General features: G+C 40.6%; 18 protein-coding genes and 1 long non-coding RNA gene across 23 annotated transcripts in view; 11 read left to right on the forward strand and 8 right to left on the reverse strand.

Annotated features, from left to right (window-relative positions):
* Positions 1–1,330: 1,330 nt before the first annotated feature.
* LOC306977359 (uncharacterized protein) lies at positions 1,331–22,116 on the forward strand (the record flags this gene model as incomplete). The annotated part of the gene is made up of 13 exons (XM_079575660.1): positions 1,331–1,692; positions 2,194–2,321; positions 3,870–4,012; positions 4,964–5,092; positions 6,223–6,378; positions 7,042–7,222; positions 10,289–10,532; positions 16,309–16,442; positions 17,756–17,892; positions 18,775–18,903; positions 18,984–19,139; positions 19,215–19,398; positions 21,857–22,116. The coding sequence occupies exons 2-13, from the start codon at positions 2,198–2,200 to the stop codon at positions 22,114–22,116; spliced, it is 1,977 nt and encodes a 658-aa protein (XP_079431786.1). The 5' UTR covers positions 1,331–1,692; positions 2,194–2,197.
* Positions 22,117–25,023: 2,907 nt separating this feature from the next.
* gtpbp6 (GTP binding protein 6 (putative)) lies at positions 25,024–31,680 on the reverse strand. Its single transcript, XM_079574944.1, has 10 exons — positions 31,168–31,680; positions 29,583–29,720; positions 29,339–29,409; positions 29,137–29,267; positions 28,978–29,048; positions 27,577–27,735; positions 27,296–27,504; positions 27,071–27,219; positions 25,244–25,396; positions 25,024–25,172 (listed from the first exon to the last, which is right to left on the reverse strand). The coding sequence occupies exons 1-10, from the start codon at positions 31,544–31,546 to the stop codon at positions 25,040–25,042; spliced, it is 1,593 nt and encodes a 530-aa protein (XP_079431070.1). The 5' UTR covers positions 31,547–31,680; the 3' UTR covers positions 25,024–25,039.
* A 4,425-nt stretch (positions 31,681–36,105) lies between these two features.
* On the forward strand, positions 36,106–47,447 carry LOC306976866 (ICOS ligand-like). The gene is made up of 6 exons (XM_079574981.1): positions 36,106–36,133; positions 36,329–36,404; positions 39,069–39,392; positions 43,984–44,268; positions 45,379–45,555; positions 47,341–47,447. The coding sequence occupies exons 2-6, from the start codon at positions 36,341–36,343 to the stop codon at positions 47,412–47,414; spliced, it is 924 nt and encodes a 307-aa protein (XP_079431107.1). The 5' UTR covers positions 36,106–36,133; positions 36,329–36,340; the 3' UTR covers positions 47,415–47,447.
* A 174-nt stretch (positions 47,448–47,621) lies between these two features.
* On the reverse strand, positions 47,622–53,133 carry nit2 (nitrilase family, member 2). Its single transcript, XM_079574992.1, has 10 exons — positions 53,036–53,133; positions 52,732–52,850; positions 51,634–51,754; positions 50,621–50,709; positions 50,427–50,520; positions 50,274–50,348; positions 50,083–50,161; positions 49,696–49,794; positions 48,000–48,055; positions 47,622–47,930 (listed from the first exon to the last, which is right to left on the reverse strand). Exons 1-10 carry the CDS (start codon positions 53,061–53,063, stop codon positions 47,830–47,832), a joined length of 861 nt encoding a protein of 286 aa, XP_079431118.1. The 5' UTR covers positions 53,064–53,133; the 3' UTR covers positions 47,622–47,829.
* Positions 53,134–55,302: 2,169 nt separating this feature from the next.
* On the reverse strand, positions 55,303–66,400 carry tbc1d23 (TBC1 domain family, member 23). Of its 2 annotated transcripts, XM_079574912.1 has the most exons (19): positions 66,329–66,400; positions 65,524–65,632; positions 65,080–65,185; positions 63,841–64,045; positions 63,642–63,765; positions 63,323–63,447; positions 63,193–63,239; positions 63,011–63,114; positions 62,238–62,360; positions 61,963–62,055; positions 61,707–61,877; positions 60,820–60,862; positions 60,637–60,743; positions 59,553–59,692; positions 59,359–59,403; positions 57,810–57,898; positions 57,595–57,730; positions 55,865–56,059; positions 55,304–55,770 (listed from the first exon to the last, which is right to left on the reverse strand). In XM_079574912.1, exons 1-19 carry the CDS (start codon positions 66,364–66,366, stop codon positions 55,686–55,688), a joined length of 2,085 nt encoding a protein of 694 aa, XP_079431038.1. In that variant the 5' UTR covers positions 66,367–66,400; the 3' UTR covers positions 55,304–55,685. The 2 variants fall into 2 exon arrangements, with proteins under 2 accessions (XP_079431039.1, XP_079431038.1); XM_079574913.1 differs by lacking the exon at positions 59,359–59,403 and having other exon boundaries at positions 55,303–55,770.
* A 2,640-nt stretch (positions 66,401–69,040) lies between these two features.
* Positions 69,041–76,073, reverse strand: tomm70a (translocase of outer mitochondrial membrane 70 homolog A). The gene is made up of 12 exons (XM_079574503.1): positions 75,771–76,073; positions 74,835–75,008; positions 74,419–74,545; positions 72,778–72,887; positions 72,559–72,707; positions 72,253–72,460; positions 71,149–71,283; positions 70,968–71,075; positions 70,751–70,867; positions 70,412–70,509; positions 70,215–70,337; positions 69,041–69,809 (listed from the first exon to the last, which is right to left on the reverse strand). Exons 1-12 carry the CDS (start codon positions 76,002–76,004, stop codon positions 69,656–69,658), a joined length of 1,737 nt encoding a protein of 578 aa, XP_079430629.1. The 5' UTR covers positions 76,005–76,073; the 3' UTR covers positions 69,041–69,655.
* A 4,570-nt stretch (positions 76,074–80,643) lies between these two features.
* Positions 80,644–91,297, forward strand: lnp1 (leukemia NUP98 fusion partner 1). 2 transcript variants are annotated; one of them, XM_079575237.1, is made up of 4 exons: positions 80,644–80,955; positions 83,957–84,187; positions 84,403–84,501; positions 91,097–91,297. In XM_079575237.1, exons 1-4 carry the CDS (start codon positions 80,764–80,766, stop codon positions 91,202–91,204), a joined length of 630 nt encoding a protein of 209 aa, XP_079431363.1. In that variant the 5' UTR covers positions 80,644–80,763; the 3' UTR covers positions 91,205–91,297. The 2 variants fall into 2 exon arrangements, with proteins under 2 accessions (XP_079431363.1, XP_079431362.1); XM_079575236.1 differs by lacking the exon at positions 91,097–91,297 and adding an exon at positions 88,028–88,254.
* LOC306977069 lies at positions 84,074–91,260 on the reverse strand. Its single transcript, XR_013793799.1, has 3 exons — positions 91,167–91,260; positions 88,009–88,182; positions 84,074–84,184 (listed from the first exon to the last, which is right to left on the reverse strand). It is a non-coding gene; the product is annotated as an uncharacterized lncRNA (long non-coding RNA).
* Positions 91,298–96,780: 5,483 nt separating the features above from the next.
* Positions 96,781–102,170, forward strand: LOC306977165 (transmembrane protein 45A-like). Its single transcript, XM_079575353.1, has 5 exons — positions 96,781–96,983; positions 98,146–98,358; positions 99,395–99,579; positions 99,709–99,851; positions 101,800–102,170. Exons 1-5 carry the CDS (start codon positions 96,788–96,790, stop codon positions 101,897–101,899), a joined length of 837 nt encoding a protein of 278 aa, XP_079431479.1. The 5' UTR covers positions 96,781–96,787; the 3' UTR covers positions 101,900–102,170.
* Positions 102,171–103,912: 1,742 nt separating this feature from the next.
* On the forward strand, positions 103,913–105,646 carry LOC306977360 (transmembrane protein 45B-like; the record flags this gene model as incomplete). The annotated part of the gene is made up of 5 exons (XM_079575661.1): positions 103,913–104,102; positions 104,448–104,654; positions 104,980–105,164; positions 105,335–105,477; positions 105,565–105,646. The coding sequence occupies 5 exons, from the start codon at positions 103,913–103,915 to the stop codon at positions 105,644–105,646; spliced, it is 807 nt and encodes a 268-aa protein (XP_079431787.1).
* Positions 105,647–107,189: 1,543 nt separating this feature from the next.
* Positions 107,190–110,791, forward strand: sft2d2a (SFT2 domain containing 2a; the record flags this gene model as incomplete). The annotated part of the gene is made up of 8 exons (XM_079575663.1): positions 107,190–107,255; positions 107,324–107,419; positions 107,813–107,898; positions 108,130–108,211; positions 110,207–110,242; positions 110,326–110,384; positions 110,546–110,575; positions 110,661–110,791. The coding sequence occupies 8 exons, from the start codon at positions 107,190–107,192 to the stop codon at positions 110,698–110,700; spliced, it is 495 nt and encodes a 164-aa protein (XP_079431789.1). The 3' UTR covers positions 110,701–110,791.
* A 9,635-nt stretch (positions 110,792–120,426) lies between these two features.
* On the forward strand, positions 120,427–127,042 carry LOC306977363 (galactose-specific lectin nattectin-like; the record flags this gene model as incomplete). The annotated part of the gene is made up of 7 exons (XM_079575664.1): positions 120,427–120,468; positions 122,042–122,107; positions 122,215–122,242; positions 122,331–122,410; positions 122,702–122,836; positions 123,198–123,306; positions 126,915–127,042. The coding sequence occupies 7 exons, from the start codon at positions 120,427–120,429 to the stop codon at positions 127,040–127,042; spliced, it is 588 nt and encodes a 195-aa protein (XP_079431790.1).
* A 2,866-nt stretch (positions 127,043–129,908) lies between these two features.
* On the forward strand, positions 129,909–133,003 carry LOC306976738 (galactose-specific lectin nattectin-like). Its single transcript, XM_079574791.1, has 7 exons — positions 129,909–130,000; positions 130,074–130,139; positions 130,565–130,589; positions 130,669–130,748; positions 131,379–131,513; positions 132,342–132,450; positions 132,789–133,003. The coding sequence occupies exons 2-7, from the start codon at positions 130,074–130,076 to the stop codon at positions 132,914–132,916; spliced, it is 543 nt and encodes a 180-aa protein (XP_079430917.1). The 5' UTR covers positions 129,909–130,000; the 3' UTR covers positions 132,917–133,003.
* A 959-nt stretch (positions 133,004–133,962) lies between these two features.
* chd1l (chromodomain helicase DNA binding protein 1-like) lies at positions 133,963–157,926 on the forward strand. Its single transcript, XM_079574874.1, has 25 exons — positions 133,963–134,140; positions 134,526–134,638; positions 134,720–134,826; positions 134,932–135,043; positions 135,102–135,133; positions 135,209–135,290; positions 136,275–136,437; positions 137,460–137,615; positions 138,712–138,801; positions 138,886–138,982; positions 139,090–139,163; positions 140,207–140,317; positions 140,832–140,946; positions 146,590–146,743; positions 146,825–147,011; positions 147,301–147,446; positions 149,073–149,230; positions 149,320–149,522; positions 149,619–149,717; positions 149,801–149,871; positions 153,695–153,809; positions 155,609–155,717; positions 156,099–156,365; positions 157,633–157,717; positions 157,801–157,926. The coding sequence occupies exons 1-25, from the start codon at positions 134,047–134,049 to the stop codon at positions 157,918–157,920; spliced, it is 3,060 nt and encodes a 1,019-aa protein (XP_079431000.1). The 5' UTR covers positions 133,963–134,046; the 3' UTR covers positions 157,921–157,926.
* A 3,453-nt stretch (positions 157,927–161,379) lies between these two features.
* Positions 161,380–170,285, forward strand: traf3ip2l (TRAF3 interacting protein 2-like). Its single transcript, XM_079575238.1, has 10 exons — positions 161,380–161,513; positions 162,207–162,291; positions 163,417–164,054; positions 165,217–165,259; positions 165,329–165,390; positions 166,208–166,305; positions 166,762–166,830; positions 167,213–167,329; positions 168,602–168,676; positions 168,761–170,285. Exons 2-10 carry the CDS (start codon positions 162,254–162,256, stop codon positions 168,905–168,907), a joined length of 1,287 nt encoding a protein of 428 aa, XP_079431364.1. The 5' UTR covers positions 161,380–161,513; positions 162,207–162,253; the 3' UTR covers positions 168,908–170,285.
* A 5,073-nt stretch (positions 170,286–175,358) lies between these two features.
* wwc3 (WWC family member 3) lies at positions 175,359–236,862 on the reverse strand. The gene is made up of 23 exons (XM_079574865.1): positions 236,266–236,862; positions 207,221–207,330; positions 206,921–207,121; positions 205,479–205,555; positions 202,319–202,398; positions 197,366–197,495; positions 195,941–196,081; positions 195,789–195,862; positions 193,463–193,705; positions 193,197–193,286; positions 192,302–192,831; positions 191,993–192,113; positions 189,193–189,270; positions 189,020–189,106; positions 188,721–188,916; positions 188,433–188,588; positions 185,269–185,378; positions 185,050–185,194; positions 180,872–181,033; positions 180,704–180,796; positions 179,654–179,884; positions 179,168–179,295; positions 175,359–175,988 (listed from the first exon to the last, which is right to left on the reverse strand). Exons 1-23 carry the CDS (start codon positions 236,409–236,411, stop codon positions 175,922–175,924), a joined length of 3,396 nt encoding a protein of 1,131 aa, XP_079430991.1. The 5' UTR covers positions 236,412–236,862; the 3' UTR covers positions 175,359–175,921.
* Positions 236,863–241,354: 4,492 nt separating this feature from the next.
* On the forward strand, positions 241,355–242,222 carry cldn33b (claudin 33b). Its single transcript, XM_079575104.1, has one exon. The coding sequence runs from the start codon at positions 241,525–241,527 to the stop codon at positions 242,182–242,184; it is 660 nt and encodes a 219-aa protein (XP_079431230.1). The 5' UTR covers positions 241,355–241,524; the 3' UTR covers positions 242,185–242,222.
* Positions 242,223–250,211: 7,989 nt separating this feature from the next.
* cldn34a (claudin 34a) lies at positions 250,212–250,925 on the reverse strand (the record flags this gene model as incomplete). The annotated part of the gene is made up of 1 exon (XM_079575665.1): positions 250,212–250,925. The coding sequence occupies one exon, from the start codon at positions 250,923–250,925 to the stop codon at positions 250,212–250,214; it is 714 nt and encodes a 237-aa protein (XP_079431791.1).
* Positions 250,926–254,544: 3,619 nt separating this feature from the next.
* Positions 254,545–288,358, reverse strand: part of shroom2a (shroom family member 2a) — a 41,878-nt gene continuing 8,064 nt past the window's right edge. Inside the window, exons 3-12 of one of the 3 annotated variants that reach the window (XM_079574846.1) lie at positions 284,999–285,147; positions 274,431–274,532; positions 273,811–273,933; positions 270,025–272,191; positions 268,119–268,207; positions 261,421–261,861; positions 259,326–259,859; positions 258,271–258,430; positions 257,771–258,043; positions 254,545–256,196 (exon numbers count right to left, since the gene is read on the reverse strand). In XM_079574846.1, the coding sequence (XP_079430972.1) occupies positions 255,924–256,196; positions 257,771–258,043; positions 258,271–258,430; positions 259,326–259,859; positions 261,421–261,861; positions 268,119–268,207; positions 270,025–272,191; positions 273,811–273,933; positions 274,431–274,532; positions 284,999–285,147 (4,311 nt within the window). In that variant the 3' untranslated portion in view covers positions 254,545–255,923. Of the gene's footprint in view, positions 256,197–257,770; positions 258,044–258,270; positions 258,431–259,325; positions 259,860–261,420; positions 261,862–268,118; positions 268,208–270,024; positions 272,192–273,810; positions 273,934–274,430; positions 274,533–276,881; positions 277,617–284,998; positions 285,148–288,358 lie in introns of those variants that run through there. The other 2 variants (XM_079574848.1, XM_079574847.1) reach the window with 2 other exon arrangements.

Genomic DNA, 288,358 nt, shown 5'->3' on the forward strand with positions numbered 1-288,358 from the left:
ACAAATCTTTCGGTCACAGTACAACCTAAGCACTTAAATAACAAACCATTTAAACACATTTATATATTTCTATATATATATACACAGGGTTTCAGCGTTAAAAGTCATATGCTTTTGAATATATTACTTTATTTAGAAGGATAGTTGCAAGTTTATCGGTTGCATAATTATTTTATTTCAGTGAAGCAGCAATTTTAATGAAGAAATGTTGGGCAGAAAAGGTATTTTTTATTTTTAAGCTGCTGACAGGAAGTGACATAGATAAAGGTAAAGTTCCACAGCAGTTTGACTCATTTCCCATTGACTTAACATGGTCGGCACGGCAACAGTTTAAAACTGCCTCTATCTATGTCACTTCCTGTCAGTGTCCAATAAGAGAAACGATCACAAATCTTGAGCAAAATCTAAAACATAATTGTGTTCACTATGTGTTAACAAAAATTGTGTCTAATGTGTCTCATGCACTTTAAATGATTAGTACATTTTGGAAACTTTTTTGATGCATTTTTGTGTTTTTTTGTTGCATTTTTGACACTTTTTTGTCACTTTTTTGTTGCATTTTTGACACTTTTTTGTCACTTTTTTGATGCATTTTTGTGTTTTTTTGTTGCATTTTTGACACTTTTTTGTCACTTTTTTGATGCATTTTTGTGTTTTTTGTTGCATTTTTGACACTTTTTTGTTGCATTTTTGACACTTTTTTGTCACTTTTTTGTTGCATTTTTGACACTTTTTTGTCACTTTTTTGTTGCATTTTTGACACTTTTTTGTCACTTTTTTGTTGCATTTTTGACACTTTTTTGTCACTTTTTTGTTGCATTTTTGACACTGTTTTGTCACTTTTTTGTTGCATTTTTGACACTTTTTTGTCACTTTTTTGTTGCATTTTTGACACTTTTTTGTCACTTTTTTGACGCATTTTTGAGTTTTTTTTCATGCATTTTTGACACTTTTTTGTCACATTATTGTTAAAAAAAATTGCGTTTTCATTTTTGTCGCTATATTGACGTTTTTTTCCAAGAAGCTTTTAGATTTGGGTAAAGCCAAACTGGAGAAAATGCACTCGATTCAGGTGGAGGTGCTGTATGAAAAGCTACTTGCTACATAGGCAACTTGAGCACTACCCACCTCTGATGACGCTGTAACGAGTATAAAGGGGTATAACTGCGGCCTATCAATGTAAAACATCATAAGCGCTTTGTTGTGGCGTCTGTTTGAATAACAGGAGCAGGAAGTTGCCTTTACTGTGTTCGGGTCCTTTAAGAGAAGCCGCCTGTGCCTCTGCTGATGTGCGCGGTTCCGCCTTTTCTTTTGTAAAACTGCAGCAGCCCGGGACAGACCGCCGCTAACGCGCACCGGGACAGACCGAGAGAGAGAGAGCGCGCGTGCCCCCCACCTGACTACACAGCGATAACTATCCAGGACTGCCCCATATGGCACGTTTTGGGGATTAGAGCATGCGGAAATCAAGATGTGCCGGCGCGGTCAGGCTGCATCCCGACGGAGACAGGTGGAGCGGACACCAGAGCGCACGGGCCAGACATGTTTCTGAGAGGCTGCGCGGCGGGGTGCGGAGAGGCGCTGGGAATGGGATGGGGCACTTTGCGGGGCACACGGTGTAAAGTATAGGCATCATCACATTCTGACGCTCGGGCTGGTCGGGCCGGTTCGGGACGGAGCATAACGCAGCAAGTAAGTAAGTGTAAGTGCGCCTATGCCCGGCTGCGTCTGCAATGGGACGGGGACACGGGCCACCGGGTGCAGAGGCTATGTTTACGTTTATTTCAAAACACATGAAAACTAATAGGCAAACTAAATGGTGAAATAGATCAAAGAGCACTGATTATTTGAGGTCTTTGGTCTGAAGGACAAATTGATTGGAACTGTTGTGAAAATCAAAATTAAAAAAACGCATGAACTTGAAAAGACAGATCAATGTTCAGCTTGGAATGTCTGCCTATAGTCCTAATATTGATTTCCTACTCATCATTGCTCAAAGGATTTTCATTCATAAAGGCTAGTTGCTGGATGTAGATAGTTGTTAAACAAAATAATGAAATAACAGTACCAGACAACATCTTCTGTGCTTAGACCCACCATCTCCATCCAGATCTACAGTTTCATTGACATGAAAGAAACAGTAAAGTGTGTAGGAGATTGTCTTTGCTAAACGATCACTACGTAATTCTGCAGGCCCATGTCGTCAGTGCTGGGGAGTGGGATGAGCGAGTGGAGTCTGTCCCAGCTGCCCCTGGACAGATGGATGTCCCTCCTGCCGTCTCCGCTGTGGGATGTCCCGCTGTACCACCTCGCCATCCCAGGTGCAGGCCACCTCCATAAGTGAACAAAAGCTTTAATATCATATTGAGAGTTTTCGTTGAATCTAGGTCAAAAGTTGGGTCAAAATTGTGGGACAACTGTATTACGTGAATGTGCAGGACACATATCCTTATGGGGACAATACCTTTAGAAGAGGTCGTCCCCAAGGGTTGTACTGAACATACCGAGTATGCAGTGCAGTACAGTGTAGTTTCTGTCACTGAACACCACCGAGTATGGGCTGAATATACAACTGTCTCATGTAAAGCACTTTGTCTGTGAAAGGCACGATATAGATAAAGTTCTTCTTCTTCTTCTTCTACTACTTGTTCTTCTTCTTCTACTTCTTCTTCTACTTCTTCTACTACTTGTTCTTCTTCTTCTACCTCTTCTACTACTTCTACTACTTGTTCTTCTTCTTCTACTTCTTCTTCTACTTCTTCTACTACTTGTTCTTCTTCTACTATTTCTTCTCTACTTCTTCTACTACTTGTTCTTCTTCTTCTACCTCTTCTACTACTTCTACTACTTGTTCTTCTTCTTCTACCTCTTCTACTACTTCTACTACTTGTTCTTCTTCTTCTACTTCTTCTTCTACTTCTTCTACTACTTGTTCTTCTTCTTCTATTTCTTCTCTACTTCTTCTACTACTTGTTCTTCTTCTACTACTTCTACTACTTCTTCTTCTACTTCTTCTTATACATCTTCTACTTCTTCTACTTCTTCTTCTACTTGTTCTTCTTCTACCTCTTCTACTACTACCTCTTCTTTTTCTATCTTCTACTACTATTTCTTCTTCTTCTTCTTCTTCTTCTCCTTCTACTTCTTCTTCTTCTACTACTATTTCTTCTTCTACTCCTTCTTCTACTTCTTCTTCTACCCCTTCTTCTACATTTACTTCTTCTACTTATACATCTTCTTCTTCTCCTTCTTCTCCTTCTTCTTCTTCTTCTTCTTCTTCTTCTACTTCTTCTACTACTTCTTCTTCTTCTTCTTCTTCTTCTTCTACTTCTTCTACTAATTGTTCTTCTTCTACTATTTCTTCTCTACTTCTACCTCTTCTACTACTTCTACTACTTCTTCTACTTCTTCTACTAATTGTTCTTCTTCTACTATTTCTTCTCTACTTCTACCTCTTCTACTACTTCTACTACTACTTCTTCTTTTTCTTCTACTTCTTCTACTTGTTCTTCTCCTTCTACTTCTTCTTCTTCTACTACTATTTCCTCCTCTACTCCTCCTTCTACTTCTTCTTCTTCTTCTACCCCTTCTTCTACATTTACTTCTTCTACTTATACATCTTCTTCTTTTCCTTCTCCTCCTTCTTCTTCTTCTTCTTCTTCTTCTACTTCTTCTTTTTCTTCTTCTTCTTCTTCTTCTTCTTCTTCTACTTCTTCTTCTTCTTCTTCTTCTTCTTCTTCTTTCTATAGAATAATAACATCAAATCTTTAGCTACTTGGTTGCATCATATCTGCAGTTTAAGACCCTGTTGGGAGTCTTTTTGAAGTTGCCTTTAACAAAAACCTCTTCTCGTTTTGCTTCTTGTCCAGGCAGCCACAACGCCATCACGTACTGTCTGGACATGAACGACCGCTCTCCCATGGACCTGCGGCAGCCGGACATGCTCCAAAAACTGGACAAGTACATGAAGCCCCTCATCAGGCCTTTCGTCTACAAGTGGGCTGTCACACAGGTGGAAAACAGTATTTTTTCAGTATTTTTATGAAATGTTTTTTTCTTTATTTGCTCTTACATACATATAGCATACATGACATTACAAAACACGCATTAAGCTGACAGGACATGTGTAGAGGTGTGGTGTGTGTGTTTCTGCACACGTTTGATACATTTGGAAGTCCAGGGTAATGCAGTTCTTACAGTATGGGCTTTTATTGTTTTGTTATGGAGTATTTTAATTACATGTAGACCCTTATAAACTTATATTTGTGAACTACACCTATCACGTTTAAAAGGGTAGGATCATTCCAAAGTGTTTTACATGCAGTAACACGACGAAAGCTTAACCAAATCAGGAGAAGCTGGCGGGAGTTGTGGCAGTACTCTTTGAGTTACTCGAGTAGTAGTTTCCTACTTTGCCTCTTAATTAGGGTGTTTACTATTTCTCTCGACCACAAGTTTTATGTGTCATGTTACGTGTTTGCACCGAGGACAATTCCCAGTCTGTGAACCTGTTCACTGACAAGGACAAGAAAATCTATTCTGACTCTGACTCTGACTAATTTGATGATTAATTAACTGCCCTCATAGAGTTAATTGATTAATAAAAGTACAACTAATTAAGCTGTACAGGAGAAAAAATAACCTGCATCATCTGAGAATTAACAGAATCAAGGGCAAATAAACTTAAAATTAAGCAACTGTTTCCCAAACTATGCAAGTAATGGATTTGTCTTCAGTAAATGAGTCTACCTTCTGATGATGGTTCATTATTGTGGTTGAAAAAGGGTCTTAATTTAATGTCTTGAGAAAAACAAGTCTCTGAGATACAGTGGTGAACAGTTACTTGCTAACTGTTTGGTAATCGATCGACAAAAGAAGTTGAACAGAATGATCCTTTCCAGTCTTAATTTGCTAAAAGAATCTAAACATTTTGGTGATTGAGCCCCATGTGTGATGTGTTCAGGAGTACAACATAAAGCAGCAGCTGGACTGTGGAGTCAGATACTGTGACCTGAGAATCGCACACCGACCCAACGACCCCTCGACCGACCTGTACTTCTACCACGGAGTCTACACCACCATCACTGTGCAGGTGACGCCTGTGTGGATGAGTTACATCAAGTAGATAAAGGTTCTTGATCTGTCAGCTGTACTGGGCTGCACAGTAAAGATGACAGATAAAGAAGATTTATCTATGATGGGATGTTCATGTACAGTGAGAGCTTACACAGGTGCCAAAGCCAACTATTCAAATCACTGCGTTTATCCTTCCCTTTCTGGGGATGAATCAGTGCAGCCATTTGCATGTCATTGTGAGGTTATTTGGCTAAGTTTAGTTGATGTTTTTGAGATGCTTTACTTTGAAGCGTTTTATGTTTTAGTCAATGTTTTTGATTTCACATACTTTGATTAATTAATCTAACTTTAGATGAGTCAGCTGAATCAGCTGCACATTTCTTGACACCAAAAGTGGTGGAAGAAGTACTCAATCAAGTAAAAGTTAAGTTAATTAAGTATAAAAGTATTTACTGTAAAATGTACTTTATAAAAAGTGGTTGAATCAAAAGGTCTACACGAGTAAACCACTAACTCAGGTCAAAAAACAGGAACTAAATCAGGTCTTTTAAAATGTAGTGGAGTAGAAAGTACAGATACAGGCTCTAAAATGTAAAAAGTGTCATACAATGTACTTAAGTAAAGTAAAAGTACCTATAATTTGTACTTTTCACTTGTATTTGTACTTTTTACTTTGTTACTTTCCACCACTGGACACCACTGGCAGATGTTTCAGCACAGTAATAACTCAGTAATAGGCAATAGCTCGGTAACTATTGGGATATTTGATCATAATGCATTTTGGAGCCTTGTTTCCATATTATTGTCCAGAAAACACCAACCATGTTTCCTGATCATTTATATACATAATACTTTGGTAAAGTAAAGGTCACACTGAAATGAGTTCAGTGTGTGGCCTGTTTTCACGTGATTACTAATAATGACCATGTTATTACATTTTAGGCACCATGCTACCATGCTGTGCTACTTCTATGCTATTACTGTGTTGTAAAATGCCACCATAATCTCTTCTCTAATTTGTGTTTATCACTTGTTGGATTTACTGGATTTTTAATCGACCGATGTACAAATCTTCTGTATGACTGTCCTAGTTGTTTTGCCTGGCACAGTTTTATTGTTATCTTATTGTTGTTTTTACCCTGTCAGACTGTTTTGCTGGAGATCAGGGAGTGGCTGGACGCCCATCCCGGGGAGGTGGTGATCCTCTCCTTCAGTCACTTCCTGGGCCTGAGTCAGGAGCTGCACATGCTGCTGCTGACCACCATCCGCGACACCTTCACCTCCAAGATCTGCCCCAAGACGGTCAGACATTTTACTCAGTTTATGCTACATTTGCCATTTTTCATTACCTAACCTTTGCCTTTTGGGGCAGTGTGTGTTAGTTCGGTGTACATTGTTGGCTACAGTGGGGACCCTATTGTGCATATTTTCAGCGATAGAGATATCAGAACCTTCTTGCAGGGAGGCGAGAGTGCCCACCGCAGCACCACTATGCCTTGATAATTGTGATCTACCATTGTCTAACTATATAAGCCCTGACAGTGTTATATAAATCTGGAAGCACCATATATCCAATGCATAACATCAATACAATAGGACATTACAGTGCACCCATATGGTGCTCCAGCTGTTCCAATTATTTCAATCATCACTGACCTTTCTAGGGATTACTGTATTTCTCTTCAGTGGTGTGAAAAACAACCTGGCATTGGCATACTGTACCTGAGTTTATCACAACACGTTTTTATGCCACATTTGACCTGCAGGCCACAGTTTGGACACCTCTGCTTTACACCAAAACCAAGTCACTGCACATTTGGTGGTAGAAAATTTGCCATAATTGGAAAAAGTAAAGCAAAGATCATGTTTCATTGTTTGTTTACCTCTGTAGATTCCTTTAAAACAACTGCTTTAATTTTAAGTGGCAGAACTATATGAATAAAACTGAATTGTGTTTTATTTCAGGAGCCGTTAAGCCTTCGTAACCTGTGGGCGTTGGGGTACCAGGTGATTGTGTCCTATGAACACAACATGGCGTACTGCAACTCTGAGCTGTTTCCCCATATCCCGTACTGGTGGGCCAACAAGTGCAAGGCAGAGTCTCTCATCGAAGTGTTTGAGCAAAAGAAACAGCATGGACGACCAGGTAAAGCTCATTATTACTACTACTACTACTACTACTACTACTCCACCATCTAACACAGCCAGGGCAGAAGGAGGGGAGCGACCTGACTGTGACCGGGTGCCTTAGGAATTAACGTAAAAGAGCTTTTAAGTGGCCACATGTGATAAACTAAAACTCACTGGGCCTCTATAGAATGGGCATATGGATACAGTGTGCCTTTAGAGGGAAACCAAGGGGTATTTAGCCCCAAGCCCTGGTGCCATGTTAGCATTTAAGTAGGTGTAGTGCAGAAGTCGCCGGCTCCTACTGCCAGTGCCCCATTAGTCACCATCTCCAAACCAATGCTAAGTAACAGGCTGCGCACTCATTTTTCATTCACTTTCTACATGGTGGTGATAAGCAGCTGCGGCAACCACACACTATAAAACTAATAATGGACTTATTGTGGTCTACTTCTTCCTGAAACCTTAAGAAAATGGCAGCTAGCTCCGAAAGTTCCTGACTCCTATAGACTTTCCATGGAAACTTTTTCCCCCTCTGTAAGTCAGTATATTATTATTCTTTATTTATACAGGTGGTCTCTTGAGACTCATTGTCTCATTTGCAAGAGAGACCTGTTAGAACATACAAGGTAGATAACGGTCAACAATAAGACAACAGTAGAACAATTACAACGACTTTAACACAATACTAAGAAAACGTATAAAACTTAAAAACAAGAGCAGCCACATGGAGGACACTCCTTTACAAGGGATTTAAACTGATAAAAGATCACAAGATCATCCACACAAAAGGTTTTCTGTGCCTCATTCCAGACATTTGGTGCAAAGTAGCAAAAGGCCTTTACACAGTGTGACTCGAGAGTCAAAATGTCCTGAGACCTCAGCTGGTGAGCTTTTGACCTGACATTGATAAGATTTAACAAATAATCAGGAAGGACACCAAGAAGAGCTTTGTAAATAAACAGCAGACGGTGCTGCTCCCTCCGTGCTTCTAGAGATTGCCAAACCACTTTAGCACAAAGATCACAGTGGTGGCTCCTATAACCATTTCCATTGGTGAATCTAATTGCTGAATGGAAAACTGCATTCAGAGGCTTCAACACAGATGCAGTGGAGTGAACATGATATCACCGTAATCCACAACAGAAAGCACCATAGCCTGAATTAACAGTTGCCTCTTGGAGGGATCCAGTTTTTGTTTCTGTAGAAAAAAGACTGCTTTGCTTTAAGTTTGTTTGTTAGTTCCTGAACATGTTTACCAAATGAGATGCCAAGACATTTATCTCATGGCACTTTCTCAAAAATGGAACCGTCTAAAGCAGAGACCGACACGTCAGAACTGAATGCTTTCTAGAGACCAACATGCATTTCGTTTTTGAGGAATTCATTAACATTTTCAAATCAGTAAAATTTTGGTGAACCAAATTGAAGTCATGTTGTATATTTTGAGTTGCTTGTGCAGCAGTATAGAACACAGGCTCGTCATTCTCACCTTCACATTCGTCTTAACATACGCAACATCACCCTAATCTTATCCTTTTACTATTCTCATTTTTACTTTCGCCCTACTCTAAATAATTGAGCTGGCTCCAAAAACCCAGTCAAATTGCTTGCATGAATGAGCTTCAGCGAGCCTATGCTGAAGGCTGTGGGGAAGCCTCGCTCCCAGTCTATGGCGCCAACAGACACTCTTACTATTGTAACGTATATTTCTCATGTATTAATCGGTGTTACTGGTCTGAAGAAGGTCGTGGGTAAAGCAGAGGGAAGCTCCTCAGGAAACTTTATTTGAAGGAAATTAATAGAACAGCCAATAATGTCTTACAGTTACATTTATGCGTGAGCTCATATCCCTACGCCAAGAATAAGATAAGATAGTTCCTGACAAATAGTGCCACGGCAATAAAGGCAATGAATATGATAAATATTATAAAAGAGAAAAATAAATCACGTTACATACTTCCCCATCTTTAAAGGAAATCAGTAAAAATGAATCATCACCATGAAATATTGTCACAAAGTGTACACTGGCAACAGAGAGGAGCACAAACAAAACGGCCAAAAATATGAACCTTTCCCCAAAATGTGGTATTATTTTTTTTCTTTTTCATGAGAGAAGGCGCTGTGGCTTACGTACAATGTACCCACTCCATGTTGTAAGATCGCCAACTGCGTGAGTAAAGCAGCACACGGAGAGGGAATAGCTCCTCAGAAAACTTCATTTAAAGGGAAATTAATAGAACGTCTTACAGTGACTTTTACATGTGAACTCATATCCCCACGCAAAGAATAAGATACTTCCTGACAAGTAGTACCACGGTAATGAAGGCAATGAATATGACATATAAATATTAGATAAATTGGAGAAAAATAAATCATGTTACTTCCCCATCTTTAAATGAAATGTCCTCATTTCAAAACATAGGTACTTCTCTCATGAAGAACTTGTTTAAAAGAAAAAAATACCACATTTTGGGGTAAAGGCTCCTCTCTGTTGCCAGTGTACACTTTGTGACCATATTTCATGGTGATGATTTATTTTTACTGATTTCAGGGTAACATTAATTTTATCTTGCTATATGAAACTGAAGTACCTATATTTTGAAATGAGGACATTTCCTTTAAAGATGGGGAAGTATGTAACATCACCAACCACTCACTCATCCTATTCTATTCAATACTGCCCAATGACAAGTCACAACAAGTCAAGACAATTGACTGTGCACAACTTCAAACCACAACAACGCCGCCCAAGAAGTGACTTCCTGTTTCGCTCCAGCACGGCAAAATAAAAGCACCATCTTATTCATTAGTTCCACTTTCTTTCTGCCTAACTATTAACAGACAAAACACTTAAAATGTGTGTATTTAATTATATTCTTAAAATACAAGTACCTGCTGTACTAATCAATGAGACGAGCTGTGTGCTTTTATTTTGGTTTGCTGGATCGAAACAGGAAGTAATTTCTTGGGCGGCGTTGTTATGATTTGAAGTTGTGCACAGAGTCAATTTGTCGTATAATCACTTCAATTTCACGGTCCCTCATCCTTCTGCTACCGACTAACATGTTTTATTGTCCTCCAGGTGGTTTCTTTGTGACGGGGATCAACCTAACGGAGGATCTGAAGTACATTTGCACCCATCCGACTGAGACGCTGAAGGATTTGGTGATGTCCACATACCCCACGCTGCTGGGATGGGTCACAGAACAGACTCCAGGGGCAAAACCAGGCGCCCTCAATATAATCGCTGGGGACTTTATCACGGAGTGCCACTTTGTACCCACTGTGGTAGGACTGAATGAGAAGCTACTCAAGTGGTCCTCCTGACTTTTGGATCTGGAAAAATAATGTGAATCCTAGCATGAAAACACACAGGCTTGTTGTTGAGATAAAAAAAATACTTGAATTGAACCGGCCATTTTATTAGGGACTTGCAGAGCTAGGAAGTGAAACATGCAAAACAGGCCAATCCTCTTACTTCTGACCAAAATCCTTTCTCAAGATTTAGAGGTGTTTCTCTTGCAACACAGGGAAATGCGTCATCCAGATTTTGAACTAAGATCTTGGTCAGGAGCTCCTGTAATTGTCGTGTACATGTTTTTAAGAAGATGAGAAGAATTAGTCTTATTGATGTTAAGAATTGAACCTAATAACGTGGCTGGTGAGTTCCTGCTGTTAAATAGGAAGAAAATGCACTTATTTTAATCGATAAATTGTATGTTAGAAGCTACTTAGACACATGTGTGGCTTTCATTTGCATTTCACTGGATCACAGTCGCTATCATTATCAGCAAACGTGGCCATTTTGACTGTTCAGGCCCCAGAAGCAATAATAATGTACGCTTTATCATTACACGATTATGAATTTACATGCATTTTAGATAAAAAAGCACAACTATGGAAAGCACATTTTCGTTAAAGGGGGTTTTTGTAGTAGCAAAACTGACCAGAGGTGGATGCGTTGCTAGATTAATGTTTTCAAGTGAATCCATTAGTTGGCGAATGACTGGAAGTGGTCGTACAGTAGTTGTGGTGCTTCGTGCTTGTGGTCGATTGCATTGAGATTTAGCTTTCATTTTCCCGACACATACTTAAAGGGATATTTCAGGATTTTTGACATAGGGCCTCATTTCCTAGTTATCCCGAGTGTTGCTGATTTCTGGTTTTTAACACAGGCGAGCTGATACTGTGGCTCCGAAATGACAACACAGGCACGGCTTCTTAAAGACGGGTGCTTTACTTGAGTTTATGCCGTGAAAACTGTTGGACAGGACATGAAATACAATTCTTTAGACATAGTCCAGTCACAGATAAAACAATGTATTAAACAAAATGGCTACCTCGTGGCCGCCTGCCACTTCGGAGGTTCTTGGGCAGCAAATATTCAGTTTTGTGCATACTAAACAAGCATGCAATAATTAGACCAATGTACTTTACAAATATACAAATAATTAGACACAATATAAAACAGAAATACCTTGTGCAGCTAGCTAATTGGCCTTGCTGCTGCAGATGGCTCGGTCAAAGTCTTTTGCATGTCTGGGCAAATGCAAGTCTCGCAGCCTCTTATACTAAACCACAAATCTCGCGATAGTTGCGGTACAAAAATAAAAAATAAAACTACTCCTTTGGCAAATTAATGCATCTTATTTATAAAATGTAACATAAATTCACAACGTGAGTCACAATAAATTTCAACAAAAAATATTAACCCTTAAAACAAAAAATACTAAATGTAAGTCCTTTCAACGACACTTACAGATACCATACAAATGCGCTAGCCTTGCACTAGCCTAGCACCACGTAACACTTCAAATATAAGAACGGCATGAGTTACAAAATAAATATCTCCAGAAATCAACAACGCTCTGGATAACGAGGAAATGAGGCCCTATGTCAAAAATCCTGAAATACCCCTTTAAATTATAGTCAGTTTGGTTTTTAATGCTGACTCTAGAAATAGACGGGTTCCACAGTGATGTAAAATGAGGAGCGCTGCCGCAATGCAAAATAATATTGTACCTTTTGAAAGATGAAAAGCCTGCAAAGTGTCCATATAATGTGACTGAAACCGATCAAAAGACGTCTTTGACTATTTCCTATCCATTTAAATCTATTACATATGAAGCACACTCAGAGTCAATTGGCTGTAACTTGGCTGAGAACATGATGTTTCTTTTCTCATCTGTTCTGTTTTCAATGCAATATTAGACTACTTACCTAAAGGAACAGGCCACCATTACCTCCATACTGAGATACGTTTGTACCTGAGCTTAGACGAGTTGATACGTACCTGTCTGGTCTGTGGAGGAGGATCGTGGTAGCTTCTAACTCCACCCCCATTTGGAGCTATAGGAATATGCTGGGAGAGGCCAAATGCTAACAACATCTTTGGTCGATCAGACAGGTACACATCAACTCGTCTAAGCTCAGGTAAGAACATATCTCAGTAAAAAAACGGTGGCCTGTTCCTTTAAGGCGAGACACGGCAGGTGAAAGTATTGATTTTTCACGTAGTGGAGCGAAGTGGAGATTTTTATCTATTTTCCTCCCTTCACATCTTAGTTTTCATATCAGAGTATGAAAATGACAAAACTCACCCGCATGATGTTTATTTTATGATGTTTTGCCTGCGAGGTGGGGGCAACCCGGAAGTAGCTGCTGCGCCGCGTAGAAAGTCCATCTTTCAAGCGGGTTTTCATTCATAAATATTGACAGATTTTACATCCACGTGTCCTGCTAAGGGTCCCCGTGATGACGCTTCGACCCAAATATGGTATTTTTCCTCCTACGAGACGCTGGTGCGGAAAAGTCGGAGAACGGGCCGCGCATGCGCATTCGCTACAAAACTTTAGGGCTGGTTTTCTCTGAATGAGAGAAGCCGCACACAGGCAGAGCCTGAGCCCTTATAGAAGCTCCCACAGACTCCACACTTTCCAGTCTAGAGACCTAACAATATTTTGAAGGTTTTTTCAGAGGGATTTTTTAATGTCTAATTCCTAGCCTGATTTATTCAACTTTGAAACCAAAAAAACAGGCGGAATTTTTACAGATTTTTTCACTGATGATTAGTTTGTTGAAAAACTAAACAAAATATCCAAAATCCTCTCTGAAAAAATCTTAGTTGCTAATATGTCAATAAAATGAAACCATAAATTTTAATCTGGCTCAATTCATTAGTTTGATTTCGTTGCCCAAAATATCCAATCCAATCCAATCCAATCCACTTTATTTATATAGCACATTTAAACAACAAAACGTTTCCAAAGTGCTGCACATGCAACAAAATCAATAAAACCAAAACAATGCAAATGAGCTCTACCGCTATATGAGTGTAAAACAATAGATATGAATAAAACAGTTTAAAAGAATAAACAGTTTAAAAGAATAAATATATAGGCAACTTTAGCCATTTTAATGCTCAAAATGCCTTATTTTTATGTGAAAACATAAAATGACAGAAAAAGTGCAATACATTTTTTTCTCATATTTATATCTGTAAAGTTCAGCAAAAGTTTCAAATTGACATCTCTACATATTTTTTTCCCCTATTCACCTGCAGTGTCTCGCCTTAACTGGAAATTATTTACTTTTACCGAAAGCTGTGTCGAGTATTTACAGCGGTTGTGCTTCTACTTGAGAACATTTTTTTTAAGTATCTTCCACCTCTTGTCTTGAAAAATAGTCAGTGAAAGACACAGCAGTGAAAGATGACACTCAAGGCAAAATGCATGGAAAACTCTTGTTTGCATGAGCCAGCCTCGTTGACTGTTCACATTTCTAAAGCTTCATCACCAGAGCCTTTGTTTGATATGCGCCACCACCACTGTGCCTGTATATACTGCTTTTTTTTATAGTTATTGTTCATTTAGCCTTTGTCCATGATTCAGAAGTAACGCCTAAAAACATAAACCAAATGTTGTCAAGGAGAAAAAGGTGTTTCCGTGGCGTGATTCAGTAAAAGTGTAATAGTAACTGTACTGTATACTGTGGGGGACATGTCGTGTTCTCTCGATTCATTTTTACCTCCCTGCCACATCCATCTTTGTTGAGCCTTGGGACAAGTGTCGTTTACTTGCTCGGCTTGTGAATGACCTCTAGTGGCAATTTTAGAACTGAACTTCTGTCTCAACTGTGCGACTGATTTAATGAGGACCGTTTCAACACACACAATTTTTTTTATTTAATTTTGTTACGAATGTTGCATCTTGGCACAAATCCATGTCTGATGCAAATGTCTTTTTTTAAAGGCGCATTATGCAACTTTTATGTGGAGGAAGAAAAGTTAGTCCTTATTTTGGGCTTTTCCATCTCAGTGGCCTCCATGCCGCTCCAGGACCTATTTTATTTCAGGTTTTTTTTTATGGGTTTTAGGTTGTTTACCTCAATGGAATGTATACGTAGCCATGGAGACGGATCCATGTGCTGTGAGAACCTTCCCGAAACCCTAAAAAACAATTGATCCTGAAGCATCCTAGAGAAACACCAGGACGGAAAGTGAAGTTACCCACCCACACAGCCGCTGGATCACTGAAAGGTCAATTACACACAAATATGAACTATTTTCACATAAGATATTGCACAATGCGCCTTTAAGTTATGAGTTTTTTTCATGACTATCGACTGTATGCAAAATTATCACTATAGATCACGCATTCTAAACCAGTACGTTGGTTAACAAAAAGCAGGGTGCATGTAATAGTATAATAGCAATATTTTCTTGATTTTTCTCCTGCTTTGAGCCTCTGTATTTAAAACTCTTTATACTTCAGTGACTTGTTAACAACACATGTAAATAAAAATAGTACAACACTTGCTCTTGATCATTGAGTTAAGCCAAAGAGTTCTTGCATAATTTAATCAAGCGTCCCACTCACAATTCAACAAGAAACACAAGAAGGTACAACAGGGCAAGATGCTGCCGATATGGGCGACAGTGAAGTGTCTCTGTCCAGTTCTTATTTTGTTTATAAATGCAAGAAGCACTGGGAACAAACTCAAAGACTCCCCTGCAATAGCTGACTCATAGGAATCATTGAAGTGTTGTCGGGCTGTGGGCTACTTGTTGCTATTTCTGTTATAGCTGATACTAATATGATAACTAACCTCATATACTCCTTCTATTACTCTGCTACAATATACACCAGTGGTTCCCAGCCTTTATTGTCTTGTGCACCCCTTGGGCCTTTCAATGGTCGTCCGTGTACCCCCTACCTCAGGGGTGTGGCAGTTCATTTAGAAAGTAATTACTTTCTAAACACATTTTACTGAAAAATACAGCTTTTCCTATGAAAATTATGTTCAATTTCCCCCTTTTTTCAATCTGAAATAGTTTCAAGTACCCCCTGCTAGGTTTTCGAGTACCCCCAGGGGTCCCCGTACCCCTGGTTGGGAAACTGTGATATACACGACTCACTTATGTCAAGGTCATGTCATGTCAAGCTCACTAAAAAGGAAAAAAAGGTTTAGAGCCATATTGCGAAACGTTTCCCCCCAGTCAATTGTGCACAAAATACATTTACAGCATTCAGGGTTTTAAGGGTGAAAAATACACAAACGCATGATTTGGCGTTGTTGGCGTCTGGCTGAGCAGAAGGAGCACATTTGGTGCCACTGTCTGTACAGCATCACAGTGTTGCTCTTGGTACATGGCAACATATAACCTGGAAATGTTCCGTAGTGTGGCTTCAATGCAGTGTGTGGCACAAAATATAGTCTTAAAAAAAAAACCTCAAATATACATATATGTATACAAATATGCAATACAATCGATGAAGATAATCTATAATGCTCATTATAACTAATTATTTCTATTCATCTAGTCTTATCACTGATTGTTTACATTTACTTCCTGTTTTACACAAGCTCCGCCCCATCAGCTGTTTTAAATGTGATTTTTTTTTCCTGCTTCGGAGCTACTGAAGTCTTTTTGTCTCTTAATCCAAAAATAATCAAAAAAGGCGTAAGTGGATTTCGCGCATGCACTTTATATTGCGTCATAATCGGTTTATCGGTTCATTTCCCTCTCGCTTTTGTTCGTATTGGAGGTAATTTGAGCGCGTTGTTACGAGGAAGCCTCGGGAGATGCTGCTGTTTATAAAGCTGCTCCGCTCGTGCGGGAGCTTTAGTTTGTTATGAAGAGTCTCGAGGACAGATCGAGATGGACTGTGAGAACTGGATGTCCGCTTTACCCGAGGAGCTGTGGGACGTCCCGCTGACTGATCTGGCTATACCGGGTACAGTAATACATGAAACTACTGCATTACAAATAAGTAGTGCGTCATGCTAAACCCGGCTATAGGATTTTAATATAACTTATAAGGTAACACTTTAATTTACTACCCTTGATACATTATACCCAAGTAAATTTGGTACAATGTAACGTGGTCTGTGACAATGTGTAATAAGTTGTACCTATGGGTTAGATACACAATTAAATAATATGTATCTGTAGTTTGTAGGTACATAATGTAATAAGACATAACTCTAACCCTAACCTTAAGCCCTGTGTCCTATTTCATTATGTACCTACAAAGTACTGATACAAGTTATTCCATTGTGTACGTACTACGCAAGTTATTACACATTATTACAGAGCACATTACATTGTACTCAATTTAGTTCGGTACAATGTATCAAGGTACTGTCAAATAAAGTGATACCACATTTGGCGTTAGCTACATGTTTAGTCTCAACACTGAGGTTACAAAATAAAATGTAATTTATCCAAAATCCAAAATAGGACAATTACTCACAATTCATAAACAAGGCAACTCAAAGTGCTTCACAGTTACATAAAGTTACAAGGCAGATCAAATCGATTCATAAAACATCAATATACAATTTTATTAGTTACAGTAAAAGGAAAGAGTGTAGATGAAATACTTTCAGTTGTCAAAAGCAGAGTAAAAAACCTGGATTGTCAGAGTTGAGACTTCTCACATCATGTTTGCAAATACAATACAGACTTACTACAATTATACAAAACAAACAATCATGATTCATTATTATGCAGCAGTTGTAAACGTTTTAGCTCATAGTTTGATAAATGTAAATATCCTAGTTTGGACACAAATGATTTAATCTGAACTGACCTTTCTGCCCAATGATTCCCATTTCCCACTGAATTGAAACATGGAGAAGAGATGAGGCAAATAAGGTCAATCAGTCAATCAACGACAAAGATCTGCCTGTGTCGGAGCTCCTGGTCGCTGCGTCTGGGTAATAAATAGGAAATAAGCACAGAGGAGGTGTTTTTGGGGGGCAATCTTGTTCCTCAGCATCCCCTCAACAAAATATCTTCCCACGGCTCTTCTTGTAATTTGACCTAAAACAATAAACCAACAGAAGAACCATGGTGTCTGGGTTTTATACAGCTGCAAAGACCCAGTGGAGACGTTATATATCCCTCTTTTGAGATCACAATGCTGTCGTGTATCTGTAACTTAACCGTAAACTGAAACTCGCACTAGACAGAGCAGTTCTCCAGGTTTGCTTTCGAGCACTTTTTCCTTGTCAAATGTTTACACGTCACATCGATCCCGCGCAGGAAGCCACGATGCCATGAGCTACTGCCTGGACATCTGCTCCCCTTTGGTCCGCACTGAGTCGGACGTCTTCAGGCTGCTGGACGGCGTGTGCTGCTGCTTCACGAGGCGCGTTATCTTCAGATGGGCCACGACTCAGGTATCTGTGGCATGTGGAGGGACAAGGACAGTAAAAAAAAAGATCACGTGGGTTACTGGATGTGAAATGAGGAATCTGGCAACAAAAACATGACAAAACAAAGACAAACACCGACATGCTCGGACAATGGGAATAATATGATCTGACTGGATAATTCAATTTCTATAACAGTATAAGTTTGTGTGTTTTAATCATTATTATTTTTTGGTTTATTGTTGCTTTTTCATCACGTTTTTGGCACTCTTTTGTGGCATTTTTGTTGCTTTTTCAGAAGCTTTTAGATTCGGGTAAAGCCAAACCGGAGAAAATGTGCTTGGTTCAGTGGGGGGTTTAGAGGTTGGAGGTTGAGTTGTTCCATGGCTTTTTCTCCACTTTTTATATTGTTTTTAGCTGATGTTTGTCTGTGGATAATGTGAGCTAGTATCCACAAACATGGTGGATCTCCATGGTAACAGTGAATTTTACATTGCAGTAATAGCTAACAATTCGGAAAAGTTGAGACATGCTCTTTAAGTTTCTGTGGTTTGAGTATATTTTTATGAAAGACTGATGAAAGACTATTTCATTTTGCAATTTTTGAAAATTTCTGAAAGATCAAGTCGGTATCAGTATCTATGCCAGAGTACTTCTTAAAATGAAAATTCTAGACCTGCTTTGAGCTAAGTCTGTCGTCTAATCAGCAGTAGTTGTTTGTTCAGTAACACAACACCCCTTCAGGTAAATAAATGAAATGAAATAAACTAAGCCAAATGTACTTTGGGTACTAGCCCTAGTTCTTTTAAATTCAGCCGTTTCTTGTGTCCTATGCTGTATAACGCTTTCCCTCTTTGATGGAGACTAACACAGCAACACTGAAATAATACAATTCGATCGTCTCTTCAGGACAAAAGCATCGAGGAGCAGCTGTCTTTGGGGATCCGATACTTTGACCTCAGGATCGCTCACAAACAGAACGACTGCAGCCCCGACCTGTACTTTACCCACGTCCTGTACACGCACCTCACTGTCCTGGTGAGTCAATCAGCAGACCAATCAATCAGTCAACATCCAAACCTAATCAATGACAGCAATCTGTTTTTCATCTGTAACAGGAAACTCTGATGTCGGTTGCTGGATGGATGAAAAGTCACCCAAAAGAAGTGGTCATCCTCGCCTGCAGCCATTTTGAGGGGATCAGTGAGAAACTCCATGAAGAGTTCATTTTTTCAATTAAGAGGATTTTTGGATCAAAGCTTTGCCCCAAAAAGGTTTATTCACAAAATCAAAATAATAGTATGCACTGACAAAAATGAGAACTTATCTGTTTACTGTGTTGCAAACAGGAGCCAGATCTTTCTTTGAGGAGTCTTTGGGCGTCTGGATACCAAGTCATTCTCTCGTACGAGGACCAAACGGGCGCGAGGCATCCAGAGCTGTGGCCGAGCATCCCGTACTGGTGGGCCAACCAGAAAACTGCATCAGGAGTCACCAGCTACTTAGACTGGAAGAGAGACCTCGGACGGCCAGGTGAGACCCTCCAAGGACCCTCTGAATGGCATTAACAAGAGGTGCTAGCTTTAAAGCTCAGCGTACATTAACATGGTTGGCACGGCAACAGTTTAGTTAGTTTAGTTTTTTGCCTCTGTCACTTCCTGCCACCGTCTATTATAAAGATAGATAAATAAAGATCTTATTATTATTATTATTTCTGCGCTGAGCTTTAGACAATGTTTAGCTAAAATATAGTCACTTCCTTTTAGTCCCTTTAATTGTTTGTAAACATTCTGGGCTGAGCTGGAAGCTAGATTCCCATCTATTTCCATCACGTCATAGACGGGGGCATGGCTTTGTCAAGGGAGAAAATAGAATCTTTTGGGAAACACAATTTTTCACTCTTTTTAGCCATTTCCTGGTGGAATATCAACCTATTTATCACCCATAAATAAAGTCAAGTGTAAATCGGACCCAGATGGATATTTTCTCATATATGGGCGATTCCAAACATGCCGTTTTTTCACTTCTACAGAACAATCTGCTCTGCGAAAATATCCATATGGGCTCGATTTACACTTGACTTTATTCTTATGTGATAAATAAGTTCATATTCCACCTGAAAATGGCTAAAAAGAGTGAAAAATGGTGTTTCCCAAAAGATTCTATTTTCCCCCTCGGCGAGGCCACGCCCCCTTCTGTGACGAGATGCCGTCTGTTAGGGATGGGCGATGCCACATTTTTTTGGAATCAATACGATACCGATACTTTTGGGGTCTTTTTGTCGATACCGATGCCGATACTGGTCATTTCATATGGGTGAATGTACAGTATTTCAATCAATATACATTTCATGTTCCATGTAAGTGTTGTCATGGTCCGCTTCTGAGGGTCTACAATAGAGTCCTCAATAATGTATGCTAAACTGGACATTTTCTTTGGAAGATACCTCTCCATCCATCGAGGTGCTCGGCTAGTTTTGGTCAAAAGACGTCTGGAAATAAGGCAGTTGGATGGAGTGACCTCTCGAAAAATTATATCCTCAGTCAAAACATGGTTACTGGTTGTTTTATATAATGAATTGGTCAATTATAATGATATTACTTTAACTGGTTATGGCTAATGTGAATTTAAATACATAAACAACATTTAAAATGAACACTTAAATGACAAATAGAACCTAAACCAGAATGATAGGACTGGCTCAGTTCAATCCTTTGCTGTTGTGAACTGTTTTGGCTCAGAACAAAGAAACAAATCATCCTTTTGTGTTGATAATCGCTGCCCCGCCTCCCTTTTACATATGCAAATTAGTATAGATACTTTTTGCCCAATATCGATACTTAAAAAGTAGCCGTTTGGTATCGATCCGCCCATCCCTACAGTCTCTATTGTAGCTGTCGTCATAGTAACAATAAACAAATGTCTAACTGTTGTTGGAAATATCAGATAAACCTTATTTTATTGTCTTAAATGTCATTCCACTTGTTCTTGCACTTTAAGCCACAACAGGAGCACATTTTTTGTTTGTAGTTTTAGACTTATAATCGCTAGTTTTACTTTAATCTTATTTCTCTTGATCACTTCCTGCCTCCAGCTGATGTCACTGATGATGTAAGCAGGGAAAGGGTCTATTAGACACTGACAGGAAGTGACATAGATAGAGGGAAAAAAAAACAACCTTTAAACTGTTGCCGTGCCAACCATGTTAAGTCAATGGGAAATGAGTCAAACTGCTTTGAAACTTTACCTTTATGTAAAGTTCTTATATAAACTTATATAAAGTATAAGATAACTTTTCTGCCCAACATTTCTTCATTAAAATTGCTGCTTCACTGAAATAAAATGTTAATTATTACTTACAACAGATGTCATCCATCTATATTAGTTATATTTTCAAAATCATTCAAATCTGTCACATGCACTTTAAAATAACAGCATAACTTCACCTTCATCATGATTTATGTAAGGTGCATGGCAACCTGCCCAAGCATCAATACTGGTTTCCTTGTGCTTGTCACGTATTTAATATGTGAATGCCATATTTATCTCAAACTACATGTTAATTAATGTCATGCAATGTGTCCCGGAGAAAAATATGAAAAGTTAAGTTAAGTTAGAGTATGCTTCAAAGACACTTGAGTAAAATGAGCACAAACATGAAAAAAAAGAAAAACAGATCTTGGATTTTGTTCTGAGCCTCAAAATAATTGTCAGTAGCAAAGTTTTTATTTTTTTGAGGTTGCTAAAAATAAGCCTATGTACAGTGGGGGAAAAAAGTATTTGGCCAAAATCCAATACCATGTCTATGTGAAACTGACCAAATACTTTTTTCCCCCACTGTATATATAAAAAAAAAAAACAGAACCGAGGCAGTGCAAAAATATATACAACTATTTCAACAAACGAAACTAACAGCCTACGACACACACCACACTGACGTCTGTGGAATGTGAAAATGGTGGTCAAACTTGTTTCATTCCGTCCTCTCCAGAGAGTTTCTTCGTGTCGGGCCTGAACCTGACGGCGGATCGCTATTACATCACCACTCACATGAAGGACTCACTGCGCACTTTGACTCTGTGCAACTGGGAGTGTCTGAGGGCCTGGCTGGAAAAACAGGCTCCTGGATCTCTGCACCAGAGCCTAAACATCATCGCGGGAGACTTCATCGGCCCCATCCCCCTCTGTCCGCTCATCGTAGGGCTGAACCTAAAGCTGCTGAAGAAACACAACCAAAGCGCCATTCACTAGCTGCTGTTTTCTTACTGTAATGTTTTAATTATTGAATAAGACTGTTACTAACTATGCTGTAAACATGATTTAACTATATATATGGTTGAAATGGTGTTACCTCCTTTTGATAAATGTACAACTGTGAATTATTTCTGGCAATAATGAGCCTATAGTTAATTGGTGAGACCTTACGAAAAACCATATGCCTCCGAAATCATTGCTGTACAACTTTTTCACCAGATGCCCTACAGAAACGGTATTTACTAACTGTGAACTGATTTTATTTTGAATTAACTTGTGAAATATGCTGTTTGTCAAAGCAAATCCTCATAGTGTGAAGAACTTTAACGCAGGGTTTTCCGCGGGGCATTAAAAGTCAGGAATTGTGCCAAAATCAAGGCCTTAAATATAATTAAAAAGTATTTTATTGGATTCAAACTGGCTCAAAATCTTTTACTGTGTGAGTTCATCGAAAATGCCGAAATGGTGTTTTTAAACATATGTAGCTGCAGTTTTGGCACATTTTTTGTTTAATAATTGCCTGTTTTGTCCAATTGTCTTTCCTCTGTTTGATGAAATGCTGCAAATCTTAAGATGAATTTAGTGCTGGTTTTATATCGGGTATCGGCTACAAATATCGATACAGAACCGATACCAGTTTTGGCTCTCACCGCCTTAAAAACACAACTTTCACCATGTACATCTAAGTGAATATGGGCATGCTGTGTATCACTGTAAAGCTAAGAACCTGGAGAATTCAATCGGCGAAATGTATTTTTGTTCGCGCTAACAATAGCACACTAAAGCTGCTAATGCTAACGAAAACTAATCAAGGCTGGGTCAGAAAATATGATAGAAATACATAAAGAAGCCTAATACAATAACCACAGCTGAAGCCAAGTGTTTGTATTTTAGTATAAGAAATAACAGATCTAACATATTTGTAATAATCAGGTCACTTAATGTGAGTTTACATTAATGTAGTGTAACCTAAAGTCCAGTGATTCTTGTTTAATGTTTATCCATTCGTTTATCAATATATATAACTGATCTGTGACATCATGACAATAAAATATGACTTTATTGATCTCAAAATGGAGAAAGGAGGAGGAATTTTTCACTCAAAGAAAGCCACTTTTTAGAAAGTCTGTTGGTATCGGTAAATATCGGATATCGGCAGATACTCTAACCCCAGTATTGGTATCGGTAGTAAAAAAGCTGGATCGGTGCATCTCTAGTATTTGGGCATTAAAAGCATTAAATTTGACTTGTTTCTGCCTATGTAAACCCTATACTAACTTGGCATGGCTTTAACGCATGGTACCGATCTTAAAAAAACTTTCTGACACACTGTTTACAAAACTGTCTTTAAGAGGGAAAGCTATTTGGAGCAATATATTCTAAATTCAAATCTTCTCTGCTTTATTTTGGGTTATTCCTTATTGCGTTCTTGCACATTGTCTCGACACAGGTCAATAGGTTGTAATCCACGGGGCCTGAGAATCTGACAAAAATCCTGATGTTTTGACCTGGTTTAGAGTTAATTACTGGGCTTGTCCACATGAAACAAACACAGGTGCAAAGTTACTAGTCTCTTCTGTCACCCCAAGGGAAGCTGGTATTGTTTTCTTATAATGGTGCGTCCAAAATGGTGATGTTCTTCCACAAACATGGGTCTGAAGAGTAAAGTTTGGAGATGTAAAATAATGATCAGGTTAACTTTGAGAGGCCTGTCAATCTCATTAGTTACTATTTTCTCTATTTGATTTATTTTACGCCCTTCTTTTATTGTTTACACTCAAACCACCAGTATTTGATGTCCTGTATATTCATGGATTTTTAACTATATTTGATTATTTCCAGGCACAGCTGTGAACTAACTTTGTACTAACAGAATCTATGCAATAATCTGCTCAGTGGAATCTTAAAGACAGTCAGGGATGAAACCTTTGTTACATGATGTTCTGCACGTTGACTGTGGCTGTAACAAGTGAACGTCTTAATGTGGAGAATTAAATGAACTTACAAATCACATTGTTGTGAAATGGTTTATTTACAATGTCTCAGTCCTACGGCCGATTTGTTCTGCTTCATACATTTCACACCGAGAAGGCATTTTGACACCAAACATTCAAAGTCACATAATATCTCCAATTTGTGTTTTAGGTCAGTGTTTGTGTAGGCTCTCAGTCGTACAGGAGTTTTCCATCACAGAAAAGGGTTGTTTAAGTTGTCAATAATTCTCTACGATGGGTCATTTGTGCAACCAGTAAAGATGACGTCTTAACCTCTTACCACCCAGCTTTACCCAAATCTAAAAGCTTCTCGATTGGAGAGTTTACAGCCTATCGGCCAGTGTAATGTCTCATTTGAAAGCTAAGACCTAAAAAACTGATCTAAAGGGATCTTTTTCCTTGCGATGTTACCGTGTGGTCACTTTTTTCACCGTTTTGTTGTGTTTTCGTCCGTGTTTTTTCTTCCAAGAAACTTTTAGATTTGAGTAATGTCAAACTGGAGATACAGTAATGTGCCCGGTTAAACAACTTTTCTCTCTTAGGTTTAGTGGCCATGACCAGTGGTTCCCAAAGTGGGGTTCGGGGCCCCCTGGAGGGCCATAGAGTCATTACAGGGGGCCCCCCAAAGCTTGTCTACTCAACAAGTACATTGAAAAAAATATATTTGAAAAGGAATAATACATTTATTTGCTAAAATGGTTTACTTTAAAACAGTTTTTTTTGTCTACAATCATTGTAAGATGTTGCTTTAAATGTCATTTTAGCTGTAAAATAACAACAACAACAAAATTCTTTGAGTTGAGTAAATTATTGTTATTGGGGGGCCCAGAGAACATTTCTGATCAACAAGGGGGCCGCGATGTCCCTGACTTTGGGCATGGCTGACATAGACATAAACATAGACATAAAACAACCCGTAATTTCATTCACCGTCGGCCATCTTTGAACAGTTTCTTGTAGCGTCCATAAGCGGCAGTGGAGATGATGACCTTAACAACAGCCGATCCCTCGTCCGCGATCACCTCCACATCCTGAACAGTGGCCTCTTTGTACAACCAGCTACGAATAAACAGACGAACGACAATCAGACCAGTTTAGGAGCAAGAAAATCCACAACCACACATGTTTACCTTAGCTGTGCCGTGCTGAGGTCCACTTTGAGATCTAAAATGTGTTTTCCAGTCGTGTTTACAATCTGCTCCTCAACGACTCTCTTCAGCGTGTTCAGGCCGTGCTCCTTTAAAGCCGATACTGGTAACACTTTTGGTTCAGTGGCCTCATAGCTTAAAGAGAAAAATACATATGGGTTCTTTTATATGTTGTTTTCAAGTGAGCAAAACATCCCCATTTTGTAAGTTTGTCTAGGTATGTATTTAAAGCTGCATTATGCAACTTTTTATGTGAAAACAAAAGTTGATATGTGTGCGTGTTTAACCTTGTAGTAACGCGGTGGCTGTATGAGTGGTTAACATCAGGGGCGGACTGGCCATATGTCCATTCTGGAAGAGCACAGAAGGGCCACTGGCTCTTGGGCCACCGGTCTGGCCTTTCCATTTTCTCCTCTTATCCCCCGCCTTAACCGAGCTTTACCTAAATCTAAAAGCTTAAAAGAAAAGAATCAAAATAGCGACGAAAATGAGGATGAAAACGGAACAAAAATGTGCCAGGAAAGCAACAAAAATGTGCCAGGAAAGCAACAAAATCCCACAAAAACATGACAAAAAAGAGACGAAAACACAACAAAGCAATGGAAAAAAGCTGTGGAAAAAAAGCAACAAAAAAGCCACAAAAACACAATACGAAAGTGACGAATACACAACAAAAAAATGACGAAAAAGCAACGAAAACATGGCAAAAATGTGGCGACAACGTGACAAAAAGTTTCAATCACTTTTGTAAGTCTTAGCTTTCAAATCAGGCATTACACTGTTGCTCTTCGGTCAAGAAGCTTTTAGATTTGGGTAAAGCCGAACTGGAGAAAATGCACTCGGTTAAGGGTTAAATATGTATTTGTGGAAGTGTTGCATTTACGCTAGTTTGGGCCAGGCTGGTCCAGAGTCCAGGGCCGTTTTTCAGTCCCAGTCCGCCCTTGGTTACCATGGCGCCTTAACTCTCTGTAACAGTGGTCTCTACAACGCTCCAGGATCAGATGTTTTGTAAGTTTTCTCGTGAGAGGGTCCGTCAGCCCTAGAGACCACTGCGATGGAAAGTAAAGGCGCCATGCTGACCACTCATACAGCCACTGAGTCACTACAAGGTCAAAGCAGCACAAATGTCAACGTTATTTTTCACATAACAAAAAACATAATGCGCCTTTGACCTCCTAACCCCACCATAACTGGGCACATTTTCTCCAGTTTTACCCAAATCTAAAAGCTTCTCGACTGCAGCCCTTAGGCCAGTATAACGTCTGATTTGAAAGCTCAGACCTACAAAACTCATCAAAGCTTCGTCCTTGTTTTTGTGAGTGACCAGAAAAAGGCCCAAAAATGTGACACAAAAAAAATGAAAGTGCAGCAAAAAAGTGACACAAACTAAACGAGAAAAGTGGCAAAATTGTGACAAAAACACACACAAAAAGGCGCAAAAATCAGTAAAAGAGAAATAAAAAAACTGGCAAAAAGTCAACGAGATAAGTGGATAAAATGTGACAAAAACAATAAAAAAGCCACACACAAAAATCAATAAAAGCGCAGCAAAGAGCAAAAAAAGTGACCAAAAACTCTGCAAAATAGCGTCAAAAAGGAGATGAACACATGGAAAAAAATGTGTGTAAGTCAGTTTTGTAGGTCTTTCAAATGAGAAGTTACACTGGCCTGTAGGCTCCAGTCCAGAAGCTTTTAGATTTGAGTAATGCTGAACAGATTAAGGTGGGGGTTAAGAGGTTAAAAGCAGTCTATGTAGAAAATCAAAGAGTTACACATCTATGGAAATTATGTGAATGTAAATGCACCTACTTTTCAACAAGGTCGATTTTATTGTGCACCTCGACCATGGAGTTCATCAGAGCGTCCGGGATCTGGAGGTTTTTTAGCACATTCAGCACATTGGCCTTTTGGTTGACCGTCTCTGGGTGACTGATGTCTCTGACGTGAACGAGCAGGTCCTGATGAAGACGAAAGAAAAGAACGATGATGTATCGCTCGGAAAACCCTCCATGTCTCCCATAAACGTGACCTCACAGAGTGCTTTATGTCCTCGAGCGTCGCAGAGAAGGAGTCGATGAGCTGATGGGGCAGTTGGGACAGGAAGCCGATCGTGTCCACGTACAGGACGGTCATGCGGCTCGGTAACTGTCCCGCGTGAACCGTGACGTCCAGAGTCGCAAACAGCTGGTTTCTGGGCTGGAGACCAATGTCACCCGTCAGAGCTTTGATCAGGGTTGTCTTTCCTATGAGTAAGAAAATAGAAATGAATGTACTTAATTCCATTACACAGACAAAACAAGTACAAGTTTCCTCACCACAGTTTGTGTATCCTAGAACAGAGACAACGGGAAACTCTCTGTGTTTTCTTTGGGAGCGCAGCAGGTGCCTCTTCCTCCGCAGTTTGTCCAGAGCCAAACGGATCTTCAGCTCTCGCTCCTTCAGCAGCCGCTGCTGCACCTCATACAACGTCTCCCCTGGAAACAAAGAAAGTCTGAGAAAACGGCACAGGCTTCAGCCACAAGAGGCCAGTGTAGGAACAAGATTAGAGAACGTTTTAAACTGTGACCTGAGCAAACACAGAGCAGGAGTTTTTAACCTCTTAACCTCCACCTGAACCAAGCACTTGTTCCCAGTTCGGCTTTACCCAAAGCTAAAAGCTAAAAGCGTCAAAATTGCGACAAAAACTAAAGGAAAGCTGACAAAAAAGGACAAAAAAATGCAAAAATGTGATAAAAATGCAACAAAAAAGCACAAATAAGTCACAAAAATTCAACAAATGAGTAAAAAAAAAGTGCAACAAAAATGCGATAAAAAAATCCACAAAAAAAGTTTTAAAATATTGAAAAAGTGGCAATAATAGGTCAAAAATCCAATAAAAAGAGACCCAAAAATAGCAACAAAAGAGTGACAAAAAAATGATGAATAAGTGGCACAAGGAAAAAGATCAGTTTAGATCAGTTTTCAAATGAGGTGTTAGACTGGCCTATAAGCTGTGAGCTTTTTTATTTGGGTAAAACTGAACTGAAGAAAAGGCACTCGATTAAAATAGAAGAGCTCTCTTTCAAATGAAGCCTAGGCGTTAATTCAACCTGGGAGACTAATTTCATCATCACCGAGAGGGCCACACCTCTACCTCAGCCCATCAGTGTAAGAGCCGCACCTCTGTGGCAGCCAATCATTGCCCTCGGTCCCACTTTTAAGCCCCAGCAATCATGGTTCGTTCGCTTCTCTCCTCCGCCCTTTCTCCACCACTTCTGCCCACGGCTTCTACTGCTGCATCTTCACGGGTCTTCAATACCATCACCAGTGTCAAGGCTCCGGGGGAAGACATCCCTAACTCCAAGCTGTTCATCCATACTGACTTTCATACATCGATGTTACCGCCGGGGTCTGATCGCCAAAACTAATACACACGTCAATAAATCTTCCTAATCGCTGCTTTTGTCTTTTTTTGAGTCTATCCAGGTTGAAATACACTTGTGTAACAATCTGACTTTGGTGGAGTTCATCCTGGAGTTTGTAGCCAAGATAATGTTTCAACACAATAAAATAACTTGAGTTTTCTCTTTGTTCTCTACTATGTTTACCAAAAGGGTTTGCAGATTATGTTCAATATGTTCAGAACAAAAAGACAACGTATCTTAAATGAGGCTCATCAAGCGCATGTAGAAATGTAGAAAACCTAAGAGGAGCTATGATGTGATTTTAAATGTTACCTGAACCACCGATGTACCTCGATCCCCCGCCCTGCTGATCCAAGTTGGCCATTTCATTCTTTAGTCGCGACCTGAAAACAAATCAAAGTATGAAAAAATATGCAGTGAATAATAAATCATTCCTCAATAGGTAATGAATAAGTTACGCCAGGGTAATACCTGAGGAGAGGGATTTCTGCCAGTGAGATCTGTAGCTTTGCCTCTTTTGTTCTGGCGTTGCAGCGAAAGATGTGCAGGACGACCGAGTATCTGTCGAACACTTTGACTCCCCAGGCCTCCTCCAGATCCCTCTGAATCAGAAGCAAATAATATGAAAGAGTGACGACATTATATTTGTGCATAAACGTAGATGAACGCTCACCTCAGATAAAGGAGAGAGACGCTCGACGTTGACGAAAACGGCAGAGATTCCTGGAGTTTGTCTGATTTTCTCTAACAGACAAAAAAGAACAATACTTTATTAATTTAAAAATCGCCTTTAGATAACACTGGACACTTAAATTATTATCTGTTTATACACAATGTGGGCTCTCTTTGTTGTCCTTTGACTTAAATTTGGGAATTAGGAAAGTAATTAAGATTGGTTTGGTGATTCAATGTCGTACCTGTGAGGACTTGGAAGTTCCCTTTGCCGAATATCCTCTTCTTCTCTGGCGTTTTGGTGGAGAGAATGAGCTTATCCACAACTCTCCAGTTTTCTAAAGTGTTCACAAGACCCTCCGCTTCAGCCATCATCAACGCAGCTGGACAAAGTAATCAACAGAATCATTAGTACGACAAAGTGTTACAATATTGGACTTTATAGTTGTTGTTTTTTCCCATCTCAACGGTTTGTATCCAGGTAATGAAAGGTTTTCCTTGATTATCCTAGAGCAGTGGTTCTCAACCTTTTAGAGCCGCGACCCCCATTGTAACAGTTAATTAGGACCGTGACCCCCACCCGTGTCAGACCATGGGAAAAACCCCTTGACTCCCACCTGAACCGAGCACATTTTCTCCAGTTTGGCTTTACCCCAATCCAAAAGCTTCTGAAAAAAAAGGTGTGAAAATAGCGACAGAACTGAGACGAAAACAATGATGGAAATGTGACAAAAAAGTGAGAAAACATTGACAAAAAAGTGACGAAAAATTTATGAAAAAGTGGCAAAAATGTCACAAGAAATTGACAAGAAATTGTCAAAAAAATTACGAAAAAATGACAAAAATGTGACAAAAAAATGACAAAAGTGTGATAAAAATGTGACAAAAAATTACAAAAATGTGACAAAAAAATGACCAAAATGTAACAAAAAAACTACAAAAATTGGATATAAAATTTACAAAAAAATGATGAAAAACTTACAAAAATGAGTTGACTACCCAACAAAAAAATGATGGAAAAAAATCTGATGACGTGAGGAAAAAGATCCTCTCGGTTCAGGCGGGAGTTAAGAGGTTAACCTATATAACTCTTAAAAAACAAAGAAAAAACAATGGCTAAAACAAAAATGAATTAAATTTAGAACAAATAATAGCACCCTGGTAAAATAGCTGTATGCTACAACACCATAATAATAATACTAAAATATATATTTTATCTATGTGCTCTGGCAACCCCCCAAATCTGTCTCGCGACCCCCAGGTTGAGAACCCCTGTCCTAGAGGATGCAGTATAACTTTAATTTACAGTACCATGATACATTGCACCTAACTGAATTTAGTACAATGTAATGTGCTCTGTAACAATGTGTAATAACTTGTACCTATGGGTTAGTTACACAATGGAATAATATGTATTAGTAGTTTGTACATAATGTAATAAGTTATTACACATTGTTACAGAGCACATTACAATACTTTGTACTAAATTTAGTTCAGTACAATGTATCAAGGGTACTGTAAAATGAACACCTGTACAGTGGCATAGTGGTTGACATCTCTCACTGCAAGAAGTTCCCAGGTGAGGTCTGAGTCTGTCTGTGTGGAGTTTGCATTCCTCTCTGCGCCTGGGTTAGTTTCCTCCTGGTGCACCTGTTTCCCAGACCACTAAAACATGCAAGGAACAGCAATCCTCTGGGACTTTCATGGTGAATCAAAGGCAATTGCTAACCGCCAAGTATTTTTCATCATCTCCCTCTCTAAAGTTTGGGGGAGATACAGAACACATGCTAATTCCTCTGAGTCTCCTCTACAGTCCAGCCTATGCCTTACCTGTTGTCAGATGCTGTTTCTTGCTGCCCCACTTCACATCAGGGTGCACAATGAAGACCCGGTGGTGCCTGTCCCCTAAACCCAGCGGCCCCTGCGCCTCGAACAGCTCCTCCACTTCACTGTCCGGGATGAAATCTTCAGCCTCCTCATCATCTTCTTCTTCCCCATCCCGCCCGAAGACAAACTCATCGCTGTTCTTTAGAGCGGGCAATGACACGACAAAAGGTCTAGCTTGAACAACTGGGAGTCCTATTAACTTAGCAGTCGCTCTTTTTAGGAGTCCGCGTGTAGTCGATGAGGAGCGGAGTGTCTTGAATGACAGAGTGCTCGCGCTCCGTCTCTGCAAAATGTGAGAGCACGTTCTTACTAAAGCTGACATTTTGGATCGGGAGGTGTCACATAAGGCGCATTAGTTTTGTATTATTTGGTTTCATTGTTGTATATTTACGCCTCTTCAGCTGCTTTCATGGTGCACAGTCTGCAAAGTGACAGCGCCGCCATTGTTGTTTACCTTTTGACTTCTTCGCTGTGCGACAGAAGCGCAAACACTGCCACCTGGTGTAATGTTGGAGGAGTGCAGCGGCAGGAATACGCTTTTTTGAACATTTATTACAAAAGGTTAATAATAATAATATAATAATAATAATAATAATAATAATAACTAGAAATGCAATGGCTGCGCCATTGCGATTGACTGCGGAATTGCAGGAAGCGAATGCAGAAATTGCATAAACTGTTCAAATTGCATAAATTGCTTAATTTGCATAATCTAATTTGCATAAACGGGTAAAATCATAAAATGTCATGTTGCATAAACTGTATAAACTGCATAAAGTGGTAAAATGCATGAATGGGTTAATTTGCATAAATTATGTAAATTGCATAAACTCTTTAAAATTCATAAATCCTAAATGGCATAAACTCTTAAGTTGCATAAACGGTTTAAAATCCATAAAGTGGTTAATTTGCATAAATTGTTAATATTGCATAAACTTTTTAAATTCCATAAACTGGTCAAACTGTTGAAATGGCCTCAGTGCTTGATTGGCAGAACCTGCACAAATGTCTGAAAGTCCTGGACTCTCCCCATTGGCTGGATTCACCCCATACACACTAATGTGACAGGTCCACATACACACCAATGCAAAAATTTCAAACTCCTGTATAAAAAAACTGGAAATCTGCAGAAGGCCAATTTTTTCTCAAAACCCACAAGTTGCAGAAGCTGAACATGCACAAAGTGCAGAAATTGCAGAAAATGCAGAAAAAAGTGCAGAAAAGCATGGATTTGCGGCAGCCCCATTAAAAGTCAATGGGAAAAATCTCCGACATTTCGGCCGATTGCGGAAAAACCATAAGTTGCAGAAGTCCCAAAAGTAATAGCACCCTTCTCCTCAACATGCGGAACATTTTGATGCATAACTTGCATAAATTGCACAAAGCATGAAGGTGCTGAAAGCTCTAGAAAATCGGGAAAAAGATGGAAGAGGAATAATAATAAAGAACATGAAAACCAATAATTGACTGCGGAAGAATTCCGCAGTCAATCAACTAGAAATGCAATGGCTGCGCCATTGCGATTGACTGCGGAATTGCGGGAAGCGAATGCAGAAATTGCATAAACTGTTCAAATTGCATAAATTGCTTAATTTGCATAATCTATTTTGCATAAACTGGTAAAATGCATAAAATGTCATGTTGCATAAACTGTATAAACTGCATAAAGTGGTAAAATGCATGAATGGGTTAATTTGCATAAATTATGTAAATTGCATAAACTCTTTAAAATTCATAAATCCTAAATGGCATAAACTCTTAAGTTGCATAAACGCTTTAAAATGCATAAAGTGGTTAATTTGCATAAATTGTTAATATTGCATAAACTTTTATATTCCATAAACTGGTCAAACTGTTGAAATGGCCTCAGTGCTTGATTGGCAGAAGCTGCACAAATGGCTGAAAGTCCTGGAGTCTCCTGATTGGCTGGATTCCCCCATACACACCAATGCAAAAATTTCAAACTCTCGTATAATAAAACTGGAAAACTGCAAAAGGCCAATTTTTTCTCAAAACCCACAAGTTGCAGAAGCTGAACATGCACAAAGTGCAGAAATTGCATAAAATGCAGAAAAAAGTGCAGAAAAGCATGGATTTGCGGCAGCCCCATTATAAGTCAATGGGGAAAATCTCCGACATTTCGGCCGATTGCGGAAAAACCGTAAGTTGCAGAAGTCCCAAAAGTAATAGCACCCTTCTCCTCAACATGCGGAACGTTTTGATGCATAACTTGCATAAATTGCACAAAGCATGAAGGTGCTGAAAGCTCTAGAAAATCGGGAAAAAGATGGAAGAGGAATAATAATAAAGAACATGAAAACCAATAATTGACTGCGGAAGAATTCCGCAGTCAATCAATAAGAAGAAGAAGAAGAAGAAGAAGAAGAAGAAGAAGAAGAAGAAGAAGAAGAAGAAGAAGAAGAAGAAGAAGAAGAAGAAGAAGAAGAAGAAGAAGAAGAAAATAACTATGGGCAAACAGTCAGAGGTGGATAGTACTCAGCTACATCAGCTAAAGTCAGTGTTAATTTTGACAACATATTTTATTTTAGTTTTAGTCTTAGTCTTTTGACTAAAATGCAATTTAATTTTAGTCGAGATTTAGTCAATTTTTTATGCAATTTTAGTCTAGTTTTAGTCGACTAAATTTAAGACTAATTTAGTCGACTTTGCATTTATAATATTCATTATAATCATATTTAATCAAGGTCCTCAACTTCATGGAGCTGCTTCCACATGAATAAAGCACAGACCTGTTCATTTGGCAGTTAATTTAAATGATCTGAGGCTCTTTCAGACGGTCAATAGAAGTTCGGATGATTTTAGTCTCTTCATTTTCATTTTTGTTTAGTCTTATTTTAGTCGACTAAAATATCTGGACATTTTAGTCATAGTTTTAGTCTCATTAGAAACTTTTAATTTAGTTTTAGTCCAATTTTAGTCGTCAAAAAGTACATGTACTGTGGCTAAAGTACATGTACATTACACATGTACTTTAGTAACTTTTTGAAGTAGCTACTTTTGTAAGTCGTTTATTCATGCAGTAGTACAATACAATAGTAAAATTAAGTATTTGCAGGGGCGGATCTAGAAACAAAATAACGCGGTGGCAAGCAGGGTCAGGGATCATTTCTGGGGTGGCAATGTCGAATGTTTATATTGGGGGTACGCAAGTTTTGCTTGATCACAAGGCAATTTTTTCCTTTTAGATGCAAACTGAGCCCCCCAAAATTATAGGCTACACAAGTAGTAGCATTATCCAGAATATAAGTCGGGGGTTTCTAACTCAGGTAAAATGTAAACTTTTGTAAAAAAAATAATATTATAATTCTTTGTCCTGTCAAAAAAAAAAAAATACTAGCTGAGAGTGAGCCTCTTTAAGCACCCAAGTAGCTTCTAGAGCAGATGACAACGGGTGGCAGCTGGGGTGGCAAGACCTTTACTTTACTCTAGATCCGCCCCATATATGTATGTACTCTTACTTGTCCAGGGTGTCCAGAAAAGCGCTATATAAAACCGATGCATTTTTATTATTATTTATTAATAATTATAGGCTATTACTTGGGTGAACTCGTGCCACAGCGAGCAGGGGCGGACTGGGACTGAAAAACAGCCCTGGACTCTGACCAGCCTGGCCCAAATTAGCGTAATTGTGCACTTCCACAAATACATATTTTAACCTTTTACCACCCGCCCTAACAATAACGAGTGCATTTTCCCCAGTTCGGCTTTTTATTATTATTTTTTTGATCGGTATCATCAGCAAAAAGAACGGGAAAGGTGGTCGCAGAAACAGAAGCAAAATCATTAATATAAATAATAAGTAATAATGGTCCCAAAATTGAACCTTGTGGTACACCATACTCCATGCATACTCCTTTTAGATTCATGTTTTTTTATACTGGGCTTTACCCAAATCTAAAAGCTTCTCGACTGGAGAGCAACAATGTAACGCCTCACTTGAAAGCTAAGACCTGAAAAAAGTGACGGAAACTTTTCGTCACGTCGCCACATTTTTGTCATATTTTTGTTGTTTTTTAAATCATTTTTTCTATCATTTTTTGTTGTGTTTTTCTCACGTTTTTGTAGTTTTTTCCCCCCGTGTTTTTCTCATGTTTTTGTTGACTTTTCATCCTCTTTTTCTCGCTATTTTGATGCTTTTCTTTTTAGCTTTTAGATTTGGGTAAAGCTCGGTTGAGGCGGGACTGGTGGCCCTAGAGCCAGTGGCCCTTCTGTGCTCTTCCAGAATGGACATATAGCCAGTCCGCCCCTGACTGCGAGTAAATCTTGTTTCTCATAATTTATGTCACTACTGAAACATAAATCAGACTCACACATTTTCTCAAAGTACTGTTTTACTCTTAGCCTACTTGAGTAAACATTTGGGCCACTCCTTTTTTACTTTTACTTGAGTAAAATTATTTTTATGTAACGCTTCTCTTACTTGAGTAAATATTGTGGCTACTCTACCCACCTCTGCAAACAGTAGGACAGAACATCATTGGTTGGAGGATGAATTTCTTATTTAAAATTACAATTTGCTTTTTTTGTATTGTCATGCAGTAAAATAAATCCTTTAGGGACAAATTCCGCTTTCCTCCTACTTGTTAAAATCCTTTGTAAAACTGACTGACCTAAAGACCCAGTTCTGAGCTCATCATCATATCACACCCCCTATGTCCTCATCACCACCTCTGCGGGTTGTAGGTGTGGAGCCTTCTTAGGAGCTCGGCCCATTGTGGAAAAAGAAGTCAGACTGGTCCGTCCTCAGCGCGAGACCTCAGAGGGTGGCACCGGGACGAACCTAATGTTTACAGGTAAATCCGTGGAGTCGTGTTTAATACTGGGAGAACCTGCTGGTGTCACGGCTTTGGTGAACTAAAATGGTGCCATAGGACGAGAGAGCCACCGGGTAAGGCACACCGACAAGCCGCGACATGACAGACAATGAATTCCTTAAATGTGAGTAAGAAAGACAGAGGTTCAAACGAGGAAGCGAAGTTTGACATGCTTTTTAATCCGCGGCTGAAAAGTTTTGTTTGTAATGGTGCTTCTAATGTGTTCACGGTTTATGAGTAATATTGTTTCCCATTGTTTTTACGCGCAGTTGCAGTGGGTCATGCTGGTGGCACTGTGGAGCTATGGGCTGCTCTTCAGTTTCTTCACGTTTTGCGCATGTATAGGTAAGTCTCTCCCATCACAGCAGCGCACATTCACACGGATACTATCAGGTTTAACACAGTGGATTCTTAATCAACAAGTAATATTGCTTTGGACACTGCCTGACCATGACTAACTGTTATGAACTGGGGGTTGCTGTAGTTGGTCAGATCTGGGTTCAGCAACATTTGGCCAAAGAATGAGATCATCCAACGAACCTGAACATCCTCACTGGATTTCTTCTTCCGTGATGGCACGGGCATATTCCAAGATGACAATGCCAGGATTAATTGGGCTCACACTGTGACTGAGTGGTTCAGGGAGCGTGAGACATCATTTTCACACTTGGATTGATGATGGGTTGTGCTCAGGGGCGGACTGAAAAACAGCCCTGGACTCTGACCAGCCTGGCCCAAATTAGCGTAATTGTGACACTTCCACAAATACATATTTTAACCTCTTACCACCCGCCTTAACTGAGTGCATTCTGTCCTCTTTTGCCTGTGTAACACCTCATTTGAAAGCTAAGACCCACAAAACGGACCTTTTTCCTCACGCTGTTGCTGTGTTGTGTCACCTTTTGTATGTTTTTTTTTCTTTTCTTTTTTGTCACATTTTTGTTGAATTTTTGTTACATTTTTGCTGAGTTTTTGTTACATTTTTGTTGAGTTTTTGTCACATTTTTGTTGAGTTTTTGTCACATTTTTGTTGAGTTTTTGTTACATTTTTGTTGAGTTTTTGTCACATTTTTGTTGAGTTTTTGTCACATTTTTGTTGAGTTTTTGTTACATTTTTGCTGAGTTTTTGTTACATTTTTGTTGAGTTTTTGTTACATTTTTGTTGAATTTTTGTCACATTTTTGTTGAGTTTTTGTTACATTTTTGTTGAGTTTTTGTTACATTTTTGTTGAGTTTTTGTTACATTGTTGCTGAGTTTTTGTTACATTTTTGTTGAGTTTTTGTCACATCTTTGTTGAATTTTTAATTATTTTTTCTATCATTTTTTGTTGTGTTTTTTTGTCCGTGTTTTTCTCATGTTTTCATCCTCTTTTTCTCGCTATTTTGATGCTTTTCTTTTTAGCTTTGAGATTTGGGTAAAGCTCGGTTGAGGCGGGACCGGTGGCCCTCGAGCCAGTGGCCCTTCTGTGCTCTTCCAGAATGGACATATGGCCAGTCCGCCCCTGGTTGTGCTTGAGAAGGCACACACTCCCATCGTCAATGCAAGATTGTGCTGAAAAATTAATGCAACACCAGATCTTTTGACGTTGCAGAAGCTCGTTGAAACAATGCGAATGTGTGTTGCAATAAAAGCCGAAGGCGCTACAACCAAACAGCAGGGTCCTTCTACGTAACAATATAACATAAAATAAGAAGAGCCTTTTCCATATGCTTATGTGTGTCCAACAGCAAAAGAAAACAAAACATATAGAATGCTATTTGGGTGAAGGATATTCAGAAACAGGCTTTGTGCATGTGCGAGAAACACACAGAAATATAAATGGAAATTATACATATATATATTTATTTTTTTGTATATTAAAAGAAAAAGTTAAATCTTGCCCAGGGCACCAAATTGGCTCGGGCCGGCCCTGAAAGTGTCTGATCCTCTTTTTGGTCAGGCATTGGAGTTTCTACTACTAGGATGAGTAGTAGACCAGGCAGTAGTGGCTAGTGCCCTTTTCTATGGTGTTGTGTGTTGGGGGGGAAACATTAGGCAGAGGGGCACTCAGAGACGGGACAAACTAATCAGAAAGTGATTGGGGCCGATCAGGACTCTGTAGTGTCAATCTCGGAGAAGAGAACCCTGGAGAAGCTGCTCTCTGTGATGGACAACAGCAACCCCCCCTGCAAGAGGGGGTGATGAGGCAGAGGAGCTCCTTCTCTCCTGCTCAAAGGAAAGGCTCAGGAAATCTTTCTTGCCCAGAGCGATCAGGCTGTATAACAAATCCTTGGGTGGGCGGGGCTAAATGGGAATGATGGCCTTACAGTACTTTTATATTTATTCTCTGCACTGTCCTATTTATTGAATTTTTCAAGAAAATTTAATGTGATGTTTTAATGCGTGACTTGTTTGTGCTGCTGATGAACTGAATTTCCTTCGGGATTTAAATAAGTATGTCGTATCGTATCGTATCGTATCGTATCGTATCGTATCGTATGACAAACCATCTTCTTGATTTACCCAAATAATTTTGCTGCAGACAAATTCAGAGTGGTAGGTTATGTAGCATCCTTATTGCTCTATTTGGCAGAAGCATTTTTGGAAATTAACAGTTGTGAATTTCTGTGTAATTACTGTGCAATTACACTGATTATAACACTGATGATAATAGAGTCTTGTGGTAAATATAAAGATGATACAGCCTATTTTCGTAGCAATAGTAGTGGAAGTAGCATTTGTGGCTATGGAGCAGAAGTCATCACAAGTGCAGGAGTTCATTCCAGCCCCCAATGTACTCTGTTGTTGTGTCCTTGGGCAAGACACTTCTTCCATCTTCTTCCAGTGTCTGTATGTGCATGTTTACCATTTAGCAGCAGCAGCATAAGAATAATTACGCTATAAAGTAGTAACTGTGGAGGTGATCGCGTCAGGAAGGGCATGTGGGGTCAACTGAGAGCCAAACCCTCACATATTAATATCGACAGGCTGAACACATCTACTGTACATTTTGTGTTGTGTTTTCCCAGATGAGAAGTGTGTCGTCGGTATCGTGGCTCGCCCCGTGCTGCTGCCCTGCTACCAACATGCGCCCTTAAGTTTTCATAATTTATCGGCGGAGTGGAGGAGAGGCAGTGAAGTGGTGCTAAAGGCCGAGTGGGACGACGACGGAGACCTGACCGTTTGGAGTCTGAACCAGGCCTCGATCTCGGCCGACGCTGCTCTCACTGGAAACTTCTCCCTGGAGCTCCCGAAGGTCAACCCCAAAGAGGACAAAATGATTTATAGCCTGTTTTTGACCCCGTCGGAGAATGGCAGTGTCCCGCTGTGCAGCCTGTGCCTCCGGACGGCAGGTTAGTGGCAAGAATTAGACACATTTTGCACCTAAAGCATAACAACATGATGCACCTGTTAATGGGTGGGGTATTAGACAGTAGTAATAACAATCCCATAGTCGATACTGTCTTGAATATTGCCATGTCTACACACTATGTTTCAGCCATTTTATAATACAAATAGTAAGCAATTTTTTATTTCATGTCCAACAAATTCCAACAATTTACAGAAATACCAAATGACGCCAAAAAAAAAATGGATAAAGTATCTGGTCTATAAAACCCTAAATGGACTTTACAGGAGTTTATACAGCTGAATGTAAACTCAAACACGCGCTCATCAAGCAGAGGAGAATGTAAAATCCCATTTACAAAGACTTCATTTGGACAATCTCACTTCTCAGTATGGGCAGTTCACGCCTGGAACTTGATCCCAACAGAATAAGCAGATTCGGCATCTCATTGAGCGCAAAGCATGCTGGTCCAGGTTAAAGGTCAGACCTACCCAGATCGTATCCCGAACATTTAACATGACCGAGTGTGACACAGATATTGAATATTTTAAGCGTTAAAAATCGCTGTTTTAAAGAGGGGGTGTTATGCTTTTTTCAATCACATAGCACCAGTCTATATCACACTACAATGATGACCAAACCTTCTGTTGGTCTGTAAATACAGTAAATTAGAATAACTGTCTTGTATAAAATCAAAATGGCTGTAGTGAATGTCTTGAAATAGGCCTCTGTCTCTTTAAGAACCTCTGACTCTTTCCGACACGCCCCCTCCACACGCTGTCTGTGGCATCAGTGGGGAGGGGGTTCTGCTGAGGAGCAGTGGTTGGTTACTCGGCTACTCAACCTATTCTTAAAATGGCCGCCATCAGAGTTTTTACAGATTACTCAAAAATACGTGAATGTGCCAAGGCAACACTTCAGGCATGTTTTTAATGAGGGAATGACACAATAACATGATGCGATTTTGCATAATACTCCCCCTTTAAAAGAATTCTGTAAGAAACGGGGACACAGTGTTACTGGGAAGAGAATAATTTACCCTCGAGGCCCCATGCTAAACCAATAAATAAAAAAACTAACAGTTGTTGTATTAAGTAAATAGACGTATCTGTTACAAATTTAATCCATTCGCGTCACAACGTTCTGGATCTTTTCTTACAGTAGTAAATGTGATGAGTACGTATGGTGACTCACATATACAGCGCTGTGAGGTTCCTTTTAACAGAAAGTCCCACCAGCTGTTCCAACTTCAGAATGGCAGATGTTGGCTTATTTTTATGGGAGAGGCTCATATGAGATGGACAATATTTTACTTCATGGCTCACAGTGAGGCCGACATGTTATACCTGAATCCTCAGAGTCTAGAGAGTTGCCCAGTATCAGAGATTTGTGTCTGTGATGTTCCTGGAAGCAACAGCGTTAAACGTAGTAAAACATTTTTTTGTGAAAATTGTGAAAAAATGTTCTCACATTTGAGTCTGAGGAGCTTTGGTTACCACGGTAATTTTCGCGATATTTCCAGCAGAGCAGACCCTCCAATTATTGGTCATTAGGGTCAAAGTTAAAGGAATAGGCCACCGTTTTTACATACTGAGATATGTTCTTACCTTAGCTTTGACGAGTTCTTTAGGACCTGTCTGACCTTCCCCCGTGCCTTCAGTCCCGTAAACACAGCGCAGACGGCGTTAGCATTTAGCCTCTCCCCCTCTCCTCTATAGCTCCAAAACAGGTCAAGATAGAAGCTACCAAGCTCTTCCACGTTTTCCCTATTTAAATATGGTTACGTGAAGTGTTACACTACAAAGTATAATTACACAAAATTAAACAATGTGGACTTTCTAAGCGGATAAAAGGGGGAACTATATTGTAAGGCGTAATAATACCAGGAGTAGTTCGAAATAGTTCGCACAGTAAAGTGAAGATTACTGCGCGGATGCCAAATCAACCTGCCATGGGACTACATGGCTAACTCCGGTGCATTTACATAATAAAAAAAACACATGTTGATTAATGTGCACTGCCCCAATTTAAAGCCACACCGTGTAGGATTTTCACTTATAAGTAAAACTTAAATACTAGCATTTATTTTATGATAGATCATCTCATCATTGGAAAAATATCTCATAAATGTACAAACAAACATGTTCTTTTGCTGTGAGCGGTTCTCTCCTAAGATATGACTGTAACTTTACCTGGAGAGGGTACGTCTCCAGCTCGTCTCCATGGAGATGTGACTAAAATCAGTAGAATTTTAGATTAAAATAGGTTAGGTTCTCATCCTAAACCATTCTTTGATTATTCCCTGCAGTAATGGCATTTTTCTGTGTTGAACTGGTGGAGTCCAAAATGTTACGTAGTGTCCCTTTAAATAAAGTTACAAAAAAAATAATAATAAACTTGTTACGATAGTTTGATACATTATGCAGCCCTCACAAGCAATGAATCTTTTGTAAGCTGATGTTTTAACTGCGTATGAAAATCACATATTGTAAAGTTTCTGTCTTGTTTACAGTTGAGTTTCTGTCTGTAGTGCAAACAATACAAAACAATACTGGTAAACAGAACATAATGTGTATTTATTAAGCCGTACCAACAGAATATTGCGTTTCATGTGGCAAATGTGGGTCATGCTGTATTTGTGTAGACCTGCGACGTGCCCAAACAGAAACATGAACCGACTGTTCTGATTGACAATGGAAACATAGTAAACTGAACAAGAGCATCCTCTGTCAGTCAAACCAGTGTAACGCGCTGCAGGGCGTCTGAAGTAAAACCTGTTATACGTACTGTGTATTTGTATTCAGACACAGTGTTTATTTCTACTGTATTTTCTCATAACTCATTCCTTTTGCACATTCAGTATCTATTCAGTAACCAAATACAATCATACAGTAAATGCTTTAGCTTACATAGATCCAGGAGTGTTTTGAAGAATTCTGTGCCAGTGTTGTAGATTTATTACCATTAGGCGACAATGGCTCAGTGGTTAGAGCAAACTTTTTGATTCAGGGTTTTGAACTTGCCAGGAGGACCAGATGCATTTCAAGCATTTGCTATTGCAGGGTTTATACAAGCAGAAGCAAGTCAAATGTAATGCTTTTTAATTTTAATGGCCATATACTATATTTTAATGCCTGTGCAAGTGCAGAAAAAACCTGCACATTTTTAATTTCTTAAGATTTGGAAACATTTCATCAAACAGAGGAAAGAGAATTGGGCAAAACACAAAACCTTTTTACAATTTCAGCCAAAGCTGCAGCTCAACATGTTTTGCACCATAATTTTGGTATTTTTTGATGAACTCATACTGTAAACATTGTTGAGCAATGTCATAATTTTCCAATAAATGTTGATTTCAGTGTTAATTTTGACAACATATTTTAATTTACTTTTAGTCTTAGTCTTTTGACGAAAATGTAATGAAATTTTAGTCGAGATTTAGTCAAAATAATATCTTCAATTTTAGTCTAGTTTTAGTCGACTAAAATTGCAAGTAAATTTAGTTGACTAAATTTAAGACAAGTTTATTCCACTTTGCATTTATAATGTTCATTATAATCATATTTAATCTTGTTCCTCGGCTTCATGGAGCGTCTCCACATGAACAAAGCTCAGAGCTGCTCCTTTGGGAGTGAATTTACATGATATTTAAATTCACTCAGACGGTCAATAGAAGTTAGGATGATTTTAGTCTCTCCTCTTATTTAGTCTTATTTTAGTCGACTAAAATATCTGGACATTTTGATTATAGTTTTAGTCTCATGAAAAATGTTTAATTTAGTTTTAGTCTAATTTTAGTCTCAAAAATATCACTTTGACTAAAATTAAGCCTAAATATTTTAGTCGACGAAATTAACACTGGTTGATTTAATGCCAGTTTGAGTCAAATTTAATGCTTTTTAATGACTTTTAATGCTTTTTAATGCACTGCAAAAACCCTGTTTCCTCAAATAGACTTAAATACACATGAAAAAAAAGCCACACAAATGCACCAGTCATGTGTTATCTTTCTTTGTGTGAGTAATAATACTGGTGATGCTCACCCTTAGACAATGCATGTCGAGCCTGATCATGTTTCTGCACTTTGCCCACAGGCCTTAGTTTGTCCACATCTCTGTTCGAGTTTTTGTCTGTAGTCCAGTGGTTCCCAACCCTTTATTTCTCGCGTACCCCTGGAGTTGTTCATTTATACTGCGAATACCCCCTACCTCAATTATCCTGCCAAAACCTTTACAAAGTGATCAACTAGGCTCAGATTTATCAGTGATCTGTGTTAAAAATAAAGCTAACATACTCGTAAATTAAAACCTTTCACTTAACAGCCTCATTAACTTTTATTTGAAAGTTGTATTGAAATACCACTCACTGCTAAGAGCTCATGAACTGCACCCGTGGCTCTGGTTGGGAAACACTGCTGTTGTCCATTGTGAAAAGACACTTCACCCACTGAGAAGTAGTTGAACAATTGAAGATCATAATGTATGGAGAATTGATTAATAAAATTGCAATAGCATCAGGTTTGTTGTTTTGTTTCTGCACTGTGTCAATCTGCACCTATTTACAAACCCTTTCCATATCTGTGACTGTTTTTGCAGCCAGGTTCAGCTTGCCCCGCCTCCAGAGAGACGAAGCAGCAGACGGTAACAGGTCGGTGTTCCTCTGCCGGTCCAGCGGCGGTTTCCCGGAGCCCACAGTGTACTGGCTCATAAACGACACGGAGCAGCCGCCCGAAGGCTCCGTTTGGACCGACTTGGTGCCCCTCTCAGACTCGAACCTCTACAACGTGACCAGTCAACTCACCGTCAACATCTCCGCAGAAGACAGCGTGTCCTGCTTCATTCAGAACCAGTGGATGAACGAGACGCTCATTTCAAAAAGCAGTGAGTCTTAGTTAACATCACTTATTTGCGACTTCCTTAAATTTGAGCTGTTTCCAGGGGCTTCGTGCTCCTCGAATAGCACAGTTACTTACAGTAACTCTAGTTCTTTGAAAGTGCACAGTCTATAACGAATTGGGTTACTCATAGGCTAATTCTCAGTGGTCAGACAGAAATAAGCATTAGTTGCAGGTTTCAGTTAGTTTTAAATCAGTGGTTCCCAAACTGTGGGTCAGGGACCAGAGGTGAGAGAATGGGACCATTTACCATTTTAAAAAGTGGGGGGAATAGACTATAGTAGTCCTAAAGCCCAGTCTGACAGTGGCTTAGTGGTTAGTGGTTCTCATACAGAGGGGCAGGGCCTGAATTGAGTAGTCTCGCCAACCAGACTCCGCTTCTTTACAGAAGAGGGTCTGGCAACACTCCATGGCGCGCTTTCAAAGGAAGTGACGCAGCGATATGGAGCCTACCGACCAATCAGAGCAGCTCCCTGAACGGGCGTCACGTTGTTGCACCTTTGTTTTGTAGTTTTTCAACACAAGCAACCACTTCACGTAATGCTCCGGTATGCTAGTATTCTTAAGTTTTTCTGACATAAACGACAGAAGTCATTTACTGAGCTCCGTGTGGCAGGAGCGCCATTGTTAATGTCCGAATGATACAACTTTCTTGTCGCTGTTTCTGTCGTCACATCTGCTATGTTCTCATTGGCTGCTCTGCGCTTCGGTTGTCCCACATTAGTCCCGCCTCAAGCAGTAGCTTTTCTACGACAGGGTCGCCAGACTAGTCTCCTGTTTATTAATTAATAAACATTGGAGATTAGTCTGGATGCCAGACTATGAATTGAGGTCATTATGTTCCCCCTCTGCCCTGCACTGCACAGTGGAACTGTTTTTGACTGTAAATGGATTCGCTCTCTGTCGAATAACCATGGGATGCGTTGGTACTGTAGGGCTCCTGTGTAGATTTTTGCTTAGGGCCCCTCATGGGCCAGCACCGGCTCTGTGGATAATACTGTTTGATGTCCTTGGATAGAAGTTTTTACTGTGCTTTTCTTGAGTAGTAGGTTCTTTGTCCTCACAATCACAATACTGCTGTTTTACTGATCCACAGGTGGCACTAAAGACGACACGTTCCGGAGCCGAGCCTCTGACGGGATGTGGATGTTCAGCACCGGGCTGTGTGTCGCGGTGGGGATCTTGGTCGTGGTGGGAGTGGGTTATCAGATCCACCTGGACAGGATCAGTAAGAAGAGGAGAGACCAGTTCGAGTCCAACAAAGCTCTGAGACGTGAGTGTAATATGTCGGTTAGAAGACTGTCGATCCGAAGTCAAGAGCATCAAGAGGAAAAAAAAAACTGGACCTTGCTCTGAGGCTAGAGTGTAAACTGTTATGCCCCTTTTTTGCAGCCAGGGCTCCAGAAGGGGGTTATTTGGGTACCCATGAAATTGAATAGGTGCAACGAAATATTGTCCTTGGTTAAAGTATAGCACAGAGAAAAGTGTAGATGTAATATTATTTTAGACTCTATATTAGCCTGAAGTAAAAACAATGCAGAACCATATTCTTTCTTTGTTAGTTATCTGTTGTTAATTGCCTTTTAATGCCTAAATCATGTCCTGCAATCATGCACCTGAATGGGAAACATAGGTACATCGCTGCAACCATCCCACAAGTCTGGAGTCTTTTATTTTACTTTTTGGCCTTTAGTGATAATTTATTAACACTGGTAACAATTATTCGATTACCACATGGCTCATAATTTTTTTATTTGACCTTTATTGAACCTGTTAACCCCAACCTAAGCAAATGTTCTCCAGTTATCATCTAGGTACCCAGGCATTACCCAAATCTAAAAGCTTCCTTAAAAATAGCGTTAAAAAAACTTAAATGTGGATGAAAAAGCAACAAAAACACAACAAAAAAAGTAACAAAAACGTAGCAATCTTAGATCAGGTCTTAGCTTTCAAATGAGGCATTAAACTGGCCTGAAGGCTGTAAGAAGCTTTTCTTTGTGGGTAAAGCCGAACTGGAGAAAGTGTTAAGAGGTTAACCAGGAAAGTTCCACTGAAATTGAGAATCTCTTTTAGAGAGTCCTGGCCCCAGGGGGGAACCTATTGTACATATTTTTAGTGGTAGGGGAAACTGAAGTACCCGGATTCAGATTTAGAAAACTTTATTGATCCCAAAGGGCAATTAATTTGTAGCAAACCTCAGAACATTTCACAAACACATCGCAAATAGTCACTGTGTGTCACTCCCAACAATTCAAACAAGAGCAGAGTCTCAAGAAACCTACGCAGACACGAGAACATGCAAACTCCTCACGAGAGGCCCGACCAGGTGGGAATCGTGGCATGTGATCAAATGAAGAGTAATATCAAGAGCCCCTTCTCCTCCTGTTGTCAGGGTGACTGAGAGTAAATGCACACGTTTTCATTGTCAGCGTTTAATCATTTAGCAAATCTGTAACTTCAGAAGTAATCATGTACAAATGTCTTTAAAGAGATATTTCAGGATTTTTGACATAGGGCCTCATTTCCTAGTTATCCAGAGTGTTGCTGTTTTCTGGAAATATATATATTTTTTGTAATTCATGCAGTTCTTGTATTTGAAGAGCGCTAGGCTAGTGCATTTCTATGGTATCAGCTAGCCTGCATTAAAAACAGTCTGACCCGCTCCACAGAGCACCTGAGGCAAATCACTTATAACGCCAGACTAACCATATCAATGTCTGTGTCAATAGAATAATTTTTGGAATATAACTGACCTTGCATCACATGAATGATCGCATTTTGAGGGACTATTTTCTAGCAGATCACTCCGCCGCTGCGTAGCTTATACAACCACAAAGCTGATGCTGCTCAAATATAAGTTATTTTGCGTGCTAAATGGTTAAAATGATTAACACAGACATTTATATGGTTAGTCTGGCGTTTTAAGTGATTTGCCTCAGGTGCACTGTGGAGCGGGTCAGACTGTTTTCAATGCAGGGTAGCTGATACTGTAGAAATGCGCCTTAGAAAAGCGTTTTTTGTGATTTGTTGTAATAAAATATATATTTGTTCTTTTCAGATCAAAAAAAGAAACATCAGTTCCTGGAGGTGACAGAGGAAGAATCACTAACGCCAAAGGAGTCCTGCGTCTGACAACATTGACACTTTTCACAACTTCATTTACCAAACTCTGGCTGGACACTTCTTGTTTTCACTGGATTTACTTTTCTGACTCATTTCTATCGATGGGACTTGTGGCTGCGTTTTAGTATTTTATTAAAGAAAAGAAATAAACTGATATATTTTCATTTGTTGCGATTGTACATCTTTGTTTTCAGTTTGTAGTAAATATATTAAAAACTTCTACCCAAATAATCACCAGAATTGACCACATTAGCATAATTTCAACATTAGTATCACAGACTGATCCGTAATAAATGTTCTGCCTGGAGCTCCATCATTCATTGACATTGGCATCTTCTTCATGAACAGCCGGACTCCTTCGTCATTTTCATTGTCCCACACGTTGTACCTTTCCCCCTCAGTTTCGCTCTGTCCCGTTTGAAGATCAGCCGGTCGTCTCTGGGACGGTGGTGACAGAGTAGAGGTCGTTGCGTCGCTGCACCGTGATCGGGATCTGCTGCCGGATATCCGCCAAATACTGCAGATCTGAGCCAGGATATAGAACATTAGTTTATAGTTTATGATGCACTATAAGACTCATCAACTTTAACTTACCGATATCAGCGTAAATAACAGCTTCTTCTGGACCAGCTTTTGAAATAACTTCTCCCCTGCAAATAGTCATTGAAATATTAACAGTTTATTCATATTAAAGTGACTATATTCTTGACAACTGTGGCTTTAAACCTGCTTTTGATAAGCTTTTCATGGATATTCTTTTACTATTTTTTTCTATATTTTTTTCCATACCGGTACTTTAACGATACTTGGTTTTCGATACCGATACCTGAACGATATTTTTTCGACACCTATAATAGTTTATTTGTCATATAGAACCAAGAAACTTCCTTTACAATAAAAGGGCAGAATAAGCACTTTTCAAGTTTTATTTTATTATTTTCAAATTTTAAACCAGTTTTCTCATGTTTTTCCCCCAAATTTCCCATATTTTTTCCAAAAAATTCCCAGTTTTTTGGTATTTTTCCCCCCCAATTTTGCTTAATTTTTTCCCAAATTTACCCAATTTTTTCCACTTGTTTTTGAAAATGTTTGCATATTCTTTGTGTTTATTTTCTCCCAAAACATTTTCACATTTTTTCCCTACATTTTTCCTAAATTTACCCCAATTTTCCCACTTGTTTTTCCCAATATTTTTCCACTTTTTCTACATTTTCTCCCATATTTCTATAAAATTTTGATGACCGACAGCATCAAAACGTGAATATAAAGATTTTATAACATTTTTCGGTTCTTGCTTTCGATACCTTTCTTTTTTCGATACCAGTAGTACGTAAAGCTTTTTTTCCGATACCAGACTGGTATTGTTTAACGGTACCCAGGCCTACATTTTACTAGATAAAATAATGTCTGTGTTTGGAAATGACCCTTTATCACCAAGGCCTCAGTTGATTTGCATCCTGTTGTTTGTTTTATCACACATAAAATACAAGCTTTCAGTTTTACTCAACAGCTCACTAACAAATCGATGGCTCTGTGATAAACGCAGCTTGAGCGCATTATGGCTCAGACTCTTTGATGGTCCCGGACACGATGAATAATGCTGAAGAGTCTTCTGGGTTTTATCTGTAACCTCTTAACCGCCACCTGAACCGAGCACATTTTCTCCTGAACTGAAGAAAATGCACTTGGTTAATAAATACATTTCAAAGTGCTTCAGCAGTAGAATAGACCCTTTCACTGCTTACATCATCAGTGACATCAGCTGGAGGAAGGAAGTGATCAAGACAAATAAGATTAAACTAAAACTAGTGATCATAAGTGTAAAACTACAACTAAAAAATGTGGTCCTGTTGTGGCTTAAGATGCAAGAACAAGAGGAATGACATTTCAGATGATAAAATAAGATTTATGTCATATTTCCAACAACATTTAGACATTTGTTTATCGTTACTATGACAACAGCTACAATGGAAATAGATAGGAATCGAGCTTCCCGCCTCCAGCTAAGCCCAGAATGTTTACAAACAATTAAAGGGTACTATACGACCAACATGAAAAGCACTGTGAATGAAGAGAAACTCTACTTCAGGTATGTTTTTCCATGAAGATGTGGCTAAAAGCTCGAAAAAGTACAACACTATAGTAAATTTAGAGAATAGTGACTACAGTGCACTCATTCCACCATCTTCTAGATATAAATCTGACCACATCTATAAATCTGTAGTTTAGTTAATTCTCTTTGCAGAAACAAGCTGTATTTATTGTGTAAAGCAGGTCCACAGTTTCTTACCAAGGGCTGACGACGGTGCTGTGACCCCAGGCCACATAAGACGCAGTTTCATCTCGAGCCGGTGACGCTGTCGCCACATAAACCTGGTTATCCACTGCCCTGTTTAACCACAATAATGAACATACAGTTATATTACACACATACAGAGGACACACTTATATAGAACATATAGGGCTGGGAGATCTGGCCATTACATTTTTATCCTTCAGCTAAATGTTCAGCCAAATAAATGCAATTTTTACCAATAAGGTTCATGAGATTGGTGTTAAAATGTTAAAAAAAAGAAAGAAAAAAAGACAACTTAAATGGATGCTTTCTGCTCTAGTACAACTATAGTATTCGATAGTATTCATTGCACAGCCCTACAGTCCATTAAGGAGCTCTGACCTGGCCCGCTGTAGAATCTCCCAATGCGCTGGGCCAGTCGTCATGTTAAAGGCTCCAGGATAAACCAACAGCTGACAATCTAGAGCCAGAAATGAGATTAGATACAATATTGTCAGTGCACAAAATACACAATGAAATTCAAGTGCACTTCAAGGATGTGAACATAAGAAAAGCCACAAATCACAAATCACCTTTTCTACTATAAAGCTGTGCGAGCTCTGCAAACCGTATGTCGTAGCAGATGCCGACTCCGACTTTACAAAATGCTGCAGAATAAAATCATTGCAATTGTAAATAAATTAGTTAAAGACAACAGCAACAACAATAAACTTAAACTCCCTCACGTGTGTCAAACATCGATAAACTATTCCCTGGACTCAGCGTCTCCGACTCCTGGAAGTGGATTTTCCCCGGGACACTGATGTCGAAGAGGTGAATCTAAAAAGAACCAGCAGAAGAAAAGATTAAACAAACAAGTATATAAATAAAATATGTGATGTAACGTATGTAATGTTAAGTAATATAATCAATGGTGTACCTTCCTGTGTTTGAGAAGCATCTTTCCCTCTGGATCAAACACCATACAGCTGTTATACAACTTCCCATCGTCTTCTTCAGGAATTGATCCTTTAAAAGCAAATTTCAGTAAACTTTTTTTAAAAAAATATTTATTTTAGTTTGGCAGGTTAGGAGGGAGCATTCGGCAAACCCTGCGTATGTGCAGCAGCTCCACGACTACAGCCAAGCCATAGCCCGGGTTAAAAGTACCTGATATTCACTTATTTTATTTCTAAATAGTTAAAGAGGGGGTATTATGCTTTTTTCAATCACATAGCACCAGTCTATAGCACACTACAATGATGACGAAACCTTCTGTTGGTCTGTAAATGCAGCAAATTAGAATAACTGCCTTGTATAAAATTGCTCTCTCAAAATGGCTGTAGCGAATGTCTTGAAATAGGCCTCTGTCTCTTTAAGAACCTCTGACCCTTTCCGACACGCCCCCTCCACATGCTGTCTGTGGCATCAGTGGGGAGGGGGTTCTGCTGAGGAGCAGTGGTTGGTTACTCGGCTGGTGACGAAAGCTCGGGGGCGTCTCCAGGAGGTGGGGGCGTTCCTAGGAGGACTCAGGCAAACCTATCCCTAAAATGTCTGCCATCAGAGTTTTTACAGATTACTCAAAAATACGTGAATGTGCCAAGGCAACACTTCAGGCATGTTTTTAATGAGGGAATGACATAATAACATGATGTAAAGCTTGAAAAAGTCGATTTTGCATAATACCCCCCCCTTTAAGGAAAATTAACAAACCAGCAATAAAAACAAATGTGAAACAGGAGGGGGAAGGTTCAGAATGGCTTAGGAAAAAGGTAAGACTTATTTAATCAATGCCTCTAAGTTTGTCTAATTTTCATCTGTGACATCACATCGCTTGAGTGACTTCATGTAATTTATAGTTACTTATGGTAAATGGTCTCAATTCATATAGCGCTTTTCTACCTTTATTAGGCCAAAAGCGCTTTAAGAAAAAGTGAAAAGTTCTTCTCTTACCTCCAACTAAATAGACTTTGTTTTCTTTTGCGATCTCTGACAGCACCTGAGTGGACTCTCCTGGAATCCTCTCTGCATATGTAGAGAAGAAGCCGGTCCCATAGGGGGAGTTGAAGCACTCCTGCAGTCGGGATAAATGGTAAATTTACACACATTTATACAGCGCCTTTTTACCTGTTATAGGCACTCAAAGCGCTTTACATCAAGGAACCTCTCACTCATTCACACTCTCATTCACACACCAGTGTACACAGACACTGGAGGCAAGGTGGGGGAAGTGTCTTGCCCAAGGACACAGCGACAGTGTGCACCTGCAGGACCGCTGACCCTCTGGTCACAGGACGACCTGCTCTACTATCTGCACCAATACCACCACATTACAAGCTTTAATATTACACATTTCAAAGCAAAGTTTTGATTGTCTTAAAGCCACACCGCGTAGAATTTTACCCAATAAATAAAATTGAAATACAAGCATGCATTGTATGACAGATATTTTCATCATTGAAAAATACCTCATGAATGTATAAAGAAACATTTATGAGGCTCACCCCCCCTAAGTTATGACTGTTATTGGGAGAGGGTACGTCTCCAGCTCGTCTCCATGGAGATGTGACGAAAGGCAGAAGAATTTGAGATTTAAACATTTTCTCATCCAAATCCACTCTTTTATTACACACTGCAGTAATAACATTGTCTGTGTTGAGCTGGTCATTTGGAGCATGTTTTTGTTTTGTCAGTATAGTCCAAAATATTACGCAGTGTACCTTTAAAGTCAAACCTATTTGGAAAACATTTACTACTAAATTAATGATTACAATTCTATGAGTTCTGGTTAGACATTGCAATATCTTAAAGCTACTTCTCAGACACGATATGTTACAAGAGGGCTGTAAACTTTCTTTGATTTGAGTACATATTTTACCAGTAAGTCCCACAGATTGAAATTCAGCATCAAATTGGACTTAACCTCCTCCTCCTACTACTACTACTACTACTACTACTACTACTACTACTACTACTACTACTACTACTACTACTACTACTACTACTACTACTACTACTACTACTACAAAAACATATGTCTGGCTCACTCACTGGGAGCAGCACCACTTTGCCCCCCTGTCCCGCCGCCTCCTTCACCAGTCTCCGGGCTCGGCTCAGGTTATCCGCCTTCACGCTGGTCACCTGCAGCTGGACCACGGCCAAGCGAAACTCTACAGACACAGGAATATCAATCCAAGCACCAAAACAAGCGCATTTCCTATAAAGAAGTGCAGCACCGCTAATGTAAACAAAGCGACCGAAGTGATTCTGTCAGCGATGCATGTTGTAATTTTAATGTGCGTGTCAAAAGATGGAAATATTACAAATAATGAAACATTTTAGACTTTATACTCACTCGACATTGCTTTAGTTAGCGCTGTCATGTCATTAGAAAAGTGACTTCAAGCTAAATATTCACTTCAGTGGCGAGCGCAGACCATAAGAGGAAGTTTTGGTTAGGTTCTTCAAAATAAAACTCAATAAATTTAAAATTCAAACAATTCACCAATTTGGGGGGTGAAAATTATAAAACCTTAATATACTTTATTTTAGTAAAGTATACATTAAAAAAAACTTAATTTCCATATTAATTTTGCGGATGATGGGAGAGATATTAAGTTGATCATATTATTCTGAAGGCGAGAGCAAGGACGCATCAAAGAGGGGCGGCTTTTCCACAACCAATGAACAAGATTAAGAAAATTAAAATATACACGTAACTTTTTCCACATCAACAAAAACATAAATGGTGTATAGTTTAATCATCTACTGTAGTTATAAAAAATATATATATCATCAGTTCGAAACTTTTTATGGGAAAAAAAAAATTGTATTGTACGTATTTGACCTTTCAGTGACCCAGTGGCTGTGTAAGTGGTCAGCATAGTTGGTGGCTTTACTTATAGGACACTCCAGGGTCAATTGTTTTTGCGGGTTTCTGGGAGATTTTCATCGCTGATGGTACTGTCTCCATGGTTACCAGATGTTCCATCCATAAACCCTAAAAGACTTTAAATAAAATAAATAAGAATAAGAATAAAATTGATCCTGGGGCTTCTGAAAGGTCACAGGGATGTAAAGTCAAGTATGCGCCAATATTCACTTTTTTTCATGCATAAAAAGTTGCATAATGCACCTTTAATGTTTTGCATTGTACACAACGTTAATAATGTTACTTTGTTATTTCCCCCTCAATAAGATACATACAGGTAATAAAGAAAAATGAGCCCAGCAAGTCCATAGTTTCCATTTATTAAAAACAGAAATGCTTAGAAAATAATAGCAAGGACATTAAAGGTGCAAAATTACACATCAGACAAGTTGCATTTCGAAGAGTGGTAACATCCTTTTCCCATTTCAGTTTTAACGTTTTTCCAGGTCATAAATACTGAAGAGAACCTCAAATTAATAACACAGATGTATGGGTTACAAAGGAATGAAGAACCGCAAGAGAATGAATACCCAAACTGAGCGGGTTTTGAGAGAAATTTAGCTTACAATCTTCCTTCTTGTACGAGCTCAAGTTGCCAAAATAAGGATAGTGGGTCGATATGGGACATTGTTTTAATGGATTTTGCTCCAAATTGGACTGTGCATTGTAGTGTTGTCTCTGCTTTCTGTAACAAAACTCTGTCTCACCAAAAATAAAGTCAAAGCTCCAGGTCACCACCTTAATATTGTGCCTTGGTTTGAGTAAGAGCTTGTGTTTTGGTAGAAGTGGCCAGCTTTACTATTGTAATGGTGGCTTTATTACCAGACACTACATTGTATACAGCCCCCACAGTCGTCTTGATTTGGTAAAGCGCAACAGAGAAAAGAAGTTGGAAAAGTAGCAATGGATTTTCGATAAGTTGCCACTAGTTAATTTGAAGAATACATTTCACAGGCATGAGGCCAAAGGCAACAGTGGCAAGCAAAAAAAACAAAACAACAATGATGCTTAATATTAGTTACAATGGACGAGACAAAACACAAAGATATTAATAATAACGTCTTTCCTTACAAACTCTTCATAACTGCGCAAACCTTATTACAGCAGTCCATTCAAGTCAGGTCATTTACAGTGGCTAATACAGGAACTCGGATTAATATGGGAAAAAACACACTGATTATAATGGAATGAAATACTGAGGTGTTAAATGTTTATGTACAAACCCTGGACTTGTAAAAGGATGTCGCTGTTTTTCGAGCTACATCAAACTGCTGTGAGATGAGGTTAATCTTTTTCTTTTTTTTTTTCTTACACATAAAAATGCTGAAAATAAATTATATCCCAAGCCGCCGCAAAGGTCCGTGCTAAATATAGATTGGTTCAAATATTATTTACAATACATAGTTATTAAGATTCCCAGTTTTGGTGGTGTTAAGGCTGCATTTTTTGGGGGGGTAAGGAGGAGGTTTGGTAAAGTTGCAAAGTAAATGGGGTGTAAAAAGAAAAAGAAAAAAAGGACTGAACTGCAATACTGTGTCCACAAAGCAAAGATGTTAAAGCAGAACTCTGTAATGTTATGGTAAATGTGTAACGAGTTGCAGTGTCCAGGGGCCCATCAGCATCAGGACGACCAAGCAGGATGTTTTAGACACATTTTTAGATCGTTTCTCACTCCGAAGAGTAAGGGATAAAGTGAAATCTGTCAAAAAATACCACATAAATAAAGATTAAAGTCTGCTTAGAGTTCTGCTTGATCAGTATCAAGATTAAAAAGGCTTGCCACTGATTGGGTCGAAATGCTACCTTAAGGCCAGAAGGGAAACGTGTTACTGCCATAGACTCCCAAATTTCCTTACGAGTATTTCTAGATGACAGTGGAGCACCTTAACAACAACACACATCGGTCCTAGAGGCTTTGGCCATGTCCCCAAAACAGACAGGGCTTCACAGTAACCACTGCAGGGGCCCGTCCAGGAGGGAGGAGGCAGCCGGTGGAGAATGGGGAAAGACTTTAGAACTTCCCTCAAAGGACAAAAACGTGTCACGCAGTTTGTTTTTGACAGGAAGGCTTCATTTACGAGCTCTCCAACGCATCCAGGACTTTCATGATCTGCTGCTTGATCACTTTTGTAGCGTCACCAGCATTGGGTATTAAGTATCTATGAGGAAACAGAGAAAATATTGAGACTCAAAGTAGAAGAATTAGCTGATAAGGGCTAATATATTAAGCAAGTATTATGGAGACATTTATACCTTTCCACAGCTGAGATCTCGACTCCGGACGAGTTGTTTGTCCCGAACTTGAACGTGATGAGTTCTGGGTGCTTCTTCTTTGACGTGATTTTGACCACAGAGTTCAGAGCCTGTCGGGACTGGATGTAGGCGAACCCTTTTCGAGACGCGATTTCTCTGAGGCAGTACATGTGAGTGGCTGTGATCAACAAGTGGCTGAAAAGAAATCACAAAAAGGAAATACGGTAAAGCGTGACCATTTTTTAAAAACCATGGAAAAAGCTTTAAAGGGGCTAGATGCAAGTTGGCCATTTTATACTCACTACTGCCACCTCAGGTCATACGTGTAACTGCAGCTTCTATATTAAGCTCGTGCATGAAGGCACTTTGGACCCGAAGCAATAACTTTCTGAGTGACAGTGCAGGATTTTAGAGGCAGTTGTGGTGAATATGTCTGGGCTCATTCTACACATTAGAACATGGCTGGAACATGTAGCGGGAGGAAAATCCATAATTTTAACATTTTTAAACTCTGTATAGTCCCTTTAAGGCACACATATAAAAAAAAGAGACTAGCTCTTTCCATGCATGAGTGGTTTGAATTTTAGTGAACTAAACTAAACTAAACTTTATTCCACATTCAGCTTATTTAGAGACCATGCTACTTTCTTCCTCAATTTTTAAGAGAAATGTAAAATAATCTTGACGTTCTGTGGAAAGTTTCACAAGCACATAAATACACATTGCGTGAACAAAAATAAAGTTTACACCTGGATGTAACTAACTATTATGATCAGGGGTTGCTGCAGTTGGTCAGGGTTATATTCAGAAGCTCTATGAATGAGATCAGCTGAACATCCTGAAGGACCAGGTTATTCCATCAATGGATTTATCTTCCCCTGACGGCACAGGCAAATTCCAAGATGACAATGTCAAGATTCATCGGGTTCACAGTGGTCACTCTCCCATCATTAAAACAAGATATTAGAAAAACTTAAAACACTGGATATTTTGCCATTGCAGTAGCTTGTTGAAAACAATGCCAAAGTGAATGCAAGCTGTAATCAAAGCTAAAGGCGCTCCAATGAAATATTAGAGTGAGTGACTTTTTGTTTTTGGTCAGGTAGTGTATTTTAGGCATTGTCTACGACTACATCTGTCCCACCTTAGTTAAATAAACAATAAAGCAGCAGGTGATCGGACCCTGTTCAGAGCCATTGAGAAAGCTGGTTTTAATGACAGCAAACAAATGCGCCTTTATGATGACTGCAATCTGTTCCTCTATGCTGTGGTGACTTTTATTACTGATCAAAGGCTCTCAGCTCCAACTTATCACTGACATCGACATTTAAGGCAGCATTGGCAGAGCCTCTAATTTCTAACCCGGAAATGTGAAAAGTATAAAGTTCACAGATACCAGTGAAGACCAGGCCTAAATTAGTAATACATGAAGGACTAAGGTAAGGAAGAGGCATCTTAATCACAATGCAAGTAAGAAGATGAAAAATCTAAGTAGGTTTCTCTGCCAATGGGGTAAGAAAAATGGTCTTGTCCCATTGGCAGTTTTACTTTCTTATTTCAAGCGAGATTTACCATAGATCCAATCTGAAATGTCATCAAACTAGCAAAATAATCTTGGTCAGATCAGGAAAAAAGTCTAAATGAGTGAAAACCTCTCAAAACGAGATATATTTCCTCAATTCAAGTCATTTAAGCCAATGCTTGATATTTAGTAGTGTGAACCCTCTCACCTTGGAAACATGTGTCCTGTCTCCTTCACCTCGTTGCAGGGAATGTGGTGCTTTACATCCGGTTTATTAATCCAGGTCTGAATATTCACAATCTCCTTCCTGTCGTCATCGGACATGGACGAGCTGTCGATTTCATCTGAGGAAACGTGAGAAGGTTAAACACTCTTGTTACCATTTTCACATCAAAAGTTACGCGGTTATCGGCTTTGATTTACCCGTGTCATACTCCTCCTCATCCCCGATACTGAAAACTGGCTTCACTCCTCTGTATGGTTTGCCAACACGATCACTGCTGCTCACATGCCTAAAGACAAAACACATTGTTGACATGATCTTTTCAAGGGATGATATGAAGGAGTCCAGAAAGCTGTAAGGAAAGCCCAGAACTGACTGGCAATAAAGAATGGGGTTAGATGAAACGACAGTAGTGCTACTTATTAGTTACTCAATGCTAAACAGAGCTACTATAAGAAGGCATGTTTTTTTTTATATACAATGTGAGCTTATTGATGACCTTAGCGTAGCCCTGGTTAGCATATGAAGCACTAATGACATGAAAAAAGACAGTTCTGAACAAGTAAAGAAGCTCTGGTTTCTGTTAAGTTTTGAACCATGACTAGGCAACATACGTGAGTAGGGCTGCACAATATATCGGCAAATTATCGTGATCGTAATATTCGATACCCGCATTACAAGAAGAAGCCGCAATACAAATCGCGAAATCACTGAGGTTTTCATCTGACTGAGATTTACATAAACACAGCAACTTAAGGGCCTGTACTTGATTTCTTTATTACAAACAATGAAAGCGGAAGAGAGTAAATTAAATTGTTAGTTGTGGTTCAGACTCATTGTTAACTTTGACATTTTCTTACATCCAAAAACAAGTTTGATGGCGCAATTCACAACTTGCAGGGTCACGTTCAGTTTTAGTCATGATTTCCCAAGTTTAGTTCCACCTTAGCTTTTTTTTGTTGGTCACAATTTGATGGAAAGTGTTTGACTGTTTAAGTTAATGAAACGCACAGTATTTAAAATGTGGCGTTCACAATTTAGAACGTGATGATGTCAGAGTGTCGGGTGGAGGGCAGGGCCAAAACAACTCAATGGGAGAAATACAGTTTTTGTAGGAAATCTCCAAAGCAAAATTAACAAGTGTTTTTCCTCAACAGTATTTGACTGGATTCACAAACCTGACATATCATTTTTATGTCTGAAAGTCCTTTCTACTGGACAATATCACTCTAATGTTTTTGAATAGTGTCACCACTTAATGGGACGCCTTTCAGAGAAAATAAGCAAATAAAATAAGCATTATGTGCTGACAGAGACAATGAACTTAACAGTTTTGTTTCATGTGGAATCTTCCAGTAATGACTGAGATATTAACCGAAAACTAAGACAAAAATATCTGCAATTCGTCATAGACTTTACAGCTCAATTCACCTCAATTTTAAACTATTAGAATGTTGTGATTTCACGTCAATGAAACCTATTAATTCTATTGTTATACTATTTTTCGACAGTATTCAAGACAGAGTTTTCTTATATCATGCAGTCCTAGTCGTGAGTTGCTCTTTAAACTAATAAGCATTTGGATGTTAGTGAAGCGTGAAGACAGGTTATGATCAACAGTGCTGCCTGATGATTACTATGTCCTAGGCTTTTAAATGAATGAGAAGACACTGAGCATGCGCTCCAGCCCGGCGGGCTGACGTGCGCTGCAGCCGTGGGCATGCTGTGACCGACAACTCAAAGTCTTACCGATCTGGAACCACCTTCTCGGGCCAAGGCAGATTGAAAGATATTCTAGTGTGAAATAAGGCAAATAAAGGTTTGTGAATGTAAAATCCTGTCACTTTAAATATCTCTACTTCCCTCCCCCTGCTGCAACTCATGAGCACACTCAGAGCATTGGTCAACCGTGACAGGAATAAGAAGTGACTAAGTGCACCTACTTGTCGACTGGAGCTGACGTGTTCTCAATGAAACTAATCATCTTCTCCTTCACATTCACGGACTTCGACTTCAGTGCAAATGTCATTTTGTTCATAAGAGACTTGACTCCTTTGCTGTCCCCCGGGCTGCACAGCTCCCCCTGTGGTCAAACGTAAGAGCTAGTATAATTAAAGGGATATTTCAGGATTTTTGACATAGGGCCTCATTAGTTGTCCAGAGTGTTGTAGATTTCTGTTTGTTTGTTTTTTTTTAATTCATGCAGTCCTTATATTTGAAGAGTTTAGTGGTGCTAGGCTAGTGCCAGGCTAGTGCATGTCTATGGTAACTAGTAGCCTGCATTAAAAACGTCTTCAAAATCATAGGGTGGTCCACCAAACGTTGCCAGATCTGATTTGTAGAAAGCTCCTTTGTGAATTCCACGTGTAGTAATGCGTTAAACAAACGACTGTAGATCCGGTAACCTATAGCAGATCACTCCGCCATCGAGTGTAGCTTACAACCAGGAAGCTGATGCTGCTCAAATATAAGTTATTTTAAATGCAAAATGGTTATACTTTAAAAAAAATATTTAGTCAACACAGACATTTATATGGGTAGTCTGGTGTTATAAGTGATATCCCTCAGGTGCACTGTGCTTGGGTCAGACTGTTTTTAATGCAGGCTACTAGTTACCATAGACATTCACTAGCCTAGCACTAGCACCACTAAACTCTTCAAATATAAGGACTGCATGAATAAAATTAAAAAAATCTCCAGAAATCCACAACACTCTGGATAACTAGGAAATGAGGCCCCATGTAAAAAAAAAATCTGAAATATCCCTTTAAACTTGAAATAAAACTGGAGTAAAGGTGGTTACAGTGAGTTCAGGAAGTGTTTATACCTTTCTATTTATCCTTTAGTTACAACATTAAAGTCTGATCTGATACTTAAAATAATAAATATTGTAATCAGTGTGGAGTTTTTAATCATAGAAAAACATTTATGATTTTAACATCAGGCTTATACGACCTACCTATAAAAGAGAAGTATCAAAAAAAGGCCTGGGCACTGTGAGAGCCCATTCTATTAAAAGGCGCTTACGTCTGCAGAGCTCAGGCTGCTGTGGGACCCGGAGGTGCTGACGATCCAGTTGAGGTAAGAGGGGTCCAGTCCTTCAATGTTCATGTCCACCAGGTGTTTCTGCAGGGCTACAGGAAACAAGTCTCAGTCAATAACCAGCACTAAACAAAAAAATTCACAGCAGCAAGTAATATAGTGACTCACCCATGAAGCCTCCTTTAGCGATACTGACATACTCTTTGCTTTTCTGCGACCACACAAAAGAGGGAGAAACGTTATGCTTTTATATTTAACTGATAGATGAAAATATCAATTTAACCAGAAGGAGCTAGGATAATGGTAATTGTAATGGTAAAACTACATTTAGAATGAGTAATGATCTGGACAGGACTTGTTGGACTGGCTTTCCTGCATCAAACAAGATAGACAGGACTATTTCTGAGAGAGATACTAGAGATAATAACACTCTGGAGTCCAGGACAGGTCAAACTGACTGGCCAGAGTTGGCTCATTTGAAAGCTAAGACCTGCACAGCGTTATTGTCACCATTTTGTCGCTCTTTGTTGTTGATTTTTTTTGTTGCTTTTTCATCACTCTTTAGTCATGTTTTTGTCGTTTTTTTGTCACACTTTGAACATGTTTTTGTTAAATTCTCGTCTTTTTTAATTGCTTTTTTGGGTCATTTTTTGTTGCCTTTTCGTCGCTTTCTTTGTTGCTTTTTCACTGCGTTTGTGTCAAGTTTTTCCACTTTTTTTGTCACTTTTTCATCACTCTTTAGTCGTGTGTTTTTGTCACACTTTTATCGTGTTATTGTTGCTTTTCCAGCACATTAGATTTGGGTAATGCCAAACTAGAGAAATGTGCTTAGGGTTAAGAGGATAACAAAGAAGCCAACAGAAATAGAAACTGGTCCATTTTAACTAATAAAACTTCCTCAAAACTTGTCCTCAGTCTTAAAATACATAGATGACATTTTAGGAGCCTTCGGTCGACATTGATCGTCCTGGATGACTGAGAGGCTGCACAGATAACTTCTAAACCTGTGGAGCTAACGTGTGACTCTTGCATCCACCGCAGCCGTCTCCTCTCACCTGCAGGAAATGTGCCAGCACCATGTTCATGTACATGTCCTCCTCCTCGCGGCCGCTGCCCATGAAGCACAGGTGCTCTCCGCTCGCGATCGACCCCGACTCCAGAGACTGTTTCTGCGCCTCCAGCAGAGACTTCACCGAGAGGGCGAACTCTGACGGGTTCTGCAGCATCTGAGGGACGGAAACAAGCACTGAAATATTAGTGTCTTATATTTTTTTTACCTCAGTTAACAGCCTCCAGAGCAGATCCACTCACCAAGTCTGAGTCCAAGTGAAAAGCTGTGGATAAGTGACCAGAGTTGTACTGTTCAGCCGGTCGGCAGTCCACGACAAAGAAACGCACTCCGTCCTATTGTGCAAAAACACTTGTCATCCGTCACACTTAAGAGGTTTAGACATGGACACGACATAAGTGTTTCAAGCCTAATTTAAATGATGTGTACAGAACCCCCTTCACTTTCTGCAACCACACAAATGCTTTCTAAAAAGGTAGAAGATATAAATTGTGTGAGAACGGTGGTGGTGACGGACCTGCTGCAGCTGGTTGGCCTGCAGGATCTCGGGCACAGACACAGGGAGGCACAGGGCCTGGCTCAGGTCGATCTCCTCCTCCTTCAGAGCCAACAGGCTGCTCCCGAACAGATTCTGATTCATCTGACGCAGAAGCAAAGCAAAGGCATTGTGGGATTGTGGTTTTCAGGACAAACACACAGCAGCTCAATGTGGGTTATCCCGGCTGATATTCTCACGGCATGAAACAGACCACTTTGAAAAATATCTGGCTTTTAAATTTGAACAGATTTTGTGGTCCTTCCTTTATTTAAATGTATAATATTGCTTTTACTTGTTTATTGCAGTTCTGTCCATTGCTAGTTTAATTGTTTTACAGGATTTTATTTTAGTGGGACCCGTAGGAGAAAGAAATAATTTATTAAGATTTTAGATGATTTTGAAGCTATTTATTACTGTATCAGTGTATCTTTTAAAGGATCTAACAATTTGAAAGTGGATTTCAAACTTTTAACAACCTCCATTAAAACAATCACTGGCGTGGGGGCAGTTTTCCATTCAAACTAAACGAAAACATGTATTTATTGTAGTATTTTTTCCAATTATCACCAGCATAATGCATCACTGGAGCGGTTTTATTTGTTTGAAGCAGATATCAAGTCCTGTTTAATCTTAAAATAAACGTTTAGAATTGTACATAATCTCACACCCCGCAAAAGTTAGGCATCATTAGTTTTATACTTTTACTGCACTTTGAAAACTGTTCTTTGCTAACAGATTATACAGTGCCTTACCTTTCTGAGGGACAAAGGGGTTTTGGTCTGGTAATACTGGGCCAGAGAAAACAGGTCTTCAATGTCTTCACTTTCCAAAAGAGACGGAGATTCCTCGAGCATTTCTGTGACAGAGGAATGCTCTGTTAAACTGCAGCTGCTTACTGTAATCGACACAAAAAAAAAGAGGAAAAACAACTTACTGACGATGTCCTCTTTGCTGCCTGCTTCCAGCGCAAGTATGGATTCTCTGAAGGGACAAACAACAAAGACAAATGAGTCCCACAGCACAAATCCGCCTGTGATGTCGATTTAACTTGTTTTGTTACACACTTGGCATTGACGAGTATGACGAGCATGAGGAAGAAGATGAGGAAGGGGTCCGTTTGCCGGAAGTAGCAGTCCCATAAAGTCTGTGTCACCTCGGGAAGGCAGTGGCTGGAGAACAGGCTGCCCAGCTGAAAAAACAAAGACATAGAGCAAGATGGAAATCAGTTTAAGACGTTCATGAGGAGATCGGATCAACTTTAAAAGGAACTAAGGTTTGCCACACAATGGAAACTGTGGCTCTTAGAGAGACTTGACACATTTTGTTGTGACTTTTTAAAATAAACATCTGCTTAATTGTTAAATCATAGACAGAACATCATACCCAGCTCATGGCGTACGAGTCTGGAGTGATTTTTTTCGTGTCGAGAAAAGAGCAGAGTTCGGGCTCATGGTATTGCAGGAGTAATCTGAACAGGTGGAAAGGCCGGCCTTTTGGGACACAGTCTCTGCAACACAAAAACCCAAAATATAAGAGATTCTTCTTTCTACTTCAACAAAAGGAGCGTGCCAGCGTGACCCACCTGGGGATGTACTTGTTCATGAGTGCGTAGAAGCAGTTGTAGAGGTCGCTGCGAGGAAGATTCAGACCGAGCAGTGGTTTAAGCAGGTGTGGAAAGCTCAGGTCTGTGCTGAAGGTAACATTTCGAGATTTACAGTAAAAAGTGATAACTGCCTCAACATCAGCCTCCACGTCTCCCCTCTCCTCCTCCGAAAAACCCAGCTTCCCTACACACACAAAGAAAACAAACAAGATATGTGTTACAGGCAGACATAGTGAAAAGCCACCGTTTTTGCATACTGATATATGTTCCTATCTGAGCTTAGACAAGTTGATACGTACCTGTCTGGTCTTTGTGCCCGTGGAAGAGCGTGGTTGCTTCTAATATTACCCCGTTTGGAGCCATAGGAATATACTGGGAGAGGCCGAATGCTAACAACATCTTTGGCCTTTTTGTGTGACTGAGCGCACGCACAAAGACCAGACAGGTACGCATCAACTCGTCTATGGTCAGGTAAGAACATATCTCAATAAAACGGTGTAAAAACGGTGGACTGTTCCTTTAAATAGAATATATACTGCTGGGAAGTATGAACCTTCAAGTACCTAAATTGCCACTTTAAATATTATCTCGTATTCAATTTAACATAATTTTTTTCCAAGGAAACCCAAGTAACTTTCTTTTGTGATTTAATTCTGTGTTGGTAGTATCTTCTTTTAAAGTAATATACCTTCAATAATAACCAGCCTAACTTGATGCAGGAAAGCAATAATCCATTAAGTTTTATTCTTCACCAGTGTTTCGAAGTGTCGCGAAGTGTCTTGCCAAAAACATGACAATGTATTGCCAATAGCAGGGAACCAGCCCCCTTTGTGTCAGCCTTTTTGTCTCATTGATCTTTCCGATATTTTGGAACAGATTGGCTCTCTGAGGGCATCTATTTAGAGCTTAACCTGATCCTGTCCCGTTTGTCCCGTCTCTGTTGGAAATCTAACTAAAGCAACTTGCTCTTGTGGTGTCCTTCATATATGAAAAAAAAGAAGAAGCACATTTTCCATCGACATAAATCAAAGAAACGTCCCTATGATATGAAGTATTTCTACTTTCAACAACCACAATATACAGTGTCTCTAAGTAAATACTAGAATACCACAAAACCAAGAGGCATTGGGAAACAACTCGACACAATCAAAACATCCGTGAACTCCATTCAATAGATTAATTCCTGGCATTTTTTCCGTGATAATGGTATTGACTCACCGATCAGCTGCTGACTGCGGTCTTGAATGAGAGTCTGTTCTGGTAAATCCAGGACACCGTCCCAATTCGACAAACTGTCCCCTTTTCCAGAGACGTTTAGAGCAGTCTGACAATTAGAAATATGAATCAATACATAGCTGATGCATATGTAATGTAATGTATGAAAGTGTAGAGGCAAAGAATATAACATAATGTACAATCAATCAACAAAACAGGTAAAATCTCCAGGAACAACTTTAACATTTAGACTGATTATAGGTATATCCAAGAGGTGGGTGTGGCCTGACTGCATATTTTCTATAATAGATGCATGTCTTTACAACAGGGCCAGATTTTCCAGTCTGGGGACCTCATACACACACAGTGCCGTCACCGTCTGACTCTTGATTATAGACACTACGTTGGTATAAAGTCATGAAACAAATGAATACAATGAACTGTTACCTTCCACATCTTGGCCCTGTGTTGAGGTGAAGCGTCCTGCTCCGGAGTGTATCCTCTGTCCATCTCTAGGTCTGACCCAGAGTCCAAAGCCTCAGCCAAGTCCTGGCTCCTGTGACACACATGTAATGCTAAAATAATCTTGCCACTTGTTGTTTCAAATGTCTGTCATCTGTGTAATGAGGATTTAAGGCCTGTCAGCTGCTTCATCACTATATATATATATTTCCTCACATGACAGTTAAGGAGGCAGAAGAACATTAGCTCAGATGAATAAAGATGTTTAATTAATATAAATAGTCTGGTCAATAACACACATTCATATTATGACGCATATATAAATGAAAATTGAGCATCTTATATTGATATTTAGATATTAAATCGCTAAATTCAGAAACAGAAGTGTCTGATTAACTACAGAGCTCAGCAGAATTTAAAGGGAAACTCCTTGGCTAGTTTTATTAGCTTTATCGCTAAACTGGCCCTTAGTCTGTTCGTTAATAAAGAATGAACACACAGCAGCAGACATTTAGACGCGTTTGTCCGGCCCTCACAGTTATTGTAACCAGTCTCAGTTTGGTCAACTCAGCAAAATGACGTTAATTGAGATTAGCAGGTTAGCTCTGCAACATAATCGAACAGGTTTCTAGGATTAACAGCTAGCTTTTGTTAGCTTTAAAAGTCGTACATGGATTTAATAAACGCGTAGATGATCAAATATACCGGATAGCTGTATACGATACTGTCGTGTTTATCTGACAAGTAAATAATACAAATCAACCGATATTCTCGATCGAAATGTCCTCACCAGCTCCGGCTCTGAGCTTCCTCCGCGGACTCCGCCATTGTTGTGATCAGACACGTCAATGCCGCCAACCGACTCATGTGTCGCAAACTCAACCAATGACCGTTTAATAAATAATAATTAATATCTTTATTAATTTTATATCATGATCTAAACAACGTAAAACAAAATCACGCTTTGTTGGATGATTGCTATCCAACAAAGCGTGTCTAAGAATAGAAACTATGGACTAAGATTCTGTTCATTCAAGTTTGAATGAATGAATGAATGAATGAATGAATGAATGAATGAATGAATGAATGAATGAATGAATGAATGAATGAATGAAATAAAGCACTTTGTTTGTATAGGCATGGTCATAAAGCGCTTTACATGGGATAATTCACTCCATACTTGATGGTGGTACCTGCCCTGGGGTAGACTGACGGAGAGCGAGGCTGCCAATCTGTGCCATTGGCCCTCTAACCACCATCAGCCACTCACTCTCACATACACACCCTAATGCTTTTGGATCAGGACCCCTTGGTGGGTGACGAGGTCTCAATTGAGCCCCGATGATTTCAAGATGAAATAAAAAGCTACTATTTTTTGTATATTTTTAAGTGTAAAACAACATATAATTTGTGAAGTCCATTCAAGTGAATTATTTAAAGTGAACATATTAAAGATGCACTATGTAACTTTTTATGTGAAATAAAAAAGACTTGATGTGTGCATACATTTGACCTTTTAGTGACTCAGTGGCCCTGTGGGTGCAGCATGGCACCTTTACATTCCCTCACAGTGGCCTTTATGACGCTCCAGAATCATTTGTTTTGGGGTTCCTGGCCCGTTTCTGGTACAAACCCCTAAAACAATTGATCCTGGAGCATCATAGAGGCCACTGTGAGGGAATGTAAAGGTGCCATGCTGCACCGTAACACCAGCGAGTCACTAAAAGGTTAAATACGTGGAAATATTAAGATTTGCTTTTTCACCTAAAAAGTTGCATAGTGCATCTTTAACTTGATTTTAAAATGTTTTCTGCCATAAAGATACAGGACCAAAAGTAAAAGTATCTGATAAAATGTTTACTTATGTAAAAGTATAAAAGTATGCACTGTAAAATGTACTTTACCAGTAAAAAGTAAAAGTATTTAAGAGTTTAATATGCAGTTCTTAAATCATTTGAATCAAACCAGGTCTAAATGAGTAAACCACTAACTTAGGTCAAAAACAGGAACTTAACGTGGATTAAACCAGGTCTAAACCAGATCTAATACAAGGTATAAATCACTAAACCAAGTCTAAACTGGGACTAAACCAGTTCATTGAGAGGTCACATTGAAAATAAAATACTTTTACTTTCAACCCAATTAAAAATGTAGTGAGTAGAAAGTACATATACAGACCTATTGTACTTTTTGCTTTGTTTCTTTCCACCACTGCCCTTGCCTTAAAGTCCATGTTTTTAGTGGTGGGGGAACCAGAGCAGCCAGAGACCTACAGACACGGGAGAACATCCGCATCCAGGTGGGAATCGAACAGAGGACCTTCTTGCTGTGAAGCACAAGTGCTAACCGCTGAGTTATAAAGCTGAAACAGACAGGGCGAAAGAATAGAGGACCCAATTTTCAAGGAATTATCACTTTATTGGGACTTAATATTCTTTACTTTGGTCACCATAAATATCATGAATAAAGAATATCCGTGTATATGCATGTCTATATATATCTGAGCTCCAAATTTTGTAGGAAAGATGGAAAATCACCAAATTGAAACATCAGCAGCAGGTTTTAACATGGAAGTGATCATTTGTCAGTACTGCTTTCAGGTTTCACAGGATTCACCCTGAGCAATAGTGGAAAATAAACACTTTTACGAGCCAAGACGTGCATTATTTTCCCGCAGAGGACAGTATGTGTTCACCATAAGCTCTGGGTCAAGGAGAACCAACATAATAAACAGAGATGTAGTTACTTTGTCAAATGAACAAATAGGGCATAAAAATAAACATTGTACATTAAATTAGAAAATAAATCATTTCTATTTCTTTTAAGTGAGCTTGGATAAACTACAACTATCCAATCCCTTGTGCCGTCTTCTGAAGCTAGAGGCAATAAAAAAAAAAAAACACATTCTCAAAAATAACCAACAACAATTTTAGTAAAGTCAAATCAACTCTTATACCTCTGATAGTAATTACTAGTGTTTTGAACAAGCATAGCATTTACATTGAGGGTGAACATGCCGCACAGATATTCAGAAAAAATAAAAAACAAACCTGGCATTCTCAACATAATCAAAACGTCTGGTGCCTAAACGGTTTCTTATGCGCGGGAACGACTCCAGCTTTTACAATCACAGACACAGTTGACCGTTACTCTTTAATCTTGCATTTCACTATGCTACGAATATGGAAGTAGTAGATGGACGAAAACATTTTAGATCAGCAGATAAAATTAACAAGTGAACTGTCCATTCAAATGACAAATCTCTCACAGTGTTTCCTGTTTAAGATTTCAGCAGACTGGTTGAAAAAAAAAAGAAAAAAAAGAAGTGTATTGGAAAAGACATACTATGCAAGATTTCAAGGTGGCATCTGTTAAAAAAAAAAACTGGTCCATGTTAAATTATAAGTGCTTCATTTGGGAAAAGTGAAAACTGTCATGAATTCAACAATGACCTTTCTTTGGAGGTAAATTTGAAGTACCAGTCCAGTTTTTGGGGGTAAACTCTTGTATTCACTCTCAGGTTAAATTTGAGATTGACTCCTTTCCCGTTTTGTAGTTCAAAATAGCCATAAAAACAGTCAGTACTTTCTCTACTGCCCCCTTTGTCAGTTATTTGGCTGAGTGCTTCTTCGCTTCCGTGCAAATCAAGGAAGCGTAATGAAGCAATAAGGTGTAAATATGTTGTATTAAGGCCAGCAATAAAAAGAAGTGCTGTAATAAAACCTTGCATATTATATCTTTCCTACTGCTTGAAACACATGTCACCCATTACACAAACATGTTTCATGACAGAAGACCTGGAGCAATGCTTGGCTCGACAAATCCAGCTGAAGTTTCTTTTAAGGGCTGTTCAGAGAGATAACCCACAATGCAACGAGCTTGACGACTGCCAAAGCCGTTTTTTTTTTCTTTTTTTCTTATTTTTTACAGTGAACCATTTAAAAACACTGTAAACACGATAGGCATTCCCCCCCCCCCTTTACGTTTCTCTTGTATTCATTCAGTATCTCAAATTATTCTTTATTCATCAAAGCAAGTTCAGGCAGTTGCAGATATTTAAACACAGTTACGTTCAGCAATGAAGACTGGAGACTGGCATTCGCTTGGCAGACAGAGCTTACAGGGTTGGAGGTTTCAGACCGTACTTTCGGGCCACTTCTGTTTGGGCGTACGCAGCGTCACATAAGGAATACAAATGGGCCATCTCCATCTCAGATTTGGCTAAGTTTATGGCCTTGTTGAACATGTCTATAGCCTTGTCCAGATTACCCCTGGGGAAAAAAAAAAAGAAATAGTTTATTAGAGAAGCTATATAAACCCCAGCTTGACGTGTCTGTCATAAATATAAACACAGTATATAGTGACATACATTATAGCAACACATAAGGCCCAGTGTCAAATGTTTTCGGTTTAAACTGAGTTGTGGCCAAAACTCATTCATAACTTTTCTAACGCATTTTTAACATCCTCATAATTCATAGGGATAAGTTAAAAGCACATTTTAGAATTTTCAGGAAGCAAAGTGAACCTCCCGAACTTCTAAATACAGCTCGTCTGCTAGTTTGCGATTGGTTAAAAATGCTTAAAATTAGATGCAGCGTCTCATTTCAAACGCTGTATCTGGTTGTAAGATACACACTACTGCAAACAGGGCTTTAGAGAAAACGTCATCTCACCTTTGTACCTCGATTGTTCCCATAGTTTCATAGGCAAAGTCACATTTGTTGTCAATTTCAATGGCCTTACTAATGAGGTCTAGACCCAAGTCCAGGTCCTGTTTCCACTGCAGCTGCAATAAACTACAAACAAAACGAGATAAATATTGATTATCATCACATACATAGAAGATTTGTTGTGTTATTCATGTTCATACCCTTTGTGGACATATGTGGTGGCATTGTCTGGCTCCAGCTCGATACACTTGTCGTACATCTCATCTGCTTTGCCAAACTGCTGCTGATCTGTCAAAGCCTGTAATAAAAAAGTGTTTTAGTTCCAATACAAAAAAAACTCCCATTTCAAATGAAGTGAGTTGCAAACTGTCTGAGTTAACCAAGTCAACTGCAAAAAATCTCAATGAGATGCTCAAACAGGATATTGATTACTGAAGGATAAAGACTAATGTGCACTTAATATATAACTTTTTTGCTCCTAAAATGAAGTCAAAATCTTAAAATAATAAAAGAGCTTCTTCTAAACTTGTGTTTCTTACCTGAGCGTACAGAGCGTAGCCTTCTGCACATTTTGGAAATCTTTTGATGACGGCCTCAAAGCCGTCCATGGCTGTCTGTACTTGTGAAGGGTTATTTCCAGTATAAGCTTGTCTATACTGAGAAACACATGGGACAAAGCTGTTATTGTCAAATCTACACCCACAAGAACTTTATAAAGCAATGATGACACAATTGAAGAAAATACTTGCGACTTACAAGTGCAAAGCACTTCTGTGCCTGTGCCAGCGCATAGTCAGGTCTAAGAAGAATACACTCATCAAAGTCTCCAACGGCTTCATCCACCTGGTCCAGCAAGATCTTCAACTGCAACAAAACCAGCAACCATGTCCGTATTGGGCCGTCAAATTAAGTCAAAATAAATCCTGCCCCCTCTCACCTGGCCCCTGTGGTGGTAAACGTCTGGGTTTCGCGTGTCGATCTCGGCAGCCATGTTGAAGTCTTGCGTGGAGAGAAGAGGCTGCTGCTGCTGCATGTACATACTCCCTCGTTTGATCAAAGCGTTGGCTCGTAACTACAAGGATTTGAAAGAGAAAAGGAGTCACAATTTATTTACATAATTGTCACTGAGCACTGTTTGAGCACGGTCTTATTTTAGACAATGTTACTCAGCTGTACAAAACAGTGTTATGGCTCAGAAGCTCAAAAACACCCCTTTCTGATGGGCCAACTCAACGACTAATGCCTAACCGCTTCTTCTAATCTCCCTTTTATTGATATTGATTTTTTATGATGTCTGTATTACTAAACACATTTTCTGAGCACTTTACAGTCAGTCGTTTAAAACATATTGTATTACAGTAACCGCAAAACGAATGCAAGGAATCACATGATGGCAGGAGAATATGGCAAAGAAACAAATCTTCTCATTGATCTCGCTCAAATTTAATTTCTTTTCCATTTCATTCTTTATATATAAAAATAAATAAATATAGCTTTTACTGTAATGGTTCATGAGCAAAGACAGATTTTCAGATAAATTGTGATGTCCACTGCCATACCTTACAAAAAATAATGCTTCAAACCAGAGCAGTTACTTCATGAAACTGGCAGTAGTAGAGCTCACGCTTAAAGGGACTATACAGAGTTTAAACATGTAAAAAATAATGTATTTTCCTCCCCCTACATGGTCCAGCCATGTCCTAATGTGTAGAATGAGCCCAGACCTGTTCACCACAACTGCCTCTAAAATCCTGCACTGTCACTCAAAGCGCTGTAAAGCTTAATCTACAAGGTGCAGTTACATGTATGACCTGAGGTGGCAGTAGTGAGCATACAATGGCCAACTTGCTTCTAGCCCCTTTAAAGAGTCCCATTGCCATTTCTTTTTTAGATATTTTTTTAGTTTCACTGACATTACATCTCCTAAAATATCAAAGCATTTAATAATTGCTAACTGCATGAATTTAAATGGCCCTTTTGAATTTCTTTTTATTACTTTCATCACTTGTATCCTAGCATCTAAAAGGGCGAGCTGGTTCACCTTCACATTGGCGTCCTTCATGTTGATTACGCGGTCCAGATCGGGCTGAGCAGCTGTTGAGATCCCGATCAGGAGGTAAAACGTCGCCCGTAGCAACAAGGCCTCCGCCGTGTACCGTCCCTCCGAGTCGATCTCCTTCGTGCATTCGCTGATGATTTTGTCGTAGTTCTCCTCCTCCATGTACTGCTTTGCTTTCAGGTAGCCCGAGCTGAGGAACCCAAACAGATGATTTAAGAAGAAGGCAACAATGAGCGGAACAACCCCACTGTCTACTTTCTCACTGCCCAGAGAGAAGCATCACCTCACCTCTCAGAGACCTCCGCCGCCTCGCCCTCTTTGTCCTTGTCCTCATCCTTCTTCTCTCCTTTTTGTAGCGGCTGTGAGATGATGTCGTCGGTGAAAGAACTAAAGTAAGACTTGATGAACTGAGGAGAAGGCATCAAGGGCTCCCGATTCTGTAGCAACGATACGGACCTTAACAACACAGTGCACGTAGTGAAACTGCTAAAGACTGAAAACACCTACCTTGTACTTCTCCTTGGCCTTCTCTTTGCCCAGCTGTTTGAGCACTTTGTCCGCCAGCAGCATACTCAGTTGATTCTGGAAAGCCTCGAGGATACAGACCGCTGTAACGTCTGTGCGGCACAAAGCAACAATCAAAAACAAAAGGTTGAGACAAACACCAACAAGAGTGAGGGAATGAATGCACTCCTGGCATTTGAGGGTTAGGTAACAGTGTAATATCCCATCCACATTTCTCAAGTTCATCTTTACACAAATAATTCTAAATGCTTCTCGACTGGAGCTCGCCGCCTTGCAGTGTAACGCCTCATTTGAAAGCTAAGGCCTGATCTAAGATTTGTCCTTGCTTTGTTGCTGGATTGGCGTCACTTTTTCATTGTATTTTTGTTGCGTTTTTTTGTTGCTTTGGCATTACTTTTTCTCGCCCGTCTTGCTGCGATTTTGTCACTCTTTCATGGACTCCTTGATGCTATTTCCGTCTCATTTTTGTCTATATTTAGATTTGGGTTAAGTCGAAGTGAAGAGGTTAAAGTAAAACATGCTATGAATACCTAAACTGTGGAAGCAGTCGGCTCTTGTTGAGCACAATTCATTTGTATTTGCTTTATAAATGTATGTGATAATAATACTAAAGGCTTTCGATTCAGGGCTGTCAATTTAAGTCAAATTTAATGCTTTTAAATGCCATTTTTTAATGCCCAAATACAAAGATTTAAGGCCTCAATCGCAGAAAAAATTGCACATAGTTCATTGTTTAGTTGATGCGTAACTGTCTGGTCTTTGTGCGTGCGCTCAGTCACGCAAATGTTATTAGCATTTAGCCTCTTCCAGCATATTCATAGCCCCAAACTGGGGTAAAGTTAGAAGCTACCAAGCTGTTCCACGTTTTCTCTATTTAAATACCGTTACGTGAAAAGCTAAACGAACCAAGTCTAGTTACACAAACTAAACATGTCGATTTTCTAAGCAGATAAAAGGGGCACTATATTGTGATAAGTCCGCGCAGTAATATCATCAAAGTACTCCAGGTGTTATTACGCCTCACAATATAGTCCCCCTTTACATCTGCTTAGAAAATCGACATGTTTAATTTTGTGTAACTAGACTTTGATCGTATAACGTTTCACATAACTATTTAAATAGAAAAAACATGGAAGAGCTTGGTAGCTTCTAACTTTACCCCAGTTTAGGGCTATACCGTTGCTGGGAGAGGCTAATTGCTAATAACATTTGCGTGATTGAGCACAAAGACAGACAGGTGCGAATCAACTCGACTAAGCTCGGGTAAGAACATATCTCAGTATGTAAAAACCGTGGCCTGTTCCCAAACTGCAGCTGGACATGTTTAAGACCATCATTTTTTTTTTTTTTTAGGAACTTACACAGCAAAACATTCTGAGCAATGTCAGGCCTTGATTTTGGCACAATTCATTCAACTCCAACAATAGAGACGATCACACTTCACTGCTCCTGATAGAACATTAGTATTATATTATGAAACACACACGGACACTTGTTGCTTGTGATTATGGAGATTGTGATTTTGTTTGGAGGTTGGATTCGGCACCAGATATAAAAACTGATGTGGCATTGTGCAAAGTGAACACCATGGCATAACATGAACGTAATAAGATAAGTTTGTACCTTCCAGACATTCTTTCTTGTTGTCGAGCTTCTCCAGAGCTTTGGCCCTCCGGAACAAGGCCTTGATGTAGCGTGGGTTAAACTCCACAGCTTTAGTGCAGTCCTGGACCACCTCTGTCCATTTACTCTGAAAGGAAGAAGACAAATTCATTTCGAAACATGGATTAAATAGGCAACACTGAAAAGCCATAGCAAACTCTTGAGGCTTTTAATCAATGGTAAAAGAGAAAGAAAGAGCAGGTTATGAAGGCACCAAATCCAAGTCAAAAATGTATTTGAAAATACCAGAGAAAAGAAAGGTCCAAACATACAGTAAGTTCTACTCTCGTGGTGGTCCGTTACACCAAATAAGGCAAACAAATGAGTAAAGATGGTAGACTTATTGCACACACGGTCTTTGTCTTTAAAACACTCACCAGCTGTTCGTAGGCCGCAGCTCGGTTCTGGTAAAACGTTGACAGGTCGCTCTTCTGCTCTGTGGGACAGAGGCTGATGGCTTCTGTGTAACACTGGATCGCATTCTCATACTTTCCAGCTTTGAAGTATTTATTTCCTTTGTTCTTTGCTGCCTGGGCTTTATCCAAAGGGCTCTACAAGAAAATAAAATATCATACCCGTCAACATCAATGAAAAATGTCCCATGTCTTACTTGAAGCTGTTTTTTGTTTTGGGTCAATGAATCTGCAACTCATTTTAGTGTGTGGAAAGAAGACTGTGCCATTCACAGATTAATATATTGCTCCAACTCAAATACATTATCTATTAGGACTGAAGCTTAGAGAAAGTTTATCAAACTGAATGTTACAACACAGTAATAAATCACTAGCCTACCACACATGAATGAAATCAAGCTGAAAGAGAAACCTTTCCTCTTTGGAATGAATTGCAATGGAATTAGACTTTCCATTTGCTAAACAAGATCATGTAAAACGATAACGTGATACAATAGAAATACCTCTATTGTACAAAGCCAGTAGTGTATGATCCCGCCTCGTGGTAGTGAGTATGACACGCCTCTCTCTTATACCTGCAAGACCCACAACTCAGGACGAGCTAACAGCCGATCACTAACAAGGTTTCACTCACAACCGCGTGGATCTGTTGATTAAATAAACACTTTGCACATGAAGCAAACACATCTACACTCTGTAGGTCGCACAGTGACATGAGCTAATCCAGAAGACAGACCGGGGGCTAATGGCCTCGTACAGTGGACTGTCAGTGACTGACAGCGGTGTGTCCTTGAGTTCAAACAGGCGCGTTTCTAAACCTTTTTACCAAAGACAGGCCTGTCAGTGAGTCTAATGTGGAGCCATGTGGAAACGCACAGACACACGTAAAGGCTCCATTACCAGGTTCGGCTCTGGGTTGTCTTTTGCTGCGTCTTGGCCCTGCACGGGACTAGCACTGCCTTCGGGAGTCTTCCGCTCCCCGCTGCCTTTAGCTCGCGCCTGCTTCGTCCTGCTGCGGTTCCACAAGTAAACAGCCCCCACACCCAGCACTATGGGGGTCCCGACCAACAGGGCCACCTGCCAGCGGGGCAAACCCGTCCCGGAGTCCGGCTCGACTGGCTTTGAAGCCGCCATGGTCAGTTCAGAGCAGCGATAGCAAAAGCAGCCCCTGGCAGCGTGCGCAGTACGCACAGTCTTCTTCTACTGCGCCGAGAGGTCACAGCGCAGCGCGGAATCATGGGATACTCTCAAGCTCACTGGAGGCCAACAACATGCATCCAACACAGTCTCTGCTTTAGCGGTGGAGGCTATTTACTGAGCCATTTTACATACTTTAATGAAATAACATGATACATATCTTTGTCCAATATTATTCATAACGTTGTCACATATTAGACTCTCAATTTCTCAACCCAACACTGCTTAAAAATAAATGAATAATAGGATTAGACACAAAACAAATGATTAATGTTAATAACCCTTAGGGAGGACAAAAACATGGCTTTGGGTTTGCGTTTCTCTCTGACTGTCTGACACACTCATGTTACAGCCACAAGGGGGCGACTCAAAGAGTTGTTGCTGCTGGAGATCAGCATCACAACAGAATCCAGACATCACGTGGACGCACTGAGCCACTGCCAGTGTTTGTCTCTGTCCTGTATGAGTTTGTGCCACATAATTATAGCCTTGTCCTAAAACTGTCATCACCAATGTCCACTTGCCAAAGCCTCCTCATTTGAGCCTGTTTGAAGTCTTTTTTCAGTCCATACATAGACCAAGTATTCCCTTGATGGACAGACTGAACATGACCAAACATTTAACATATAAAGTTTTGCTGTTTTGATTTCATAAAGGGAGTGTTGTTTTGTCTCATCCATATTACTAGCTGTTGGTGAACCACATACATCTACAGATAATGTGTTTGTGTGTGCTTTTGTTACTAAATGGGTCATTGTGTTGCTAAATTTGGCTCAAGCTGCTTTTTTTCTGTGTCTTAGGTGAGAGAGTCTGATCCATAGACTGTTGATTCAAGCTATACTTAACACCCACTGTTATTCTAGTGAAAGTGCGTACTATTGTTAGCTCTGGATAACCCAATGACACGCCGTTACAGAACATGTTTTGAGGAACTGTGATGGATGTGACGTGACATTAGTTTCTTAGAGTCATGGCACACTTTTAATATATTCTGTATATATTTATATTTGAGTTTTTTACTTGTACTACCCAAATATTTTTATAATGTTTGACTACCAGAGCACTAAGTAAAAGTAGGAAGATTTAGATGCTTCTTTCTTGTGACTTTCCCCAACATGTAATCATTTCTTATTATTTAATGTTTGTTAAATGTTTGTTTGGGATTATTTTATTCATTTAGTCTCAATATATCATACACATATACCCCAGTTTACTCAGTATTGCACAGTAGCACCGTTATCAAAACACAACAAAACAAACTGAAACACTGTGTTCATTTTGTTGGAGTAAAATTAATCTGAAGCAACATTGCGTGTCCAGTATGTGAATGCTTTTTACTTAGCCCATAGGGTTCATTGGACTGGGTGAAGAGCGGGTAGTACACTAGAAATTGGAGTTTTATCATACAGTACTTTTTACTTCTAGTTGAGTTTAATGCAAATTAAGTATCTGTACTCTTCCTTGAGCAAACATAATTGTTACTTTTTCCACTGGGAGTGAATATTTAAGTGGTATAGGCTTAATTTATATATACATAGATGTAGTTTGTCTTGTGCACCCACTTGTTTTTTCTGTATTTTCATGCCATTTTCTTGGAAGTTTCTTTGTAAATATCACCATTTCCACATGATTTTAATTTGTTTTCTCCTGGCCTTTTGTACTTGTTTTGTACAATGTATTGGTAGTGGAAACCTCAGGGAGAAAACATAAAAACTCCACACAGAAAGGCTTCACATGGTCAGGATTCGAACCTGGGACATTCCTGCTGTGAGGCAAGAGCGCTAACCCCTCCACCACCATGTCTCTTTTAGGTATTGGTTTTGAATTGGCCTGAAGTCAACTGGAGAAAAACAACAGCTCACTCTAATCTTCTTGTAGGTCATTATCCTCAGTTACATGACAGCGCTGGGCTGCTTAAGTCCTGCTGAGGATCCGTGCTGCTCGTCTTAAAGTAAAGCTCAAAATGCCTCCATTCCCTGAACTTTTACACTGAACTACAAATGCTGCCAGATGATGCTTTGCGCTGCCTCAACAAAAACAGTTTCCGTGAACGTGTGAACTTTGGGGAACAAACCAGCTTGTGAGAACGGTCGTCTCTTGCTATGAAGGGTGTGATTCCTCTCGACCAAATCAAACCTAACACTCACTAAACCATCCAGATCCCTTTCTATTTCCCATTTTTATTTTCTATTTGCCCACTCTTGTTCAACGGGCTGGAGCCAGGCCTGTCTGTGAGCTCCATCAAGAGACTAAACTAACTCTTCACAGTAATAGCATGGTAAGATAAGACAAGAAAGTCTTTATTGATCTCACAATGGAGAAATTCACTTATACATTCAGCTCTCAGAAACACTCAGGATGTGCAAATAGGCAGGAAATGTGAAAAACAATTAAATAGTGAATAGTGGTGTCTTATATACAATAAATAGGATGGCAATAGCATTGTACCTAAACGTGTAATTTCATGGTAAATATTGTAATAAGTTTGAAACAGGACACACCAGTCATTTATCTATTCTAATATACCCAACCCAACCCTTCCCAAGCCCATATAGGCCAATATATAGACTGTAAATTAACATATTTTATTGTTCTTTTGTGATCAAGAAACAGGTTAAATCTTTCATTTTGAATCCACTATATATTACCTTAACACATGTAACGCACACGCCATTATCAACATGGATTTCTCTTTGTTTTTAAGCAACAAAAAAACACAGTTCTCCTCATCATTACAAATATGGGTGATGTTTTGCTCAGTGCAACTAACCCCAGCCTCAGGCCCACAGCAGAGAGACGCCTGGTGAGTGCACTCCATAACTATTGACAGCTTTGATGAACCAGTGAGTGGAAAGTATGGAGTTTTCAGTTGTGTTCCCTCGGGCTCACGAATGCAATGGAAAGATTTTAAAAAAACAAGCCACATAAGCTCCTGCTAATTCCTTTTGCAGTAGTTCTCAAAGTCTAACAACAAGAACAATATTTGATTAAAGTCCTGTGTTTAATAAACTACACTAATCAGACGAGCAACACAAAAGAAATGAACAGAGAAAGTTTACACAACATGGAAAACACCAGGACTAAACCAAGACTAAAGGGAGCCTATTATTCGGCTAAACATCGGACTACCAAATAACTAAAAGACTAAACTATGCCACAAATCAGGAATAAATGGCATCAATAGGGACCTTTTTACAAAGCTACAATCTAAAACCAAAGTGGGACTAAACCTGGACTATAATGTGTCTTAACCAGGGATAAATTGCAGCCCTAAACTAAGTCTGAATAAAGGTCTTAAAGCAGTACCAAGTAACTTGTTTACCTTAATAAATCCGTTCCGTAGTCCCTCTGGGGGTAATACAAGTGTTAATGGGATGATTGGGGGGTCTTTCATCTCCCCTTTGTGTCTCTGGCCAGAAAACCACAATTGCAACTTCGCTGCCTCCGGGTCGGAGTCACCAATACACACTAATGGAATCACGAAGAAGAAGCTAACAGGCTAACGGGCAAAGCTATCTAAAAAATATCTCCATGGTGTAATTGGATGTACAATATCCCTCTCTCCCTTTGTCTTGTATGTCAGCGTAGTATTTACTCTCACGGAGTAAAAAACTTGCTACGACACCTGCACAGAGGCACTTATGGCCTCTGGGGCATGAGTTACTTAGTACTGCTTTAAAAGGTGCATTATGCAACTTTTTATGTGGGAAAAAAAAGCGTGTGTGTATTTGACCTTGTAGTGACTCAGCGGCTGTGTGAGTGGTCAGCATGGTGCCTTTACTTTCCATCACAGTGGACGCTTAGACGCTCCAGGATCAATTCTTTGGAAGGTTTTCACTGCGGACGGAACCTCACACCAGAAAACCAACACAACAATTGATCCTGGAGCATCGTAGAGACCACTGTGATGGAAAGCAAAGGCACCATGCTGACTATTCATACCGCCGGTGGGTCACTACAAGGTCAATTATGCACAAATATCAACTTATTATTATTTTTTCGCTTAAAAAGTCGCATTATGCAGCTTTAAGTAACGACTAAACTGGTGGTTCTGAAGTGGTGTAGCTTGAATGTATCATGAGAAGGGAGATGTGACCCAAATAGATAAAACACATTCCAAACATTAATCAACAATTTAAGAAAGAATCATTTTTGACAGACTCCTGCTGTGACCCACTGAAAACGGTCTCCTGATCCCATTTTGAGTCTAGGATAGCAAACTACAGGTCAAACAGAATCCAATTCCCCATTCACGTCTAGCTGTTAGCTGTAGTAGTTTCACCAAGTCGTGTAAACCCCTCCTACACTCCTAGTATATTTGACCTCCCCTGTATAAGTGGCTCCTCCCTGACTCCCTGCTTCTCGGTTCATTCCCATCACCTCCATCCACTATTTTTACTTTCCACCAGCAGCGTGGCTAAACAGATTATGAGGGATCTGCTTATTTAGGTCCGTGAACAAAGACTTTAGCCAGTTATTTGTGCGGCCCAGTCCTAGAATAACGCAGCTAACTAAAGCAGCAGATCTAAATGAAGTGAGCTACCTCTTGACTTGCGGGTTTGCGTGTGTAACTGTGTTGTAGTTTCAGCAGCACCAACAGGCGCTCGGGCTTAGTAGGTCAGCTCCGCACTCTCTCCGCAGGCAGGGCATTTCCACCGGCTGTTTTCCTCCCCAGGATTTCGAAGCTTCAGCAACAATGTCTCTGAGGCTGCTGCCCGCTCTCACGATGGACAACGACGAAGACGACGATGGGAACTTCACCAAGTGGATGAGCAGTTACTGGGGTCACGGCGCCGAGGGGGGCAACTCCAGGGACAGAAAGAGGAGCTTCAGGCGTCCCACCAGAGCACACGCACAGCACAACAGGCGCGGGTCACTGCCCACTGTGGTAAGAGGCAAATGCATGTTAGAAAACAAACGCAGGGACGCAACAGCTTAAGATAAATGAAATAATGTTAAACAGCTGAAATTTAACAGTATTCAATGCTGAAATATATGTTGCAACCCAAATACTATTAAAGACAGCAAGAGACACGCAATACCTGTGCTAATTGAAACAGTCAGAGATTTATACACAGGTTTGCAAACTTTTGATTTAAAGTGCCAATTCTTCTGGGAAATACTGAATTCTTATGTGTCAGGATCCGTTTATAGCGAATTTGAGGAGGACGTCAGCTAAACAAGGACTAAATGAGGACTTCATCAGACCACCTTTCACTAGAGGCTTTTATCCCCTTAACCAAGCACATTTTCCCCTTTTTTATTATATTATGTCTATGGATTTGACTGAAATTTAAAAGCTTCTTGAAAAAAGTGGCAACATAGCAACAAAAGCGAGATACAGGCTAAATGAGGATGTAAACACAGGAAAAAAGCATTAAGACATGCGGCAAAAAAGTGATGAAAAAGCTAAATAAACGGCTACTAAAAAGCAACAAAAACACAACAAAACAGACAGCAAAAACATGGCAAAAAGATGACAAAAACACGACAAAACAGGCGATGAAAACACAGCAAACAGGTGACAAAATAGTAATTATGAAGCAAAAAACACAACAAAAACAGATGACAAAAAACAACAAAACAGGCGGCAAAAAAGTGATGAAAAAGCTAAATAAAGCGGCTACAAAAAAGCAACAAAATACACCAGAACAGGCAACAAAACTGAGCAAAACTGAGGACAAAAACACAACAAAACAGACAGCCAAAATACAACAAAACAGGCGACAAAAACGCAGCAAACAGGTGACAAAAAAGTGACGATAAAGCAAAAAAAACGCAATAAAAATGTGACATTTAAGTGACGACAACATCTTCAATTCAACATGTATTTCTTAAGACAAAGTTAAATTCCCCTAAATCTTGCTGTTGTGAACAGAAAAATAATGCAACATGCGCATAAGAATCTATTTTTTTCTATTGTCACTATAAATAACCTTCATTAATCAAGCGTTACAGACGATGAATGAGCCCCATTATGTGCATGCCATAGTAGAGCCACAAATAGATGATGCACATGATGTTACCAGCGCAGAAGGGAACAGCCCACTGGCACGGACACAGTCGAAATTTAGGACGACTATCGGAGCCGCATCAATAACGTCTGCAGAGAAACCCACGCTCACATGCATATAATAACAACACATGCATATAAAAACACATGCATATAGTAACAACACATGCATATAATAACAACACATGCATATAATACCAACACATATAGGCTTTGGCGAGAAGAAAACACAGGCTTTCACACAGTGGGCATTAGCTCATGGTTGAGTGATTGTATAAACTACTAATGTTTATGCAGCTGTAATGGGTTGGTGGATGCCAGAACCTATAAACAACAAGTGGAAAAATGTCTGGTTTAAACATCCTTTTTTTACATTTGGTTATTTATGGTTATGGCAAAGGCCAACAATAACTTTTACAAACATAGAACATTTTCAAACAAGCGGAAAAGAAGGTCGTGACTGTGTGACATTTTGGTAAAAGTCTAGGTTATCTCCAAAACATCAATAATACACAATTTTATTTGAATTCAAAAGAGCATGCATTGATTCTGTGCTCTTTCAGACTAAAAGTACATTATGACCTTTTAGCTGTTAACTTTTGCAGCAGTTATTGATTGTATTGATTGCCAATATCGAGGTTTGTGATGTGTAGGAGAAAATGGAGAACTTATGAAAACTTGAGGGTTGATTTTTCGATTGCCATTTTAGCTTAGTTTGCTATATATTGAAAGAATGGTAAAAGCAGACTGATATACATTGTTTTATAGCCAGGCAGATGTGGCAGAGGCTCAGGGAGGTTATTTGTGCACCAGAGCCAAAGGGCACACATTACAACACGTGAATGAGGCTGTTCGATCTACTAGGGCAGATACAAATCTATTAAAAATTTGATCACTAATGCTCAAACAATGGTTCAAATTCACACTTGTCCAGGAACATTAACACTTGAGAAATATTTGAAATAACTTTAAGAACGATACAGAAAACAGATGCATTTCAGCACATATTTGTAAATGTAAATCACAGGAAAAGGACATTTTTTAGACACATTTTCTCTGCTTCTCTTCTCTTTTCACTGCAAAAAGCAATCTTAACATTTTTTTGAAGTAAGGACTTTTGTCTTTGATTTGAGAGTCTAATCTAAAGAATGGGCCAAGATATTTACACTTAAATTAAGATAAAAGAAATCACCGCACTCAAAACTAGAGAAATCTTAACTTACTTGAAATGAAGCTGTAAATATCTTTCCCCATGGACAGATTTGTTGATATTAAGAGTCTCAAACCAAAGACAAATTGACTTATTACAAGAAAATGTAACTTACTACTTTGTGCAGTGTAATTACAAATTCAGTTTATTAGTTTAATATTGGTTTGTTGCTGTAATAGCATCAGTAGCAGTTGTATCATGAGTTACACACGTAATCGGTTGACCTGCTACTTAAGTGTCACTGTGTTACTCAACATTAATAGTGTTTAGCCTCTGACTGGCTGCAGCCCAGGACACTTGGCTCTGAGTGCAGCTGCTCCAGGAAAGTGATTCTGTAACCTCTTTCCATTGCACCTTGAGTTCAAAGAACCAGAAGATTTATTTTATGTTTGGTTGTTTAATCTTACAAGCTTTGTTATCTCATCCGCCACTTAAGAAAGCTACTTGGTTGTTCCAGCCCAAATAGATGATAAAAAATGTAAATAAATTGTCTTTTGTGGAATAAATTAACATTATTGATCTGTTTTATGGTTCTACCTTACAAATCTTTTAGTAAAGGTATCGAAAAAAGCATCGTTCAGGCACCAGTATCGTAAACCAAGAACAGTTGCTCTAACACTTACCCTTCAGACTAAAACATTTCTCTCTTCTCTGGATTGTCCGCAGTCACAGTTAGACGCCATGAAGCTCAACAAACTCCACGCAGCGACTATGGCCCCGAGCCCCAGTCACCTCAGAGCCAGAGAGGAGTGGTCCGAAGTGCGGCCTCACCCCAGAGCCCGCCGCACCTCCTCAGACGACGCGAACCGCGCCAAGACCGCCATCCCAGAAACTCGCATCTGCACCATCCCCGAATTCACAGAGTCCCTGGACAAGAGGCTCCGGGCCCTCTCTCTGGTGAGGCACAATGATCACACAAGGATCACATTTTCATACAATTAGACTTAAGGGATGGGACACAAACACTTCTTTTAATGACGCTACTTGTAATAATTAAATATGCCATTTTAATATGATTGCAGTTAGTTGTTCTGTTGAAGTATCATCCATTTGCCATAGGCGACAATTTCTGAAAACCTTCTGAATGTAATTTTAATGTCTCTTTTACACAGAACGGGGACAACAGGTTTTGTCTGATCTGCCATGAAGCTATGAATAAGAACGGAGCCGGCACTCAGGAGCTGAACTGCACACACCGCTTCCACAAAGAGGTAAATAATCCCATTCAGTGTTCTGCATGTCCAGACTTTTACAACTCATTTCACCGCATGAAACTTATCAAACTCAGGGTGCATGAAGTCGACATTCCCAAACATGCACGGCGTGGCCTCTGGTATGAAAACAAACCTGAAACATTACGTGAAACGGTGGCTATAGAAAGTTTCCACACCTCTATTTAGCATGTAGCAAAACTGAAACTAAATTAATCACAAATCTTTCATTTTATGGCCGGCTTTTTCCTCATATTGATTCATCTCAATTTTCAATTCAATTTCATTTTTTCATAATAAATACAGTCCCAAAGTGGAAAGATGGCAAAAATGTATTATAAAAAATGATGTAGGACTTCAGTGTGCAACAACAAGAAATGGGAGTGAGACAAAACTAATTTTGAGGAAACTTTTTTGGAAAACAACAATTAATCTGAAATAGACTGTTTTGCCGCTGATCAAAAGTTTGGGAACACATGCCTTTAAAAGACCAACTCTGTGCAAAAATGTGGGTTCGGTGTCATTTTCTGTCAGGTATTCACACGTCATGACGTCCTGATGGCAAAGGCAAAATAACTTTCTCGTTTTGGATGTGGTCGGCTTGATGAGACGCATACTGTAAACAGGGTCCTCTATAGCGCCATCACTGCTGAGGTGGGACGCAGTAAGACAGTCATTTTGAAGATCTTAAAAGATCCCAAAAAGCTGCACTGAGCCGAAGGATCTGATTGACTATCCGTCAAGATACTGGACGATGCTCGACCCAAATAAAGGTGCCAACTGCAGCCCAAAAACCATCAGACACATCTGCGACTGAAAGGCTTCAAAAACAAAAAACATCTACAAAGGCTCCTTGAACGCCACAGAACTTCTTGTTTGGACTTTGCAAGACCAAACATGGACATTGAAAGGTGGAAGAAAGTTTTTTTTTCTCTGATGAGATTTTTTTTTACTTTGATGGTACTGATGGTTTTTAATTTTATTGGCATGACAAGCAAATCCACCTGAGATGTTTTGGTGGGGGTCAATTTAGCCAGAGGGGAGGACATATTTTCACTATTGAAATTTGCTCGGTGCCAAGCAAAGAGAGAGGAAACAACTTTCAATATTTTCTGGAAGGCCCACTTTTCAGACATGGCTTTTACGGTTTCGGCCTTCCGTCACCTTAGCTTTTCCGCAGCTGTTAACGGTGAGCTTAGCCTGAATGTCCGTCAGCGCTGGTCTCGTTTACAAACCGCTCCTAACTGAAAATACGTTGTTCATAAACCGCTGGACACTTCTCAGCTTGGTCAATTGTCCCTTATCTGAGCCAAAAGTTCAGTAATATGCTCTGCTAGCGTAACACATTTTCATTTAGTTTTAATATTTTGACGAAAGTGTAATTTAGGTAATTTTGCCAAACAAATCTCTTAAAATTTCAGCACATACTGTTCCATACTGTTCCATTGATAATGGATTTAATGAGGCTCTTGCAAACTGTAAAAGGAAGTTTTGATGATTTTAGCCTAGTCCTATTTTAGTCGACAAAACTATCTGGACATTTTAGTCATAGTTTTAGTCTCATAAACAACTTAACTCTTTTTTTTTTTTTGGTCATTTTAGTCAGCAAAAATCTTGATTTGTTATCATTGATTATAGAGTATTGATTGATTTGTTATGACAAAATATTGTAGTCGACAAGGTTAACAACTCAGGAATTGTAATCGTCCTAGTAAGACTGGCCGATTCTTTGCATTCCACTTTCTTCTTCCAAACACGTCTACTCCATTCAGCGGGTCATAGGAAGTAGGTTCTGTGTCATTTTCTGTCACACTCAGGATGTCCTAATGGCAAAGGCAAAGAAACTTTCTTGTTGTGAACGTGGCCTGGTTGTCGAGCTGCATAAGCAGGGCCTCTCTCAGCGCGCCATCGCTGCTGAGGTGGGACGCAGTAAGACAGTCATTTTTAATTTCTTAAAAGATCCTGAGAGTTATGGAACAACAAAGTCAAGTGGAAGACCCAAAAAAATGTCACCAGCACTGAGCGAGAGGATCCAATTGGCTGTCCGTCAAGACACTGGACAATCCTTAACCCAAATCAAGGCTGTTACTGGAGCCGACTGCAGCCCAATAACTCTCAGACGGCATCTGCGACTGAAGGGCTTCAAAAACAAAAAACCTCTTCAAGGGCCTCGTATCCTAGAACGCCACAGAACTGTCTGTTTGGACTTTGCAAGAGTGCACCAAACATGGGACATTGAGAGGTGGAAGAAAGTTTTATTCTCTGATGAGAAAAAATTTCACCTTGATGGTCCTGATGGTTTCCACCGGTACAAGCATGACAAGCAGATCTCACCTGAGATGTTTAATACACGTCACAGTGGAATAATGATCCGGGGTGCTTTTTCCTTCAGTGGAACAATGGAGCTTCAGGAGGTGCAGGGACGTCAAACAGCCGCTGGCAATGTGCAGATGTTACAGAGAGCATCCCTCTTGACTGAGGCCCCTCGTCTGTGTGGTAACGACTGGGTTTTTCAACAGGACAATGCTGCAGTTCACAATGCCCGCAGGACAAAGGACTTCTTCAAGGAGAATAACATCACTGTTTTAAACCAACTTGTGTGTTCCCCTGATCTAAATCCAATTGAGCACCTTTGGAGATGGATGGCAAGGGAAGTTTACAAAAATGGACGACAGTTCCAGACAGTAGATGCTCTTCGTGAGCACTTGGACAAACGTTCCCACTCACCTCCTGAAAACGTTTGCATCAAGCATGCCACAACGAATTATTGAAGTGATCAACAATAACGGTGGAGCTGCTCATTACTGAGTTCATATTTGGACTTTGATTTCTGTTTTGAAGGGGTTTCTGTTGTTCTGTTGTTGCCTTTTTAGGTGTGGTCCTGAACTTTTGATCAGATGCAAAATTGCCTATTTCATTCTAGCTGTTGTTTTGTTTTCAATAAAAGCTTTATTATTTTTTCTGCCTCACTCCCATTGCTTCGTGTTGCATATTAAAGTTTTACTTGGAAACTTGTTAAGATCCAACCATGCAAAATGTGCATTGTTGTCATCTGTCAAGTTAAACCTTTGATCAGACTGTAAATACATGTAGCTGATTCATGAACTCAGACATAACTTTTATACCTCAGCTCAAACAAAAACAATACAGTATCATTTAACACACAAACATCTAACTCAAATTCCAAAACTTGGTGCTGTTTTTTGCCAAAGAAATGGCTATAAACCTGACTATTATTAAGTCCCATGATGATTATTGAGATAGATCAACGTAGAGATTGGGATTTTAATTCAACAAATTGCCCTTCCCCATTCTATAAAAAAAAAAAGTATCCAGACAACTGCAGACTACATAGTTGTGCTGTCTCAAAAAAGTTTAGGTCTGTTAAATTCCATTCTTTGCCCAAGATAAAGAAATGTACAGCCTCTGTATAAGATAATGGAGGGGTAGGGATACTTCCTACAGCCACTCGCGCAGCATGATCACCGCTCATACTCCGGCATTTACCAGTTGTGTTGGTTTGAAGGCGTTGCACAGGTTAGTTCACCCGCGCCGGAGCAGTGAGGCGGCGGCGTGTCAGGTCCACAGACAGTCAGAGGAGCGGAGGAAGTCTGCAGACGCTCACATCTCCACCGAGAAGGAACCGCCTCTGCACCGCTCTCTGTCCCTGCGCAAACACCGCTGAAACCAGGGTCTAAGAGAGCGAGGAGTCAGAGCAAGGCAACAGGAAAAAATGAAAATCCAAGTGTTCAAAACAGGACCTTAGTGTGAAATATATAATATTGATATAGAAATGTATGATAACTGCTCAGCTACAAAAAAAAGATGAAGAGAGATGCCTAGTTTTTGAATGAATTTTGAATGAGAAGCAAAACATCTTGAAACAGCCCCATCTAGATGACTGCTTTTGAAGACTTTTGCTACAATGGAACATGTCTGGACAACTGAGAGCTTACACAGACACACACACACACACACGTATATTAAGCAATGTTACAGTATGTGCCCAATAAAAGGAGGTGGGTGACTACTTGAATAAGATTATTCCGTAATTCTATTGTCATAATGATTATTTCCTGATGGCACAGGCATAAGGTCTGTGTCCAATGAAGGTTATTCCAGCATTAGCCTTTTCATTTCCCGATGGGCGGATTCCAACATGATAACGCCAGGATTCATTGGGATCAAAGCATCAAAATTTGTACTACATTCAGGGCACTATTCTCATAAAAGGATTGTCCAACACAGCAACAACAAAAAGCCATTGCTGGAGTTTGAGTTTAAAAGGACTATACAGGGTTTAAAAATGTTAAAATTATGTATTTTCCTCCTACATGTTCCAGCCATGTCCTAAGGTATAGCATGAACCCAGACCTGTTCACCACAACTGCCTCTAAAATCCTGCACTGTCACTCAAAAAGTGGTTACTCCGGGTCTGAATCGCCGTCATGCACGAGCTTAATATAGAAGGTGCAGTTACAAGTGTGAGCTGAGGTGGCAGTAGTGAGTATAAAATGGCCAACTTGCATCTAGCCCCTTTAAGTGTAATTTATTAATACCAGGGAACTACTAGGGAAATGAATTCTCTGCATTTGACCCACCCACGATGCCGATGGGGCAACATGTAAGAGTAGTGGGCAGCCAGTGCGCCCAGGGACCCATCTCCAGGTGTGGAGTCAGAAACACCTGGCTGGAGATTTAACCTAGTGTACATGTTTTTAGTGGTAGGGGAAACCAGAGGAAACCTACGCAGACACAGAGAGAACATAATAACTTGCATTGGGCACATAGCTAGTGTTGCTGAACAAACAACTGATCCAATTGGAGGATATACCTGGCTTTTTGCTTAAATTTACTCCATGAAATACAAGTGGTATCTTTTTTGGCAGGGCTTTGCATGAAATAACTTTTACAAGAAGTGTGATGGGGTACTTCTTTTTGTATTACCAGCCTTTATGAGATTTAGAAAACAATGTAAATATTTCCAGTGCACTAGTTTTACCATTAACTTTGGGATCTTGCTCAAACATTAATGTGATTTAAATAACGTACGAACCTTCTGTAAACCTTTTCAGTGTTTGTGAACAATCTCACATCTATGGTGCTGTTATGGTTTTACACCGTTGTCTAGTCTTTTATGTAAGATAATAAAACCTAAGATGAACAAAAAGCAACTTTCTATGATTCATATCCAGCTACATCTTACAACTTGTTTATGGCCTGTGGTTACGGTGTTGTAAACTCTATGCAGTTTCCTCACCTCAGGTTTAAGGTCACTCATGATTTAGCTGTGTCTGGCTAACTTTGAACGTACTGGAAACAACCTTGTGGCTATAGAAGAAATCAATATAGTCATATACAATCTTATGTAACACTCGATACAAGCGAGATATGACTCTCTTTGACACCCTTAATGCATTGGTTTGATGTTTTTGCTTTTTGATCAGTGGTTCTCGAAGCACTTTTACAGGTTTTCATTCAGTCTTTTCTGGACACTCAACACTCTACATTGCATTTTTTATTCACTCCATACATGGTGGTGGTAAGCTACTATTATAGCCACAGCTGCCCTCCGACCACCACCAGCTGCTCACTCACACACTCACTACATACAGGTGCTCAAACTTACACTAATGTATGATAGACTCATTACATGCAAAGTGACATATGTATAGCCTTTATTTGTTATGATTTTGATTATTATAGCTCAGCTTGTAAAAACCCCAAATTAAAAATCTCAGAAAATTAGAATATTTAAAAAATGGACTATAAGCCAAAATTATAACAAACAACAACTTGACATGTGTCACTTTGCATGTAATGAGTCTATATCATATATTAGTTTCACAGTTTAAGTTGTATTACATAAGTAAATGCACTTTTACCATCCGTCCATACATTTTCTTCCACTTTTCCGTTGCCGGGTCATGGGGGCAGCTGTTGGAGCTGCCCAAATCACATTGCACCGGCCCCTATGGATCGTCCTGCAGGTGGTGGGTCCACTGAAGGACGGCCTGTTGGTCTCTCATATGGGGCTTCTGAACCGCTCTTTGTCTGACCCGTCACCTAGGACCTTCAAGGAGGGGTGCACTTTTACATGATATTTTAATAATATGACGAGCAACTGTAAAGTCTAGCATCTAAGTTAGTTGTTTTTCTGGTTCAGGTATATTTGACATACAGATTAGACATATTATCTAGGCGTGGTGGTACTTGGGAGGTGAAATATATTGGTTTGCAGATGGTGTGAAAAAGTTACTGAACTATTATTTTGGATTGGGTGCATCAGGGCTCAGTTTTTCATAAAAGTGCACCAGGTCATAATTTAGACGTACAATTTTAGAAATGCCCTCCTGAAAGCAGAGTCCACGCTAATGCACCCAAGCCGGTGCCTTGTTCATTAATCCGTTTAAACTACTGTGATGCCTAAATCTTTTGAAAAGACAAATTCCAAGGTAACAAGGCATATTTATAGAGGCAATCAGCATTTTACAATTGAACTTTTAACTTTTGCATTCAGAAATATGGATGGATCCCTTCTTGTCGCATCCCATATTTGTTCCACTTGTTACAGCCCTTTCCTGATGTGTTTCAGTGCATGGAGCAGTGGCTGTGGCGGAAGCAGACGTGCCCTACGTGTCGTGTGCATGTGTCTATGGCCAAACCTCTGTACTGGACTTCATCTCGCACCTCTGTCCCATAACGGACCGTCCTGCTCCTGCTGCATGCCCCACCTCTGACCTCCTGACCCCTGACCTGCCACAGAAAAACCTGCATGAACTTTAACATCTCACTCTCACGGGAACATTGGACCTTTCTCCATGTACATTCCATTCCATACCATTTCTCCAGTGTTCTAATGGTACATTGTATTAGCTAATCGTGTTCAAGGGTATCTGATTTAGGAAGTTAGTTTATTGTTTATTGAATCAGGGACAATGTACAAAACCACTAGTCTTTGCAAAAGAGGAGATGATCTGTACCAGATTTAGCTAAGCAGCTTTTTTTCATCTGCAGTCCCTGGACAGGTGATTACACAAAGCATTACAATTAAAATCTATGAATCTAATTTACAAAAAGATCACTATATAAAATACATTCTACACTTTTTCAAAAAGTGTACACAAAAAACTAAACAATCTCTATAATTTACAATACATTCATCAATGCTGACACGATTGATAATCAAAAATGTACTTTTTCAAAATTCAATTTCATACTGTCTGGAAGCTCATTCCACTGTTTAAAGGAGCGAAATGAGAAGGCACATTGTGCAATGGCCGGGGATCTGTTTGGAATTACACCGTTTTTCTTATACGTGCACCAGGACATACTATTTTTTAGATGTGATTAGAAAATCCACCTGCAGTTATACCAGCAATGCTGAGAACTGTTGTGCTGATTAGAGAAGCTACAGAACTGGCCTGGGAGACCCCGAACTTTTGACCGGTAGTGAACATAACTAAAAACTCCATGGTCTTTTATTTTGTTTTTTTGTATGTGATCTCTCATTTGAAAACAATTCACTCAGCATTTTCTTAGCTACTGACTTTGCACTCTGTTATGGCTTTAAAGAGTTATGCTAGAATTAGCCATAAATGACATTGTAAGTTTTAGTGAATTTTAATGTGCCGTGTAGAAGAGCAATTCTTTGTTTTATTTCCTTATTGTTGTGGACACATACCACATTTTTCGTTATTAAATTGTGCCTTGTTATATTTATCAATAAATGCTTTGTTCTCTTACTGAGAACAACTTTTAAAACACACATTAGTGGGCCTTTAGACTGAAAGAGAAAGGATGCTGATACTTGTAGTACTTTTTAGTCTATGCTTTAGTCATGCATATTGTGTTTTTTCTGGTTTAGACATGATTTGTACACACTGTAGCCCAATTAAGGTCTATTCTGGTTTTTACACCCAGATTTGCCCGAATTGGAAGGATTGGGAAGTTTCAGAACCACTCTAGTAGCAAGTGGTAGTAGTAGTAGTAGTAGTAGTAGTAGTCTTTTCTTTCCTGTTTCCCATGTTTGCTAGTTTGTCTGCTCTCTGCCAGTAACAAGTGGTAGCCAAAATTACGCGGAAAGCTGTAAAACTAACAAAGAAACCACGCACGCTAAAGACAGTCCTCCCGTTGTGTACGTGCTCCTGTCCTGGTCCTGCTTTGGGGCGGATGTGGGGGAGAGAGGAGGAGAGTAGCGGTCTCCTCCTGCAGCGGGCGGAGTGAAAGTGCACACGTGTACGAGGATGAGTGACGTGAGCTTCGGCCAATCACGGCGCTCGGCGGTGACGCGAGCTCTTCCCCTCAGCCAATGGGAGCGCGCACAGAGAAGGGCCAAACAGAGATGGAAAATTCGGAGAAAAAAAGCTCTTGTACAACACATCTGGAGGAGACAGGCGGCCGAGGAGGAGACTGCCGATGTTTTTCTTCGTGTTTTAATGACAGAAAGTGCAACGATCGTTTTCAGTGGTAAGGCAACTAACGCGGTGAAAAGATGGAGTCACTTTGATTGTTTTGTTTATGCGCAAAGAACTTCAAGCGAGCTTTTATTCTTCAGCGGCATACTTTTGTAAGACCTGGTAAGTCACTTTTTTCAACTTTCTGACTTCTCAATTGCCTTTCTCTATGGCCACAGCTAATTTGCGTGTTAAAAGCTAGAAAACTCATTTGCTTATCATCCTTGATTAATCATGCTACCATATTAATTGGCCCCTGAACACATGATGAGGCATTATATTATAAACCCTGACCTCAATGCTGCTCTGTTTACAGACCCTATACCTGATTTTTATGATGACAAACAATGACAGATGAAGCCACAAAATGAAAATGTTGTGGTCTTCTTAGGGACAGTTCGTAGACACATTTCACAACTTGTAGAGTCACTTTTCAGGGTCACTTAAACCTAAATGAGAGAAAACTAGCCTGTAAGTTCATTAAATTGATACAAGTGCTCTACAATTTGATGCACAATGTTTTCACACAAATGAGTTTACAACATACACAAGGAGGACAAGACTAATTTAGTTCCACTACTTGAAAAAAAAGTTAGGTATAGTGCCTTTAATAACACTCTGTCACATTATTCAATTGTGTGTTGTAGTAACATACTCATTTGCAGGAGATAGAGAGAGAGCACAAAGAACAAGTGTAGCCTTGTTATCAAAACCGACACATCCCTTTAGTTATGAATATACGGATGGTGACAGTAACCGCCATGGGGTCTAGTCATGAAGCCCTTACAGTAAATAAAGTAAAGACAGTGTTTGCTCCGTATTACCTAAACTTCTCAGTAGGGCTGCAACTAACGATTATTTTGGTAATCGATTAATCGACCGATTATTTTTACGATTAATCGATTAATCGCTTGGCTGTGAAAGGTGCATGGAAATTGTATTTTTTTTTTAAAATTTATCACATAAAGCTAAAGTGGCACGGCTTGAGGACACGCGGATGGAGTAAATTTAAAGTAAACGTTTGTAGGAGGCTCTTTATGCTAATTCTGCTTTGATTGGACGAGACAAAGACAGATATTTATGAAATTTACGATGTACAAAACACTGCAGACCCTAACTTTAAAAAACAAAGTAGGTTTTCATCCAAAATACATAATTGTCATGTCTTTTTTGCTCAATTTTAGTCTGTGTTTACTAGAAAACGATTAATCAATTACTGGAATAGTTGACAACTATTTTAGTAATCGATTAGTTGTCGATTAATCGATTAGTTGTTTCAGCCCTACTTCTCAGTGTCATTTTAGAGTGGATAGAAAGTTAATAGAAAGGATTCTTCTTCAAAAAATAGCAGCTTTTATATAATTAGTTACATGATTCCCCCAACCAAAACCACATGTGAGTAGAAATGGCTGACCTCTAAACCCATAATCCAAACCTAAAAATGTCTCGACGGATATTGGGAAAACATATTGTGCCCTTATTTGCCACTGTGGTGCTTTGACTAAATGTGTTGCCTTTTACTCTTGTTACTATACTTGAAAAGCTTAGCCACTGTAAGGTTTTACCAATTAAAAAGTGAATATCAATACAGGGCTTAAATGCCTCCTATAGCTGCCAATTCAAGACCCTATTTAATCTTCCAGTAGCTCCAAAGCACATGTAGGCTAATTTACAGTTTATTTGTTGATTTAAGAGCTTGTGAATGTAACCAGCGCACAGATGCTGTTGTTGATATTAGGGGGTGAGAGAAGAGGCCCACTTCTCAGGCGCACTTCACTGGCATCGCCATGGAGACTCGTCTAGTGTTTTCCTCCAAGCCAATTCAGACAACCTCTAAATATCACCCATTTGTACCCAAGTGTCCCGATTGAGATACAAGGCTCTTGCTCGTGTTGCCGGGCAGAAACGATCCATCTTCTCCTTCACGAAAGAGAGTTAAATCATACATCTTACATTGAAAATTGCTATTGATGTTTCTGTTTTTGCTTTGGTTCAGTAGGAAACAAAGGGGCAAATAGAATCCTATCGTCTGTGCAGTTGTTCGTATTTAAAAGGCATTTAATAGAGCTTTGTGATCACATGAGGCTTCCTTTGATATCACGTTCGTCAGATTATTTACCCTTTTATTGGGCTTGCACTTTGCTCTCTTTTATGAGCCCCATTTGAATTAGGAGACGGCCGGCCTGGTGCACACGCCATCGCTCCCACAAGTAGATTATAAATTTGGATACCAAAGCAGATAAAACAAATACAGTCTTTTCTCATGTGAAAGTTTGCATGGCCATCACAAACAGTGTGTTGGGGAGAATATGTTGAAATTGTTTTTAGTTACAGAAAACGGAATACCTGCGTCATGCATTAAAGCGGCATATGGTTAAAAACATGCTTGACTTATTACATCGCCTGTTATGAACTTATTTATCACTCATTTGGAAGCTCAGAATGACATAGTGTTATGAATATGAAATGTAATGATTGAGTGCTGCAATGTTTTCCTTTTATTTTAAAGCCACCCCCCCCCCCCCCCAAAAAAAAAACAAAATAAAACTAGAAACAACAACTTTCATTTTCTTAAAAAATACCTCAAATGGACAAAACAAACATTTGTTTTTGTTGTTAGCGGCTCATCTCTCCTCAAACCGGACAGTAGCTTCACAGGGAGCAGGAAGTCTCCGGCTCGTTTCCATGGAGATGTTTACTAAAGGAAGCCAAATATGATATTTGAATAGGTTAGGTCCTCATCCAAATCCAGTCTTTTATTACCCACTGAAAGAATAGAGTCTGTGTCTCGCTGGTCATTAGGACAGTATAATCTAAAATGTTACACAATGTGCCTTTAACTGTGTTCTAAATACCCTCCAATTAAATAGTAACTTTACCAGGATACAGTTACTCAAAATGAATATTTTAAATATGTATTCTAATATATTATAGATAGACAGACTGACAGACATCGGTCGGTCAAAATAATTACAATACTGACTGTTATGTTCAAGCAAAGACACAACATACTAATGTGTTATTGGGAACAGTATTTTTTAAAGTAAATTGTATTTTTTTTTTACAATGTTTCATCTTTACTGCAACATTGGTACTTTTAGGAACGTTTACTATAATTCTTATGCTTTTGGTGAACAATTTGTGTTTTTTACATAAAATTATCTTCAATTACAGTACCACAATATATCTAACTTCAAATGTTGTTATTGTGACAGGGCTAGACAGATAGTAGACAGAAGTAGGGCTGTCACGATAATTTCTATATCGACTTATCGTTCAATAAATGACAGATAAACAGTAGACCTACATTATTGGGCTCAACATTTATTGTCAGTACATTTATTTGCATTATTTGTCAATGTTTCTAATGCAACACTTATTTTTTAACCCAAAGTAATTGATTTATTGACTGATTAACTATCATTTTTAAGCTTTAGAATTGGTTTCTGTGGCATTATATTCAATAGCTCGAACTTTAGATTCTGCGATATTGACAGGCCAAGAAAACAGATAAAAGAAAGAATAATGAATAAATGAAAACAACTTGCTGCTATTTCTTTCTTATGTGTGCAGCTCATTACTTCTCTTCGTGCCAATGTATCTTAGGAGTGAAGGAACTGAAAGCCCAATATGTTGACAGACTAAAACAAAGGTTCCAACTTGTCTAGACAGAAAAGTGCACCTTCAACACATACTTATTAACTCTGAATACGTTCATCTCTCATGCAGCGCTTTCCCTCACCCTTTCAAAGAGGCTACAACTGCCTCCATCAACACAGAGCATTACACCGTACTTTTTTATACTTTTTTCAGGCCTTTGCTTTTAACCAATGGGGAGTTTTCCGGGCCATGCGCTCCCCGGGGGTTTCTTCCTGTTCGTGGGGCTGTGGTGGAGCATAAAGTCCTCGCTGTGGCACTTGACCCGCAGAAACAAGAGCATCGGATCATCCCGACTCCCCTCCAGAGCTGCACAGAGACGACTGGAGATCATCGAGAGCTCTGTGGTTGTATTCTTCTCTGTTGTAGGTGAGTTTTCTGGTCACTCAGTTGTTATTTTTTATTGTAAAGTCATCCATGATCGTGTTCAAAGTGATTGCTATTGCTGATAGTGGACTGGGCTCCATAATGGAAAGAACAATTTATTTATTTAATTTATTTATTTATTTATCAGGGACGATACAATCAACATAGTTACAATTAATATTTGCAGCTGATGCGATGCATGAAGAGCTTGTAGCTAGTGCTAGTTCGCAGCTCATGTCCCTGGTTGGGCCTTTCTACACAAGAAGATGAAATCCTAGATCAAGGGTAGGGGCAAGTTTGCAAAGTCGCACCTACAAGGGGGATCTTTGAGAGTAGTCACATTTCTCAAAATCATCTTGAGTGCTGGAGGATATATGTTCGAGGGCCGGATTCAGACCCCGAGCCGCTCGTTGCCTACCTCTGTCCTAGATCCTCTCAATAAGAATGTCCCAGGTTCAATTCCCAAACCTTTTTGTGTGCTCCCTGTGTTTCCTCTTGCTCTTCCAATTTCCTTTATCAATTAAAAAAACATGATTCGCCATTTTATACTCAATACTGCCACCTCAGGTCATACGTGTAACTGCACCTTCTATATTAAGTTCATGCATGATGGCAATTCGGACCCGAAGTAACACGTTTTTGAGTGACAGTGCAGGATTTTAGAGGCAGTTGTGGTGAACAGGTCTGGGCTCATTCTACACATTAGGACATGGCTGGAACATGTAGGGGGAGGAAAATACTTAATTTCAACATTTTTAAACTCCGCATAGTCCCTTTAAGAAATATAAACTGCAAAAGCTACATTGTGTTTTGAGTAAATGTGATTTGGCAGGAATATGCATTAGATTAGATAAGGTCGGACTTTATCGATCTGATAATGGAGGAATTAACTTGTTACAGCAGCTTCTCAAGAACACTCAGAGGATGCGAAGTCAGTAAAAGATCATAACCAAGAAGATGTTTCAGTACAAAGAAATACATTTAAATACCGAGCCTCTACCTAAAACATAAACTGTCTGCAAGCCCATTCCTCAGCTAAGTACCGTCTTCTGATCTGGAGATGATGGAAAAGGGTTCAGTTCTCTTTTACAGATTGTTCTTGTGGTACTGATGGACCCATTAATGTCATTAGTGTCTCACTCTAACTAATTGTGTTTTCTTGCAGGGATAATAGCTGAGCAGTTTGCCGCAAATGGCCCAAAGTTTCAGCTCTTCGACAACACGGAGAACCACTGGAAGGACATGATGAACTGGCAGCACTCCACCATGTATCTGTTCTTTGGTTTGGCAGCGGCTGTGTCTCTGATTGTCCACACCACAGCGGCCGCTCCTCTACCTTTGGACAGACTCATGCTGGGCCTGGCTTTCTTTAATGAAGGTACACATTAACATTTTACAGTCTTGTAATGTAGCTCCAACTTTATAGGTTGCTTTATAGGTTTGCTGATAATTATATTTTTCTTTCTTCTTTTTAAGTTTACTGACAGGCTCAAAACAGCAATATTCGGTGACCATAGTGTGAATATTTTACTTTATTTTAAGAAACAAATACCAAATACTACGTGTTTTATAAACTTTTATAACTATTTGGTTTGTAAAGTCTTAGATAAACCTCTGCTAATTTACGTGTGTGTTTTATGGTAAGTCCCAATATTCTTTACATCCCAATGGCAAAAATGAAGATTCACGGTAAAGTATCCGGAATCTAGGGCGGGGCACCGTTACATTTTTTTCGATACGGCTACTTCAATGATGCTTGTTTTTCGATACCGATGCCTGAACGATATTTTTTCCGACACCTATGCTAAAATATTAGTCATATAGAACCATAAAACAGAATTTATTCCTTTTCATTTCTTTTGCATTTGTATAATTTGTTTGAGGTGAAACAACCAAGAAACTTCCTTTAATTACAAATGGGCAGAAAAAACACTTTCCAAGTTTTTCTTATTTTTTCCCCACATTTTTAACCATTTTTTTTTTCAATTTTTTAAAAGTTTTTTTTTCTACATTTCTTCCCTAAATTCAGCCAAATTTCTCCCCTTCATTTTTTTTTCTTCCTTTTTTAAAAAACTTGTTTTTAACTTTTTTTTTCTTTGAAGTACCTACTTTCGATGCTTTTATTATTCCGATGCCATTAGTACCAACCTTTTTTCGTAAAAAGACTGGTATTGTGTAACGGTTCCCAGCCCTACAAGGATCTGGAAAGAAATTAATGTACGTGAATGGGCAGGACTGTTGCGCTCTTTATTTTACCATCTACTTCCATCAAACATGCCGGATTTATTCTGTTTTATGATGCATGATGCTAAAGTTTATTACAAAAATCTCTTGTGTTCCACCAAAGACATACATCAGTGTTCCCTCAGTTTAAGATTAAAGCTGAAAACTGACAGCTGATCCTCTTTCTGTAGGATTCCTGTTCTTCTACCATCTTCACGGCCGGACCGTGCTGGACGTCACGTTGCACCAGCTTTTGCTTTATGCCATCTTCGGACAGGCCCTGGTTGCTTTCCTGGAGGTTTTCCACCGAGGAAACGCCATTCTCGAGCTCATACGGTCTGCTCTCACCATCCTGCAGGGGAGCTGGTTCTGGCAGGTGAACTTTTGTTTAGTTCAAGTCAAGTCTCAAGATCTGTTTACTTATATTGTAATTTAGACACCGTTAATTGTCCAAATGACTCACAAATAATTATCTGTTATATCATCTCCGTGTGTTTTGGCGCAGATTGGGTTCATCCTGTACCCTCCCCATGGGCCGCAGTGGGACCTTAATGACCACAGCTCTGTGATGTTCGTCACCGTGTGCTTCTCGTGGCACTTGATGTTTGCACTGCTCTTCACTGGACTGGTCTACGGCGCCGTCAGCTGGTGAGTCACGTCACCTCGCCTTAAAGGATCTATATCATGCTATTTTAGCCATTCCAAAGTTAAGTATAGGCATTTATATGATATATTGTACCTCTACCACTATGGAGCACTCATTTTTGTGATAAATATAAGTGTTTTCTGGAGGTATTTTTCAAACATGGAAGACACAACGCTTCGGTTCAGTTAACTCCGCCCCCTCTCTCCGCACATACAACTTTACCGTAATATAAATAAACAGCAATAAGTGAAATTGCTTCACGATGCAGTTATACGGAGTTGACATCTGCAACACAGCTTCATAAATGGCTAACACACACGCTAATATGCTAACACACACAAGCTAATATGCTAACACACAAGCTAACCCACGTTTGGATTGACTCACCACTCTGGTCCATCGCTGTTTACAATATGGGACTCGCGTTGGTTATAAAAGTTAATCCACTTTGATTCTGGCGAAGGTTCCCCAAACATCCATCAGTGACAGTCACAGAAAAACACCATTTTGGTGATAGTCGCCGAATCCCAGAGAAAAAAACAACTTCGATTGACCTCTTCTTGAAAAAAGTTGAATAAACTCCCGTCCTCGTAGCCAAACGCGCTTCTTTTTCTCCGTGACATTATCGTTAGGTCAGAATAAATAACAAGTGTGTCCAGTTATAACGAGCTCCATCTTCAGCTGCAGCGCAAACATGACGTTTGTTCAGACGCTCAGGGGATGTGTTTTTTTTGGCCTCAGCTGACCTGGAAGCACCTCGGGCACATCCTTTTTTTTTTCTTTCCCTTTGCATCTCTCTTACGACAGAGATAATGCAAAAGCTGTTTTACAAATTAAAATCAGGCTGTAAGACATTGCTTTACAGACGTCGAGCACTTCCGTTCCGCTGTGACGTCCCAATGGAGCACATCAGTCGTTCACCAGGAGAGGGCGGGGCAGCAGGATTCAGGAGGATTACTGAGAGCTGCGTGAATGAAGCCACAAACCACTCTGGGGGTGTTTTTGATAAGGAAATAGCATAACAACATGGCTAAAAGCTTTAAAAAGTCGATTTTGCATGATATAGGCCCTTTAAAAATCTATTTAGAGATATACATGTTAGACTTTTCCAGTAGATTATTGACAAAAATAAAATCTAGCCCCTTTAAAGGAACTAGTGCTTAAGTGTCTCACCTCAAATGACATGTTTCCATATTCCTGTAGTGCCTGAGGTTATTGATTGATAGATTTCGCAATTTCAGATACTAATGGCTGTAGTTGTGGCTTGTTTTCTGCTCAGTAATAGCTAAATAACAAATGAATGTGTTGGTGTATCTGTGAACGTGTAGTGCCACCCAGTGGGCATATGTGGGATGTGTTTAAACTCATCCTGCTGAGTTTTGAGACAGTCTGATCTGCAAAGACAAGATAAGGCTGGTGGTTCAATCCCAGCTTCAACCTGTGCATCCTTGTCATTGTCTTTGGGCAACACACTTAACTTATATAACCCATATGTGAATGTAGTTATTTGTTGGTGTAAATTGGCCCCCATGTCTCTGTAAGTCATTCTTAGGGTCGCCGTGGGAACAATATTTATACATTGAATGCTTTATTAGTGTGAGTTCCTTGTAGTGACCCAGCGGCTGTATGAGCGTTCAGCATGGAGCCTTTACTTTGCATCACAGTGGCTCCAGGACCAATTGTTTTCAGAGTTTCTGGTAGGTTTTCACTTCTGACAAACCCTCTCACCATAGAGGCCTCTGTGATGGAAGGTAAAGGTGTCACACTGACCACCCATATAGTCAATGGGTCACAAAATCATCAATTGCGCAAAAATATAAAGTTTTTTTTTTTTTGGGGGGGGGGGGGGCGGGGTTTACATAAAAAGTCCCGCATGCACCTTTAAGTCACCTCGACTGGTCCAGGCAACTACAGGAAACGTAGTGATTGTTGTGTTGTGTGTGTGTTCAGTGTGGTCCGGGCCAGACTCAGGAGAACTCCCCCGATGGAGATGGGACTTCTGTCCAAAACAAGAGAGAGAGATCTGGAGTCAGAAGATGAAGCTTTCTGAAAAATATATGCCTGGATTTATGTTGATGTTCAGTTATGATTCACTGTTGGACAGTGTTACCAAAGAAAAATGCATAGGAAACAACAACAGGGAAATGAAGAGGACTTTTTAGTGATTTTTACAATGGCACAATGACTCTACCTCTGTCATTTTCCATTGGTAAACTATAATTTACTCCCTGCTTTGTCTATTTATTTAATACTTTATACTGTATGTCCATTATTCATTTGCACAAAATGTATCAACACAAAATCATTTCATATTTTATTTTTTATTTTTGGCAAGTATGTTTTTCTTTGTTTTTTGTGCATTTCTAAATGTACAATATGAAGAACTTGAAAACTAGGCTTTTGCTAATGATGATGTTCCTTTATGATGTAGGACAGGGGTGGCCAACCCGCGGCTCTCGAGCCGCATGCGGCTCTTGGCCAATCAGAGTGCGGCTCTTTGCATGATTGGAGATGTTTAATACAATGCGGCTCTTTGCAAAATAATTGGTAAATATTTCCCATAAACTGTAACATTCTTTGACCAAAAATCGTCCTACAGACCCTGTTTCCATCTCTACATGAATGAGAGTCTGTATCTCTCTCCTTTTCGAGGCGGCGTGTAAAAGGTGCCCGTGCAGCCTCACTCAAAGCGGGATGTAGGTTGAACAACAGGCAGGCAGATCGTGGCACTAGGATCAGCTTCTGTGCTTTTCAGATTTCTGATCAGCTACTCTTTATTTGATGTAATTTGGCCTCATATTCACAGAAAAAGATCAAAATTAGGAAATGGAAAAAAGCGGAGCTCTAATAAAGCATATGATGCGAAGCGCGACATCGTAACGCGGAAATGCGCAAAGTCATGACTTTTCTTTCACATGTGACAGTAACTGTAACAGATGCAACTTAAAACAGACTCTCGGTCGTCCAGAGGCTCCTGGTTAAAGTTCATGAACTTTGTGCAGCCCAGAGTGCGTTCTCTGCACAGTCCAGTCAGGACGAAGCTGCAGGCCCTGAGCGCACAGGCCAGGGGCGAATCAGAGAAGGGGGCTCAGTGGGCAGGGCCCCACATACAAACACACCCCAGCATTAAAAAATAAAATAAAAATAATAATAATCTAATTCTGTCTCAGTCAGAGCTGAAAGCACAAAATGTCATTTAATATACATGTATTTCAATCTTGTTGAGGAGTAAAACCATTCAATCTAACACAATTCTTAAAAAAAAGAAAGAAAAAGGCATAAAGTTATAGTTTTTTGTGATTAAATAAAACGGTCACATTCTATTTAATCACAATAAACTACCGCCCCGGAATCTCGCTAATGGTCGGTGCCTTTGTGGCTCTTCACAGGATCAAGGTTGAAAATTTCGGCTCTTGGTCTCTGACTGGTTGGCCACCCCTGATGTAGGACATTCATGAATCTCAATGGGAACAAAGAATATATTACTGGTAGATCTTGTTTTATGAATGCATACTCCAAAACTTTACAAAGGCATTCAAAAGCAATGTCATTCATACCCTTCTTTTTTGATGGTCAAGTTTGTTTGTTTTTAGAAGGATTTGCACATTTCCACTGAGAGGTGACATTTTGACGTATTCATCTTCCTCTCCACACCTTTTCAGTTGACAAAATGTAATTTAAAACGGATTTTAGTACTAATAAAAAGTTAAAAAGTTGCTTTGCTTTTTCAAATAAACCCATTTTGAATTGTTCGTGTTTGTCATGTCACATTAATTACCAATGCTCTGTAAACAATGTACTGATCAAGATCAAATGTACAGTGGACTTTATTATGATGAACTTTCTCATACAGTAACAACTTGGACAAAACAAGTGTCGCAAACAGGTTTTTACAAAGTTCAAACAGGACTCACCAAAAAGGGAATCAGGACCTCCCTGTAAGCACACACCACTCATACCGGATCTCCGTGAGGAATCTAGAGATTTTAAGTCTGAAACTTTGCTGATCTGCACCACTCCAGTCTGTCACGCTTTTGCTTCTTCAGTTTGACCGACTGGCTGAATGGGGAGTTTTGCAGGTCATGCGATGCCCGGGGCTTTCGTCCTGTTCCTGGGGCTGTGGTGGGGCTTAAAGTTTTCATTGTTGCATTTGACTCAGAAGAACAAATACAGAGAATCCACCCTCACCAGAGAGGTCCAAAAAAGACTGGAGATAGTTGAGGCCTTGATTGTGATGACCTTTGCATCTGTTGGTAAGAAGTTTTTTCCACTTATGTTTTGCTCAAAGTATATTTACAGCTGGAAGAGCTTTGATTCCAGAACCATCTGTGGGTGCGGTTTAGATTTTGTTATTGTGCAGTAATTGCTTATACATCATTTTCTGTGAAATTTATGACAAAGACAAGAAGGACATGCTCTTAATTGGTGGGATAAAAAAAGTGAGTGCATTACACAATAACGCGAGGATCTGAAGGAACTGTGTGTAAATGGATGTCGGTGCATCTCTGTTTAGATCTGGTCCAGGTTAAGTGATAGAAAATGGATAATAATGACATAGCCAGCTGGAGCTATGAGATGTTTTTGCTGTTATTTTTTAGGGGCAGTATCTATGCAGATTGCTGGTGCAAAGTTGCCACTGTACAACTACACAGAGAGCCACTGGAGTGACTTGAAGAACTGGCAGCACTGCACCATGTTTATGTTTTTTGGTCTGGCGGGGACGGTGTCCCTGATTGTCCACGTCACTGCGGCTGCACCTCTGCCTTTGGACACACTCATGCTGGGTCTGGCTTTCCTCAACAAAGGTACTGAATGTGTGTGTTTCTATGATTTTACTTTGTGGAGTCACTTGGCAAATGTCTCTTGATGTTCCCTACCATTCACTCCAAGCATAAAGGAGATGCTGTGTTTGGTATATAATCTAATCAGACAATGGATTTTATTTGTGATGGAATAAAAGTTTTACTGTAAGCAGTGGTGTTTTTGTGAATTGAATCTTGCCCACGAGCCATAGCCTTACGGTCGATAAATAGGTTCCCAACCAAAAGTTGAATCGCCCTGATATAGAGGGAGCAAAAGAATAGTCGGATACACCATTGTACAAATATCTAAACATCTGCTTTCTCTCAGGGTTATTGATATCTTACCATATCCACGGCCGGGCCATGGTGGATATCACATTGCACCAGCTCCTGGTCCTCTCCATCTATAGTGATGCTCTGATCCTTTTTCTGGAGGTTTTCTACAGAGGAAACCTTGTTCTGGAACTGATGCGTTCCACTGTCTCCATCCTGCAGGGGACCTGGTACTGGCAGGTAAAAAGTTAAGAGACAGAAGGTGTCATGAATCAGAATTTAGTTGTAGCACTGGTATAGTCTGGATTAACAACTTGTTAATGTCTGTTGTACGGTACTTGTTTTTTGCTGATTCAGTGTATTTTATTTGATTGTGTAACTTTGACCTGTTCTTTGTTGTTTTGGCACAGATTGGATTTGTCCTGTACCCTCCCCGTGGGCCACAGTGGGACTTGGAGGACCACAGTAATATGATGTTTGTTGTTATGTGCTTCTCTTGGCACCTGATGAGTGCTGTGCTCTGTGCTGGACTGATCTATGGCATCATCAGCTGGTGAGAGCAACACAAAACCAATACATATTTTACACGTCACAGTGGAAAATTCTCAAATGAACATTTACTTATTGGATGTGTTTGTAGTGTGGTGTGTTCCAAGAGGACTTCCCCAATGCAGGTGGGACTTCTAGAAAAAAAGACAGAATCAGAAGATGAAGTTATGTAAAAAAAAATATATATATATATAAATAAGTTGTTTTGTCCATTAGTTACAAAAGGTAAAGGCGCAGATTAATGGACATGGGAAATTTGATATTTAGGTTGGTTTACAGGGCTTTGTCATTTTCCACATATTTGTGTAACAGTCCATTGTTATTCAATTCTAACTTTGGTCCAAAGCCATATTTTCACATTATTCATTTGTACTGAGACAAAGTTATTTCAATCTGCCATTGTATTTGCCCGCTGTAGGAATGAAAGCAAGCACAAGGTGTTTTATTTAATCATATAATTTAGCACAATATTTTGTTGTGTATTTTATTTAAAGAAAATAATATAGCTAATTAAACAATAGATTTAGGCTATTTGTGTTCTTGTGACCCAGTATTTGTTTAAAAGCATGATCTATAATTAAACAGTTTAACTTTAAGTCTTTGTGTTATTATTCTTTAACTGGTAGCCCTTGAACAACTAGTAGTCCTCTGCTCTATAAAGGTTAGAGACCCCTGACATATGTTCTATTTTTTATTGAAGCAATCCTATGTATTGTGACCCTGCCCAGGCTTAAACCCAGGACCTTACAGTCGGCGTATTTTCCCAAAAGAGACGGCCTGCTTTGTTATTTCAGCAGGAGATTCAGATAAAGTTCACAGAATATTAAACACATTAGAATCAACTTTTCATTGAAAATAATGAATGGGCGATGCTTTAACATGCTTTAACCTCTAAACCCCCACCTGAACCGAGAACATGTTCTCCAGTTTGGCATTACTCAAATCTAAAGGGGAAATAAGTGCCAAAATAAGGATGAAAACACAACAAAAAAGTGACAAAAAAAAGCAACAAAACAGCAACAAAGACACAATAAACAAGCGACAAAAACACCATTATAAAGTGATGAAAAAGACCCACAAAAAAGTGACAAAATACGTTCAATTTCTTGCAAAAATAGTACAATTAAAAAAGCAACAAAAACACGACTAAAAAGTGACAAAGACTCGACAAAAAAGAGACAAAAACACGAGAAAAAAGCAATGGAAAAAAGCGATGAAAAGCTACAGAAAAGCCACATAAGCTACATAAACGCTTCAAATCACTAACAATCACTTTTGTAGGTCTTAGCTTTCAAAAGGCATTGAGGCATTACACCGTTGCTCTCCACTTGAGAAGTTTTGGATAGAGCCAAACATGCAGAAAAAGCGCTCGGTTTAGGCGGGGGGTAAGAGGTTAAAAGGCTATTTCACAGTGGGATAACAAGGGCTAATCTCAGGTTATCCAGCACTGGCCTCTCATATTTTCACTGCTTCATGATGTGATAAAAATTTGATAAAAATGTACATTGTCGGTGTGTCTTTGTCTGCCGTCCTTCACCTGTTCAGAGTGAGGCCTCCTCTCAGTTTTACGCATCGTGACGTCATTGCGTCAGGTGCGGCGTTCCACCTGCCGTCTCCTGTTGTGACGTCTGCGCTCACCGATTGGAAGAAAGCTGCTCTTTTTCATCCACAAAGCGTATCCCTTAACTTCGCAGCTGTTATTTATTTATTTACGCAATGGACAAATTAAAATCCGTCCTGAGTGGGGAAGAGTCGCGGAGAGAAGACCGCACCGTTTTAGAGGTAAACTAAAGCTAGCTAACACAACCTCTCGCGCTCATCAATAAACAACTTCTCTTTTTGTTTTGTTTTTACAGACTGTGAACGAGGCCTCGTCGCTGAGCTGGGCAACGCGGATCCGAGGATTTATCGTGTGTTTTATCATCGGAGTGGGATGTACGATTTTGGTGAGTAAAGGGAAAACATTTTTACATACAGTCATGCCAGTTTGTTGTACTTACAACAATGAGGAAGGAGGAAGAGGCTTCAAGGGCGAAGTGATGTTGCTCCACAGGTTGGTCCAGCCCTGAGGAATGCTTTAAAGCTATTTACTTTCTCTTGTGTTGGAGATTTGTGACTTGCATAAGTACTAAGAATCCTTTTAAAACTTACTAGATGTATAAGCTGTGATATTAAAACAGTCCTTGAGTGACTTGAAGTATAAGGTCACCATCTCACTAATGGTATGTTTGTAAATTTCCTCATTACATTACTGTCTAGCCAAGAAAATGTAATTACTTAGGTCTATATAACATGTAATCTACAACAATTAGCACTCAATGAATTGCATGTCTTTTCAGGGAGTTGGCTGCCTTTTTCTCCCACACATTGGTATCACTCTCTTCATTGTCTTCTACACGTTTGGGAACTTATGCGCATTAGGAAGGTGAGTGCCTTTGACGAAACTTAAAAGCCAAAGCACAGTATCACTGCCTCCATCTACCCCGGCCTCCCTCAAGACCAGTGGTTCACAACCTTTTTTCCCTGAAGCCCCCTCTTGTGCATACTGTTCCATGGCCCCCCAGTCAATAAGCATTTTTCATTTTTTTCTCCGAACAAATAATCTGAAATTTTAGTGTTTAATATACCAGTACCTGTGTTATTTCCACTTTTTTAGCACCATGTTTCTGATGGGACCGATGAAGCAGCTGAAGAGGATGTGCGACAAAACAAGAGCGCTGGCCACAGCCATAATGATTGTAAGAATAACCTTTTTATTTTGTTGTTCTGTTTGTAATATCTTTATATCCCTATGCTGCAAAGTTTTCAGTTTCCACTGTTATGCGGATGACACCCAGCTCTACCTATCCACCAAACCCACCACTGCTCTCCCTCCCTCTTCCCTCTGTGCCTGTTTACAGGAAATCAAATCCTGGTTCTCTCTCAATTTTCTCAAGCTTAACAGTGATAAAACCGAGGTCCTCCTCATTGGCAAGAAGTCCATCTTATCCAAAACTGACAGCGTCTCCATCAACATTGACAACTCAACAGTCCTCCCCACCCCCTCAGGTTTAGAGTCTGGGTGTCATCCTGGACAGCACTCTCTCCTTTCAGGCCCATATCAGCAATATCACCTGTTCTGCATATTTCCATCTCCGGAACATCACCCGCCTCCGCCCCTCCCACACCCCCAATACAGCTGCCATTCTGGTCCACAGTCTTGTCACATCCCGGATAGATTACTGTAACTCACTCCTCTTTGGTCTCCCCCAAAAATCACTCCACAGACTTCAGCTCGTCCAAAACTCCGCCGCCCAAGTAATCACCAGAACTCCATCCACTCATCACATCACACCAGTTCTTCAGCAGCTACACTAGCTCCCCATCAAACATCGCATTCAATACAAGATCCTTCTCCTCACCTTCAAATCTCTGAATAACCTGGCCCCTCCTTATCTCACTGAGCTCCTTCATGTGCCTCCTCCCTCCCGCACCTTCCGGTCCTCCTCTGCCCCTCAGCTGTCTGCACCTACAGCCCACTTAGCCACCATGGGTGCTCGAGCTTTTAGCCGCTCAGCCCCAAACCTCTGGAACTCACTGACCTCTCTGCCCCTTTTTAAATCTCGCCTCAAAACCCACTTGTTTAAAGTTAGCTACTTACTTCGATGTGTTTTATTTTGTTATGATTTCATCATTGTAGCTCATGTAAGGTGACCATGGGTGTTTTGAAAGGCGGCGACAAATAAAATGTATTATTATTATTATTCTTAAATTATGAAATCTGCTTGTATATAATTGTGGGTAACACTTTATTTTACACTACCTTTGAAACATTGTACCTGCCATATGTAGTACAATGTAATGAACTGTAACAATGTGTAATAACTCGGTACCGACGGGTTACATCCACGATGGAGTAATATGTATGTGTAGTTTGGAGGTACATAATGTAATAAGACATAAATCCCTAACCTTAACCTAAAGAGTTTTATGTCTTATTACATGTACCTCCAAAGTACTAATGCACATTATTCCATTGTGTATGACAAGTTATTACAGATTGTTACAAAGCAGATTACATTGTACTAAATTTAGTTAGTATCAAGGTACTGTAGAATAACGTTTCACCAAATTTAGCAACTTAAATTTTGATACATAGATTTAAAAAAAAAACATCCTAAAAACACATTTTAGCACAAAAGACGGACACGATGTCTGATTAGAGTCAACAATCTGGACTCTGCAATGGCTAGACTTTTCAATCAACAACATAATACCAATGACTCTTGCTTCGTATTGAAGGTATTGAACTTGTCAAACCACTGGCAAGGGGTGTTGATAGGTTACTAAAGCTCAATCAAAGAGAGGCTTTTTGGATTCATAAATTGAAAGCTTGTCAACATCCGGGTCTGAATGAGAACTTTGATTTATCTCGTTTTTTGTAATAAGTGTCACATTTGTGTTTCTGGTGGTTCTGTTTTTTGTAATTTTTTTTTGTTCCCTGCTGTGCTGCTCGTCACACACCTGTACTGTGTGGCACACTGATTCGGGCGTGGCTCCTTTAACATTTATGGACCACTCCCTAACCTGGTCATTTTATATTAAGCCCACTAGCCCATTAGCACACTTGCCTCAAAGCAAGAAGCTCGCAAAGTCAATCCCTGCACCATGTGAGCCTTTCTGTGTGGAGTTTGCGTGTTTTTAATGACTTTTATACATAATCTTTCTTCTAATTGTTCGTCTCACTGTTGCAGACCTGTCTCGTGCTGACCCTCTGTGCAGCCTTCTGGGTAAGCTGCTCGCATAAGCTCCTCATATTTCTTTGCAGAAAAGATTGAATGATATAACTCGGATTCATCTTTTTTTCTTATAGTGGAAAAACTTCGGACTCGCCCTGCTGTTTGTCATCTTGCAAGGCTTGTCATTTGCCTGGTAAGTTTTTTCTCTGTATTCAAGTCCATACTGCACACATTGCTGAGGCTGAGGCGTGATACCATTATATAATATATGTCTTCATGGGATGAGAAAATCAATGAAAGCTGAGTGAGGTGTCCACAAATTACTCGATCATTAACATTGTTCCTTTCCTTTAGGTACAGTCTGTCCTACATCCCATGTGTGAGGTGAGTCATCAGTTTTATTATCCTATTTTTTGTTGCGTTGTGTGTAACAAACGCTTCATGATCATGTTTTTATTTGTCATTTCAGGGAGGCCATATTGAAACTCGTGTCTCTCTGGTGTAAATAATAATCCATATCTTGAAGGCTCCTTTTTCTATTTTGAAGTTACTAAAACGTTACAAGCTGCTGGATGTCTTTTATTAATAATGTAAATATTTATGATGATTTTAATTTGTTGATCAATATGTGCAATTTTCTTTTACATATTTTAGTCTGTGCAGGTCAATTGTGTCTTGTTTACTGTCAGTGTCAAAATGAATGTATTATGTTCTTTTAAACTGCAGCCTTTTTAATTGTCATTTTCCATTTTATTTATACTGCGTATGATGATGGAAATTTATATGCCTTGAATAAAATATTTTGGTTGTCATTTATGGTTTGCCTTCTTCAAAATGCCCAATATAGAAGCAATTCTAATTATGGCTGAAAGATGTATCGTTATCGTATCGATATCGCGATATGAACATTCAAAATATTAAAATAGAAAAAAGCAAGATATAAACGATAAGGAGTTTCATCAATAAAACAGCAATCTTGTATTCTGATTTTATTTTTCTGAAAAATGCTTTGTTTTCACGATATGAAATTTTGTCCATGTCACTCAGCCCTAATTCTAATTCTTTACTGCACAGTGTGGTGCCTTTTCCATAAGGTTTACTAAGCTACTTCCACAAAGACATATGTGAACCTCTTACCTCGCATCTTAACCGCATGAATATACTTCATGCGAAGTATATTTACACAGAAATGTAACATGTCGATTTTATAAGCAGATAAAAAGGGGTACTATATTGTGAGGCGTAATGATACGAGGAGCACAACGTCCGCACAGTAACTCCTAAAGACTTCCCCTGCTCACTTCTGTCAATAACCTTTAGGAGTTACTGCGCGGACGCTGTGCTCCTCGTATCATTACGCCTCACAATATAGTACCCCTTTTTATCTGCTTATAAAATCGACATGTTACATTTTTGTGTAAATATACTTCGCTTGAAAACACTTAACTCGTAACTTTATTTAAATAGGGAACACGTGGAAGAGCTTATAGCTTCTATCGTGAGCTTTTTTGGAGCTATGTGACATGTGGGAGAGGCTGCGTATGTGCTCCGTTTGCGTGACAGAGCGCACGGACAAAGACCAGACGGTTTTAAAACGTATTTTAAAAAGAGATCAAGTCTGCAATCATTTTTAGTCTGCACTCAATGCACTTCCTTTGTGTAATGTCAGAAGTATTTAATTAATGTTACTGTAAATGTATTTTTTGTACTTTCCGTGTGAATTTGAAAAGCCCTTCTAGGGACGGACATTGCAAATTAGCCTTGGCTATAAATGTTGTAGTGTGTTACATGTTTATTGTTCACACATGTCCCTATCAAATAAATAAATAAATAAAAAAATTCCCTCAATTGGATTTATCCTTTCAAATTATGGCCTGACACAGAAAGAGCATTCACCACTGCACATGTGATGCAGAAGCTGTGGCTCTGAAGAGCTATAAATGTACAAATTAGATGAGAAATGTTACAAAAAAGTGTTGAATTTGCCATTAGGAAGAACAACTCTTATGGTAATGGCAAGAAGGCTTTAGGGTGTCAAACTCATTTTGGGTCGTGGGCCAAAATTCAGCACCTGCGACGGGTCGTGGGCTGCATATATTACAGAAAATCCTTCCAATAAATGAATAATAATAAGCTGTGATTTGGTCAAAGCCCCTTCATTAATAACGGCTTACAATTGTATTGCACTTTACAAGCCTGTGTCACAAGTTCTTTAAAGTACTACATAGTAGTCATTATTCATCACTCCACATTCGGTGGTGGTAAGCTGTTATTGAAGCCACAGCCGCCCTGGGGCAGACTGTCACATTTATCACGTGGCTATATAACCTATTGTTCATATCCTGAGCTCTTATTATCATATGTCAGTGCCCTCTGCTGGACACGTGTGGAACTCTTTCCTTTTTTTTTTAAATTTAATGCCCCCTAGTAGCTAGAATGAGCATCCTGTTTATTCTTTAAAAATTCATAAATCTGCACAGGAATGGGCTAGAGACTTCCTTTTTTTCCTACATACTCTGAGATTTATGCTCCACAGAGTAGGGCCCAGATTAAATCATCCGGCTTTAGCCCTGCTTTAGTGAAATCACTGCTGCTATTACGTCTACTTGTACTCAGAGGTGGGTAGTGTAGCCTAAATATTTACCGAACTAACAGTAAAAGTGAAACATAGCGACCCAAATAACTACTTTAATACTTGTTGAAAGTGTTACTTGAGTAATGTGAGTAATGAGTAACTGTTTGAGAGTAAAAGTCTGATCTATGTTTCAGTGGTGACATAGATTATGAGAAACAAAACATGGAATATTGTGAAGATAATAATAATTGTAAAGAAAATGCCCTAAATGAATGTATATAAAGAAATAATTCTGTCGATATAAAGCTTTTGGCACGTGATCCGATTAACTCATTTTACTCAAGTGAGAGTACAGATAGTTCATCAGTAAAAGTAAAACATACCCTATGATTAATCTATTGTAAGAAATACAGTATCTTCAAACAGTTCTTAGCTATAAAGTTGTATAGGCCTACTACACACCTTTCGAGACAAACTCATTACAAGAAATTTAGACTAAAATAAAATGCCCTAGGATTGACAAAATAGTGGTGTAAAAGTGTGTTTTCTGTTTTGCAGTATTTTATTTGTGGTTGAGCTGTGGGAGCTGCTGAAGATGGCGTTTGACCGAGCGAGAGCAGTGTCCTCCTCCGTGATGATTGTGAGTGAGTTTATATTCAGCGTATGTTGATCGACTTTATTGATACAACTTACGAAACAGCTTTAGTTTAATACAGTGGGACCCAAAGGAGGATCGCAGAATATTGATAAATTGCTTTAATGTTTAACCTCTTACATTTTATCCAGTTTCCGAAATCTAAAAGCTTCTTGACCAAAGTATCAACACAAGGATGAAAATACAACCAAAAAAGCATAAAAAGAGCGAGAAAAAGACAATAAACAAGTGACGAAAACATGATGAAAAAGTGAAAAAAAGAGCAACAAAAACATGCCAGAAAAGCAACAATAACACAATAAGAAAGCGACAAAAACATGATTTAAAAAGTGACGAAAACGTGATGAAAATCGTCTAAAAGCAAGGAAAAACAGCGACAAAGAAAAAAATGACCAAACACGACCAAAACGATGAAAAACAAGATGAAAAAGTTTTGTAGGTTTTTCGCTTTGAAATGAAGCGTTACTCTGGCCTTTGAGCTCCAGTTGAGAAACTTTTACATTTGGATAAAACTGAACTAGAGAAAATGTGCTCGGTTGTGACGGGGCTTGTATGGTTAATACTTAAAGGGACTATACGGAGTTTAAAAATGTTAAAATTATGTATTTTCCTCCCCCTTCATGTTCCAGTCATGACCTAAGGTGTAGAATGAGCCCAGACCTGTTCACCACAACTGCCTCTAAAATCCTGCGCTGTCACTTAAAAAGGTGTTAATTCGGGTCCTGTCATGCACAAGCTTGATATAGAAGGTGCAGTTACACGTATGACCTGAGGTGGCAGTAGTGAGTATAAAATGGCCAACTTGCATCAAGCCCCTTTAAACACACAACTCTTGGAATAACCACTGTGTAGCATATAATTAGCTACAATCTTTCTCAGCGCATCTCACCATTGAAAACACAATGGGATTTGTTATGTTTACGCTTTGATGAATTGAGGATTCATCAGGCTGTTGCACAATCTGTAAACACATTAATATATTTGGGATGACAGTGGTCCTGGCATTTGAACGATTGTCCTACTATCACAAGACTGACCTGCCCCCTCTGCTGTAGTTTCCATTTGTAAGACACTCCATACAGAATTGCAGACACTCTTTTGTTTCTGTCATTTCCTGTCTTTTCCATTGGTACAGACAGTATCTTAAAATGATTGAGCGTCACTACGGAAACACTTAATAATGATTATATTACTGACTTTCTTTGCAGCTCTCTGGGTAAGCTTTACTAAATTACACATTAGTCAGGAATCCAGGTCAGTGTACTTTTGGGTATTTGGATTTTCTTCACTGGAATGAAAATAAAAAAATGGAAAAACAAGTTGTTTTTCAATTTTGGTTTGCAAATCAAAAAACGAAAAATGAAAAAAACAACAAAAAAACAGCAATTTTTCAAGTGAATGAAACATTTTTAAAGATAAAGCTGATTTCCATGTTTGCACTGTATATTTAATAAACAAAAAACAAATTAAGACGAAAACGAAAAACAACACAATTTTCGTTTATTTAGCCGGAAGTTGTCATATTTCTGTGCCAAGAGTGCTAAATCTAAACGCCTCTTACACGAAGGTGCTGTTTGCGCCAAAACATCCGCCTTGTGATTGGCAGCCTGCGGCTCGAAGTGTGCCGCTGTATCGGCACATTTAGGCAATTCCTTTGGTTAGTGGCCAGCAGACACTATAGATACTACTGTAGCGGCCAGGATTTGCCCTATGCAAAGTTCCGCTCTGGCTACAGTAATTAGGCGTCTTGGACGCGTGTCTTCCAAAACAAATCGTCGTAAAATACTGTATTTTCAAAGGTTTATTTGGCATACCTCACAGCCATCAACAAGTACGCAGATTTCGGACTCCATAGACACGGTCAAAAAGATGTATGCCTCCATACTGCAACACCTGAGTGCGCCTTCCTCACCCCTTATATAGGGCAGGTAATTACAAAACACACACACAGCGCCACACGGTGGCAGGAGGATCAAACGTGGCTGAAATGGCTCCAACAACTATAATAGGAATGATGGCAATAAAAAAAATCTTTATACGAGGCCGGAGTCTGGGGTCTCCTTTGTGCACAGTGAGGCACTGGTGTGAACCCAAGAGTGCAGGATTTTCTGTCATCAATAGCCTATTAGCAAATCGAGGGGAGGAACACATTCACTTTCATCTCAAGTTAGCAATGGTATACAATTTGCTTTCACTGAGCTCAGTTTGGTAGAGATTTGATAGGCCAGGATGAAACGGCTTGGGGCAAATTAGCAAGGGGTAGGACATCGCGTGGGGCAAACTAGCGAGGGGTAAGAAATCGCGAGGGGTAGGAAAGCGTGGGCCAAGCTAGCAAGGGGTAGGACATCGCGAGGGGTAGGAAAGCCTCGGCTGCGCCATGCCGGGCGACGTCTCGGTCCTTGTATATTGTACTTCCATAAGAGTCTTTTGGAAAGTGCGGGGCAAATTAGCGAATGGTAGGACATTGCGCTGGGAAAACTTTGGGAATGGTAGGATACGGACTGGGCAGCGACAAATTAGCCTTTCTGAGTTCTGAGTCCGCTACAGATGTGTCACCAAACCACCCCATGTGCAGGATCCGGGGCAGGGCTCCAGGCAGCTGTAGTGTTCAGTGGCTGCTGTCGCGGGCAGCATCGCTTTGTACCTGCATTTAGGTGTTTCTTCTGCTCAACGGTCTAGGCTCAAGTCGCCTGTGTTGGGACACTCTCCTCCTAGGATGGCCAATTGTTGCCTCAGAGCTCAAGCCTGCAAAAGAAATTAATGGAAACAGCTGACAAATGTGCAGAGATAATCAGGAACTGTCATCTTCAGAAGTTTACCTTCATATTTTTTAAGTTACAAAGTTTTAGTCAAGTAATGACAAGAAGTACTTTGGCCACCTCTGAAAATGCATTCTATGACGGACAAGTAATCTAATTTCTTGTAGCATATGAATGCTTTAGGACTGAACTCTAGAATTAAAATCCTCGGCTCTGATCAGCAAGATGGATGAGTTTCATCCTCTCCAGACTGGCACTCCTTTGTATCTCCTTTTGCCAGAAGGAAGTCCCCCTCTGGCATGGATGGATTTTAGTAAAAGTAAAAACAGGAACTGATACTAATGTTAAAACTCATTCACAGAGATGGACAACTTCCTTCAGCTGTTAAGATCCTGCTGAAAAGCCACACTCCTCTGAATTCAGGATTGAAATGGGGGGAAGGTGGCCAGCCCTGACTCTGCTTCAAACTCCAACTCTTGGCCTTGTGTTTGAGGTCAGACAAAGTTCACACCACAGACAGTGAATTTTCATGCAAAACTGCCCTATCACAAAGAAAGAAACACTTTTTTTTTTTGCCTTTTATGACATTACAAAACAGGTCTGGAACAACTGCTGGCCTTGGACCCCTCTTGACCAAAGACTCTAACTCTTTACTGACAATGTGACTAATATCCATGTTAACTACCTCACTATATGTGTTTCACACATATGTTTTACTCTTTGTTGAATTTATATCAGTAATTGATGGAGTATTAACGTTGCCTTCAAAATTAGAGGTATGGCCCCCCTAGGACTGGCCATTTCCCAAGGAGACAAAACCATTGATCAGCTCTGATCTAGCTCTCTTATGAAACTTCTTTGTTATGGTTTTTGGTGACCATCCTCGTGGTCCTCCATTTCAAACCTGGAGGGTAAACCTGTAAACATGTTTTTTTTCTTAAGAAAATATATATCAAAATTATTTTTTAAGCTTAGCATAATCGTTTACGCTTCTTTTGAGTCGACAATTTACCATTTGGGGCAAGTCCTGGTAAAAAACAAATTTCATTTTGTAACTTTGTTTATTTATTTATTGGTTTATTTGGTCGGGACAGTGCATGTGAATAAACATACATGGGTCTCATGCATGTAAACAAGCCACACTGGATTGTAGCCTTGGGCTAGTTTCCATCCATCGTCCCCCATGTGCATTCTCAAACACATTCATTCATCCTTGCATATTGTACATGTTTTTAGTGATAGGGGAAACCGGATTTTGATCACAATTGTTGAAACAAATTTGGCAACATAATTAAGCTCTGGACGGGCTCGACCAAGCGCCGGCCGCAATGATTTTAAAGAACAACTTAGCGCTGCTCCACAAGAGTGCACGGTTCAACCACGTGCACGCGCTGGGCCTGAGCGAGTCGACTGGAGAGCCTCTGGGGACCCACTGAAGGAGAGAATCGTTCAAAGCCCACGCGCACCTGGCTCCTCTCGGGCGCGACCTCAGGCTGACGATTACGGTGCTGGACCTCCTAAACCTTTAGTACCGTGCGCCCTCCAAAATAAGTGCTGTCCACCTCCATGGCCTCCAGGTAAAAGATCGCCTCAATCATGCGGTGTCTGTCGGCTTGGTGTTGAGCTGCGTTACATCAGTTGAATTTCAACCATTCAGAGAGCGGGGGAGGCCAGGATGAATGTGAGTGTGTTTGAGCGTGCGCATGGGGGACGACGGATGGAAATTAGCCCAAGGCTACAATCCGGTGTGGCTTGTTTACATGCATGAGACCCATGTATGTTCATTAACATGCACTGTCCCGGCCAAATAAACCAATAAAAATAAATAATGTAACAACGATTCTCCATCAACTTTGTAATTGTCACTCAACCCATTTAAGAGATCTGTTATGAATTAAACCTTAATTATGTCGATGCGTGTGTGTGACCTCAATTTTTTAATAAATATTCACATTTGCATTTAACGTTTGGGTTTCTGCGTGTTATTGTGCTTGGATTTCTTCAGTATAGTTAAAAGATTTATATAAGACTTTCTTTCTGAATGTCCATATTAATCTGTCAAAGACAATTTTACTGGTGCCTCCGCATTAAGCTTTATTTAAAGTTAAATAGAGTTTAGTTGTAACATAAAACTAGAATGAATTCTATTTCTCTCCTATAGGATAGGATAACTACCAAATTCAACTTCAACCATAGTAACCATGCACGGAGTGTTCCCCCCCAAATCCAGCACCCTGAGACTGTACGCTAGCCGTAAGGAAGGAGGCCGAGGACTGGTGAGCTTGAGAGTCACTATCCAGAATGAGACATCCAAAATCCATAAGTACATCAAGGACAGGGCTCCAACAGATGACAGGCTCAGTGAATGTCTCAGACAATGGGGAACAGAAGATGAGGTGCTGGATGGAGGTCTGGTAATGGGATGTACCACCAGACATAACTAAAGTGGCAGATATCGTAAACAAATACAGAGGCCCTTAACAAACGCAGTTGAGGACAATGAAAACTGTGACCAATCTTTTGATCTCACCACCAGAGTTGGGGACTCTAACTTGTCAGAGCCACCTCAAACTTTATTGACCTTCAAGTTGTTCCCACCACTCATTTGAGACAAACATTAGATTTGGGTGTTAAAGCCAATTCCTTCATTCACATACAATAAAAATGAACTCATCCTTGACATAAGGCTTACTGAAGACACCAATCACAGTGAGAACCCAAGAGACTTCCTCCTCCCACTGTGACTTGTGTTCAGTTTATATTGAGTTACGACTGAATCGATTGGTTCAGATTCCCGTGGAATCCGATGGACCGCCTCCAGCATCACCACACAGGTGACACCGCGCAACCAGTACGCAACTCAGATCAAAAGAGAGAGATCAAGTAATGATGCAGAAGGAGAGAAACGCCGATGGAAGATGGAGAAGGCCAACACCCGCTGACCTCTGGCCTTTCTTTGTCTTGGAGAAGAACCAAAGGATCCTCAAGTTTTGCCCGTCATTTCACATGTCCAGTTACTACTTTTAAGGATATTTTTCCAACAATTAGTCAACATTATTGATCGTTGCGCTTTAAGCACAAACCATTTTGACTCAACCTTGAGCTTTCGACTTCCAGCTGGAGTGCGGCTAACTCCACTAATGCCGAGCTGAGCTGGGAACAGGGCCACGCTCGAGATCACCTCCGGAGAGACCACAACCAAGCGGCCTCGTCAACTGACCAAAGTCAAACATCAGCACATCTTGGCGTGGACAACCTTTTCCTTTGTTGTAAGCGCACCCACAGAGCTGGCTTTGACTCATTAAGACTCACATCAATTAAACACAAATCGCCTTAACATCAACCATTGACTTTCAGACAAATTCAAGAACATTTGATCTGATTATTCATCCTTTAAACATGGCTTTTCCAGATCTAGCCTATTCAGATCAGAATCCCGAGCCGTAATCTGCAATTGGGTTTTGCATTTCAATATTCAATGCTGTCTGTTAATTGATTTTGATTATTAAACCTCCATAAACCACAGTTTTCTTTGGTAATGTTTGTATGTATTATTTCAGACTAAGGGTCAATATGGTTCAAGAATTCATGTCCTTCAACTAAACCTGTAGTAGTTTAGCTTTCACATCGTTTGCTTTTTGAACTGGTGCCCCAATCAATCTTAAGGCTAATCTACCAACCAATAATTTCATTAACAACATAATTGTTTAATAAATCCTCATATACTACAATTGTGCTGAGTGTAGATTTACAATACCATAGAGACCTGTTTTGCTGGAGATTTCTAGGTTGACTTACCGGTTGTACCGACACTTCCTTTAAGGAAAAACATTCCATGAAATCTTTAGTTCTTCCGAGAAAGACCTGCCTACATTGTTTTTCAGCTAACTTACTGGTAGTAAACTCCCTTTCAGGAAAAAACATGACCAAAACTGTTCTAGAATACAGATTAGATACTGTACATTCACAAGCCAACTGCAATACAGTCAAGTGGTCAAAGCCTTTACACGTAGCACGTTCATTTTCTCTGTATGATGCTATTCTGTTTCTTAATAGTGTTTCACCCCTTCCCAGCTTCTGTCTTTAAGTGCATTTGGTTCTGCATTGATGCATTGCATGCCGTCATTCTTTCCTGGAACCTTGGATTCGTTAATGAAATGCATCAAGCGTCTTTCTACATCTCAGTTACCACAATATCTAAGAGTAAACAAACAAACATTTAAATCTCTTAAAGTTTGACCTAACCATGGCCTTTGGCATCTTCTTCAGACCTCATGAAGACTCAAAAGTATCGTCTGGATCACGTCCTGCGTCACCAGTCTTTACAGTCTCTCTGAACCGTAAAAATACATCAAGAGTCATCAAAACTCACATGCACAATCAATTCATATTCACATTTCTTCTCATACAAAATCACAAAATTGCATATTTTGGCTCTGGACATTTATATCGATGTGCAGCTGTTAAATGCCATTGTGTTGATTGTGATGAGTGTACCAAAGAGGAGGGATAGGCAAGTTTGCTTGATGGAAGGCCAATTCTCTTCATCGTCAAAAGTCCAAGGGCCGAACCCCCCCAATTGCAGCCCGAAGTAAAGCACCACTTTCAACAAATGTGTTGTACACCATACCTGACCTAGTTAGGTTTATTTTTTCAGATGACTTCCTGGTTGTAAACTCCCTTTCACATAAAACATGACCACAACTATGCAGATGACACTCAAATCTACGTGTCACTGACGGCTGGTGAACATGGGCCTGTAGATACACTCTGTCACTGCATCCAACAGATCAGTTTGTGGATGCAAAACAACTTTCTCCAACTAAATTCAGCCAAAACTGAGATCATGGTTTTGGCCCACAGACACAAAGACAAAGTTTTATCAGTCACCTTGAGTCTCTTTCTCTAAAACCAAAAAATCAGGTTCGAAATCTAGTAATCATGGACTCAGACCTGAACTTAAACAGGCACATCAAACAATAACATCATCAGCTTTTTACCATCTGAAAAACATTGCTAGAGAGACTTATCCATGCATTTGTCTCCAGCAGGTTAGACTGTAACGGCCTGCTCACTGTGAGACACCTGCAGTACATCCAGAACGCTGCTGCTTGAGTCCTGACAAGAAACAGGAAATATGACGTTCTGTAGAAGATTAGCTGTTTTTATAGAGTGGTGAAGAGGACGAGATTGCATCACGATAAACACAAAGGAAGAATACAATCCAAAGAATGAGGAACCATAACAATGAAGTAATGTTATTGATCCACATTCCGACCCTGGGCAAAAGCAAGTGAACAAAACATAGAGGATAATTTTTCCTCGCTTGTGTAAGGTCACTTCAGGTGACTTATTGCTTTACCTAATTAGTATCGTCTTTCTCCAACTGGCGCAAGTCTGTGTTTCTCAAAGCACTATATTGCAGTCATTCAGAAGGAGCCAGCATTTTGAGCCAGCTCAAAATGGTTGGAAAACATTCCTGTTGAAGTGGGATGTGGGGAGTTTGTGGCAAGATCCATGACCTACTGTACCTATACAAAAGAGGTCATCATAAAGCTAGATTTGTGTTGAAAGATGCATTTCCCGGGGAAGTTTTAGCGCCTGTTTTGTCTTCACTTGTTCTTGCCCAGGGTTGGAATGTGGATCAATTACATTACTTCATTGTTAAGGTTCCTCATTCTTTGGATTGTATTCTTCATTTGTGTTTATCGTGATGCAATCTCATCCTCTTCACTGCTCTATAAAAACAGCTAATCTTCTACAGAACCACAGTCTCTTGGCTTAGACGTGAAGGTAAGTCTTCTCATCACGCATTGCTTTTAAACAAAGATTTTCTTATTAATTGTATTTGATGTTTTCAGATGGCTGCTCACTGCCCACTGATCGCCTTCCTCTGTCTGGCAGGTGTCCTGCTGACGGCAGGAGCTGTACGTTCATGTCATTTATCATTAAACTAATGCACAACTTATGCCTTTGATACAACTAGTGTCCGTTTGAAGCTATAATAACTCTGTTCATTGTTCCACACTCACAGGTGGTGAAAAATGACCAAGATGACCAAGGTGAGCTTGAGTACATTCACTTTAATATACAGTGCAATATTTCTGGCACTTACTGTAGTTATTTTTATTCATATTATTATTAATAAAGGTTGTCCTGAGGGCTGGACTCAGTTTGAAAAACGCTGTTTCAAGTTCTTTGATTCTAAGATGAGTTGGCCAAATGCAGAGGTACAGTGTTCATCATAACAATTATTACTTTTATTAGTGCTCCTAATACTAGTAGGGTGTGTCAAGAACAAATATTGTTCCTGTTTATTTTTACATTTAGGGTCACTCACTTCCACAATCCCAAACAGGTCCTACTTACTGCTATCACTCCAGAAGTAAAATCTGAGTGACTGCTCTTGAGGTTCTTAGCTTTGAAATGAGGCATCTTCAGTAAAAGATAAAGCACACATCCTAAAAAAATAACTACAATGACCACAAATCCAAAGCATCTTATTTGTTTTTTCACTCCAGAAAAGTTGCCATTCTCATGGCGCGAACCTGCCCTCCATCCACAGCACTGAGGGGAATGAATTCATCACAAATCTGATCAGGGAAGCCACCGGAGAAAACCGGGTGACCTGGCTCGGAGGAAATGACGGAGTTAAGGTAACATCGACATTTTACACAGAAGTCCTGTCTGTGGCTGTAGGACTGCACCACAGTAATGAATAGAAAATGCACACACCAGCTGACTGAGCCATTGGTTTGAGGAGCAGGGCTCTCTGGGAGTCTCCAATAATCTCCATTGCCTTTCCTCCACATTTAGAGTGATTGTTCTGTGTGCACCATGTGTGATGTACAATTGGTTTATTATATTACATATTACATATGTATTTTTAAGGTTGATGTTGTGAAACATTCTGCTTATATGTTGTTATATATTTATGCTTAAATAAAACACATATTACGTGAATTAAGATTGAGAAATTGTTAAAAGTTAAAATGTTATGTATGAAAATGTTAACAGGATGGAGTGTGGATGTGGACTGATGGAACTCCTTGGGACTACTATCCATGGGGACCTCGAGAGCCAAACGGAGGCGGGAACGAGCAATCCCTCCTGATCAACTGGTCAGGTAACGGTTCATGGATATCAGTTCAATTACTCATGAAAACAGGCCACAAGATTGTCATTTGATTTCCCTTTGCCATCCCTCTGCTCCATTGTATTCCTATGGCACATTAGCAGTCTCTTTAAAGGACTAGGCCACAGTTTTTCCATACTGAGATATGGGCCGTTTCTCAATCTGTGTGCTTGTGCGGACTTCTGTGCTCGTGGGCTCGTGGACTCGTGAAACGTCAGCATGCGTGGCCCAAGTCCTGTTGAGAACTTGCCCGCCCGTTTTACCGAGGATGCCTCAGACGAGACTTGTGCTTGCCCCTTCCGAAGCGAGCAGATTGGTAAGAGCTCTTACGCCAAACCGGATGTGCGTCAGCGTCCGCCATGATAAGAAGCTTCCGAATTGCTCTGTCAGTTAGGAAGTAGTTAGGAAAAGGAGCCTCAATGGTATCATAGCCACTTTAGCATAGGGACCTCTGGTGCTAAGTAACCGGTGATTAGGAGCTATGTGCCATCCCATAAGCCACTGTGCCAAACCCCCCACCCCCACCCTCGAGTGATTCATGCACAACCACTGTTGACTGACATTTAATAATAATAAAACAAGGATAAGATTCTGCACAAGCAAAACTTTATAAAAGTGACAAAATCCATGTTGTCGTCACCACAGCTCAGTCACATGTCAGTGTTAAAGTGAATGGATTAAATGAAGACAGTTTGTGCTTTTGTTTTCATTTAGTAGAAACCTAAGCCACATGGATCATTTGCATAATGTAGCTTTATGAAACAGCAGTTGAGATAAAATAAGACTAAAGGGAAATGTATGGCTCATTAGGATTTTTCTTTTTTCTCCTTACATGTCTTTATTTGGACACTATGTTGTTGCATATGCAATACAGTAGGTGGCGACATGAGCTTTTGTTTGCCTACCAATAACCTTAAACAACAGCTGTTGGTGATGTCACTTCCCCTTCCCCTGGGTAAGGACGGACAAATTGTGCAAATACCTCTGAAGGTCTAGTTCACTAACTGCATAGAGATCTAACGGTTGACCCCACGAAAGGTTAAGGATTAGTTGCTTGTGTTAGTACTTAGAGGCTACAATTTGATGGTTTTTGACACAGCCTTGTGCGTTCTCCTCCAGCTATATTTCCCACAATCCGTTTCCGCCTGCGGCCCCTCTTCCGTGCACACCGAGCCGCTCCAGCTGAACAATGCTGATCTTGCACATGTAAATAAATGTGGAGATGTGACCGGTTTAAGAGTCTTTTATCCTCAGAAAAGATTCTCCTGCTCAAGTTGGTTTTCTGAGCAGATGTGTTGAAACAACTTTGGACATGCTTTCATTTTCTCATAATGATCCGCAATAGTAATGTAAAGTCGTATCGTCAGGAACAGGTCATTGAGGACAAATGCATTTTATTTTTATATTGTTTTATTAAGGGGGTGTTGCAGACAAATCTTTATATGGGAACTTCAAAAACAGATTCATATTTTAAAGTATTAATCAGAATAATTTGCGACCCCCAACCAAGTTAATACAGTACATAGCTTAATATTTGACCTATTTTTCTTTATTATTGTTTCAGTTTGCAGATATCATATTTTTAATTACTTTCCACATAACGCCTTATTTGTGTAGGCTATATTGCATACATAATGTGAAATTGGCTAAAAGGTAAAATTATATTTTGTTTACTGCAAAAGTGTCTTTTGTTTTTATAAACATCTTGTCAAAATCATCAGTGTCTCACCCTATTATTTTCATATGAGGTGATTTAATGTTAGAAAAGCTCGCAGCCCCATGTTCATGAGCTACTTCCTGTGATGTCATCGAGTTCACTCATTCCAAAAGCTGAAAAAGCCGAGTCCACACTCGTGAGCTCCTCAAGTCCGTTCTCCGAGTCTGCACCCACAAGTCCGAACCCAGGAGTTCACAAGTACAGAGTCTGCCCTCTGAGAATTGAGAAACGGCCATGTTCTTACCTCAGCTTAGACGAGCTGATGCGTAACTGTCTGGTCTTTGTGTCACGCAAATAGATGAAAGACGTTATTAGCATTTAGCCTCTCCCAGCATATTCATAGCTCCAAACTGGGGTGAAGTTAGAAGCGACCAAGCTGTTCCACATTTCCCCTATTTAAAGCAGTACTAAGTAACGTGTTTACCTTAATAAATCCTTTTCGCAGTCCCTGTGGGGGTAATACAAGTGTTTATGGGATGATTGGAGGGTCTTTCATCTCCCCCTGGTGTACACACTAATGTAATCACGAAGAAGAAGCTAACATGCTAACGGGCAAAGCTAACTGCGGGCTAGCGTCACTTTAAACAGTATTTACAGCCATGTTTGAGTTAAAAAAAAAAATTCCATTGTATAATTGGATGCACAGTAACCCTCTCTCCCTTCACCTTTCCTGTCAGCGTAGTATTTACTCTCCAAGACAATTAATAAGTTAAAAAATCGTAACTTGCTACTACACCTGCAGTTGCGCTTGTGGCCTCTAGGGGGAAGAGTTACTTAGTACTGCTTTAAAGGAATAGGCCACCGTTTTTACATACTAAAATATGTTCTTACCTCACTTTAGCCGAGTTAATATATCCCCGTCTGGTCTTTGTCCGTGCGCTCTGTCACGCAAACGGAGCACATACGCAGCCTCTCCCACATGTCAGATAGCTCCGAAAAAGCTCACGATAGAAGCTACCAAGCTCTTCCACGTGTTCCCTATTTAAATAAAGTTACGTGAAGTGTTTTCATGCGAAGTATATTTACACAGAAATGTAACATGTCGATTTTATAAGCAAATAAAAAGGGGGACTATATTGTGAGGCGTAATGATACGAGGAGTAAAATGTCCGCGCAGTAACTCCTAAAGACTTCCCCCCGCTCACTTCCGTCAATAACCTTTAGGAGTTACTGCGCGGACGTTTTGCTCCTCGTATCATTACGCCTCACAATATAGTCCCCCCTTTTTATTTGCTTATAAAATCGACACGTTACATTTCTGTGTAAATATACTTCACATGAAAACACTTCACGTAACTTTATTTAAATAGGGAACACGTGGAAGAGCTTGGTAGCTTCTATCGTGAGCTTTTTCGGAGCTATGTGACATGTGGGAGAGGCTGCGTATGTGCTCCGTTTGCGTGACAGAGCGCACGGACAAAGACCAGACGGGGATATATTAACACGTCTAAAGTGAGGTAAGAACATATTTTAGTATGTAAAAACGGTGGCCTATTCCTTTAAATACAGTTACGTGAAAAGTTACACGATCCGAGTATAGTTACACAAAATGAAACATGTCTATTTTCTAAGTGGATAAAAAGGGGGACTATATTGTGAGGCGTTATCACACCAGGTGTTGTTACTAAGGTGTTATTACGCCTTACAATATGTGAATACAGAAACTCCTCAAGACATTCAGGAGAGTTTTTTAACCGCAGGGCTAATGTTAGATACTGAAATAAAAAATAACTTTTAGCTTTTAGACAAAAAGCTCTATGAACATGTCATTTGTAATGTTTGTGTGTAACGCGAATAACACAATAGCAAATAATTTGTAGTGTTTTTCACAGGACTCAAAAATATATGATTTTATTTCTGTCCTTTTGTCTTTATTATATAGGGAATCCGCTTTTCTATGATGCCCCGGCGTCCTGGGAATATTCATACATCTGTGCCAAAGACCCACCTCTGAAACCTGGGTCCGTGACTCTGGAGGGCTTCCGGTGCAAATGTACCCCCATGAAGTGAACACATTTACTCTGTGTGTGGAATCAACCCGGCTGCGTCTGACCCACTGGTGCAGCTCTGGCTTTTAAGGTTAAGGGAAAGGTTAAGGTCAAGGTTAAGGTTAAGGCAAACTTTATTATGATTTTATCTGATGATTAAAACCTTTTTCTCAGCATCAACCTGGGTGTCTGTTTCTTTTCATATCATGGATAGGCTGGACTGACACAAGTTGATGCCAGTGTTAATGCCAGTGTTAATTTTGGCAACATATTTTAATTAAGTTTTAGTCTTTGTCTTTTGACGAAAATGTAGTTTCATTTTAGTTGAGATTTAGTTAAAAAAAATCTTAAATTTTAGTCTAGTTTTAGTCGAAGCAAACTTAGTCGACTTTGCATTTATAATATTCATCATAGTCATATTTAATCTTGTTCCTCTGCTTCATGGAGCTGCTCCCACATGAACAAAGCTCAGAGCTGCTCTTTTGGCAGAGAATTTACATGATATGAGGCTCTTTCAGACTGTCAATAGAGGTTTGGATGATTTTAGTCTCGCCTCCTATTTAGTCTAATTTTAGTCATAGTTTTAGCCTCATGAAAAACTTTTCATTTAGTTTTAGTCCAATTTTAGTCGTCAAAAATATCACTGTGACTAAAATGAAGATTGAATATTTAAGTCGACAAAATTAACATCGGTTGATACAAAATTTTATTCAGTAGGCATTAACCCAGGAGCAACTGGTAATTTTTTACCCAGCACAAAAAGGCAGCACAGGTTTAGTGTAGGTTTAGTAACTGGTGCTGTCAAGTGTAAACCACCAGGTGGGGAAAGTCTATTGCAGGTGTTTTATGGTCAAATGTCTAAAGAAAGATCAGTTCATTCATTTTTTCAAATGAGCAACACCCTTGAACTCGAATATTTGGCTATTTTGCTTTTACTTGAGCAAACTTTTGGCTTTGGGGACAATTACAGGAGGGGTCCATACGTTTGTTAAGTGATGATGTCATTGCTCTACTTCCGGGTCCAACAGAGCTTTAGCCCTATTCACTATATCCCCCGGCACCCTCATTGGACAATGTAATATACCTGCTATTACTTAACAAAAAACAAACCCTATTCACTATGATGGGATGTAGCTTTATATTTACTTCAATGATTGTAACCTGCTGTAGAGCTGACTACGAGGCTATTTTTAAACATGTGATCTCACTTTTACTGGATTTTCATTACTACTGCTTTTCTAGCCTGGTGAGACCAGAATGATTCCCCTCTCTACTTTTTTTATACAGTGGGGGATCCGCAGGTACAGTGGCGAGTCTGGTGGTTCCCAGGCTACTGCTTTTCTGGCATTAGATATCGCTTTTTTCCCCCATTTAGTGTAAATATAAATAATCTTCATTTTACCTGGAGAAATGGTGAGCTATATTGTTGGAATTAGGTGTAAAACAATTGTTGGCCTTTTATCTGTTGTTATTTCAGTAGGAGATAAAGAGATTAAGAGATTATCAGTGGAACAAACATATAGCTGAACAGTTTTGGCATTATGGCAGCAACACAGTCCCGATAGGAACGGTGACTTCAGAGACTTTTCGCTGAAGCACCAGGAACTTAGTGTCTTGAGAACAGCTTTGTAGGGGGAAAAAAGTGCCAAAACAAGGATGAAAATGCAACTAAAAACTGACTTAAAAAGCAACAAATTAGCAACAAAAACACAATAAACAAGCGACGAAAAACACGATTAAAAAGTGATGAAAAAGACCCCCAAAAAAGTGACAAAAACTAAACAAAAGAGAAACCAAAGAGAAACAAAAATATGCCGGAAGAAAATGTGAAAACCAGACAAAAAGAGACAAAAACACAACGAAATGTGACAAAAACGTGGCGACACTGCAACAAATACAATCATTTTGTAGTTCTTAGCGTTCAAATAAGGCGTTACCCTGGCCTTTGTAGGCTGTCGGCTTCACTCAGGAAGCTTTAAGTTACATTAAAGCTTCTTTAAGTTACATTAATGACTGACTTGACTTTATAACAACCTTTGTCTCATCAGCACTAAAACATCACATTGGGTAGTAACTATTGGCCAGGATCATAATTTGCCTGGCCAGAAAGAAGAGGAATTCAGCATGTAGTCTGGCTGGCCAGGAAAGATCCAAAACATTGCAAATATATTTTTCTCTTATGACGAATGATTCTATACCTTCGAATGCTTTTATAATAGGTCCTTACTGAAAAATATACATTAATAATAATGCTGATGTGTGAATACTAGAACCAATGTTTTCATAGTCTATTTCATATTTTGCCACAATTAAACTAAACTTGAAGTTGTTATTGATGACTGAGATAATGATTAAGATATTTTTGTGGAAATGAGAAAAAACAAGAAGATCCAAGCTTATAATAAAATGGAAGAATCCAATTTATTAATTTTAAACGTAAGATCTCAAAACCATTGAAATTCAACGTCCAAGAACAAGTCTTGCACTTTGTATATTTGCCAAAAGGTTCCTGGCCCATGCGATATGATATACAGTAAAGAGAAACTAAAACACAATGAATTATTTGACAAATGTGACTGAAACTAAAGTAACATTTTAGTCATGAAGAATGAAGATAAGCCCGACTGCAATACAGTTATGTGGTCAAAGCCAAATGAAGGATCATACTTCACCGTGTAAGGACTTTGGTTGTTGCTCGTTGATGTTTAGTTACTTGTGTTGTGCTTTACAAGCCTGTGTTTCTCAAAACACTATATTGCAGACATTCAGAAGGAGTTGCAAAACAAATTACTCAGAGATAGCAGTGCAAGCACCTTGTAATGGTCGGAAAACATTCCTGTTGAAGTGGGATGTGGGGAGTTTGTGTTCTTTTTGAATTCTATTTTTCATCTGTGTTTATAGTGGTGTCTCATCCCCTTCACTGCTTTATAAAAACAGCTCATCTGCTACAGAACTACAGTCTCCTGACTTAGACGTGAAGGTAAGTCTTCTCATCGCTCAGGTCTTGGCTTTTACATATAGATTTTCTTATTAATTGTATTTGATGTTTTCAGATGGCTGCTCACTGCCCACTGATCGCCTTCCTCTGTTTGGCCAGTGCCCTGCTGACGGCAGGAGCTGTAAGTTCATGTCATTTGTCAATAAACTAATTTGCAGCTAATGTCTTTGATACAACTAGTGTCCGTTTGAAGCTATAATGGTTATGGTTTGCGAATAGGAACCCAAAAGCAGAGCCAGAGACTGATAAGACACAGTTCAAAATGTATTTCCAGAGGCAGGCAGGACAGGCAGTGGCGACAGGGAGCAGGCTGGCAAAGCACAGGAAAAAATATTAGAATCCCCCAAAAATAGTTTTCAACAAGTTCTTCTTACTGAACATGGCAGAGGTGTGGGTTCTTGAAGACTGCACTTGAAGTGGAGTAGATTCAGATGCGCCTCTGTCACACACGCCCAAAACATGCACAAAAACAGAAAAGGGAGGGGGAGCAGAAAACAAGAAGCAGTTCCCTAACAATAATAACTGTTCATTGTTTCACATTTACAGGTGGTGACCACGAAAAATGACCACAGTGAGTTTGACTTTGTTCACTTTTACAATATTTCTGGCAATTTCTGTACTTAATATTATCAATATTATTATTAATAAAGGCTGTCCTGAAGGCTGGACACCGTTTGGAAAACGCTGTTTCAAGTTCTTTGATTCTAAGTTGACTTGGCCAAATGCAGAGGTACAGTTTTAATAATAACAATTACTCCTATTAATAGTAGTCGGGTGTGTCAAGAACAAATAATGGTTTTACTGAAAACAGTTGCAATGTTGAATTGATATAAAAGTTGTTCCTGTTTACTTTTACATTTAGGGTCCACAGTCCCAAACAGGTCCTAATCAGTGCTCTCGCTCCAACCCTTGAGGTTCTTAGCTTTGAAATGAGGCATCTTCAGTAAAACACAAAGACCACATCCAACAAAAATGACACTGACCTACAGGCACGGTAGCGCAGCAGTTGGCGCCTCCGCTTCACAGCTAGAAGGTCCTGGGTTCGATTCCCACCAGGACAGGGCCTTTCTGTGTGGAGTTTGCATGTTCTCCCCGTGTCTGCATAGGTTTCCTCCGGGTACTCTGGTTTCCCCTACCACTAAAAACATGTACAATAGGTGAATCCTCCAGCCAGGTGATTCTGACCATCAGCCTGGCTCCACATCATGGAGATGGGTCCCTGGGTGCGGCACTGCTGTCGACCACTGCTCCTTATGGGTTGCCCCAGCGGCATTGAAGGATGGGTTAAATGCAGAGGACAAATTCCCCTACGGTAACAAACAAAACAAAACAAACATCTTATTTGGCTTTTTCTCTCCAGAAAAGCTGCCACATTCATGGTGCAAACCTGGCCTCCATCCACAGCACTGAGGAGCACGCCTTCATCATAAATCTGATCAAGGAATCCTGCGGAGAAAACCGGGCGACCTGGATCGGAGGAAATGACGGAGTTCAGGTAACATCGACATTTTATATAGAAGTCCTGGCAGAAGTCATTTTGAAGGCTTTGTGGGTGATACGGGTGGAGTAAATGTCCTGAATGGAGTCCCCCTGCACTGGAGACTCTGGATGCAGAGCTCACACACAGTGGAAGGTGCACATGACGAAGGCCGGGACTCTGTGTCCTTCCTTGTCCAGTGTTCAGGACACGTTCTCCCTGCACATCCAGGAACATGGTGCTAATGTTCCGTCGAGAGGCAGAGGTTTTGCCTGTGAACTGAAAGCGTTTATACTTTGTATTACATAATTTTACAGGATTTAAACATAATCCTAGTCCTAACCTTAAAGTACTTTAGCATAAAAAGTTTTAAATTATGTCCCTTGCAGGCACAACAGTTGAAAACTAGCTTTGCAGCTAATACTGCCACATACAGAAATGTTCATTAATGTGTACTGTCAAATAAACTAATAAATAAATAAAAATATGCAAGGAAAATGTGCCAATAGAAGCACATGCATAGCAACATCATTGAGTGCAGCTCCAGCCGTGTGTTTCAACAGTACCGGTCGTCTTCTCTACATCAGCACCATGTCACAGGAGCGGGCAGAGCTCTCTGGAGGCGCCAATGATATCCTTTGTTTCCTCCACATTTAGAGATTGTTCTACGTGCACCGTGTATGATTGACAATTACTTTATTATGTTAAATAATTGTCATAATATTATCATATTTGTACAATAACTATTTATGCTTAAACAACGTAGATTATTTGTTATAACAAATATTAGTGAATCCAGTTAATTAATTTGACGAATATTTAAGAGTTGTAATGTTATGTTAACAGGATGGAGTGTGGATGTGGACTGATGGATCTCGTTGGGACTACACAGATTGGGCAGCTGCAGAGCCAAACGGAGGCGGAAACCAGCAATCCCTCATAATCAACTGGGGAGGTAATGGTTCACAGATGCAGTTCAATTACTCATGAAAACGGGCCACACCAGTGTCATTATCCTCAGCCATCCCTCTGCTCCATTATATTCCTATAGCAAATTAGCTGTCTCTTCAGGAACTTCTCCGGACATGAACGAAGGAGAGTTTTTTAACCGCAGAGCTAATGATAAATAATGCAATACAAATAAGTAACAAAATTACTTTTTAGACACAAAACTGTATACAGTAATTTGTAATGTTTGTGTGTAACGTGAATAACATAATAGCAAATAATCTGTAGTGTTTTTCACAGGTCTGAAAAATGTTTTCTTTCTGTCTTTCTGTCTTTACTAAATAGGGAATCCGTTTTATTTTGATGCCCCGGCGTCCTGGCTTCATGAATCCCTCTGTGCCAAAGACGCACCTCCGAAGGACGTGTCCCTGCCTCTGGACGGTTTCATGTGCAAATGTACCCCCATGAAGTGAACATGTTTACTCTGTGTGTGGAATCAACCCGGCTGCTTCTGACCCACTGATGCAGCTCTGGCTTTTATCTCACGATTAAAACGTTTCTTCTCAGCATCAACCTGAGTGTCTGGCTTCTTTCATGGATAGGGTGAACTGACAGAAGTGATTCACTTGATATGAAATTTGACTAAATAGGCATTAATCCAGGAGGAACAGTTCTCAAACTGCAATGGTTTCCCAAATGTAGCGTTATCTGGCAGCAGGTGCAGTATTTGATTGTGATGCTTTCAGTGGCGGCATGGTAGTACAGTGGTTAGCGCTCGTGCGTCACAGTTATAAGGTTCCTCGTTCGATTCCCACCTGGACGGGATGCATGTTCTCCCTGTCTCTGCGTATGCTTCCCCTAGCGCTAAAAACATGTACAATAGGCCAGGGTGTTTGAGAATGTGACTGTGGGACGGCGGATGGAAATGGCCTATCCGGTGTTTTCCCCAGTGCATATGACTAGTCATGATTTGAGACCTGTTGTCTCTTGTTATCAAAGCCTATTACTTTAATGTTGCGTGAAGATTCATCTTCAAACCCGAAATTGCAAGTTTCTGTTTATGTCTTGCCTGCGCAGCGACAGGTAAAAGATCAAAATATTGGTCAGACATGACTTAACTTGTCGCACGTGTTGATCGTTCACCGTTGTGATGTTGGCTCAGAACACGTCACTCGTGACGTAACTATAGACAGATTTATACCTGCAGCATCTCTATTTTAAATACTGACCAGTTAGAAATGTGCTGGTGCATACCTTGGTTTGAGGACAATCATTCACTGTGTAAACCTTGGGCTCTGTTGTGATTAAGTCTGTACTCAACTTGATTTCCTTGTTTCCTGGTGGCTTTGGTGGTACCGTGATATGTTCGGAGGTTGTCATAGTGTTACTTTTGATGTACAATAACATATAGTTAAATCAAAAAATGATTCTTTTTGTTATTATTTATTTATTTATTCTTTTTTTTTTTTATGAATTCAAAGGCGCGCGCGCGCGACTGGTTGACAGACTGTCACGTGACTTTTCCCGGAAGTGGCGCAGGGATCTGGTCCGAACATGTCTCTGGACAAATAAGTTCATATTTGTTTGTTTTCGGGCTGTAAACATGACGGATTTTCTCTCGAAGATAAAGAAGCGCATTCCTGAGAAAAAGAAGAGAACTTTGACTCAGAGCGACGTCCAAAAATGGGGCTTAAAGGGTGAAGTGCTTTCCTATTAAAATGAATGGCTGTTTTTTTTTTATTGTTTGTTATTTACGTCATTACAAACTTGCTACGCATAACTATGTATAATGTATAAACGCATTTTTAATAGGCTTAACTTTTATGTGTAGTAAATGCTAAAGACCACTAGCATGTTGTGATTAAAGGTCAATTACTGATCTTTACTTTATCTAAGGTGCAATAAAGGTGTGTAGGCTTTTATCTTGTATTCTGTTTCTATGAGATTAAACGGATGTATAACTGCATTTGTAACTCTTTAATAACACATGGTAGACTCCCTCCTGTGTTTCCACCTTTCAGCCTATTACAATGTGTTATTTTGAAGTAATGCATGACGTTTATTATTACTTTATCTCGACAGGAATACAGTTAAGACACTACCAGTTGGACGGTGTGCACTGGCTGACGCAGTGCCTTGAAAACCAGGAAGGATGCATCTTAGGAGACGAGATGGGACTGGGGAAAACATGTCAGGTGAATGTCGTCTTGTTGTACAAACCTGAATAAACTTCCCGCTGTGGTGAGACCTTGCTTTTTATTTACTTTTTCCTGCAGACCATCTCTTTGCTCTTGTACATCTGTGGCGCTGTTGGAAAGAAGGGACCGTTTTTAGTCGTGAGCCCTTTATCCGTCATGGAGAACTGGAGGAAGGAGATGGAAAGGTGATTATTCTCTTCATTCATTCACTCAAGTATTCACAAGTATTCTTTGTGAGTCACCTGTTTATATGGTCCCTTAATTTGAATGCAAATTGTTTTTTTTTCCAGTTTTGCCCCCTCTCTGAAAGTTTTGTGCTACCAAGGAGACAAAGAAAGACGAGCAGAGATTCAACAAGACGCCAAAACCAAAGATTTCCATGTTCTACTAACGACATATGAGGTTAGACAAAGTGCTCAGCTAAATTTATTTTCAGTTTAACATTCTTCTCCCTTTTCAGATGTGCCTCAGGGATGCTTCGTTTTTCAAAAAGTACGTTGAATTTGATGATAATGTGTTTTTGTTTTTCTTCTCTCCAGTAACTCACACTGTTCGCTTGTGTCTTAGGTGGAAATGGGAAGCTCTGGTCGTGGATGAGGCTCACAGACTGAAGAATCAAAGCTCGTTGCTGCATCAAACTCTGACAGAAGTGAGTATTTAGATCAGTCTTTATCACGAGGCTCGGTCAAGAAGCATTCATGAGGTGTGAGGTCAACGAGGTATTTTATAAGGTGTAAGTATTTTGTTTCAATTAGTAAGGAAAGGAAAAGAAGACAGAAGATGGGTTGCCTTGATCTGTTTCATATTTAGGCTTATTGACCAGTGGTTATAGTTATAGATATAGTTATGGTTATAGCCATAGCCACCGCAGCACGGGGCTCTGTGGGCTTTCTGATTGGACAGGCCGAAGAACCAAAACAAGCTACTTTCACATGATGTTTTCAGCTATGCATAAATCAACATTAAATTGTCATTGTTAACATAATAATTTAAAGTCTCACCATGTAACATTTCACCCAATAAATAGAATAAATTGCAATCGCTTATTTTATTATTTTATGTGTTTGCTGTGAGCGACTCACCTCTGCTAAGACCTGGTTTGTAACTTTAATGGGAGCAGCCTGTCTCCATGGAGATGTTGACCAAAGGCAGCCAAATATGAGATTTGAATAGGTTAAGTACTCATCGAAATCCATTCTTTAATTACCCACTGCAAAGCATTTTGTGGGTCTAGCCGGTCATTGGGAGCATGTTTTGTATTGCTGGGAATCCAAAATGTTACACAGTTATTATACTTCTATATTATACTACTGCATATCTAGAGACACAGATAAAAAAGTCACAGTTTCTGCAAGGTATACCTTAAATAAAGTACTGGTATACAAATTATAGCATTGTGAACATAAAACCATGACCATAAAATTGATTTAAAATGTAGATTCTCAAAGCCTCTTAATGGTTGGTGCCTCCATAAAGAATTACAGTATTAGGGTAAACTAACTAACACCAGCTGAACATCTGTCTACTTTGTTATACTATTGCTAACGTTGCTAAGGTTACGTGTAAGAAAAGCCCTTTATATGTCTTAATGTTTTGTAATACAAAATCTGCTTCTTTTGTTTGCTATTTTTAGTTCTCAATGGGATTCAGGGTGCTCTTGACTGGCACTCCGATCCAAAACAACCTGCAGGAGCTGTACTCCCTGTTGAGCTTCATTCAGCCCAGTGTCTTCACAGCAGACGACACTGACACCTTCATCAGCTGTTTCGGTGATGTGCAAAAACGACCAGAGCTGGGTGAGACAGAGCTGTTTATCTCTTACAATAGACACTGGATACAAGGAACTGTTAAGATGTTTTACAATGAGGTGATCAATGAGACCAACTAAGCCTATGTTTTATAATATAATATAAAATGGAAAAAGAAGAAGGAAAACGCACCTTTTAGGGCTGAGCGATATATCGATATTTAAGATATATCGATATATTTTTTAATGAGATTAATTATTAATTAATATATATTGATATAGATCTGCTCTGTAATACTTATTTTATAGGCTATGTTTATTTATTTGATTTATTTAACCATGCACATTACGGAGCTTTGTTATACAGTGTTTATGTTTACATTTTATAGTGTGTTTTCAATAAAGCTACTGGTATTTGGCTTTGGCTTTGACTCACATTTCATTTCACAGCTCTCACTTTGAGGAAAAAATATCGGGATATATATCGTATATCGATTTTCAACCTAAATAGATATATGACTTTTGATTTGCACTGCAAAAAGTAAATATCAAGCATTGGCTTAAATGTCTTGAATTGAGAAAATGTTACTTGCTTTGAGCGGTTTTCACTCATTTAGACTTTTTTCCTGATCTGACCAAGTTTACTTTGCTCTTTTGAGGACGTTTATGACTAGTTCTGAGGTAAATCTCACTTGAAATAAGAAAGTAAAACTGCCAATGAGATAAGTCCCATGTTCTTACCCCATTGGCAAAGAAAATTGCTTGAAACAAGGACAACATGTATTGAAACGAGTCAGAAACATCTCAAAGCAAGTAAAATAATCTGGATCAAAAGCCCAACTATATCTTTCCTTGTCAAAACATCTCAAATTCGGATTATTATGCTAAAAGTGAGACTTTTATACTAATCTAGTTCATTAGTTTTTGCAGTGTGCAAGTAAAGATTTCCCACCAAATATCACAACAAATGTCTACAACATACTGTACATTTGTAAACAATACTGTGTACATTGAACTTAAAGTAAACATTTGACTTCAGAATAATACTTCACTTTAATGCTGTGTTTGAAGCTGCTGAGCTCCAGAGCGTCCTGGAGCCGTTTCTGTTGCGTCGCGTGAAGTCAGAGGTGGCCCTCGATCTCCCGAAGAAGACGGAGCTGGTGATGTACCACGGCATGACGGCGCTGCAGAAGAAATACTACAAAGCCATTCTCACAAAGGACCTGGGTGAGACCTCTCCTTCAAACACTATAATCTGCAAATGTTATTTTGGCCATAACGTTGTGATCACTGAGAGGGAAAACAGTGTGGTGTCTGTTGTCACGTTAGGTGTGAGATGTTTTAGTCTGTAACTGAAGATTTTTTACAGTAAGATTTGTTACAACTGTGTCAGCTCTTGTTGCACGGTGGCGCAGCGGTTAGCGCTCACGCCTCACAGCTAGAATGTCCCGGGTTCGATTCCCACCTGGACCGGGCCTTTCTGTGTGGAGTTTACATGTTCTCCCCGTGTCTGCGTAGGTTTCTTCCGGGTACTCCGGTTTCCCCTACCACTAAAAACACGTACAATAGATTCCCCTCTGGGGCCAGGACTCCCCTGAAAAAGAGATTCTTCCTATCCTGGTTAAATATTTAAAGGTCAATAAAAAAATGTGTCTGACTCTGAAGTGAGAAGGACACAAACGACACAACAGTATTACAGAAGAAGTCAATGTTCTTAGAGTTATTGTTATACACAGTACATCAGTGTCTTGGTTTTGGACTTACTAACTAACCTCTTAACCCTGCCTGAACCGAGCACAGTTTCTCCAGTTTGGCTTTAACCAAATATAAAAGCTTCTTGAAAAAAACTTGAAAATAGTGACGAAAAAAGCCACAAAATATCAACAAAAATGGGACAAACACATACTGGAAAAGCTACAATAACACAATAAAAAAAGGTCACAAAAACAAAGAGGGAAGCAAGGGGAAAAAGCGATGAAAAAGCAACCAAAAAGCCCCAGAAGTGCGACAAAGTAGTGTCAAAAAAGCAACAAAGAAGCGACAGAAACAACTGCCGAAAAAACACACACAAAGTAACACAATAAAAAAAGCGACAAAAACCAGACAAAAAAGTGTCAAAAAAAAAAGAGACAAAAGCGAGACAGATAAGCAACAAAAAAAAAAAACTAACAGTTTATAGGTCTTAGCTTTCAAATGAGGTGTTATCCGAACTGTAGAAACTGCTCTGGGTTAAGGCGGGTGGTAAGAGGTTTTTAACTTGGTCGTCTTAACTTTATGCCTTGTGCCTGTTTGACGCAGACTATTGTTTTTTGTGTTTTTCTAGAGGCTTTTGGAAGCGAAGGCAGTAAGACCCGTCTGCTGAACATCCTGGTGCAACTGAGGAAGTGTGGGATCCACCCGTATCTGTTTGACGGTGAGTTATATATGTGAATAAATGCCTTACCTTCATAAATAAGTCAGATAGATAGAAGTACATATAAAACAATGTGTGTTACAGGCGTGGAGCCAGAGCCCTTTGTGATGGGGGAGCATTTGGTTGAAGCCAGTGGGAAGTTCTGCCTCTTGGACAGCATGTTGAGCTATCTGCACAAAGGGTGAGTTTAGATTGAGCACTTGGCGCCATCTGCTGGACATTTAGATCATTCACTCTTGTTCACATGATTAAACACTTCTTTCATTTCTATATAATGTTTGTACTTAGGGGGCATAGAGTGCTGCTGTTCTCTCAGATGACGCGGACTTTGGACATACTTCAGGACTACCTGGAGTACAGAGGTAAGAGCAGCGAGCAAAGCCTTTTAAACATAGTGACTGCTGTTGACAAACAAAGCACACTCTGACTTTTATATTTTTTAACCTCTTAACCCGCGCCTGAACCGAGCACATTTTCTCCAGTTTGGCTTTAATCAAATCTAAAAGCTTCTTGAATAAAGTGTCAATATAGCAATAAGAACTAGACAAAAGCGAGGACGAAAATGCAACAAATGAGAAACAAAAACATTGACAGAAATCTACAAAAGCGCAACAGAAAAGTGACAAAAAGCGATGAAAATGTGGCAGAAAAATGACAAAAAAATGACAAAAAAGTGACGACAGTGTGAGGAAAACTTTCCATTTAGATCAGTTTTGTAGGTCTTTCAACTGAGGCATTACTCTGGCCCATAGGCTGTGACCTTATGGATTTGGGTAAAGCTGAACTGGAGGAAATGCACGCGGTTAAAGCCCCCTACATGTTCCAGCTAATGTGTAGAATGAGCCCAGACCGATTCACCACAACTGCCTCTAAAATCCTGCACTGTCACTGAATAAGTTGTTACTTCGGGTTTGAATTGCCGTCATGCACGAGCTTAATATAGAAGGTGCAGTTACACGTATGACCTGAGGTGGCAGTAGTGAGTATAAAATGCCCAACTTGCATCTAGTTAACTGTTATTTTGCTTTTGTCATGCAAATAAGGGCGGAGAGACATTAGCTGTTAGAGCCAGATTTCTTTGTGCATTTATTCTCTCTTCAGTACAAAAATCTTATACTTTTGACCGGCTATTATTTATCATTCAAAATGCACCAGAATGCCGGAACTCTCATCTCAATCCCGATTGTACCTGTAAAGTCTCATTTTAGTGCTTGGTGGTTTCTTTCCACAAGCTGTGATGACTCTAGACAAGGCATCTTCATTTTTGAATGGCCTTGCTGGACCTGTTATCCTATTCAACAGTGCACTTTGAGCTCCTTGCACATTTCTCCTGGTTTAAGTGATAATGTGATCAGTGATTGCTTTGGCAGCGCCTTTAGATTCATAAATTGTGGTGTCTATTCAGGTTACAGCTACGAGCGGCTGGACGGATCAGTTCGTGGAGAGGAACGAAATTTAGCCGTGAAAAACTTCAGCACCAACGACATCTTTGTGTTTCTGCTCAGCACCAAAGCAGGTGATAAAGTGTTGCTGCTGCAGACGGCCGGGTTTGGCTTTAGAGGTTATATTTGAATAATATCAGTGAGAACAGAGCTGTTTGTTTCCTGTCTAAACGGCAGAAACTGAGAGAGGAAAAGGGACTGATGAGCGATAAGAGCTTGAGGTGCTCACAGATGCAACTTCCTTTCACTCGTAAACCTGCTGAATAGGCATTTTTCTGTACACAATTGGTTTGCATGCATTGTTTTTTTGGGGGGGAAACCTAACAGCAGCAGACACTATTTAACTTTGCATTGATCATACTTAATGATAATCATAATTTCAAACAAATCACAATGAATAAACAGAGAGAACTTACAAAATGATGCACAAAATAACCACAGTTAAACGTAACATTGCAGAAGTCCTACATGACCTTGTCTCTTCTACTATAATTTCAGTTTCTTTTCCTGTCAGATAAATTCGACTGTCTCAGCGTTTACCACCACAGCGTTCCACTCTGCAGTATTGTTTCCGCTCCTCTTGTTTAGGTGGCGTGGGCATGAACCTGACCGCTGCAGACACGGTGATCTTCATGGACACAGATTTTAACCCTCAGAACGACCTCCAGGCGGCCGCTCGCTGCCACAGGATCGGACAGAACAGGTATTTGCAAAATCACTGCACATTTATGAATATGAATAAAAATTCACGACCATTACGAGGCTTCAGAAGATATCACAACAATCTATAATATCACAACAATCTATAATATCACAACAATCTATAATATCACAACAATCTATAATATCACAACAATCTATAATATCACAACAATCTATAATATCACAACAATCTATAGGCCTGCAGCGTGTGATGATGTCGATATGAGTAGGGAAACAAAGTATAAAACATGCAGATCAGTGTTACTTTTATGAACTGAAAGGTTGATTATTATGATTAAAACTATGACTAAAGTTTTCCGATAATTTTCATTGACTACAAAAGTAAAAAAAATAATCAAAATATAGGACTAAAAATAAAAGTTTTAGACAAAGGTTGAAGGAGTTTTACATCATTTAAATTCAATGCCAAACGAAACAGGTCTGTGGTTTGTTCAGTGTGGAAGCAATGAATTTGATTAAATACGTTTGAACTGCCTCCTGTGGACCCACCACCCGCAGAGGGATCCGTAGGGGTCGGGTGCGGAGAGGACTGGGTGGCAGTCAGAGGCAGGTGCCTCGACGACCTGGTCCGCATGCACAGCTTCTGGCGTTCGGGACATGGAACGTCACCTCGCTGGGGGGGAAGGAGCCTGAGCTTGTGCGGGAGGTGGAGAGATACCGACTAGATATAGTCGGGCTCACCTCCACGCACAGCTTGGGTTCCGGATCTCAACTCCTGGAGAGAGGCTGGACTCTCCATTTTTCTGGAGTTGCCCGCGGGGAGAGGCGGCGGGCTGGGGTGGGTTTGCTCATATCCCCCCAGCTCAGCCGCCACGTGTTGGAGTTCACCCCGGTGGACGAGAGGGTCGCGTCCCTACGCCTTCGGGTCGGGGACAGGTCTCTCACCGTTGTTTCGGCCTACGGGCCCAACATCGGTGCAGAGTACCCGGCCTTCTTGGAGTCCCTGGGAGGGGTACTAGATAGTGCTCCGACTGGGGACTCCATTGTTCTGCTGGGGGACTTCAACGCCCATGTGGGTAACGACAGTGAGACCTGGGAGGGGGTGATTGGGAAGAACGGCCTCCCCGATCTGAACCCGAGTGGTGTTCTGTTATTGGACTTCTGTGCTAGTCACGGTTTGTCCATAACGAACACCATGTTCGAGCACAAGGGTGTCCATAAGTGCACGTGGCACCAGGACACCCTAGGCAGGAGGTCGATGATCGACTTTGTAGTTGTGTCGTCTGACCTCCGGCCGCGTGTCTCGGACACTCGGGTGAAGAGAGGGGCTGAGCTGTCAACTGATCACCACCTGGTGGTGAGCTGGATCCGCTGGCAGGGGAGGAAGCCGGTCAGACCTGGCAGGCCCAAACGTGTTGTGAGGGTCTGCTGGGAACGTCTGGTGGATCCCTCTGTCAGTGGGGTCTTCAGCTCCCACCTCCGGAAGAGCTTCACCCAGATTCCGGGGGAGGCGGGGGACATGGAGTCAGAGTGGACTCTGTTCTCCTCCTCCATTGTCGATGCGGCTGCTCGTAGTTGTGGCCGTAAGGTCTCTGGTGCCTGTCGCGGCGGAAATCCCAGAACCCGGTGGTGGTGCCCGGAAGTAAGGGATGCCGTCAAGCTGAAGAAGGAGTCCTACCTGGCCTTGTTGGCATGTGGGACTCCTGAGGCAGCTGAGAGGTACCGGCAGGCCAAGCGTGCTGCGGCTCGTGCGGTCGCAGAGGCAAAAACTCGGGTCTGGGAGGAGTTCGGGGAGGCCATGGAGGAAGACTATCGGTCGGCCTCGAAGAGATTCTGGCAAACCATCCGGCGCCTCAGGAGGGGGAAGCAGTGCTTCACCAACACTGTTTACAGTGCGGGTGGGGGGCTGCTGACCTCGACTGGGGATGTCGTCGGGCGGTGGAAGGAGTACTTCGAGGACCTCCTCAATCCCGTCGTCACGTCTTCCAATGAGGAAGCAGAGGCTGGGGACTCGGAGGTGGGCTCGCCCATCACCGGGGCTGAAGTCACCAAGGTGGTGAGAAAGCTCCTTGGTGGCAAGGCTCCGGGGGTGGATGAGATTCGCCCTGAGTACCTTAAGTCTCTGGATGTTGTAGGACTGTCTTGGCTGACACGTCTCTGCAACATCGCGTGGCGGTCGGGGACAGTGCCTCTGGATTGGCAGACCGGGGTGGTGGTCCCTCTCTTTAAAAAGGGGGATCGGAGGGTGTGTTCCAATTACAGAGGAATCACCCTCCTTAGCCTCCCCGGTAAGGTCTATTCCGGGGTGCTGGAGAGGAGGATCCGGCCGATAGTTGAACCTCGGATCCAGGAGGAACAATGCGGTTTTCGTCCTGGTCGTGGCACACTGGACCAACTCTATACCCTTCATCGGGTACTCGAGGGTTCGTGGGAGTTCGCCCAACCAGTCCACATGTGTTTTGTGGATCTGGAGAAAGCGTTCGACCGCGTCCCTCGTGGTGCCCTGTGGGGGGTGCTCCGGGAGTATGGGGTCCGGGGCCCTCTGCTAAGGGCTGTCCGTTCCCTGTATGACCGCAGCAGGAGCTTGGTTCGCATTGCCGGCAGTAAGTCAGACCTGTTCCCGGTGCGTGTTGGTCTCCGCCAGGGCTGCCCTTTGTCACCGGTTCTGTTCATTACTTTTATGGACAGAATTTCTAGGCGCAGCCAGGGGCCGGAGGGTGTCCGGTTTGGGAGCCTCAGAGTCTCATCTCTGCTGTTTGCGGACGATGTTGTTCTGATGGCTTCAACGAACCAGGACCTTCAGCACGCACTGGGGCGGTTTGCAGCCGAGTGTGTAGCGGCCGGGATGAGGATCAGCACCTCCAAATCCGAGGCCATGGTTCTCCACCGGAAAAAGGTGGCTTCCCCTCTTCAGGTCGGTGGGGAGTCCTTGCCTCAAGTGGAGGAGTTCAAGTATCTCGGGATCTTGTTCACGAGTGAGGGACGGAAGGAGCGTGAGATCGATAGACGGATCGGTGCGGCGTCAGCAGTGATGCGGTCGCTGTATCGGTCTGTCGTGGTGAAGAGGGAGCTGAGTCGGAGGGCAAAGCTCTCGATTTACCGATCGATCTACGTTCCCACCCTCACCTATGGTCATGAGATCTGGGTAATGACCGAAAGGACAAGATCGCGAATACAAGCGGCCGAAATGAGTTTCCTTCGCAGGGTGGCTGGGCGCACCCTCCGAGATCGGGTGAGGAGCTCAGTTACCCGGGAGGAGCTCGGAGTAGAGTCGCTGCTCCTTCACGTCGAAAGGAGCCAGCTGAGGTGGCTCGGGCATCTGTTTCGGATGCCTCCTGGTCGCCTCCCGCGGGAGGTGTTCCAGGCATGTCCTAGTGGGACAAGGCCTCGTGGAAGGCCCAGGACACGGTGGTGGGACTATGTCTCCGAGCTGGCCTGGTGTCGCCTCGGGGTCCCCCCAGAACAGCTGGAGGAGGTGTGTGTGGATCGGGAAGTTTGGGCATCTCTGCTGAGACTGCTGCCCCCGCGACCCGGCCCCGGATAAAGCGGAAGAAAATGGATGGATGGATGGACGTTTGAACTGCTGGGTTTCAGGTGACATCGCAGCTTCTAAAGGCCTATAATATTATATAGAGGTAAAATTATTTAGTTTTTGAGGATATTTTTGGTCTTGTACAGAGAGATTATGGACCCAGTGACTGATATTAATGATCATTTTTGTAATTCATACATTTTCTTTTTAGATACGACTTGTGAAAGTGTAATGCAGTTAACAGGAAAAAGTTGCTCCTGCCCCCACCTGTGACATCCTCACATTCTAGAACCTGAAAACCACCAATACCATGATATGAATGTAAAGTTGACTTAATTTTAGAATTAGTCAATTAAATGTACATATATTTACTTTCATTTATATTCTTTTGCCCCTTTTAAAGTCATAATTAATTCCTCCTAGCAAATAGAATTAATTCATAGAACTGTAGTTGCATTTGTAACTTTAGTTTTACTCACTAGACCAGTGTTTTTCAACCTTTGTTGAGCCAAGGCACATTTTTTTCATTGAGAAAATCACGAGGCACACTACGAGCAGAAAATGTTCTCATCATAGTGTCTTCACTAGGAACACTGCATATACTCACTAACTACCTGATATGGAAGAGTATAATATGGTATAATATACTCTCTATACCAATCACTAGACAGCATAGACACTCAAAAACAGTACATTGTTTGTGGATAATGATGCATTTGTTTAAAAAAAAACAACTGGGTGAGATTGGATAATTTCCCAAGGCACACCAGACAATATCTCACGGCACACTAGTGTGCCACGGCACGGTGGTTGAAAAACACTGCACTACACAATACACCCACTTAAAGTTTAATTTAAGATTTAGCAAAAAAATTGTACCCAATTTTCTTTCAGTTTGACCATTTTTGTGATGTGTACAGTTTGACACTGACAGGAGGTGACATAGATAGAGGCAAAAAAATTGAAACTGTTGCCATGCCAACCATGTTAAGTCAATGGGAAATGACTCAGGGCCAGATCTTGTGGTGGCGCACGGAGGGACCCAGGCTCTTGGCGAATTATTTTCCGAGTGGCGGAGCTATATGTGCACCGTTCGCCACTTGTGAGGGGGCGTCACAAGAGGAGGTGACTGCACTGATGGCACTGCTGACATTCACTTCCTCGTTTACATTGCGCTTCCTTGTGTTCTTTCTTAAGCCTCTCTCACAGGTCAAACTAAAACAATCTTCATGTCTCGAGAGAGAGAAACAGCTACAGCGTCCACTGTGGCGCGGATCAGCCCTCGCTTGGCGTGAACACGAAACAAAACAAATGCACATGTTCACCCTCCACTCCCCCACAAACCCCTCAACCGACCGCAGAGTCGATTTGGTTGGAGGAAAAAGTGTGTTTCCACCCACTTAAATGCGCTAAGTCTGGAGTGGCAAGATCACAAATGCGCTCCTGCTGAGCGCAAAATGTCTCGCTATCGTCTGCGTTTTGAGACTCAAGATAGGACTGCTATGGAACCTTACCAATATCTTTTCTTCCAACATTTCTTAATTACATAAATTGCTATGGTCATAATTACAAAAGGATTAAAAACCTGTCATATGCACTTTAAAGCTTTCGGTTCATTGTACTTAAAGGGGCTAGAGTTTTTATTCATCATTATTTCATTTTATGCTCACTACTACTTCTATATTAAGCTCGTGCATGACGGCACTTCAGACCAGAAATAACACCTTTTTGAGTGACAGTGCAGGATTTTAGAGGCAGTTGTGGTGAACAGGTCTGAGCTCATTCTACACATTAGGACATTACTGGAACATGTAGGGGGAGGAAAACACTTAATTTTAGCATTTGGAAACTCTGTAGTCGATTAACTACGCATTACTGTTTGCACATTATCCCGTTCTTCTTTTGATTGCACAATTTTTTCCTATCTATTTGCACTCCCTGAGGATTCTTGGGAACTGATGTAACAAGTAAATTTCTCTATTGTGAGATCAATAAAGTGGATTTTCTTCTGCAACTAAAAAAGAGACCAAACCAACAAACTGGAGGCCTAGCTCATGACCAAAACTGAAACTTCCTTTTAGATTCTCCTTATGACTGCACATCATCTTCCACACTTTGGAAGACGACATACTGATTTACTTTTTCTCTCAGGCCTGTGAAAATCATCCGTCTTCTTGCGCGGGACACGGTGGAGGAGATCATGTACTCCAGAGCGGTGTCCAAGCTGCACCTCACCAACACCGTCATAGAAGAGGGGCGCTTCTCTCTCATGGAGCAGGCGCAGTCCGCCGCCGCCGGGCTGCAGGTCTCTGTCAACGCTTCACCCTTTTATCAGATTGTGGTTTTAATTCGAGCACAACTCACTCGTGCTTCCTGCCCCCAACAGCTCAGCGAGATCTTGAAGTTTGGTGTCGATAAACTCCTGTCTTCAGACGAGAGCTCGGTCCAGGAAGTGAAGCTTGAAAACATCATGGGTTTGTCTGAAAACGGGCAGTGGTTGGATGATGAAGAGTCTGCTGCAGCTAAAGGCGATGAGGAGGAAGAGGAGAGCAGCTCGGAAACTGAGGGCCAGAGTATGGAATTATAACACAACACACTTAACCATAAAATCAAGTGGTTTATTGGCATTTGCCCCCATTTTCCCTCTTTCCATCACATGACACTGGTTAAGAAATAATAAGATAATCACTTCTCCTTTTACATTCACCCTGTCGCCCTTGATTTCTGGCCACATGACTCTAATTATGTACCACACAATTAAAACAATCATCAGTAATCAATCAACATATTGTATAAATGAAAGATCACAATTCCCCAGAGTGTTTCTTTACTGCTGCTCACACAGACTCTCTCCTGTTTTAGATCACATGTACTACTTCGAGGGCAAAGACTACAGTAAAGACCCGAGTTCTGAGGACCAGCGCAGTTTTGAGCGCCTGATGGAGGAGCAGCTTTCAGAGTTGCAGCGAGTGTCAGGAGAGGGGCGCGCCCTGAGACACAAGGCCTCTGTAGGACATTACTGATCTATATCATTCCTCCTGGCAAATCGAATTCATTCATAGAACCGCATTTGCATTTGTCACTTTCGTTTTACTCACTGCTCAATATATGACCCACTTAAAGTGCATAATGACACTTAAGACATGATTTTTGCTAAAACATAGTTAACACAATTCTATTTAAAATTTGGCAAAAAAAAGAAAAATGTTCTCCAATTCTATAGTTGACAATTTTTTTGAAGTTCATAGTTTCCCTTCCTTATTGGATACTGACAGGAAGTGACCTAGATAGAGGCAAACAATAGGCGTGTTTAAGATGAGCCAGGCGGGCTCAGGCGCTGCAGGCGCCTTGCTCTCGCCGGAGCATCAGGCCGTGTGTGTCTATTGCGCCATGCAGCGTAAATAACTGCTATCTTTACCTTAATCTTTTCTTCCAACATTTCTTAACTAAATTATTGCTTCACTGAAATTAACTGATAATTATTAATTACAACATACGAGAGGTCGACCGATGTGGATTTTTCTAATGCCGATGCCGATTTTTGGGGATTTTATTAGCTGATGCCGATATTTTTGGCCGATTTTTCCAAATGTCTGGTCTGTAATCCTGTAAAACATAAATACTCACTCCAGCAGTGGCCAATTTTATTATTATTATATTATTATTTTGGGTGATTCCATCATAGTTTCTGTCCCAGGCCTGATTATTTGCCATTCGCATTACCATATTGCATTATGCACGGCGATTAAAAACTCAGAGATTGAATTCTCCGGGTTCTGTGCTTCAAAATGACCTGCAGCATGTCCATATTGACTGAGGTTTAGTCAAACTTGTATTTAACAAACTTGTAGCAAACCAATTTTCATTGCTATGTTTCTCTGTTCCCCTGAGGCCTAGGAAGTTGTGTGAGGACTCATTTTAAAGCCCTGACTTCGCTCTTTCCAAGTCTCTATCACTTTCGGTCCCGTAGATATCGGCTTTTATCGGCACTAGATCGGCCGATAGCCGATACTGTAAAACAAACAAATAAATAAATAAATAAATGGTAGCACTAAGTTTGACAGTACCATTGATACATTGTACTCTGTAACAATGTGCAATAACATGTACCTATGAGTTAGATACACAATGTAATAATATGTATTTGTAGTTTGTAGGTACATAGTGTTATAAGACATAACTCTAACCTAAAGCCCTAACCCTAAGGGTCTCGTGTCCTATTAAATTATGTACCTATATACTAATACAAGTTATTCCATTGTGCATCTAACTCATAGATACAAGTTATTACACATTGTTGCAAAGCACATTACATTATTGTACTAAATTTAGTTAGATAAAATGTATCAACGTATTGTAAAATAAAATATCGGCCCAATATCGGCTGGTCAATATTTTGGTCGACCTCTACAACAGATGTCATCCATCTAAATAAGTTGTATTTTCAAAAGCATTAAAACCTGTCATGTGCTCTTTAAAGTTTTCGGTTGTGCTGCTAAAAGAATTTGAAATAGATGAATTAAAATGCCCTCTGGCTTTAACATTCCAAGTATGATACGGCATGTTGATGTAACAACACTGTGTAAATCAGAATCAGATCTCAAGTTTACTGATTTGACACTTTGCTGGTCTAGGTTTCACTGTCGTTAGTTCTCCCCACGAGGAAGCGCCGGGCCCTCAGCGACGAAGAGCTCGAGCTCAGACGCCAGCGGAGGAAAGAAGCTGCAGCCAAACGCGCCAAAACCCAAGAGGAGCTCAAGAAGAGGCAGCAAGAGGAGAAATACAAGAAAAAGTAAACTATTGGCTATATTGATGGGAGAACGCTGATTTTATAACAATTATCCATTTTGCATTTATTGAGAGATTTTGTTGTGACTTCAGGATGGCGTGGTGGGAGTCGTGTGGCTACAGATCTCGTTGCCTCGCGTCTGTGGACAGTGACGAAGAGGAGGAGGAGGAGGAAGGGGACGACATGGACAGCATCAGCTCCACTGACTCTGAGGCCAACGCCATTCACTACGTTTTGGGAGACGTCACTCACCCACACGCCGCCAAAGAGGACGCCATCATTGTGCACTGTGTTGGTACGGCCCAAAAACATTCACATCAATCCCACATTCCCGTCTGTTTCATTTCAGATCGGATACAAGCGCTGACATTGACAAATACATGTTTTGTAGATGATTCGGGCCGATGGGGCAGAGGAGGCTTGTTCACAGCTCTCGAGGTCAGATCAGACGCACCAAAGAAGCAATATGAGCTGGCTGGCAAAATGAAAGGTCAGATTTTCAGTATATTTCTGATTAGTCAGTGCTAACCAGTGTGCAGTTGCTCAAAACAAACTGGTGATGGTTTATTTCAGACTTGGAACTCGGAAACGTGCTGCTTTTCCCCATTGACGACAAACAGTCCAGAATGGATGGCCAGGATCAGGTAACTTAAAGCATTAAAGGGATGTTTCAGGATTTTTGACATAGGGCCTCATTTTCTAGTTTTCCAGAGTGTTGTTGATTTCTGGAGACATATATATCATTTTAATTCATCCAGTCCTTATATTTGAAGAGTTTAGTGGTGCTAGGCTAGTGCTAGGCTAGCGCATGTCTATGGTAACTAGTAGCCTGCATTAAAAACAGTCTGACCCAAGCACAGTGCACCTGAGGCAAATCACTTACAACATCAGACTAACCATATAAATGTCTGTGTTGACTGACAAATGTTTGAAATATAACCATTTTTCATTTAAAAGAAGTTATATTTGAGCAGCATCAGCTTCCTGGTTGTAGCTACGCAGCGGCGGAGTGATCTGCTAGGTTACCGGATCTACAGCAGTTTGTTTACCTGCATTACTACACGTGGAATTCACAAAGGAGCTTTCTACAAATCAGATATGGCAACTTTTGGAGGATGACCCCATGGTTTTGAAGAGGTTTTTAATGCAGGCTACTAGTTACCATAGCACTAGCACTAGCCTAGCACCGCTAAACTCTTCAAATATAAAGACTGTATGAATTAAAATTATACATCTCCAGAAATCAGCAACACTCTGGATAACTAGGAAATGAGGCCCTATGTCAAAAATCCTGAAATATCCCTTTAAATGACCTTTATTTAACTTTTATTTAACTAATTAGAGATATACAAGGGTTTCATGTACTTCACCCAAATCTAAAAGCTTCTCGACTGGAGTTTACAGCCTATTGGTCAGTGTAACGCCTCATTTGAAAGCTATGACCTACAAAACTCATCTAAGCTTCTTCATTGTTATGATTTTTGTCGTTTTTGGTTGTGTTTTCATCAAGTTTTTCATGCTTTTTTCACATGTTTTGGTCACATTTTTGCACATTACACTAAACAAACAAACGGCCAAAACGCTACAAAACAGCAATGAAAACAACTAAAACCTGATGACAAAAACAACGAAGAAGCTCAGATGAGTTTTGTAGGTCTTAGCTTTCAAATGAGATGTTACTTTGGCCTATAGGCTACAGTCGAGAAGCTTTTAGATTTGGGTTAAACTGGAGAAAATGTGCTTGGTTAAACTATTCATAGAGTGTAGGTCTAGAGTAGACGATGCAGCAGCAGAGAAAAGCTACATCACGAACTCCCAACACTTTCAGGGACCTCAGAAAATATTAAAGCTGTTGTTATCTATGTATGTACTTATAGTAGAGTATGTGTATTTTGGCGCCAACACAGTAAACACAGCACTTAGGCTTTCACCACTCACTAACGCAGTAAATCTAAAGTCTCACTCTGCGCTCATGGCAAAATACATTTAACTGACTCATGTGAACAATTGGGATCGCTGCACCACCTGCACAATTCAGGTTGAGCTGCTTTAAACGGACCGAGAGCGACACATCTCAATTATGTGCTTTTGCAATTGTTAAATGCATATGTATGTAAGTTTTTATGATGAATAAAGGGCATGATTTATCAAATGATTTCTATTAGAGATGCGCGTGTGGACCCGAAACCCGCCGTCAACCCGCCGCGGGGCCCGCGGATTCGGTCGGGTCGGGTACCTCAAAATTACGGCAAACTTCGGGTGCGGGTGGGTCGGGTTACAAAGCGCACTTTTTTTTTTTCCTTATATTGTTGGCTTACTACATACAGTGCATTCTTATCCATAAATGTCACAAAAGTCGACTGTGTTTAGTTGAATGTTTAGTTTTAAGGGGTAAACGTGCCATAGCATGTTATGTTTAGATGTCACCTGGACGATCGCTTCTGTATGACTTTGATCACCGCTACAGATGCGTCACAATAGTCGTGCCCAAGCACATGATGACACACACATGTGATGAAAGTAATGCATCAACAAGAGGCAAGGTGAAACTAATATAAAAGACACCGCATCTTACTGACCTGAGGAGGGCAACTTCTTAGCGTCAGGTAAAGCTGCTCCACTTTAGTCCAAACTCCGTTTACTTGACAGAAAGACTCGTCCATGATGTGGTGGAAGTAAAGTCTCATGATAGTTTCTGCTCATTGTTTCCTGATAAGTCAATTTGCAATTTCAAAGGTTCCTCAGCGGTGCAGTAGCAAAACACAACATCAAGTGCTAATTCTCCTGTAAACTCGGCGTCACGTGGCGCGCTCCCGTTTGAGTGATATCCAGCTGCTGCGTGACTCATGCAGCAGTTTTTTAATGTGCGCGGGTCAGGTCGGGTCGGCAAACTGAGAGGCTTTTCTCCAGGTCGGGTGGGTCGGGTTTAAATTACAGCGGGTCGGGTTGGTGCGGGTCAGAAGAAAAGCCGACCCGCGCATCTCTAATTTCTATATATTGCTCTGCCCTATTTTGAACAATTTCAAAGGTTTCATCAGTGGTAAATTGCTTTGATTGTCAGTGATGTCGTCTGATGGTAACCTTAGTGTGAAGAATAAGAAAAAACTCCAGAGGATCGGGAACATGAGCTCAAAGATCATTGGGAAGCCAGAGATCTTTGAGTCTATATGAGACAGATGGCAGTGGACATCATAAATGACTCTTTCCACCCGATAAATAACAAGTCTAATGAGTATCTACCGTCAGGACGGAGATACAAACATTTTTAAGAACTCTTTTGTGCTGAGTGAGAGCAGTAAAAGCGGAAAACTCTTTAAATTTGCAAATGAAACTGTTCTTCGCTTTTTTAAATGTTTATTAAGCTACAATGACTTTGCAGCATGTATTACAAGAAATGTGGTGCCACATGATGATGTTCTGGAAGTTGATGGGTTTTTATGTGTCTTAAAGGGATATTTCAGGATTTTTGACATAGGGCCTCATTTCCTAGTTATTCAGAGTGTTGCTGGTACTTGGAGATATTTTTTTTGTAATTCATGCAGTTCTTATGTTTGAAGAGTTTCGTGGCGCTAGGCTAATGCAAGGCTAGCGCATTTCTATGGTATCAGCTAGCCTGCGTTAAAAACAGTCTGACCCGCTCCACAGTGCACCTGAGGCAAATCACTTATAACGCCAGGGTAACGATATAAATGTCTGTGTCGATAGAATAATTTTAACCATTTTGCATTTAAAATACCTTATATTTGAGCATCATCTGCTTCGTGGTTGTATAAGCTACGCAGCGGCGGAGTGATCTGCTAGAAAATAGTCCCTCAAAATGCGATCATTCATGTGATGCAAGGTCAGTTATATTACAACAATTATTCTATCGACACAGACATTTATATGGTTAGTCTGGTGTTATAAGTGATTTGCCTCAGGTGCTCTGTGGAGTGCATAAGACTGTTTTTAACGCAGGCTAGCTGACATCGTAGGAATGCGCTAGCCTTGCATTAGCCTAGCGTCACGAAACTTTTCAAACATAAGAACTGCATGAATTACCCCAAAAAATATCTCCAGGTACCAGCAACACTCTGGATTACTAGGAAATGAGGCCCTATGTCAAAAATCCTGAAATATCCCTTTAAAGGTGACATACCAAAGGCAAATTTCCACCTTGGTGGACAATAAAGTTGTCGTATTCGTATACAGAAATGTACATCCTCTGTATAAGCAGTAATATAACTTTTTCAGACTTCAGCTTAACTTTGGTGCAACATGTATAAATATACTGTCTGTACTACAATGAACTTTTCCAATGAAAGAAAAGTACCAGTTCTACCAGTCAAATAAGTGGAGTGTGAGGCTTGCTGTACACTTGTTCAGGATGTTGGTGGCTTGTAAACGTATTTCTGCAACAGTTCAGATGAAGATGTGATGCTGTGATAAGATGCTTTACTCTGATTGTGTCTGGTCTGTTCACAACAGTTGGCCCTGATAGTGGCTCAGCAGCGAGATAAAGCCAACAACTTATCAGGCATCTTTTTGACTGCACTCGAGGAAGGCCTAAAGAAAATCTACACTGCCGCCAAAAGAAGCAAAGGTAATGCACAGTGCACGTTATATTGTTTTATAATGTTACTAAAGGTATATGGTTCTTCAGAGAGTTCTTACTTCACTGGGATTGGCTAAAGCAGCCAGTCCCTCTCTCAGAGCGTGACTGGGATGGGCCAGTAGGAGGAGTGCGTGGGGAAAGGAGAAGGACAGTGAGGGTTTGGAATTTGTTATCAACATTTCAATACCCCTTTGTATTTTGTGGTTATGAAAAAAAGTTTTGAAACTCTAGGTTAATCAATGTCAGTTTTCAACAAAGACTTAAAGCTGTTTACTGGGACTGGGCCGGTCGAGCATTAATCATATGAAATGCAATTAAAAATAAATAAATGATTAATGGGGAAAAGGGTATTTTATTTCATTCATAACATTAACTTCATGTCTGTGGTTTTGGTTCTAAGTCATTGATACAGCACAGGCACACACATAAAAAATGTTGCATAAACTAGGTATTGTATCGAAAAATAAATAGACAATGCGACCCAGTCGTAACTTCTTGTGATATAAGGTTTTTGTGCATTTGTGAACTTGGACATGCCTTTCGCACATAGCAGCCGTTTGATTTTGGCACAGCACATAATGACACTGGCTTTTGTTCACACAGTATTTAAGTCAATGTCAAATGTCAAGATAAGATCAGTTCATTCTTCCAAAACATCTAAGTGGTTCGAGTAATTATGGCTCGACTCGCTTGACGAGGTTTGTCTGTCAGAGCTGTGTTTTGAAGGAGATGGCACATGCAGTCTCATAATAGAGATGTTGCACAATTTTTAATTATGAGATGTCCTGGCCAAAGGACTGAGTCAAAGCAACCACTTGCACAACTGAAAATGAGTGCAGATCTGGAATGAGAAAAACACTGTATCACTTTCTTCTTTCTTTTAACCTGTTTAACTGCCTCATATTAAACCTGCCGGAGGAGAAACAAAGTATTGTTTAAGCAAAGCAAAGCATTCACTAATGCATCCTTAAAGGGATATTTCAGGATTTTTGACATAGGGCCTCATTTCCTAGTTATCCAGAGTGTTGCTGATTTCTAGAGATATTTTTTTTTGTAATTCATGCAGTTCTTATATTTGAAGAGTTTCGTGGCGCTAGGCTAATGCAAGGCTAGCGCATTTCTACGGTATCAGCTAGCCTGCATTAAAAACAGTCTGACCCGCTCCACAGAGCACCTGAGGCAAATCACTTATAACGCCAGACTAACCATATAAATGTCTGTGTCGATAGAATAATTTTAACCATTTTGCATTTAAAATACCTCATATTTGAGCAGCATCAGCTTCGTGGTTGTATAAGCTACGCAACGGCGGAGTGATCTGCTAGAAAATAGTCCCTCAAAATGCGATCATTCATGTGATGCAAGGTCAGTTATATTCCAAAAAATATTCTATCCACAGGCATTTATATCATCAGTCTGGTGTTATAGGTGATTTGCCTCAGGTGCACGCTGCTCGCTGATACCTTAGAAATGCGCAACACTCTGGATAACTAGAATAACATAGGCCCTATGCCAAAAATCCTGAAATATCCCTTTAACGCTGAAACATTATGATGCAACAAAGATGAGACTTGTGTGCAATGTTTAGTGGACTCTGGGTTACTAACTAGCATATCATTCGTGTTTTTCCCTGATTCTCCAAGAGCTCAGAAAGTAGAGCCTGGACGGTCTGACCTGTGGTGGTGTCACATTTGCTTCATCTGCTTCAACACTTTGTGCCTAGATCACAGTGTCATGTCAACAGCTGGTCTTGTCCTTGCGTGACTTTTCTTTTCTGCCAAACACAGCGAGCGTTCATCTGCCTCGGATCGGCCACTCCACGAAGGGCTTTAACTGGTACGGCACCGAGCGGCTGATCAGGAAGTACCTGGCCACACGAGGCGTCCCCACGTACATGTAATCAACTTTCTTTCTTTCATGTAGTTAAGCAAAAATATGTCATAGAATAGATCACTCAACTTGACAGGAAGGTATTTGAATACAAGGTGCGAGTTTTTGAAATGGTATCGTAATCCTATTAATATCTTGCAAGCCTCTTTCCTGTAAAGTTGGTCAAAAATTGCATTGTGGATACATGCGTGAGGGAATATTATGGTCCAGTGTTTCATAGTTGGTGACACTGGATGGAAAAAGATAATGCAATAATTCCGCTTCTCAGTAATTCACTTGGTAATTGATTATATTTAGTGTGTTTATCATGGAAAATTTCTGCTTGCAGATTTCTAACTAACCTCTCCCGGTTTTCTTACTTGATCTACTTTTAACCCACATTTGCAGATACTATCACAGCCGCTCTGCCAAGAACTCCTCTGCCCCTCCCCAAACGTCACCGCCCGTCCCCTCAGCTTCCTGTCCCCGACCGCAGCGACGTGACGCTCTTTCAGACGAATCCCAGACAGAGCAAGCCCCTGGTCCCTCCACCGCCGCCTCTCCAACGCCACCTCAAAGCAGCTGCTCCGAGCTGCCCAGCTTCATGCGAGGAGTCCGCGTTCACTTCTACAACCTGCTCGCGTCAGACCGGAAGAGGCTTGCTCGCTACCTCGTCACATATCCTTAACAAGAAAGAAAAAAGTGGGGGGAATCAGCGGGATCTTTGATGACAGTTTTGGCCGAGAAGATTGGGTGCATATCCTCTTAACTTCACATTTCGTTGACACAAATGAGATTACATAAGATGACACGGATGCCCCCGGGTTTTAGGTGACATCAAAAGACCTGTACTGTGACACTGAGATCGGGTTTCTTCCATTAATATGCAAATACATGGGTATAGTTGGATAAAGTTGTAAGTAATGTTTATTTTTGAAGTGCTTTTCACAGATAAAATCACAAAACCTCCACAAGAGAATAGGTAAATGAAAACAATATGAAAGTCATCAGCCAAAAGCTTTCTTAAATAAAGGCGTCTTCAGATCCTTTTTAAAGGAGCAGGCCACCATTATTACATACTGAGATATGTTCTTGCCTGAGCTTAGACGAGTTGATGCGTACCTGTCTGGTCTTTGTGCGCTCAGTCACACACAAGGCCCAAAGATGTTGTTAGCATTCGGCCTCTCCCAATGTATTCCTATAGCTCCAAATGGGGGTGAAGTTGGAAGCTACCACTCTCTTCCACGGGCACACACGCAGACCAGACAGGTATGTATCAACTCGTCAAAGCTCAGGTAAGAACATATCTCAGTGTGGAAAAAAGAGACCGCAGTCAGCCATGCGCGGAGACAGTGACAGGGCGTTCCACAGTCTGGGGACAACAGACTGAAATGACAGGTCCCCTCAGGTCTTGGGGACTGCAAGCAGGTACAAGCAGGAAAGTCAGAACCAACGTTTTGATTAAGTAAGTAACTGCATTATTGTCATTGTGCAACCGTACAACGAAATTGTGTTCAGGTGTTAGTCCTGAGACGCTGCAGCCAACCTGACCTGCATGTTTTTGGAGGTTGGGGAAACCGTAGTACCCGGAGGAAATCTGCCTGCCTTCAGTTCAATTTTAAATCAATCCTGAATTCCACAATTATACATTTTCCTTTCCCAAAACAAGTGTCCCGACTTGCCAGAGTTTCAGAAAAAGGGGTCCAAACTAAACTAGTGGAATTATAATGTAGACAGTGGAAAAGGGTGTCCAGTAAAATAAGGGGCAGTGGGATAAGACTGTTTATGTGGCGATATCACACGGTTATGATTTTCTCATCTTGAAATTGTCAGCATAAAAGTACACATAAAATCAAGGAACCATTCATTAAGTACAGTTACTCGTAGAGTTTGTTTGAATTGTCTTGTCAAAAAGGATGACGATTGTGCCTTAATGTCTTGACACTTATGACGGAGACGAGGAGGACGTGATGAGCTCAGAGGTCACACACCTCGTTGCTGAGGTGGATGGCAAGATCCATTTACAGGTTAATCTGAAGTTCACATTCAAAGCCTCCATCAAGAAAATCTGTATAAGCTGCTCTAAAAGTACTTGCTTTGTCTGACGCAGGAGCTTGAGGAGATGGTGGGGCGGCATACCCAGGCCATCGCTGTGGAGAAGGACTGGCTCGAGTCCTGCTTTTCCAAACAGCGGGTGGTGGACACTTCACAGTTTCTGCTGCTCAAATAGATTTAGTTTTTTAACCATATTTGGAAATGAAAATGATTACTTGCAAATGTCTGCTTCTGAATGCACTAAATATTCAATGCTATACCACTGACCTTTTTGTGTTGACTGAATACAAATATCTAAATCTACAGGTATTGTGGATTCTCCCTATTGTATAGAATTTTAAGATCTTACTCAACTGTATGAGCTAAGGCTGAATAAAGAGCTGTTTATGAATTTCCTTGTCTTTAAAAGAGAATACAAATCCTTTTTTTTCGACAGATTTGCAAATGTTTTTTAACCTCTCAACCCCCACATGAACCAAGCACATTTTCTTTAGTTCGGCTTTACCCAAATATAACAACTTCTTCTTTTTTAGGCCTCATTTCATTATAACACCTCATTTCAAAGCTACAAAATTGATTGGCTTTGTTGACGTCGCTTTTTGATTTTTTTAGCATCAGTTTTTTATTCCTTTTTCTTTGCTGCGTTTTTGTCACTTTTTGTTGCCTTTTCATTTTTGTCACTTTATTGTTGTGTTTGTTGCGTTTGCACCACATTGCTGTCTCGTTCTTTCCTCTGTTTTGAAGCTTTTAGATTTGGGTTGTGCCAAACTGGAGAAAATGTGCTAGGTTCAGGTGGGGGTTCAGCCTAATGTTAAGCTACTATGTTGTCAAAGTAAAGCAACAATATCTCCATGGAAATGAGCTCTTTCATCGCCGCTTTCATCCTAACGTTAACTCTTAATGTTATGTGAACTTTGCTCTTTCTCACAAAAATAAACGCCCGTTTGAGAAGAAAGCATGAAATGTACGGAGGCCCAAAAGTTCCCTTAACAGAGAAAACAAAATTCAGTGGCTCAAAAGACAGCCTAATTGAGGAAATGTTTTTTTTTTTTTTTTTTTTTTTTGCCACAGCACACAAGGAAGGATTTTTCTGTATTTATTTGTGTCTTCGTACATCGGTGCATGAATGAGAGAGTGAATGGGTGACTGGTTCCTTTCCTGTAAAACGCTTTGGGCCTGTTGAAGGTGGAAAAGCGCTCTATAAGTGGAGACCATTTACCATTTTACCATTGTAATGCTCCCCAGTTGTCTGTGAAATTTATTTTTGCTCACTCCACTCCTACGCAGCCTGTTCCCTAAAAGGGTAAACAGGCGGGCGGAGCCTCCACAGAGCTCTGGAGCTTGATCGACAGGCTCTAATTGCATTGAAAAGACTTCTCATTTAACCCCAACATGAACCGAGCACATTTTCTATAGCTCGGCTTTACCCAAACCTAAACATTTCTCGACTGTAGCTTTTTCGTTGCTCATTGTTGCGTTTTTTGTGTCAATCTTCCTTGCCTTTTCGTTGCAAACTCGAGAAAATGTGCTAGGTTCAGCCTAATGTTAAGCTATGTGTTGTCAACGTAAAGCAACAATATCTCCATGGAAACAAGCTCTGTCATCACCGCTTTCATCTAACATTAACACTTAACGTTATGTGAACTTTGCTCTTTCTCACAAAAATAAACGCCCGTTTGAGAAGAAAGCATGTATTTATGTGATTTATAAGGTGAAATGTACGGAGGCCCAAAAGTTCCCTTAACAGAGAAACAAAAAAATCAGTGGCTCAAAAGACAGCCTAATTGAGGAAATGTTTTTTTTTGTTATTTTTTTTGCCACAGCACACAAGGAAGGATTTTTATGTATTTATTTGTGTCTTCGTACATCGGTGCATGAATGAGAGAGTGAATGGGTGACTGGTTCCTTTCCTGTAAAACGCTTTGGGCCTGTTGAAGGTGGAAAAGCGCTCTATAAGTGGAGACCATTTACCATTTTACCATTGTAATGCTCCCCAGTCGTCTGTGAAATTTATTTTTGCTCACTTCACTCCTACGCAGCCTGTTCCCTAAAAGTGTAAACAGGCGGGCGGAGCCTCCACAGAGCTCTGGAGCTTGATCGACAGGCTCTAATTGCACTGAAAAGACTTCTAATTTAACCCCCACATGAACCGAGCACATTTTCTATAGCTCGGCTTTACCCAAACCTAAAAACTTCTCGACTGTAGCTTTTTCGTTGCTCATTGTTACGGTTTTTTGTCAATTTTCCTTGCCTTTTCGTTGCAAACTCGAGAAAATGTGCTAGGTTCAGCCTAATGTTAAGCTATGTGTTGTCAACGTAAAGCAACATTATCTCCATGGAAACAAGCTCTGTCATCACCGCTTTCATCTAACGTTAACACTTAACGTTATGTGAACTTTGCTCTTTCTCACAAAAATAAACGCCCGTTTGAGAAGAAAACATGTATTTATGTGATTTATAAGGTGAAATGTACGGAGGTCCAAAAGTTCCCTTAACAGAGAAAAAAAAATTCAGTGGCTCAAAAGACAGCCTAATTGAGGAAATGTTTTTTTTTTTTTTTTTGCCACAGCACACAAAGAAGGATTTTTATGTCTTCGTACATCGGTGCATGAATGAGAGAGTGAATGGGTGACTGGTTCCTTTCCTGTAAAACGCTTTGGGCCTGTTCAAGGTGGAAAAGTGCTCTATAAGTGGAGACCATTTACCATTTTACCGTTGTAATGCTCCCCAGTCGTCTGTGAAAGTTACATGGCTGCTCACTCAACTCCTACGCAGCCTGTTCCCTAAGAGGGTAAACAGGCGGGCGGAGCCTCCACAGAGCTCTGGAGCTTGATCGACAGGCTCTAATTGCATTGAAAAGACTTCTCATTTAACCCCAACATGAACCGAGCACATTTTCTATAGCTCGGCTTTACCCAAACCTAAACATTTCTCGACTGTAGCTTTTTCGTTGCTCATTGTTGCGTTTTTTTTGTCAATCTTCCTTGCCTTTTCATCGCAAACTGTGAAAAAAAATTTGATTGGTTCAGCCTAATGTTTAGCTATGTGTTGTCAACGTAAAGCAACAATATCTCCATGGAAACAAGCTCTGTCATCGCCGCTTTCAGAGCCAGTCACTGCGCTGAAAAGGCTTCTAATTTTTTAGCGCTGACGTCCAAAAAAACAGCAAAATATGTCACCCCCTAAGTTGTTCTGCCTCCATTGGGCAAGGTCGTTCTGACGAGATGTTGTGTGTTGTTCGCTAAAAGAAAAAATCCCTCCTCGTGCACCACAGCAAACAAATTCTTTTTATTATAGTTTTTCCTCAATTATTTTTTTGATCTCTCTTTAGGGAACTGTAGGGGCTCCGTAGAAATGTGTTCCAGTGTGACAAAAGTGTGCTTAAGTGTGTCCAAATGAAGTGTAAGCAAAAGCATTGTCTATTGTTGTAAAGCTACTACCACCCAGATCACATTGCCAGTTACATTTTTCTTTTGTTTTTGTTTCCACATCTGCCTTGTTTCATGTGCTGATGAAAGACTATCCTCGTGCCGCCGCGGGGCTGTAAAGGTGGAGCGTGTCGGATCATGGGCGGGGCTTGTGCCAGTGTACAAGTACACAGTGAACCTGCGCTTAGTCAATTTGTCTTACGGGGCTTCCAGGATTACCCTTGTCCGTGCTCGCAGATATGCATTTACGACGTTTGAAGTTGTGATGTTACGCCGGGAAGCGTGTTGAATTTACCTGATAGGAAGGACTGACGCACGGGACGCACGGGACGCAGCAAAGGTGAGTTGCGCAAAAGTTTAGTCCGTCATTTTAGACTCATTTTAGGAAAACAACACGCGGGAGAGTAAACAAATAATAAAGAGCGATGCTGATTGTCTTTATTAGGCTATCTTCCTCTCTTTCTAACTCTTTTCCCCCAAACTATATTCACTGTTCAATCAAATCTTATTAACAGCTTCAGGATTTAGCAAAATGGTTCGATTTCCTTCCCGTATGTCATAGTCGGTGACAGTATCTGGGTCATCTTGTGTTACAAAGTGGAAAATGCGAACCCTTGAGTCTTCTGCTTATGACTGGGTGTTGAAAAAGCTCGCTGAAAGTTGCCAAAAATTGAGTAATTTGAAGTGCGTTACAGTCAAACTCTACAACATCGAGCTTGAGGCAAATCCATGATATAGAAACGCGCTCACACGCCTGCTGCGCCTATGTTGTTTTTGACGGACCTTACGCTAAAAACAAAGCTGTCTTAAGCGTTGGGAAGTTTTGTGGTGAGAAATGTCATCACTTTTGCCTCTTTGACGATAAGAAAACGGCAGGCTAAACCCTGGGAACTGCGGTGATCAGCCGGCTAGAGAAAGTCCCGTGTGTGGGAGAGGAGCGCTCCGTGTGGGCTCGTCCTTCTGTCACAGCAGCGGAGTGGAAATTTTAAAAAGTGTTTGATGTTTACATGAAAATAACCAGTTTTACTTTCAGATTTTGAGGCACCGTTTCAACCCAGACGAACAGGGATGTGATTAGTGATGCTGCCCACTCCTATCTGCTCCATTAATGGGTTTAGGTAAGTTCATACACACAGCTTCAGCCTGGGTTGAATCAAAAATACTAACTACAGCTTTAAGTTCCTTTGTGCTGTGTGACTCACCCTACATAAATAATCAGTTCTTGGTTCACACGACAGCTTTGGCTTTAACTTTCCAAACATAATCTTCAAAAGTTGAAATGATAATTATTAGGTCTATATATATTATTGAACACACAACAAATTTACCTTGAACTTTTTGCCATTTCATTTATGTCAGATGGTACAATGACTGCAGGTACCAAGTCCAAACGTCTTTAATGACCTCTAAGGTCATCGAAAGGGGGGCAGCAGCCAGGTATATTACCACGGTCCCCAAGGCCGGGAGGGCCCATGAAGGAGGCCATTTCTAAAGTAAATCTACAGCGTTATGTTCGACATGAAGTAAACATGCTGAATATAGAGATTGTTTGTATTTATTGCACAAAGTCTTTTGCATAGTAGCTATAATCTCCCTGCTTGTTGTTCACAGCTGCGTTTAAGTGTTCCTGAATCACTTCTTTAGAGTTTTGATCCGTGTTGAACTTGAATATCATGACATTCATGCATAGATGCATAGACTGACTGTGCTGTAGTATTCTGTATGTATCAATGTTGGCTAATTCAGCAAGCAGCTGTGAGCCCAAGACAAATTTCCCGCAAGGGACAATACAATTTAATCAAATTTAATCGAATCATATTGACGTGGATTGTTTTGTAAAATATTTTGACTGCACAGGAGCACTCTCATCTCACAACAAGAAGGTGCTGGGTGTGCTCTCCTTGTGTTTGGGTGTGTTTTCCCTGCACACTTTGATTTCCCTGAATAACTCAAAACAAACAACAGGCCGATCTCCCAAATAGATACTCCTGATCAAGATTCCTGAGCAGTCATGCCAGTCACCCACTGCTCCTGAAAGGTTTCCCTGAGGCACTGGTTGAAGGATGGATCAAATGCAGTGGAAAAACCTTGTTACAGGGACAGAAGAAATGAAATCAACTTATTAACAATATATATTTTTAAACCTGCGCCCAATGTCTATGTCATACAGGCCTCTTGAACTAGTGATATTTATCAATCTGAGAACTTATTATTATATTATCATTTGCTCTGTCTCTACACAGCCATGTCAGTCAGTTGGACCAGTATCTAGCCCCACGCCGTAACACACCAGAGGAGGACGATGAGACCATGAGTACCCAGTACCAGACCACAGACCCCCCCACCCTGGACTCTGAGGGGCCCGCATCGGCTCAGGTCCTATTCAGCGCACTCCGACTAGACCCCGATCCTAGACACCCGCAGATGGTCCTGAGAGGCCAAGTTAGCCCCTATGTCCCGGCCTACGGTGGCCCGACGCCCTTCCACAGCCTGGCAGACGAGCCCTGGACCCAAAGCCACAGTACCTCAAGCTGCTCCTGCTGCTCAGGACGCCCCCATCACCAGCACCACAGCAGCCTGCCGTCCCAACTCAGCCACAAAGAGTACTCATCCTGTTCGGAGGAGAGCTGCCTGTCCTGCCACAAGTCCTTAGGTTCGATTCCCAGTGCTCACAGCAGCGTCCTGTGCAGCCTGGAGCAGCCCCTCTCACTCCGCTCCATCCCGCCCTCGGCGGACGTGGGGCACCACACGCTGTCGCCGTACTTCTGCTCTCCACAGGAGGCGCAGTGCTGTGCTCAGTGTCCCCCAGAGCAGTTCAACAGAGTGGCTACAGTCAACAAACCAGCGTGGCCTCAGTACCATCCCGGAGCCAGGCCGTTCTGTGAGTTTGTGTTGTTACTTTTCACTTTGATGCTCAATGTTACAACCTGCTCTACGACCTAATACTCTGCAAAAAGTTACCTACAAATAAGTCATTTCTTTGTGAAATAAGTATCCTTGGTCTGAGCGACTATTTTTATGCTTACATGAAGAAAAAAAGATCTCACTTGAAATAAGATTATTGTTGAATGTTGTTTTGTCTTTAAGGTGCATTATGCAACATTTTATGTGGAAAATAAATAGTTGATATTTGTGCAATGCTGACCACTCATACAGCCGCTGGGTCACTACAAGGTCAAATACACACAAATATCAACTTTTTCCCACATAAAAAGTTGGGTGTCTCTTTATTTTACAGTACCTTGATACATTGTAATTAACTCAATTTAGTGCAATGTAATGTGCTCTGTAACAATCTGTAATAACTTACAACATGTTCGATACACAATGGAATAACTTGTATTAGTACTTTGAAAGTACATAATGTAATACGAGACAAGACCCTTAAGGTTAGGGCTTTAGGTTAAAGTTATGTCTTATTACATTATGTACCTACAAACTACTAATACATATTATTCCATTGTGTATGTGACACATAGGTACAAGTTATTATACATTTCTGTAGAGCACATTACATTGTACTAAACATTGTACTTGGTGGCACGGTAGAGCAGCGGTTAGCGCTCTCGCTTCACAGCTAGAAGGTCCGGGTTCGATTCCCGCCTGGAGTTTGCATGTTCTCCCCGTGTCTGCGTAGGCTTCCTCCGGGTACTCCGGTTTCCCCTACCACTAAAATCATGTACAATATACAATGAATGATGTGTGTGAGTGTATGGTGGTGGTCAGACGTTTTGACACCCAGTCTGGAACATTGAGGGTTCAGAGTTTAAATGAAAGGGGTGTTCTGTGCAGGACCCTCTATTGACCTGGTTTAGGCCCGTTGAATACTTTGTTCAAGTATTGGCTGAGGATTCCTAAGCAAATGCGACATTATCTGCAAAATTAATATAGCATTAAAGAAAATTCAGCCTGTTGTACTACGCTTGTATCGCTGAACAGCATTGCTTCAGGAAAAATATCCTTTGCCAAAGTCAGATTTGCAGGTGCTATGTTGGCCGTGAACCAAAGTAATTCATGATATTGTGTGTGTGTGTGTCTCTCAGATCCTGGCGACTTCAGACTCCCCGGTCCCGCTTACACGCACATGTGAGGTCTTAGATCATTCTGCAGGATTACGGGGAGTGCACACAGTCACTAATTTATGTCACGTTACAGGGGCTCCAACATTCAGGCCAAAGGGAAAACGTCTTTGAGCGCACCACTGTCTCTGGAGCAGCGTAAGTACCGTGTCATGCACCATTTTTATTAAAACGAAAACGTACACACGCTCACGCTCCACCTTCTACGCTGCAAGAGACCAAGGTGGAGCTCATTTATTGAGAATGCAAACACGTCATGGTATAATGACCAAATAAATAATTGATGTGTGACTAAAAGTTTGTACTTCAAAGTTTGGCCTGAAGAAAGATGTCAGTGATACAATGAAAGGAGCGTGTGATAGATTTCGAGATACTGAGTTTGTTCTGCTGCTGTGTGGGAGATTGGAACAGTTGACGACTGTTATCTCACTTAATGATTTCTGGTTTGCAAAGCTCATTTCATCACGTCGTTTCTATCTTTACAACTCATCGAACCGTCAACAGACTGGGACAGTTTAGTTATGGTTATAGGAAAAAGTACATTTTACTTGAGTCATATTTTTCTCTGAAGTAAATTATGTTTGTAGTTAGTTTAAAGGGGCTAGATGCAAGTTGGCCATTTTATACTCACTACTGCCACCTCAGGCCATATGTGTAACTGCACCTTCTGTATTAAGCTCATGCATGACTGTAATTCGGACCTGAAGTAACAACATTTTGAGTGACAGTGCAGTATTTTAGAGGCAGTTGTGGTGAACAGACACAGTATGGGCTCATTCTACACATTTGGACATTGCTGGAACATAAAGGGGGAGGAAAATACATAATTTTAACATTTTAAAACTCTATGTAGTCCCTTTAATTAATGTAAACTACAATTAATTATATCTTAAAGAGTCTGTCTCTGTCATCTGATCCTTTACCATTCAGTAAAGCCGCCCTCCGTCTCTTTCAGGGAGGGTGTTTGTGACCTACGAGGCGGACAGCGACAAACACGTCAACCAGGTCATCAACTTTGTGGCTCTGCTGCGTCACAACGGCTTCGACACTCACGTATGTTCACTCCCCACTTTTTGACTTTGTGATGGCCTCGCTCGCAATAGTAAACTTTTTTAAACAAGTCAGTCTCACACTGATCTAGGTTATTTTGCCCAGTTTTTGAAACGCACATGTTTCTTTAGGGTCCTGTGTTCGATGCCCGGGAAAAGCAGCGTTATCACTGTGTCCGCTTTCCCAAACACAAAAACATTTACAATATGAATGAAAATGAGCATTAGTCCCATGTGTGTAAATTAACATGTACTGTCCAGATCAAATGAAAGCAAAAAAATATATCAACAAGCAAAAAAATGACAATCAAAATGGGACAAAGCAAATGTTAACTTCCTTTCTGGAGAGAATAAAACATTTCCTTTACCCTTTCAGCTTCATTTAGGCTTTTACCATCATTCAGCCAATACTACTGGTGTTGTGAATGTCCAAACAAAAATATGTTTTCTGTATTTGCAGATTGACATATTTGAGCAGCAGTTCCGGAGCATAAGCAAGATCGACTTCATGGAGCGCTATCTCAGTGAGGTACATTCTTCCTTTGCATACGGCCTGTTTCAACAGTACGGATGTATCTGTAAATGTTCATCAGTTATTTTTCTTTGGCACTAGCTCCACAAATACCTGATCCAAAATGATAGAAGTAGGTAGTGATAGATATGTAGTGTTTCAGCCATGGGAACAACAATATGATCTTGGACGACTCCACTTTGAATATGTCACGCAAGTTAATAAATTACTTGTTTGCTTAAACTGGAGCCCTTAATATTGATGACAAATGCCCAGGTTGAGTGACATTTTCTAGGAGCAAGATTGGGCACGTTTGGTTTCATTCAGAAGTGCCCTGGAGGAACGAGAGCATTGGAAACTGAAGATGAAGCCCTCTTGTTTTATTGTGTCTTTGCCACAGAAAGAATATTTGATCATTATCATCATCAGCCCGAAGTACCACAGCACTGTGACCGCTCCCCCTGTGAGCCACGAGCAGGACGAGCGCACCTTCAACACGGTCTACATCCACAAACAGGTAAAACAACACGGCAGCTACAAAACACTACTGTTGATGCAACTTCTTCTACTGCTGTTAATCTGATGATAACATATCATCATTTAATCTCACTGATAAAAGGAGTTGTGATTACAGTCACGGTTTATGTGTCGAAATGAGGATTATGTTAAGAGTGCACTTTTAAATAGATCCAGGGGCATTAACATAATAGTGAAACAACTGATACAAGAATCACATGCATTACAGAACTTATTTATAGACATCTAAACTACTAGACACATAAAGACGTTTGATGTTTACAAGGACACTTTACTCGAGGCGTGGGAACCTCTGGGTTCCTTACGATTAGATATGATGCACGATACATGGCTCACGATACAATATAATGCATAATGCAACATTAACATTATTGATCATAGACATTTGTCTCCATGTGCTGTGTGCCCCTTTTTCTTAAATAAATGGATAAATGATCCCTGACTTACTGATAATGGGTCTATACTTTAGATCTGTCAATAACTTCATTTACATTTAGGAAACCAAAGTCCTGTTTCAAAAGGAATAAATCAAATGAATCTTATTTATAATTATAAAAGCGATTAACGTATTTGTGTGACAGAGTTTGGTCCAACTGCTTAAAATTGTAGGGTGAGTCTATTGGCAGGACTACTGAGATCTTAATCATTATTGGCCTCTATTCACTGTGAAAACTGTGAATGCTGCCTCATTAATATGCATGAGGTCGGTCATTAATACCCATTATATCATCCAAAGTATCACTATCAGAATAATCAGTATCGTATCGTCCCCCAAAATCTCACGATATATTGTCATAAAACCAAACTAAGCTCAACGTATTGGTCACTGACAGATAAACTGAGTGACTGAGTGTTTCTGGGGTTACACGTGCTGGTGTTTTTGGTGTTTTGATCACGTTTCTGCTGCATGAAGTTTGCCCCGCTCTTGAAGAGTAGCACTATTCACACTCTCTCTCTTGGGACATGGACAGTGTAACTCACAGTGGGAGGAATAGCTTAATGACATGTACGAGGCTGCAATGTTAATGAAGAAGAGCGAGGAGGAAGCACTTGTTGTAGTCAGCGCTGCCTGTAGCGCACGCCTCAGTCGGCCCCTTCGAGCGTCACCTCAGGCTATTCCGGCGAAGCACTTGCGCACCTTTGTTGATGCGGAAGATCGGGCCCAGAGGTGTAATTGCTTGCTTACTGATATAAAGTCACAAGGTGCACATCACACAGAATGAAAAATCCCCTTATTTCTGCTTTTTAACAGCTCCAAAACGAATTCATCCAGAATGGGAGCAAGAATTTCCGCTTTATTCCCATCTTGTTTCCTGGAGCTAAACGGGTAAGCTGTCAAAGCGGCACATGATGTTCTGCTAAATTATCTTTTTTATCTCATATTGTGTCATCTTAAATGTGTGTACGGCAGTGTCATGTCCCGGCCTGGCTCCAGAACACCAACATTTACTCTTGGCCCCGGGATCAGGACGACATCCTGCGGCGCCTCATGAGAGTGGAGAAGTACAACCCTCCCCCCATCGGAGAACTCCCCACCATCGTGTCCATCCCCATATAAACACGCACACGACTGGATCGGACTACTGTGACTTTTGTTGGATCGACTTAAAGGGATATTTCAGGATTTTTGACATAGGGCCTCATTTCCTAGTAATCCAGAGTGTTGCTGGTACCTGGAGATATTTTTTTTGTAATTCATGCTGTTCTTATGTTTGATGAGTTTCGTGGCGCTAGGCTAATGCAAGGCTAGTGCATTTCTATGGTATCAGCTAGCCTGCATTAAAAACAGTCTGACCCGCTCCACAGTGCACCTGAGGCAACTCACTTATAACGCCAGACTAACCATATAAATGTCTGTGTCGATAGAATAATTTTTGGAATATAACTGACCTTGCATCACATGAATGACCGCATTTTGAGGGACTATTTTCTAGCAGATCACTCCGCCACTGCGTAGCTGCTCAAATATAAGGTACTTTAGATACAAAATGGTTAAGATTATTCTATCGACACAAACATTTATTTGGTTAGTCTGGCGTTATAAGTGATTTGCCTCAGGTGCACTGTGGAGTGACTGTTTTTAATGCAGGCTAGCTGATACCATAGAAATGCGCTAGCCTTGCATTAGCCTCGCGCCACGAAGCTCTTCAAACATAAGAACTGCATGAAAAACAAAAAAAATATCTCCAGGTACCAGCAACACTCTGGATAACTAGGAAATGAAGGCCTATGTCAAAAATCCTGAAATATCCCTTTAAGAAGATCTGATTTGGTGCGCCTTTAAATATGGGCTGTTTCTGTTCTATTTCAACTCGGAAATGTATTTTAAAATGAACTAAACATTTTGCCTGGAGAAGGCCTAGAGCCGAAACGTTGCAATAAAGCCCACTTTTTGCAAGTTTCCCAGTGTGCGAGAGTTACATTTGTTCACATGTTACGAGCTTCACGCACGACTTCTCCTACGCACCTGGTATAAATTTGATGTGCGAAGCACCCATTTTCTTCTAAATGAACTAAACAAAATAAGATACAATAACATTAAGAAATGTCTGTCTGGATTTTTATTGTTTATTCTATTTTATTTGACCTTTATTTAACCAGGAAAGTCCCACTGAGATTAAGAATCTCTTTTCAGTGGAGTCCTGGCCCTCAGCATTGTACACACCCACCTGTGAATAATGCTGGGCTCGCCACCTGGTTTAAACAGTGTTCAAAAAGCAATTGTGCTTTCCTGGATAATACAGCTATGAATTCTGTGTACGAAACAAAGTATTACCGACAATATGTCAAGAATGTGAAACATGCATCGTTGGGACTGTGCCTTTACATAAACATAACAAACCACATTTTAAACCATATTAGAACATTGCCTTTGTCTATTACATCAATGTTTTTGTCAGTTGGTGTGGGACAGATTAAAGTGAACTTTTAATGTAGCTGGGGCTGTGGCATTTGTAAACATTTTTGTATTTCTGTAAATGTGGTTTCACTTGATGATATTTGTGTTTTTTGTTAGTTTCACTATAATATAAAGTTTATTTTTATTGCACTTTGAATCTGTCTTTTTTTCTATATATTTGCGACTAGCTGGGGCTGCCACTAAGATTATTTTATAGACATCTATTCAACTTTTATTTTTTATATCGCTGTCAAGACAAAAGATTTAATTGTTGTTTTGGTAACACTTTTTAGGGACTATACTTTATTTAGCCTTAAGTGTGACTAACAGAGAGCCAGATCTTGCCTGAGCCCTTGCTTATAAAAGGAGAGCGGACTGAGACGTGGTTTATTACTAGCAGCACTGAGTTGAGTTGATCGGTTACACAGGTCAAACTAAAAACCTTATTAACCCCATCGTGAGCTAAACAATGTTTGTGTCTCGAAAGAATAAGAGGCTGGTCCGTTGGGTCGGCACTCGCACGGCCATTATTGCATTAGTGCGACCAAAACAAAAGAGTGTTCACCCTCACTCTCCCCCACAAACCCAGACACAGAGTCTGGTTGGAGGAAAACATCTGTTGTACAAAACATCGCCAATGGCCATGAGTGTTTCTCCACCCTACGTACTTCCCACTTAACAACGCCAAGTCTTGGAGCTGAAAGATCTCAAAATGCGCCCCAACTAAGCACAAAATGTGATGCTATAATCTGCGTTTAGAAACACAAGATCAGGCCCTAACCTCTTAACTCCCACCTGTACAGGGAACATTTCCTCCAGTTCAGCATTACCCCAAAACTTCAAAATAGCAACGAAAAAGAGACAAATGATGGAAATGAAACAAAAAAGCGACAAAAAACTTGATGAAAAAAGTGATGAAAAACCAACAAAAAAGTTACGATAATTTGCCAAAAAACACGTTAATTGTAACAAAGAGGGTCAAAATATGACAACAAAGCAACAGCCAAAGCAAAAATCTTATCAATTCTGAAGGTCTTAGCTTTTAAATGACGCATTACATACGCTGAGAAGGTGGGGGTTAAGAAGTTAACAACTTAACAATGAATGCATGAAGTATTTGAAGAACTACACATTATGAGTTAAGCGTTAACTATAGTAGTTGTTAGTTGATAGCGTTAAATCGCCATTTATCATACTGGGTCAGGCTGTACAGTCGTACTATCTCTGTCATAGCCTTGACTGTGGTGCTCAGGCGCCCACTCTTAGACACTGAATGTTTGTGTATCAGTCTGACGCTCTGAGAGGGTATTTATCCCTTTTCTGTGGAAGCATAGACAGACTTGAATGGTGGGACTAGCGCAATGTCTCGAGTTCATGTCTCCGGGTCCCGCACTGATGGTAAACAAACTTCTCCTGTATAAGACATCCAGACTGCTGCCTGTTTTTCATCAAGCCTCTCGAACACCATTGTTAATTCTCTAACAGTAGTTAGTAAGTGTTAGTCACACTTTACGTGCTGTTCATGATGAATTATTATTTATTAAGGCTAAATAAGGTGTAGTTATTATAAAGTGTTATTGTAATTTTATCATTTGTCAAATTTTAAACCGGTTTAAATTTAAGAAAGTATGCCAACTGAGAAACATCATGTCGACTAATAAAAAACAAAAAATGTTTCTGCATAAATGCATAAATTGGACGACTGATTGGTCTTTGCAGTCCTACAAAGTTCTCTATCTCTCTGACATGTCTCACCAAACCACCACCACTTCAATGCACAGAAGATGCTTGCTCTTTCTGGAATGTGTTTTTCGACAAATGCATATTATGAGGTTGAGGCGTGCACAGACTGGTCTTACCTTCAGGGATCTGGACACATTTTCTACATAGTGATCAGCATTTTTACACGGGGTGGCGGCCTGTAGGCGTAAAGGTGTGTGTGACAGTTGCATATAATACACTTTAAACGTGTCATCTATAGCTCTATTTTCACTGTTAAAAGCTTTGACAGTCTTCGGGAGATCTGCCAGAAATGAGCGTAACAGGAAATCGGCTGCAACTTCTTAAGAATCAGCTCTCAAAATGGGTCACAAAAAGCTGCTTGTGGTTAGAGTAAATAATGTGTCTCCAGGTGACAAACATCTGCATCTGAGCAGAGAGCAACAGGAGAGGAGTGTGTGTGAGGGGGGTCTTTGGTAACCGTTAAGATAACAGCCGATAACATAATTACAGGCTAATAATGTATTTACAATGGCCTGTAATGTAATAAGTTATTATGTTATTGGTTGGTTATTACATCAGCGTCTTAATACATTTTGAAGCTGGCCAAATTTATCATGTTATTAAAAGCATTAAAGCAGTGAACTCCAACATCATGGTAGAAAAGAGATGACTCTATTAGCCTGAGCAATTTTATACTCACCTCTTAGGAGGATTAATAATTGACAATAATTCAAATAACTACATTCTTTTAATAAAGCGTCCAAAGATGACCCGCTTTACCATCTGAGCTGATCTGAGGAAAATGCACAAAACAAAACAATGAATACAAAAGTTGATGAAAAACACACACGATAATAGGTGATCTTACATTGTAGCGAAAACGGCACAAAAACGATGTTTAGTTGTAATGTTAGTTTACGAATATAAAGTTATGCATTATTACGTTATTATATTGAATTTATTACCTTTGGTGATTTTCATTTTGTCAGGCCAATAATAACTTTGTTCTTGTTATTACGTTATTGGCTCAACAGTGTTATTACTTCATATATTACATTTTGGAACTGGCCAAATGTGTTCCCCTGTTTTTTCACCTTATTCTGCCCCGCCCACTTTTTGCGTTGTCTCGGCACTTCCGTTGTACAGACACTTCCGGTCGAGCGCGAAGCCCGTTCATTTACATGCATGGATCTATCATAATAAATTTTTACATGCACCAACAAGTCAACACTGAACCGTTTCTCTGCACGGCCGAAAAACGGCTTTGTTTTCATGTAGTGACTGATTTTATGCGGACTTCTCCAGTCCCACATTAACAGATAGGAGAAAAGGGGCGGGCACAATTCATGGCGGCGCCCACGCGAGCCTCCGGAATAAGGTAATACGTTTGTAAACATTCTGGGTTTAGCTCATGGATCTATTATATTAAAGTTTAGCTGGAGGCAGGAAGCCATTTTTATTTTTTTATTGAACGAAAATTCATGTACAATTAAGGCTCGGGTACATGGACATGTATGACAACATTCTTTGGCAAAAAAAAGGTAGAGTGAATTTTTCCTTTTTGAGGCACACCAGGGCAAGGCTTATACTAATCTATCTAAAATAGCAAGGCCTTTTTAACACCGTTATGAATTAATAAGGCTTTCTTATTCAAGTTTGAGGCACATCTTAAGGACATGAAGTAGTTTGTAAAATAAGTGGCATTTTTCCACTTACATGTGTGAATAAAGTATTTACCCACTACGATTACACAGTTCACAATATCAGATGTTTTTGAGTCCAAATTGTCCATAAAATAGATTATATCAATAAGTTCAATGAATGTTCAGAGATACCCAACTGTGCATGGCAGTCCAGAAGTCCACAGAAAAATGACACTTGAAAAATAAACGTTCGGTTGTTTCTTTTTCTGTGGAACAAAAAGTACAGAGTTCATCATCTTCTGTACCCGGAGGCAGGAAGCTAGATTGTAGCTGTTGTCATAGTAACGATAAACAAATGTCTAACTGTTGTATCAGAAATATCAGATAAACCTTATTTTATCGTCCTAAATGTCATTCCTCTTGTTCTTGCACCTTAAGCCCCAACAGGACCACATTTTTAGTTGTAGTTTTAGACTTATAATCGCTAGTTTTAGTTTAATCTTATTTGTCTTGATCACTTCCTGCCTCCAGCTGATGTCACTGATGATGTAAGCAGAGAAATGGTCAGAGGCCAGAGTCTTGAGGATATCATTATGAAATTCAAAAAAATATATTACAGTGTATTTCATATAATTTGCTTGTTTAATATTATAATGGCTTACACTTGTATTGTGCTTAAGCGTGTGTTATTCATTCACTCCATACTCAGTGGTGATAAGCTACAATTGAAGCCACAGCTGCCCCTTGGGGTAGACTGACGAAAGTGAGGCAACCAGCCCCCCGACCACCAACTACTCACTCACTCACTCACTCCATTCATTCTGGCCTATTGTACATGTTTTTAGTGGTAGGGGAATCCAGAGGAACCACTATCACTTCCAGAAAACACGCAAACTCCTCGAAAAAGGTGGGAATCGAACCCGGGACCTTCTTGCCGTGACGCACAAGGGTTAAACACTGTTGATCTGCCATATTACAAGCTTGTTGCAGCTCAAAATTGCTTTTAATAGGGGTTATTTTTGGAATCACTGCCTGAACTCAACTGTACTTGCTGAGGATGCCTCTTAACTCAGAAGGCTTCATCAGAAACAGATGGGGGCATTTTGGGTGTTCACTAAGTGTTCATAAGGGGGTTTAGTGTCTACATTTAAAGGCACACTGTGTAACATTTATAAGATATAAATACAATATAAATATCTGTAATGAAATAAATGCTTGTATTGTATTCTTTTTATGGGATGAAATGTTGTGCTTTGGCTTTACAGGGTTTTTAACTCCTGAACTTAAAGGGGCTGGATGCAAGTTGGCCATTTTATACTCACTACTGCCACCTCAGGCCATATGTGTAACTGCACCTTCTATATTAAGCTCGTGCATGACGGCAATTCGGACCGAAGTGACACCTTTTTAAGTGACAGTGCAGGATTTTAGATGCAGTTGTGGTGAACAGGTCTGAGCTCATTCTGCACATTAGGACATGGCTGGAACATGTAGGGGGAGGAAAATACATAATTTTAACATTTTTAAACTCCCTATAGTCCCTTTAAGGAAAATCCCAATGTAATTTTAGTCAGTTTTAATATTAGCACTTACATTTCTTTGACAATAATTTCAAAGAACTGCCACAAAACCGGGTTAAATTGTGAGGATAGTACGTTTTAATTTGTTTATCGTCACAAAGAGGTAACACTGCAGATACTGTAGCTCATACAGACATTATCATTAAAAAATCTTAAAACAGTGTCTCATATATTCATCCATATAATGAAAAGTACATGGAATAATATTAATTTCAATACATAACAACAAAGACAACATTTTGTAATAAAAGTGGATTACAAAGTGACATTTCTTGTAATAAAACCTTTTTTTTTTTAAGAATTAGGTAACAGGAAATCAGACGATAATCTTGTAAAAACACTGAAGTGCTATTTGTTCAAAGCTACAAAATACACTTAAAAAGCAGGAAGCGTTTTCAATTTCCTTCAAGGAAAAGTACTATACAATAAGTTACAGTACAGTGAATTTGTCCAAACCGACTTTTGTTCCCGTCTTCCAGCCTTTTCTTAAGTAGCACGAGTAAAAATAAAAACAGAGAAATTTCACTCAAAAAGGATCTGAACGGTCGGCCTGTTGTCGGTGAAAACTGTGTGAAACCTGTTTTTGGAGCAAAGCAAACACTTTTTTTTTTTTTCAAATGTCAAACCTTCGACATCGGTGGGACGTCCTGCCGTGAATGGGAGGAGACATTTTTTGTACTTCATGCGCTCAGAAAAATACTTCATGTTAGTCACGATGCACGGACGCGTCACACGTCGTCCGCCGGTAAAGGAGGTATGTTGAACCTTGGTCTGGTGAAGAACGCCATCTTCTCTCTGTCGGGGCAATTACATTACAGGAAGAAGCAAGTCAAATGTAATGCCTTTTAATGCTCACATACTACATTTTAATGCCACAACATCGGTGCATATTTAATCTCTTAAGATTTGCAAACATTTCATTAAGAAAAGGAATTAGACAAAACGGGCAACTTTAGAGCAAAACAATGTGGTCAATTTCAGCCAAAACTGCAGCTGAACATGCTTTAAACCATGATTTTGGTATTTTTGTTGAGCAATGTCATCGCTTTCCAACACATTTAGATTTAATGCCAGTTTGAATCTAATTTCATGTTTTTTTAATGGCAGGAAACCCTGTATTAACCCTTTAATAGTTTGCTCTAACCGTTTGGTAGAGCACACTTTATTGAATCATTTGTTGTTTCTAATTCTGCCCATTTCTACCATTATCTACCAAGTGTGTAATACTCCAAATATCCAGTTTAGATAAGGATTGGACTAGTTTGGATTGGTTCAGACCTGGTTTGGACTGGTTTATGCTGGTTTAGATCAAGTTTAGACTGGTTTATGATTCTTTTGACAACTTTTATACCTGTTTAGACCAGTTTTAGACTCATTTAGATTAGGTTTGGACCAGTTTAAAAAAAAGAAAAAAATATTGTTTGCCTCCCAAAATACTTTTATCTCATTATTATTATTATTTTTTATCGTTGTGGGGGTAACATTAAAGGGTTAAGATGAACCAGGAAAGGATTAGTTTTATAAGGCTGTACAATTCTTTAAACAATCTGTCACTTTCATTGTGCATTTGATATAAATACTGACAAATGTTAAATGTCACGAGTGTTGTTTGTTTGACTTGTGTCTGTGGAAATCACAATAAAGTATATGAATAAAATGTAGTGAATGTGGGGGAAAAGTTTCTGTCTGTGGAAAACGTCACTAATTACCATTGCCAGACAGGTACAACTGCATATTGGAACCCCGAGAGCAGTTCTGAAAGAATTTTTCTTGCACATAATAACATAGACATAAAGACTCTTCCTGAACCCTCTATAGGGTACGACAAATTATTTTTTACAACTAAACCTGTTGCTTATAGCCATACATTTTATTGAAATCGTGCACCAAGTCCTAACATGCTGAATATGCTCTTTCGACATGTTTTACCGACAATTTACTGTTGATGAAAAAATGTCCACATGTTTCTGTGGAAAGTTGCGTAATTGTTATTTTTTATTTTCCTTGAAGGGCCAAGATGAGGCATGGGCAAACTAAGCCCTTCAATCCGGTCATCAAAACATGACCAAGTCTGATATGCACTGCCTAATAAGGGTGAAAAACACCAACGTTTTCATTGACATAAAGAAAGATAATGCTTTTGCTATCGTGTTCCCCTTTTAATTAGTTACAGTAATTACAGTATATTTGTAATAGTTTAAAACCACCAAATTCGCAACTGGTCCGGCCCTCATGGAAAGATCAAAAACCCACTGTGGCCCTCACATCAGAAACCCATATCTGGATGAAATGGAAGTTGTAATTTTTTTTCTCGCTAGTTCCACCTCAGGTCTTACGTGTAACTGCAGTCTCTGTTTTAAAGGAATAGGCCACCGTTTTTACATACTGAGATATGTTCTTACCTTAGCTTTGACGAGTTCTTTAGGACCTGTCTGGTTTTCACCCGTGCCTTCAATCACGTAAACACAGCGCAGACGGCGTTAGCATTTAGCCTCTCCCCCTCTCCTCTATAGCTCCAAAACAGGTCAAGATAGAAGCTACCAAGCTCTTCCACGTTTTCCCTATTTAAATATGGTTACGTGAAGTGTTACACTACAAAGTATATTACACAAAATTAAACAATGTGGATTTTCTAAGCGGATAAAAGGGGGAACTATATTGTAAGGCGTAATAATACCAGGAGTAGTTCGAAATCCGCGCAGTAATCTTCACTTTACTGTGCGGATGCCAAATCATGGACTCAGACCTGAACTTAAACAAAGCAATAACATCATTAGCTTTTTACCATCTGAAAAATATCGCTAAGATCAGAGGAATAGTGTCGAAACCAGAGAGACTTATTTGTCTCCAGCAGGTTAGACGACTGTATCGGCAGCTCACTGTTAGAGCTGCAGTACATCCAGAACGCTGCTACTCGAGTCCTGACAAGAACCAGGAAATACGACCATATTAGTCCAGTGCTCCGGTCTCTGCACTGGCTTCCTGTCGCTCAGAGAATAGAATTTAAAACAGCTCTGCTCATGGTTTAGTGGCAAAGTACATCTCTGACATGTTACAGTCGTATGAACCGTCTCGGGCCCTGGGAACTTCAGGGAGGGGTCTCCTGGTGGTTCCCAGAGTAAGGACTAAACACGGTGAAGCTGCGTTTCAGTTTCATGCAGCTAAAATCTGGAACAGTCTTTACGAGGATGTGAGACAGGCCTCAACTCTGACAATGTTCAAATCCAGGCTGAAAACAGTTCTTTTTACCCATGCATATGACTGAAAGTATTTTATCTGCACTCTTGCCTTTTTCTGTAATTGATTGGTTTTCTTGTAACTTTATGCAACTGTGAAGCACTTTGAAATGCCTTGCGTATGAACTGTGCTCTACAAATAAACTTGCCTTGTTGTTACCATAGCTCAGATGAGTTGATGTGTAACTGATGGAAGGGCTTCGATTGCCCGTGCTTGATCTAGTCTCGGGAAATAAAATAAAATAATATTATGTAATGTATATTAGGGGTTGAACAAGTCAAAAGTGCAAATTGCAACACGTTGGGATTTGGTGCATTAGTTCAATAAAATGTACGGCTATAAACAGGTTCACAACAAACAATAATTTGTTGCGCTTGTACGCTACAGCTCAGGAATTATTTTTTATGTCTATGTTATTATGTGCAAGTAAATTTTTTTGGCAAAATCTCCTCTCTGGGTAGCAACATGTAATTAATTGTACCTGTTCGTGTCAATAGTAATTGGTGACGCTTTCCACAGAACTGAAGTTTTCCACCACATTCTCTCTAGAAAAGGATGATTCACCAACGAGCGTAAAAGCGGATGCCGCGCCCTTGATCGGATGGAAGAGTAATAAACACGAATGGGTCAGCGTAATGCAAGAAAACCTGACCTTTCTTGTAACATCTGAGCTGTGGTTCTATTGAATTTGAGGTGAATGACTCCGTGTTCCTGTGGCGAGTGTTGGGGTCACCCACCTGAAGGTCTGGACGGGCAGTGGCTCTTTGCTGCTCTGTCCTCTCATCTGCAGCACCTCTTTGGACGCCTTCCTCAGCCTCCGCTCTGCCGCCTCCTCCTGCCTCTGCTCCTGTTTGCTTTGGCTTGCCTAAAGATATAAGAAACAAAGTGTGCGGCGTCAGAGACATCATAGATTTGTCACATAAACATTTAAAACACCGATCATAAAAAAAATAGGATGGTATTTTATGACTGTTGAATAAACAGATCTGACGGTAAGCCAAACAAACCCACACTTTATTGGTTAAACCAGTATGGCATTAAATTTATGGCTTCTGGTTCAGGTCCAGGACTCTGCCAACTCAAAAGTGTCTCCAGAGAAAAGTAAAACTAAAGTCCTAGAGGCAATTACTATTCAAGAGCTCATGAAAAGTCTGTGCCAAAGGTGGTAATGTTTTCAGTATATAACTTAATGTTGATGAGGCGCTGCTATGTAAGAACCTGACCTGTCTGTGTGCCTCTCTCAGCAGCTGTCTGAAGCGCTCGTCCCGCAGCGCCCAGTGGGGCAGCTCTGACGTCTCTCGACTCTGAGGCTCCTCCAGCCGCAGCTTGAGCTCCCGCAGCGTAGTCAACTCGTCCAGCAGCTGCCTCTGTCGCACCCGACAGGCCTGGAGGTCCAGCTCCAGGTCCAGAGAGGTGCGCGTGGGCTGCTCCGCCAGCGACGACCGGTACGACTGCTGCTGATGTGGACAGGAGGTTAGCTTTACTATGTTTATTTGTTTGTTAGTAAGATCCCCATTAGTTGCAACCGGGGTAGCAACTAGTCTTCCTGGGATACATCACAATATTAAGAAGCAGACAGAATACAAAATAAAAAAATTAAACATTACAATATAGTGAGAAAAAGTAACAAGCAGTAATTTTCTCCTGGTTAAAAGGTTTAAAATACATAGTCATGATTTAAAGGGGCTAGTTGCAAGTTAGTCATTTTATGCTCACTACTGCCACCTCAGGTCGCACGTGTAACTGCAGCTTCTATTTTAAGCTTGTGCATGACGGCATTTCGGACCCAATAAACACCATTTTGAGTGACAGTGCAGGATTTTAAAGGCAGTTGTGATGAACAGGTCTGAGCTCATTCTACACATTAGGGACATGGCTGGAACATATAGAGGGAGGAAAATAGTTTTAACATTTTTAAACTCCATATAGTCCCTTTAAGGGGTCATGTTAGTAAAAAGTTCCTTAAAATGAATTTAAAACATCTTAAGTTGTTTGATCTCCTCGGGGCAGAGGGCAAACTGTTGCACTGAACAGCAGCTCTGTACAACACTGTCCTCTGCATTGCACAGGTTCTAGCTGCAGGAGTAAGTATATGATCTGTTGTCTGTTGTCTCGTAGAATAACTGTGCCTATCATGGACATAAATTATTTTTTACGAGCAAAGAAAACATGAGAGCCTCTCTGACTGAATTCTCGAGGTTCTGAACTTTTAAATCTCATCTTAAGCGAATGTTTCCCACCTTCTAAGATCGAGGTTTATCATTTCACTTTACCTGCTTATATCGTAATGTTCTCCTCTCCACTGTGTTCCTCACAAAGGGAGACTTCTTTGGTAAAGTTGAGCTGTCACTGTCGCTGCGATACAACTGAAAGACCAGAAGAAGAAACACGTCAGTAAAATGGAGTCAAAATGTCCAGGACATTTCCCGCTGAGTCCGTACCCGGCAGACGTATTGGCTGCGGGCCCCAGGGGAGAAGGTCTGTGAGCGGACGATGGTGCTGCCCCTCATGAACGGAGAGTGCCCCCAGCGCCCCCCTCGGTCTTTGGGACGCACTCGCACCGGCTCCGGGAACGGGCCCTCAGTCATGGTCGCCTTCTCCACCTGAAAACAGCAACTCTGTCAACCACAGGATACTGGGAACACCTCAGTGAGATCAAATCGCTCCTTCCACCTCCTCAGCCCTCACCTCTGAGCGTTTCATCATAAATATTCATCTATTTAAAAAAAAAAAAAATTTAAACCCAGTTAGAGTTTGCATATGGCTGGAAAATACCCTAAAACTATAGCTGCATAATATGAGAAAATATGCCATAACTGAAGTGAATAACATCATCATAACAATATTTCACTAAATCATTCCAACACAGTACTTTAAAACAGCACAGTGTTACATTGAACAGCAATCATAAGCAATTTTATTAATCCAAATCTCGACTAAAACTTAATTTTTGCAAATTTTCCTTGCCCTTTTCTTAGGTTGTGTGAAGTTGAAAGTGATTTCGCAATATATTGTTGCTTCTTGCGATACGGATATTGTGTCACATTACCTAATATTGCAATAAAGATCATTTGGAGATTATTATTGTGCAGCCCAATGAAATCATGGCTGTAAACCTTCACTCATGATCTTTAAGTGCAGACTTTTTCACAACTTGTGTGTGCATGTTGTTTTGACATTCTCCAAACTCCCATGAGAGGTTGCAGGTAGCTGGAAAATACCCCTAAAATCACAAGCTTTAGGTGGAACCGAAATATACAGGAACAGACAAACCATCACTCTGTCATTTACAATACACAGTTGTGGTTACTATGCAAAACCAGGTTACAGGAAAAAAAAAAAACAACACGGTTTGACGAACTCTGTCACTCTGCAATTTGGGTCATTACCTGATTTTGGTTGACAATCACTAAACGTGCTCTCTTCACTACGCAGCATTATTATGGAAACACTTGCAGGGACAAACTACATGTTATAATACTGTATGTCATGGAGAGACGCATAAACAAACAGTAACTTCCGTCTCTCTTCGTACTGTGGCATTTTTTTCTGCGAACTGCATTCGTAGTTTCTGCGGCCATCACTGTTTTACTGGATACGTTTGTACATGTGTTTTGTGAGGTTCAGTGGATTATTTACTGCAGAGAGTCAGTGCTAGCCAAGAAGCTTATTTATTTAAGCCTTTCTCATTTAATTGTCAAAATGATCTAGTTGAATATTGTCAGGACAAGCATGATTGACTCAAATTGGCTCACTGACTGGTAACAACGACCTTCTCCAGGGTTGCCAGACTTACAATAACTAACGTATTTGTACGATAATATTGACCCCTGTACAATGTACACTGCGTTCCAAATTATTATGCAAATTGGATTTTTGTGTCAAAAAGGTAAAAAAAAAAACAATAATAATGAAACTCATGGATGGTATCGTGTCTTGGGGCTCTATGAATCACTGACATTAATCTCAGAGACCTGGGATGAGTAGTTTTCAGGTTAAGCCCAGTTAAGGGAAAAACTACTGAAAAAGGATGTTCCACTTTATTATGCAGATCATCATTTTCAAGCAATATGGGAAAGAAAAAGGGTCTTTCTGCTGATGAAAAGTGTGAAATGGTTGAATGCCTTGGTCTAGGTATGAAAACCTTCGATATTTCATGAAAGATTAAGTATAATCATCGTTCTGATAAGAGATTTGTGGATGATTCAGAGCACACTCCGGTTTGTGCAGATAATGGCACAATATGGACAGTTTCTGCCAGACAAACGCATCAGATTAAGAGAACAGCTGCTACAAAGCAGCATACAGGTATTTGAAGCTGCTGGTGCCTCTGGAGTCTCCCGAACATGAAGGTGTAGGACCCTCCAGAGGCTGCAGTTGTGCATAAACCTTCTATCCGGGCCTCCCCTAAACGGTTAATTGAAGCTGAAGAACAGAAACGGCTGCAGTGGCTCAGAAATACATGAGGACTCATTTTCAAACAGTCTTGTTCACTGATGAGGCCGTGTAGCCCTGGATGGTCAAATCAATGGAGTAGTGGATGGTTGGTGAATGGCCACAATGTCCCAACAAGGCTGTGACGTCAGTAAGGAGGGGGCGGAGTCATGTTTTGGGCCAGAGTCATGGTGAGAGAGCTGGTCGGCCCCTTTAGGCCCTTTTAGGCTCCCTGAAGGTGTGAAAATTACCTTAGAAAAATATGTGAAGTTTCTGACTGATCACTTTCTTCTATGCTACAAAAAGAAGAGCCGTGCTTTCCCGAACAAGATCATCTTCATGCATGACAACGCACCATGTCCTGCTGTAAAGAATACCTCTGCATCACTGGCTGCTATGGGCATAAAAGGAGAGAAACTCATGATGTGGACCCCCTCCTCCCCTGACCTCAACCCCATTGAGAACCTTTGGAGCCTCAACAAAAAACACTTCTATGAGGGTGGGAGGCAGTTTTCATCCAAACGGCAGCTCTGGGAGGTTATTCTGACATCCTGCAAAGAAATCCAAGCAGAAACTCTCCAAAAACTCACAAGTTTAATGGATTTAAGAATTTTCAAGCTGCTATCACACAAGGGCTCCTATGGTAAAATATAACTTGACCTAATATTTTTTTGATTGAAATATCTTTTGATTTCAGTAAATATGACCTCCTAATGCTACAAATTCAACAAATGACCATTTTCAGTTCATTACAAGCTTTAAAATGTATTGAAACGATGAGTTGCATAATAATTTGGAACAGTGGATTTTGAGGTTTTTACTATATTTATTTTTGAAAAAAATACTGTTTTCACTAGGAAGTTTTTCCACCACATTTAAATGATACTCTACCAGGTAAAGACTTGAAAATTATGCTGACTCTCATTTGAGTTGACAATTTAGAAAATCTTTGCATAATAATTTGGAACGCAGTGTACAATCAATAATTCAAAAAAGCCCTAAATATAGGATAATTTCAGAGCGCCAGATAAAGTCTGGTTAAATGCACTGTCCCCTCTCAGCAGCACTTTGCTTTCGCTCTGATCTGGAGTCAGACTTAGCCTCTGTATTAGCCTGGTTTTTCCATACCCTCGTACTTACTTTGTTTCGTATAAGAGTTTGGAACTTCTCAATTGGGCTCCGTTATCAGGTGGGAGGGGTGAACTCCTTTGAAACGGTTGGATCTGATTTTCGCTAGTGTTTGGTTGTGACGTATGTAATGCGCCCGAGTGAGTGAAGCAGCTCTATCAAAACTCTATCATAACTCTTGGGGACATTCCTTGCATATTCCAAGGCTTCATTTTTAATTTCTGGATATTTGGGAGCCGAGCCAGGACGGATTGAAGAGCTTCCACTTCTTTCGTATCCGCCGCCATCGCCAAACTACAAACCAGACAAACCAAATCGCCGCAAATGCTTGACGTCACCTACAAGCCCCGCCTCCCCCGCTCGCTGAATGGTAGGTAGAAAGTCAACCGATGTAACGTGGCCACTGAGATCAAGCCCAGACGTACATGTAGGGAAATGATAATTGACCAGAGTTTACGCCTAAGGCCAGGCTACCTCCGTATTCACGTATGGTGTAATATCTGCTGCCAGAAGGAGAGACTGTCCCTGGATCAGTTTACAGTTCCACTATCACATTATCCTCCTGCCTTGGCTGCAGCCATTCGAACGCCTCATGTGAGTGTGTGTCCTCCAAAGTAAATCTGATCAAACCAAATCCAGCAGTCGACTGATTACTGCGACCCTTAGCGAGCTTATCCAAGCATCACTGTCTGAAGAATGAAGAACAAACCTACAAAAGTTATGTTGTTGCTCTCAATAACTTTAGTAAACTTGTATAAGAGCGTCTTAATCAGAAATGCCTGCAGAAGGGAATGAGGTGGAGTTCATCTCTTGGGTGAGTGCATGTTGTCACAGTCCTGTCATGTGTGTGTGCAATGTAATAAATGGGACAGTGCGTGCGCCTGTGTTGTAGTTATGGGCGGTGATGATGAGCCATATTTTGCGCAGGTGCTGCAGCGCTGTTGACATATTTATAGTGTACGATAGTTTGTGGTTAAATACGATAGTTTTGGAAGCTTGGTACGATATTGGTTTTGAGAATCTGGCAACCCTGACCTTCTCTGCCTCAGACCTGTACCTTGACTGCAGGTGGTTTGGTGGAGATGAGGTCACAGTGCCCCCCAGTGGTGAGACATGTCCCGTCCCCACAGAGCCCCTCCGAGCACAGAGCGAAGGCCGTGCTGTTGCTGCAGCCACTGTCCACAGACTGAGCCTGCCAGCTCCTGAAACACCGAGGGGAAAGTCAGGCTTACTCAGTTCGTCCCCCTTAAAGACATATTCAGTCTTTGGATTTCACCTTTCGGGCTGCCCCTCTCTGTGCTCGTCACTCTTCTTGTGCCTCTGTGTGTCCAGGTCGCTCCTCTCCTGGTGTGAGTTGGCCCGGGACAGCAGATTGCAAACCGTGTCCTGAAACGCCACAAAAGATTGATGGCTTCAAATGACTACAGCCCAATGTTTGTTTGTAGTGTGCCGGTTTCTTATCGACTGTATAATCGACTTTGGGACCTGCATGGGAGAGTAACATCAGCACTTAATCACAGTGCTGATGTGCTGATGAGAACTGTGTTATCTATTTCTTTTGGTAATAATTTGGTAATAGTACTTGTTCCAACAGAGCCAGAGGTGCGGCACGTCTTTTTGATTCTATTCACACCTGCTGATCACCAGAGGAGCTGTCCTGGAGCTAGACATCAACATTTTTACAAGGGATTGTAAAATTTTGCGGCTTTAATCATATCTATATTGACAGGTTAATAAGAATAATTTGGGATAGATCAAATTAATTAACGTCAGAGATCAATGCTCGAGTTGATATGATTTATGATGTGTTTTTGCCAACAAATTGTAGCCAGATTTCACTGAATCAATGCTTCTTTGTAGGTCTGTCACAATAACACACATTTGAAGTTGAATAAATTGAGGCAGGACAATATAGCGATGAACGATGTTATTGTAAACCACTTGATGCCACTGAAAAGAACATAAAAAAAGGGGGATCTCAGTCATCCCTTGTTCTAAAAGTACGTAGTAACATATCCTTTATAACAGTTGTACAGTATTAACAAAATAGGCTTAAATAAATGTGCTCACAATGAATATATGTTTTTTTCTGTTATTTATTGGACGATAAGTCGATATAGCAATTATCTACTTAATTTTATTTGATATCGATACTGATCATTTCTTATGAGTGAGTGCATTCCAGTCAATGCTGTAAATATGCCGGATTTAGCTCAAGGCTAATTTCCATCCATGGTAATTTTATATTGTTGATACTGTACATAGGCAACATTAAAGGAATAGGCCACGTTTTTTACATACTGAGATATGTTTTTACCTTAGCTTTGACGAGTTCATTTGTACCTGTCTGGTCTTCACGCGTGCCCTCAGTCACGTAAACACAGCACAGACACTGTTAGCATTTAGCCTCTCCTCCTCTCCACTATAGCTCCAAACGAGGTCAAGATAGAAGCTACCAAGCTCGTCCACGTTTTCCCTATTTAAATATACTTACATGAAGTGTTACACGATAAAGTATAGCTACACAAACAATGTGGATTTTCTAACTGGATAAAAAGGGGAACTATATTGTAAGGCGTAATAATACCAGGAGTTCTTCGGCATCCGTGCAGTAAAGTGAAGATATTACTGTGTGGATGTCGAAGTACTCCTGGTATTATTACGCCTTACAATATAGTTCCCCTTTTTATCCGCTTAGAAAAAACATTTTCTAAAATAAAAAAAATGTGCAACTATACTTTATCGTGTAACACTTCACGTAACCATATTTAAAAAGGGAAAACGTGGACGAGCTTGGTAGCTTCTATCTTGACCTCGTTTAGAGCTATAGAGGAGAGGAGAGGCTAAATACTAACGCTGTTTGTGCTGTGCTTACGTGACTGGAGGCACGTGTGAAGACCAGACAGGTACAAATGAACTCATCAAAGCTAAGGCAAGAACATATCTCAGCATGTAGAAACGGTGGCCTATTCCTTTAAATCTAACTGGTTATTTAACTGTGTTGATGATATTGAAATCACATAAATCACAAATAAATTTGGCGGTACACTGTGCAGCCTGACACTTACCTTGTCTACATAAATGAACAGGGAGTAGCACAAACAATAAAATCTCTTTATGATTTTACTAGATACGAGATGCCACTTTTTTAACCCCTGAACCCCCGCCTGAATCAAGTACTGGTAAAGTTTCTCTGGTTTGGCTTTACCCAAATCCAAAAACTTAAAAAAAAGCATCAAAATAGCGTTGAAAACGTGGATGAAAACACAACAAAAAAGTGACAAAATAGAGCCAATAAACGTGCCAGAAAAGCGACAAAAATGCTACAAAAAAAGTAATGAAGAAATAACAAAAATGAGACAAAACACAACAAAAACACAACAAAATCGCTTCAAAAACGCGGCGACAATGTGACCTCAAAGTTACGATCACTTTTCACTTCTTTCACTTCTCCAGCCAAGGAACTTTTAGATTTGGGTAAAGCTGAACTGGATAAAATGCACTCGGTTCCAGGCTGTTTAAAAGCACACAACATAAAAAGCAATTGATCTGCGGCAACACACAGTGTTTCGAAACATGTCAACAATGTTGTCCTTGAAAACTGACTTGAAATGAATATATTCAGGCATTTGCCTCTTCCCATAATGTTAGTACCAGAGGAGAGAGGAAGAGAAGAGAGGAGTTAAATCAGAATGGAGAGTGTTTGATAAAACACTCCGACTATCTCAGAATCTAGAAAAAAATCCATGATTTTGATCCAAACTAGCCTCTGTTTATCTTAGGATTTCTCAGGAACTGGGCACGTAGAATTAAACTGTTTAGCTTAGATTCTCGTCTTTCAAATGAACCACAGCATGTGTCCATAGCTATAACACAGAATACGCTGTGGTGCTACAAATATAATGAAAAATGGTCTGGACTGTTGGCACTCAAAGTGTTAATGATGATGTTAAAATGTCTAAATCCATGGTCAAGTATTCATCTACATTTAAAATCAGTTTTTGTACTGTAACATCAACCTGCCCAGGGACTACAGGTGGAAATTAGCATTTTTGCTATAACCAGGTACAATGCATCTTTCCTTAAAAAAAAAAAAGCATCAAAATAGCGTTGAAAACGTGGATGAAAACACAAGAAAAAAGTGACAAAATAGACCCAATAAACGTGCCAGAAAAAAAGTAATGAAGAAATAACAAAAATGAGACAAAAAAGACGAAAACACAACAAAAACACAACAAAATCGCCTCAAAAACGCGGCGACAATGTGACAACAAAGTTACGATCAATTTTCACTTCTTTCACTTCTCCAGCCAAGAAGCTTTTAGATTTGGGTAAAGCCGAACTGGATAAAATGCACTCGGTTCAGGCGGGGGGTATGAATGAGGTTAAGCCCTGGGTTCAGCATCAGTCTCTTGCTTAATATTAAAGGCGTCTGTTTACCAGGATCCTGGGTCTCTCTTCGGGACGGTCCTGCTGCCGGCGCTGGGTCTTGGACTCGGGCCTCACCTCTGGACTCTGGACCATCTGCAGCTGGAGCGAGTGGTACAGCATCTCCGCGCTCCTCTCACAGTCCGACAAACCCACCTGCGCTTTACCCTGAGAGGAAATATGAAGTACAGCTGTAATTATGTCTGTGACCATGGCAACGCGCCGTTTAGTTCAGTGGATGTAAAGATCAGGATCAGATCAGAATAAACAGTAGTTGAATCGAGAGGCTTGAAGACCCACCAGCAGCTCGTCCTGGGCCTGTGGTCCCAGCGCGCACACCGACAGCTGCAGGGCGCTGAGGGCCAGAGCGTTGGGCGGGACGGGGATCCGGAAACCCTCGTTAAAACTCATGTGGGACTGAGGCTCCAGCGCCGTGCAGCAGTAAAACGCACAAGCCCGGGACGCATCCAGAGGAACTAAATGCACCTTCACATACCTGAGGATTAAAAAGGAGAATCATAACATTATACAGCAGATTCTGTCACATTATGAGATCCTACTTTAATACAATATCAGCATCATAATAGAAATGCACTCACACTTTGTAGCGGTCTTTAACCACAGACTTGTTCAGATTCTTCAGCTGCAGCAGATGAAGTCGTAGAGACTGAGAACTGGACTCCCACCTGAGCACAAGCAAATAAATGAGTTATTAAACAACATACTTGAAAAATTCTTCATAGGACAGGCGAGGATCAAGGCGTTTACTCACAGCAGTCCGAGCTGAATCACCGTGGGCTCATTCACAGAGAGCTCCTTCATATAAGAGACGTCCTCAGACTCTTCGGTCCTGCAAACAAAAGTCACATGTCACATCTTGTATTGTGTATCATTGAGGCTTTTAAAAAAAATACTTTGGCCCATTTTAACTTTGGTATTTCACATTTGTTTTAAAAACCTAATTACTTATTCTAATGTTTGCTTACTTTTAAAAATTATCCATGGAGTCACTGCCCCGCTCTGAGAAAATGTATAACTTTATGTACTGATAAAATGACTCGAACTACTCGATCTACTTCTAGAGGAGAATGCAGCACCCAAAATGTAAAACTGCCTTCGCTAAATCTGCCTTCTCTGTAATCACAATGGGTCAGTGGAACACACAACAGAGATTATTGCAAGTACGACAAAAATGGCTTCTAGAAAATCAAACTTGCTCATGATCTGTAACGACGTCATGAGGGAGCGACTGTTCGCCAAGAAAAAGGACTGGTAGAAAATGTTCTAATGTTTCAAATGTTTTTAAATTAAATGTATATTAACACATTGAGTGCATAAAACGGAAAAAACTCGTTTTTGCGTTTTAAAAAAATTATAATTATGAAACTAGACACTCTAATACACCTTAAAGGAACAGGTCTGAGCTCATTCTACACATTAGGACATGGCCTGTATATATATTATTGCGTTTCTTTTCTTTTTTTTCAGTCCGCAGGGGCGTGGTGTTGCGTAGCGAACAGAGAGGCTTCCTGTGTACATATCGAAACAGCTGCGATTTTAACATTTCTCTGAGTTTTTAAATGGTCAAAATCGGTCCAAGGACGACTGAGAAACATCCGGGTTAAAGTCTCCAATCAGAGAACCAGGCTGTTTAAAAGCACACGCCATAAAAAGCAATTGATCTGCGGCAACACGCAGTGTTTCGAAACATGTCAACAATGTTGTCCTTGAAAATTGACTTGAAATGAATATATTCAGGCATTTGCCTCTTCCCATAATGTTAGTACCAGAGGAGAGAGGAAGAGAAGAGAGGAGTTAAAAAAAATCCATGATTTTGATCCAAACTAGCCTCTGTTTATCTTAGGATTTCTCAGGAACTGGGCACGTAGAATTAAACTGTTTAGCTTAGATTCTCGTCTTTCAAATGAACCACAGCATGTGTCCATAGCTATAACATAGAATACGCTGTGGTGCTACAAATATAATGAAAAATGGTCTGGACTGTTGGCACTCAATGTGTTAATGATGATGTTAAAATGTCTAAATCCATGGTCAAGTATTCATCTCCATTTAAAATCAGTTTTTGTTCTGTAACATCAACCTGCCCAGGGACTACAGGTGGAAATTAGCATTTTTGCTCTAACCAGGTACAATGCATCTTTCCTTTTGGTCAGTGTTAAATTGTGCTCTGTCCCTGGCTAATAAAAAACATAGCATTTAACAACTTAAAAAATATGGAGAAGGTAAAACTCTAATTCACCACTACCTTAAATAAAATAAAATTCTTATTATTTTTATTTACTTACCAAAACCTAGGCCTTTTTAAACAGGCATGACTGAAAAAAAACTCCAGGTTTATTTTGACATTTTAAGTTAGTTTTATTTTGGTCTTAGCTTTCAAATGAGGTGTGGCCTTTAGGCTGTGAGAAGCTTTTAGATTTGGGTAAAGCCGAAGTGAAGAAAATGCGCTCTGTTAAAGTGGGGGTTAACAGGTTTATAACGATACTTAATGAAGGTTCTCCCACAAGACTCCTTCAAACTATAGTGAAAGTTTTACCTTTTTAATCCTTTCTTTTCATTTTTATTTAATCTTTATCAGTTAACAAATATATCTGCAAGTGTTAATCCTAGTTTTAGTGTCATTAACTACTTTTAACGTAATTTTAGTCTAAATTTAGTCATTACTTTGGCTAAAATTATGACAAAATATTTAAGTCAAAAATATTAATAATGACTGTGTATTTTTATCAGGGGACATTAGAACTCGGTTAACCTCTTACCCCCCCCCCCCCCCCCCCGTTCAGCTTTACCCAAATCTAAAAGCTTCTTGACTGGAGCTGATGGGCCAGTGTAACGGCTCATTTGAAAGCGAAGGCCTACAAAACTCTTCCAAACTGATCTTTTTCCTTGTGTTTTTGTCACATTTTTGTCTTTTTTGTCATTTTTTCATCACCTTTTTGTCATTTTTTTTATTGCTCTTTTGATGCTCTTTTGTGGCTTTTTTTTAAAGAAGCTTTTAGATTTGAGTAAAGCCAAACTGGAGAAAATGTGGTCGTCAGTATCAGTCCTATGTCAGTCCTGTGTTAATTTCGTCGACTAAAATATTTAGTCTTAATTTTAGTCAAAGTGATATTTTTGACGACTAAAATTGGACTAAAACTAAATTAAAAGTTTTTCATGAGACTAAAACTGTGACTAAAATGTCCAGATATTTAAGTCGACTAAAATAAGACTAAATAAAAATGAAAAGGAGAGACTAAAATCATCCAAACTTCTATTGACCGTCTGAAAGAGCCTCAGATCATGTAAATTCTCTGCCAAAGGATCAGCTCTGAGCTTTGTTCATGTGGAAGCAGCTCCATGAAGCAGAGGAACAAGATTAAATATGATTATAATGAATATTATCAATGCAAAGTAAACTAAATTAGTCTTAAATTTAGTCAAAAGACTAAGACTAAAACTAAATTAAAATATGTTGTCAAAATTAACACTGTGTCAGTCCAGCACAGTGTCCCTTCACTTCTCTTGACTGACACTAGGGGGAGCTGTAGTCCGTGTGTTTATTCTCTCACCTCCTGCCCCAGGCCTCGAACACGCCGCTGTCTGTGGCCAGAGCATCTTCAGTCACTCCCGCCGAGACCCTCCTCGTCCTCCTGCCGCTTCTGTTTCCGCTGTTGCCCCGAAGAGTCACCCCTGCACATTTACGGGCAGATCGAAAATACTCACGGTCGTTGTTTATGGTAGAATCTGCTGCTTAAGATCTAGCAGTGACATTTTAATGCCCACATACAATATACTGAATGCCACAAACAAATAATGCTCAAGATATGCAAACAACAGAGGAATGAGAGAACGTTTTGATATTATGGAATATTATTTACCTGTGGAGGTGAGGCTGGACTGTGCTGGATTATGGCTCTTGCTCTCCCCCTGATGCCCCGCCTCGTCACCCCCCAACATGGCGGAGGCTGCGAGGACGTGACTTTGAGACTGCGCCCTGATCTCCTCCAGCAGCCCCCGTCCCGCCTGCTCCATGTACTCCTCCGTCATCTGGGTCAGGGGGCAGTCCTGCGGGGCCGAGTGGTACGGGGTGTCCATGGGCGAGCTGGGAGGGGACAGGGAGGACAGAGAGGAGCGGGACGACAGAGAGGCCAGGGACTGTGGCGTGTCGTGGGGGCGCTTGGTCTTGCTTTGGGACAGCGGGTCGGAGGGGAACATGTCCGTGGAGAGGAGGTAGCGCAGGTGCGGGTCCAGGGGCTCCCCCTCGAGGCGCTCGTACTGGGGCAGGCCGTAGATGTCGGTGAAGCTGATGGAGCTGAGGGAGCCGCGGCTCGACGCTAAAGACCCGCGGCTGGAGGCCAGAGACCCGCGACTGCTGCTGGAGGAGACGGTCAGGGAACTGGCCGACAGGCTGGAGGGGAAAGGGCGTGTTACCACAAGGAGACAAGGGTCCTACATCCTACATTGTTTTGTTTATCCCCCATGTAAAGCGTCTTTGAGTGTCCAAAAAGCATACAAGTTTGATGTATTATTATTATTATTATTATTATTATTATTATTATTATTATTATTATTATTATTATTATTATTATTATTATTATTATTATTATTATATTATCTGATGTGAAAGTGTAAAATTATTCAAAGTCATCCATTTTTGTATTTAAGATTTTAAAGTTTTTCATCATCTTCACAAGGTAAAAGTTCCATGGTATATAAAACAGCAGACCCAGTAAGAGCAGTACTGGTGAGAGATAGTGTAGTCTCTTCATGTACCTCTTGAGTTGAGAGTGCAGATATGTTGTGACGCGCGTTGCTTCCTCCAGTTGTCTCAGTAAAAGGTTCCTCTTCTCCTGCTGCAGGACCCTGTCAGTGACCGCAAGGATAGAGTCAGTCACATAAAACATTTCTAAGCACTTGTATTAGTACTGTAATACTGATACTAAGATCAGCTCTTCTTGTGTCAGTATTTCTCCAAACATGTGTATGTTACGGTTAGCAGTTTTCTGAAGTCCACACAGGACGTCTCCATCCTCCTGTACCTCTGGTTGGCGCCCTGGCTCTGGGAGCTGTGGGCCTGCTGCACCTCATCTTCCAGCCGGCTGCGCTCCTGTTCGAGGCGCAGCAACGTGTCCTGTGACGGCTGCTGTTTGCTGAGCAGCGTCAGCTCCTGCAGCAGCGCCTCCTTCTCCTTCAGAAGCTGCAGGAAGTCTCTGTCGGCCTCGGCCCGGCCGCTCCAGCTCTCACTGTCCAGCTGTGCGAGCTGGTGCTGGATGCTCTGCACCCTGGCAAACACAAGGGAGAAAACATCATTTAACAGACGCTCAGCTCTTCATTAAAACAAAGAGAGAGCTTGAAGGCTAGAGAAAGCTGCAGGGAAAAGGCAGGATACCGAACATATTTCTTTTTTTCCAGAACCACAAAGTCAGCAGCATTGCACCCACATTCAGTCATCAGTATCAACATTATTTCAGGTTCATTTGTACCTGTCACTGGAGAGACGCACGGCGAACAGAGATGTAGCACAGATGAAGTCAGAGGCTCACGTTAAACAACTATGTTTATGTGTCCTACAGCTCAGACCAGTGACTCAGGGACAGAGCACGCAACTTTCCAGACCCCCCTCTCCCTCCACCCACCCCTCTGCCCTGATGTCACGGCTGGCACTGCTGCAGCCACAACTCCAACAGCAACATTCATTTTATTTATTCATTTTACTCTTTCTCCAATTTGTTTTTCTGTGGGTTTAAGTCAAAGGGTGCATTACAAAAGATTAATGGGAACAACACTGGATCAGACCATTTCCAGAACTACAGATCTTGTGGTTTGCTCCTGGTCTGCAGTATCTATGGTGAGGTTTTGAAAAGGTAAAGTTCTGCTCCAGATGCAGGTGAAGCTTGTGAGGACTGAGAGTTGAATAAACTCATCACTGAAGACATTATGATACAAATGTGTCTAAACAAACAGTGCCATGTGCTTTAGTTTGTGAGGTTAAGGTGAATTTTATTGATGGGTTTTAATGGTTCATTGACAGCAATATCATTTTGCTAAACAATACAATAAGATGTTTTCATTAAAATCACTTTGATTGTATTAAAGGTACAAATCAGCATTTTATTCAGGCTTTTATTCTTGGCCTTAGTCTTTGTATTTTAGGTGACAGTGACAGTGCAGTGGCTCAAAGTGTAGAGCAGGTCTTATAAACGAAAGGTTGGTGGTTCAGATCTCAGCTGCCACAGGTGCAGACACTTCACCTGCCTTGCCAGTGTGAACGTAGTGTGCAAGATTATTTGTTTGGCCGGGACTGTGAAGCATGAGCTCTAACCACTGTGCCATCGAGCCGCCCACGGTGAGCGGTTGATGATTAGCAGCATCGCTTGTGTGAGTCTATTCCAGTGCAGCTGGACAACAGTAGCTTCACTGAATGTGGAGGGAATGAATCATTCAAAGTGTCTTTGAGAACTATAACGAGCTGATATATTAGAATGATTAAAATATTGTTTCTAATATAATAATCTTTTGTTTGGAAACATGTCAGCAGAGGGTGCACCTCTTCCTCTTTTGTGCGTGTTTGATCACTAACGAGATCAGAGCAAGTTTAGTAATAATAATAATAATGGCTTACACTTATATTGCACTTTACAAGCCTGTATTGCCAAGTTTCTCAAAGCGTACACTGTGGTCATTACTCATTCACTCCATACTCGATGGTGGTAAGCTACTGTCGTAGCCACAGCTGCCCTGGGGTAGCGAGGCTACCAGTCTGTGCCATCGGCCGCTCCAAACACCACCAATTACTCCAAACGGTCCCCCATCTAAGAACCGACCAGGCCATTCCTGCTTAGCTTCCGAGATCTGACGGGATCGGGCAGAGCAAAGGCGGTTTAGTGAAGGAGTCTAGACCGTAAAATCCAGAGAAACTTGATGTGTGACTGACTGCATGAGCAGGATTACAGAAACACGCGGGAATGCACGAAAACAACACTCCAGGTATGTTTTTATCAAACATTATGAATAAAAGTTTGGCCTTTTGAAACTACATTCAAAACAAAAGTAACTTGAGGCTTAATTTGTCTCATTACAGTGTAATTTTCTGGTCCTATATTTAACTCCAGAGCGCGGTGTGTACGGAGCACCTTGTGGAGCGGAGGGTGTGGGCGCCTCACACAAAGACCGCTCAGAGTCAGCACCACCAAGAATGTAACCACCCAGCTCATTCCTGCACCGGCCACCAGCAAAAACACTATCAAAGCCCTCTGTCCCGGACCGGGCTGAGGGGGAGGGAGGGGGAGAGAGAAGGGGTGGGGGGTAGAAGCAGGAGGAGAGTGTTGTAGTTCCAAACTGATAAATAACAACCGCGAGACGTACTTTTTCTTGGCCTCTTCGTACTGCCAGTTCAGCTTCACCTTGTCCACCAAATGTGAAGAGTCTTGGGAGCCGTACTAGAGAAGTAAAACGCATTTGTTAGAGATTTGTTTTGGATTTATTTAAAACAACCGTGCGCTTCATGCTTTACGCACCTCTCCCATGGGTTCGGTCTGACAGCCGGTGTCACAGTACTGCTGCAGCACACAGTCTCCCGCCCCGGTGCTGTTCACGTCGCCGCTCGAGTCACCGATCGACAGGCTGCTCTGGAAGTTCACCGTCAGCTTCACCAGGCTCTGAAACAAACAACAAGCAAATAACTTTAATCATGCATACACTTGATAAACAGGACATGTTAAAACACTCATGTGAAAAACAACGAGAAAACTCAGGTCAAAACGAGCTTCCCCGCTCCACATGAACGCTGCATACTGTATCAGTCCATTGTGGCTGTTGTCATAGTAACGATGATGTTGGACATATCAAATAAAGCAGTAATTTAAAACCCCTGAATGTTGTTCCTCCTGTTCTTGCACCTCCCCCGCCTTAGCTGAGTGCATTTTCTCCAGTTCAGCTTTACCCAAATCTAAAAGGTTGCAGCCTATAGGCCAGAGGAAGACCTACAAAACTCATCTAAATGGAGCTTTTTCCTTGCGTTCCATCACTTCTTATTGTTGTTGTGTTTTTGTCATATTTTTGCAACATTTTCATCACTTTTTTGTTGCACTTTTTTGGCCTTTTTGCTACATTTTTTCGTCACACATTTTACCGCGTTCTTTGTCGCTCATCATTTTTGACAAAAACATGACAAAAAACGCAAAATAAAAAAGTGATGAAGACACAATAGAAGAGCTAAATAACAAACACATAAACGTGACCCCAAAAAAGCAACAAAAACGCAATAAAAAAGTGATCAAAAAGTGACAAAAACATGGCAAAAACCCAACAAAAAAATGAACAAAACTGCCACAAAAACAAAAAAACAAAACAAAAACAAACACTGTCTAAGCTTTCAAATACGGCATAGTGGCCCATAGGCTGTGAATTTTTATATGACCTTTATTTAACCAGGAAAGTCTTACTGAGAGTTAGAATCTCTTTTTCAGGGGAATCCTGGCCCCAGAGGGGAACCTATTGTAGATGTTTTAGTGGTGGGGGAAAACAGGACGGCATTTTAAAATCGCTAGTTTTGGTTTAACCTTCTTTCTGCTGCTTACTTCCTGTGTCCTGCTGATGTCACTGAGGATGTATTGAGTTATTATAGATTCAAGCACAAAGTCGCTGGTATAATAAGACAAAAATGTGTCAATGCGGTGTTTTTCTTTTCACAGCAGCTAAAAATAAAAGATGAGTAAATGCCCCTCTGCTCTAGTGATAAAGTCAAAGATGCAGCTGGTGATTCACACGTCTGGAAATGTGGACAATACCTCTCTGTGGTTTAGTCACACAGCAGCGGTTAGAACACAGTGAACAAACAGCAGAACTATCAAGTCTCTGTTTGTACTTGAGCGCTCTGCAGATTGCCATTAGGAGGGGCCGAGGGGTTTGTGGTTTGAGTGAATTGGAGAAGAACAAAGCACCTGAATGAGGTCCTGCCTCTCCTTCTCGCCGGAGCTGATGGCCTTCTTGATGCTGCGCAGCTCGTTGAAAATGGCCTGTGCCTCGTCCAGCTTGTAGTTGGTCTGACTGCAAGACATCTTCCTGTCGATCCTGGAGGACAAACAATCTGTTATTTCATCTTTTCCATAAGTGTAAATCAGTCATGTATTAACTTAGTCATGTGTTGTAAAGTGTGCGAGAAAAAACTCTTAATGATGTTAGAAAAAACTAATATGGGTTTAACCTCTTAACCCCCGCCTGAACCAAGCACATTTTCTCCAGTGTGGCTTCTTCTAAAAGCGTCTTCAAAATAAACGCCAAAATAGCAATGAAAACGTGACAAAAAAGCAACAAAAATGATAAAAAAGTGACAAAAACATGGCAAAAACGCAATAAAAAAGTGATAAAGACACAATAGAAGAGCTAAATAACAAACACATAAACGTGACCCAAAAAAAGCAACTAAACCCAACAAAAAATGAACAAAACTGCCACAAAAACGCAAAGAAAAAAAAAACAGTCTAAGCTTTCAAATAAGGCATAGTGGCCCATAGGCTGTGAATTTTTATTTGACCTTTATTTAACCAGGAAAGTCTTACTGAGATTTAGAATCTCTTTTTCAGGGGAATCCTGGCCCCAGAGGGGAACCTATTGTACATGTTTTAGTGGTGGGGAAACCGGAGTACCTGGAGAAAACCTACACAGACACAGGGAGAACATGCAAACTCCACAGAGCCTCATCCAGGTGGGACTCGAACCCAGGACCTTCTAGGTGTGAAGCACGAGCGCTTAACTTAGTCATGTATTAACGTGTATGAAACAAAACGAGATCTATAGACAATTAATTATGTTAGAAAAAACATAAACCTGTCCTTCAGCAATGCAATAGAAGTAGGACTGCACAACATGTTCTCAAATAATCATTGATTATTGCATTATCCATGTCACAAGAAGCCACAATGAATGGCAATCAGTGAGGAGGATATGTTTTAGTGAGTTAAACCTCTCCTGAACTGAGCACATTTTCTCCAGTTTTGCTTCACCCAAATCTAAAAACGTCTTGAAAAAAGCGAGGACGAAAACGCAACCAATAGAGTTTGGGAAAGTCCACAGTTGTCATGGAGATCTGCCATCTTTGCAGCTGTTAGCATACATTTCCATTGACTGACTAACATTAAAACAGTGGAGAAAATAGCCATGGAACAACTGCTGGTAAATACGTCTAACACACTGCGGTGTCCAAGTGTTTTAATGTGAACAATAACTCCAGTATTTTAACTTTCAAAATCTCCATTAGTTTACAATGGCTGCTAATCCCATAATGCTTGGCGATATGACGTCACATTCCCGAACTCTATATGTGACAAAATATAGTGACAAAAGAGCAACAAAAAACAATGAAAAAAAGCCAAAAAATGAAAGAGTGACAAGAGTGAGCCAGAAAAGCAACAATAACACAACAAAAATGTGACAAAAGAGCAACAAAAACGCGACAAAACATTGGCATAAAAAGAGACAAAAACGTGACAAAACCGTGCCAGCCATGCGACAAAAAGCTACAGTCAGTTTTCTTTCACTACGCTGTTGCTCTCCCGTCGAGAAGCTTTTAGATTTAGGTAAAGCTGAACAGGAGAAAACGTGCTTGGTTAAAGTGGAGGGTTTAGAGGTTAACGTAGCTCTTGTTGTGCCATGTATTTCACTTAAATAATGTGTGATTAGTTTGGCTGTGAACAATAATTACTGCTTTAAACTCTGACATCGTAAATATTTTTCTTTTGTGGGAGAGAAGATTCACGTTCCACTTTTAGCTTGTGCTTTGTTGTGAAATCTTAACTAATCTTGACGACCAATCTGTTTTTCTGACGTCGTTTCTGAAGTGTCAAACGAATGATGTGGAGTTATTTACAGCCTCCACCTCCCTCCCTCCCTCCTTCTCCTCCCAAAAACCCTTCAACACCAGGTACTGTTCATTCAGACGGCCTCTTCCTCCCCAAAACAAGACTGCCTTTGTTCCCCGCCCCAAAGCTAGACCTGCAGTTTATGTTTAGAGACAAAAAATAAAAAAGGGAAAGGTTGTGCCCACCCCTCAGTGCCCGCTGGACTCAACCCACACCTAAAATGTCACTTACCATTTACCACGTAGCAGTTTTGTATTTTTAAAGCCATAAAACCAATAACTAATTTCAAAACTTGTAAGCAATGTTTTGTTTCCATCAAAATAAATACGATGGAACCAAACATGGCTAAAATCTTAAATAAAACATTAGCATTTGTTATATAAATGTATGTAAATATAGTTATATTTGTGAGCATACAAAAACACCCATTCCCATCCTCAGCAGGCACAAAGGGAAGTGAAGCTGTTTAAATCAAGCTAAAAACAAGAGTTGCTATAAGAAAGAAAGGCATTGAACTGGATTTGAGAGAAAAAGAAAGTTCTTCTCTGTTTACAAAGTCAGAAAATGATTTAGAAGAATATGTGCATTTAAATCAGCTCGTCCCGGCACATGTTGCAGAGGAGCGGTCAGAGAGATAAACTTTGAGCTGAACGGGGGAGATTTTTCGGGCCGTGACGGGGCAAGTGGCGGTTATCAGATGCGCAGAACAATTACACAAACTGCTGACGACCGCTCAGATCTCAACAAACAGCCTCAGGGTCAGAGCTGGTCAGGACGACGCTCACTCGAAGACAATGGGACACGCACAGCGGTGAAACAAAGGCACCCAACCAGCGGGACAGGCGCGCACGCACACTCAAACGTCCAGGAGGATGCTGCCACCTCCGCGCGGCGTTTCTGTCTATTCTGGGAATGACTGGAGTTGTATATTATCTCTGAGATAAGACTCTGCCAGGCCTCAGGAAGTGCTGAGGAATGCAGGGCGATATCGTGTTTTGAAAGTGCTCCCCCCCCCTCTCGCCTCCCCCCGCCTTCCTGTCGGCCGGCCCTGGGCTCCAATGGTGCATCCTCTTCCTGAGGTGGAGTCCACTTCTCTCAAATACGAGTTCTTCCCTTCGACAGGAGGAGCCTCGACTCTGTGACCTGAAGTCAGCAGCTGTTCACAAATGTTACCAAAAATGTGTGAACGCAGGCATATTTATCTAAGGGAAATAATTTTAGATTAGAGTTTTATATCTCTTTATGTGCAGCAAAATATTTTACTTTGCACAAACCTTTTCAATATTTAAGGCCCTGTACTCCCGTGTTTCCCAACCAGGGGTGCGAGGATCCCTGTTGGTGCTCGAGGACATAGCAGGGGGTGCTTGGAGCTGTTTCAGATTTTAAAAAAAGGAACTGAACACTATTTTGCTAGGAAAAGCTGCAGTGTGGTTGTAGTTTTGGGAGAACTTTAGGTGTATTTTGAACACAATATTATTATTAATATCTCTTACTAGAGATGCACCGATCCAGCTGTATCAGTGTCGGAACCCCAGTATCGGTATACTGGGGGCCGATATCCGATGTTAACCGATACCAAGAAACTGAAAAAGTGAATGGTCCTTTTATCTCCATTGTGAGATCAATTACAGATCAATTATCTATTACTAAACTAATGGAAAAACATTTAACAAGGATCACTGGCTTGTCAACACCATCCTTGGGTGTGATCTGATCATTACAACTTGTGCAGCATATCAGCAACAATCTTGTTTATTACTACTTTAGGACCTAGATAGTTGCATACTAGTACTAGCATTAGCATGCTGTTACTAACAACGGCATTTTGCGCGGCGATAAAGAATACATTTGTGGAGGTTGAAACTATTGACTGACTAGACCTGAATTCTCCAGGTGCTGCCCTTCGAAATGAGGTACATCATGCCCATATTCACTTAGTTGTTTAGTTGGTTAAAGTTGTGTTTCTAAGGCGTTGAGAGCCAAACTGGTATCAGTTCAGTATTGGATATTTGTAGCAGATACCCTATATTGTATTTTTTTCAGCATCGGCTCCAATATTTGATTCCGGTATCGGATCGGTGCATCCCTACTTCTTACTTACAAATAGTGCTTTTGAGTGTTGCTTTCTAAATAAATTGCAGCATCTCTGTAACCTGGCTAACACCAGACTGCTGTGTGCGCTCGAATCATTTCAAACTGCACAGCAGTCTGGGGACCATGGCCGAAATTTTCGCATGGATTTGGGAACCAATCACAGAATGAGAAGGGATGGCAAGATGATGACGAGCTGTTCGATATACGGAAGCTTGTAGTTTATTTACGGATAAAAAAAAAAAAAAGTTTATTTACGGATCAAACATGACAGCAGCGACGCTATTTTTCGATCAAGTTTTAGGCCGTGTTCTAAATAGTTTAACTCGAAAGTTTACAGCGTCATACGTCATCGGATACGATGATACGATTGGCTGTGGCTACATGCAGACGCATGATAGACATTCGTAGCGCCCCGTAAACCACACCTCTCCTACGAGAAAATGAATTGGTGATCCCCAGACTAAATATCACTTGTGATTTTAGTCTGGCGTTAGCCAGGCTAGCATCTCTGTCCAATATGTCCTCAAGAAGAAAGAGATTGGGAACCACTGCTGTACTCAATCTCTCCTGTTGTCAGACTGAAGAAGGAGCTCATTCATTTTTATTGTTGGAACATATCGAAACTCATTCCTGACTTTCACATAGCATCTTGAACATCTGCTTCTTCACAGTTAAGAGTTGATAAGGAATGTCACAGGTATCCGACTGTGCTACTTCCAAGTTTACCTTCCCTTGAAACGTTACACCATGAAATAAAAGTCGATCTGGTCTTGTGTTAAACGGCACGGCCTAATTGAAATATCCCGTTTACAGTAGAAAAGTGCTGAACCGCACAATGTGAGGCAGGAATTTTCAAATGGGAAGTGGTGGAATAGGAAAAGGTGTGCGTGTGTTCAGAGCATGGGGTCGCAGAGGAAGGAAGGGTGGTCCCGGGACACTTACTCCTGCAGTGTCTCCACTCCCATCTCCTTAAACTGCAGCTCCTGCTTCACCTGGGCCAGCTCCTGCTTCAGCCGGGACAGCTGCGCGGGACACAAGAGCACAGGGTTACAATGGGCTCCTCTCAGTCAAAGAGCTGAGTCACCGTTATTCACAGGCAGGAATGTACAGCTTTAGAGAGAGGCATGAGCAAACGAGGACAACCACGCTCAACTGCTCAATACTGGGATTGAATCAGGCCAAACTCATATAATGCATGTAAAAACCTATACACTGACCCATTTGCAGTAATAATAATACGAATAGTTTCTAACGGTAGATCAGTACTACTCGCAATTTAGCACCTGTGTTAATAAATGAGGCCCTTAGTGTCTCAAGTTCAGCTAAATATTGGTCAAATTATGTTTATTTTCATCTACCAGCGTGTGCTCATACAAACTAAATTATTGTTTGGGAAGTAGCAATGTCAATATACCATTTTCTTTCCAACTGTGACTTGAGAATAGACAAACTTTGCTTAATGTTATGTAATAAAGTGCAATACAATGGTAAAAAGGTCATATGTGCAGTCCTGTAATACATTGGGGAGGTAGAAATGGAAAGGGTGTATGTAACAAGGTTTTTGGGAATCAATATTGATGATAAGTTAAATTGGAAAGCGCACATAAATACACTAAAGACTAACATTTCTAAAATTATTGCCATACTATGTAAAATAAAAACCTCTGTGAATCAAAACGCATTATATATACTGTACAATTTCCTCATCCTTCCACACCTTAGCTATTGTGTGGAAATATGGGGGAATACCTATAAAAACGAATATACAAACTATCTTTTTATAGCAAAAGAAAGCAGTTAGAGTGATCAGCCATGCAGAATACTTGGCTCCAACAAATCCACTTTTTATTAGACTAAATATCTTAAAATTGCATGATCTTGTTGATGTTTACACAGCAGTTGTGATGTACAAAGCTCACAATCTCATGCTCCCTCAGTGTTTACAGGAGATGTTTCAAACTAGAGAATCTATACACAACCTTAGAGGAACTGATCTGCTACTAAAACCTATGGCGCACAGTAATACTAAGAGGAGGTGTTTATCAGTTAAAGGCGTTGATCTATGGAACGGTTTATCTATTCAACTTAAGGGCTCCAAGACTATTAAAGCATTTAAGAAAACGTATAAGTTAAACATGATAGAGAAGTATAGAACACTTGAATGAAGACTATTAGAAAAGAAGTCGATCGAGGATACAGTACATAGCATAATTTCTGATTGTTGAAGTTTAAGTTTTGTGCTTAAGAGTTACCATCGTTGGTAAAAAAGTGTATAATGTGTCATCTTTGGACACAGAGTCACAGTTGTAAAAGGGGTTTAGGCAGAATAAGTCTTGGCTTCAGCCTAAACCTCTTTCGGTCAGGCATCATTTAGCACTTAAATTCTTAATGTATGTGTTTTCCTATTGTATAATGTCTGAGATCTTTGGAAAACATGTGACATGAGATTTAAATGTTCATAATGACCGAGGAAAATAAATTAACCAACTAACTATATGTGCAGTCCTGTAATACGGTGGTAAATAGTATGAAATGAATGTAAATATACATGTTTACAAGAGGACAATCTATGTAAAATGTAGCCAATTATAATGACAAAAAGTTTGTGCTACTGTTTAATAATAATAAAAAAATATTTTCTTGCTGCACTAGACTCGGGGTGGGAACCTCGCGACAACAATCACCTCACGATACGCCGATACAATAGATAATCGATATATTTCACAATAATAATCTACGACACATCACGTCTTTTTGAAACATGCGATTTTTAACCTTTATTTTAACATACTACATAATATTCATCATTTACATTTATTTCCATGTGCTTTGTACCCCTTTCTCTTAAATGCATAAATGATTCCTGACTGACTGAAAATGTGTCTATAGATCTGTCAGTGATTTCATTCCCATTTACATAAAGAAGAAAGCACAGTCCTGGTTCAAAAGGAATAAATCAACCCCAAATTTATCATTATAAAAACTATCATAAAAAGTACTATATTTGTGTGACAGTGTTTGATCCAAGTGCTTAAAATTGTAGTTCACTATTGGCAACACGACTGAATTTTTGATCATTATTGGCCACTTTTCACTGAAAACTCTGCTCTCACGGCTCCCTCATTAATATGCATGACCTATATCGGGATAAAAAGTATCGTTATATATCGTACAATCGGTATATTGTCACACTCCTACACTAGGCATAAGCTCAGTCAGTATTTAGAAAAAAGTAATGAAATTAGCAGATAAAAACAAAGAGCACAATAATAATGGTGTTTCTTGGTGTTCATTGCACCAGGTTCGATTGCCATTTATTCCAATGTATTAATAAACCGATGTCCCATTTAGAGTTTTATTGAAGATGTTTGAACGACATTGTAAATAGTTCTGCATCAGCATTCACAGCAGGTCATGTGTGAGACATTTTGGCACTTGAACGTTACGTGCTTCCTTCAGCTAAACATTCATCATGTGCAACATCATGTATCCAGAAATGGCCGCCCTCCAAAAGTGCTTTTTCGGAGAACTGAGAAGTCACCAGTGCCTCCTACATGCTTTAACACATCAGCGCTCCGAGAGGCTGAATCACACATTTTTTCATGACACTCACTGTGAGCGAGCGATGCGTGTCTCATGTTTTGGTTCTCAAAAATATGCCTATGATTGCGCCACCGCATATAAGCAGCACTAAGCCAAAATCAACTTCTGAACAACTGCAGCCATTAAACACTGATCTCCATGGTAACGCAGGACAGTCAGCGCTTCTGCTTTTTATTTCTATGATTTCTATGCTTTGATACTTTGATGTTGCTATATTTTTTGCCTGTAGTAATTCCAGTTGCCTCTAAAAAAAGAAAAAAAAGATAGATGAGCTAGTGGGTGTCATTTTTTGTCACATGACTTGAAGCGTGAGTTGGCCCACACACACTCACACACGTCCCACTTGGCCCTGCGTTGTTCTCTGTAGCCTCTGCCTGACCCTCCACGGATGACCTCATCCTCACAGGGTCCCGGGACAGAGGGGCCACACCCCGGGCCCCTGCTCCACTCCACACTGGCCCCTCACGAAAGCCCATTGTTCTGCCCAGTAATGACTTACCCGCTCACGTCTACAAGCCACTTCCACCTTGATTTGGTCGGGGTCGTATTTTGCGTTCGACGAGGAGCTGGAGAGAGCTGTGAGGAGAAGGAGAGAGGGGTATTTAGTCGAAATAGATGTGTACGAAGTAGGTCTGTCATCATTCAGATAACAATACACATGTTAAACACACACAGAGGTGTAAATATATGAGAGGACTGTAAACCAGTGCTTCTCAAACGGTGGCTCAGGCACCACTATCCTTTGTATAGTTCAGAGTAAACTTCACTCATTTTTAGTCCCTTTTAGTTCAGTAGTTGTTTCAGAACTGCTTCATGATTTTATCTGATTTTAGTCTTGTATACAAAACAGTGCTGCACAGAAGTATGTTGTTGTTTGCAGACGACAGTACATTAAGATCTAAAAAGCAGCAGCTCGCAGTCATTCGTTGTGATTTTAGTCCAGAGTCAATACTTCACTTGATACAGAATTTATGAATTTATGTTAATGTTTTATGTCTGTTTAATTAAAGTGAACTGAATCCTGTAAAAATAAACAAACAATAATAATTGTAATTGCAATGTATTTCTGAAAGATGGTTGGTTCAGGTCTAGTGTCTTCAAAGCCCCGGGACCCAGGATGAGTCTGTGGCAGTGTTTTGGAGAGATCAGGGAGGAGCTGGTCACAGACTGGACAGGTCTTTGAAGCAGCTCCTCAGTGCGACACTTATATATAACACATTTAGGGTCATGTGAGGTCAGTAAGTGAATTTGTTTTTAAAGCCCTTCATGGACCTGCTCCCCCATATCTGTCCGAGCTTCTGTCCATTCACCGGCCCATGCAGAGCCCTGTGCTCCACTCAGATGGTTTCGGATGTGCCCAGGTCTCGGTCCAGGATCGTGTATCTCCCTAAACTGTGGAACTCGCTCCAAGTCGAGCTGCGAGTCATCACAGACCTGCCACTGTTCAAGTCCAGACTAAAGACTCACCTTTTTAGACAGGCCTTGCAGAACACCAACACAGATCTATTTTATTTGTGTGCCGGTGTCTATATATTTTATGTCATTTTAGGCTGAATATTTTTTCCTCTGTGTTTTTATGTGAAGCACTTTGGTCTGCCAATGTGTTGTAAAGTATAGAAATATAGAACTATAGAAACTAGATTGATTGAATGAATGAATGGGTGTTTCATGTTTATAGCACATGTTCGATAGGGCAAATAAATAATGAATCTCCCTTTTTAAAAATGATCCTTGTTCCTTCCTCAGTCCTGACTCCTGACTTATAGAACAGACCTGGTTTTGTTGAAGCCTGATTTTACACAGTTTTGATTTAATCCATTTTAAACCATTTCCACCCAAAATTACTGCCACATATATTCAAAGTAGCACTATGAAAGTCAGTTTTGTTGCAATTATTATGTCCACTATAAATGTGATCTTAATAAGTGGTTTGGGGCTTACTGCTGGTGAGAGAGCGGTTGTCCTCGGAGAGCTCTCTGAACAGAAGCATCTCTTGTTGTACGAGCTCCAGCCGCTGCTGCTTGATGTGGTACATCTCCTTCTTGGCCTCGAGCGCCTCCTGCGCCACCACAAGGTACTCCTTCAGCATGCGCTCCTGCTCCTGCCGCCATTGGGTCCGCGGGTTCTCGATCTGGGTGGTTTCTGTCGACGGGACAATTATTCAAGTAAAATAACGTCCTCTGTGCTTTGAATGCCACAGTATTGATAAGGCTTGTCCTGAGTCGCAGAGGAGGCACTCACTGTTGATGTGGTCGATGTAATAAACTCCGACTTGTTGGTCGAAAACCTCCTCCCACCCGAGAGGCAGCTCGTCCCCGACGCAGTCAGCAAACGTCAGCGGCTTCGTGATCCTGGACAAACAAGGCACAACATTACAGAGGAAACCATGAATCATCGTAAATAAACTGTTTACAAGGGGTTTTTCCAATACAAAAACAAATTATCAAGCATGGGTTTAAATCACTTGAATTAAAAAACATTAATCTTGTTGCCGTTTTCACCCATCAAGTTTACTTTGCTAGTTTGAGGACATTTCTCACTGGTTCTAAGGTAATGTTGCTTGAAAAAGGAAAGTAAAATGGCCAAAGGGACAATTTTCTAACCCCATGGGCAAATAAATGAACCTGAAATAAAGACAAAATGTATTGAAACGAGTCAGAAACATCTCAGAGGAAGTGAAATAATCAAGGTCAAATGCCCAACTAAACTGCAACAAAACAACTAAAATCTTAAATATTAAGCTTGATTTGAGGCATTTAAACTAATCCATATATACATTTTTTTTTTAGAGTTGTTATTGAGAATGGACTGTTTTCTAGATCAGTGGTTTCCAACTGTTTATGTCTTGTGTACCACCGTGGCATTTCATTTTTTGTTTGACTGTTACTTAACCAAGTCCCACTGATGAAGGTATTGGGATTGCTTTTTAGGGGAGTCCTGGCCTCAGAGGGAACTTGATTGTTTTGAATGGAGAACATGCAAAACATCACGCAGAAAAGGATCAAACCCGGACAGTGGAGAGCAAATCCACCGTGCCAGTAATGTAGCCCTTTACAAAGACGAGGATTATTCTTCATACAGTAGAAATATTCAATCTCTTGCACCATAAAGTTTGGTGCAGTATCACTCTTAATGTTAGAGTAACTGATGTGGCAAAGGATCAAAAACACACTGGCTGAATCAGCGTCTAACGTATTAAAGCAGCACCAAATGAGTGAAAGAGTTAATGGAGGAAGTGAATCGTGACTCTTGATTTAGTAAAGTGACTCGTGAGTTTTGAACGATTCGCACATCACTCTGCACACCTAAGAAGAAGAAGAAGAAGAAGAGATCTTTATTTATATAGCGCCTTTCACAGATCACAAAGAGCTTTACAAGAGAGAATTTTTTTTTATATTCACTCTACACTTGGTGGTGGTTAAGCTACAATTTCAGTTTCAGTTTCCCCTGGGGGAGACTGACAAAAGCGATGTCACGACTGCACACGTCTGCGCCAACGGTCCCTCTGACCACCATACATTCACTCACACACATCGTTGATCCTGGCCTATTGTACATGTTTTAGTGGTAGGGGAAACTGGAGTACCCGGAGGAAACCTACGCAGACACGGGGAGAACATGCAAACTCCATGTGGGGATCGAACCCACATGGAAGCGAGAGTGCTAACCCACTCGCTGTGAAGCGAGAGTGCTAACCCACTCACATGGAAGCGAGAGTGCTAACCCACTCGCTGTGAAGCGAGAGTGCTAACCCACTCGCTGTGAAGCGAGAGTGCTAACCCACTCGCTGTGAAGTGAGAGTGCTAACCCACTCGCTGTGAAGTGAGAGTGCTAACCCACTCGCTGTGAAGTGAGAGTGCTAACCGCTGCGCTAGGCTACTGTGCGGCCAAGAAGGCGGCAGGTGCGTAAGAGAGGAGAAAACTTAACTTGACAAAAAGCTCACACTGTCTCACTCTTTTTCCTGATAGGTCAGAGTGACCGAAACGTTGCAGCAATAAAAGCTAAAGAAAAAGCGTGAGACAGTCTGCAAGAGTTTTTTTTGTTCAAGTTAAGCAAACTAACAACGAACAGAACTTAAAATGTGTAAAAGTTCTGTTTATTTAAACATTTCATGATTAAAGCCACACCTTGTAGAATTTTACCCAATAAATAAAATTGAAATACAAGCATTTATTTTATGACAGATATTTTCATAATTGAAAAAATACCTCATAAATGTACAAACACACATTTTTGAAGCTCACCCCTCCTAAGATATAACTGTAAACTTTTAGCTCGTCTCCATGGAGATAAAAGGCAGTAGAATTTGAGATTTAAACAGGTTAGTTTCTCATCCAAATCCATTCTTTTATTACACACTGCAGTAATAGTATTTTCTGTGTTGAGCTGGTCATTAGGAGCATTTTGTTTTGCTGCAACTTTATAGTCCAAAATGTTACACAGTGTACCTTTAAGTTCAATTTTACCCTTGTTTGTACCCTTAAATGGATCATATCGTGTTGAAATGGTAAAATATCGCAATAATATCACTATCGCAATATTGCACCACCGTATCGCATATCGAAAGTCACTTCAATATTGTGCAGCCCCAGTTTGGACCATGACTAACGATTCCGAATGTCCATGCTCCCTCTTTTGTTCTTCATCGGACCATGTAACACTGCACGTTGTGAACCCGTGGCTCAGAGGACGGCCGAACCGACTGGGACCGTCCCGTTAGCGTCAGTCAGCGCCTGTGGCCGCAGTGACCCGCCGCAGCGCTCACTGACAGAGAGGGGTCTGGCGTTGTTGAGGTATGTGGACAATGAGGAGCTGAAATATGTGGCACATTCCTCAGGCTGGAGCAGGAGCACTTCGCGAGCTGTCACTAAAGAAACGCTTTTCAGGAGTCAGGACGACGCAGCAGCAAACGCACAAGATAGAGGGGAAGGATAAATGTGTGACAGTGAATTAAAGTGATTAGATTTGAATTATGTTCCTAAAAATCAAGGTTCAGCTCAACAGGAATTGCGATTAATTGCGCTCATGAACGTTTGCATACATAAAGTAAATGCGCTCTTTCTTTTGTCCTTTCCACAATAAAGTTCATGTCTTTTGAAGCGCAAACTACAACTTAACTAAGAGTTTCCAAACAGAGGAACAAAAGCAAACAGAGACACGCTGCCGGCTCACTTTAAATGTTTGCCGAGGATCAACAAACGTCCCGACGCCCACTGAGCTTCAAAATACTTAAAAAGCACTTAGCAGACAAGCAGCCGTATCTGAGCTGTCGGGTTTTTGGGGAAATCACTGAAGAGACGCCGTAAAGAGCGGCGGAAAACATTATGTACAAGTTTGGCCATAAAAGAAACGGTGATTTACGTCAAATACAGTCGCCAAGGGTTGTAAAAAAATATGGAGTTGAAGCTCAGGTTTTTGTGACGTTAGTGTTTAAAGCCGGGGATGAACTTTGACCCAGAGAAAATAAGTACGTCTGCGCAGAGTCTGGACCATTTGGTTGGGTTTTACACAGAGTTTGCAGCGGAGAAGAGACAAAGGAGGAAACAACGGGAAGTATTTTAGGTAATGTTAGAATATTATAGGGCTGCATGATTTAAAGGTCCTATTATGCAAAATCGACTTTTTGGAGCTTTTAACCATGTTGTTAAGCTATATCCTTACCAAAAACACCCAGTGTTTTGGCCTCATTCACGCAGTTCTGAGCATTTCTCTTGAATCCTGCTCTCTAAATGACTGAGTTGTGACACTCAAACTGTCAAACAGGACGAGCCCGACGTCTGTAATGTAAAGCCTTATGGCCTGATTTAAATTTGTAAAACAAATGACGTGTAAGTGCTGCCCCTGCAGAGAAAACAAACGCACCCCCTGAACGTCGGAACAGGTGTCATGTTTGCACCGAAAGCTCTCTCTAACCCACTCTGGACACGCCTGTTCTTTGTTCTTACGGGAGGACAGGACTTTATTCAACCTTCCTAAAGAAGAGGACACTCGCCAGATGTAGGAATTTCTTTCTGGGATTCGGCGACTATCTGCCAAACATCCATCAGTGACCGTCACTGATGGATGTTTGGTGAACCTTCGCCACAACTAAAGTGGATTATCCACCAGCCATGATGGAGCGGCCAGAGCGGTGCTGAGTCAAAACACGTGTTTGTGCGATAGGCATTTATGAAGCTGTGTTGCAAATGTCAACTCCTTATAACTGCATTGTGAAGTAACTTCACTTTTTGCTGTTATGTTTTTATTTCTACTACTGCAAAAGTTGCTTCGGCCTCATCAGCTCGGAGAGAGGGGGCGGAGTTAACTGAATCCAAGTGTCTTGTCTTCCGGGTTTGAAAAATAGCTCCAGAAAATACTTAAATTTATCACAAAAATGAGTGCTCCATAGTGGTAGAGGTACAAAATATCTCATAAATGCCTATACTTACTATTACTTGCTATTATAGTCATTCATACTTGAATGGCTATAATAGCAAGATACAGATCCTTAAAGCAAGTATTGCGATTAGATTTTGCGATTTGTGTTTTAAAGTCTGGATTCAGTTCACGGTGCACATTAAAGAGCACCTGTTTCTCCTCTTTCCCTCGAAGCGCTCGCCCTCAGCTGCTTTTATTGCTCGATGTTTGGAGTAAATCTACAAATTAATCCTCAAATATGTGTGAAATGTACCGTGTAACTTGTACATAAGCAGGAAAACATTAAAAATAGTCCGACAGAAACAGATGCAGGTTATTAATGCAAATGTTTACTGATGGTCAGAGGGCCGGGTGTTTGCTGGGACGTCCCGGGCAGACGGGAGGGGATGGGGGCACATGCCTTTCCCACAGGGCGGCCGCAGTCGTCACCGGGCAAAGCGTCTCGTCCAAACAGAAATATCCTCTGGACAAACAGAATACTCTAGAATTAGCAAACGTCTTTGACAACTAAATATACTGTTCTGTGTTTAGTGCGTTATGTGGGAAGTGGCTCACAGCTGGACATGCCTGTCATTCTGTCAGGCCCTTTTTGTATTTCACGTCTCTGTCTTATTTTGGTTTTCTCAGATGGGAAGCGGATCCGGCAGAACGTTTCGGGACAATTCATTCTTGTCATTAATAACCTGCATCTGTTGCTCGGGACTGGGTCAATGGCACGGTCTTCTTCAAATGGGCTGGAATGATCTGCCTCTGAAACTGATGCATAAATGTAAACGCTCCACATTTGTAAAAGGCGAGCTGGGTGAAGTGTCTTGCCCACAGATCCCACTTAGCTTATTCAATACACCGATCTGAGTAAGTGCCCATTTGTTTCCTATGCTGTTAAGGATTGATTTTTAGCTCTTACTTTACAAAACCTCCACTGACTTGAATTGACAGTTTTCACCTGGAGCCAGGATTGAAATAGCTGACCTTACAAAGACACTGGTTGAATCCAGATAAGAGATTGGTTTTGCTCAAATGGATATAGTTTTTTACCCCTCGGACAAATTTGCAGAAAGGTATTATTGTGCACAAAAGCTAAATATGTGGCGTTCACGATTTAGAATGTGATGATGCCATAATGTGAAGGTGAAGAGGGAACTGAGTCGGGGGGCAAAACGCTCGATTTACCGATCGATCTACATTCCCACCCTCACCTATGATCATGAGATTTGGGTAATGACCGAAAGGACAAGATGAGTGGCCGAAATGAGTTTCCTTCGCAGGGTGGCTGGGCGCACCCTCCGAGATCGGGTGAGGAGCTCAGTTACCCGGGAGGAGCTTGGAGTAGAGTCGCTGCTCCTTCACGTTGAAAGGAGCCAGCTGAGGTGGCTCGGGCATCTGTTCCGGATGCCTCCTGGTCAACTCCCGCGGGAGATGTTCCAGGCATGTCCTAGTGGGACAAGGCCTCGTGGAAGACCCAGGACACGCTGGTGGGACTATGTCTCACTCAATTAATTAATATCAATTATCAATTAATAAGTAAAAAAATCGCAACTTGCTACGACACCTGCAGTTGTGCTAATGGCCTTTTAGGGCAAGACGTACTTACTTATTTATTTATTTTTTATTGACCTTTATTTAACCAGGATAGTCCCACTGAGATTAAGAATCTTTCTTTCAGGGGAGTGCCCGGACGAAACCTCCGCAGACACGGGGAGAACATGCAAACTCCACACAGAAAGGCCCCGTCCAGATGGGAATCGAACCCGGGACATTCTAGCTGTGAGGCTTGAGCGCTAACCGCTGCGCCACCGTGCCGCTAGTTCTGCTTTAAATGTTGTAATAAGAAATGTATGATATAGCCCATGGACTCACATAAGGAACTTATAATTGTTCTTGCAGAGCCTGACCAGAGCAGGATCAGGTCCAGCTCAGTGCTTTGGAGGCACTGGAGAAAATGCTCATATGGACTATAATAGTGATCATCTCTATTACGTTTTTCTGTCTGTCTTTTTTACATGCTTTTATGGAGCCTTGTGAGTCTAAAATAAAGATTGATTAATATTGTCTTCATAACATCCTGGCGCCCGTCTGTACACAGTAAAGGGACAGACTGGTTTTGGTTGAAACATCGTTTGCATTTGTACAGATATTTTGGTACAAGCAGCTGTTCTTACAAACTGTCATGTGTTGGTGACAATTTATGAAAGACATTTACAGGCACTTTTATTATTTGATACGTAGGTTCATTTCTTAGAAATGCCAAAAAATATGACAGAACAGTTTTTACAGAACTACAGAAAGTAAAAATCCTGTGCCTCATAGAAGAATACAGAGATTGAAAAATGCACTGAGCAAAAAAATCTGACCTGATACACAAAAATGGATGTCATTTTTAGATTCTGCGTAGCAAAAATGATCTAAATCAGTTCATTTTTTTAGTCACCTCACAAAAAGTCTTGTTTTGTAATACCAGTGATTTGCTTTGCCACCTGAACTCCTGTCGTAAATTTACAGATTTGATCATGGCTTTATCATGATAAAAAAATATGTACTAGCGATTTTTCTTCTTCAGCAATTGAGATTAGTTAACATTTGAGAAAAGGCTAAAAAAAACAAATGCTAAAACGATACATGAATAACGAGTTCTTCGGAGCACAATCTGCTTCTGTGTATTGTTCGCTACTTCAACGTTATGACAATGAATCTGTTGACTGCTGCGGTTAAAGCTAACCTTTACAGAAAAACACCATCAGTCACAAAACCAAAACACTAAATACACCATATTGTTTCAGATGAACTTCCTCTTTAGCCTGAGAAGTGTCACAAGTCTTATGTATCGCATAAATAAATAAAAGACAGAAAAATCCTAACTTTCATTGCAGAAAATACACTCTGTCCGTTCCACTACCATTATCCCAGCTGCCAAGGACAACAAAACAACTAACCATGGCTTGACCTGACCTCAGAATGGCGCACATCGGCCAAAACAACACTGTGACGACTTACACAGGCACATCTTCACTTTTGTACCAGGATGCTCTTTTTCACTGCCGCTTCCTCCAATGATAAAGGCACTGTTGGTAAATATGAACCGACTGCATCACCAAATAATCATATTTCTTTCACTGTGGGCGGCCCCTGGACACAGCGAGAGGTGGTGGAGTTTCCTGAATGAACAATTTACCGAGACTCTCCCAGATATCCTGCCTTTCTCTGCAGTGTGAACGAAAACACCAGCACAGAGACTACACATAAACGCCCCCTTATTTTTGAAAAATTTAAAGTTGCAGAGTCAGTTCATTTGGACAGACAGTCAGTAGAGCAAATACGGATTCAAGCGCAGACTGTGCAGACGACCTTTGCCTCTGAGTGACTTGATGTTTACCTGACAACCCATCGATGGCCGGTCTAGTTTCACGTCAGGATGAGTGAATTGATCGGTTATAGGATTATCGGAAGAGCATCCGATCTGGAAACTTGTATGAAATCATTTTTCAATAAGAAGGAGCAAGGTTTATGCGAAGCAACAAAACAGTAGTAGTGAAATAAAATTAACCTATTGCCGCCCGCCTTAACCGATTTACCCAAATCCACCAAAATAGGCCAGTGTAGCGTCTTAATTTTAGTCAAAGTGATATTATTGACGACTAAAATTGGACTAAAACTAAATCAAAAGTTTCTCATGAGACTAAAACTATGACTAAAATGTCCAGGTATTTTAGTCGACTAAAATAAGACCAAACAAAAATGAAAAGGAGAGACTAAAATCAGCCAAACTTCTATTGACCGTCTGAAAGAGCCTCAGATCATGTAAATTCACTGATAAAGGATCAGCTCTGAGCTTTGTTCATGTGGAGCAGCTCCATTAAGTCGAGGACCTTTTTTAAATATTATTATAATGAATATTATAAATGCAAAGTCGACTAAATTAGTCTTAATTTTAGTCGACTAAATTGACATGCAATTTTAGTCGACTAAAACTAGACTAAAATTGAAACGTTAAAAATTAAACTAAAATTAAATTACATTTTAGTCAAAAGACTAAGACTAAAACTAAAATAAAATATGTTGTCAAAATTAACACTGTCGAAAGCTAAGACCTGCAAAACTGATCTAAGATTTTTCCTTGCGTTGTTGTCACTTTTTCGTTGTTTTTTTTGGTGCTGCTTTGTCACGTCTTTGTCACCTGTTATGTTGTTGTTTTGTCACTGTTTTAAAGGGATGTTTCAGGAATTTTGACATGGGGCCGCTTTATCCAGAGTGTTGTTGATTTCTGGAGATTTTTTTTTTTTTCATGCCGGCCTTATATTTAAAGAGTTTAGTGGTGCTAGGCTAGTGCTAGGCTAGCGCATGTCTTGAAGGTGCAGTTACACGTATGACCTGAGGTGGCAGTAGAGAGTATAACATGGCCAACTTGCATCTAGTCTCTTTAATGTTTTTTTTGCTGTGTTTTGATCCGCATTCATGTCTTGTTTTTGGCTGCTTTTTTCAAGAAGCTGTGAGATTTGGGTAAAGTCGAACTGGAGATAATGTGCTCGGTTAAGATGGGGGTTAAGAGGTTTATAGTCGAGGCACTGGTAAAAGGTAATGGTTGAAGCAGTAGAAGTTATATTAGTAGTAGTAGTAGTAGAGTTGGGCAATACATCGTCTACAAATTAATATTGAAATTTCTGTTGGGAAGATATACAAATGGGAAAAATAAAAAAAATGGGAAAAATTGTGGGAAAATGTGGGAAGTGTTTATTCTGCCATTTTGTTCAGGACAATTATCTTTTTGAGCGACAAAGCGATGCAAATGTAGATGTTTGCAGCACATTTTTACAGTATTTCTGATGGTTTGCAGAAATATCCATCCATCTATATTGAGATATTCATTTTTTGTCAATATCGCCCAGCCCTTTTCATTTTCAGGTCTCCCGTGGCAACGGCAGCACATGGTCTGGAGTTTGGAGGAATAATATGACTTAATGATTTTTTTTTTTCTTTTTAAGCTTTTTCCAAAGGAGTATCTTGTCTACATTTACTGAAAATTTTAATAAAATTTGTATTCTTCTATAAGATCTTTGAACTTGAAAAGAAAGAGATCGTCAATGGGAGGAAAAGAACGTTGTTGCATTTTCTTTCCACAGGCTGTGATTTCAATAAAGACGTTTTTGACATAGTTTTTTCTTATGGGCTTTTTACTGTACTGTATTTTATGTGTTTTTATTTGTTTTCATGCACTGTCTCTTTAAATGAAAACACTGCGCTTTGAGCTCCACTTTTTTCCAATGTGGTTTTTCATGCTGTAAATGAACTGAACTGAACTTTGTACTTGAGCTGAAATAGCATAATCAAAAATAACGACAAATGCTACATAGCTAAACTTTCACTCACAAGTGGCATTACTGTAAACCTAAATACAGACGAGCTCCTCCCTTCTTTCTCACAGTTCGTTTGTAGCCGGTCACAGACTGAAAAAAAGAGGCCAAGTGTCGTCGGTCTAAAAATTCCTTTCCGAGTTAAAAAAGAAAACAACTTTGGGAGGAATGCGACTCATGTCCAGCCTTTTGGGAGGGCCCTGCTGCAGCAGCTGCCCCACAGATATAATGTGTTGAATCTCATGGAAATAGGGGTCCTATAGATAACTGTCCTGACGCTGGACGGTTTTAGCCGGTCTGCTCTGGGGCGTCTGGGAAGGGCTCGTCCCGATGGGAGCGGAGCCACTGGGGGTCAAGACTCCAGCTCAAGAGGAACATCAGCGACGCTTTAATGTAACACATGGACATGTTAGGCCCAAAAGAGGCGACAGAAGGGCTTTGTATGAAGAAAAAATGTATATTACGTTTGTATGAAAAGCAATATACAGCACAGGGTAACTTAAAAAGCGTTCTCAAGCATCGTCATGGAAACGTAAAAGGTCAGGTTTATGTTAAAGGTCGAATAACAGCGATGTGATTTGCTGATACGCATCTGGGAGGAATTGTCTGATCACACTAATGCTGCAGGTGGTGGCCACATTGAACACTCGTAATACCGGAAATAAAAGTGGATTGTGAGAAGAAGACTTGTGACCTGGCTGGAGATTTCTATTGCTTTTAACAATTTAAATATTGTGTAATGAAATCGGTCGATTCTTTTTTAATTACCTAAAATAAAAATTATACAAAATTTAAAAATTGCTCATTTACATTTACATACTCGACTGACACACGTCCAGAGTTGGGGGTAACGTATTACAAAAGAGTATTACAAAAACGAGGGTATCACTTTATTTTAAACTACCTTGATACATTGTTCCTAACTACATTTAGTACAATGTAATGTGCTCTGTAACAATGTGTAATAACTTGTACCAACGGGTTAGATACACAATGGGATAACTTGTATTAGTACTTTGTAGGTACATAATGTAATAGGACACGAAACCCTTAGGCTTAGGACGTAAGGTTAGGGTTAGAGTTATGTCTTTTTACATTATGTACCTACAAACTACAAATACATATTATCCCATTGTGTATCTAACCCATAAGTACAAGATATTACACATTGTTACAGAGCACATTACATTGTACTAAATGTAGTCAGGGTACTGTAAAATAAAGTGTTACCAACACACATTACAAAAATACATTACTTTTTTCAGTAATAAGGAACATAACATATTACTGAAACAAAATATGGACATATTTGTCATTACAATTTAAGTAACTTAATATAAACGGACTATACAGAGTTTAAAAATGTTAAAATTAAGTATTTTCCACCCCCTACATGTTCCAACAATGTCCTAATGTGTAGAATAAGCCTAGATCTATTCACCACAAATGCCTGTAAAATCCTTTTGAGTCACTCAAAACGGTGTTACTTCGGGTCCGAAGTGCCGTCATGCACGAGCTTAATATAGAAGGTGCAGTTACACGTATGACCTGAGGTGGCAGTAGTGAGTATAAAATGGCTAACTTGCATCGAGTGTCTTTAAAAGTGCATTTAAATGTATGAACAAAAAAATGGGGGAAAAGAGAAAAGAAAAGAGAATGGGGGAAAGTAAAGAAAAGGAAATTGTTGACTGCACTTTTGCTCGGTGGCATTTTTACTATGCTCAAAGTAACTCAGCTACATCTATGAAACAGTAATATGTAATACAAACACTGCACATGTCCCATAAATAAATAAAACAAATATAAACTATCCTATCAGGAGCAGCACACCTATCAGCCACTTCACCCTCTCCATTTCCTCCACCCAAGGTTCACTTTGTGGCCCCTGTGTCACCGAGCTGGAAGATGAACCTACTGTAAATATTTTCTCATCTTTAATCAAGCACATTTTCTCCAGTTTGTTTTACCCAAATCTAAAAGGTTCTCGACTGGAGTTGGCAGCCTATAGGACAATTTTAATCTTTATCTTTGTCTTGTTTTCACATTTTTTTTCACACTTTTTCTGTTGCTTTTTCATATTTTTTCCCCGTTGTGTTTTCACCATGTTGTTTGTTGCTCTTTTATTGCTTCTTTGTCGCTCTTTTGGGGCTCGTTTTTGTTGTATTTTCATCCCTGTGTTCCATCCCTGACGCTTTTTTTTTCAAGAAGTTTTTAGATTTGGAGAAAAAGCCAAACTTGGTTCAGGTGGGGGTAAAAAAAAAAGAGTAAATGTGAAAGATCGGGTTCAATACCACATTCAATAATCACAAAACAAACTATGCGCAGCACTGAGCATTTTTGTTGGCAGAGATTTTTTTGTATCCTTTACTCCATTGGCGAGTTTCCTGAATGAACAATTTACTGAGTCTCTCCCACATTTCCTGCCTTTCTCTCCTGTGTGAACCAAAACAAATGGCACAAAACTACAAAATCCCCATTGTGAAATACTGGGTTTTCAAACGTTGCAGATTCAAATGACTTCTGGAAAATTGAGCTCACATTTTTGGATGAAATCTGAAATCATGACTAGAAACGTGTGTGTGTTTGAGTGCCCACAATTGAGGTTCAAGTAATTGTTGGTCAATGAAGTGGCTCATTTTACCAAACCATTTCAACCCAGTACAGTTCACAAAACTCAAACAAAACTTGAGAGCACCTCGTTTTTACATTAAATCATGTCAAAACAAGATACAAATAATTACATTAGGACTGAAACAAGGCAAATTGTTGCAAGAAATGTATCAGTCTCAGTCAGATGGAAGCAGGGGCGGACTGGCCATATGTCCATTCTGGAAGAGCACAGAAGGGCCTCTGGCTCTAGGGCCACCAGTCCCGCCTCAACCGAGCTTTACCCAAATCTAAAAGCTAAAAAGAAAAGCATCAAAATAGCGAGAAAAAGAGGATGAAAAGTCAACAAAAACGTGAGAAAAACACAACAAAAAATGATAGAAAAAATAATTTAAAAAAACAACAAAAATATGACAAAAATGTGGTGACGTGACGAAAGGTTTCCATCACTTTTGTAGGTCTTAGCTTTCAAATGAGGCGTTACATTGTTGATCTCCAGTCGAGAAGCTTTTAGATTTGGGTAAAGCCCAGTATAAAAAAACATGAATCTAAAAGGAATTCCGTGGTGTATGGTGTACCACAAGGTTCAATTTTGGGACCATTATTATTTATTATTTATATTAATGATTTTGCTTCTGTTTCTACGACCACCTTTCCCGTTCTTTTTGCTGATGATACCAATAAAAAAAAAAAGAGTCCAGGGCTGTTTTTCAGTCCCAGTCCGCCCCTGGATGGAAGACCTCAGTGTGGCTTCTTGTGATATGAATATTGTGTCAACTAATATTGCAATAAGAATTAGGGATGCACCGATCCAATACTGGTATCGAATATCGGAGCCGATATTGAAAAAATACGATATTGGGTATTGGCTACAAATATCCAATACTGAACCGCTACGAGTTTTGGCTCTGACCGCCTTTAAAACACAACTTTTCACCAAGTTAATATGGGCATAGAGCTATGCCCCAAGAGAATTCAATCGCTAAGTTAGCTTTAACCTTGTCACGCAAAATTCTGCGGTTAGCAATAGCATGCTAAAGCTAGTGGGAGAATGCTGATGCTAAAAAAACAAATCATAATCAAGGCTGGGTCTGAAATTATGAATGAAATACCTTAAGTAGCCAAAAAAAAAAACAGTGCCGAAGCTAAGTGTTTGTATTTTAGTTTAAAGGGACTAGATGCAAGTTGGTCTTATACTCACTACTGCCACCTCAGGTCTTATGCGTAACTGCAGCTTCTATATTAAGCTCATGCATGACGGCACTTCGGACCCGAAGTAACACCTTTTTGAGTGACAGTGCAGGATTATAGAGGCAGTTGTGGTGAACAGGTCTGAGCTCATTCTACACATTAGGACATGGCTGGAACATGTAGGAGGAGGAAAATACATAATATTAACATTTTTAAACTCTGTATCATCCCTCAATAACTGATCTGACATATTTGTAATTATCAGATCACTTCAAGTGAGTTGTTTATATTAATGTAACCTAAAGCCTTCCAAATACCCAAGAATAGTTAGTGTAGAAAAGTCCAGTCTTTGTTAAATGTTTATCCAAGACTTTATCAATAGATATACTTGATAATTGATCGTACCATGACATAAATTATGACTTTATTGATCTTAAAATGGATAAAGAGGAGAGGAAAAAGAGTCAATAAAAATCTTCACTCAAAGAAAGCCACTTTTAAGATTGTTTCTTGGTATCGGTAAATATCAGATATCGGTATCGGTAGCAAAAAAGCTGGATTGGTGCATCTCGACTAAGAATAATTTGGCAATACATCGTCCAGACCTGATTGATCTGATGAGTCGTTGCTGCCCCACATTGCAAAGAACTGATAGTAACTTTTCATTGCATGCCTGGTAAACAAACACAAAAGACCGTCCTAAGCAAAGTACCTGCTCCTCACACTGAGCAGTTTGGTTACGTGTTAAGCTTCAAAGCGCTCGTTTGCAGATCCAGCACATTACGCCGTAAAACACGAGTAATTAGCCTCCTGACTCAGCAGCTCCGTCGCCTTGAGCTCCAACGGCGATGACAGAAAGTAACACGGAGAAAGTAAAGCCCGCACCAGAGGAGCCGGTGTCACGGACCGGGTTTCTCTTCCGCTCCCGAATAAATGAAGGATTGTGCAGAAAAGGGAACGAAAACAATAGCGGCCAACAGCTTGAGGTTGGCATGTCCTGTTTAGGTTGCACCGCGCACAATATGGACACAAACCGGAGCGAGCAGAGGTCTATAATGGGCCGGTGTGAAGAATATAGCACAACTCGCATTCTAAGTAGGGCTGCAAGACCTTAGGAAAAAAATCAAGATCAGGAGCCCTAAAATTTGACGCAAGACTGAAACTTGAGGACATGTTTGTAGACGTCTCCGTATTTATCTTCTATAAAAGTGTAGAAATAGCTGAATCTGTTAACAATACAGCTGTCTTGGTTATAATTTCAGCTTTGTCGGCTTAATTAACATCAATTTGTGGGGAAAATATATTACTTTACATGATATATAAGAAATGTAATTCTTGTTTGGGTCACACGGCTTGAAACCCTTGGATTATTGTGGGTCCTGGCAACATCCCAGGTGAGAACCACTGGTCTCTTGGCAGTACGTCAGATTTAATGCTTTTTAATGCCTAAATGCTATATTTTTGACCTCTCAGCCCCCACTTTAAAGAGATATTTCAGGATATAGGGTCACGACATAGGGTCTCATTTCCTAGTTATCCAGAGTGTTGCTGATTTCTGGAGATGTGTTTTTTTTGTAATTCATGCATTCAATTTTTGTCGTGTTTTTTTTTTTAGCTTTTTCATCACTTTTTTTCGTCACTTTTTTTGTAGCGTTTTCATCATATTATTGTCACTTTCTAGTTGCTTTTGTGGATTTTACGTTGCTTTTTCCTCCTCATTTCCGTCTCTATTTTGACACTTTTTTTTCCCAAGAAAAAGATTTAGGCAAAGCCGAACTGGAGAAAATGTGCTCGGTTCAGGTGGGGGTTAAGAGGTTAAGGCCACAAATGCAAACATCTTGGCATATTTCATTTTGTATGACTTGTAAATGTTCAATCAAACAGAGGAATGATGGGAACGTTCACATTACGTTCATATTCAAAACCAAACTTGACAAGAGGCAACTTTTGAGCCAAAGATTGTGTCAAATTTCAGCCAAAACTGCAGCTGTATTTGTTTTAATCTATAATTTTGGTGTTTTTGTCAAATGTATGCAGAAAATGTGGGCTCTAAGGACATTTACATTTAAAGCCAGTTTTCATGCTTTTTAATAACTTTAAAGACCTTAATTAGAGCATAATTTATTTCATGCTTTTTAATGCCCTGTGGAAATCATAGGACACTGGGGGGACAGGATATGTTGCCATTTACAAACGATATTTTACAGCCAAAAGTGCAGTTTTTGCCATTTAATAATCCCCTTTGACGACGATTACCTCTGCAGCACTACAGTTGGCTTTCTTCTTCATTCATTTAAGGAAAGACATGGTTTTGTACTTGAGTGTGTTACCGTGCTAGAGGATCATGTTACTGTAAACTCAGCTAAAGATGTTGCCAGAATACAGCTGCTCAAAAGTGAAAAACAAACAGGTAAACAAACAATGGGCCGCAGCTTGAGCTTGGCATGTCCTGTTTGGGAGCGCTCCAAACAATACGGGCATAAGATACAATCAGCTGCCCACTTATTATCACTATCGCTCTTTCATTTGCCAGCGCGTGTTTTACAGGAGCAGAAACAAAAAGTAGCAGCGACCCAATCTGTACAGGGTCACAGCATTTTCGTTCCCTTCAGCTTCTTTCATTTTCTTTCGGCAAATAAAGAAAATGAAACAAATCAAGTGAACCTGAAGATACGCACTAAACTTGAGATGCAATAAATGGAGATGAAAACACCACGGCAAAATAAATGCACCAGAAGTGACACCAAAGCTGAGATATGAATAACGAGGATGTGAGGGGTGGATCAAAGGATCAAAGGAACCTGGGACGCTAGAGTTGAGTTGAAGTTCATTAAAACCCATGTTAGTTCTGTGTAACAAGCCAGTAATGATTTAAACATCGTATTATGAACTTGGTCAAAGCAAACACTGTTCATACTGACACACAATCAAATATCCAGGACTTTATGACAAGTAAAAGGTACATTAAGATTTACTTTAAAGGTGCATTATAAAAAAAAAACACTTTTCATTTGTGCGTATTTGAACTTTTGGTGACCTAGTGGTTAGTACTGCACCTTTACTTTCCATCACAGTGGCCTCTATGGTGCTCCAGGATCAATTGTTTTGAGAGTTTCTGGTAGGTTATCACTGCTGACGGACCCTCTCACCAGAAAACCCAGTCCTGGAGCGTAACAATAACCACCTACACAGCCATTGGGTCACAAAAAAGTCAATTATGCACAAACATCAAGTTCGTTTTTCACATACAAATGATGAAATGTTCCACAATGCACCTTTAACAGTAAATAATAGTAAGAAAATCATAGTGAACTTTAATTGTAAAAACGTATCTTTTTGTATTGACAACTTGTATCGATGGACAACAACATGAAGTAGTGTCTTCAACGAACGACATTTAAAACCCATATTCTGGACAATGTATCTATTTTAAACAAGTTCAGAAGCTTTAACACGTGGCAGAACAGTGAAACATGAACTTCTATCACATACATTTCAGAACAGGGAAAGGTCTGAAATAACAGCGTTTCATAAATCCCAATGCAGACACATGATTTTGTCCTTTCACACACTGCATAAACTCATGATTTTGTCGTTTCACACACTGCATAAACTCAACAAAAACTTAAATGCGACACTTTTATTTTTGCTCTTCTTTTTCATGTGGTCAACTCAAAGACATTGAACTTTCTCTATTAACACAATAGACCCCTTTACCTCAAACATGGTTCACAAATCTGTCAAATCTGTGTTAGTGAGCACAATCTATCCCCCTCACAACTGTGCCATGTTAAGACACTGATTGGACCAAATGATTATTGCACAGACGCCTTAGGCTGTCTACAATAAAAGGACATTCTAAAATGTCAGTGTCTGATTTGACCACTTGCCTCTTGCAGTGCAACCAATTAATTAATTAATTAATTTTAGTCAAAGTGATATTTTTGCCGACTAAAATAGGACTAAAACTAAATTAAAACTTTCTCATGAGACTAAAACTATGACTAAAATGTCCAGATATTTTAGTCGACTAAAATAAGACTGAAAAGGAGAGACTAAAATCATCCAAACTTCTATTGACCGTCTGAAAAAGCCTCATATCATTTAAATTCACTGCCAAAGGAGCAGCTCTGAGCTTTGTTCATGTGGAGCAGCTTCATGAAGCAGAGGAACACGATTAAATATGATTATAATGAATATTGTAAATATAAGTCGACTGAATTAGTCTTCATTTTAGTCGACTAAATTGACATGCAATTTTAGTCGACTAAAACTAGACTAAAATTGAAAAGTTTTTTTTGACTAAAACTAGACTCAAATGAAATTAAATTTTAGTCAAAAGACTAAGACTAAAACTAAAATAAAATATGTTGTCAAAATTAACACTGAGTGCAACACATCCCGTTGTCGTACTGTATACAGAGCCGCCCAAACATACTCAATGGGGGACATGTCAATCAAAATGCCATCAATAAAATGCCAATGTGTTTGTTGTCCATCCATGAACAACTTAATCAACTCTATGTGCTGCACTGCGTGAGTCAAATGGTCGTCAAACCAGATACTGACTGGTTTTCTGACCCCTCAGTTGAAGCAAAACTGAACATTGTCCTTTTATTGTAGACAGCCTAAGGCACCTGTGCAATAATCAGGTGTTCTCATCAGCGTCCTGATGCCACAGCTGTGAGGGGGGCGGGTTCTCTGACAAAGGAGAAGTGCTCACTAACAGACATTGACAGATTTGTGAACAATATTTGAGAGAAATGGGTCCATTGTGTTATAATAAAAGCGAAAAACAAAACTGCAACCAACAACGATTTCAATTTGATTGTGAGTATCTGCACCACTACTGATCAATCATTCATCTGAGAGCTGCACATATTAGTTGTTATAGTTGTTAAAGGTTTCTCTAAGTGATACATTATGACCTCACACATCTCAATAATTTGTCTAATCTGTTCAATCAGGAGGGGAGAGGGTCCGGCCCACAACCAGTAGCAACAGCAGCCCAACATATTGTCCATTTGTATAAAAGAGAAAAGACACACAGTGGCCCAATGACATGGGATCAAGCGATGGCATGTTCACAAGCTATACCCACTCCCGAAAGACAAAAAGAGCCATCATAAAGAAAACACTGGGGGTAGCAAAACGCCAGCGGGGTCCAGCGCATGTGAATAACCTCTCGTTGCTGGAAACACGGCTCTCTCTTTCCAGAATAATTGAATTTGTTTTGCTTTGTGCCCGAATATAAAGGGCCCCCTTTGCGGAGCGGCAGGCCCGGCTCTGGGAGTTGCATAACAGAGCTAATAAAGGAGGGCTCCGGAGCAGAGAGAGAGGGAGGGGGGGGGGGGGCACGTGGGAACTTCCCCCTGTTCGGCTGCAGCGTCTGGGGCCGCGAGCACGCACTCAGCCCCCGGGCATTAGCGGAGGCATGCCTGACATAACAGTCATACCACCGCAGCAAAAAACACACAGCACTGAACCGCTTATCTGCCCCGGAGAGGCCAGGGCAGTCCCGAAGGTTTCACTGTCCAATGTCCACCAACACTGGAACACTGTGCGAGGACTTGTGGATACGGGTCAGCCCTTTAAGTGGACATATCAAGCATAAATGTGGCTTATGAACCAGACTTTGGATACGTCCGCTTTCACGATATCTTAAAATCATGCCTGTATGGGAAAGACTATATCAGCAAGATGATGCCCTCTGCAAGCAGGAGTGTGAACTATCAATACTTCAAGGTTTAAAGAAGGAGTAGTTAACGTCACAGTTTGAGAGGAGAGCGGATCAGAACAGGTTCAGTGATGGTTTAACGATGACAACAATGTAGAGAACATCAACAGGATTAGTAAAAACACGGCGTAAATGAAGTGAAATACTACTTCAGGGATGTTTTGAGTCAGGAAAAGATGTTAAAAGCTTTTTAATTAATTTATTAATTGTCCGTGAAAGTAAATACTACGCAAACAGAAAAGGCGAAGGGAGAGAGGGATACTGTTCATCCAATTACACAATTTTACTTAAACTTGGCTGTAAATACTGTTTAAGTGGCGCTAGCACGCAGTTAGCTTTGCCCGTTAGCCTGTTTGCTTCTTCTTCGTGATTCTATTAGTGTGTATTGGGGCCTCTGACCCGGTGCAGGGAAGTTGCAGTTGTGGTTTTCTGGCCAGAGACACCAGGGGGAGATGAAAGACCCCCAATCATCCCTTTAACACTTGTATTACCCCCAGAGGGACTAGGGAAAGGATTTATTAAGGCAAACAAGTTACATAGTATTGCTTTAAAAGCTCAAAAATATAGATTTTAAATGATATACTGTATGACTTTTAACCCCTTAACCCCTGCCCTAAGCAAGTGCATTTTCTGTCGTTCAGCTTTACCCAAATTTAAAAGCTTCTTGACTGGAGAGTTTACAGCCTATAGGCCAGGATAATGCCTCATTTGAAAGCTAAGACCTTCAAAATGGATCAAAACTTTTCATTGTCACGTTGTCAACACATTTTCCTCACTTTTTTGTACAAAAACATAAAAATAAAAAAATATTGTGTGATTATCTCTGTGTTTGTCACTTTTTTGTCATTCTTTGTCGTGTTTTCAACTCTCTTTTATCACAAAACTATTTTTGTTGCATTTTTGCAACACGTTTTGGTTTACACCTGGGCCAGTGCTGTGTCTCATTTGAAAGCTAAGACCTCGTAGCTTCTGAAAATACTGTAGGCGTAAGATCTGTGTGAGTAAAACACCATTTACCGGTGGTGGATAGAAGGGAACTGGTTGAATATCACTGCAGTCATTTTGAAAAGTCGAAATTAGTATAATGACATGACCACTGTTGCTTTCACTTTGTCAATTCTGTAGTTCAATCTAAATTGTCTTTTTTATTTGACCGTCAAAGCTGCTGTGGGGCTCAGTGGTTTCTTGAGTCCCTTCTCCTTAAGACACACAGTTTTAGGAAAATGCCAAAATAACTAGAGTCATTGTGGTTTGCTCACTGGCCTCTATATCAGATGATACAACGGCCAGACACTGATTACATTAGTAATATCGATAGACTTTGCGCAGGCCTGTAGCCCATCACTGCTGGCACCACGGAGGCTCAATGGGACCAGTGTTTTAGTGATTAAGCACTAATCCAGTGGGACATGCCTCCAGCGGGTCAGCAGACGAGAGGCCGGTCACAGCGCTGCCCCGGGTCAGGTCTGCGCCCCTCATCATGGGACAGAGGTACCTGGGCTCAGCCGGTGTCTACGAGGACGCTGCGGGACCTAAACACAAGCTGAGTCTTTGTCTGCGGAGCGTCAGGTGGAGATTCTACTGAACGACAATATGACCACCAAATTACAAGGCTTTATCTTTGAACTTTCACATAGTTATTCCCATTACAGAGTTTAAAAATATCTTATCTTATCGTACTTTTCCCCTTACATTCATCAATCTGAAATGTGTACTAAAATAAAATACTAACATGGTTTAGTGCTTTAACTCCAGCACTTTAAAGACACACTGTGTGGACAATACTGTTGCAAAACAAAACATGCTCTTAATGACCATCTGGAAACAGAAGAAATGCTATTTTTGCAGTGGGTGATCAAAGAATGGATGAGGACATAACCTACATTGTTTCAGTCTCATATTTGGCGGCCATTAGTCAACATCTCCATGGAGACGAGCTGGAGACGCCCCGCCCCCAGTAAAGTTACCGTCAGGTCTGAGGAGGGCTGAGCCGCTAACAGCAAAGACACGTGTTTGTATGGTAATTTTTAATAAATACTTCAAATGTTACAAGATAGACACAGACAGCATCTCTGGAATCACCCATATATGGTCATGTTTGAGAACAGTTCAGGGGGAAAACAATTTGGAGAAAAAAACTAAACTTTCGCTAATTATTCAAAATCTGAATTACTGATATTGTTTTCTACCCAATAAAGACACAAAGACATGGGGAGGAGCAAAGTGGTACAACAGCCCATAAATACATAAATAACGGAGAATGCTAACATGATGCTACATGCTAGCACCGTGCTAATGCTAACACTAGCTAGCGCCGGCTACAACTGCCGTTTTTTTTTTTTCACTTCTACTGAACAATCTGCTGTGAATGAACACCCATATGGACCCGATTTAGACTTTACTTTATCTGTGATCAATAAGTTCATATTCCACCAGAAAATGCCCCCTTATATGATGCGATGCCGTCTCTCTATCTATGTGGCTTTAACTCAAATTATACCATGGTCTGGGTGAATACTCAACTCTGATTAGCTATTCATTCACCCAGACCAGACCACTGTATTCACCTTGTTCCGCCCGCTTTTTCCTGTTTTTCCGAAGCCCGTTCATTTAAACGGAGAACGCTCAAATCTGATGTTTAGTCGATTGATTTGTGTAAAATGTCTAATGTTCATTTGCATCAACAGGTCAACACTGCACCGTTTCTCTGCGCGGCCGAAAAACGGCTTTGTTTTCGTGTAGTAACTGATTTTATCTGATTTTATTCAGCCCCATGTTAACTGATGAGAAAAGGGGCGGGCACAATTCATGGTAGCGCCCACGCGAACCTCCGGAATAAGGTGAATAACGTACACTTAGTCCGACAACAGTTAAATCACGTTCTATATCACTCCACTGCAGCTGTTTCCATAGTAAAGACAAACATTTGAGCTGGAACTAGCTTCAGGTAAAACAGCTTGAAACATAAAATAACGTCTGCCCTGGACTTAAAAAAAAAAAAGCAAACAGGCCACAATGAACAGTTTCCGTTTCTAGGACCATGGCATGAGCGGATTAAACAACTTGGAGTCGTACATTACACAGTTTTAACGCACTTCGTGGAGGAACACCTTCACGCCGTGCATTAAAACTGTATAATGCACAGCTCTGACTTGTTTAATCCTAACTTAAAAACAATACAAATAATTCCCATTTTATTCCTCAAAGCCCAAATTTCCAGTTCAAACAACGAGCTGCAACAACACAGGACTTACTCTTCATCTGTCTCAAAAAGCATATTTGATATTGACCAAAGATACAAAATCACAAATTTAATGTATTTAATTAGACTGGATGAAATGCACAGCCTGAGCCCAAAGCAAACTCATTTTGTCCAGCACCAGTCAATAGCTTTCCCATAAAAGTCTAAACACAAACATTACATCAAACATTCGTAGAGTCCTCGAGGTCACTTTAAGGTCATGCACTTCTGTTTATGACAAAGTGTAAACAGTGACAGTGAAGGTTTTGATCAGAGCAGGTTTTGATCAGTCGCATAGTCTTTATCTTTCTGCCCTTTTACTCGGTTTTATAACATTTCTAGCTAAAAATACAAGATAAGATAAGAATGTCATGTTTCACAGTCACACTCACAAACACACAGATTTTGCGCAAAGATTACTTTTTATCTATAAAGTTGCTAAATCTACATCACAGCCCCAATGTCTACAACGACTCCGACCAATACTACAACGCTACAACAAGCCAACGCTTTACATGTGTGGCCAGATCTTTAATCTACACGGCAGGAGTTCGTGCGGTCAGTCTGCTGTGGAATTTACTACTGACACCAACTCCAGGCTTAATGGCCCCTACACCTGATAGCAAACAATGAACGAGAAAGCCACAAAATTGAAATGTTAAGAACTCATTCCTAACTTTCTTCACATATTTGTAGCATCCCAATTCTCCACTGGGACATTTCACAACTTACAGGGTCACTTTTCAGGGTTACAGAAATGCTACAAAACTTGCCTGCAAGTTCATGAATTTGTTCTAAATGCGTTACAGGCACAGTGTTTTCACAATATACTAAAGGAGAACAAAGTAAATTTCGTTCCATTACTACAAATAACTCTATGTCTGTATAACATAATGACTTAAAACAAACCCATATTCGCAGATTTCACTGTGTGAGTGAGTGAATTACGTGTGTTTTTAAAATCTTGTATATTGGGGGTGTGGAGTTGGTGGAAGGATGAATAAGCTGTGTAGAAAGGCTTAAACAGGGACACGAGTTGAGAGGTCGCCCAAGGAGCTCTTACGCCTGTCATAGAAAGGGAAATATTGCAATAAACGGTATTATTGAAGACCTTTTAATTCCACCGACACTAAATCTGAAGCTTAAAAAAATACAGTAAAGCTTTGTTTTCAAAAAGTCCTCACCACAATCTTCAAATGTTCCACAATAAACAGGAAATTAGAGATCGACCGATATGGGTTTTTCTAAGGCCGATGGAGATTTTTGATTGTCTTGTCTATAATCCTGTGCATGACGCTTCTAAGCTGTAAAATGTGTCAGTGGGAGCTTGTTTGACAAACACAAATCAGCAGATTCTTTAAGATCTAAATGGAAGTTGTCAATTTTATACTCACTACTGCCACCTCAGGTCTTACATGTAACTGCATTTTCTATATTAAGCTCCTGCAACAACTTTTTGAGTGACAGTGCAGGATTTTAGAGGCAGTTGTGGTGAAGAAGTTTGGGCTCCTTCTACACATTAGGACATGGCTGGAACATGTAGGAAAATACATAATTTTAACATTTTTAAACTCCGTCTAGTCCCTTTAAAAAAAAGGTTTAGGCTAACAAACTTGTGACCGATTTTCACTGCAATATTTCTCAGCTCTCCTGAGGTCGAGGACGTCTCTATTCTGGAGATATCGGCCTTGTATCGGCATTATATCAGCTGATAGCCGATACTGGGAAATAGCCATATATCGGCCCGATATATCAGGCAACATGAATTAGAGAGAAACATAACTTAATGAGGGTAAAATATGACAAAAAGGGGAAAAATGAAAATATAAATAAATAAATAAATAAATGACAAGTATTCTTATCTGCCCTTCATTGAGTGATATGTTGATTATTCGTGTCAGGCCTCGTAGCTAAACTCATTGCCTCTCAGTAAACACTACAGCTGCTGCTATACCAACCCTCCTTTCCAATACTACAACCACTACAACTGTACTATTACTCACAGCAACGTGATTAAAGAACACACAGCCTACTTTCTACATGTGCCAAGTTATTTAGCGTAATCTAGGCCACGGCAGCACAAAGCTATTCCAACAATCAGTAGTATTTGATCAGGTGACAGCAGTGTCCCGCGGTGTAGGCGTCCCGACTCCGGCGACGTCATGTGGTAAATACCGAGCTGCAAACAATTTCAGCTTCAGCCGTCAAGCCTCCTCCTGCCTCAGAGACAAGAAGGAAGAGATGTTGAAACTGTAGGGATCTCGACACCTCTTTGTATCTGTAGCGCCAATCGGGAGTTGATTTATTGCACAGACGACATCAGGTGGTGACAGAAGACATTCCTCTGGTCGTGATAAGCAATAAATCACTACAAAGAAGGATAAGGGGAAACTAAATGTACTAAAAACACTTTAAAAGCACTTTAAATGAAAATGTGTTTAGTGTACATGAAGATATGAGCATTATCAGTTACTACACCTAATGTTCTTAAAGAGAAATTTTATGGCAATTTAGTATCTGACTTTATGTACTCTTTGAAGGTTTGATAATCTCACAAGAGTAAAGTATTTGGTTGTCACTGTGAGTAAATCTGTAAGTGACAATAACTTCATGTCAACATAAGACGGTCTGCAACCTTTGGATTAAAAGCAGAAGAAATTCTTACCTGTAAAGAGCTGCAACCAACTTTTGTGCTTTTACTGTGAATACGAGAGAAACCAGGACTAAATCGGATCTAAATTAGGTCTAGACTGCAGATTAGACCAGGACCCGGAGCAAGTCCAGACCAGGATTACACCTTAACTCAGGTTACCTTTCACTGCTGTCAAAAAGGATTAAAGAAAAGCTAAAGAGCCACATGTTGCTCTAAACCAGTGTTTCCCTAACAGAGGTTTCAAAGGAAACTTAGTTTTAATTATGTTTTTCAGTAAAAGGTTTGATTTTGTGAGTATTTTGCTTCATTTTGAACACACACCATTAAATAATCATAGTTGACTTGGCCACTTTACAATAATATTAGCAAGATCCTTGGGGTAGGGGGTACAAATGAACGACTCAAGGGGTACGCAAGACTAAAAAGGTTGGGAACCACTAAACCATAGGCAAGTTTAAAATGGTGGATGGCCGTTTTTCTTCATCGTCAAAAGACCAAGGGCCGGACCCTCCAAATGTAGGCATCACTCTCTACAAATGCCAATGTTGTACTTCATGTGTGACCTAGATGGGTGTTCTGCTAAGAAAGGATTTGACACTATTTTTCACATTTTTATTTATTTTAACAGTTTGCTGTTTTTTTCTCTGAATGATGTAATATTAATATTCCCCCCAAATCATCTTGAGGGCCAGAAGTTCTATGATGGAGGGCCGTTTTTGGCCCCTGGGCCTGACACTGCCTGTCCGTGAAACCCCACAGGCTGCGTACGCCTGACAGATGACAAGATGATCACATTTATATTTCACGTTAAGTATGATTTCTTTTATTTCTTTAAGCTGGATTCCTATTTGAATGAGGATTTATTCACTTAAGATTTCACTGTTTGTCTATTGGATTACAACACTATAGATCGGACTAGGGCAGCACAGTATTAAAAAAAAAAGTGTGATATGTGATACAAGTGTGCAATAACGATGCCCCATTCAAATTAAAGACAAATCGCAATAGTTGGTTAGTCAGCAAATTACATCAATATCTACTTCAAACAACATGAAATCAGCACTAAAATGAGGCTAAAATTGAACAAAATTAGGAAAATTATAACTAAAACTGAAAACTGTCGACTGAATTCTATTCTATCAGGTGAAATACTTAAGTGGTTTTGTGATATATTTCAATGTGGATACTGTATCACCTATATATTGCAATAAACAAGATTTTTTCAATACTGTATGAAGCCCTAGGGCAGAGATATGTAGTTACTGTATAATAGGTGAAGTAAGTCCAGCAACTCGCCACGTTTTGAAGTAACATTATTCTTACTGAGCTAAATGTTTTTGCAGCTTTACCCACCCAAGACCAGGGGCTGCATCCTCTTTAACAAACCAATCGAGACACAGTATTTACCTCAATGCACCAACATGGGATTTTCATCGTATTAAGGAACCTGTGATCTTTCCAGTGGCACAGTCCGTTTCGTGCTAAATGTGTAATATCAATAACAATCTTTTTCTAAAATAAATCCAACAAAGTCTTTTAATGCACCTTTTCATTAATGAAAGGCTCCTATACAAATGTGTCAGTCAAGTTGCAACATGGAGGAAAAGGAGATCAGGTCTGCCTTATTGAGATTACATGCATTCTCTCGCCTCAAACCAGACGAGACGAACTTAAAACCAGCTCCGGGTGCCACAGTTTTTAGAGTCCCAGATCGTCTAACAATGCTCTGAATCCGAATGCAACGCTACAATTCTCGTTAATCTCTCAAAGTCCGCGTTGAAAGCCAGATCGGGCTGGTCAAATCCCAGTCGCCCCACAAAAGCACATCCTTGCAGCTTTCCCAGTGGCCCGACGAGCATTCCTGGCATACTTTCACAAGGAATCATGGGAGTTGGAGTTTTAAAGGGACTGTCAAACTGCTGCTGACTGTCAAAACAAGTGAAACGAGAGCTGCGGTTCTCAAACAGCTGATAGAGTTCAATGCAGAGACTTTCAGAGGCTTTAATCCGGTTTCGAATGGACTCATATACAGCATGGTGAACGGTTAGTCTTACCCCCTGACCTGGATTAATCAACACGCAGACTCATTCACACCTTTAATTAACAATAACCAAATCAAATCAATATGAGGCAAAGCTTGGGGAGGATTACTGAAAACACATCTGTCAGAATAGTCAAGCTTTTTCCACAAATGCATGAAAGTTAGTCGCTCCACATAAAACAGGGACACACGGGTGACCTAAGCCGCAATAAAATACTACTTAGCTTGATAGACTCCTGTGTTTTTGTGCGTTAAAGCTGGATAACAATAGCCCTCATTCTGTCTCGCAGGAATGTAGAGTTCACTGGTGTAGCCATAAACACCGATAGCTCTGTAGTTTTACCGAACAAAGACATCAGGTTGCCTCTCCAATACTCAGGCGACTTGAGTGAGTGGCTCTTATTGACCATAACTCTGCCATTTACTGCACACGCTGCTGTTCAAGATGAAACATGGGACATACTATAATGGGCCATATAGCATTGCATTACAGAGTGACACATTATTATCTCTATATATTATGACTTTGCATGTGAGAAAACTGCCATGACTGCGCATATTGATGCTTGATATAGATGTTTTATATTAACACTGAAGAGTTTTCTTTCTCTGTTGGCGAGGTTTGCTGACTTTCACAGAATAGTTCAGCAGTTCGTCAAGATTTTTTCCTTTTATTTAGAGTTTTCCAGGTTAAGTTAATAAGCAATTTACTGTGATTTTACAAAGCCTACTTTCCTAATATGGTGCATGGAAACCCCTCACACCAGAATAAATCAGGTAGATTAAAACGTGTGAAAAAGCGTTTCTGGTTTGACAGTGTGAAGTAATCACTAAATCATTATTGTTTGGCACTTTGCATTACAGCACACTAATAACATAGGATGGAGATAATAAATGCCCTGTTTCCACAAACAGGTGCTCATCATATAATTAGAATATCATGAAAAAGTGCATTTACTTCTTTACTTCAGTAACTTCTGTTATTCAACTTAAACTGTGAAACTAACATATGATATAGACTCATTACAAGCAAAGTAGTTTTTGATTGTTATAATTTGGATTATTATGGCTCAGCTTGTAATAACCCCAAATTAAAAATCTCAGACAATTAGAATATTTTGAAAATGGACGGTCAGCCATCATCATCAAAAGGCTCAACATATGTCACTTTGCAAACGTAATGAGTCTATATCATATGTTAGTTTCACATTTAAATAAATAAATGCACTTTTTCATGACATTCTAATATGATGAGCACCTGTATGTAAAGTATGTATTCATACTGGTTTACAGTCAGGGCTAGGACTATGACTAGTCACTGTTACTACCTGATGAATGTGGTGTCAGTGAGTGTTTGGTGGTGATTAACTGGCAGCTTCCACCTTTCATTTCTCAACAACAAAGTATGAAGTGATTGAATGATTGAACTGTCAACTCAAGATTGTAAATCAGAATAACAATCCATTTTCTTTATGAACCTGAAACAAAGTGCCTGTGTCTCTTGTTTGTTAGTGTTTTCATCCTTACAAAGTTATTACTGTGCTGTTGCTCATAATTTGTTACTGAGCCCCCAGCAAAAGGTCCCATGTCTAACGATAAACAGCAACAGCAGCAGGGATGAATCACTAGATCAACCTCTATATTGTTGCTTAAATCATCCGCACACACAGAGCAAGTCTCCCTCTCCATAAAGTCATCGTGTGAGGATAAGAGTGGCAGCGGCACAGTGGGCGACCTGGGCGTTGCATCCCGTGTGTTTCTGTGGGAACCGCTCGGAGAGAGAGGTAGAGGCCAATCTCAGCTGATTCATCTCCTCCAGCCTCTCTCTCTACAACTCCACTGTAACACTTGAGAGCGAGCCCAGGACATTGCTACCTATACCGCCCGTCTCCGTGACAAACAAAACAATCACGAGTGCCACTACAGACAACTGCCCCCCCGGTACACGCTCCCTGCGCTCTGTGGCATCCCCTTTAAAAGATGTTTTCACTCGTTTCAATTAACATCTTGACTGTACATCGGGGCCTGCTGCGTGCACTGCGTTGCATACCTATCTCTGGGGTCTATCCATGAAGTTTGCCGTGTGTTGTGGTCGATAAAAAACACTCTCCCGTCGTAGTCTCGGGCTTCCTCCCAGCCAGCGGGCAGCGGCAGTTCCGAGCTCTCTCTGCGCTTTCCGCCGCTCAGCCACGGCATAGCGTCGGGATGGTGAGCCCCCTTCCCCCGGCTGCTGCTGCTGCTGCTGCGGCTGCTGCTGCTGCTTTTTTATCCCCCCGAAAAGTCGCTGCTCCTCTTTCACCACCGCATAACAGCTACACCCCGGCAGCGCCTCGCCTCTCCGCTCCGTGAAAAGTAACAACTCCCGTGCGTAAAGTTGCCAGCGAAGTCCGCGCGTCGGGGAAAGGTACATCCACTCTTTTTTTGGGTTACGAACTCCGAGCGCTCTCACGGTCCTCGGTCGTCCATGTTCGCCTCCTCCACCATATTTCATTCCTCCGTGTCCATATTCGGCTGCAGCGGATTTGCATAAAGAGTTGGACGTAGACGGAGCCCGCTGCCTGTCCAATCGGGAGAGTTCAGTGCGCCCCGCGTTTATTAAAACCTAATTACGCCGCTACTACAGGCTATTTGACGCTCTAGATTAAAGACCACACGTCTCTGCGAAAGTCTCAACAAAAAGGGGGCGTGAAAGGAGGAAAAAAGTTATACACTGCGGAACAGTCTCCATTCTTCATTTGTAAATCGCTTGTAAAAATCACGCCATTGTCGTTTCAAATGCCATTATAGCCAAAGAAAAGCCAGGTCAGATCAAAAGCGCAAATAAACTTAAAAAACACTCCATAAACAAAGTCTGCGTTTGCTGTTTTGTTGTTGTGTGACACCATGTCGCCACCTGCTGGGCTGATTTGAAACATAAACCTCATTCTTTTCATAGTTTTCCCCTTATTCAGGAATGTTATTGAAACATTTCCAAAATTACTTCACTCATTGAACTACACGATTGCGCATTAGCCAAGAAGTTTAAACAAAGAGGCAAAGAAGAGTCACAAGGAAATGAATAGATATGACAGGTTGACAGGATGCAAAATATAAGTTAAAACAAACAAACAAAAACAGCGGAAATAAAAAGGCTACACATTTGTAGTCTGTCATATATGGTCATGGCTAATACAAAGAAACGTGTTGATTATTCAGTACTTTATCGCCATCTTGTGGTAAATATTAAAAGTACAACAACATTGTAGAGTCGTTTTTGTTGTTGAATTTACAAGTAATCAGGGGCGGACTGGGACTGAAAAACAGCCCTGGACTCTGATCAGCCTGGCCCAAATTAGTGTAGTGGTGCACTTCCACAAATACATATTTGAACTTCTAACCACCCGCCTTAACCAAGTGCATTTTCCCCAGATCGACTTTTTTTTATTTTATTTTTTTATTGGTGTCATCAGCAAAAGAACTGGAAAGGTGGTCGTAGAAACAGAAGCAAAATCATCAATATAAATAATAAATAATAATGGTCCCAAAATTGAACCTTGTGGCACACCATACACCACGGAAATTCCTTTTAGATTCATATTTTTTTTATACTGGGCTTTACCCAAATCTAAGAGATCAACAATGTAATGCCTCATTTGAAAGCTAAGAGCTACAAAAGTGATGGAAACTTTTTTTCCACGTCATTTGTGTCATATTTTTTCATTATTTTTTCTAGCATTTTTTGTTCTGTTTTTCTCATGTTTTTGTTGCCTTTTCATTACATTTTTTGTCACTTTTTTGTTGCTTTTCTTTTTAGCTTTTAGATTTGGGTAAAGCTCGGTTGAGTCGGGACTGGTGGCCCTGGCCCTTTTGTGCTCTTCCAGAATGGACATATGGCCAGTCCGCCCCTGCAAGTAATCCCTTTAAATACTTTACTATGACATTTTATTTATCGTTAGGCACTTTCTTCACATTTAGCTCAATTTTGAATCTCTTCCTCAGTCCTATAGGTTAACATTTTCTGTAGCATTTTTTTTCTTTTTTTACTTTTACCTAAGTAACTATTTGGGTCTCTTCTTTTTCTACTTGAATAAAGGTCAACAATAGTAACGTTATTCTTACATGAGTAAATCATTTGGTTACTCTGCCCCGCTCTGGATAGACCTTCAGTTTCTTTTCTCAATCACTTTTCTGTCTCTAATGTCTCCAGTCATGAAGCCTATACCTGATTTTTTTTTTTACTTACAAACAATGAAAAAGGAACAATGTGATTTATTAATAATTTGTGGTGACACAAACTTGTTCTTAATGTTTCTAACATCCCGGTTCGTCACAGATATGAGTTTATGAGCACATTTCAAAACAACTAGATGGTCAAAGATCTGATTTTACAATATACAGTTGAAGAAAACTAATGCCTTTAAAGTGCATATGACACATTAGACACAATGTTTGCTAATATAACATAGTTCACACAATTATATATAAGATGTTGCTAAAGATTGTACCTAGTTTTCTTTAGTTTGGCCATTTTTGTGATGTTTATAGTTTCACTTCCTTATTGGACACTGACAGGAAGTGACAGAGAAAGAGGCAAAACATTTTTTTTTTAACTGTTGCTGTGCCAACCATGTTAAAAGGACTAGATGCAAGTTGTCATTTTTATACTCACTACTACCACCTCAGGTCTTACGCGTAACTGCAGTTTCTATATTAAAGGGACATTTCAGATTTTTGACATAGGGCATCATTTCCAGAGTGTTATATGTATATTTTATTATTCTTGCAGTCCTTCTATTTGAAGAGTTTAGTGGTGCTAGGCTAGTGCTAGGCTAGTGCATGTCTATGGTAATTAGTAGCTTGCTTTAAAAACAATCTGACCCAAGCACAGTGCACCTGAGGCAAATCACTTACAACACCAGACTACCCATATAAATGTCTGTGTTGACTGAATTTTTTTTTTTTAATATAACCATTTTGCATTTAAAAGATCTTATATTTGAGCAGCATCAGCTTCCTGGTTGTAAGCTACACTTGGTGGCGGAGTGATCTGCTTGGTTACCGGATCTACAGTTGGTTGTTTAAGCTGCGGCCGGCATTACTACATGTGGAATTCACAAAGGAGCTTCCTACAAATCAGATATGGCAACGTTTGGAGGACGACCCCATGATTTTGAAGAGGTTTTTCATGCAGGCTACTAGTTACCATAGACATGTGCTAGCCTAGCATTAGCCTAGCACCGCTAAACTCTTCAAATATAAGGACTGCATGAATAATAAAAATATATCTCCAGAAATCAGCACAGATACTTTTTGAGTGACAGTTCAGGATTTTAGAGGCAGTTGTGGTGAACAGGTCTGGGCTCATTCTACACATTAGACATTGCTGGAACATGTAGGGGAGGAAAATACATAGCCTAATTTTAACACTTTTAAACTCCGTCTAGGCCCTTAGTAATTTTCTGTTGAACATTTCTTCATTAAAATTGCTGCTTCTCTGAAATAAAATGATAATAATAACTTACAACTGATGTGATCAATCTAAATAAATCATATTTTCAGCAGCATTAAAACCTGTTATATGCACTTTAAGCACTGGCCAGTGTCGGATCTCCCAATGCAGTGGCGCCCTCTGCCGGCCATCACAGCACACGTCACTTTAAGCACTTGTTTCTGAAGGAGGAGGATTTCTTTCTTCCTTTTTTTTCATCTGTGCATTTCCCCCCCTGTTTGGGCCATGTCAAACACACTGCGTGCGTGTTTACGACGTCGGCAAATATTTTCACATCTTTCAGGGCTTTTGATCTACGACCTCCCACATAAAGTTCCCACAGGCTCCGTTCACAATAAGACGCACTGTTGTTTCTTTATCAGTCACACGAAGCAAAGGAAGCGCTGGAAGGAACCACTCGAAACTGACCAATCAGGACATTTCATCAGCAAACCATATTTTTCTCATCCAACATTTAATTCATGGCTCATAATGACAAGTTTATGGCACTTTGTTATTCTGAGCTGACGAGATGATACGACTATAACATGCTGTGTATTCTAATAATGTAAATGATTGGCCATTAAAGGCACTATACCTGACTGTTTTATTACATACAATGAAAGGGGAAGCCACAAATATTAAATGATGGTGCTGGTCCAACTATACTGACATTTTCTTTTCAGGGATGAGTTCATAAACAACACTTTTCACAACATTCAGGGTCACTTTCCCAGAAATGCAAGAAAACCAACCTAAATAGATGTGTTGTGGGTTTATTCCACAAATGTCCGACTTTACAATATTCTAAAGCAGAAATTTTGTTCCATTAATATATATATTTAAAAATCCGGTATAGTGCCTTGAACTCTAAATGACTGCTGAAAGAAGAGACTATACTATTATGTTGTTGTTGTTGTTGTTGTTGTTGTTGTTGCCATGGTCTAAGGGTTTACAGATTTTGTACATGGTAGGAGAAAAGAGGAAAAAATACTTGTTGTTTGAATGTGCTGCCCTAAATACTTGCATTCTTTGGTGTTTGCTAATCTCTACATATCTAGTCCTCATTTATTTTTATTACATATTCCTTTGCGAGAGTGTCAGGAGTTGATAAGCAGTGTCAGCTTTTGACTTCATTCATTCATGATTTTTTTTCCTTCAATTAATTTTATTTTGATTCGTTTTTGTGTCCTCATTAATGTATCTCTTATCTCTCTTATTCAAACAGTAGGCTGGTAGAGGAAAGTATTGTTTGTTTGTACAGTACAGGGTGAAAGGCTGTGAAAAGTGCAGAGAGACATTCAGCAAATGGTCGCTGTTCCGCCATATGTGCAGCAGCCTTTCTCATCAAGCAATTAACTGAATGTAAAGTCGTATTTCTTTTCCTTGCTTCATATTGTGCCACACTTTGGAAATCGTTCAGTTGTATTAAATGTCTCACAGAAAAGCAGCAGCTCAAGTATTTCGTCTGTGTCTGATGACGTGCGCTGTGGCTGGCTGTGGTGGGAAAAGCATTTGACATAGATCTTGTCTGGACTCGGGTCGTGTCGTGCCTCTGCCCCTGCTGCCCATTGTTGGCGCAGCGTCCCGGGACAGCAGGACCTTAAAAGGGGGCCGGGTTTCTCTGCCGCTCTGCTGGTCCTCTCTCCTCTCTGGTGCAGAAGATGAGTGCCTCTCCGAGTGTTCCTTCGCTCAGCAGCCTGTAAACGCTTACAGTCAGGCTGCATTTTCAGGTTTTGCGAACAACCAACTGCAGCTTGCTCCCCCCCTTTGTCCTGTTCGGTTCGTCCCGGGACATTCTCCAAAGCCTCACAACAACTTTGAGACTTTTCTACACCCACAATGGACACATGTACTTGTGCTATGGAGCTACTGGGGATGCTGATATTCATCGGAGCCTGGCTTTGCACTTTGGTGACCACTATCCTCCCGCAGTGGCTCACCATGTCCACCGCCCTGCTGCCCGTCGAGAGCTACGATTTGGGGCTCTGGGAGACCTGCGTCGTACAGGACGTGGGGGGCATGGAGTGCAGAGCCTACGACAGCCTTTTGGGACTATCCCGTGACCTGAAGATGGCCCGTATGTTCATGTGCTCGTCGCTGGGCGTTGGTTTGCTCGGGATACTGACCTCGGTACCTGGACTTTACGTCATCAACACGTGCAAGGACCAGGAGGAGGTTCGGACCAAGCGGGCGATGACTGTGATCGGAGGGGTGCTCGGGATAGTCGCCGGGGTGCTGTGCCTCATACCTGTCTGCTACATGGCGCACTTGGCCGTCGTTCACTTCTTCGACGATCAGGTGCCGGACGTGGTGCCCCGGTGGGAGTTCGGAGAGGCTCTGTACTGTGGATGGGTGGGGGGGTTCCTGCTCATCGCGGCCGGGTTAGTGCTAATCTTTTCGGGGTCGTGCTCCCAAGAGGAGCCCCAAAGCGCGGTGCAGCGGAGGTACAACTTCATGAACTCTGGTGTTGCCTACAGGAAGAGGCAGGAATATGTTTGAGCTTTAAAGATGAAACGTTATCAGGCAATCAAATAGAAATTAATGTACAGGTAAGCCCAGATGTGGTGGGCAGTGCGCTGGCTTTGCACAACAGGTCACGCACAAGGCGGGATCAACCTATGGAAATGTACAGATCATTGTCAACATGTGGGGGATCTTCGATAAGGGATCTTTCTGAACACTAGTGAAACCAGAGACCTGTGCAGTAAAGAGTTAAGCACTAAATCAAAGTGGGAATGTGTGAAAATGTGTCAACAATTTAAAGGCAAATGTTCAGCTGCGATAGACAGAAAATGCATTTGACTAAAGGAGAAAAGGTTGGGGCAGTGTGAGGGGACAGACCTTATAACTTATACTAAAGACTGTCACATTTTGTGTTTGTGTTTGGGGGTAGAAAACCCCACATTGTGATGCCATCAGGGCTGGGTGCCATTAAACAACACCAGTGTGGTATCGAAGAAAAATAAAGTTTAGGTATTACTGGTATCGAAATAATAAAAGTATCGAAAGCAGCTACCAAATTATTTTTTTTAAATATTTCTTTAACCTCTTAATCATGCACATTTTCTCCATTTCAGTTTCTGTGTGGAGTTTGCATGTTCTCCCCGTGTCTGCGCAGGTTAGTGGTAAAAAACATGTGCAATAGGTTAATCCTCCAGGTGTTTCTGACCTCCAGCCTGGCTCCACATCATGGAGACGGGTCCCAGAGCGCCGGCCCACGCTGGCAGCTCACTGCTCCTGCAGGGCGCCCAGCGACACTGAGGATGGGTCAAACGCAGAGAATGAATTTCTCTACAGAGATTAATAAAGTATAATTTAAATTGCCTTAACTTTACCCAAATCTAAAAGCTTCTCGACAGGAGCCTATAGGCCAAAGCTCATTTGAAAGCCCTAAACACAGATCATGAACAGCGTTTTTGTCATGTGTTTGTCTCTTTATGTTGTGTTTTCATCTCTTTTTTGCCTGGTTTGTTTTCTTTTTTTTTTGTCGTGTTTTTGTTGTTTTTTCTGCACGTTTTTCTTGCTCTTTTTGCCACCTTTTTTTTTGCATTTTTACTTTTTTATTGTGTTTTTGTCTCTCTTTTGTCGCGATTTTGACGCTTTGTTCAAGAAGCTTTTAGATTTGGGTCAAGCTGAACTGGAAAAAATGTGCTCGGTTCAGGCGGGGGGTAGGAAGTTAGACCAAGTTTTGATGCTGCTGATAAATGTTACAAATTTAAAATGGTCTTTTATGGAATAAATCAACATTATTGTTCCGCTAACTGGTTATATTTTAGTAAAGGTATCGAAAAGGTGTCGTTGAAGTATCTGTATTGTAAACCAAGTATCATTAAAGTACCGGTATTGGGAAAAAATGTACATACCCAGCCCTAAGTACCATCCATGTGTTTCACTGTCCCCAAAACACACACAAGGAGCAGCAATATTACAACAATCAAACATAGAAAGCAGTCAAATATTGTACATCGCATGCAAGGAGTAGCCTATAGATATGTTGTTATGTGAATCAAACTCTTTATGCTATTCTATTTGGGTTTACCTGTACAATCTAGGTTCAAATTATGCAAAATGAAAGACAATGGAAATCATAGATTTACAGCAACACCAACAATAAACCGTGGACCATCTTCACAATGACACAAAGATTCAGCTGTGCCGCCGTCGTCTATGCAATGTATCGCAATGTAATGTTAAGCTAATGTTTTTTCTATGCTGTGATTATAAGTTATTTTAAAGGAATGATTGTGTTCTGTGAAGTTCATGTGCAAATTTACAGTTGACATAAAAAGAAAATAATCTATATCTGTCAGTCATCCGCTTGATTTTTCCATTATTCAACCATCCATACTTAATTAACTATTTATACAGTAGGACGAGTAATATCCTGTATTCAGTCTTATTTCCAAAACACACAGGAAAGCAGTCTGTAAGTCTAATGACCACGTCAGATTATCCACTGTGCCATATGTGTCTTTTGGAAAGGGATGCATTTAATAATCTGTAACTGTAATGCAAAACGCAAAAATGCTTAATATTAATCATCATTATCACTGACTTGTATGTACTTGATCTCAACTGATTTTTACGGTAGAAATCTTGAGAAAATTCAAGGGCAAAAGGCCTACAATTGTCACTGTTTCATTACCCAAAATGCCATTGGCTACTTTACTTTATTTGTTTATTTGGAGAGGAAAGTGCATCAATGAACACTCTTTACTTTGTGTAACTGTGCAGGATTTAGGACATTTGGAAAGGGCTTAAAAGTGACAAAAGCCTCTCACTAGATTCTCCTGATCATGTTCACTACCTGTGCACTTGATCTCAATCTTACAGTAGAAACCCAGACAGTTCAGTTTGAATGTTGCGTCACATATCTTTGTTGTTGGCAATGAGAAAGATAACCTCATTAAAGGTACATTATGAAGCTTTTTATGAGGGAAAAAAAGGTGGCATTTGTTCGTATCTGACCTTGTGACCCTGGGGCTGTATGAGTGGTCAGCCTTTACTTTTCATCACAGTGATCTCTATGATGCTCCAGGATCAATTGTTTGGAAGGTTTTCACTGCTGCTTTCACTGCCAGAAAACCTGCAAAACCATTGATCCTGGAGCATCATAGAGATCACTGTGATGGAAAGTAAAGACACCAGGCTGACTCGTACAGCCGCAGGGTCACTAGGTCAAATACACACAAATAACAACTTTTTCATAATACACCTTTACCTAACTTTTTACTGTGGAACAGAGCTGGCTGTAATAAGGCTCGAAACATACATGTGGTTGAATGTTTCACTATTTGAAAGTAGTTCAAGTCCAAGGGCTTTGAATTTCAAGTTCTTCCAAGTCTTTGTGGCCTTGGTGAATGCCTTCAGATTATTATAACTTTTATCTTCTTACATTTTGTTCTTACTGTTTTGTTTCTAACACGTCTTTGCACTGAAGCCTTGGTGTTGTAAGTGTGAGTTAGGCCGTGCCTATAATAAATTGTTTAGATGGTTTATTTTTTAAGGTCATGTCCAGTGTGACTTGCATGCATCAGCATCAGCCCCTGAATGCAACTGCTGTATCTGTGAATGTGTAATACTTCCTGTGTTATGTCAGAGGTGAGACCTCGCCACATGTGGCTAATCGCCTGTTGATAATTACATAATGTGATGTCCATCACCTCTGCCCGTCAGTCGACAGCCCTTAGCGGGGCACAGCCTCACAAACAGCCGCTGGCTGGTCCTCTGCAGCAGGTGAGTGCTGACCGCTGATGGAAAATGGTCTTGAGCCTAATTCCTGCAGATTTGCCGGTGGCTCGCTGCGCTAATCTGTGTTTAATGAACGCTTTAATGGGCGCGTGCACCGTGAAGAATGCGGTACATTGGCCTCCCGCGTGTCTCCCGCTTTGACATCAACAAATGTGCAGTTCAGAGGTCACAGTGCACTTCTCCAAATGTCTGTGCCTCTGTGACTTATGCAGAGAGAGATAATGCACTAATGATGAAGCTGCTTTTACTGTAACTTACCTACATTTCAAGCCTGCCGTAAAGTGTGTCTTTGACACTAAAGGAAACCAATGGTAGCAGTAATTGATGCAGAAGTTACATACATTTATTGTAGTTGGCTACATTAATTGGTGATACACAATACAGTATGCTACAGGTGACTATAGTTGTAAAGCAATAAAAGGCGATGGTGGGGCACGCAAACTCTACACACTTTTACACCCACAGTCGCATCATTTGCTGCTAGATGCACTTCTTCCTTCCTTGGATCACTCTTAATTTGATGGAGAAAGTACTGAAATCCTTGTGGTTCTCTGCTGAGGTAGTTTTAGAGGTAGTTTATGCTACAAGATGCTTTTTGTGACGCTGCCAGGGGCCAGTGTTCTGTTGTGATGGAGCTGAGAAACTGCAACAGAAGAAGAAAACTGTATTGTAGTCAACCGTCCCCAAAAGCTGTGGGAGTGAGAAAGTATCACAAACAAACTATTATTCACGAGTTGCCCTTAAGTTTACAGTCTGAGGAGTCTGACTGTATCGTGACCCTGAGACAGCTCAGATGGAGATAAAGATAATCCACAGTGGACTTTGAAAAGACATTAAACTCAGTGCAGCGTGAGGATTTGCAGCTTTCAGAAACCACACTTTCCCCGATAGAGAGACAGATAATATCCTCCTCACATACCACATCCAAATCCTTTTATCTGTGTTCAGGGACTATCAGTGGCTTCAAGTCCTGTTTGTGAGGTGTTTCAATCTAACCATTTATCTAAAGACATCTGCAGATATCTTGAATGATAAAGGTGATTATAGTTGTATAGCAATAAAAGGCAAGATGCACTTTTCCTTCCTTGGATTACTTGATACAATGGAGACTCGCCACTGCACATTGAACCCTCACACAAGCTGCAGCTTTGTAGCGTTGGCCCATGTCAAAAGCACTGAAATACTTGTGGTTTTAAGATAGTTTTAGACTAGTTTAATGTGCCTTGAAGGACAAACATGCAAACCCAAAACATCTGTAAACATAACCAAACTTAACCGATTGTTCTGTTTGTCTGAGTAAAACCCTTAGATAACATATCGTGCCTATGCCCCTTTACTCTGACATTTCTCCTATCTGCTGCTCCCTTATGACTGATCGAGCGGACGATGCAGTGGACCAGATTAGATAAAGTACAACCACATGAGCCTTATCTCAGAGCGGGGAGTGAACAAGAGGTCCCAGAGCAGAGGGAGAGTCCGCTCTGGAGATGGACCTTTAAAAAAAACACTAGATCCACTCTGGAATGTTTACTTTTGCTTTGTACTTGGTCCAAACACAGATGATGACGACGACGACTGCTGCATAAATCTGTGCTAATTGTTACAAACTTCCAATTAGTTCCGTGCAAGTAATTACTTACCTACTAAACAAACTAAAAATCATATTAGACTCTGCATTTGTCACCAAGTACATGTCACATTTTTAAGATGGAACAAGAGACTGGCTTGGTGCTGTCATATGTGCTGCCTATGGGGACCACAGCAGCATAGGTATTTGAAAAAAGTGCGAGCTTTGTGATTGTTGCATTTGGATTCATATTGGACGAAGTGGGTTTGAGTGTTTTGCTCAGGGACACAACACAAGTGTGAGCTCAAGTGAGACTTGAACCACAGAGGGCGAATGGACTACACAACTGTCTACCCTTTAGTGAGCATGTGATTTATGACTGTGTACTTTTCTCTACATGCTGCTCAAGGTTCCCAGGGGGCATTAAAAAGCACTAAAAGTCATTAAATGAATTGTGCCTAAATCAAGGGTTTAAATGTCAATAAAAAGCATTTAATTGGAATCAAAGTTACGGCATTGCTCAACATTTTTTACTCAAAATACCAAAATTATGAACGTATTCAGTGGCAGTTTTGGCTGAAATTGACCACAAATTTTTGCAAAAAAAATTGCCCGTTTTGTCCAACTCTTTTCCCTCTGTTTAAAGCAGTACTTTTCGTGGTCCCTTTGGGGGTAACACAAGTGTTAATGGGATGATTGGGGAGGTCTTTCATCTCCCCCTCTGGCCAGAAAACCACAATTGCAATTTAACTGCCACTGGGTCAGAGTCACCAATACACACTAATGGAATCATGAAGAAGAAGCAAATAGGCTAATGGGCAAAGCTAACTGCGGGCTAGCCCCACTTAGCCCCAGCATTTACAACCAAGTTTGAGTAAAAAAAAATCTCCATTGTGTAATTGGTTATACAATATCCCTCTCTCACTTTGTCTTTTCTGTCAGCGTAGTATTTACTCTCATGGACAATTAATGAATAAAAAACTGCAACATGCTACGACACCTGCAGTGGCGCTTATGGCCTCTAGGGGCATGAGTTACTTTGTACTTCTTTAATGAAATGTTTGCAAATTTGGCAGAAATCTGGCCTGGAGGTGGATTTGTAAAACTATCTCTGCCTTTTGTCTCAGCGGTAACACCTATCTATCTCATTCCCTCAGTGATGGTGGACCAAATCCAAGCAAAAAAAAAAAAAAACAATAACACGGGCCAAACAATTATTGATGTTCACTTGACATGTCCTGCTGAAGTATTTTTCACCTTATCCACTTCATCATCGGACTGAGTCAAAGAAAATTACAAGTGTCCATCAACTGAATAAATAGCCATGTGCCAAAAAACAAACTGACTCCAACTTGTACCCACAAGTGAAGTGTCCCAGAAGTGGTTTGGCTGCCCCCGTGCTGCGGTCAGAGCGGTCCACGGTTCATCCACTCGTGGGACTTGTGTGTTTTTGAGTGAGAGATGCTGCCGCTCTGAAGAGGGCCTTTTGTTCCAGAGCCGCTGGACGCCTCCGGAGAGGTGCACATGCCTGCTCTCGTCAGCCTCCCACAGGGTCACATGAGCAGAAAGACCCCCCGCCCCCCCCATCCCCAGTCTCCGGCTCCCTTCTCCCCGGTTCAGATTCTGCACTGGGACGGGCCCAGGTTGGGAAAATGCTGAGCAGTAAACACTCGTCGAGGATAATGTTCAGATAAAGTTTATTATGACACACCTACACACGTTCACGCTGAACTCTGGGTGATCGAATGAGTTTACAGCCGTCCAAAGACAAAACACCAACAAAAAGGATGACTCGAACAAAGCTTTAAACATGAATTATCTGCCATGGCATTTGCTTAAGCCTTAGGTAATAGACCTGAGGGCCCAATCATAACAGTTATATCATGTTTTATTCAGGCTTTTCCAACTACTATAACCTAAAATTACATATTCAACTAAATAACATCCTTTTGTTCAATGATTTTATAAAAAGTAGTTATACTAAAGGCCAGCAGAGGGTGCACTTGTTTCCTTTGAACACTAGTGACCAGGACAGAAGTGGAAAATTGTACAAAAGTTATAAAACTGACAAGGACCAGCAAACATGCTCATCAGAGTTTGGTGTCTATAGACCTTAAAACACAGAGGAGCTTCATGGAAATCTCCCTGTGATGAACTCCAGAGTGTGGGCTGGCGTTTTGAGTGCAGAATAGGGCCACAGACTGATTGGAGGATTTCTAAAACAAGTGAAACAAACACCTCACCAGGTTTTTGATGAGGGTGTATCAATAAAGCATGGATAAAACAATCAATCAAACATCAATTGAGCCAGAAATATAGGCTAGTTCAAAAATAGAGGTCACTTTTCTGGCTGGAATTGTTGGTGGTATTTTCTTATCTTGTACTTACATCAGAGGTTACATGAACCGAAAATTGTCTGTCATTTACGGAATATTTTTAGCTTTGACGGAAAATTTTGAAGGCCGTATTGGCTCTGTCTAGCAGCTTCTTCACTATTTAACACTGCATGGTTTTACATTTGGCACAGCAACTATAAAGCTTTTTAGTGCCGTGATGGATCTCACATTGGAGCTGAGAGCACATGGATTTGGATAAACACATGAAGGACCGAGCGAGAAGAGAGGGGAGAGGCGTGGTGCGCAGACGGATCGGGCAGCGATCCGGAGCAGCTTCAAAGACGCACAATTCAAACTGCTAGCCTAAATATTGCCTCTTTCGCCCACTGTTTCTCAAGCATTACGTTAATATTGAGAAAATGCAAATAATAAGCTCCACTTTACACTTGTATTAGTGTAATGTGAGTCATTGAGTAAGTCGTCCTCCTCTGAGACTTTAACGCACAAGTTTATGTTGTAAAATTCATGTTCCCTGATCTGAACAGTCATTGAACACGAAGTGTTGTTTAGGTTCCATTTATCCTGCAATCCCACTGACTTACACTTTTACATGTAAGATTAATTGGACATTTTCGTTGACAAAATAGAATTGAGATGAGATGTGAAAGGTCAGATTAGAAATTAAAAGCAACTTTTTGGGTGTACCATAGCAAGGCATTACTTGCGTCCCACAACTTAAAAGGCTTTTTTCATGTGTAATCCATAGTCTTTTTGGTAACTGGAAAACATAGAAATCCAATATCCTTTAGCAATAGTCCCAGTTCATCTGATGCCGATTGTGGTTAAAAACACAGGCCGATTATTCTTCTCCATCACGACGCCTCTTCCAAATGAAAAGATGGATTATCGTTCCCCTTGTCCCTCCAGGGACTGCGGAGTTGGTCTGATGGGGCTTTTGGAGACCTGTTTTTTAGCGTTTGCCAGACATAGCGGTAGCACAAGAAAGCCAGGCCACTTAAAAGCATTAGAATCGAGGCGAAAAGGCCCACTCCTATGGCACTGCCCACTTTTTGCCGGACAGGAGCGTCTGGGAACTGGTACTCCGGTGGAAAAGCTATTGTGCGGTTGTTGAGCACAGAGTTCATGTTCCAAGCGACCGGCAGCAAAGTGCAAACACCTGCCAACAAATATGAAGTCCCAGCAAGGAGAAAAGCAAACCTAATTTTGCTCCGATTTTCCATTGAGAAGTACGCTATTCTCATTGCGTTTGCACCGGCCATGTTCGCAAACAAGCCAAGAATCACGGCTAGCATCATCAGCACTTGCGCTAACTTGATCTCAATGGGCAAAAACGACTCGGATATACTCAGGCTCTGGCAAGACTCGATTTCGGACAGCACGTGGCTGTAGAAGCATATCCTCCAAATGCCGATCCAGGCCACGCCGGAGTTGATGACGTCCGTGTTGTCGACGTACCATATGCGCCATTCGTTGAGCCCGGTGGTTGCCAATGTGAAGATCCAAGCCAGGAACCCCGAAACGAGTGCGAGGAACTGCCAGTGGGCTGTGTCGGCTATGTACAACATCGTGTCCCGAGAGGAGGGGACTCACAACTCACATATAAGCTAATCCAGACATCTGGGGCACCCTCCGGCATCAGGCCTAGTAATGAAGAAACAAAATGTGTTACTATGGAGTTCAGGAGTCCGCCATTTTGTTGGTTCATAGACTAGCGCAAAACAGGGGAGACATGGAACAACCCTGTTTATGACCCTGTACCTAATGTTTCCCATTTTCAAACTGAATATCCCTATACCTAACTTTCCAACCATCACAATTCACTACAGCAGAGATTTTTTCATGAGTATTATACACAGCTTCTAGGGAGCAAAGCGACACAGTAATGTATACAGTAGCCTCCATTAGAGCAGTCTCTTTCAAAATGAACAGCAGAAAAATGGTTACAGCCCCTTTAACTACACATAATACTATACATCATAGTCCCATAATAAATGAAATTAATTATCTTATTATATCTCCTTTCACTTAAAAATGTATGTGGTTTTGACAAAGCAATAGCAATCCCAGTTTACCCGAGACAGTCCCAGTTTACCCGAGACAGTCCTAGTTTTGAGCCCTCTGTCCCACGCCAAAACCATTGATTTGTCCCATTTTTATACAAACTCTGCACCATGTATTCCCAATTTATTTTATTTTTTTAACCAGAGACGTAGTGACTTTTGGCAATGTGTACATTAAACACAAAGTTTCCATAGCGATTGAACCAATTGATAAGCTCAAAGGTCCCTCAATACTCATTGGTCCATTTAATTAACTTTTAACTTTTACAAGCAACAGTTTTGCTGTTCAACGTCGAGGGAGAAAATGTCACATTTTGGCTCCTCTCACAAATGTCCCAGTTTTTATTATGGAAAGTCTGGTCACCTTAGTTCTCTGTTGATAAGACGTCGAGCCTCCTGACTCCGCCTACTGGCATCGATCATTTTACCTTTTCTACACAACAGTCAAGCAATAAAAGGCATTTGAAGTCCTATGTGGTTAAAGGTTTAAATTGCACCTTATTTTGAACTAAAAGTCATGTCGTTTGCAAGAAAAGTGAACTGCTTAGTAAAAAAAAAAACAAGATCAGAGAACTCAACAACATTAAAGACTTTTCAGGCCCATTATTTCATTTTTGCACGGAAGTAGTAACATCACTTATCACTATTAAAGATTATTATTAGCTTTTTTTTTATTTAACAAGAAATCACAGCATTTCTCACCCTAACCCTATGACCAGAAGGTCCATTGAACAAGACTAAATACTAATAAATAAAGAGCCATCTGTTGCCAGTCTAGTGTAAATATTACATACCTGCTCTCCTCTTTCAGTGCGCTCAAACAGGGCAGCTTCTTCATCTTCAGTGAGAAAGACAAAGATTTCTGCAAAACAAGACAGAGATTTATGGAAAAACTCCCTCCAGGTAAATATTGTTCCACTGTTTGAGAATACAGGAGTCCTTTTGAGGCACTTACGGCAGGTGCAGTTAGTCTTCACAGAGCGGTGGTTAATGATTGTCCATTTTCCAACTTGTGAAGGGGGCTATAAAACACAGTCTTGTCATATTGTCAATCGACACGTATCATTTAAGCTGCTAACATTCATTGTTAACTCTCATAATGTGCTACTCAATATAGTGTTGGTTTCACATGACATGACAAGTGACTCAATGGGTAATAATTTTAAAAAGCGAGTTGGAAAACAGGTCGGAATTTGTTGTCAAGACGGTGCAGATGAGTAGATTTTTCCCTCAGACAATAAAAAGCCTATGAGTTAGTTTACTGTATGCAGTTTCCAGTCGTCCTTGTGAAATGATTAGATGAAATGATAGCGTGACTGTATGCGCGTTAGTCATAATATGGAAGATGTGAACTCATTTATTGAATCTTCTGAATTGCTTTAGAGGTGCCAGTGTTTGTTGTAACATTTTAAAGATCCAGGAGGGGCCAGTGAAGTTAATGAGTGACACTGAGCGAGATGCTAATCACGGATAAGAAAACACATTTTATTTAGGTGAAAACTCACAGGTTGTGCAACATCCACCGACAAACTTAGGCACTGGTGTTCGATAGTACACACTTGATACTTTCCTGTTTGTGTAAATATATAAATTATGCCACTGTTAGTCCTGGTTTAGCCCGTTTTTGTCAAGGATGGCAAACTTTGAGTGCTGAATCATTGTTGTCGTTACAAGGTTTAGACAAGTATAGCTGGAAAAGGGCAAAATACAAACGCATGTTGTATCATTACTTTAAATAAGCAATAATGATTGGATTTTGCCATTAATTGCCAAACATGTCATGATATTCCTTTGGTTAGTCTGCCTTTCCCGACTCTAAACCTGTACAATAGGATCCTCTATAAACTTTGTCATGTTCATCGTGTCTACTCGTGTTACAGCATTACTTTTTGGGTTCATTTTGTCAGACACTAGGGTTGGAATCTTTTACCCTTTCCACATTAGAAAAAAGGAACATCAAACAGAATGTGAAAAAGAAACAAGGGCACGACTCACATGAACAAAAAAAGAAAAGGCAGAACAGGAGAATTTAAAATTGGCTATCTCGGACCACTGCAAAAGAAACAACCACATCATGGACTGGGACGAGGCTCGGGGTTGGATCTGAAACCAACAAATTCAAGCGCTGGATAAAAGAAGCTATAGAAATCAGGAAACGGAGCACAGACACCATCAACCATGACGAGGGAGCGTTCCTCCTGTCCCACACCTGGGACACCCGCCTCCAATGATTGAACCCAAAAATGCTAGGATCCTCTATATATCAGGTCTAGGAGATTCTAAGGTAAAAGATGAAACGAGCTGATACTGCAGTACATCCAGCTGCTGCTCGAGTCCTGACCATATTAGTCCAGTGCTCCGATCTCTGCACTGGCTTCCTTTCGCTCAGAGAATAGAATTCAAAACAAGTGTGTACAAGTCTTTTCATGGTTTTGCACCAAAGTACATCTCTGACATGTTAGAGCTGTATGAACCATCTCAGGCCCTGAGAACTTCAGGGAGGGGCCTCCTGGTGGTTCCCAGAGTCAATTATAAACACGGTGAGTTCAGTTTCATGCAGCTAAAATGTAGAACAGTCTTCACGAGGATGTGAGACAGGCTTCAACTCTGACAATGTTCAATTCCAGGCTGAGAACACAAAGTATTTTATCTGCACTCTTCTTTTTACTGTAATTCCTTATAATTTAAGGCAACTTATCGATCTCACGATGGAATCTCAGTGGGACTTCTCTGATTAATGAAAATGTTCAGAGAAACTGTCCTACTCGCCCTCATTTTCCTCGCCGCCTCAAGCCCTGTTCGACTCTGGAGCTGAGCAGAGCTTTCTCGACACAAATCTGGTCTGGCAAGCTGGCACTGAACCCCGAGGTAACAACAGTAAATTCAAAGGGTTCCTTGGAGGACATTTAAAATAACAGGTTCTTTAAAATGAATAAATCAAAACGGATGATGAACATTGTGGTTTCACCTCAACCACCATCACTGTCAATCTGCTCGTTCACCCCCTTTCACCCCGTCCTGTCCAATAAAGCCTTCGGGCCAAAAAGAAAGATGGTTTGACTGTTAATAGACTTGACATTCATTCTATGTGACATTATTGAGCAGACGCAGATGACTTGTTGGAGCTTGTGATTTATTGTACAGTTAGTATATTCTTAAACAAAAACTAAAGCATTCACTCAGCACTGTGGAAAACGTAACACAACAAAAACACACTTTTGACTTCTCGGCGAGTTTTCATGGTTTTCTGCCCCGTGACGCAAACTTAAAACAACACAACATGCAGCAGGCGTGAATCAAAGACCAAACATTATTATCGTGACCTCTCCCTCCCACATGAGGCACTTCAGACTTCACGAGCGCTCCGAGTGGTACAAGTGCCGGTAAAAACAACATGCACAATTGCACATTCATCCGGTCTCCAAGGTCTATCGTCGCAAAAAAAATATTGAAACGTTTCTTCTTTTAGGGCACAATAATTTTAGTAAAAAATAAAAACAACAACAAAAAAAGGCCACTAGTTTTTTTTTTTTTTGCTTATGTTATTTGCATATACTGAAATACATGGCCAGATTTTATGGATCGTTTTGTAACATTGTGGACTTGAATCTTGATAAATACTACTAGAAGCTGAAATAGCAAATCAGTTACAGACAAAATACTGTCCTCTCCTGCACAGATTGAAAAGGCTACAATAAATTACTAAATACAACATTAAAAATAATAAAAACAAAAGCAGAATTGGTGGTTAAGTAAAAGACAAAAGTGGTTGGTTGACGCTCGGCAAAACAGCATTTTTCATCGAAGTGTGTTGCCCCAAGTGGTTCATTGTAAAGTAATTGATAAACTTTGACCCAATTTTGTAACGAGGTGGAAAGGAATAAGCTACTCAAAGCAGCAATGTTTAAATCAAGAGCCCCCTCTGCTGGACACAAGGCTGTATTGCAAATCAAATAACAGTATTTGATCCTAAAATGCTCAGTAACAGCTAACCAAGCCTCTACAGGGCAGGTTGTATTGCAACTTAAACAAAAATCAGTTCTTGGGTCTCTCTTTTTTTAATACCATTAATTATTTCTTACAATTTAGGGGAAAAGAGGGATAAGAAACCGAGCTATTGCAAGAAATAAACTTGTGTTTACCTCTGGCAAATAATGTATTGCAACTCAGACCCAACATAAATGTAAAAATGGGGTCTCTTTAAAACACTGTAGTATTTAATAAGAAATTAAGACTTGAACACAACTCAAAATCTCATCTGTCTCCCTCTAGTGGACCACGGGTGAACTGCAACTCACTCAAAATCAAAATGAGTTGTTGAGTCATGTTGGTCTCTTTTTAACACAGGACTTAAATGGGGAAGTTGAGAGGTGCAAAAGCAACTTAAAACACTGCTAAATTGTCATGTGTGTCTCCCTCTAGTGGACGTGAGGCCACATTGCAACTCAGAACAAAGTCCAGAAAGGCAGTCCTTTTTAAAAAACACAAAACCGGTCCATTTGTTCACAAGGAGAGCCTCTGTTCAATGGGAAGACTGTCCAGCAGACACTTGAGCTGCTCCTCGCCCAGTTTGATTTTGTCCTCGAGTTTGCGCTGCTCGATGATCAGCGCAGACTTCATTTTGACAAAGTGCTCGTAGTCCGTGAGCGTCTCCTCCTGAAGGTAGTTGGACAAAATGTCGAAGACCACGCGCTCCCTCCGGTCCAGGTTTTCTTTGAGCTCCTTGGCGTCTTCGTGCTGCCGGATCAGCAACTTCCTCTTTTCAATCAAGGTGCGCTGGAGATAAAAAGTAATAAAAGTGTCAGTGAATGGAGATTAATAAGCATGTTTTGCATATAACTGCAAATTGTTCTTAACATTACTATATGTTTATTATTGAATTAAACGTATAGTAAAATGACCAACACTAAGGCTGCACAATATTTTGAAAATGTATTATCGCATTATCCAATATCCACATCACACGAAGCCACAATACTCTGTTTTTGTACCCTGTGTATAAAACTAAAACCAAGTCTGTAATACAAGAATAAGAGAGACATAAAAGAGAGACGTGGGAAATGGGAGACTGACCAATTAATGTTCAATGATGGATAGTTCTAGTCAGATAAAACCCTGTTTTTAAAAAGATTGGACTTCACTTAATAAATCAACACTAAAATGATGTCAGTATTATATATAACTTTGGACTGGAAATCAATTTACCCCCCAATGTCTCACAAACAACTAGAACATGTTTAGTTAAAGTTTAATTAGTTTAGTTTAGTTTATTTATTTGTCTGAGCAGTAATCGTTCTGCTCAGAAGGAGTGGCTCGAAGCAAAAGCTTATGAGTGCCCACCCCCGAATCATTACAATAAAAAATGTTCATATCACAAGAGTACACGTTACATATTACATAGTACATAGTACAAGGAACCTACGAAAACAACACATACACATACCCACAACATACCCGATTATGATTTATCTTTATCCTAAAGAAAAAACTTAGTACAATCATACTTTGTTTTGCCTCATTGGCAAAAAAGAACCTGTTACATTTCAGAGTGGAGTATTCTAACAGACTAAAATGACAAGGCATTTAATCAAATGTTCATAAAATTAACATTAACAGAAGCAAAGCACAACTATGAAGCACAGCTAATAATAATATTTAGTTTAGTTTATTTTTACTAAGTCATATTTTAGAACCTCTTTTTCAGGGGTGTCATGGCCCCAGAGAGGATCCTATTGTACATATTTTTCCAGGCTGCCCAAATTATCATTGCTGCTACTGTATAATTGAATTAAACATATGAGTGTGTAATGTTGTGGAACCTATTACTCAAAAATGTAATAAAAATTTATTCAAATGAGGATTATGTGCCACCAAAGTGAAACTGTGAACTTGGATTTCGGAGCCACGACGATGTTGCTAAACAAAGCAGCGCACAGGCGTCTAGACAACGCATTCATTAGAGAAATTTTAAAACCGGATAATACTGGGTTAAATAAAATACTTTTTGTGAAGTGTCTAGCAATAGAAAAATGACATCCATCGATCAGGTCAAGTTTTTTGTGCCAAGTGGATAAAAAAAAAAAGATTTTCCACTGAATCTTTATTTTGGGGTTTGCTATATTTTAGTGATTTTTATCTGAAATACGATTGTGTGTACCAAAATATATGCACAAATGCAAATTATATAACCCAAGACTCCCCATAAATGTGGGTAATATAAAGACAATACCCCTCTGCAAAATTTGTCCGAGGGGTAAAAAAGATTTGAGAAAAAACAATGTGATCCCAAATCAGCTCACAAAAGTTAGAGACCACATTTGTTGTAAACTAGTGTAATAAATGTCACTGACCCTCTCCTCAGGGGTAGCATCCTCCTCCAGGCTGTTGAGGGCATTCTCCACTCGGGCCAGGCGTCCAGACAGCGACAGGAGCAGAGACACCACTTTGTCCAAGTCTCCCACGAACATCCGGAACTTATCGAGCTCATTGGGCTTACAGACCAGCTGCACCTGAGCCTCCACCTCATCCCCCAGAGCGTTATTGTCCAGGACGTCCTCCTGAAGACTCTCCCGCGCCTCTCGCAAAACCTGCAGCTTCTTAGTCAGGCTGTCGATCAGCTCTTGCTGCAAAATATGAAATTGCCATGTTAGACACAGGTGGTACATACTGAGCACAATCTACAAACATTCATGTAGTTAAGTAAGTAAGTATAAAGAGGAAATTCAATGTGTCCAAATATTACTATTAAGAAGTATAAGTTTGGAGACTTCTGCTCTTTAAGGGTCCCGTCAGGTAGAAGAAATAAAGACAGCAGTTCATAGTTGACTCTAAACTTGCAGATGTGCTGCACCTTTTTGTTGGCCAGGTCCATGTCCAGCTCCTCCTCTGAGTCCGCCTCTTCCTCCGGCATGTCCTTCATCTTGATGAGCAGCTCGGCTTTAGGGGCAGACGTGCTGTAGTAGGTGGCACTGGTCACCATGGTAACGGCACCCATGTTCTCCTCCTTCTCCCTGTAACGACACAGTGAGGGCATTAATAATAACTCATTTGAATCGACATTTAAATAAGAAACACTAAGATTTACCTTTACATTAGTTATTAAAGAGTCATTTTATACTCACTACTGCCATCTCAGGTCTTACGCGTAACTGCAGCTTCTATATTAAGCTCGTGGATGAACAACTTTTTGAGTGACAGTGCAGGATGTTAGAGGCAGTTGTGGTGAATAGGTCTGGGCTCATTCTACACATTAGGACATGGCTGGAACATGTAGGGGCAGGAAATACTAGTTTAATATAGTTTTAACATTTTTAAACTCCATAGAGTCCCTTTAAGTAGGTCTTTTCAAATTAACCTCTGTACACAAGTATGGACAGTGGACACTAAAGACATTTATAACACAAAACTTCAAAACAGAGAGAGACTGATACACATTTGCCAGGCATTTTTGTAAACAAGTGGGTTTTGGTCATGGGATAACGACATAGGACGACGTTTTGTTTAGGCTGAGTAGGTACAATTACCTGAAGCTTTGGAGTAAATACGTTTTAGAAAGTCTATAACATTTGCTCCAGAAGAAGTGAATGTGCTTACGCTGTGGTGAAAAAGGTGGTTGTTTGTAGTAGCTTTGTATACTTTAATTAGGGTAAAAATAGGTCCAAATGAGCCCTAGATATTTGCCTCAAGCATCCGATAATCACATTAGCAGCTCTGGGTTTTTGCTACAGTCATAAGGGGGATAAAAACGGATCGGTCAACATCTCAATAAAACTCTTAACATTCTGCAAAAGTATAAATAATAATAATTTTGCAATGCCAAGCTTATCTGATAAAGTGTGATGTGGGATGAATATAAAAAAGCTGTATTTTTCTCTCCAACAAAGAGCATGCCAGAAAATGACTGACCTGTTGTCCTGAGGTCTGGGTGCGGGCTGCTTGACCGGGCCCTTGCGCCTCTGGTGGGCCCCCTCAATGAGCTGCCCCCCCTGTGGGAAGATCCCCTCCATCAGGTCCATGGTTGTCCTCATGCGGCTCTGGTCCAGGATCTCGGCCAGGGACTTGTCTTTTCCCATGATGTCCCGCGCCAGCTCCGCCCTCTTCTGCTCCTCCGATGAACTGTCAGCCGGTTTGTTATTGTTATTCCCCAGTTCGTCCGCGTTCATATTGTGGTCTCTGACGGTGCTGATGTAAGCGTCCTTCTGCGGCTGGTTTTGGGGTCTGACGTCTTGCTCTTTCTGCCTCGTGAAAGCGCAGAAAACAGAGTCCTGCCCCCCGGCGCTGAGACTGCTGAGCGTGGCCACGGTCTGGGCCTCGGGCGGTGTGGGGTCGGGGTGCCTCAGGAAGGGACAGTTCTCCTTCTCTGCGGCTCCCTCCGAGTGGACGATCCGAATGGGAACCTTCTTCACCGCGGGATTCTGGGTCTCCACCACAGGCTCGAATCTAAAATAAGGAAAAAACAAGAAAGAACGACCATTATTGCAACACTTCAGAACTAAAATGTATTCAGTTCAGCTGCTGCAACAATGTGGAACTAGGAAAACTGTGTTCATGAGGTAGTGAGTGCCGTTAAAGTACCTCAAGTGAGTGATTCCCAGCACTCAATCAGTCATGGAGCATTAGGTGAATTGGTCAATAATTTGCGCAGTGGTCTGACTCTCCCATCAACAATACAAAACCTTGGTGAAAAATCAGCGGTAATCAAAGCAAAAGCCATATGAGTATATATGGCTTTTGAGTAGTCCAGTGCTCCGGTCTCTGCACTGGCTTCCTGTCACTCAGAGAATAGACTTCAAAACAGCTCTGCTTGTTACAAGTATTTTCATGGTTTAGCAACAAAGTACATCTCTGACATGTTACAGCCGTATGAACCATCTCGGGCCCTGAGAACTTCAGGGAGGGGTGTCCTGGTGGTTCCCAGAGTCAGTAATAAACACGGTGAGGCTGCGTTTCAGTTTCATGCTGCTAAAAACTGGAACAGTCTTCACGAGGATGTGAGACAGGCCTCAACTCTGACAATGTTCAAATCCAGGCTGAAAACAGTTCTTTTTACCGATGCAGATGACTGAAAGTATTTTATCTGCACTCTTGCTTTTTACTGTAATTGATTAATTTTATGTTGATGTTTTTATTGATTCTATTTGCTTTCTTGTATTTATGCAACTGTGAAGCACTTTGAATTTCCTTGTGTATGAATTGTGCTCTACAAATAAACTTGCCTTGCCTTGCCTACATGACATTTTTTTGGGCCAGGCATCGTATATGAACATGACACTTACACAACATAATTATGAAACCAGCAAACATAAGTAAAATACACTAAAAACCCTCACAACTCCAACCCTCAGATTTTGAGGATAACCACAATAAAGGAGCTTCCTTTCCCAACTCACACTTAAGTCTTCAATGGAGCTTGAGAGCAAAGACAAGGGTCACTGCAATACTAGTAGCCAGCCTGAAGTTCCATTTAAAATATGTTTCATTGTCTTTTAAATGCAGAGCTGCCAAAAAAAATCTGAAAATCACAAGCATCCACTACATCTTCTTTGAATACCGACTTTCAAAACGTTGTTTCAGACCCACTCATTTCACTGCCAGACTTGAAGCTGCCAAGTGTAAAGCTGAAACCATAACTTGCCTATTTTTGCATCTCGCGGCGCTGGCATTCAAAACATCAATTTACTCCATCATTGCAACTGGCAGCTCTCCTTTTCCACAGCGCGCCTCAGACCTCTTACTCGTGCTAGCTTGTGGTCTCGGACTGTACAGTCACAAGCTAGCACAGATGATGTCAATTAGTCCTGAATCAACAAACTTGGAGATGGGACAAACTGTGCGCGTGCGGCTTCCCAAGAAATCGCTTTTTTTGCCTCTAAATTGCTGCGATGCAAACTGAATTTAGAGGCAGTCGACGGCACTCACATGGGTCTCAATACGCTCCTTTGTACAACGCAAAACCGCGATTTTAAAGCACAAACGAGCCAAAATGTTGCGATGTTTTTACCTGTTTGAGTTGGCGTCTTCGTTCAGGGACACGGGAGGCTTGTCGCTGAGCCTCTGAGGAGAAAACTGCGGAGAAGGCGGCCGCTGCGCCTCCATACTGTTCAGCCCTATCTCCATGTGGGACGATGTTATGACCGGCTGCTGCTCTGCCCCTTGTCCTTTGTCCACGGGTTCCTCGCCCCGCTCCGGCTCTGTTTTGGGGCAGTGGGCGGGTTGCGAGGCGGGGCTAGGGTGACCGGGAGCGACCACGTCTTGGCATGTGGGTGGCCTGCCTGCTGCGAGTCCGAACTCCGGCCCTTCTTCGTCTTCTTCGGGGTCTAGGGAGATGGCTGTAGGTTTGTGGCTGGATACGGCGGGACCTCCTCTGCTAGACGCTGTCCCGGGACGCGTGGGCGGGGCCGCGTAGTGCTCCGCGGGCTGCTCCCTCAGTCTCTCAGCCAACCTAAAAGGAGAGACAAAGCTTTTAATTACACCCCGAGACATCGCAGCGTATTATTTCATTGAGCTCAAGATGACAGTCTGTGATGCCGCTGCGGTTATTATGGGTCGACGTGACATGGCACTCTTCTCCTGTGTGAAGGATTCTGTGCGAGGGTTCTGTTGGCAGGGCAGACTCGCATACTTCAGATCCCACAAGTCGACGCAGAGGAATAAATAATCCTGGTGCAGAGCTGAAGCGGAGGCCACATCACTTTTTCCTCCGGCTTTTTTTCAGGTTTAACTCTTTGGAGATGGATGCTAAAGCATGCAACGGCAATTCTTTACTTTTATAGGACGATTCATTTCAGTCTGTTTTTAATCCACTGCATAAAACACCGACCAATGTAATTACTGACCGTTACAAAAATATACGGCACTCGTTTTCTAAGATATAAATGTAAACGTGCTCACAGTGTGCTGAGCATGATTATAGATTCATTTCTTGGATTTTCATTTAAAGCAGTGCTAAGTAACTCTTCCCCCTAGAGGCCATAAGCGCAACTGCAGGTGTCGTAGCAAGTTACGATTTTTTAACTTATTAATTGTCTTGGAGAGTAAATACTACGCTGACAGGAAAGACAAAGGGACAAAGAGGGTTACTGTGCATCCAATTACACGATGGAAATATTTTTTTTCACACAAACTTGGCTGTAAATACTGTTTAAAGTGACGTTAGCCCGCAGTTAGCTTTGCCCGTTAGCATGTTAGCTTCTTCTTCATGATTCTATTAGTGTGTATTGCTTTGTCCGGTCCGGTGGCAGTCAAGTTGCAAATATGGTTTTCTGGCCAGAGACACCAGGGGGAGATGAAAGACCCCCAAATCATCCCATAAACACTTGTATTACCCCCACAGGGACTACGGAAAGGATTTATTAAGGTAAACACATTACTTAGTACTGCTTTAAAGCAAAACTAAGCAACTCATGCCCCTAGAGGTCAAAAGCGCCACTGCAGGTGTCCTAGCATGTTACTCATTAATTGTCCATGAGAGTAAATACTAAGTTGACGGAAAAGACAGAGATAATTTTTGTCACTCAAACTTGGCTGTAAATACTGCTAAAGTGGCGCTAGCATGCAGTTGGCTTAGCTAGTTAGCCTGTTAGCTTCTTCTTCGTGATTCCATTTGTGTGTATTGTGCCTCCGGGTCGGAGCAGGGAAGTTGCAAGTGTGGATTTCTGGCCGGAGACACCAGGGGGAGATGAAAGACCCCCAATCATCCCATATACACTTGTATTACCCCCAGAGGAACTATGAAAAGGATTTATTAAGGTAAACAACTACTAAGTACTGCTTTAAGAGTAAATATGTTTTTATGCAGGAGGAATTGAATTTGTTTGCAATATTACTCTACATGATTTTTGAATCCATCCTTAAAAAAAGGCAAATGAAAAAACGTTGCTGTACGTATTATGTTTTCCAGGGTAGTATCATAAATTAAAAAAAAAAAAAAAATGAAGAAAAAAAAAAAATATATACTAATCATGGGAAAATATGACTAAATGTCTGCATTTTTGTTGAGAATGACATCAGAGCAGCTGAAGCAAAACGCTGCTGATGCAAATGGGGACTTTAATAAACACAGACATTCCTCACAGCAGTGTCTTCAACAATGTCCACACTAACAAGCTATTTCTGAAGAGGAGCATCTCAGCGATAGAGTAACGTTGGAAAATTGCAGCTTGAATATTAATTTCTCCTGTATGCCCACTTTTCCTGTTAACAATGATCCTGCATCCTCAATTCATCTGAACTAGATTTTGAGAAAAGAGGTTTTGTGACCACACAGGAAAGCCATGTAATTCCTGCGAACACTGTTCTCCCTCAGCAGCACTAAGATCCGCTCACATGTTAATACAACACTTAGGCGCATGTTAATTCTTAGATGAGTCTTTAGTCTCCAAACGCCATAATTAAAACTGGAGCGACTGCATGTCCTGACAGGCTTCAGTGTAAACGTGGATAACCCAGTCTCTAAAGTGTCAGAACTGGCTTAAAGACGGGTGAGAAAGGTGAAACGTGATGCCAGAGATATCAGGGCAAGATACAGGAGGAAGACAAGTCTGGGCACTATGATATTAAACCTGTCATAGTACATTTTAGTAAGAAACCCATCTGCCTCTGCCGGGCTTCTTTACACTTGATAAAGTAGGAGTCAAATAGTGCTGAGATTTGTGATTATGAAGGGTGATGTTTTTAGATGCTCGCACAATGACATAAAAAAATGTCCCAATAATACCACTCTTACAGCAAATCGGTGCCAGCCCTGAGCCAGTGCGACTTTCAGAACCAGGTTGCCATCATTTCTGAACTTGAATGCATTTTTTTGAGCGAAAACAGCAAACAACAGATCCTGAGGCTGGTCCAGATCTAGCATCAGTTTGATCAAAAAAGATGTTATGAGAACAACATAAAAAAAGACAACTTGGAGAAGCACACTCTACACAATTCTACACACAGATCTGGTGAGACCTATAACAATAGAAGAGCATAGAATAATAGTTTAAACACAAACCTCAGCACCTTTAAAATTACTAGTAAGTTTTTCTCAGAGTCATCATCAATGTGACATCATCATCAAGCACTGCATCTCAAATTGTTACGTGAAAACCAACTAAATAACAACACAACTCACCAGTAAGCGTGCCTGACTGCGGTCATGTCCTCAGCTCTGCAGTAAGTACGGACTAACGGGGTAACAATGTGCTATAGGCTGCTGTGTGTCAGTATGTGAAGTGACTGCTGGTCCTGTGACGGCAGCCACCTGTTGACGTATCGATATCACTGGAGCTGGGTGGAGCCAGGCCGGTCCCCCTCGACTTAATGACAGTATCCTTCCCAGCTGCTGTTGTGATGCTAATGTCCGTCATATGGGACGGCCAGAACAATAGAGGTTACTCAGCGCCAGACACCCAACACCCATCATGGTGTTTCACCTTCGGGAGTTTAGCCTCCTGAAGAACTGGTTATGAAGTGTGAAGTCATCTGGGTTAGTAGTACTACAGGAATGAGTGATGACACACTGGACATTGTAATAGAGAGGAAAAATGTGATATTGTTTTTTTTTTTTTACCCTTCTTTAAAGTAACAATAGAGTATGTGTATGTTACAGGTCAAAATGGGACAGATCTTTGTTGAACATTATTAGGGCTAGTTTTAATGTTTCTCATATTTACTCACAATTACACAGAAAAAGTAGCCTGGCTAACACCAGACTAAAATCACAAGTGATATTTAGTCTAGGGACCATCAATTCATTTTCTCGTAGGTGAGGTGTGGTTTACGATCGTCGTTTATTGGGCGCTACGAATGTCTATCATGCGTCTGCACGTAGCCACAGCCAATCGTATCATCGTATCCGATGACGTACCCGCGGTAAACTGAAGAAATGATTCGAGTGCACACTGCAGTCTGGCGTCAACCAGGTTACAGAAAAAGGGTCACGCGCTTTGAATAAGCTTCTGCAATGTCAAAAGATCCAGTGTTGCGTTCATTTCTCACCAAGATCTTATATTGATGATGGGAGAGTGTGACCACTCCGCAAAGCCTTCTCCAGCACATCCCAAAGACTCGCGATGAGATTAAGATCTGGACTCTGTGGCAGCCAATCCATGTGTGATTATGTGTCGTTATTATGCTCTTTCACAATGTGAGCCCGATGAATCCTGGCACTGTCATCTCATGCCATCAGGGAAGAAGAAATCCATTGATAGAATAACCTGGTCATTTAGGATGTTCAGGTCGTCAGCTGATCACATTTTTTGGGCACATAGTGTTGCTGAACCTGGACTTGATCAACTCTCCCCAGACCAGAACAGTTAAATCCAGGGGAAACTCTTTTGTTGGGCAGTCAGTGTGAAATAACCTGTAAAATTATTATAAAAGGCAAAAACACTATCCCAGGGTTGCAAGTGATGAAAAAACATGGCCGTCGCCATAGAAACAGAAATAAAAAAATAGAAGACCATGTCAAAAACATTCACAATTTAAAGGATGTAGATTTCAAACTTTTCAAACAAATTGTGTTTTAATGCAAAGGACTATGCAGTAAATTGCCTTTCAGTCGACTTTAAGACAGAAATGGCACAAAATGTCGGTGAACCACTGTGGGAAAACCCCACAAATATAGCGGTGAGCAGTAAAAAGAGTCAAATCTTAGCTACTGCAGAACATGTTAAGCTTCTTCTGTAATATATACATCGGACGTGTTGAAATTGCCCTGACAGTAGATTTTCGCAGTGTTCTGCAGTCTAAGCACGCAGCGGTTTGACAGAGCGACTGTGGGATGATCAATCTTGTGAAATCATCAAGTCTTTCTCACACACTCACTGCTCTGCCCACTAAACAAACAGTAACCACGGATACAGGCCCGATACACGCCGACTGCACACTGAATAATGCAAAACCTCATCCATCATATGCATATTGTTTTGAACTATGATTTTTAAGAATTTCTATTTCTTATATTTGTTCTTGTGACAATGACAAGGACTATTTCACATTCTTTCCTTCCTTCCTGCCTACACCCCATATGCCATCTATGTTTTTTTTTTTTTTTTTAAAGTAACTCAATTTTTCACATTTTCCGGTGTCATAAATTCCGGAGAGCATAAATGACTCTCTGCTGCACATCCACTTTTGCACACGCTACTTGTTTTGCACATGAACAAACGCTTGGTTAATGACCCTCTTGCCATTGCTTTATCAATAGCCTACTGTACACATAACTATTTAAAGAATGCTGCATCATTTCTGCTATTACTCCCAAGAGCAGATCGCACTGACGATAAGACCCTGAGGCCCAACAGCTCCACAGTTGTGAAGAAACTTCCTCTTTAAGCCAGATGCCTCGCCTACAGCAGCGGCCCCCACAGAGCGCAGCCAAAGCCCTGGTATGCTCAGTCACAAGATAAAGCCCTTATTGTTGATACGCAACCACTACACTGCATAAGGAAATACATGATGTATTTTACCATAAAATCTATAAAGGACTACTCATCCTGTTAACTGTGATAAACTTTGGTGTTACTCATGGTTCCTCTCTATGGGGAAAATACGTACACTTTGCATTTTATTTTAAGCTGGATGCCCTTCCTTAAACTCACTATTAATTCAGAGAGGGTACTGACACCGTGTGGCTGGATTAATACTTACAATAACAGCAATGACAACTAGATCTATATAGTCTGTTGCCAGTTTCCATATGCACTGGTCAAAAAAATGTCCAATCATGCAAAATGTCGTATAGGTTTTGGAAAACAAGTATTGTGTCTAACTATTTTTCTGCATGTGCTATTTATGAGGGCTGATGATGTGACTAAGAACTTTGGGAGTGGTTTCTCAAACCTACCATCTCATCAAATATTTGGACAATAAAGTTTCTTGATCTTGAAGCACCACCGGGCCTAGATCAAGATCAAATTACAACTAAACTGGGTCTAATCCAGATCTACATATGACAAAATGATGTCTTGTGAATGTAGAGCATGTCTAAATCAGAAAAATACTCAAGTTAAGTGCATTAATGAAGCATAAATTAAATTATCTCGGATATACAACCAATCCAAAATCCAAAAGTGTAGATGACCCCATGTATGACTTGTAAAATTATTATAAAGGCAAAAACACGTGATGAAAAAACATGACCGTCGCCATAGAAACAGATAAATAAAAAAAAAATTAGAAAACTATTGCAAACATTCGCAATTTGAAGGATATAGATTTCAATTTTTTCAAACAAACTGTACTTGTGTTTTAATATAAAGGGACTAAGCAGTAAATTGTCTTTATTAAGTGCATTAATAAAGCATAAATTAAATGATCTCGGATTTACAACCAATAGATTCAAAAGTGTAGATGACCCCGTGTACGACAACTGAACCGGGATTTTTTTCTTCATTAGCCTTTTGTTTTGTTAAGTTTAAACAACAATCTCCTTTTCCTTTAGAAATCCCCTCTTGCAGTCACTTGTTACAGAAAAGTCATACTTCTAAAAGGTGAAGATTTGCATTTCTATTTAGCAAAAGCTTAAGACCACATACATGTCCTGACAGAACCCTCTCCATTTATCCAAGCTTAGGACTGGCAAAATCACTCTAGTTTGTTGTTAGCCCTATGGCAGGTACAGCACAGCAACTCAGTAAACTGTGACCCCAAAACCACACATTCGCAGATCTGAAGAACGACCCTTAAGTCAGAGCCTGCAGTAGGAATGACACTCACCCTGTGGCCGCGCTGAGCTGTTCAGCAGGTTTACTCTCCTCCGTCTGGGAATATTCGCTCTCAGACTTTCTTACAGGAGCAGGAAACTTCTATAAACAGAAAAGTAAAACAAACACATGCGGTCACACTTAAGTCAACAAGCGCCATCGAGCTTCCACCTGTACAAGTGCTACTCTCTGGATTTCGGTGAATTAGATCCAACAAAGACCGGGATTTTAACGCTAAAGACCATTTCCGCAGGTGGATGCCCCTTCCCTCAGCGCAGTGTGTGCCATTAAGAGCAAACATGGATTAATATTTGACTTGGCTCCTTTACTGGGTTTTGTATTTGAGAAAAAACAATAATCTACTCGTAACATATTGTAAAATGATTCATGTATAAAAGACGTCATTAAGACTCAAGTTAAGTAATACCTATCATGGATTGTAATTGATGACATACAAGGAGCTGTGGTCGGTCACATGCCAATCCAGTAGAGTAATAAAGGCATTCACTCCCACTGACCAGCTCATCAGAGTCAATCTGCAGCTACATAATCACACAATCCAGCATTGCTTGTGCATGGTTGATAACAAGAACTGAAGCTCCAACAAGGACTGGACCTTTCTTTGAGTTTTTCCTTTCTTCATAAGAGGGACGCCCTGGGTACATTTCCATCTGCTGCTGACTGCTTATTTAGACGTTACTTTTGTTTGGACATTATATTTGCCTGGGCACCACATGTTTGGTGTAGCCCAGTGAGGCAGCTCCTGTTGTGATATTGGGCTATACAAAACAACTTGGTTTGAATCTATTCACAGTGCAACAGTATTAGCCCATAGAAAACAAATATATAGTTCACTTGACTCAATGCCTTTGACAATGTATGTTGACTTAATTTGGAAATTGCGGTCAGTCTAACTCCAATAGGACTTAACATTAGCGTGATGATAACTTACTCCTTGCCATTCATTCTCTTTCAATTAATATCACGGTGAATAATATGAATGTAGGATCAAGTTGCTTAAATCTCATTTGTATGAGAGTTTGAGGATTTTGTGAAGATATCCCATTACAAATTTCTATTTTCTATCTATATTCAACATTTAATTAAGTATTGCTATCTTTGCTTTATTGAAATCAAAGGTGCATTTTAACATGTCCAGAAGCAGAAGCATTTCAGAGAATACTGAAATATGAAATGCTAGGACAAGAAGACATTCATTTCAGAACATGTTTGCAGAGGTCTAAACTAAGTAGTAGTGTTAGCATGTTTTACAAACAAATAAGATCTCATACTAACTTACTAACTTTAATCATAGCCATTTCAATTAGATTGTGATTCATTTGGCAGCTCTCATTGTGCACAACAAATAGAGCTGGATACTGTTAAGGCCCATTCATACTTCACAAGACGCAAGAACTTCTTGTCCTTGCATCATGTGAAGCATGAATGATAAAACGATGCCAGCATGGCAATGTTAAAGAATCGAAAGCAAATAAATGTTTTTCTATTTTTTACACATTTTTTCTCATTTTTGCCCACATTTTTTCTCATTTCCCCATTTTTTCCACCCTAATTTTTTCTCATTGTTTATTACTAAGATTTTTCCTATTTCCCCAATTAATTCCTCCCCAATTTTTCCTGATTTTTGCCACAATTTCTCCCAATTTCCCCCAATTTCCCCCCATTTTTCCACATACTTCTTGACATTGGAGATGAACCCGATATTGTAAATCTGCAGATCTTCCACACATCATTGTTCTGTTTTCTAGTCCTAAATGACATGTATCTTAGTGCAGGTGTCGTAAAAAATTGCAAAAAAAACGGTATCGAAAAAAAAAATTAATGGTACCCGGCCCTCAAAACAACACACATTTTTAGTACATTTAGTACATTAGAGAAAAGCAGTAATTATGCCTCACCGGTACAAAGACGTCCGCAGAGGGGGAAGACCTGGACCTCTCGTGGAAGCAGGTGCTGTTCTTGTTCCTCTCCTCCGTCCCGTGATCCAAAATATTATCCGCCGATCGGTACCGTCCCGACGCCTTTTGCTCTCCCGCTGGTTTCTTGTTGACGCTCCACCTCTCCTCGTACTCCGCGAACGTCCCCAGCCTCTGATGCTCCGGGGCGGGCGGAGCGTTTGCCGAGTCTCCCTGGATATCCTCGGGGCATCCGCGAGGAACAGGAGTTGTGTCTACACCGGCTGCGTAAGACTGTGGCCTGACCTCTGTGCGATTCTGTGCCGAACTTTCCACAAAAGCTGCCGCGCCGCTTTCTCTGTCTGATGAAGTGGTCGCGGTTTGATCTTCCCTCATCCCGACGTGGTGAATTTGATCAGGTTCGGAGAATGATTTCACTTTCCTCTCTGTTGAGAATCTTCTGCGACCCCCGATACGAGTGACCTGAACGCTGCCCGGACCCGATTTACTCCTAACGGACTCTGAAACGGGAGGCAAGGAAAGGTTGATTTCTTTGCGAGAGACGGACGTAAAATTCGGGGGAAGCTCGGAAATGGGATGCTCTATCAAAACCGGCTCTAGGTCTCTCCTCCTGAAAGATGTGGCCTTGAGCACTCGCGCCTGCATTTCCTTCAGGTTGTCCTTGTACGCGTTAGAAGTCGGTGTCGCGTTTTCCGAAGATTTCCAAACATCCTGGTCGCCTTCGATCTCCGCTTCGTTAGCAGGGAGGGTGGCCGCGCTTTTGCTTTTCTGCAGTTTAGCCCGTCTCATCTGGATCTCGTTCCGCAAAGTGGTAGCGAACCGGTCGTTGCGTTGCATGTTTTTGCCGTCGCTCGACTCATCTAAGTTTGTGCTCGCGTCCAGTGACAAGGAGTGGAGAATGGGCGTAGTTTTGGGACATATTTTGCTATTTACTTGTGGCTTCATGTCTTGGTGTGCAGGCACGGGTTGAGCGGGCATTGACCTTCGCTGTTCAGACGTCCTGTTCGAAGGATAGCTCATGTACAGAGTCTCTAAATTCGACGGTTGGTTACCCCTTTCCTCCATTGCTTTTGCTTGCGTCGCGTGCTGTGGCGGAGGCAGACTGTACCTCACTTTAGTGACCGTTTGTGGACTCAGAGACATGCGCTCGCTAGACGTTGAAATTCTCCTGTCCTCTGCCACGAACGGCTGCTGGACACCGGGATGCAAAGGCGGGTTTGTTGTGACGCAGTAGTAGCGATTTGAGCCTTCGTTGTTTTGTTCAGTGGTTGAAGAAGAGGTGCTTAGGTTTCTTCTGTGATTTTGACTGTGTGTCGAACCATTACTAGGCATTTCCTGGGCGCTGCTGTATGGCTTGGCAGCAGATGAAGTCCAAGGTTGTGGATAGAAAGTGCTTTTGTCGCTATGGTGCCCCTGTTGACTGTTACTGGAGTGCTGTTTGTGGCCGTGGACATTTTGATTCAAATTGTCAAAGTCATTTTTCGGGGAAAGATTGTAGCTACGCCTGTGCTCCACCGCCATCTTGCCGTGGGGCTCTGGCGGTGCTTCGAAGTGTCCCGTGTGGAGTCCCCTTTCGTGTTGCTTCGTGGCGGCGAAACTGTCACTGCGAGTGGGTGGGGCGGGCGGAGGCGGGGAGGGAGAGGAGGTCTTTTTGCTCTTCTCCGGGACGTGCCACACGGGGCCATAGCTGCCGGACCTGCTCGAAGTGGAGATCCGAGAGCCAGCTTGGTCCTCACTGTGTTGACCCTCACATCCTGGCATTTGGAAGTAAGTCACCCTATCGTCTTGTCTCGCCCCTTCAATTTGATTATTTCTACTATTAAGGTGCTTGCTGCCCGTGTCCCATTGGCTGACTTTGTACAGGACGTTTTCCGTCGAGGCAGCGTTGCTTTTGGACAGAGTGTAGTCCGGTGTGCCTGAACTGGTGGAGAAAGAGCTGTAGGCAGAGTCCCTCTTCCCTCCACCTCCACCTCCTCCTCCTCCTCCTCCCAGGTGCTCCATGCTGTTGTTGGATTTGGCAGAGGTGAGCGGGCCAGCGGGGTAAGGGTGCGGGACATGCTCTAGGCTGTCCATGCTGCCCAGGGAGCTGAACTGGTCCGACACCCGACGCAGGTTGGTCTGCTCCCAACTGAGGTCCGCTGATGATGAGCTGGAGGAGGGAACCACACACAGTCGTTAAAGAACGGCGGGGCTATAACTTACATAGATATTCAGATTATAACAACAGCAGTCATCACACAGATTCAGAGAGGTGCTTAGAGTTTAGGGCTGCACAATTTTGTGAAAACAAAATGAATAACACTAATAATGGAAGAGCAACTTGCACTTCAGAACACAGTTACAGACAGGGTTTATGCAAGTAGCAGCAATTCAAATGTAATGTAAGCCCAAGTGCTATATTTGAAATGCTATAAACACAAACAAGCTGTCAATATTTAATGCTTTAAAGGGGCTAGATGCAAGTTTGACATTTTATACTCACTACTGCCACCTCAGGTCTTATGCATAACTGCAGCTTCTATATTAGGCTCGTGCATGACGGCACTTCGGACCCGAATTAACACCTTTTTGAGTGCAGGATTTTAGAGGCAGTTGTGGTGAACAGGTTTGAGCTCATTCTACACAATAGGACATGGCGGCTGCTGCATGTAGGGGGAGGAAAATACATAATTTTAACACTTTTAAACTCTGTATAGTCCCTTTAAGATTTGCAAACGTTACACAAAACAGAAGAATGAGGGGAAATGTTTTAACCTCTTATCCCCCACCTCAACCAAGTGCATTTTCTCCAGTTCCGCATAACCCAAATCTAAAAGTTTCTTGACTTGAGCTTACAGCCTATAGGCCAGGATAATGCCTCATTTGAAAGCTAAAAAAAAAAAGATCTTAAACAGATTTTTTTCCTTGTATTGTCGCAACCTTTTTTAGCGTTTTTGTTGCTTCTTCATCACATTTTTGTCACTTTGTCGTCACTTTTCTGTTGCTCTTTTGTTGCATATTCGTCGCTTTTTTGTCACTTTGTTCATCATGTTTTGGTCGCTCTTTTGCTGCGTTTTCATCCTCGTTCACGTCTCTTTTTTTTTGCTACTTTCACACTTTTCTCAAGAAGCTTTTAGATTTGGGTAATGCCAAACTGTAGAAAATATAGTTAGATAAGGCGGGGGTTAAGAGGTTAAAGATAAAATTGGACAGGAAACATCTGACCTAAAAAATGTGCACAATTTCAGCCCAAACTGCAGATGAATGTGTTATAGAATGAATGCGTTAAATTTCTTTTTAAATTTTTTTTTATTGCTTATGCATAAAAAAAATAGTCAATATCCTTATTTTCCAAAGAAATTCAGATTTGAAATGTAATGTTTTAATGACATTTCAGGGCTTAATTTTGGCATAATGAATATGAATGTCCTGCGCAAGAGGTCTAAACTAGAAGGTCAGCAGGTTTTACAAAACCAAATGAAGACCGTATTTTGTTTTACTGAAGTATTTGCAGCCGTTCTGATGTGCCAATTGCAACCATCCAAATTACAATTCTGATTCAGTTGCAATAAGTTGTACAGCCCAACTGATGTCAATGAATCAATTCCATTTGGAGCCAGTTCTAAAGCTTCTGACTGACTGAAATACTGAACCGATGAAGACGAACAGAATTAATGAGCACACCTTCAAATATGTGGAAAAGCGCCAAAAATACCACAGTTATTCATCTGTACGGTTGCCACATTCCCACAGTGAGACGCGATGCAAACTCTCTGCCTGTGGACTTACCTTGCATCATATCTGGTGTGCCAGACTTGTGCGGGCGGGGACTGGGGTTTGGCTGGCTCCGATTGGTTTTCGTTGAACTTGGTGGAGTGCCAGGAGTGAGGCCTGCTTATGGGTTCATTCCGTCTGCAGAAGAAAAAAAAAAAAAGGCAAAAAAGACAGAGCGGGATTAGAGACTAGGCTGTATGGAAAACGCTATGTGCTTCCTCATATATCTACGTAGCAAAAAATGTACTTTAAAAGAAACTGCATGCATGAAGATTTCCAGTGGTTTAGAATTATGCGACCACGGGACTTATTTCTGCAGGAGAGCAACTTTTCACTGCGTTGAACCTACCCTTTAAAACGGTTCTTTCTGGGAGGCGTGGGATAGAAATGCAAAGACAACTTCATTAATTGCAATTTGTGCTTCATGGAAAATGTAAAGAATGCGACAGATAGGCAATGCATGCGCTACAAATGGGGTGGGCAGCTAATCACAAAGCACTCCTCCAAAAAAATATGAAAGCAGGTGATAAACCACATGAGCAGAGGGAAGAATGCTAGGTTAGGCATGGTAACAATGACAGTATGGTGTCTAAGGAGGAGATGGGATGACACATTGTGTTGCTACAGAGCCATACCTCATTGAACTTCGCAAAATCTTCGTAAGAAAGCTCCTCGCCACATGCACGTCATTCTCAGAGGGCATTTTCTGAGCTACTATATCCACCATTTTCATCCTCCTGGGCAGCAGGGGAGGAACACAACACACTAAGAACTTTGGCACAGCAAACTCACTCACAGATGATAAAAATAAGTAAGCCATGTTCTTTTTAAGTGGTAAAATATTACAATAGATTACTGAACTTCAAACTGGATCACAGTGTCTACCATGTATTCACAAGTGGAGTGACAACCCCCTCTTGTGGCCACACCGTGCTCTACTTTTATGGATATTGGGGTTAAAAATCTTGACCGACATCACTCAGACGACAAAGCGGGCATCGTTTTGGTCATCGCTCATGAGCTCATGATTGGAACAGGGGCAGAGCGGAGGTGCAGACCTGTGCCATATGGTCCCAGAGGAGAGGACAAAGCCGGCATGGGGCAGGGGGCTTAGAGAATAGGGAATCTCTTACACAATCAGATCAGGCTGCGCGCACCCCTCGCCCCTGCTGTCGTCTGCCCCCCTGCCCTGTCCCGTGTCCGCCATGACGCTCTGAGCTGGCACTAACTCGTGCACAAAAGACACTGTTTAACCTTTAACTTGATACAGACACAGGGAATGGATTTGCTAATTACTGAGGTATAGTTGATTCAGTGACGATATTTTCAAAATCTTGAGATGTATGGACCTCTTTACATGGAATTGGTACATGTTCATTAAATAAGATCAAGCGCTACAGCCATCATGGATTTGTATATGTTATTTTTGAATTGGGCCACTTACAATTTGCCAATAAAACAAATTTTGCCAACAGTATTTTAGAATTTTAAAGAATGAATGGACTAAAGAAAACCCTACTGCAGAAGATATAGAATAATCTCTCCATATTTCTCCAGATCAACTATTTAAACTTTACTAAGTGCTAAACTTACACAAAACTCACACATGAAAAAAAACAACAGTCCAACAAACTAAAACATTCCAACGTGCAAAAAGCCTCTTTGGACTGGGACGGGTCTACAAAGCTGAGGTCAGGAGGTCCTGCCCCGTCAGTCACCTCTGGCCTGCAATGATCTGGCCACAAGAGGTGAAAACAACCAGCTCCTGACCACTGCTTTTTACTTTAACTAAGAACCTGATGAGACATTTTGTCACTAAATGTGCGACCACCGCCTTCGCGGTATATCCCACATGATATTTCTCCTTAGGGGCGGTGACTCACCTAACTGTAATTGTAACATTAAATAAAACTAGCGGTGTAAGCCTGTTGCTTCTATCATATCCTTTAACAGTTCTTTATACCAATAGCGTATAGTTTTATATGTTTGTGATTATTTTACACGGAAAAAGGATAATCTGTTGTGCCTATTCATTATGTTGCAGAAAATAAAATATAGCTACATTATCATACATTACACCTTTTGATCTGTTGTTTACTTCTTATTTAGTCCTTATCTAATTTATTTCCCAAGTATTGGCTGTGGAAAACTGATGATTTTCGGGGCTTATTCTTGCGTAGAAAAAGTAACATCAACATGCAAAATCTGCAGTCAACATATGACATCATCATGCACCTTCGGTCCGGTGTCTAGACATTAAATCTTACAGTCAAATGAAGTAATGGTTATTATTTAATTGATTTAAGCTTAACAAAACCGGACATTTCCTCAAAATGACTGTGGATTAGTCTATAGGCTTATTTAGTGGACAAAGGGAAGCCTTGAGTTTTGAGTTGTGCCCAGTGAGCCCATGTTTCTGGGGCACTCCGAGCTAGCCACACATGGCGCCTGCTATTGGGATGTAAATGAGGCGGGATTTTATTAGGCCTATCGTCCGGGCTACAGCTGGGCCGGCACAGATATGCTCGGAAAGTGAGTCAGTCCGACGGGATGGGGGGCAGGGGCGCACCACTGTTTTCTCTGAGTGATCACTTCAAGGGCCACATCTTACTTACAACAAGTTCCTTTGCAAAACTACCAAAATATGTGGCACAATGACTTAGAAACTAGCCTAAACTGGAGTTAAGATTAGTTATTATTTTGGCGACCACTTTGACTTGAAACATTTTACTTCATATACAAAAACAACAACTGCACATTCACTGCATGACGATTAAAAACGTGTTATTTATTCACAAGTAACAAGAAAGGTATTCTTAAGTGTTCCTGTTATTTTCGATTTAAGATCAACCTTTGCTTAACGGATTAATTTAGCCTCGAAATGCTAAATCTTACTGATCATGGCTTAACCTAGATGATGTCTGACCTCATACTTAATAGACAAGACAAACATTACCAGCATTGGGGTCATAAAATTAGGTAAGCCTCACGTCTGTGTGCCTTCACCACTAATCTACACATGTCAGAGCAAGGTGTGGGCACATGCAAAAGGAGGAGAGATGAAAGCTAAACAAGAAGGGACTCACCGAGCATCTGGATCAAAGTCTCACTAGATTAAAGGAAGGAAGACGTAGTCCCAAAGAGCAGCGAAAACCTGGACTAGCAATCAATTTGGACCACAGAAGCCATTGAGTTGAAGGCCGCCACATTCCCTTCACACTTCAAAGACAGGCCAAAACAACAAAAAAAAGACATGTTTAGGCCCCTGGGGACCGAAGCACGAGGCATCAACAAGTCCCTGAACAACCACTGTGTAAGAAACGTCTACATTCTGCCCACTACACCCATAATCCAACATATGAGGGACTTTTCTCCAACAAACTCAGATTTAGTTGGGGGGAGATTTCCGAGTGGATTACCGAGGTTTTGCCCCTGAAAAACGGGGGAGGAAAAGTGCCCAGGGAAGGAGGAGGGCTATTGTCACAGCCAGTCGCTCCGGAGAGTCCCTGCACCTTGCGGCGTCTCATTGGCTCGCGGGGCTAATATGCTAATGGCCAGATGAAATGCCGGGCTCCTCTCCTGTTGTGAGGGGGACATGCATTCTTCCATTACTATAGCAACAGGTTGATCTTTCGGGAGGCGGGGCCAGGCGTGTTTCCTGAAAAACTCAATAATAATGTTTCAACTGGTGTAATTGGCTTAAGGGTCTAAACGCCAAATAAAACTTGAGGTTTACTCCATCTAAAACAAACCTTTTTGTTTTGCTTGATGGACACAGCATTTGCTGACACGAACGACCCATTTACAGCTGCACAATACATCACCAAATTAGGTCAGGTGACACAGTATACCGCAAACTCACTAAGGTCTTCCATCTGACTTAGATTTGCACATATTTTTACAATCACAGCTAAGGTAACATGATAATGTGCAATACTTCGGTCTTAGACATGATTTTTCTACTTAGTTCCATTTTAGCCTTATTTAGGTCCTGGTTTAGTATAGATGCAGACGGCATCTCTGGAATCGGCCATACATGGTCATGTTTGAAAACAGTTAAGGGGGAAAACAATTGAGAAAAATCTAAACTTTCTCTAATTATTCAAAAACTACTTTAACAAATGCTGAATTATGAATATAGTTTTGTACTAAATAAAGGAACAAAGACAAGGGGAGGAGCAAAGTGGTTCATCAGCCCATAAATACATAAATAACGGAGAATGCTAACATGATGCTTCATGTTAGCATCGTGCTAATGCTAACACTAGATAGCGCTAACTATGACTGCCGTTTTTTCGCTTCCACTGAACAATCTACTGTGAGCTGAGCTAAACATCTATATGGACCCGATTTAGACTTCACTTTATTTGTATGTGATAAATAATGTTATATTTTGCCAGAAAATGGCTAAAATGGCCGACTGCATCTATTATTTTACGTCCTGTTTTGAGTTAATTTGATTTAAAAGCCAACAAATTACCTAAATTGTTTGGTTTGGTAAAAGATTGTCAATCAGAATATTCTAGACATTTATCGAATATTGCATTTTTTTCTCCAATTGTTTAGCGCTGATCTCTTAACTTCCACCTTCCGTCTTGAAAATCAAGAGTATTCATTTTAAGTTCTTCTATTGAACAGTGTCTTGTGGATAACCACCACAAACACAAAGTGAATGTTGAATGTTGCTGTTACAAAGCAGGAGGAGAGATTTTAGATTGTCCAAAGTACCAGGTGAAGAAGTCAAAGCTTTAGACGATGCCAAGAGAAGCCTTCCAGAACACATCATAAAAGTCCGGTAAGCATTTGGACAAAAACATTTCCCCCCGACACGTACATTTACGTCCAAAACGCTACGTAACTCCTACGTCTTGAGCCTGGTATTAGTGAGAGCCACCTCACCTTCAGCTTGTTGATCTAAACTATTGGCACTAAACAGAGTAAACAGATTCTCCCGTCGGAAATCACAGCCTTTTCTCGCTAAAACTCCTTAACGGGAAATGAAGCAAGATGATTAGAGTTAGGAATAGTTACGACTTAAAGATAAAAAGTCAACTCAACTCAAGTGATCCACTGTGAGCAAGCGTTATAACATTCAAAGAAGGCTATTGAAGCATTATTTTGTGCAATGCAATAGATTTAGTATAGTAAATAGCATTTCTTTTTGTAAGTTTGAGTATTTTACCCTGCCTCTTGCACACTACTGTACTCCTTATCTTGTCCCTGCGAGTGGTCTATACCCCGAGGCTCTCACAATGAGCTTCTTCAGTCGCTCCTTATACTTTATACAATCAGGCCAGTCATGTCACAGGTGAGGGAGGTGAACCGTGAGCACTTTATAATGACCAGCACATTCCTGGAGCCTGTTGCATACCAGCTGTCAAGCCCCTGTCTGCTGCGCTGACCTCCGCCTCACACCAACACCTGGGCCTCCATTGTTTCCAATGTAAACTCTCAAACACATCATTATCACATGCAGAGATTATTAGCATTGTCTTCTTGTCCTCCTGCGAACATTGTTAACAAACGTGTCAGAGTGAAGGAAGGGCCCTCTAAAACGATTGACCATAAAAGTGCGACGTGATGGAAGTTAATAAATGGAGGCGCTTTGAGGAACGGCCAAAACCGCCAAAATTAAACGTTTAAAATGGAGTTGCCTTAGGGTGAGCGCGATTCTATAAATCCTAATGAGTTGTATATGATGACAAATATTCAAAGATGTGCGGCGTAGTCAAAACTGTACACAAGTCAACAACTGTACATTTTATTCTTAAGGGGTGTGGCTTAGTTTAACAGGTCCCGACTTATTGAGTTTGTGTGTGTTTGATGTTCATTTTCGAAAACAATTTAAAAAAAAAACATATATATATATACTTCTCTCTTGGTAAAGATTTCACCTTGGGGATCAATACATTCATTCATACACAAAACATGCCTGCGATACAGAATGTCTTACGAACTAAATAAATAATAACAATAAAGCACTTGGAAGAAGATCTCACTTTTCAACCAAATTTCCGGCTACCTGTAGTAGAAGCAAAGGAGCGAGATCTCATTGAAAAGTAGCAGGTTTTAATGAGATTTATTAAATTAGATGTTGCGTAGTGTGGTTTTAAGTCAAGATGTAAGGGGTATTTGGTCTAAAACAATTTTCAAGTGTAGATTTATCCTATAGAATCAATTACATCAAACGGGTATGGGAAAAACTAAACATGTTTTCATTTCACAAATCAACAGACCACCAACATATTAGGTAACATTTATTGTGCCAAAACTATAGTGACCTTTTCTTTCCAGAAAGTTGCTGAAATAAATAATTACTATCCATTCATGCGTACATTTCCTTGCTCAAGTTAAAAGGCCAGTAGTGAAAACATTGCAAAAACAACCAAGTCCATCCAAAATACATTTTCACACAGCGGTAAAACTGAGCACTCATCATAGGGACATCAATAGCTAATACGTTTAAGTACATACCTCATAAATGTTTAATAGGCCGTGTCTTATGCCAAGCAGCAAAAATATTTCACTTTATACCTTTCTTCCTGTCAGAACTGGCTTTAATGCCTCACCTTGGCTTTGGAACGAACCATATTAAACCACGGGGGTGCATGTTTTACTAATCCACGCAGAAAAAAAGTCCATAGCGCAGTATCCTTACTTGAGCGCACAACAATTTTAAGAAATCCACTTACAGCAAGAATTCAGAGCGCTGCATGCCAAACATACTGCGTCGGCTTATTTAGAAAAACAAAGGGCGATAAACAGAGACCCCTCCCTTTGTGCGGCTAAGTTCAATGCTTACACTGCAGGTCATTAAGCTTCTCCAGGTATAATTGGATTGAGCATGAACGCCCATGGGAGGTGACGCTGGTGCACTGAAGATCACACAGTCAACATACAATGTAAAGGGAAAAAAATCTAAGAACAAGTTTCTAAACAAATGACTGTAGCTCAAAATTTAAATGCAAACATTTGCATTGCAAGACATGTACAAAAGGATGATAAAATGTCTAGACACTAAAGTGGCTCAAAGTATTCATTGCTCATGTCAAAGATACAACTAGTAGAGACTGTGTAGGTTACTTAGCCAACTATGCTATGAAGGATATTTTCGGACCTTAGCCTTAATAAGAAATGACAGATCAGGGTGAAACAAGGAAGAGCAGGGAGAGACATTTAGCTAATTGTCAGAGCCGAGACTCAAATCCACAACACTGAGGACTTAACAGTGCTCTGCCGTATATGTGCCGCAGCCTTAAAGCAGCACAAAGTAACTTATGCCCCGAGAGGCCCTAAGCGCCACTGTGGGTGTCGTAGCATATTGCGTTTTTACTCATTAATTGTCCGTGAGAGTTAATATTACGCTAACAGAAAAGACAAAGGGAGAGAGGGATATTGTACATTCAATTACACAATGGAGATACTTTTTTTTTTAACTCAAACTTGGCTGTAAACACTGTTTAAGTGGCGCTAGCCCGCTGCTAGCTTTGCCCGCTAGCCTGTTCCCTTCTTCTTCGTGATTCCATTAGTGTGCATTGGTGACACCTACCCGGTGGCAGCGAAGTTGCAATTGTGGTTTTCTGGCCAGAGACACCAGAGGGAGATGAAAGACCCCCCAATCATCCCACTTGTATTAGCCCCAGAGGGACAACAAAAAGGATTTATTAAGGTAAACAAGTTACTTAGTACTGCATTAACCACTATTGGCTTCACAAAAATGAATGGTGTCTCTGGCCAGAAAACCACAATTGCAACTTCCCTGCACCGGATCGGAGCAACCAATACACACTAAAGGACTCACGAAGAAGAAGCTAGCAAAGCTAACAGGCAAAGCTAAATGCGGGCTTGCGCCACTTAAACAGTATTTACAGTCAGGTTTGAGTGAAAAAAATTATCTTCATTGTGTAATTGGATGTACAATATCCTTCTCTCCCTTTGTCTTTTCTGTCAGCGTAGTATTATCTCTCACGGACAAGTAATGAGTAAAAATGGCCTATAACAATAAAAGCAAAATATCCCAATTCTTCACAGGGATGAGTTTATAAGCACGATTCAAAACTTCCAGGGTCACATTTCAGGATTAGCGTCACAGTAATGCTAACAAAAACTGGGCAGTCTTTTTTTCCACAAACAATTGCATATTCAATAAACTGAAGGAAAACTTCACGCATTTCATTTCATTACTAGTAAAAACAAAATTGGCACAGGACCCCACCTAACCCCCACCTGAACCGAGCACATCTTCTCTAGTTTGGCATTACCCAAATCTAAAAGCTTCATAAAAAATGTGTTAAAATAGCAACAAAAACAAGGATGAAAACGCAGCAGAAAAGTGACAAAGGCGCGCCAAAAGAGCGACAAAAATGGGCCAGAAAAGCAACGTAAAGTGACCAAAAAAATGACAAAAGAGTGATGAAACAGCAACAAAAATGCCACATAAAAAAAAAGACGAAAACGAGACGAAAATTTGACGAACACACTACAAAAAAAGTGTCACAAATGCAATGAAAAAGTGACAAAAACGTAAAAACAAAACAAGGAGCTCTTAGTTTTGGGTAAAGCTGAATGTAAAATTCAACACGGTGACTGTTCGTGCTCCATCCTACCGCTGATGGAGACCTATTGAAAACGCCATGAGCAAAGCAATCTGGGTTAAACATCCCCATTTTCATCTGAACGGGACGTACATACTTTACTTTTAAGTTATAAGTGGTGGTACTTCTTTTTACCAGAAGGGGGAAACCAACAGCTACATTCAAGTGTGTGAACTCTTTGCAATCAAGCAGCCTGAGAAAAAGGCACACATGTTGCAACAGCAGCCTGAATTATTATGTCACCTACATGAAACAAACCAGCTAGGTTTAAAAATATATTTTGCCGTTTAGCCACACCCTTGTCTTGACCTACACCATTATTAACTTGCTGAATGAAGCTCGTGCCAAATGTGTAAATTTTCAAAGTATGGGAGAGTTTTGTCGAGACACGCACAAAATAAATAACTTTGACAGGATGCTTTCCCACACAGGGCCACACCTTTTCGGGCTGCTGTGACGTGTGTTTTGGCCTCACCCCTCTCACTGTCTCCTTTATGACATAGATAAACTACTTCTTATTACTCACTCCATGCAAACCGCGCAGGTGACACTCCGCCCCCTTCCTCAAAAAGGAGGACACACCTTTATATAGAAGCAGGTTGTGACAGCTTACTGATCACTCCGTGCGGGAAACGTACGCTTGCTGCAGTTTGCCTAAAAGCTCCGGCAAAGAATGAGCAAACAAAGTGGAAACTGCAGCCATACTTGGACATACTGTATCATTCACTCGCAAAAAAAAAAAAGTCTGGAGTTAAAGTGGTCCCGTAATGATCCGCTGTCACAACACGCTGTCTCCTAATCCGACACCAACGTGTGATTGTGGGTTCGTAAAATAAGCAGCTGTAGATGCGATTGGAGACAAAGTGAATTCTTGAACATAAAACAGGCAGGAACTAAAGATGTCCCTCGAGGTTAAAAGTCTGCTAAAAACGCACTATGAACAAAGGCAGCACGGCCTTGTAAGGAGAACTTTTTTTTATTACATGCGGAAAGGATAAAAGCCAGATACGCTGCCGTCAGCCTGTGAGGACGTTTATCTGCAAGTTTACCCTATATCTAATAAGACAATCAAACAGGCTTATATTGCTGCTAAGAAAAGGTCTGGTCAGAAACAAGGTGAATTGACTTGCTTTAGTTTAGTTGTCTTTGTGTTGAGAACTTATTACTTTTACTGCACTACATTTGAAAGATATATCTATAAAGTCTAAACCTCCAAGTCAGAAGTTGGCCGTTGGTCTGATCCCATTTAAAAGCCTTATGGAAAACACTAACCCCCGTTGTGTTGTCATACAGGTGGCAAATTCCGGAAGTAATCTTGCTTTCAGAGATGCAAAGTTATTTAAAATTGGTTTACTTTCTACTTTGATTAATCAAATATTTTCTACAGCAAATACTTCTGTACTATCACGTAAGTAAACACTTGACTAACTTCTGTTTGTAATATTTGACCAGTAATCTGTCATGAAATTGAGCAGTTTGTCCGCTACTCTGAACAACAATGTATCCCACTTCCCCCAAGCGTATTAGAAAGTATATACAACGTGTGAAACTGTAGGCACATCCTTGTAAAGTGATAAATGGGGCTCTGACTTCCCTGCACGGTACGATTTGTTTAGGCATTGCGTGATATGATATGATACAATGCAGAGAGAAACGTGCGCGGCCGGAGGAGACAATGAGCTCAGTGTTCGCGAACAACAGCCCCATTTGTGGTGCGTCTCCCAGCGCTGTGTTGACAAATGATTCATCAGTTCAACATGATACGAATACTAAACAATACCGCGGAGTGGATAAACCTCTCAGCTGCCTCTGATAAGAAAAAGTCACTGTAATCTTTCATTGCGGCGAACAGAGCTACTGCTGAGCTGGATACAATGCAAACTCTGGCTCTTATCAGTGATAGAGTGGCAAACGGACATGAATCCCAGAGACCGAGTGTGACCTGTGCGTCATGACTTGCTCCCCTGCTGCCCCGCCCACACACACACACAAGTCCCACCCCCAACATCTGCCTCACCCACACCTGCCCAATGGGTCCAACGCTAAATATGACATCACGTCTTTAAGTTTCCTCCTCTCACCCACAGAGCGTTTACAGACTGGAGCGGAGAGCAGGCAGAACAGGCCCATCCAGCTGACAGCAGTGAGTGGTGACAGAGGGACACACATTGGCCCACAGATAAGAGGGACTCCCAAAATGTTCAGCATTTCATCCCGGGCTGGGATAGGTCAAGCAGTATTACCACCAAAAAAGACCTGAGCACAGATTTATTCCTTATATTTATCTATATATTTGCGTTAAGTTTCTGAATCAGAAAGAACGTCTTGAAACAGATTTGTATTTTCTGTTAGAACAAACTTATGCTGTAGATAATCCCTTTAACCATAATCCATACCTTCACCAAACTATTTCACTCATATTTATTATCACCATCAGCAGTTTTTTACACAAGTCACCAAGACACACCAAAGAATCCTTGGACAAAATGCTGAGAATTCAGAGAGTCCCACAGATAAGCAGCTGCGAGTGAGGGCCCACTTCTCTGTGTTGTTGTGGTCTGTTACCATGGAGACGAGGGGGAAAGCACCAGGGCGGATTGGTTACTTACCTCTTCACCACAAGGCTCAGGGTCTTGTGGGAGCCTTTGACAAGGCAGATCGCCTCCTGTCTGAAGCCACTCAGGGGAATCTCATTGATGTTGACGAGTTCGTCTGCCACCTGGAGACCCACGGCCGCGGCCTTACTGCCCTCCTCCACCTGCGACATGAACACTACAGTCAGCATTTATATATGCAAATAAATACAAATGAAATCAAACTAGCAGGAGGTGCAGAAAATCATTCTATTCAAAAGGTCCAACGACAGTTAATTTCTTCAATAAATAATGTTGGTTAAAACTAAACACTTTCCCACAGAGGAGCACGTTTGTATGAGTTCAACTGAGGCCATTCACCTCAGTGCGACATTCTGCATATTGGCACCTTCTCACCTCAGATAAGCAACAGTCACTTCTTGATTAGAAGCTGAAGGCCTCTATAATAAGACTATAACAAACAGCAGGGGCAGAGACCAAATCTGGCCCTGTAGCATGCATCTTCTGACCTCCAATTAATCTGAGAGATAGAAATATACACAATAGTAGTCATAGTTGTCAATTCATTTAAAAATTATCTTGAAGAACCAGATGTGATAATAATTTATAAAAAGTGGTCCCCTACCAGGAGGCTGGGCCCTATGTTGTTTGAAAAGAAAAAGAATGTATGGCATTTTCATACTTTTCATGGTCATTATTCACCTTATTCTGCCCAGCCACTTTTGCCACTTTTTGCTTTGTCCCAGCACTTCTGTTGTACAGACACTTCCGGTCGAGCGCAAAGCCCGTTCATTTAAACGGAGAACGAGGGAAAATATTCTCTGCACAAATCTGATTTTAACAGATTGATTTGTGTAAAATGGCCAATGTTCATTTGCACCGACAACATGTCAACACTGCGCCGTTTCTCTGCGCGGCCTGAAAACGGCTTTGTTTTCATGTAGTAACTGATTTTATGTGGACTTCTCCAGCCCCATGTTAAAAGATAGGAGAAAATGGGCGGGCACAATTAATGGCGGCGCCCACGCGAGCCTCCGGAATAAGGTGAATAGTGCATGTTATTGAATACACTTTAGACATAGATGCCATGAGCTCATTTCGCTTTGTTGTCCTGAAGTCACATTTGTTGTGGCATATTGCACAAGAAACTGGAGCACCCAGTGGAAACCTACGCAGACACAAGGAAAACTTGCAAACTCCAAAGGCCGAGGGATTAAACCCAGGACCTTCTTGTTGTGGGGCAAGAGCTTACATTTACCATTAATAGACACTGTCATTCCAAATGAAAAAAGTTTACAAGCCAACTTTATGCACGTCTCACTGTATCCAGAACTTTAAAATATTCAACCACGTACTTGCAGTTTTGAGATAAACCTGAACTAAACAAATCACGTGGACATTGAGGCTTAAAGATAAACAGATTTTATGATGTGACAATGACTGCAGGAACATGAGCGTATGAAAGTGAGCAGCAGGCGGAGCGCGTTCCTCGGAGCCCGTAAAACACTTCAAACGCTGCTGCTGGGGCCAGTGGCGTGAAACAAACCGTATCACGTTTGTCTTCGAGCCCACACCTGGAATAACATCAGTCAGAGGGAAGTGCAGGCAGCGCAGTGGACACGAACACCCACCGCTCCAGCTACAGTCACTTTGAGGAGAGTTCAAACTGAGGGAAAACGCCATATTCAATGACACTTTCTCAGTATCTTAATTTAGCAAGTGCACAGTTCAAAGCTTGGTAATTCTAAAACTAATCTCTGAAGCTGAGGGTTGGAAATCACTGTTTTAGGCTCTATGAGAAACCTATAATCTTTGCTGAAGAGAAGACAGGGTTTATGATAAAGGTATCTCATTAACGGACATTACGATAACAATAATTTCACGATATACTGAGCCGTCTCTACATTACTCATTGGTGTCAAATGCAACACAAACAAAGCAGGTCAAGGTTTTCCACACACTGACCCAAAAACTAAAAGTCTGATAGGAGAGGCTCCCTGTGGAAAGAGGGAACAGCGCGGGCACTTGGCACGTTAGCGCACACGCTCTGCACAAGATTATCAGTTCCCTCAACTCCAAGCTGTGAGTTTGAGAGAGAGAGGGGTGCTGCGTGACTCAGCCCAGAGGTATGTGTACATTTACAGACCATTACGTCTTATATGGCCTTCTCCATTCTCCAAACAGAGAGGATTCCAGATAGTGCTAATCGCAAGCTCTTTTCATTACTCCAGAATGGTGGGTTTTTGAGGCCAGAGGATAGCGAGCAAAGCAGCACGGCATAGGAATTTTGCGCAGCCTGGCGAGGTTCCTAAGATGCTCCCGATATGGTAGTGTTTTGCAGAGAAAAGGTCGGCATTGTAGCCTTCCTCCAAATCTCCATCAAGGAAACAGCTCCTTAGCGAGAAAGCATTTAAACAATGTAAAGAAAAAACATTTAGCAGACAGAACCATGTATAGCAATAAGTCTGTGCGATAGCAGGGGAAAGAGGTCACACGCGAAACCGCAGTCATTATGGCTGGCAATCTTTGGGTGCTCAAAGGCAGTGGTTCTCAAAGTGGGGGTAGCGAGTGAGCTGGGGGTCCAAATATGATTTAGAGATACTGTATAATAAAGAAAGATATTGGTGTGTAAATTGAGGTCGTATAACAAAGCAAAACTTAACATATCATCTATATTATTAAGTTATTTCTACAGTGGGGGACCCGGACGCTGGCAGCATGGTAATTTTGGGGGTCCAGCCTGCAAACTTTGGGAACCCCTGCTCCAAGGTAAAGCTCCATGACAGGTTCCATTTATTTATCGAGGAGAAACGAGGCTCTGGAATGACAGGGAGATAAAACTCACACAAGACAAAACCAGGTCAAAGAACTTCACACACTGATGAAAAATGTGAATGTCTTTCTTTCACAATCCACCAATTTTAGTCGTAGAAATCTCAGACCATAACGTAAATTGTCAATTGGTTTGCTACTAATGTGATAACAATGCATTTTAAACATGTTGGAAAACTCTATAAAACATTCATACTATGCGAGTAGTAAGCGTCATATCACTGAAAGACAGGGTTCTATTTTTTCACTGCCGAGTGGATCAGCATGGCCCATACCAGGCCATTCGCTTACTTCTTCCTCCAGGCAGTAATCTTTCACGCTCAGGTCGTCCTCCAGCCCCAAGTGTCCTTCAGAAAATAGCCCACTCCTCTGAGGGACTCTAAAGGGAAGGATGTGGTGCTGATGGGGGCGAGGAGGATGTGTCCTTCTGCTGACAGACGTCCTGTGCACTGCCACTGATCTCCACTAACAAATTTAAACTGCTCGTTTTGGCTGTAAGTGATGTTAAAGTAGAAACAAAGAAGAGTTCTACAGTTTAAAAGC

This window comes from Gobius niger, assembly GCF_951799975.1.
Source record: "Gobius niger genome assembly, chromosome: 17".
NCBI classification, from domain to species: domain Eukaryota; kingdom Metazoa; phylum Chordata; class Actinopteri; order Gobiiformes; family Gobiidae; genus Gobius; species Gobius niger.

Excerpts from the sequence above, each read along its gene's own strand:
- LOC306976866 (XM_079574981.1), top strand. The coding sequence starts at position 36,341 with ATGCTGGTGGCACTGTGGAGCTATGGGCTGCTCTTCAGTTTCTTCACG. Across the intron at positions 44,269-45,378 it reads GACGCTCATTTCAAAAAGCA|GTGGCACTAAAGACGACACG; the intron begins GTGAGTCTTAGT and ends ACTGATCCACAG. Across the intron at positions 45,556-47,340 it reads GTCCAACAAAGCTCTGAGAC|ATCAAAAAAAGAAACATCAG; the intron begins GTGAGTGTAATA and ends TGTTCTTTTCAG.
- lnp1 (XM_079575236.1), top strand. The coding sequence starts at position 80,764 with ATGTCTCTGAGGCTGCTGCCCGCTCTCACGATGGACAACGACGAAGAC. Across the intron at positions 80,956-83,956 it reads GCGGGTCACTGCCCACTGTG|TCACAGTTAGACGCCATGAA; the intron begins GTAAGAGGCAAA and ends GATTGTCCGCAG. Across the intron at positions 84,502-88,027 it reads CACACCGCTTCCACAAAGAG|GCGTTGCACAGGTTAGTTCA; the intron begins GTAAATAATCCC and ends GTTGGTTTGAAG.
- wwc3 (XM_079574865.1), bottom strand. The coding sequence starts at position 236,411 with ATGCCGTGGCTGAGCGGCGGAAAGCGCAGAGAGAGCTCGGAACTGCCG. Across the intron at positions 197,496-202,318 it reads GGAGTGGAGACACTGCAGGA|GATCGACAGGAAGATGTCTT; the intron begins GTAAGTGTCCCG and ends TTTGTCCTCCAG. Across the intron at positions 192,114-192,301 it reads GTCCAGCCTCACCTCCACAG|GGGTGACTCTTCGGGGCAAC; the intron begins GTAAATAATATT and ends GTAAATGTGCAG.
- LOC306977165 (XM_079575353.1), top strand. The coding sequence starts at position 96,788 with ATGGGGAGTTTTCCGGGCCATGCGCTCCCCGGGGGTTTCTTCCTGTTC. Across the intron at positions 99,580-99,708 it reads AGGGGAGCTGGTTCTGGCAG|ATTGGGTTCATCCTGTACCC; the intron begins GTGAACTTTTGT and ends GTTTTGGCGCAG. Across the intron at positions 99,852-101,799 it reads GTCTACGGCGCCGTCAGCTG|TGTGGTCCGGGCCAGACTCA; the intron begins GTGAGTCACGTC and ends GTGTGTGTTCAG.
- tbc1d23 (XM_079574912.1), bottom strand. The coding sequence starts at position 66,366 with ATGGCGGAGTCCGCGGAGGAAGCTCAGAGCCGGAGCTG. Across the intron at positions 65,633-66,328 it reads GAAGCTCAGAGCCGGAGCTG|GAGCCAGGACTTGGCTGAGG; the intron begins GTGAGGACATTT and ends TGTGTGTCACAG. Across the intron at positions 63,240-63,322 it reads GTCATACTCGTCAATGCCAA|AGAATCCATACTTGCGCTGG; the intron begins GTGTGTAACAAA and ends TTGTCCCTTCAG.
- chd1l (XM_079574874.1), top strand. The coding sequence starts at position 134,047 with ATGACGGATTTTCTCTCGAAGATAAAGAAGCGCATTCCTGAGAAAAAG. Across the intron at positions 135,134-135,208 it reads GATGCTTCGTTTTTCAAAAA|GTGGAAATGGGAAGCTCTGG; the intron begins GTACGTTGAATT and ends CTTGTGTCTTAG. Across the intron at positions 135,291-136,274 it reads TGCATCAAACTCTGACAGAA|TTCTCAATGGGATTCAGGGT; the intron begins GTGAGTATTTAG and ends TGCTATTTTTAG.
- cldn33b (XM_079575104.1), top strand. The coding sequence starts at position 241,525 with ATGGACACATGTACTTGTGCTATGGAGCTACTGGGGATGCTGATATTC.
- LOC306976738 (XM_079574791.1), top strand. The coding sequence starts at position 130,074 with ATGGCTGCTCACTGCCCACTGATCGCCTTCCTCTGTTTGGCCAGTGCC. Across the intron at positions 130,590-130,668 it reads GACCACGAAAAATGACCACA|GCTGTCCTGAAGGCTGGACA; the intron begins GTGAGTTTGACT and ends TTATTAATAAAG. Across the intron at positions 130,749-131,378 it reads TGACTTGGCCAAATGCAGAG|AAAAGCTGCCACATTCATGG; the intron begins GTACAGTTTTAA and ends TTTTCTCTCCAG.
- nit2 (XM_079574992.1), bottom strand. The coding sequence starts at position 53,063 with ATGACAGCGCTAACTAAAGCAATGTCGA. Across the intron at positions 52,851-53,035 it reads GCTAACTAAAGCAATGTCGA|AGTTTCGCTTGGCCGTGGTC; the intron begins GTGAGTATAAAG and ends CTGTGTCTGTAG. Across the intron at positions 50,162-50,273 it reads ACAGCTTTATAGTAGAAAAG|ATTGTCAGCTGTTGGTTTAT; the intron begins GTGATTTGTGAT and ends TTCTGGCTCTAG.
- gtpbp6 (XM_079574944.1), bottom strand. The coding sequence starts at position 31,546 with ATGTCAGCTTTAGTAAGAACGTGCTCTCACATTTTGCAGAGACGGAGC. Across the intron at positions 27,505-27,576 it reads TCTAGGATACACAAACTGTG|GAAAGACAACCCTGATCAAA; the intron begins GTGAGGAAACTT and ends TCTTACTCATAG. Across the intron at positions 25,173-25,243 it reads CTCAGCACGGCACAGCTAAG|CTGGTTGTACAAAGAGGCCA; the intron begins GTAAACATGTGT and ends GTTTATTCGTAG.
- tomm70a (XM_079574503.1), bottom strand. The coding sequence starts at position 76,004 with ATGGCGGCTTCAAAGCCAGTCGAGCCGGACTCCGGGACGGGTTTGCCC. Across the intron at positions 74,546-74,834 it reads CTGCGGCCTACGAACAGCTG|AGTAAATGGACAGAGGTGGT; the intron begins GTGAGTGTTTTA and ends TCTTCCTTTCAG. Across the intron at positions 72,708-72,777 it reads AGGCCAAGGAGAAGTACAAG|AATCGGGAGCCCTTGATGCC; the intron begins GTAGGTGTTTTC and ends TCGTTGCTACAG.
- traf3ip2l (XM_079575238.1), top strand. The coding sequence starts at position 162,254 with ATGCTGCCCACTCCTATCTGCTCCATTAATGGGTTTAG. Across the intron at positions 165,260-165,328 it reads GGTCCCGCTTACACGCACAT|GGGCTCCAACATTCAGGCCA; the intron begins GTGAGGTCTTAG and ends GTCACGTTACAG. Across the intron at positions 166,831-167,212 it reads TGGAGCGCTATCTCAGTGAG|AAAGAATATTTGATCATTAT; the intron begins GTACATTCTTCC and ends TCTTTGCCACAG.